Here is a 203,649-nt window from a genome sequence, read left to right as displayed (position 1 = left end):
TTGGTCCCCAAAAATGCTTGCTAACAATCCTGAATTCAATTTCAATATTTTTTTAAATCAATATCTTAGCCAAAAACAGAAAATTAAGTTGACAATTATTTGTGACAAGTTTGGTATGGGGAAGAGAGTGGGCCAATTTTCATCAGAGAAACAAAAAATGTTGACTGACTTTCCTATAGCCCTGTTACTGCTAAATAGAGCCCTCCAACAACTGTAAATATGCTCATCTCCTTACTAATGTATAGAGAAGGGGTTGGCAACCTATGGCACATGTGCCAAAGGTGGCACGCGAGCTGATTTTTGATGGCATGCAGCGGCAGGCTGAGCAGCTGAGCCCACCACTGATCTGGGGTTCCGGTGGCTGCCCCATTGCCACCCGGGGTCCTGGCTGCTGGCCCCACTCAGCACCCACTGCTGGCCTGGGGACCCCCAAGGAACCCCAGGCTGGCAGCGGGCCAAGAAGTCTGGTGGCTGAGACCCTGGCCGAGCCACTCAACCCACTGTCGGCCTGGGGTTCCATTCACTCAGCTGGTAGCGGGCTGAGCAGGACTAAATTCAATGAAATAGGAAAACAAGAGCAACTAACGACAAAGTGCAAGAACCTAGAGCAGTGGTCCCCAACCTTTTTCGTCTGGCACCCGCCAGACAAAGGACCGTGGCAGTGGACGAGCATCCACCAAAATGCCCCCGAAATTCGGTGGCATTTCAGCGGCGACGCCTCTGGATGACGCTGCTTATCGGCAGCAAGCGGTGTCATCCAGAGGCATCGCCGTCGAAATGCTGCCGAATTTCGCTGGCATTTCAGCAGATGCTTGTCCACTGGCCAGTACGCAAGTGCACTGAGAGGCCCCTGCGGGCGCCATGGCTCCCACGGGCACCGCATTGGGGACCCCTGACCTAGAAAGCCTCCTGAAGCACGGCTATTGTTTTGATTTAAATGGACTTGAACTGTATGAAGAATTGAGTACACTGTCATCTGTGTTGCCACATGCAAAAATCGATGATGGACATTGTACAGTTTACTCATACCAGCAAACTTGTTGAGATATATCCTAATGTGTACATTGCCACTCGTATTCTACTGACAATTCCTGTAACAGTAGCATCAGGAGAATGGAGTTTCTCAAAACTAAAACTCATTAAAAACTATCTCAGCTCTACAAGGAGTCAGGAACACTTGACTGGTCTTGCTATTCTTGCAATTGAACAAGATATCACTTTGTCTTTTTCATACGATGACATTATTTCTGATTTTGCAACCAAAAAAGCCAGAAAGATTGCTTTTAATTAAAAACAAATCCTTGTTTCAATACCTCTTTATATAAATTTCCAATAAAATGTTGACAAAATTAAAAATTATAATATTATTTGCATCATTCTGTCAAGTCAGAATTTTTTCTATAGTGCTACTTCTTTAGTGCTAGTCCATCAGCATTACAGTGTTCTTAACGACGTTAAACTGGTTTTATTAACATGAGTGTGGCAAGTTTTCCAGTAGTGTAAGCTTATGTTTGTGTTGCTAAGAGCAAGACAGGCACAGGGGCACCAGATTAATAATCCCGCCTAGGGCACCATAAATTCTAAGGACGGCCCTGCCACCTGCACTGTGTAATCTAGCCCAAGTGCAGAGTCTGTGACTTCCTGTCTCCAAAACAAGCAGTATCAAGCACCCAGAGCTGAACACTCCAGATCCCGATTCAAACTGGCAATATTTAGGTTGATAGGTTTCAGAACATTAACTAGAGAGTACTTTTAGCTGTGAACTAGAATCCAGTTCCAGAACAATGGCTTGGGTTAATCTCTAACTCAATATTATATTCCTTGTATTTTTTAAAATAAAAATCCTCCTGGTTACACTGCAATATAGCAAGTTAAGTTACCACCCTGATGTTTCTACAAGTTAGAGGAATCTCTGTCCCAGATCCATGGGAGAACCACTACACCACAGCTGATCACAAACTGCTCTTGCTGTTTGTTTCTTGGTGACCTAGTGTAAGATTGCATGGGTACAAGTTCAACTCTGTCAGCTACCTGCTGCTCAGCAACCCTTATGATAGTTGCTGCCCCTGTCCTGCAGAAGGTAATCTTGGTGTTGATTGCCTGACATAAAACCCAAATAGCTTTTTTACTGTTTTCTCAGTATTCTCCATTTTCATTGTGGCTTTATTCATCTTTAAACAATATTACTTTAAAGAAACACATATGCAGTAAACTTGTAGGTGCAATGGGATTGTTCATAAAACTGCTATAATTGCTAACACAAAAACTATCTGTAATGCGTCTCTGCCGACTTACTCGCTGGTTGCTAGGCTTCTCTTTTGCTTTACGATTGTAAAGTGTTAATCTCACAGTTATAAAACTTAATGGAGGAGAAAGGAAATAAGGAGGAAAAAGAGATATTAGGAAATCCACCTTTTACATTCACAAGTGAAGGCAAAGCAAAAATAAAATTATGGGTCCCGGTTCAATAAAAAAAAACATGGGGCAGGAGCCCTGTGTCTGTACAGAACCCCGTTATGCCAGCATGGGTCTCTTTAGGGCAGTGGAATAGTGAACTTAACTGTCTCTACTTCTAGAAGAATTCTGTGTCAGTTACGAGTGCAAAATGCCACCCTTTTTGAGGATATGATGAGTTTGTTGTGAAGTATTTTAGGTCACTGCAGGGAACAAGTGATTATGTAATGCCATAAATGGCACTCTTGCTTTTTAAGATGCACGTTCATTAGTTTTGTTGTGAGTGGGTTGCTGTCTCTGTATTTGGTTCCCCAAATGGGCCTGTTTAGGTGGTGGTATTGAGGGAAGCATAGTGCCTTGCAGAATCCACTCTTTAATCCTTATGGTGTCTTACACAGCTGGTCCCACATGCAGTGTAGCTTTGTACTTTCCATGAATTTCCTTATGACTTTCAACTAGTCTTATTTCAACATTTCCTTATGCATTGTCAATCATAACAACTGACTTGCTTTATCTGAAGTAGAAGCTAAATATCTATGCAGGAAATAGATTTTAGAAAATGTTTTGTCATTCTTCTCGTAGTTACAGGTAATGTTTCCTGGAATAGATACCTAGCTGAAGAATATGCCTTCTGCATTATCACCACCACACTAACAGTAGGCAATTGCCTTTTTAAATGTGCTCTTCCATATATTGTTTAAAAAAATTATAGAAAAGGGGGGGAACATGGGATTAAGTATTATGGGCCTGATTCTAATCTCACCATTTTTACAGTAGTGGAACGCCATTAGCTTCCATGAATTTACTCCCATTTCACATCAGTATAACTGAAACCAGAATCAGGCATTGTATAAATAAGTGAATAAAATAGTGTTACCCATTCAGTGGATCATAGTGCATGAGGAAAATACTCTGATATTTCTGAGCTCAAGAGTTTCCGACATGAATCTCTGATTCTACCTGAATTCATTCCAAGTCTTATATTTTTTATAAAGCACCAATCACCATGGTATCTAAGTGAAATAGATATTAAAAAACATGCTGGTTTTGGTCTTGTTAGTCCTTACACACTATGTATGAGTCATTGGGCCTCGGCATCAGGGCATGCTAGGGCAGACAAAAGTCAGAGTTACTGCACTGGGAAGCATCAAGTCCCAAGCCACCCACATTCCTACTCCTCTAACTGAAGGGTAAAACGTGGGCCAGATATAGGCAACAAATGGATGTGTCTGAGGAGACCTGGGATAAGTGTTATCCCCTGCATGTTTAACTGTGTGTCCTTCTCTAGACAGTGCTCTATAGCGTGACTGTGGCTAGTTATTAGAGCGCAGGGCAGCTCCATTCATAGTGAGGCTCTGTTGAAGCATAAAATTGGCTGTTGATCATAAAAGAAATAGAGACAGATAGTACTGTTGTGCAACTGACATGTCGACATTGACTGTGTCCATATCTTTTAAGCCAATCAAAAACCAGGCTTTTTGCGGTAGCATATTTTAGTTTTCTTTAATCATTCATTCTGGGGGGAAAAGTACTGTATTTACACTTATTATATTTAACAATTTCCTCTAGCTGTATATTCATCTTAAGGAAGCAGATCTTATTGCTTTAAAAAAAAGTGTATTGACATACAGTAATAGAAGGCCATGAGTAAATGCCACAATCCAAGTTAAACATCCTGTCTTCTGGCCTGATCAGTACAGCACAGAATAGGCTTCAACACTGGGAGTGAGGCAAGATAAGCACAGAGGCAAATCTTGGCATTAGTGACTGATGGCTGCTGCTTGTCCCTGTGGGATAGTACCAGAGTGAGATGAATACATAAATGCTTTAATTATTAAACCATGTATGTATTCAAGAGAATATGGAGGTGAAATGAAATGGGTACTGAGAAAAAAAAGTGCTTTATTATAAACTAAAAATTATCAAATGAATTAGATAGCTCAGAGAATCAGAGTCAATGCCTCATTTCCACTGATCTGAATCTATCCTAGCTGGGGTGTGAGCAACTTATGTAAATAGACAGCTGCTGGTCTAGGTGACATGAGCTATTGTTCTTAGCTCCAGTCCTGGAGGATAAGCCTCCATGGTACAAAATCCATCACAGCAATTGGCTCACTTTAGCAGAGAGATTCCAGCCCACCAACTTTATTCATCATACCCAGAGTGCAGAGAACTTACACAGCCTGCTGCTGAATAGATGCCCCTCAAAGTGAATAACCTGGCCTCAGGATTTGGCCCAATATGCAGAATCTACAATGTTCAGTTTGTTAATTAAAAACAATGCCACTTTTATCCTCCATCCCAAGAACCAAGTGTGCAGAAAACAGGGAAAGGAGAACATGGGACCAGGCGACATGCAGCGGTAGCGGGGTTGCACTATTTCCTGCACTTTTGTTTTGGAAATTTTCTTCTGTTACTTGTTTGGGGGTGTTGTAATGGCACCTGGCCTGCCTAGCAACAGGTGACTGTTGATCATTTTAGCACATTTACAAATAAACCCTTTTGTCACCAAGAAAGTTTATTGGTATCGCTGCATCGTATAATCATGATTTGAGATAAAGCTAAAAACCATGATCAGCGGCAATTATACATTACTAAGCAAACACTATTCTTCTGTGCAGTTAGGTACAGTAATTCAATAGCTTCCTTATATAAACTCATACTGTAATTCTCACCACCCAATTCATTGTTCATCCTGTCATTCATAAGTACATTGCATGGCAGTCAAGCCCACACCCCTCCCAAGCACTGACACCCTCCCCATTAAGTTGCTTCTCTCCCACCCTCCCCCCGCACATTTTTGTAGGTACTATTCCCCCTCTTCCACTGGGCCAGGCAAGTCCATATTGTGATTCTAGCTTGTTCCCCGTGATACCTCCCTGGAGATATTCTGATCAAATAAGGGGATCACAAGTCTCATACCCTGCTCCAATCTGGGTTGAGCTGGGTGAGTGTGACCTTTGGTCATTTTGGAAAGTCCCCCCTCTCACTGATCATTCTGTAATATGTCACCAGACCTGCTTAAAAAAAAATCATACAGAAAACATGGCATTTAACAGATGACTCCACAGGTGTGGAGTCAGCCCACCTCCTTTGGGGTACTGGTTAAAGGGTGAAAATGAGCTAAGTTCCTCAAGTCCCCTGTATATTCTGGATGTGATCAATGACCTAATATGAACTATTGAAATATTTCTCACATTTTCACTTCTCCATATTTCATTATCTCAGCATTTCTTAAAATATTCTGGGCTTTTTACTGGCGAAAAAAAAAAAAAGGGGCATTAACAATCATTTTACTTCACCAAGTAAGGCTTACCTCTGATTACCAAAGCTATCTTATATTCTATTAGTATAAACTGTACTTAAAGTAGAGAAACATTAAGAGTTTTCAGAGCAGCAACAGTGAAGTTTATAGACTAGGCTTCATTCAGTTCCATTTCCTTCACACTCTACCCACTCCTCTTTACCATGAATAGTTTTGCAATTGCTACATCTGTGGCAGTAACATTGCATGTTCACTCTTTGGAAAGTGCTGAGATGGCACTGATAGACACTAACAGTTGTCTGTTTGGAAAAAGACACAGCAGTGCTCTGATTGGGGCTCTGTTAATATATTTTCTTATCAAGGTTATGTATATCACACCATTGGAAGGCATCCATGGGCCTTATTCTGGATCCTGTGCTCAGGCTTTTGAGCCTCCTGGCACAGAGAACATCCTTACACTGCACCATATTAGACCTCACTTAAAAAGTTAAGTTTACAAATATTTTTGCCCAGCAGGATGATATTCTAATAGATTTCAAATCATCCTTCCATGCAATGTGTACATCCCATTCTTCTCACAATGCAATCTTAAATTCTGGTGATTTTTGTAATAGCCATTTATAATTCTTGTTTAAAACTTTGTGCAGGAAGCTGTACTCCCATGGATTATGAGCATATCAGCACATCAATACCTACCGGACAGGAACACTGCATCACTTTTGTGCTCTCCCCATACTTAGGGCTGCTGGGGGCTGATTCAGCTTTGCACACTTTATAGCAGCCTCAGGGCTGTTATAACTTAGACTGGTTGATAATGGCCCTTCACTGCGTCACCCAAAGATTGCAGAGGTGAGAGTATGGTAAACTGATCATGGGTGAGGTGTATGGGGAGTGGCCAAAGTGTGTCTAGGTTCACTGGCTGATGTAACAGCCTCCAAGTGAATATTATCAGCCAATATAAGTTATAGTAGTCCTGAGCATGCTCTGAGTTGGGCTGGGGCTTGACACAGCCCAGGGGAATGAGACAAAAGGTGGCATAACATTCTGTCTTTAACCACGTGCAAGTTGGCCAACTCTGTGCCACATGCCTAGCCTTCCAATTACAGGTGTTACATAAATAGCAATTATTACACACCAAATGTTACAATGATTTGTATTTTATTGCTTAAAGATATTTTATTAGTAGTGCAACATGATAGAGAGGCTGGGTAATCAAGAGCACATTTATCTCTGGTAACCTCCTCCCCTCCCCCTTCATTTTACTTGGAGCAAGAAAGTGAGTTTCATTGGTTGGGGCTGTAATTATAGTAAACTAATAGCCAGCTAGCTGCTGCATTTTCATACTAGATATTGTGAATGTGCTGTGAGCTGCTCTCTCACCTGAGCATTATTATTTTGTATATAAAGTTTAGGATATAGGACCTGATTTTACAAACACTATAGTGCATTATGCTTGCCACCATGACTAGTCTCAAGGAGTTTAGGAAAAGGCATAATATCTGGTAGCAGTTACAAGATAAGTTAACAGATAATGCTGTCTTGGAGATCATACTCTAAAAACTCCTCACATGAGCCCCCTGTTTAACAGGATGTTGCCAAAGTAAAGCACCACTCCACACAAAAGCCTCCTGTTTCTCCTAATTTCTTACCCGTTATTTGGACTCAACTGGCAACTATATTGCTCAACCTAAAGAAAGCTTCCACAGACAGTTACACTATTATTGTTGTTTGTGTAACTGTGGTACGTAGGACCCCTCGTCAGGGGCTAGGACCCTATTGTGCTGGGTGCTGTACAAACAGAACAAAAATGATGTCTGTCCTGAAGAGCTCACAGTCTGGGGTGGAGGAAGGGATAACACAGGTGGAGTGAACAATGTGATGGTTACACAATTTTTTGGTGTGTGTGGTGGGTTTAGTGAGTGGGGGATATGCTACAGTGAAGGAAGAAGGGACATTGAAGGGAATGAGGTAAGACAGTAAGAGGAGTGACGCTGAGGTGAACAGCCTGTGAGAGAGATGGAGGATTGAAGCAAACAGCTAGTCACCACAGGGTAGACAAAGTCCAGTCAAAACTGCAGAAAGGTTTCCAAAGATCCCTGCTTTAGCTGCTTCTGCTCCTGTCTAACAGGTGTTTTTATTAGATGTTTTCCCCCTGCAATGTTGCTGGCTGTTACAGGCTTGTAGTGGTAAGTTCAGCAATTTAACTTTTGGAAGAGAATGGCCCTTGAACAAAATAAGTGAATACAAGATTTCCATCACAGAATGCAATGGCAAATCAAAGTCCTCTCTCCATGACCTTCAGGAGAGACACTGAAATCTCAACATCCAAACTAATTTATTAGGATTAAGATAGTTAATTTACGACTCATCAGCTGCCCAATATTGTCAACCCTAATCTGCAGGGGCGGCTCTATGTATTTTGCTGCCCAAAGCATGGCAGTCAGGCAGGTTTCAGCAGCATGCCTGTGCAAGGTCTGCTGGTAACACAGATTCAGCAGCATACCCGTGAGAATTTATAATCCCTATTCCATTGGGAAATCTTTGAGCTATAATGTATGTTTAGACAGGTTTTCCCCTCAGAGCATTTTAGCAAAAATGCTATTTCATTTTAATGAAATTAAAATTCTTATCTAACCTGTCTATAGAATATCAGGGTTGGAAGGGATCTCAGGAGGTCATCTAGTCCAACTCTCTGCTCAAAGCAGGACCAATCCCCAGACAGATTTTTCCCTAGATCCCTAAATGACCCCCTCAAGGGCTGGACTCACAACCCTGGGTTTAGCAGGCCAATGCTCAAACCACTGAGCTATCCCTGACCCCTATCCTCAGATGTTAATTTTTCCTCCCTCCTTCTTGTAGGAACCTTTTATGTACTTGAAAAGTATGTCCCCTCTTAGTAGTTTCTTTTCCAGACTAGAGGTCTAGAAAAGATGACCTGTGAGGGAAGATTAAAGAAACCCAATTTTCCCCACCCCCCATCATCTCTCTTTTCTGGACTTCCTCCAATTTGTCCACATTGTTCCTCAAATGTGGTGCCCAGAACTGGATATAATACTCCAGTTGAGGCCTAATCAGCACAGAGTAGAGTGGAAGAATTACTTCTTGTGTCTTGCTTACAAACACTCCTGCTAATACGTCCCAGAATGATGTTTGCTTTTTTGCAACAGAGTTACACTGTTGACTCATTTAGCTTGTGAGCCACTGTGATCACCAGATCCCTTTCTGCAGTACTCCTTCCTAGGCACTCATTTACCATTTTGTAAATGTGCAACTGATTACTCCACTTAGGAAGGAACACTTTGCATTTGTCCTTATTGAATTCCATCCTATTTAATCAGGCCATTTCTCCAGTTTGTTCATATTTTGAAAAATTCTATCCTCCAGAGGACTTGCAGCCCCTCCCAGCTTGGTATTATTTGCAAACTTTATCATTGGTTCTATTCAATATCTTCATCAATCCCTGCAGGACCCCACTTGTTATGCCATTCCAGCCTGACTGAACCACTGTTCCCAGAAAGTAGTTATGAATTTTCCAATCTGTTATGCACCCATCTTATGGTATCTCCATCTAGGTTGCATTTATCTAGTTTGAGAAACTAATATTGTTTATAATGTACAAGCTACCTAAAACCTAAAGGGTTGATGTATTAAAAAAAGACAATTGGATAAAGATAATCTGTAATGCACAGAGGTAAAGACCTAAGGGGACATGGACCCAAACTGAATACAACACTGGATCTGAAACTAAGACTACAGGACTAGAGCACCAGATCAAGGGATCAGATGAGGTCACGACTATCAAGTAAGGACTTCCCAGTGCTTCAGAACATGGTAACTTGGGCCCCATTTACCAGTTCCCTCTTGTCTGTTAAAGTCTGGAAGAAGTGTGTCCAGATGCTATCAGAGACAATAGTGGTCTGAAATTGTCTAAAATAAGGTGAAAATTGATTCACCCAAAGTTGAGTTCCCAGCTTTTACAGCTAACAGCATTGAGCCAGATCACTCATGAAAATGGCTTTTACAAATAAAGTTACTCAATAAAAATCGTAGCTAATTACATCAAAAGGTAGAATGCCAGATCCTCAGCTGAGACAGGTTTATGCTTGTTGCAGCTGAGAAGAGCAAGGATAGGAGCAGAAAAGTGGTGTGTAGGCCACCTGTTTTGCCTTACTCTATAGAATAGAGTGAGTTTTTAGCTCCTCCTTCCACACCTGTGTCACTTGGCAGCATGGATGGGTGTAAGGGACAAACATGAGATCTGGTGCTAGTAGTCTTCCACTCCCCATTCCCACTACATACTGCACCCTTTTCTGCCTAACCCTTACCCAATCTGTAAAGCTCCCTGTGTCCCCATTTTCCACCAGTAGTAGTGCATTGCAGTGACCATATCAGAATTGCTTTCTGCCCTACTCTTTCACAGGTGACAATGGATCCTGCTCAGAGCAGTCACCTGGCCCATTGATCACATCCAGATGCCAGTCAATGTGTGGCTGGAGTACACGGTTCTCTGCAGCTTCTCCTGGAATGGCAGAAACAGTCACTTGTACCAAGAAATTTCACCGAGCTGGAGGAGCAGATTCCAGCCAAGGACCAGAATGAATTGAGCACTGATTTTGTAAGCAAGTGAGGTGAAACTTGGGGGTATGCCAGACAGGTCAGACTCCTGAAAGGGGGTCCAGTAGTCTGGAAAGGTTGAGAGCCACTGACCTGGAGAGTGGGGAGAAGACACTCTTAGCTATAAAGGGAGGTCTGACCCGCAAATAAGCAAGAGTCAGTCAGCTGTATACTGTATTATTATATTGTTTCCAGCACAATTTTGAGTGGGAGCCCTGGATGGCAACTCAATTGTGGCAAAGCAATAATGGACTTTGTGGAAAAGTAATATTGCACCATGTCTGTGATAATAATTTCTCATAGCTTCTCTACAAGTCAGTTTTTTGATTGTTAGCCCACAATTCAAGTACAGCCTTATGTACTACAAAAGTGCATTGAGTGAGGTCTTGTATGAAAGCCTGAGATAGACATTTCTAAATATTAAATCACCAGTAGAGTGACCAGATGTCCCGATTTTAGAAACAGTCCTGATTTTGGGGTCTCTTATATAGGCTCCTATTACCCGCCACCCTCATCCTGATTTTTCACACGTGCTATCTGGTCACTCTAATCACCAGTGTATTAGCACTATGAGGAATCAAAGCATAGCCATACTATTCACCTGCAGCCATCTTTCTGTTGCCAGTCTTAGCTTTTGTAAGCCCCACCTGTTCCCCTCACAGGTGAGAGCTTGCTTCCAAATAGTGACCTCCTCGTGGCCTAAATCTCTCCCTTATTTGCTGCTTTATTGGACCTGCCTGGCCTAAGTCAATCCTCTGAGGTGCTGTGTGGGGAGTAAACCCCATCACAGGGGCAAAAAGACATTGGAGTTATCCATGATTTAGGGGACTCATGGGGCCCCCCCCATCTCAAGTCACAGAACATGGGGTCCTTCAACCAAGGCAGTTGAAGTCTCTGGGAAGTGAATGCAGTTGAGAAACCTGCTTCGGAGAAGATTAAGTTGCTGAAGTTTGTCCTAGCAGCACATGTACTTTTGTCTGTCGCCCTTTCTAGCTTTACTCCTTATACTTGGAGTCATTTAAACCTTTGACCTAATCTTTAGTGCACTTTTATTTACCATAAAGCAATTCAGTGCTGTGATTACATTTAGCGTTACCATTAACCAGTTAATAAGCTATTGCTGCCATCTCTTTAAAGGAGCAGCAAGCTTGATTTCTGAGAGAGTGTTCCAAGAGAAGGTGGGCCACTGCAGGGAAACGTCTCTGGGGAACTGCGGAGTAGGGGTTCCTGTTTGTTAGTGGCACGGCAAGGTTTGGACTGGCAGGGTACTGAAGAGTTTAACAGGACAGGCAAACAGGGTGACCAGACAGCAAGTGCTAAATATCATTACCCTCCACCCCCTGTCATCGGAGCCTATATAAGAAAAACCCAAAAATCAGGACATCTGGTCACCCTGCAAACAGGTACATCAGGGAGCTGTGACACAACTTACCAGTGGCAAAAGTCTCACTTGCTGAGAGAGAGGGGTAACATAGTAATTCACAATTCTGGGAACCTTGGCTGATTGTCACACTGGCAGCTGGTTTGGGGGAAATTCAGGAGTGCATGTATGTGATATGGGTTGTGGAAGCTAAGGGGTGACCTACATAGGCACCAACTCTGTGGGTGCTCTGGGGCTGGAGTACCCATGGGGAAGTTGATGGATACTCTGCCCCCACCAGCAGCTAAGGTCCCCACCCCAGCACACCTCACCTCCACTTCATAGTGCACCATGTCCCTGCTGCTCCTCCCAGCACTTTCCACCGCAAAACAGCTGTTTCATGGTACAACAAGCTCCAAGAGGGAGAGGGGAAGAGCAGGAACATGGCATGCTCAGTGGAGGAGGTGGGGAAGAAGCAGGGCAGGGATTTTGGGGGAAGGGTTGGAATGGGGGGTGGGGGCAGAGGTAGAGTTCAGCACCCACCGGCACCAGCAGAAGTCAGCACCTATGGTGACCTGCATGCTCATTCGCTGGCTGTTAGCATCCAGGTTGTGACCATAGATTTTAAGGCCCCCAGACCTGCAGGGCCAGGATCACACAACCCCTTACTGGTCTGGGTTGAACCCCCAGAACGTCATACCTCCACACCAATAGCCCCTCTTGCTCTGATGATCCAGGCCAGATTTTAATATCTAGGGTATTTGAAGTACCATGCACCGTCTCCCTGGATGTGTCATGCATTGCTACATCTTTCTGAGTTTGGACTTCAGGGCTGAAGCCACAGCATTGTCATACCCTTATCCCCCTACCAGAGTCCTTCAGTCTTCTCTCCTCCATCCAGGCCCCACTCTGGTCCAGCCAAAAATGGTCATGGTCCTCAGGCAAGATAGTTATAAGTCAGTGATTTTATTGATAGCTGACAAACCAGTATTATAGCTGAAGCTATGTCTCAAAAATAGCTTCATGACTAATTATGCCCCATACCCAGGCATTTCTTGGCCAGCAGAAAGGCAGCAATAGCCTCAAGCCACAAAGAGGCCCCACTATTTTGAGATTAATTGGGTTGAGACCTTACACTGGGTTTACAGGGAAGTCATTTTGCCTGGTACCTCAAAGGGACCCATGCTGAAATAAGCACAGGAAAGGTGACCCAAACCCTTCTTAAAAGGTGGTCATTAGACAAAGGGCATGCAAAAAGGCTAGGGCCAAGAGTGGGGGAAAGTAGAGATCTATTTTCCCTGAGTAGCCAGGGGTCATTTCCCCCAGTAGTTACCTGGGACCCAAGACCAAGAAGCTAGATTAGGGGGATTGTGGTTTGGCTGTGTCCCTCTCCCCATGTGGGAAGCTATTCCACCTCACTACACTCCTGGGACACCATCCCTTACCAGGAATTAGAGGTCAGATCAGGTGGGACAGTGCAGTCCAACAGTCTCAAGGAGCCCAGCCCCTTAAGTAGGGCAGATCAGTCTAATATTTATCATCCTGACTCCAGCAGATGGACTCAGGCTTCTGAGCTTAAGGGCTGCCACTCCAAGGTGGGCTTGGCAACAGGGCATAGGGGGACCCAGGACCCCAACCATGACAGTGTTCCACCCCTGGTTCAGCAGGGAGCCAACCAAAACACACTCACCAGCATTCAGGCAGTCACAAAACTGGATTATAGTACCAGCTGTCCCTGGACCACTTCCTACTCTCCTACTATAAGGTACCTGCAGCTCAGGGTCATCCTACATCTCCTCAAGGTATATAAGAGATAGCAATCCCAGAAACTCTTCTCCTGTGTTAGTCACATCCTCAGACACAATGCAGCTTCAGACTCAAAGGCAGCCTGGAAATATCTACTCCCTTCCCTAGCTCAGGCTGAATTACATTAGAGGCTCCGCCTTTTATATTTCCTGCCTCATACCTTAGCTTCCTGCAGGAGGGTTGAGCCACCCTGATTCCACCCACCAGGAATCAGAGAGTGGTCCCTCCCCCTCCAGCTCAGTGGGAGGCCACTCCATCTCAGTATGAGGCAGAGGGAACTGAGCCCTTGTTGCATGGAGAGGTCAATCACACAGGGCACTTAAAAGACTAGGTCCCAAAGATGTGAAACAGACAGTGACCTGAGCCCATATTTAAGCATGGTCCTTGAGCTACAGATGTGTAATGACAGGTTTCAGAGTAGCAGCCGTGTTAGTCTGTATCCGAAAAAAGAACGAGGAGTACTTGTGGCACCTTAGAGACTAACACATTTATTTGAGCATAAGCTTTCCTGGGCTACAGCCCACTTCATTGGATGCATGCAGTGGAAAATATAGTAGGAAGATATATATATATATACACACAGAAAACATGAAACAATGGGTGTTACTATACACACTATAAGGAGAGTGATCAGTTAAGGTGAGCTATTATCAACAGGCAAGAAAAAGAACTGTTTGTAGTGGTAATGAAAATGGCCCATTTCCAGCAATGACAAGAAGATGTGAGGAACTTGGGGCGGGGGCGGGGGGGGGGGGGAAATAAGCATGAGGAAATAGTTTTACTTTGTGTAATGGCCCATCCACTCCCAGTCTTTATTCAAACCTAATTTAATGGTGTCCATTTTGCAAATTAATTCCAATTCAGCAGTCTCTCGTTGGAGTCTGTAATGGATACCCAAATCATTTGTTTGGAGGCGAAGGACCTTGATCATTATTTACAGGAAGGTCCTTCTACGTGGCACTTCTAGGGGGGCTTAAACCCACTGAAACAAGTGTTTAAGACCCAAGCCCTTGTTACAGGGGAGCAGGGGCATGCATGCAGTGTGTCTCCATCCTTTCTCAGGGGCTTTTTCTTCCCTTCTCTTTTCCTACCATTTCTTTGGTGCTTCTGTGGTCTTGTCTGTTTTGTCTTTAAAGTTGCTTTAAAGAGCTAGAAAGAGAGCAAGAGAAAAATACGGAAGATTAGTTGTGGACTGAGTGGATATCATGATTACAGGGTCAATTTAGATTAATCTGACAAGAGTCTCCTGCCTCCTTAAACCCAAACTCCTAGTCTTCTGCACCTGTCTGTGTACCCCAGGGGAGCAGACTGGCTTGCGGTGGGGGAATCTGCTGGGCTAGAGATCTGCTCCTGTCATCTGCTTTGGGGGTAGAGACCCCCACAACTCCCTGCAATAGCTGCCCAGTTGGGTTAACCTATAAACTGCGGCGGCCTGAGACCATGGCACTCCTTTGTTGTTCCCCACCCACTCCTCTCTGCCAGGGGCTCTCTGTGCCCCACTTCTTCCACCCTTCATGCTGGGACCCCCACCCACCCTGGGGAGCCCCTCCTCTAGCTTGGAGTCAGTTCTCCTCCCCACATCCGTGTGCTCTGATCCAGTTCTCTGCCCTCCCCCACTCAGGGCTGGGAGTCAGTTCTCTCCACATCTCAGGCTGAGACCCCCACTCCTCCCCACCCTGTGCTCATTCCCCCAATCCTCCAGCCATCCACTGTCCCTGATCAGCCAGGGGAAACCAGTATCTCTGCACATCCAGTTGGGATGCAGGCCCCGCCCCCATTCGGGTCCCTCAGCACCATCATGTTGGGGGGGGGGGACAGAGAGAGACAGGAGCCTGGACACATGGGTCCCATTCTGACTATCCCCACTCCCAGAGGCTGGGAGCTGCAGAGACCCTAAAGAAGTCATCCCAGCTGTCTGGGTCTCATTCCCTTCCCGCTTCCCCAGGAGCTACAGAGCCCCTGTGGATCTGTTCTGGGTTATATTCCCTCCCCATGGGGCTGGCAGCATTGTCATCCCTCTCCCAGGAGAGCTGCCTTGGACACCTGAGTGGTTGAATCTGTTTCCCTTGCTGCACCCCCCAGCCCCAAAGAGCCCTCTGGCAAAGTCCCCAGCTTCTCCAGCCTCCTCATACCCAAACTGGCACCAATTGGTGACTGACATCATGTCTGACCTTCCAGGAGAGCGGGATCACAGCCAGCCCAGAGCATGACATCTGCATGGGTGCTAGCTCCGATTCGGCCCTAGGGCAGGGAGGCAGACTGGCTGGCTTGAGAGTGTGTGTGGGGGGGTGGGAAATGGGACATGGGGCCTTTCCTCTGTAGGGGATGCCAGAGCCAATCCAGACCCCAAGCAGGGGGACTGGCTAGCTCAAGGGGGTGGGGAAAGGAACATGAGGACCTGACACTGAGGAGTGCTTTGGGGGAATTTACTGATACACACAGATGACTAGCTCCTTGTAGGTTCTGTACCCAAGTCTCTGGCTCCCAAACTGGGCATAGCGATGGCACAGGTTGTACCTGCCCAGGGAAAGAGCCCAGGGAACATCACTTCATTCACCCTCTGCCTTTCCCTACCCGAGCCAGGAGCAGCACCCAGCTCCTCTGTTCAATAGCCCACTAGACCCATCCCTCTTTGAGAACCAGGGATAGAACCCGGGCATCCCGGCTGGGCCCAGTACCCGATGAGTTCCTTTGCTAGGGCCAGGACAGCATCTCCCGTGCTGTCTCGGACCTGCTGCACCATGACAATGTCACAGAGCACCAGGATCTGCAGAGACGCATGCTGAGCAGGGGGGCGTGGGCAGGCAGCCACCGCACTGGCTTCATCAGTGCCTGCTCCCCGGGCAGATCCCATGACAGACCCATCCCTCCAGAGCCAGGTCAGTTTCAGAACTACCCCCCAGCAAGTGCCTCAATCAGTGCACGTATCACCTGCACATTGGCCACTTGGACTCTTCAAAGCTGTGCACATTGAAGGTACAGACTTTGAAGGCAGCCCAGGCAAGGTGCACCCTGAGCAAGAACAGGAGCAGGGTGGGAGAGTGTTATAGGAGGGAGAGCCTCAGGCAAGCAGGAGAGGGCCTTGTGGGTCAGTGCCCAGGTAGGGAGGATACAGGAGAACAGTGATCTGGCTCATTGCTGAGTAGGCGGCTGGAACATGGGTCCTTTTGACTGGCAGATCCCAAGATATTAAGGGGAGAGAACAGTCTGGTCTGTGCTAAAGCCCCCATGCCAAGACCCTGTCCAGGTCTTGGGAGCCCTGGCTTCTAGCCCCCCCACTAGTCCCCAGTCCCCTCCCAGAGCTGAGGATAGAACATGGACATCCTGGTTTACAGCCCCGCCCGCCCATGAACTGTGGTGCATTCTCCAGCTCTAGCCAGGTTTAAATCAAGATGGGATTTTTCCTAAGAGATCTGCTTTGGTTCAAACGGATTAATTCAAGGCCTGGGTCAGACAGGGGGACAGATGAGATGATCACAGGGATCCGTTCGGGCTTTGAGATCTATGAGAACCTTGAGCTGTTAGCAGAGACCCAGAGCAGCTCATTGTAAGGGCTGACACCACAGTCATCATCAGCTGTGTATGCCTTGGTGGGAGGAGGAGCCAGGCTGATCTCCAGGTGGACAGGGAGTTTCACCACTTGCAGCCAATCAGTGGGTAAAGCAGGGTCAGGAAGTTTATTTAAGGGCTGGATCTAGGCCAGGCTCCTTCTTCTGGGGAGGGTTATGACAGAGAATCCCCTTCAGAAACTGCTCCAGCTTGCAGCTAGGTTGGGGTTTTCCAGAGTCTCCTCCCTCCCCACCCCCCGTCTGCTAGTGGGTGGGAACAGTCTTCTCATTTTCAGCCTTAGCTGAGCCCTGGTGAGTCTATCCCTGTTGGCTTTTGGGACAACATTGTCCTTTAGCTTCACTAGCTCTTTCCCTTCCCTGGTGTACTTATAGGGAGCAACCATATCCCTGTTTTTAGGCCAAACAAGCCAAACTCCTCTCAGAAGAGTGGTGGGCTGTTTCCCTGAGCATTGTAGTTGTCCTTCTCTGTCTTAGTTAGAATTTCTATTTGGGGACATGAATTGGACCTAGGTTTCCAGATGAGGTCTGGTCCACAGCATTGAAATGACTCAATAGTTCCTGGAAATATATGGCCTGGTACATCAGCTGAGTATCACCTGACAATGCCAGCAGGAGGACTACCCTGTGGATTCTCAAGCACGGGTGAGCAGAGACAGGGTGGGGGTGGGGGAGCCATATGGGCTTTGCTTGTTTTATCAGAATATCTGTGACTCGTGTGTGTGTTGAGGGTAAAAGTTACTGTGGTTAAACTCCTCTTACTTTGCCTGCTGTGCAGTCCCCAAAGGGTTAAATTATAAATCAGAGCACCCATGGGGATCCCCGTATAAACAGCCTCTAAACCCCACCCCAGAGGTGGCTGCATCTCAGCACCAGGCAAGGGGGATCCCTTGTCTAAACAGCCCCTGTGCCCTATTCCAGAGGTCAGAGGATTCATACCCATTCCAGAATATGTGGGCATTAACTGTTGTTATGCTGGAAGGTGATAATAGCTCTTTGATCTATAGACAATCACAGACCTGAGTGTGTGAAGAGCTTTTCTTTCCAGCTAAGCAGAAGGAGCAATTAAATGCCTTTTTGTGTAGAGATAGCTGTGAGCAATGGGGAGCCACCACCACCTAAGACTCTGGGCCACATGGTGTTGTCAGTGGCTAGCGGTGTGGTGCTCTGCTCTTGTTCACTGATAACAGTTGGCTGCATGCGTGTTCCCTCTGTGTGCTGCCCCGGCTCTGCTCAGCTGACACAGCAAACCCTGAGAAAACCCCCAAAGACCACAGACTCTGGTAAGGCACAAAGGAACCCAAGCCAGGTTTATTATCAAACACAGCACAGTAGTAGTTTCCTGTAGACTCTACAAGACGTACTACTAATTTGTGCCCCCTGGCAATGGACCAGCTCAGTCAGTGGCAGGACTTTCCACTGCCCCCTAGACCAGACAAAGATGCATACTCTGGGACCTACTTTTATACAGTTACAGGACAGATTACTCATCCCTACTGATGTATTGAAGTACAGCCCCTTGGCTCATTAGGTTGCTGTCTCCTCCTTTGATCATGTTGTTTCAAACAGATAGATCTATCCATCATGCTGTCCTTTTGACCCTGTCTTTAAGATGCACCTGCTTGTTTGTTGTTATATCTGTGGAGTGTCCTGATGTCATCTTGGCACAAGTTCCTCTTGTTAGCACTTATATGTGTGGATGCATCTGCTTCTAACAACCCTCTTCTCACCAACTTCTGTGAGTGAGGCCTGCCTCTGGTTGGCCTCAGGCCTCAGACTGGGCCTCTGACACAAGAGTTTGTTTCAGGTCCTCATCTTATTACACATGGCACAGCTGATCAGAAGCTGAGGGGTGTCTCTGGGACCGGTTGTGGATGCAGAGGCTGAGGGATCGGCTGTATTCTGAGCAGCAAGTTAGCAGACAGTAAAGGAAGCCAGGCCCCTGGAGGGAAGCAGAGAAACAGCTCCTTTGGGCATGGGGTGGGCTGGAGAAGCAGGCTTGGGTTTCAGAGCAAGGAAAGGGCCTAGGTGGTGTGATTCCCTCGAGGGATAGGACTCTGTGTGTTCTCCATGAGTAACTTGGATTGTGCCAGATGGAAATAGTTCAGCACAGTCCCAAGTAACAGCAAACCACAGGGGCCAAAGGAGTTAGCGTAATGTTGCTGATCATGTGTACCTCCTAATTCTCCTCCGCCCCCTGGCACTACCATAATGCTTTTGACAATGTGCACTATAAAAAGGGGAGGCTGTTACTGTAATGCTGCTGATAATGTCTACTTCATACTGGGGCACCTCCCAGGTGGTATGGTAATGTTGGGGCATGCAAAAGGGAGGGACAAGCAGAGGCAACCCCCCTCCCCAGTAGTTGTTGGAGACACTGAACTCTGGTGGTGAGCAGAGCAAGCTCCTGCTGGAGCTGAGGCGGGGGGAAGAGAGGGAGGGAAGAGCATGCTTCTGCCAAAGTGGTATGTGGTGGGGGGCACAGTGCCCAACAAAGGGGGTCAAAGTTAAATTTCTGCACATGTCCGTGGATAATGTGAACTTTGTTTTGGGACAGGTGCTCCCATACAGGGGGTTCCCCCCAGGCACTATAAAAAGGGGAGCCTGTGGGCGCTATTGTAATGCTGCTGCTAATGTGCACTTCATAATGGCCTGCCTCGCCTCCAAGGCTGCTGCTAATGAGCATATAGAATCATAGAATATCATGGTTGGAAGGGACCTCAAGAGGTCATCTAGTCCAACCTCCTGCTCAAAGCAGGACTAATCCCCAACTAAATCATCTCAGCCAGGGCTTTGTCAAGCCTGACCTTAACCGCCACTCAGTCCTACTTCTTGTGCTGCCAAATGCTAAGAGAAAAAAGTTTACATTTATGGGAGATAATGCTGCCCGCTTCTTATTTACGTCACCTGAAAGTGAAAACAGACATTCACATGGCACTTTTGTAGCTGCTATTACAAGATATTTATGTGCCAGATATGCTACAAATTCATGTAACCCTTCACTCTTTGGCCACCATTCCAGAGGAATTCCATGCTGATGATGCTTGTTAAAAAAATAATACATTCATTAAATAGGGTCTCCTCCTTGGTTTTGGGCTTCTATGTGCTACCCTAATACTGCTAATAATGCCCATGCCATAAGTGAGCCCTGATTTTGGTCAGCACTACTGTAGCCCACACAACAATGATTCCAAGCAGCCAAGCTGCGCTGGCTCCTGGCTGTCGCTGCCTTCCCCACCTTCAACACTTTCTCATTGCTGCTGTCAGATCAGCACCCTACAGTTCCAGGGGAGTAGGAGTCACATCACCAGAAGAGCACAGCCCGCCTGGATGGTATTATTGCTGGAGTCACTAGAGCAGAAAGCATTGAAGAGTGCAGCGAGAGGTCGCTCCCTCAGAAAGCCCAGCAGCTGTTTGACTCTGGGCTGGATTGTGCTTTTGATTTCTTCTGTGTAACCCTGCTAACTCCACTTCAGACTGGATTTTGATCTTGATATCCCACTACCCTTTCTCTCCCCTTTGGGTCATTCTGGTTTTATTGGGGTCTGAGCGGAGCACCATTGACCACTGTATGGCCAGGTCTCTCCATGAGCTGTTCAGGGCCCAGGGCCCTTTGCTGAATTGTCACAACATGTTTGTAACCCATTGGTCTTTCCATTGTTTTGGGGGCATTTTTTAATTCACAGAAATAATTCTGCATGAAGAGAGATGCTGAGACCAAGGGCATATCTCCTTCCATTCAAAGCGGTATCAAATGCCAGAGGAGAGGGTGGCCCTTATTTAAGGGCAAGGGAGTGCAAAGGAGAAACCATTTAAGCAGTGAATGTACCATTAAGGCCAATGTCCGAGGGTGGCCGGCTTCTTTAAGAGGTTCCAGGGTCTGGTCTATCCATGATGAGCTTTTTAAAGAAGGAACCCGCCTGTAATTAACTGCCTATGTGGCTGGTGGGCAGTGTTGATAAATTATAGCATTGAGTGCTTGGCTATGCTTTGGTTTGTAATGAAATATATAGAAGAGCTCAAATAACCAATATCAGTCAGGTTTATTGCAAAAAGTCAACAATGGCATAGTACAGAAAGAAAAGTTCAATAAGATACCATGACAGAACACACCCCTGTATTCACAGCCGACACACTATTGTAAAAATCTTTGTACAAAATACGCCTGCTTGGGGTACCACGTGAGAAGTAAAACTTGCTGGTCAATAATATCGTGGTAAAATGTATGTAGCAACATTATATGTAAAGTTATGAACATAAGCCAAAATCAATACTATGTGTTTACCAGACATGTCTGGGGAGTGGGCAAACGTGTTTCTCAAACACAAAAGACAAGTTGATACACCAGGCAGGTGTCATCACCTATCAAGTGCAGTGCTGGACTAATGCAGGGGCTTTAGGGGCTGCAGCCCCGGGACCCTGCTGGCCGGATGCGACCCACTGCTTCTTTTCCTGTGGCCTGCGGCAAGTCTCTGTGCTGCGGGCTGGACGCCAATCCCTGAGCCTCCACACCCCCCCTTGGGCCTGGAGCTGCGAGCACCAGCTCAACAATGTGCCCCTGCGGCACCTAGGTGAGGGGTGTTCTGGGAATCTGTGTGCTGCCCCCAGCTCCCATTGGCTGGGTACTCCAGGAGCTGCCTGAGGTAAGTGCCTCCCGGCTGGAGCCTGCACCCCAATCCCCTGCCCCAGCTCTGAGCCCACTGCCTAACCCCAAGCCTCCAGGGGATCCACAAAATCTAATAGCCCCGAGCCCACAGGAGAGTTAATCCAGCCCTGATCAAGTGCTCATTCTTTGGCAAGGAAGCAGGGCAGGAACACATAGATTTGATCTTAGCAAACGACAGTATGAAACCTCTCCCCTACCAAACTCTGTGTCTCCTTACTCTCAGCTGAAAAGAGCTTTTAACTAGGGGATCATGCTCAGGAACATGGTTTCCAAAGGGTGACTGAGCTATAAAAGAGGGGCAAAAACATCCCAAGTCATCTTTTCTTGTCTACCTCTCTCTCACCTAAGCGGACAAAAGAAAACAGCCATTGGACCTCGGGAGCAGATCCTGCCCTGTAATTTGGTCAGCAATGCTAATGAAAATCTGTGGTAATGATTTCACCTTGAATCATGTCTAGTTTAAGTTAAGTACTAGGAAGCGTTTTATGTTTGTCTTGTAACCATTTCTGACTATGACTTGTACTTAAAAAAAAATCTCTTTGTAGTTAAATAAACTTGTTTGTTCTTTAATCACAAATCATCCAGCATTGTGAATTGTGTGGGGAACTCGATTTAAGGTGCTGTAGCTCAATGCCCTCACAGAGCAAAGGATCAAATATATCTGGACAGTGTGGAACAGACATTTCTGCAGGGAAGACCAGGAGTGTGTCGGGATCACTGTGCATGTAGTAATTGAGGCTGCCAGGAAGCCAGAGCATGGTCAGCAGGGGTCAGAATTGCCAGATCTGGGCCGTGGCGATACACAGACATTCAGGGTGTGACCTGCAAGTTGTTTGGCTGTTCAAGAGCGGCCCTGCTTGGAAGCCACAGAAGCAAGGCATTGTGAGGCATCCCACATTGCAGGGGAGGTCCTGTATTTCTAGGATGATTTTACAAGTTATAAAACTCTTCACATGTCAGTAAAATCCAGCCCATCAGTTGGTTCAAATTCTTTCACTTGTTACTCCTGGATGAATTGTGCAGAATTTGTCCCTCACAAATTTCTTTGCTTCCCCACAGAAAAATGACTTTTTGATAAGGAAGCCACAAGAGCGGTCATGCAACATTCCCCAGCAGTATGTTTTGTTGTCCAGGGTGGCCAGCAGAGAGGTACCTCATTGTGGGGCAGGAGGCAGGACTGGGGAAGACCTGGCTGGTAGCTCCTACCATGTGCTGGGCTCAGCTGTTAGTCCCATCTGGGCTGGGGAGGATGAGACTTCCTCTTCTCCTGCATGGCATCTGGGGTTGTCAGATCCACCCCCAGATTTCTCCCCAGCTGTAGGAAGCACTGTGTGCACATCCCCCCATCCCACACTTCCTGCACCCATTGGTCTTCAGCTGCAGGGGGAGGGATCACTGTAGAGGGAGCTACTCCCCCATCTGCCCAACCCTGTGCATCCATACCCTCCTCATATTCAGACCCTCCCATCGAGCCTCAACCCCCTGCACCCAGAGCCCCCTTGACGAGCCCCACTTACCCAGCATCTGGACCCCCACACTCAGACCACCCCTTCTGAGCTCTATCCTCCCACACACCCCCTTCCACTGAGCCCCAACCATGTTCACCTGGACACCCCACCCTGCCGAGTCCCATTATCGTTGCACCCAAACCCTCCAACAAGCCCCTGTGGATCCAGGTCCTCCCCCTGCAGCCAGATCCCCCACTGAGCTGCCTGCACCCAGACTTCCCCACCCAGAACCCTCTCAACTTGCACCTGGATCTCTATACACTAAGTCCCTCTAGACTTAGATCCTGCCTTGCTGTGCCTGCCTGCCCACAGCTGGTGCACCTTGCTAAGAGGGGCAGAGCCCTGGGCTGTTTCTGGGCCAGGCCCTGTCCTTGTGCTGTGTCAGGGTTGGGTGCAGCCTCACCGCTGAGTCCTGGGGGGGAGCTGCACAGTGATCTCCCACCTCTATGAAGCCAGTGGCCTGTGCTTCCCAGTGCCAGGCTGGAGCCTCCACATTTATTTGACAAATAAAATTTCCAGAATTTTAAAATACCGTGTACAGAATTTTTACTCTTTTGGTGCAGAATGGAGTAACTTGTTCTATACCAGTCATTCTCCTTGTTTTGGATACTAGCATTCCAGGTACTAACCCCAGAAGGTGCCTCTATAGTTTGTACTGGGGCAAAATAGAAATGTATTTGGATTTTTGACAAGTGACTTATCTGCTTATGTCACAGGCCAAGCGGTACTATTGCAACATGTAGCTTACCTCCTTTGCATTGCCTGGGCATTCAGTTCTGCCTGCATTTTGGTTACAACACAGAGCCATCCGAGGGCTTCTGCAATCCACCTCCTGAGGCCGGGGGGTTACTTGTTTGATGGGTTAACAAAGGGCTCAGTGGCTAGTCACAAATCCCTGCATTGACTCATTGCCACTGATCTGGTGTCTGTGACAAATGAATGTTAATAGCACTTGGCAAGGGGGGATACAGAAACCTGAGTCTGTTATGAACATGCTGGTTCTCCCAAAGCATCTCAGATGAGGTCTCACATGAATGCTGGGGACATACTAGTCATTAATATTGTGGTGAAATGTTGTACAGATACTATGTAAGGAGTTGTCTGTGTATATACTGAAAATGTGTTTAAACTGTGAAAGGTATATGTTTCTGTTAGGATGTGAATGTAACATTGTAAAATAAGAGACTGCATGCCTGTTTCATACAAAGTTTATGTAATAAAAGATGTGAACTCTACAGAAAAGGAGTGTGCAGGTGCAAACAGGCCATGGGGGATTATCCTGCCTTGGAGTAAAGACAATGAACATCAGAGGTATATGTAGAAGGCACAGAAGACAACCCTTCATCCTGCACTTGGCAAGCAAATGGACAGCATGGGTCATAGGCAGCGTCGGTTGAAAACACTGCAACAGACTTTGGATGAGAGAAATGTCTTGAGCCAGGAGGTTAACCTGATAGTTTGTGTCTAGAAAGTGTGCTATGATTTTGGTTGTTTAGATAATGACTTGTTTTCAACATTCTTATTATACTGTGTTCTTTGTTAATAATTTTCTCATTTTCTGTAATCTCAGTGCCTATGGTTAAAGCAGGTGCTGATCCTGAGTTCAATTTTACAAGCCAGTATGTATTCATTTGGGAAAGTGTTCAGTGGCACAGGCTCGACACTGCAGTGGGTGTCCAGGGCTCTTCCTGTCCAGGGAGTGCAGTGTAATTGGGGGGGGGGGGGGGGGAAGAAGGCCAGGGATTTGGGAGTGGCTCCACAGCAAGACTTCCTCATGCTAAGGGCAGGGGTGGTAGTAGTAAGTAACTGTCTTCTGTGCAACCTGCACTGGGTGCTGTACCCTTCTCCACCTTGTGGTGTCACATCAAGGGGAAGGTTGATGTCTGGGTTCTCCCTTCCCTATGCTTTGTATGAGCTCAATAATAATGAAATGAGGGTTGGTTATTGCTGGCTTAGACCTTGTGCCCATCTGCTTGTGTGTACTTATTTGTCATCTCTGTCTCCTTTTGGGGTGGGGCATATTGTGTCTTTTTTCTGTGTCTGTGCACTACTTGGCTCTATGAGCGGGTGGCTAGCTTAATGCAACCTGGGCTATGCAGTCTCAGCCAGCTGGGGGAGGCACCATAAGCAGCTGTCTGGCACAAACCAATGGCCCAGGGCCTGCAGCTCAGCAGGAGGCTCCTGAGGCAGGCCGAGGTCGTGGAATGTGACTTCCCCAAACCAGCGGCTCCCGCGGCGGCGCTAAGCCGGACCCATCAATCAGCCTCCGGTGCCACCAGCTGCTCTGGCTGGCGCATGCGCATTTGGGAACAGCGTCCCATTGGGCGCCTCCCCACCCAATGTGGAGCCGCGGGCGGGGTACAAAGCCGGAAGCGGCTCAGGCGCGAGGGAGCGGCGGCTGCTGCAGCAGCCAGAGCAAGGAAGAGGCCGGAGCGGTGCGTGTCTCGCTGCGCTGCCGGGCGCCGAGAGCTCCCGGAGCTCCGTGACTCCGGCGTTTGCTAAAAGTAAGGGACGGTACCGCTCCCCCCCCCTCCCTCCCTCCCTCACGGCGCCGAGATGCCGGTACCCCGCCCCGCCTCACGGGTGTGGTTTGCCGCGTCCCCGCTTATTGATTCAGTGCTTTGCTTTACAAACTGATCAGCTGTTCTCTTACTACAGATTGGCTGCAACCTGGGGGAATCAGTAGTGACTGGTCAGTGATTGCTGCCAACCCTTATATTCTATGATGGTCACAGTGTTGGAAATTGCTTCGTTAAAGTTCTACAGCCATATAATTTTGCCATGTCTTGCTCTGGCACCTATTAATCATACATTGTTACAAATTGTGATTCTGCTTTTATGATTTCTCTTTAACTTCCAGCGTGGGGAAGGAATTTTCCCCCACCAATTTAATTGAGATGAGTGCACTTTACCTTTCTTTCACAGGTTAGGCAGACTCAGTGCACCCAACGTGGCTGGAGTATGGCCATTTATATTGAGACTTGTGGGTACCCACATGGCCCATAGCAGCGTAGACCAATCCGCACAAGCAGTCCCAGAAGTCACCTACTACAAAACAAGACAGGCCCAAAGGACATAATCCCATCAGCCATGCCATCAGGGGCTCATTCACCAACACATCTACCAATGTGATATGTGCCAGCATTGCCCCTCTGCCAGTAACAGATTTTTTTAGAGTTGGTGTATATTTATATACACACACACTCTACTTACTGTAGATACAGACTGTGGGTTTGGCTACAGTTGCAGCTGTACAGCTCTGGGAGTTTGAGTATGGAAAAGTGTTATGGGAATATTCTGGAGGTCAGTTACAGCATAAGATTAACACTAGCACTCCAGTGCTGTTCTCTTTATTCCTCTCATACATGTGGAGTACAACCAGTGCTGTATGTACCTTTTCCATTTCCAATGTCTCTCTTTTGGGATGGGGTGACCAGATCTGAACACAGTAACCAGTGACTGATCCATGAGAGGAAAAGTCAATTTAAATTAAATAATCTCATTGGCCCTGATCACCCCCATATAGACAACCCTAATATTTCTGTAGGGGGAAGGATGAAATTTGCCTCCACCTTCAGCTATGTATGTGATACTTGTGATCCTAACTGTTTGGGGGGGGGAGGGGTTTGGTCAAACTATGCTGGTGCCCATACCACTATGGCTAAACTGCTGTTTTTAGCACACTAGCTAATTGAAGCTCAGGTTCTTGTGTAAACACTTGAGTCTAGGTGCTGGGGATTTTAGAAAAACACTAAATATTGTGAGCTCACAAGAAAAAATAGCAAGAGTTGAATAGTGCTGTGAAAGCTGTTGTGCAGCCCTTGTAAATAATCTTTTGGAACACTGACAATTTGTGATGAATGGCTGGAATGCCACAATTGTTTACAGAACAGTCTAAACAATTCTGGTTCTTGTCTGAAATGGCTGCTCAGTTATGTTTCTGTTTCTCCATGTTACTTAAACTAAAAATGTGGTTGAGCCTATTTATTAGAAAGTCACAATCTCTTTGAAAATTACAGCTTTCATTAATTTTTTTTATTTTTAAAGTACATTTCTAGCCCAAATATTGTGGAGAAAAGCTTTTACATTTTCTGAGCAAAGTGCACAATATGTGTATATATTAACTCACCCACAAAAAATCATTAACTGAGAGTTGTGGTTTCTCAAGGACATTTCATGTTGATAGACTCAATAATTATTACTGATATTGAGTTCTCCTCTCATCAAGCTGCACAATCTCTTAGACTGCAGCCATATTCCACTGTCTGTTTTCCCTTTTTATAAAAGGGAGTAAAAATTCTCCCACAATGGTGTAATTAAAAACTACATTCCTCTCAGATCAGCTCAACAGTTAATTTAAACAAGCAGGAATACATTTGATTTCAGAGTTATGAAAGCTGAAACTGCAAAATGAGCAATATTTATGACTTGGTTACATGTCATCTATTGCGAGGGAACTGACCCACAGTTTGGAGAACTGCTGCACTGGAGTTACCTGTTCCTGGATTCATATGCTTATAATTGTACTAATTAAACAACGAGGATTCAGCACAGAAAGGGACAACAGGGTAAAAGATTTAAATCACCAATGGAGGATACTTTGTAGGATATATTAGTAGCTATAAATATTACAGGGAGGAGCTTTTGGATGAGATGTGTCATGCTGTTGATAACCCCCAGGCCGATCCTAAAACAGCAGGACAGTGCGGATACTGAAATAGAAAAAAACAGTCAGGTTAAATGACATCAAACAGTGTGTAACTGTGGACATTTCTCAAGATTCAGGATTACCTCAACCTCTGTTATAGCCCAACCAATAATCCCAGAATTTAGAAATGGAAAAGCCCCCTGGGGTCATTTAGTCATTCCCTTTCCAATCAGCCCTTATGCATATCATATTTTGAATATGTGGCTTCCTTTAAGAGGAATTGTTTTGTCATTACTATAGACCTCCCTTATGAAACCCTGAGATGCACGCCTCTTGTTTTCATGTCAGGAATGTGTATCTCCCTCCCAGAGAGGGTAATGAAATCCAGCTGCTGCTGGTTCTACACTACATGCTTTCTGTAAAGCAGGCTCTCCTAAACTGTGGCTCAAAGACTGGGAGTGGATGGGTCATTACAAAAACTATTTCCCCCATGCTAATTTTTCCCCCTGCTGTTACTGGTCTGAGAAGTGGAACCTTAATAGAGAAGGATGCTGGGAATGCTGAAACATAAAACAAAAGCAGGCAGTGACAATAGTTATGTTTGCTCAGCTGCATCATAGCATATATGTAAGTTTAAAAAAACCCACGCACCTCTTTCCTGACTGTAACAATTCAAATCCTTCATTGATTTTATCAAATGGTAAAGTGTGTGTTATTAGCACATCTGGATTAAATTTCTTCTCCATATAACCAGACACTAGTTTGGGGATAGAATCCTTAGTCTTCCAACCTGGAAAAACATATGATGAGTACTGAAATCACTAGTTGTTTACTCCAGATTTTTAGTGAGCAATCAGAATTGAATCTCCATACCTCCAATAATACTCCCTTTCCAGGTACGTCCAGTAAACAGCAGCATAGGGTCAAAGGACAGCTGTGATCCTGAAGGAGGTGTTCCAACCATCACACAGGTGCCAGAGTTCATGTGGCAGGATGCCAGGGCAGCTACCTGGTTTAAAAAAAAAAAAAAAAGACAACATCACATGGAGTGAAACTTATGAAACAACTGCAGTGTGCATTTACATACCATAGTATCTGTGTGGCCAATGACTTCAAAGGAATAGTCCACACCATGGCCAGTCATCTCAACCAGCACCTCCTGAACAGGTTTCTTGAAGTCCTGAGGGTTGATGCACTCAGTGGCTCCTAACTCTCTAGCCTTGGTAAATTTATCTTTGTTGATGTCGATCCCAATGATCCGGGAAGCACCGGCTGATTTACAGCCAATAACAACAGAGAGGCCAACTCCTCCCAAACCGAAGATGGCACAAGTTGAACCAGGTTTAACCTGCATAACAACAAAACAGGGGACTCTGTAAGAATCTACCCATAGATTGAATTGTAGTCCTGGAACATGGGGGGTGGGGGCGGTAACCTTGGCATTATTGATGGCAGCACCATAACCGGTGGAAAATCCACAGCCAAACAGACAGACTTTATCCAGAGGAGCATCATCATCAATTCTTGCAATGGCAGAATCAGGCATAACTGTGTATTCTGAGAAGGTGCTGATCCACAGGAAATGGTGAATTGCTTTCCCTTTGCAGGTGAATCTGCTGGTCTTGTCCGGCATGAGGTTCTGGGATTCATGGAGGCTGTTAAGAGACGTAATATATGATGATTAATATTGTCAGAAAAACTGAGGGTGAGATTCAGGCAACACAAGTTGAAACAAACTCACTGTGTCTTCAGGCAACAGTTGGAGTCAGGATTCAAACAGGAGCTGCATTCCCCACATTGGGGAAGACACAGAGGGATGACTTTTTCTCCTAAGGTGGGAGGGAGAAGAATATCTTGTCTTTGTCAGTAGGTGATGGAGAAGCACTGCTTTTAGTACTTTAAAAGCATCGTGCAAGGAATTTATTCACAAAGTTAAATTGTGGCTAAGCTTTGAAAAATTCAGTTCCAATACTGGATCAAAGAATTTTGAGAAGGCAACCATTTAGAGTCAGCACCAAAATCATTTAAATTCATCTGGCTGCCTTCACCGCATATCCACACAGTAATGGTCTGCTCCTGCACCACTGAAGTTTTACCATTGACTTCAATGGGTGCAAGAGCAAGCCCTCCATACCTGGTTTCACACATGTCACTCCTTCTCCAATACTCTCCACAATCCCAGCTCCTTCGTGGCCAGGAATAACTGGGTAATCTATATTTGGAAAAGAACCTTTCAGAACATGGTCATCTGTCCGACAGATCCCTGTAGCCACTATCTGTATGGAAATGAAAGAACACATCTTGTGAAACAGTCACGTTTGCAAAGCTCGCTGAGGCCTCTGAAGAGATGTACCCCTTGTGTCCAATAACATGACTGAAACAATGGGGAAAGGTACCAGGTGTCAAATCAACTATGAAGCTGGATGAGTATTTTTGAGCTTAGTTATTTGAATATCAGGAACTTGAAGGGAACACATTTTTGCATCTTGTTTTAGACAACTAAAACCAAAAGTAGGGTACCTTAACACGGACTTCATGGGCTTTCGGAGGTGCAACCTCTACCTCCTCGATAGAGAGTGGTTTACCCACTTCCCAGGCAATGGCAGCCTTGCATTTTATAACCTGTGAAAAATACAGTAGATTACATTTATGTAGGAACTGTTATGTAAAAATACACGGATTGAATACATTGAAAAGCTACTATTAGGAATCCAGAATTAAACATTTTCTCCTGCAGTTACAATGCATTTGAGTCCCTTTGGAACTACTATTATCTGCGAAAAAGAACGAGGAGTACTTGTGGCACCTTAAAGACTAACAAATTTATTTAGGCATAAGCATTTGTGGGCTATAAACCCCCTTCATCAGATGGAGTGGTGTAGTGAGGCGCCCTGGCTCTCCACAGCATCTGAAAAGGATGAGCCAGAATAGATGCCGAGGTGGGTGGAGCCACCGCTGCCTTTCCCCGCCCCCTGGAAGTTAAGAGGCGGGACACAGTGCTCAGTTAGGTGCAGGCTGCTGGAGGGGACAGATGCTGGTACTTGAGCCCCCGCTGGGCCCAGCCTGCCCCAGCGTATGGCCCGTATCCTGAGGAGCCCATGGTCTGAGACCCCCCAGACGAAGACGGTGAGAGACGGGTACCTAGAGAGGGGGAGGTTGGAAGTGGCCTGGGAGTAGCCAACCCCAGTCTGACTCCAGGGGACCCCGAACCAATGTCAGTGTGTTTTGGCTAGGATCCCCACTGGCTGCAGCGAATCTTTGCCGCGGCCATGGCCCCGGGCTGGGATGCAGTGGAGTGGGAGGGCCAGCGTCCCACCCTCGGAAGGGTGGCAGACTCCCCCTGGCCTAGAGGGGAGTTTAACTCTGTATTTGCCCAGCCCCTGTTGAAGGGCCAGGACTCTTGACTTGCTTAGAGACTTTGTTTGCTCAGCCCCGCTGAAGGGTCTGTGCCCTGGACAGATTGCTGCTGTGTAGCGAGGCGCCCTGGCTCCCCGCTGCGCCTGTAAGGGACGAGCCCCAGCACCGGACCCTTACAAGTGGAAAATACAGTAGGAAGATAGCTGTGTGTATATATAAAAAATATATATACAGAGAACATAAAAAGATGGGGGTTGCCATACCAACTCTAACAAGACAAATCAATTAAGGTGAGCTATTATCAGCAGGAGAAAAAAACTTGTGGTGATAATCACCACGGCCCATTTCAAACAGTTGACAAGAAGGTGTGAGTAACAGTAGGGGGAAAAATTAGCATGGAGGGAAATAGTTTCTGTAATGACCCATCCACTCCCTTTGCCCTCAACCACAACTATTTCACATTTGGGGACAATGTATACACCTTCAAGGCAGCGGCACTGGTATGGATACCCACATGGCCCCACAGTATGCCAACATTTTTATGGCTGACTTAGAACAAGGCTTCATCTCCTAATGCCTCTACTCTGCTTGCACCATTTTTATGGCTGACTTAGAACAAGGCTTCATCTCCTAATGCCTCTACTCTGCTTGCACTATCCACCAGGATTTCAACAGTTTCCATCCCACCCTCAGCCTGGACCAGTCCACACAAGAGAGCCACTTCCTGGACACTACGGTGCCAATAAGTGATGGTCACATAAACACCACCCTGTAGTGGAAACCTAGACTGCTATACTTACCCACATGTCTCCAGCTTTCATCCAGGACACGCCACACGATCCATTGTCTACAGTCAAGCTCTAGGATACAACTGCATTTGCTCCAATCCCTCAGACAGACACACACCTGTAGAATCTCTATCAAGCGTTCTTAAAATTACAGTAACCACCTGCAGAAGTGAAGGAACAGATTGACAGAGCCAGAAGAATGCCCCAAAGTCACCTACTACAGGACAGGCCCAACAAAGAAAGTAACAGAATGCCACTAGCTGTCACCTTCAGCCCCCAACTGAAATCCCTCCAGCACATCATCAAGGATCTACAACCTGTCCCTCACTCTCACAGACATTGAGAGACAGGCCAGTCCTCGTTAATAGACAGCCCCCAACCTGAAGCAAATACTCACCAGCAACCACACAACAAAAACAGTAACCCAGGAACCTATCCTTGCAACAAACCCTGTTGCCAACTCTGTCCACATATCTATTCAAGGACCTAATCACATCAGCCACACCATCAGGGGCTCATTCACCTGCACATCTACCAATCTGATGTGCCAGCATGTGCCAGCAATGTGTCTCTGCCATGTACATTGGCCAAACCGGACAGTCTCTACACAAAAGAATAAATGGACACAAATCAGACCTCAAGAATTATAACATTCAAAAACTGGTAGAACACTTCAATCTCTCTGGACACTCAGTTACAGACCTAAAAGTGGCAGTTTGTGAACAAAAAAACCCTTCAGAAACAGACTCCAATGAGAAACTGCAGAACTGGAATTAATTTGCAAACTGAACACCATCAAATTAGGCTCGAATGGAGACGGGGAGTGGAAGGGTCATTACAAAAACTAAAAACTATTTCTCCATGCTAATTTGTTCCCTACTGTTACTCACACCTTCTTGTCAACTGTCTGAAATGGGTCATCCTGATTATCACTACAAAAGTTTTGTATTTTCCACTCCATGCATCTGATCAAATGGGTTTTAGCCCATGAAAGCTTATGCCCAAATAAATTTGTTAGTCTCTATGGTGCCACAAGTATTCCTCATTCTTTTTGCTGATACAGACTAACACAGCTACCACTCTGAAACCTATCTGGGGAAATACTTTATCCTGTATTTAAGTAGACTATACTTTGCCACAATGAACAGGTGCAAAGTTATTCATCTAATATCTTTCACTGCAAGGCTGGAAGTATCACCAGAACAACAGTTTGAAGGCTCAAAGCCTTATTTTCAGAGGTATAGAGTATCTACGGCTCCTATTGATGTCCATTCTAGAAATCAGACCCTGAATCCTGTGAAGTACTGAGCATTAGGGCACTCAGCACCTCATCGGATTAGTCTTTATGAATTCAGCATTGCCACTTTTGGAGACTCCTACCAGATACAGAGAAAATAATCCTGTACCCCGGGCTTCCAAGACATTTCTGGGGGATAGGTGGAGTTAGGGACTGAAGTACCACTGTAACATTACTTAATGTGTCTGAATAAAAGCAAATCACTATGAACAGAACTCTTCTAAAAAGACCACTCATCAAAAGAAATATTTATACCTATGGACCTTTCTGTTTTGTTTGCTCGTATCCACATCTATCCTTTGTTTCCATTTTCACATGATCTAGAAATTAGGGTTAAGATCCTCACCTCTGCCTTTAGACCCTTTTACATTTTGTATGGGCGTGAGGGGGCACACAGAGTCCCTAACACCCTCACATCTCAGTGCAGGCACCGTGGAGCTAAGGTTGCCATCCCAAGGCCCCTTTCCAAACACTCGCGTGACAGGGCTGCAACACTGCTGAGTTTCTGGAAAGTGCTACCTGTGCCCAAAGCAGCACAGGATTGTGAGGGTGTAACAGTGGTTTAAAGCCACCTTAGCCCCAACACGCAGAGATTAAGTGGTTTCTTTATAAGAAATCTTTGCCAGCGCTAGATTTCCCAAGTTCCCACCCAGTCCTTTAATGTGAGAGAAAATGTCTTCTATTGGACCAACTCCTGCTGGTGGAAGCTGCTTTCAGGCTTCACAGAGGTCAGGTCTGGAGAAGGTAACCAGAGTGTCTGACTAAATAAAAGTCCCTGAGCACTCAGCTCCCACCCCCCGCCCCAAACCACAGAATTACTGTGAGTAAAGCTGCCTGGAGGCTGGCCCAGAGCTGCAGCTGTTTGGCCCAGCTGCGGAGAGGGAAGGCGCTGGCGTTTGGGACCGTAGCACGGTGCTCAGCGCGGTGCTTGCAGCGACTCCCCCATTACGAGCCCGGGGCCAGGCTCAGCGGCAGGAACAGTTTGCAGCCCCGCCCGGAACAATCACCGTGGCAGCGCTGCAGGCTCTTTGAAATACCGACGATCAGGCCGTTACTCTTACTTTGCCGGAGGTGCCCATGGGGCGCGCGCAGAGCCGGCCCGGCCCGGCCGCTCCCTGCAGGCAGGCAGGCTCCGCTTCCCTTTGCCGAGAGTAAAGCAGCCCCAGGCGCAGATCACCGGCTGCCAGCGCCCGCCGCGCTGTCCCGCCAACCCGGGAAACTGAGCGGGGCCCCGACAAACCAGCGCGTGGCAGCCGCTGCCCTTTGGAGGGAGGAGAGATCCAGCTCTTCCACGCAGCGGTCAAAGTCTGCAGCTGCGCTCCCCGTTTGCTTTGCGGGGCCGCTGACCCTAAAAGGCACCACGTGAGTCTCAGCATTTGTTCCCGGGTTGAAAGGGGGCCGAGGGGGTTGCAAAATTACCACATTTCCTTACGTTTAATTAGCAAAACAAAAATAAATAAAAGCAGCATCAAATTTCAGAATATTTAGCCTTGTGAAATGTGGAAATGAGAATTTCTTAACAGTTCTGTTGCCGACACAGGGTGCCCGAGGCAAGCAACAGTGGTTCATGGCCCAGAGTGCGTTGAGCCGATAAACACACCAGGGTGGAGAAGCAAGCAAAGTTTATGTGAGATCTCAAAGCGCTGCAGGGAGGCTGATGCCTCTAATTGAGCACAGCTAAAACAAGCAGTTTGTTCCTTTATATCCCATGAGAACTTTTCTTGCTGACTAACAATCCCCCGTTTCCCCTCCCTCTTCTGTCCGGCTGCAGCATTCTCTTCTTACACACACCTTTGTCTTCCCCCCTCCTCCCCCCTCTTGGCTGCTGAGACATGTGTACTGTATCTAAAAGCGGCCTTGAAACTTGCTTTAATTTAGCTTCAGTGTGTTACAGCAGGGAACTGGCTGTTACAATCAGAAAACTAACTGCTGACTTTACATTTTTGCAGCTATTAGTACATTAAGTTACACTAGGTTACACAAAGTGTTTAACATGGAGGAACATTGGTTCATTGAGGCCTACAACAGGAGGGCTTCATTGACACTTGTGGTCTACCACCCTCCAGAATTACCTAGGGTTATGCCTAGTGACACCAACAACTCCCTCCTTTGAGAATACTCAACAAACTTTTGGCTGAGTGTTCTCACATTTAAAGGCCAACGTGATATAGCTCTAGGGAGCTGGAGTGCTTTACAGCAAGCAAGCAAGCAAGAGAAGAGTAATGATACACAACACCACACCAGTGAGCAGAAGGCGAGCAATGCCTTCCCCTAGCTCTCCCAGGTTGAGTAACCAGCCCCAGAGGGAATTAGAAATAGTGGGTTTTCTTTTCTGGGCCTTCCACTGTTCAAAAGCCTGTTTGGCTGACAGGATGTGCTTGTTAACATTCTGTGTGCTTTCTGGGACATAAGTACAGCATTTATTCCCTCTAAGGGCGCACACCGCACCCTGGGAAGCCACACTTCCACCCAGGAAGTGTCCACGTATGTCTTCATGATCACAGATCAGATGGTATTCCTGATGCATCTATAAGGGCAGTGGGCCAAGTCTGGTACTCAAGATCACTCCGAATGGCCATCAGCTGGTCATTCAGGAAATCCCGAATTCCTAAACAAACTAGATCCCACTGCAATGCCTTCCCAGCCTTAGTTATATTCAATATTATAGTACTATATTACATTTGTTATTTAACTATTTTTAGGTACTTGTAAAAGGCATTAACATTAATAGGCTACATTATTAGTCACTGGAATGGTTTTAATACGGATAAAATTTCTAGTAGCAGAACAAACTCTTTGGGTACTTGTTATTTAAAATTCAATTAGAGAGAGCTATACATACTGAAGGATTTATTCAAAACACAGGGCACAGCTTGTAGAATAAACCCCAAAATCCAATTAATACCACATTCCCAAACATGGGTCCCACAAATGTCCTCCCGCCAGTGTATAATTCTTTGTTTTTTCACCAGGGTTAGTTTTTAAGATCCTTTTTAGTCAGGAATTTCTGGACTTTGGCAATTTTAGAGTGTTCCTTCTTCTTTCCCGAAACAGTCGTGGTGCAGCATTTTACAGGGGAGAGGTTACCAGCACATTACCCTGTAATGGTTTTGCTTTATCTAGAAAAATTTAAAGGAACAATAAATCTGTCAGTGGACAAGGGAGAGGTTACTAGCACTTTACCTTGTACTTTTTCCTTGCTGTCCAGAAGGCACAGTGCAGCTAGAAGGCGAAATAGGCTAATCATCTGTAGGAGAATTCTCCCGATGTGAAGGGGTTTTTTTGCAGTGAGAATCTTGGGTCCAAGCAGTCAGTCTTTGGCACTCCACAGTGGTGTTGGTAGGTAGCAGGACTTAATAAGGGCCTTTCCAGGGTGGAGCTAGAGCAGTCTTTCATTGGTGGACCTTTACATCAATCCCGTCTCCTGGTTTCGAGGAGTGGCAGGGCTGCTAGGGTCTTTGGGTAGCGCTTTTTTTACCGGTGAGAAAAGAAACTTAACACATTTTATTAGGGCCTGGCAGTGTTTTTTAGATCTCATAGCTGCGTGGGCAAATGTAAGCCCTCCTTTTTCTGATTGTTAGCCAAGTCTTAACTGTGAGCAGTGTTCTTGAATGGCGTTAGTGTTTTATCTATAGCCTGAGCTTGCTATTTTATTTTATTTTATTTTTCAGTTAATTTATTCTGTTTTTTGTTCTTCTTTCCTTTTTGGCTTCTTTTAACCTGCAAAGGAAACTTCCACTTTTTACTTATACACCTTTTTTCCAACAATGAAGACATAAACATTGTCATTATACAGTACATTAGTTTTATTATTTAATATATGCCACACACACCCTTTTACTAAAATAACCTTATTACAGAGCTTTGGAGCAACAAGCCAGGACAAGCACACCCACTTTGAGGAGTTCATTTAATTTAACCTCTAGTCCAATAGCTTTCCACCATCCCCAGCCCTCTGGCTAGAAATTTGAGGTAGCCAGAAAGATCCCATGTACAATATGGGGAGTGGGTTAACTTTTTATGTCTTTGCTTTCAAAGACTGTTGGTATGCACATTTTAACAACAATTTTTGCAATTAACAACTTGGCCAATGAAGTTTCTTTTTTTTACTTAAGGAAATGCATTAGACTTTAGTATATTACATTCTCCTGATTTATCCAAACACTTTGTATTTTAAGTTGAATAAAACAAGTATCTGCATTTTAATTTAAACCTTTTTATTTAATTTTAAAATAGACTATTCTATGAAAATATTAAACACAACAATTCCGGCCACAAGACAAACACCACAGGACAGAACATAGAACACAAAACATAATTCCTATTGTGCTAGTAAATGCATGGTACGTTGAATGCTGTTTAGCTGGCATCAGTTTTCTCCGGTTATCTGAAAGACAAAGAAACAGAGGTCTACCCACCCCTTCTGGGCAGACAATTATTGCTTGAAATATACAAATACCCTTGTTGACTTCAGGCAAAACAGAAGAATTACCCCATATTTTCTTGTATTTGTTTCATAGGCAGCCCAGGTTTTCAATTACATAACACTGTATACATTCTTCAGCTAATTTAACTAAATTGTTTATAGCCAAACCAAATGATTGCAATCCAATAATTTCTTTGCCTGAATTTATTTACAAACATTTTACAGACACCAAGAACTTTCTTCTTTAGCATTTTTACAAAGTTTAACTGCTGTTTTCTTCAGCAACTACAGAGTTAACTTCTCACTCTCCCTTAAATTACTTGCTTGTCTCCCAACAGCCACTTTTATCAACTTAACTCACCATTCCAAGTAAGTCCTAGGTATTTTAAATTCCCATGCTTACACTAACTGACTTCTTCCTTCCACTACACCCTGAAAGTTTTTCAACCTGTTTTCCAACCTCTCTGTCTTTTGCCTGCCCACCTGGGCCCGATCCTGCTTTTCTTGCTGAACCGTCCCTTCCATGGGCACCAACTTGTTCCACTACCAGTTTAGCTAGGAGGGTGGGCTTTTTAACTAGCCCCCACCCCTCCTGGTCTTTTCCCTTAAACATTCTTACTTACAGGACTATCCGAGTCCTCCTTCCTGGACAAAAACACATGGCCCATTGGGCAAAGGCCATTTACTTAACATATAATCCAAACCTCTTTAGAGGGTTTATCCAGAGACCCATCCACCTGTCTGCTGACACTTAAGTAGAAAAGAGAATTACACAGAGCAGAGGAACTTACAGTCTAAGCCAGACTTTTCCACTTGTATACACTGACCGCTACAGGGGACGGACGGGACAGAAGGATCTCAATTCAACCTCAGAGCTTCCTCGCACGCATGGCTTCCACTCCGAGGAATTACGAACGAAAGGTTCAGTTCCGCCCACAAATGCCCAAATGAGAGCAGAAAAACAATGGTAACCGGTTAAACAGAACAGAACCAGAACCAGATAGCGTTTTCTTATCCTATTAGGGCTCACTTTTACTCATGCAGTTCTCAGTATATAACACCAACAGTACCAAGCAAAGCAAACATAAAATAACAAGGGTAAAACAAATAGATGGTGTACATTCTGCAGGGCTCCCCCCTTCTTAATTCCTTACCAAACTGTGACAAATTTCTGTTACCAATCTATCTCTCGTGTCGGGTGATCAGACTGACACTACAGGATCGTTGGGGGAAGATAAAGAAAACACACCATATAACTGAATTTTAAAGCTTCATTAATAAAATAATAAAACAACAACGGAGAGTGCTGGGAACACTCCCACATCACTCAGGAAAATATTAATGCCCCAAGCCCCTTTCATACTCACACATGTACGTCCAGACTGGCCACTTCTGTGTATAATGTTCAGAGAAGGGGGAGAGGTGGATGGGAGATTATCCTGTGTACAGCTTGTCCAGAATTTCTAACATGCTTCCGCTCTTGGGAGGGCTGTTCTCTTACACCCTGGAATCTCCTGCGGTGTCTCTTTCAGAGATTCCAGTCCAGGTCGGCTGTCTGTGGTTTCTTCGGTGTCACCAAGCCACACCGGCTTCGGGGTCACAAAGGCACACTGTTGGATCTTACTGGACAGTTAAGCTTTGCAAATGTAATCTCAGTTCTGTAACTTGTATTGCCTTTGGTTCGCCTTTGTCTATTTTTTTTTTTACAGTCAGCTGTGGCCGAAAGCAGTTTTTCTTTGTACTTAGCATAATCTGCGTTGATTCTTGACCTTGAACGCAGAGCAACTTTCTTTTTATCCCTGGGCCAGGCTGAATTTCAAATTAACCCGTTCCTTTCCTCAATAGACAAATTTGCTCACGCTGTGTCAGGGCTTTTTTGGTGATTAAACGCTCCTCTTAGATTTATGATCTTATTTAGATTGAAGTACCTTCTAGTGGGCATTGTTTAGATGGATTTTCACTCGTGTAAATATTCCAATTCTCTAAATACCTGCAGGTTGATGAACCAAAATGTACGTACATGTAATATGCTGGGGTACCTTTAGGGGGTGAGGTGGAATGTTTAGACTGTCCCCCTGCCCATTTTCCACTTACACACACAGGGAGGGTGCCCTGTCCACGCTAGCGGCTCATAAACTAAGGATTTTTCCCTACAGGGTACTCACACAGGGGAGGCTAACGAGGATGGCCACGACCCTCCTACACCTCCCTTCAGCAAAGAGCGTCGGCTAGTCTCTGGGAGACGGCGCCGCTTACTCTGATTGCATCCAATGAGATGATCAGACTGTCAGTAGCCCACACAGAAAGGAAAGAGTAACGGAAGACGGGTACACACACTCCTAGACCCAGGCAGCTTCCTCACTGGACGATGCCAGGCCGAGTCAGCCCACCATGGGTCGGACCTCCTAAAGATCCACTAGTTACCAGGCTTGCGTTAGAATAGTCCTGGTTACGAGCTTTTGCTTCACAGGGTACTCTGGGCGTCTTCCGGTAACAGTTACTCACAGTGGCCCCCAGTACCATTCTGCATCTGATCTTGCTTTTTAGCTACAACAGGGAGAGAGTGCACTAGGACATAGGGTCTCCCCTTTTTAGACAGGTCCCTCCTTTGTCCCTGCACTATCCCTAACCTGCTTTTGAATCCTTGCACTCCGCCAGACAGGGGGAAGAACAGGAGCTACAGTGGGGGATTTTTACAAGAGCTCTCCATACAAACAGCTTCAGAAGCTACCCGTTCACTGACAAAACAGGAGTAATTGGAGGATCGTGTTATAATTAAGTGATCCTTCCGGTGGCTACCTTTTCTGGTCCTCTAGTTGATATTGAGGCCAGTCTACTATACAGAACTTTTTAGTTTGCTTTTAGTTAATGGATCTGATCCAAGCACTTCCCAATTCGCTAGAATGCATTCTAAAGGTGTACATCATGCCCTGCCTGTACTCTGTCCCTGCCCCATATCCTAGGGTGACACTGGGCGTCCCCAGGTCCTAACAGACAAAAATCCAGACCACTGGACTGTTCCTACCTTATCCAAGGGACCGGTTCCTCACCGTCGCCCTCAACTGCTTCTCCACTACTCGAGTGCGTTGCTCTGTTGCGCCCTCTGGGGTCGCTCACACCACGTCTCCACCGAGGCCCCCGGTGAAGTCAGCGGTGTGCACTGGGCGTCGGTCGTTGCCGCGATCTGTTGACCGCCAGGAGGGTCCTGGGCAAGGCTGATTTTAGCCTCGAAGCCCACCCAGGGACGCCAAAACTGTTGCAGGCACAGAGGGTGCCCAAGGGAAGCAACAGTGGTTCGTTGCCCAGAGTGCGTTGAGCCAACGAACACACCAGGGTGGAGAAGCAAGCAAAGTTTATGTGAATTCTCAAAGCGGTGCAGGGAGGCTGATGCCTCAAATCAAGCACAGCTAAAACAAGCAGTTTGTTCCTTTATATCCCATGAGAACTTTTCTTGTTGACTAACAATCCCCCGTTTCCCCTCCCTCTTCTGTCCGGCTGCAGCATTCTCTTCTCACACACACCTTTGTCTTCCCCCCTCTTCCCCCCTCTTGGCTGCTGAGACGTGTACTGTATCTAAAAGCGGCCTTGAAACTTGCTTTAATTTAGCTTCAGTGTGTTACAGCAGGGAACTGGCTGTTACAATCAGAAAACTAACTGCTGACTTTACATTTTTGCAGCTATTAGTACATTAGGTTACACTAGGTTACACAAAGTGTTTAACATGGAGGAACATTGGTTCATTGAGGCCTACAACAGGAGGGCTTCATTGACACTTGTGGTCTACCACCCTCCAGAGTTACCTAGGGTTATGCCTAGTGACACCAACAGTTCTATTGTGAATAAACGCAGGGCAGCCTGTGATTGCAATTTAAATATGCACTGCCTTGTTCACCTAGTGATTATGTAATGGCTAGCACCAGGATTCCTGACAGCAAGTACTGGCCTCAGGTCTGCGTATGAAAGCTACAGTAGCCATACATATAATTTCACAATCAGAGATGCTACCTGCTTTTTTGTTATTTATCACAAAGGTACTCAACCTTTTTCTTTCTGAGGCCCATCTAACATACTCCACAACTACTTCTCTACATATAAAAGCCATGGCTGACATTAAGGGGCAGCAAGCAGAGCAACTGGTGGAGGCCCCTGCAAAGCTAAGTTGTTCAGGCCTCAGCCACGGGTGGAGGGTCTTGGGGCCCCAGGCTTCAGCCCCACATGGTGGGCCTTCAGTTTTCTGCCCTATGCCCAGTGAGTCTAAGACTCCTGGTTGAGAACTGCTGTTTTATCATATGTAGGCTTCCACTCTGGGACAGTTTCAAGTAAGGTGCCTGCATTTTAGCCCATCAGAAAATAACACCTCCTCAAACAAGCACATTGAAAGAAAAATGGATTATGGTTTTAAAAGAACTAGGGCAGAAGCCAAGATTTTTAGAGCCTAGGACAGGCTGTAGAAGTTCCCATTGCCCCAGTCTGGGATGTAGGGGTTTTTAAACCAACTTCCAAAACCTCTGCTTCCTTCCCCAGACTGAAGAAGAATTCAGAGTAGCTGAAAAGCTTGTACCTTCCACCAACAGAAATGGATCCAATAAAAGATATTACCTAACCCACCTTGTCTCTTTCATGTCCTGAGATCAACACAGCTACAGCAACACTGCAAAGAAGAGCCCAGTCCGTCTTTTCATGTGATAGGATTTTTATTCATCATTGTCTTTAATTACATTTGCCATTAGAATGTAACTGTGAGCAGTCAGGATGAGCTCTACCCTGACAACTGGTGGTGAATTATGGGGAGTGTGGAAAGGAATTTCAGGTATTTGCATTGGCACACCCAGCTCACCTAGCATAGCCCAGGGCAGGCTGGGATGGGTGTTTTGACAGCTCTGGGATCCCCAATTTCTTTGTTATTGGGGCAGGAAGAATAAAGTGGTGTTACCCTGACTATGTAAATGAGGAACTATGAGACTGCTTTATGACAGAAATGACTCAGCCTCAATTAAGTGGCACTTGCTAGACAAGGGACATGGGTTCCAACCCCCAGTGAATTGAGAGAGATTGGGGACTGGTGTGTGTACCTGATGGTATGGTACCTGTTTGTGGTGTTTCTCCAATGGGATGCCGCATTGTTTCCCTCCTTTATTAAAAGGATCTTGCTACACAGACTCCGTGCTTGTGAGAGGGGAAGTATTGCCTCCTAGAGGCACCCGGGGAGGGTGGTAAGTAAGTGTCCCAGGTCACTGGGTGGGGGCTCGAGCCATTTATGCATGGTGTTATTTAAACGGAACCCCTGGATACTGAACCCGGCCCTTGTTGCCGTCAACTCAGGGGGCAGAACTGTTATTTCACAGAGGAGTAGTGGACACAGAGGGGAAAACTGCTACCAATTGCACAGTCTTTTCTCTCAGCTGTTAAAGAGTAGAGCTAATTTTGATTCCATTAGGAGTCTATCTAAAGGCTGCTGAGCTGAATTCATGTTGGGCTAATGGTGCACCAGCACTGGGGCTCCCCTACTATGAGCTGGAATTACTGAGCTGAGAGCACTGAGTGCTGTGCTAACTAGTGGGGGAGTCTGAAGACCTATTGCTAAGTGGCTGGCAGAGTGGAGCAGTTTGCAGCATGTTGGAGCAGCCCATGGAACAGTGAGTGGAGCGGAGCGGAGCTGTTTACGGGCATGGCTGGAATGGCTCGTTGGCTGGCTAGAGGAGTGGCACAGCTGGTGAAGTGGAGCTAGTTGTGGTGAGGGCTGCAGCAGAACTCCATGGAGAGGTGGAGCAGTTGGCCTTGGCCCATGTAAGGTTCCCCTTACCACCCTGTGTGCCCCCCCCATGTCCACCCAGGTTGAGGGGGGTAAAACTCTGCAGGTAAACTTTTGGACTCTGGGGTGCCACTGACCAGAGACTTTTGGGTTGTTGGACTTTGGGGTGATTGGACTTAAGACCCTAAGGGCGAAAGGACATTGCCAAATGTACTTGGAGGTGGGTTTTTTGCTTATGGTTTGTTTTATAATCCTGTTTGTGGTGTTTCTCCAATGGGATGCCGCATTGTTTCCCTCCTTTATTAAAAGGATTTTGCTACACAGACTCCGTGCTTGTGGGAGGGGAAGTATTGCCTCCTAGAGGCACCCGGGGAGGGTGGTATGTAAATGTCCCAGGTCATTGGGTGGGGGCTCGAGCCAGTTATGCATGGTGTTATTGAAACGGAACCCTTGGATACTGAACCCGGCCCTTGTTGCTGCCAACTCAGAGGGGCAGAAGTGTTACATAACTGTTATTTCACAGAGCAGTAGTGGACACAGAGGGGAAAACTGCTACCAAAGCTTACCTGCCTGTAACAGGTTGGGACTCACCAGCTGGCACCTCCTGCTGGTGACTCTGGGAATTAGCTCTGTCCAGTAGAGCGCCCCCTCCTGGTGGTGTCCCATCTGCCATTCTGCCCTCCGTTGCTGTCTCTGCACCCACGTTGCTCCCTGCTTGGTGGCATCCTCTTCAAGGCCACTGCCCTCCGGCAGTGTCCTTTAGTCCATCTGGACCCTCTTCCGGGGGTCCATGATCAGCAGTTCTACACTCCAGCCACCGTGTCCAACCACCCTCCGAGTCCAATCTCTCTTGTCAGGGATCTGGCGTAATCTAATGGCCGCTCCCTACGGCCAATGGCTGGGTGTACTGCAAGGAGTGAAGCGGGGGACCCAGGCCTGCCCTCTTCTCTGGGTCCCGGCCCAGGGACCCTCTGGCAGCAGCCTCGCTGTCCTCCTTCTCTCCCCTCATCTGTCTGCTTTCTCGGGCCGCTTCCCCTACAAGCCCTTGCACCCGCTAGGCCCTTCCTTTCAAGGCCGGCAGCCTGGCGGGTTACAGGCTCAAGCTCCCTAGCCTCCCTGAGCCTGGCCAGCACTGCACTGTCCGCGGTGCTAGTCTCCTCCCTTGGAGACTGACCTTCCCCCATCAAAGGCCTGTGACAGACTGACTGCTCCAGGCAGCCTTTATATACATCTGAGCCTGGCCCTGATTGGCTGTCTCCAAACTGGGCCCTGATTGGCTCCCCATCTGTGCAGGTGCCCTGGCCTGCCACAGCCCACTCTCACAGGGAGTGGGGCAGTGTGCCCCACTACACTGCCCTACAGTTTGCTTCTACCTCCTCAAATACAAGACAAAAGGGCCTTTGTGCTACCTTATAGGTAAGGATGGGACTTTATTCCATCCCTCTCCCTTGCAAACACTCTGCTCTAGCATCTTTCCTTAGCAGCAGGTCTGTTCTTACTCTGTTACCTTCCCAGGGAACAGCATCCTCCAAAATCATCTTCTCTGCAGTATTAACTCAAATTATATCTCGAGTGTTGCCCTTAACCTGAATCCTATCCACAAACAAAAATCTCTAGCTCTAGTTAAGTGGTGGTTTAAACTCAAGCTAGCTGGCCCATAAGTTGAAGCTCATGCTGCCGACCCTCCGGCTTATAATACAGTGGGGATGCAGCTACAGGTTATGGTTTAGATTAGTTACCACAACTCATCAACCACTAATCCAATCGCTGTGGTAGCTCCAATGTTGTTTTGCAGCATGGCTGCTCCAACTTGGGCTAGTTGCTTGAGTGTTCTAAGTGTTGCTGACAGAGTGTTGTCCTCACTACAAGTGGGAGGAAGAGAAGCTGGTTACTACAAGCTTTCTCAGAGCAATATGAAGATATCACCCTGACGGCAACCTGCACAACACCCACTCTCCTCTTCCCGCCTAAGTGCAATGCATTATTATTACCACCGTTTGTATGATAACCTAATCAAAGTCTGATACAACAATGAAAGCCATTTGTAGAACAAAGAACATGAAACATTGGGGAAATAATGCCTCTTGTTGCCTATTTCTCTTTAAGCCCTTTACATGTACCAGACGTCACAATTATCCCCAATATACCTGGTTTGCTAGATTTACAATAGCGCTGCCCACAAAATGAGGTGCAGGGAAAGGACCAGTTAGAGACTCAGTTCAGCATCTCTAGCCAGTCCTGATGACTAGTGGATAGGCCACAGCAGTTCTCAGACTTCATTGCACCGTGACCCCTTTCTGACAACAAAAATTACTATACATGACCCCAGGCAGGGGGACTGAACCTGCGCCCGCCCAAGCCACACAGCCCCAGGGGCGAGGCCAAAGCCCAGAGGCTTCAACTCGGGATGGGTGGTCTGTAACCTGAGCCCTGCCACCCAGGGCTGAAGCTGTCACACTTCAACTTCAGACCTGGGTAGTGGGGCTTAGGCTTTGGCCCCAGATCCCAACAAGTCTAAAACCAGCCCTGGCAACCCCCATTAAAACTGGATCACGACCCACTTGGGGTCCCTACCCACAGTTTGAGACTTGCTGAGAGAAAAATAGTGAAACTCAGAAGAGACCAGTAAATGGCATTGAGGCCAGAGAGCACTTTGGAAAGTGGCTGTCCTGTGTATAAGTAGCAGGCTGGCGGTAGCAGTATAGGAGCAGACTGCATTGTTAAAAATGCCTAGGAGGACCATTTGTTGCGATTGTTCCAGTATTTATAATTCCAAGTGTTCAAAAAGCATGAGTCAGGCCTCAAAACATTTATGAGGTTTAAAACAATGTTTTGGGTTTTTTTTTAAATTTATGTTGTTTTTAGAGCCTTTAGGAGGCACTGAGGTCACGTTTTCAAGCTTTTTTCTGCAATCATAGAGCATGTCTACGCTGTAGCTGTGAATGTGCTTCCCAGCAGTGGTAGACACCAGACACACACTAGCTCTGCAGCATGACAACAACAGTGTGACTGCAGCAGCCTGGGTGGCAGTTGAGAGAGCCATCTGAGTTAGGGTTGCCAACTTTCTGATTGCAAAAAACCAAACACTCTTCCCCTGCCCCCACTCACTCCATTCTCCCTTCCTCCTATCAATCACTCGCCCCCACCCTCGCTCATTTTCACTGGGCTGGGGCAAGGGATTGGCGTGCGTGGGGGAGTGAGGGCTCCAGCTGTGGGTGCTGGCTCTGGGGTTTGTGAAGGGGCACAGGGCTTGGGCAGGAGGTTGGGCTGTGAGGGCTCCAGCTGTAGGTGAGGACTCTGGGGTGGGGCCATGGATGAAGGGTTTGGGATGTGGGAGGGAGCTCAGGGCTGGGGCTGAGGGGTTCAGAGTGCAGGCGGGGGTTCAGGCTGGGACAGGGGTTTGGAGTGCAGGACGGAGTTCCGGGTGCGGGCTCTGGGCAGCGCTTACCTCAGGCGGCTCCCAGGAAGCAGTGACATGTCTCTCCAGCTCCTAGGCATAGGTGCGGCCAGGAGGCTCTGCATACTGCCCCACCCACAGGCACTGCCCCTGCAGCCCTTCCCGGGGTGGGGGCAGGATCATACCAACCGCTTCCAGGAATCGGGGGAAGCCAGCCTTAGCCCCGCTGCACCACCACCTGGACCTTCAATGGTGCTGACTGGAGCTGACAGGGTCCCTTTTTGAGGGGGCGTTCTGGTCAAAAACTGGACACCGGCAACCCTATCCTGAATACGTACCCAGGAGATCGGGTGTGATTGCACTCAGGCATCTGCTATGCTGGTGCCCATACCACCATGGCTAAACTGCTATTTTTAGCACACTAGCTCAAGCTGGCTAGTTTCTGTGCTGGGAAGCATGCTCCCATCTGCTATGTAAAACATACACTTTAAGTCTAGGAACCTTTTTAAAAAAAAAATAAAATATTGAAACTCAGATTCTTGTGTAAGCACTTGAGTCTAGGTGCTGGGGATTTTAGAAAAACACTAAATATTGTGAGCTCACAAGAAAAAATAGCAAGAGCTGAATAGTGTTGTGAAAGCTGTTGTGCAACCCTTGTAAATAATCTTTTGGAACACTGACAATTTGTGATAAATGGCTGGAATGCCACAATTGTTTACAGACCAGTCTAAACAATTCTGGTTCTTGTCTGAAATGGCTTCTCAGTTATGTTTCTCCATCTTACCTGAATCTGGTTTCTTCTTGTTGAGATGCATGCACCTGGCCCAACGTTACGATTCAGGCTTTTCTTATTGTATGACTTCTACAACACTAAAAATGTGGTAGGTGGTTGAGCCTATAAGAAAGTCAGAATCTCTACTCGGGAGAGCTCACTCTTATTTTAGACATAATAAACATGATGTATCCATTATTGCCAGCTTTCACAGTTTTGAGTCTCATCATATTTGGTGTTTTTCTTGAAGCTCTAATTCCTGGAGATGTGTGTTTATGTGAAAATCACAGCTTTCATTTTTTTTTTAAAGTACATTTCTAGCCCGAATGTTGTGGAGAAAAGCTTGAACAGGTGATCAAATGTACCCTAAAAGGTTCAGAAAACAAGAAGTTTCACGACCCATAGAATAATTAGGTACATTTTCTGAGCAAAGTGCACAGTAAGCCTGAACAGTGATATGGCAGTAAACAAGTAACGTCTAATTCTTCAACCTCGGAATAAGCTGGTTTTAATAAACCGTTCCTGTTTAAAAATGTGAAATATGTATATATTAACTCCCCCACAAAAAATCATTAACTGAGAGTTGTGGTTTCTCAAGGACATTTCATATTGATAGAATCAATACAGATCAAGGACTGCATCAGTTAAGGCTACGTTAACATCCAGAGCAACCTCAGTTCACATGCTTTACAACACAAATATAACATCCATTCTTAATGTGATCATTTTGAACGTCTAATTACTGAAATAAGAAACAAAAATTCTTACAGATATTGACTGAAATTGAGTTCTCCTTTCATTCTTGCAAGTAGTAACAGATAATCCCATCCTTTCCAAGCTGCACAATCTCTCAGACTGCAGCCATATTCCACTGTCTGTTTTCCCTTTTTTATAAAAAGGAGTAAAAATTCTCAGACTATGCTGTATTTAAACAGTGCAAATAACTATGCAGGGTTTGACAGAAACATTGTAATAATGCTAATTGATGACAATTTTCATTTAATTGCTTTAATTAATTTCCAAAGCTTTGGGCCTATGTACAAGTTTTCTGGATAAAAACAAACTGGAACAATGTCCAAAACTACATTCCTCTCAGATCAGCCCAACAACTAATTTAAACAAGCAGGAGTGCAAGATGCATATGAATGGTCCTGATTTTTTTTAAACATAGTCTGATTTCAGAGTTATGAAAGTTGAAACTGCAAAATGAGCAATATGTCCAATGGCATAGCACCCTCATGTATCTAGATTTGTGACTTGGTTACATGTCATCTATTGGAGGTAACAATTCAAGCATTTGGTGTTTGGTTGCTGGCATTCTGTGTCATTACAAACCTCGCTACCTGAGTGACCATAGACAGATGGAGAGGGTTGGGAGTTCAAAGGAAGAAAAACAGAGAAATTAACACACTTGTATTTGAATAAACTTGGAAAGATTTTAGGACTCCAGTTGAGGGCACTGAGCATCTTGCAGGTTCAAGAGAATTTAAAAAGGCAAATGACAAGATATAATGACTGATGTTTAAAATATTATATACTTGAATCAGAAATAGTAAAGAAAAGAGTTCTCTAATATCCTGCTAATGAATGCCATATATTGCAATTTCTTTCACTACACCATTGAGTATTATGTAACATATTTAAAGATTTAAACATTAAACAAGGGTTCTCAGATTTCATTGCACTGTGACTCCCTTCTGACAACAAAAAAAATACTATATGTCTCGAAGGGGGGGCGGGTATAATTCCCCACTCTGAACCTTAGCGTCCAAAAGATGGGGTACCAGCATGAATTTCTCTAAGCTCAATTACCAGCTTAGTACTTGTAGCGCTGCCACCAACCAGGAATTCCAGTGCCTGGTACACTCTGGTCCCCCCAAAACTTTGCCCGCGGACCTCCAAGACCCAGTCCCTCTGGATCTTAACACAAGGAAAGTAAATCCTTTCCCTCACCATTGCCTCTCCCAGGCTTCCCCTCCCTGGGTTACCCTGGAAGATTACTGTGATTCAAACTCCTTGAATCTTACAACAGAGAAGAAAATCCACCTTCCCCCTTCCTTCTCTCTCCCCCTCCCAGACTCTCCTTGAGAGAAAAAGTAATCCTGATACAGAGAGAAAATTAACCTCTCTTTCCTCCTCCTTCCCACCAATTCCCTGGTGGATCCAGACCCAGTCCACTGGGGTCTGACCAGAATAAAAAAAAAAGAATCAGGTTCTTAAAGAAGAAAAGCTTTTATTAAAGAAAGAAAAAACAGTAAAACTTATCTTTGTAAATTTAAGATGGAATATGTTACAGGGTCTTTCAGCTATAGACACTAGGAATACCCTCCTATCCTAAGTATACAAGTACAAATTAAAATCCTTTCAGCAAAATACAAATTTGAACTCCTTCCAGCCCAATACACATTTGCAAATAAAGAAAACAAACATAAGCCTAACTCGCCTTATCTACCTGGTACTTACTATTCTGGATTTATAAGAACCTGTATCAGGGAGATTGCAGAGAAACCTGGTTGCACGTCTGGTCACTCTCAGAACCCAGAGTGAACAACCACCAAATCCTAACAGCAGACACAAAAACTTCCCTCCCTCACGATCTGAAAGTATCCTGTCCCCTGATTGGTCTTCTGGTCAGCTGACAGCCAGGCTCACTGATCTTGTTAACCCTTTCCAGGCAAAAGAGATATGAAGTACTTCTGTTTATTAACTCTTACTCATCTGTTTATGACAACCCCAAAGACTGAGCCCACCCAAGCCCTGCTGCCCCCGACAGGGAGGCCAAAGCCACCTCAGGGAGGGAAGCCCAAGGGCTTCGACTCCAGGTGGTGGGGATTGGGCTTCAGCTTCGGACCCAGGCAGTGGGGCTCAAGCTTTGGCCCCAGCAAATTTAACACCAGGCCTGGCCGACCCCATGAAAACGGAGTTGTGACCCACTTTGGGGTCCTGACCCACAGATTGAGAACTGCTGCACTGGAGTTACCTGTTCCTGGATTCATATGCTTATAATTGTACTAATTAAACAACGAGGATTCAGCACAGAAAGGGACAACAGGGTAAAAGATTTAAATCACCAATGGAGGATACTTTGTAGGATATATTAGTAGCTATAAATATTACAGGGAGGAGATTTTGGATGAGATGTGTCATGCTGTTGATAACCCCCAGGCCGATCCTAAAACAGCAGGACAGTGCGGATACTGAAATAGAAAAAAAAAGTCAGGTTAAATGACATCAAACAGTGTGTAACTGTGAACATTTCTCAAGATTCAGGATTACCTCAACCTCTGTTATAGCCCGACCAACATGCTATTGGCTGAACTATAAATGCATAAGGAGCCCATCTCTGCTTTGGCCATTAATCCCAGAATTTAGAGATGGAAAAGCCCCCTGGGGTCATTTAGTCATTCCCTTTCCAATCAGCCCTTATGCATATCATATTTTGAATATGTGGCTTCCTTTAAGAGGAATTGTTTTGTCATTACTATAGACCTCCCTTATGAAACCCTGAGATGCAATCCTCTTGTTTTCATGTCAGGAATGTGTATCTCCCTCCCAGAGAGGGTAATGAAATCCAGCTGCTGCTGGTTCTACACTACATGCTTTCTGTAAAGCAGGCTCTCCTAAACTGTGGCTCAAAGACTGGGAATGGATGAGTCATTACAAAAACTATTTCCCCCATGCTAATTTTTCCCCCTGCTGTTACTGGTCTGAGAAGTGGAACCTTAATAGAGAAGGATGCTGGGAATGCTGAAACATAAAACAAAAGCAGGCAGTGACAATAGTTATGTTTGCTCAGCTGCATCATAGCATATATGTAAGTTTAAAAAAACCCACCCACCTCTTTCCTGACTGTAACAATTCAAATCCTTCATTGATTTTATCAAATGGTAAAGTGTGTGTTATTAGCACATCTGGATTAAATTTCTTCTCCATATAACCAGACACTAGTTTGGGGATAGAATCCTTAGTCTTCCAACCTGGAAAAACATATGATGAGTACTGAAATCACTAGTTGTTTACTCCAGATTTTTAGTGAGCAATCAGAATTGAATCTCCATACCTCCAATAATACTCCCTTTCCAGGTACGTCCAGTAAACAGCAGCATAGGGTCAAAGGACAGCTGTGATCCTGAAGGAGGTGCTCCAACCATCACACAGGTGCCAGAGTTCATGTGGCAGGATGCCAGGGCAGCTACCTGGTTTTTAAAAAAAAAAAAAAAAAGATGACAACATCACATGGAGTGAAACTTATGAAACAACTGCAGTGTGCATTTACATACCATAGTATCTGTGTGGCCAATGACTTCAAAGGAATAGTCCACACCATGGCCAGTCATCTCAACCAGCACCTCCTGAACAGGTTTCTTGAAGTCCTGAGGGTTGATGCACTCAGTGGCTCCTAACTCTCTAGCCTTGGTAAATTTATCTTTGTTGATGTCGATCCCAATGATCCGGGAAGCACCGGCTGATTTACAGCCAATAACAACAGAGAGGCCAACTCCTCCCAAACCGAAGATGGCACAAGTTGAACCAGGTTTAACCTGCATAACAACAAAACAGGGGACTCTGTAAGAATCTATCCATAGATTGAATTGTAGTCCTGGAACATGGGGGGTGGGGGCGGTAACCTTGGCAGTATTGATGGCAGCACCATAACCGGTGGAAAATCCACAGCCAAACAGACAGACTTTATCCAGAGGAGCATCATCATCAATTCTTGCAATGGCAGAATCAGGCATAACTGTGTATTCTGAGAAGGTGCTGATCCACAGGAAATGGTGAATTGCTTTCCCTTTGCAGGTGAATCTGCTGGTCTTGTCCGGCATGAGGTTCTGGGATTCATGGAGGCTGTTAAGAGACGTAATATATGATGATTAATATTGTCAGAAAAACTGAGGGTGAGATTCAGGCAACAGAAGTTGAAACAAACTCACTGTGTCTTCAGGCAATAGTTGGTGTCAGGATTCAAACAGGAGCTGCATTCCCCACATTGGGGAAGACACAGAGGGATGACTTTTTCTCCTGAGGTGGGAGGGAGAAGAATATCTTGTCTTTGTCAGTAGGTGATGGAGAAGCACTGCTTTTAGTACTTTAAAAGCATCGTGCAAGGAATTTATTCACAAAGTTAAATTGTGGCTAAGCTTTGAAAAATTCAGTTCCAATACTGGATCAAAGAATTTTGAGAAGGCAACCATTTAGAGTCAGCACCAAAATCATTTAAATTCATCTGGCTGCCTTCACCGCATATCCACACAGTAATGGTCTGCTCCTGCACCACTGAAGTTTTACCATTGACTTCAATGGGTGCAAGAGCAAGCCCTCCATACCTGGTTTCACACATGTCACTCCTTCTCCAATACTCTCCACAATCCCAGCTCCTTCGTGGCCAGGAATAACTGGGTAATCTATATTTGGAAAAGAACCTTTCAGAACATGGTCATCTGTTCGACAGATCCCTGTGGCCACTATCTGTATGGAAATGAAAGAACACATCTTGTGAAACAGTCACGTTTGCAAAGCTCGCTGAGGCCTCTGAAGAGATGTACCCCTTGTGTCCAATAACATGACTGAAACAACAGGGAAAGTTAACAGGTGTCAAATCAACTATGAAGCTGGATGAGTATTTTTGAGCTTAGTTATTTGAATATCAGGAACTTGAAGGGAACACATTTTTGCATCTTGTTTTAGACAACTAAAACCAAAAGTAGGGTACCTTAACACGGACTTCATGGGCTTTCGGAGGTGCAACCTCTACCTCCTCGATAGAGAGTGGTTTACCCACTTCCCAGGCAATGGCAGCCTTGCATTTTATAACCTGTGAAAAATACAGTAGATTACATTTATGTAGGAACTGTTATGTAAAAATACACAGATTGAATACATTGAAAAGCTACTATTAGGAATCCAGAATTAAACATTTTCTCCTGCAGTTACAATGCATTTGAGTCCCTTTGGAACTACTATTATCTGCGAAAAAGAACGAGGAGTACTTGTGGCACCTTAGAGACTAACAAATTTATTTAGGCATAAGCATTTGTGGGCTATAAACCCCCTTCATCAGATGGAGTGGTGTAGTGAGGCGCCCTGGCTCTCCACAGCATCTGAAAAGGATGAGCCAGAATAGATGCCGAGGTGGGTGGAGCCACCGCTGCCTTTCCCCGCCCCCTGGAAGTTAAGAGGCGGGACACAGTGCTCAGTTAGGTGCAGGCTGCTGGAGGGGACAGATGCTGGTACTTGAGCTCCCGCTGGGCCCAGCCTGCCCCAGCGTATGGCCCGTATCCTGAGGAGCCCATGGTCTGAGACCCCCCAGACGAAGCCGGTGAGAGACGGGTACCTAGAGAGGGGGAGGTTGGAAGTGGCCTGGGAGTAGCCAACCCCAGTCTGACTCCAGGGGACCCCGAACCAATGTCAGTGTGTTTTGGCTAGGATCCCCACTGGCTGCAGCGAATCTTTGCCGCGGCCATGGCCCCGGGCTGGGACGCAGTGGAGTGGGAGGGCCAGCGTCCCACACTCGGAAGGGTGGCAGACTCCCCCTGGCCTAGAGGGGAGTTTAACTCTGTATTTGCCCAGCCCTTGTTGAAGGGCCAGGACTCTTGACTTGCTCAGAGACTTTGTTTGCTCAGCCCCGCTGAAGGGTCTGTGCCCTGGACAGATTGCTGCTGTGTAGCAAGGCGCCCTGGCTCCCCGCTGCGCCTGTAAGGGACGAGCCCCAGCACTGGACCCTTACAAGTGGAAAATACAGTAGGAAGATAGCTGTGTGTATATATAAAAAAATATATACAGAGAACATAAAAAGATGGGGGTTGCCATACCAACTCTAACAAGACAAATCAATTAAGGTGAGCTATTATCAGCAGGAGAAAAAAACTTGTGGTGATAATCACCACGGCCCATTTCAAACAGTTGACAAGAAGGTGTGAGTAACAGTAGGGGGAAAAATTAGCATGGAGGGAAATAGTTTCTGTAATGACCCATCCACTCCCTTTGCCCTCAACCACAACTATTTCACATTTGGGGACAATGTATACACCTTCAGGGCAGCGGCACTGGTATGGATACCCACATGGCCCCACAGTATGCCAACATTTTTATGGCTGACTTAGAACAAGGCTTCATCTCCTAATGCCTCTACTCTGCTTGCACCATTTTTATGGCTGACTTAGAACAAGGCTTCATCTCCTAATGCCTCTACTCTGCTTGCACTATCCACCAGGATTTCAACAGTTTCCATCCCACCCTCAGCCTGGACCAGTCCACACAAGAGAGCCACTTCCTGGACACTACGGTGCCAATAAGTGATGGTCACATAAACACCACCCTGTACTGGAAACCTAGACTGCTATACTTACCCACATGTCTCCAGCTTTCATCCAGGACACGCCACACGATCCATTGTCTACAGTCAAGCTCTAGGATACAACTGCATTTGCTCCAATCCCTCAGACAGACACACACCTGTAGAATCTCTATCAAGCGTTCTTAAAATTACAGTAACCACCTGCAGAAGTGAAGGAACAGATTGACAGAGCCAGAAGAATGCCCCAAAGTCACCTACTACAGGACAGGCCCAACAAAGAAAGTAACAGAATGCCACTAGCTGTCACCTTCAGCCCCCAACTGAAATCCCTCCAGCACATCATCAAGGATCTACAACCTATCCCTCACTCTCACAGACATTGAGAGACAGGCCAGTCCTCGTTAATAGACAGCCCCCAACCTGAAGCAAATACTCACCAGCAACCACACAACAAAAACAGTAACCCAGGAACCTATCCTTGCAACAAACCCTGTTGCCAACTCTGTCCACATATCTATTCAAGGACCTAATCACATCAGCCACACCATCAGGGGCTCATTCACCTGCACATCTACCAATGTGATGTGCCAGCATGTGCCAGCAATGTCTCTCTGCCATGTACATTGGCCAAACCGGACAGTCTCTACACAAAAGAATAAATGGACACAAATCAGACCTCAAGAATTATAACATTCAAAAACTGGTAGAACACTTCAATCTCTCTGGACGCTCAGTTACAGACCTAAAAGTGGCAGTTTGTGAACAAAAAAACCCTTCAGAAACAGACTCCAATGAGAAACTGCAGAACTGGAATTAATTTGCAAACTGAACACCATCAAATTAGGCTCGAATGGAGACGGGGAGTGGAAGGGTCATTACAAAAACTAAAAACTATTTCTCCATGCTAATTTGTTCCCTACTGTTACTCACACCTTCTTGTCAACTGTCTGAAATGGGTCATCCTGATTATCACTACAAAAGTTTTGTATTTTCCACTCCATGCATCTGATCAAATGGGTTTTAGCCCATGAAAGCTTATGCCCAAATAAATTTGTTAGTCTCTATGGTGCCACAAGTATTCCTCATTCTTTTTGCTGATACAGACTAACACAGCTACCACTCTGAAACCTATCTGGGGAAATACTTTATCCTGTATTTAAGTAGACTATACTTTGCCACAATGAACAGGTGCAAAGTTATTCATCTAATATCTTTCACTGCAAGGCTGGAAGTATCACCAGAACAACAGTTTGAAGGCCCAAAGCCTTATTTTCAGAGGTATAGAGTATCTACGGCTCCTATTGATGTCTATTCTAGAAATCAGACCCTGAATCCTGTGAAGTACTGAGCATTAGGGCACTCAGCACCTCATCGGATTAGTCTTTATGAATTCAGCATTGCCACTTTTGGAGACTCCTACCAGATACAGAGAAAATAATCCTGTACCCCGGGCTTCCAAGACATTTCTGGGGGATAGGTGGAGTTAGGGACTGAAGTACCACTGTAACATTACTTAATGTGTCTGAATAAAAGCAAATCACTATGAACAGAACTCTTCTAAAAAGACCACTCATCAAAAGAAATATTTATACCTATGGACCTTTCTGTTTTGTTTGCTCGTATCCACATCTATCCTTTGTTTCCATTTTCACATGATCTAGAAATTAGGGTTAAGATCCTCACCTCTGCCTTTAGACCCTTTTACATTTTGTATGGCCGTGAGGGGGCACACAGAGTCCCTAACACCCTCACATCTCAGTGCAGGCACTGTGGAGCTAAGGTTGCCATCCCAAGGCCCCTTTCCAATCACTCGCGTGACAGGGCTGCAACACTGCTGAGTTTCTGGAAAGTGCTACCTGTGCCCAAAGCAGCACAGGATTGTGAGGGTGCAACAGTGGTTTAAAGCCACCTTAGCCCCAACACGCAGAGATTAAGTGGTTTCTTTATAAGAAATCTTTGCCAGCGCTAGATTTCCCAAGTTCCCACCCAGTCCTTTAATGTGAGAGAAAATGTCTTCTATTGGACCAACTCCTGCTGGTGGAAGCTGCTTTCAGGCTTCACAGAGGTCAGGTCTGGAGAAGGTAACCAGAGTGTCTGACTAAATAAAAGTCCCTGAGCACTCAGCTCCCACCCCCCGCCCCAAACCACAGAATTACTGTGAGTAAAGCTGCCTGGAGGCTGGCCCAGGGCTGCAGCTGTTTGGCCCAGCTGCGGAGAGGGAAGGCGCTGGCGTTTGGGACCGTAGCACGGTGCTCAGCGCGGTGCTTGCAGCGACTCCCCCATTACGAGCCCGGGGCCAGGCTCAGCGGCAGGAACAGTTTGCAGCCCCGCCCGGAACAATCACCGTGGCAGCGCTGCAGGCTCTTTGAAATACCGACGATCAGGCCGTTACTCTTACTTTGCCGGAGGTGCCCATGGGGCGCGCGCAGAGCCGGCCCGGCCCGGCCGCTCCCTGCAGGCAGGCAGGCTCCGCTTCCCTTTGCCGAGAGTAAAGCAGCCCCAGGCGCAGATCACCGGCTGCCAGCGCCCGCCGCGCTGTCCCGCCAACCCGGGAAACTGAGCGGGGCCCCGACAAACCAGCGCGTGGCAGCCGCTGCCCTTTGGAGGGAGGAGAGATCCAGCTCTTCCACGCAGCGGTCAAAGTCTGCAGCTGCGCTCCCCGTTTGCTTTGCGGGCCGCTGACCCTAAAAAGCACCACGTGAGTCTCAGCATTTGTTCCCGGGTTGAAAGGGGGCCGAGGGGGTTGCAAAATTACCACATTTCCTTACGTTTAATTAGCAAAACAAAAATAAATAAAAGCAGCATCAAATTTCAGAATATTTAGCCTTGTGAAATGTGGAAATGAGAATTTCTTAACAGTTCTGTTGCCGACACAGAGGGTGCCCGAGGCAAGCAACAGTGGTTCATGGCCCAGAGTGCGTTGAGCCGATAAACACACCAGGGTGGAGAAGCAAGCAAAGTTTATGTGAGATCTCAAAGCGCTGCAGGGAGGCTGATGCCTCTAATCCAGCACAGCTAAAACAAGCAGTTTGTTCCTTTATATCCCATGAGAACTTTTCTTGCTGACTAACAATCCCCCGTTTCCCCTCCCTCTTCTGTCCGGCTGCAGCATTCTCTTCTCACACACCCCTTTGTCTTCCCCCCTCCTCCCCCCTCTTGGCTGCTGAGACATGTGTACTGTATCTAAAAGCGGCCTTGAAACTTACTTTAATTTAGCTTCAGTGTGTTACAGCAGGGAACTGGCTGTTACAATCAGAAAACTAACTGCTGACTTTACATTTTTGCAGCTATTAGTACATTAAGTTACACTAGGTTACACAAAGTGTTTAACATGGAGGAACATTGGTTCATTGAGGCCTACAACAGGAGGGCTTCATTGACACTTGTGGTCTACCACCCTCCAGAATTACCTAGGGTTATGCCTAGTGACACCAACAACTCCCTCCTTTGAGAATACTCAACAAACTTTTGGCTGAGTGTTCTCACATTTAAAGGCCAACGTGATATAGCTCTAGGGAGCTGGAGTGCTTTACAGCAAGCAAGCAAGCAAGCAAGAGAAGAGTAACGATACACAACACCACACCAGTGAGCAGAAGGCGAGCAATGCCTTCCCCTAGCTCTCCCAGGTTGAGTAACCAGCCCCAGAGGGAATTAGAAATAGTGGGTTTTCTTTTCTGGGCCTTCCACTGTTCAAAAGCCTGTTTGGCTGACAGGATGTGCTTGTTAACATTCTGTGTGCTTTCTGGGACATAAGTACAGCATTTATTCCCTCTAAGGGCGCACACCGCACCCTGGGAAGCCACACTTCCACCCAGGAAGTGTCCACGTATGTCTTCATGATCACAGATCAGATGGTATTCCTGATGCATCTGTAAGGGCAGTGGGCCAAGTCTGGTACTCAAGATCACTCCGAATGGCCATCAGCTGGTCATTCAGGAAATCCCGAATTCCTAAACAAACTAGATCCCACTGCAATGCCTTCCCAGCCTTAGTTATATTCAATATTATAGTACTATATTACATTTGTTATTTAACTATTTTTAGGTACTTGTAAAAGGCATTAACATTAATAGGCTACATTATTAGTCACTGGAATGGTTTTAATACGGATAAAATTTCTAGTAGCAGAACAAACTCTTTGGGTACTTGTTATTTAAAATTCAATTAGAGAGAGCTATACATACTGAAGGATTTATTCAAAACACAGGGCACAGCTTGTAGAATAAACCCCAAAATCCAATTAATACCACATTCCCAAACATGGGTCCCACAAATGTCCTCCCGCCAGTGTATAATTCTTTGTTTTTTCACCAGGGTTAGTTTTTAAGGTCCTTTTTAGTCAGGAATTTCTGGACTTTGGCAATTTTAGAGTGTTCCTTCTTCTTTCCCGAAACAGTCGTGGTGCAGCATTTTACAGGGGAGAGGTTACCAGCACATTACCCTGTAATGGTTTTGCTTTATCTAGAAAAATTTAAAGGAACAATAGATCTGTCAGTGGACAAGGGAGAGGTTACTAGCACTTTACCTTGTACTTTTTCCTTGCTGTCCAGAAGGCACAGTGCAGCTAGAAGGCGAAATAGGCTAATCATCTGTAGGAGAATTCTCCCGATGTGAAGGGGTTTTTTTGCAGTGAGAATCTTGGGTCCAAGCAGTCAGTCTTTGGCACTCCACAGTGGTGTTGGTAGGTAGCAGGACTTAATAAGGGCCTTTCCAGGGTGGAGCTAGAGCAGTCTTTCATTGGTGGACCTTTACATCAATCCCGTCTCCTGGTTTCGAGGAGTGGCAGGGCTGCTAGGGTCTTTGGGTAGCGCTTTTTTTACCGGTGAGAAAAGAAACTTAACACATTTTATTAGGGCCTGGCAGTGTTTTTTAGATCTCATAGCTGCGTGGGCAAATGTAAGCCCTCCTTTTTCTGATTGTTAGCCAAGTCTTAACTGTGAGCAGTGTTCTTGAATGGCGTTAGTGTTTTATCTATAGCCTGAGCTTGCTATTTTATTTTATTTTATTTTTCAGTTAATTTATTCTGTTTTTTGTTCTTCTTTCCTTTTTGGCTTCTTTTAACCTGCAAAGGAAACTTCCACTTTTTACTTATACGCCTTTTTTCCAACAATGAAGACATAAACATTGTCATTATACAGTACATTAGTTTTATTATTTAATATATGCCACACACACCCTTTTACTAAAATAACCTTATTACAGAGCTTTGGAGCAACAAGCCAGGACAAGCACACCCACTTTGAGGAGTTCATTTAATTTAACCTCTAGTCCAATAGCTTTCCACCATCCCCAGCCCTCTGGCTAGAAATTTGAGGTAGCCAGAAAGATCCCATGTACAATATGGGGAGTGGGTTAACTTTTTATATCTTTGCTTTCAAAGACTGTTGGTATGCACATTTTAACAACAATTTTTGCAATTAACAACTTGGCCAATGAAGTTTCTTTTTTTTACTTAAGGAAATGCATTAGACTTTAGTATATTACATTCTCCTGATTTATCCAAACACTTTGTATTTTAAGTTGAATAAAACAAGTATCTGCATTTTAATTTAAACCTTTTTATTTAATTTTAAAATAGACTATTCTATGAAAATATTAAACACAACAATTCCGGCCACAAGACAAACACCACAGGACAGAACATAGAACACAAAACATAATTCCTATTGTGCTAGTAAATGCATGGTACGTTGAATGCTGTTTAGCTGGCATCAGTTTTCTCCGGTTATCTGAAAGACAAAGAAACAGAGGTCTACCCACCCCTTCTGGGCAGACAATTATTGCTTGAAATATACAAATACCCTTGTTGACTTCAGGCAAAACAGAGGAATTACCCCATATTTTCTTGTATTTGTTTCATAGGCAGCCCAGGTTTTCAATTACATAACACTGTATACATTCTTCAGCTAATTTAACTAAATTGTTTATAGCCAAACCAAATGATTGCAATCCAATAATTTCTTTGCCTGAATTTATTTACAAACATTTTACAGACACCAAGAACTTTCTTCTTTAGCATTTTTACAAAGTTTAACTGCTGTTTTCTTCAGCAACTACAGAGTTAACTTCTCACTCTCCCTTAAATTACTTGCTTGTCTCCCAACAGCCACTTTTATCAACTTAACTCACCATTCCAAGTAAGTCCTAGGTATTTTAAATTCCCATGCTTACACTAACTGACTTCTTCCTTCCACTACACCCTGAAAGTTTTTCAACCTGTTTTCCAACCTCTCTGTCTTTTGCCTGCCCACCTGGGCCCGATCCTGCTTTTCTTGCTGAACCGTCCCTTCCATGGGCACCAACTTGTTCCACTACCAGTTTAGCTAGGAGGGTGGGCTTTTTAACTAGCCCCCACCCCTCCTGGTCTTTTCCCTTAAACATTCTTACTTACAGGACTATCCGAGTCCTCCTTCCTGGACAAAAACACATGGCCCATTGGGCAAAGGCCATTTACTTAACATATAATCCAAACCTCTTTAGAGGGTTTATCCAGAGACCCATCCACCTGTCTGCTGACACTTAAGTAGAAAAGAGAATTACACAGAGCAGAGGAACTTACAGTCTAAGCCAGACTTTTCCACTTGTATACACTGACCGCTACAGGGGACGGACGGGACAGAAGGATCTCAATTCAACCTCAGAGCTTCCTCGCACGCATGGCTTCCACTCCGAGGAATTACGAACGAAAGGTTCAGTTCCGCCCACAAATGCCCAAATGAGAGCAGAAAAACAATGGTAACCGGTTAAACAGAACAGAACCAGAACCAGATAGCGTTTTCTTATCCTATTAGGGCTCACTTTTACTCATGCAGTTCTCAATATATAACACCAACAGTACCAAGCAAAGCAAACATAAAATAACAAGGGTAAAACAAATAGATGGTGTACATTCTGCAGGGCTCCCCCCTTCTTAATTCCTTACCAAACTGTGACAAATTTCTGTTACCAATCTATCTCTCGTGTCAGGTGATCAGACTGACACTACAGGATCGTTGGGGGAAGATAAAGAAAACACACCATATAACTGAATTTTAAAGCTTCATTAATAAAATAATAAAACAACAATGGAGAGTGCTGGGAACACTCCCACATCACTCAGGAAAATATTAATGCCCCAAGCCCCTTTCATACTCACACATGTGCGTCCAGACTGGCCACTTCTGTGTATAATGTTCAGAGAAGGGGGAGAGGTGGACGGGAGATTATCCTGTATACAGCTTGTCCAGAATTTCTAACATGCTTCCGCTCTTGGGAGGGCTGTTCTCTTACACCCTGGAATCTCCTGCGGTGTCTCTTTCAGAGATTCCAGTCCAGGTCGGCTGTCTGTGGTTTCTTCGGTGTCACCAAGCCACACCGGCTTCGGGGTCACAAAGGCACACTGTTGGATCTTACTGGACAGTTAAGCTTTGCAAATGTAATCTCAGTTCTGTAACTTGTATTGCCTTTGGTTCGCCTTTGTCTATTTTTTTTTTTTTACAGTCAGCTGTGGCCGAAAGCAGTTTTTCTTTGTACTTAGCATAATCTGCGTTGATTCTTGACCTTGAACGCAGAGCAACTTTCTTTTTATCCCTGGGCCAGGCTGAATTTCAAATTAACCCGTTCCTTTCCTCAATAGACAAATTTGCTCACGCTGTGTCAGGGCTTTTTTGGTGATTAAACGCTCCTCTTAGATTTATGATCTTATTTAGATTGAAGTACCTTCTAGTGGGCATTGTTTAGATGGATTTTCACTCGTGTAAATATTCCAATTCTCTAAATACCTGCAGGTTGATGAACCAAAATGTACGTACATGTAATATGCTGGGGTACCTTTAGGGGGTGAGGTGGAATGTTTAGACTGTCCCCCTGCCCATTTTCCACTTACACACACAGGGAGGGTGCCCTGTCCACGCTAGCGGCTCATAAACTAAGGATTTTTCCCTACAGGGTACTCACACAGGGGAGGCTAACGAGGATGGCCACGACCCTCCTACACCTCCCTTCAGCAAAGAGCGTCGGCTAGTCTCTGGGAGATGGCGCCGCTTACTCTGATTGCATCCAATGAGATGATCAGACTGTCAGTAGCCCGCACAGAAAGGAAAGAGTAACGGAAGACGGGTACACACACTCCTAGACCCAGGCAGCTTCCTCACCGGACGATGCCAGGCCGAGTCAGCCCACCATGGGTCGGACCTCCTAAAGATCCACTAGTTACCAGGCTTGCGTTAGAATAGTCCTGGTTACGAGCTTTTGCTTCACAGGGTACTCTGGGCGTCTTCCGGTAACAGTTACTCACAGTGGCCCCCAGTACCATTCTGCATCTGATCTTGCTTTTTAGCTACAACAGGGAGAGAGTGCACTAGGACATAGGGTCTCCCCTTTTTAGACAGGTCCCTCCTTTGTCCCTGCACTATCCCTAACCTGCTTTTGAATCCTTGCACTCCGCCAGACAGGGGGAAGAACAGGAGCTACAGTGGGGGATTTTTACAAGAGCTCTCCATACAAACAGCTTCAGAAGCTACCCGTTCACTGACAAAACAGGAGTAATTGGAGGTTCTTCTTCGAGTGATTGCTCACATCCATTCCAGTTAGGTGTGCGCGCCGCGCGTGCACGTTCGTCGGAAACTTTTTACCCTAGCAACTCCAGTGGGCCGGCAGGTCGCCCCCTGGAGTGGCGCCGCCATGGCGCCCAATATATATCCCTGCCGGCCCACCCGCTCCTCAGTTCCTTCTTACCGCCGTGTCGGTCGTTGGAACTGTGGAGCGCGGCATAGCTGTCCTCCACGTCCCTAGCTCTCCTTGTTTTTCTATCGTTATCTCTATTGTAGTTGTTAATTAGACTGTTAGTTAGATAGTAGTAGTTAAGTGTTAAGTAGTTGTAAATAGTTTTTCGCCGGGGGCTTAGCCCTTCCCGGCACCCGGCACCGGGCTCATGCCTGGTTCGCCGGGCTTCAAGCAGTGTGCGGCCTGCAAGAAGCCTATGCCCACGAGCGACCCCCACGACGCGTGCCTGAAGTGCCTGGGGGAATCGCATAGATCCGACAAGTGCCGCATCTGCAAGGCTTTTAAGCCAAGGACTAAGAAGGAGAGGGATCAAAGGCTCCGGACTCTCCTCCTGGAGGCGGCACTTGACCCGGCGGCTTCGCAGGCCGTGATGTCGGCGCCGGCACCGGATCGCACCGGCACCGAGAAGACTCCCCGGCACCGACCTTCTCCGGCACCGGGGACAGAGCCTAGGCCGTTGAAGTCCACTACTCCGGCCAGGCACACCCGAGTGGAGCGCCCGGCCTCAGCATCGGCCGCGGCGCCGCCGGCACCGTCGACTCCGGGCCCGGCGGGTCCGTCGAGTCCGGTGCCGCCAAGCTCCCCCATGACATCTGGGGTCGAGATAGTGGTGCCATCTACACCAGAGACCTTCGCCTCGGCACGGGACCTCATAGCCATGACCGAGCCCACTCAGCTACCACCCCCGGTACCTCCGGTGCGGGTTGTGTCCAGAGGCAAGCCTATGATGTCGGCACCGTCCCGGGACTCTCGTTCTCGCTCCAGGTCCCGACGTCAAGGTCGCTCCAGATCCCGCCGCCGCTCGTAGTCCCGGCACCGCTCCCCTCAGCGGTACCGGTCGCACTCGCGGCGCCGGTCGACACCGAGACGGTCGCGGTCAGAGTCTAGCCGTCGTTACCGGCACCGCGAGTCCAGGAGCCGATCCAGACGTTCGCCGCACCGGTCGACCTCCCGGCGCCGAGCTGGTGGCAGGTCCCGGTCCCGGTCGACCTCCCGGTACCGAACCGGTGGCAGGTCCCGATCCCGGCACCGAAGCGGCGCCCGGTACCGATCCAGATCCCGGCACCGTGGCAGAACTCGGTCCCGCTCCCGGCACCGTTACGACTCCCGGCACCGGTCCCCGGCACCGAGACGATCGCCCGTGCCGGCCCGCGCGGACCACTACCATCCAGGGTCCGCTCCGCCATGGCCCTCGAGGCAGCCGTCCGTGTCTTCGCTGGCGGACAGTGGGTACGCGCTGGGCACCGACCGGCAGGCGGCGCTGTTCAGCGAGCCTCCACAGCAGGACGCAGCCCCACAGCAATGGGGTTTCTGGACACCCTGGGCGTATCATCAGGCCCAGGGCCCCCAACAGCTCCCTGCTAGGCCGGCGACTGCAGAGCGCAGGGCACCTGAGGCCTCGTTGTCTCGCCCCCCTCCCTCCCCGGATGGGGAGGAAGGATCCAAGCAACAGGACTCCACTTTGGCTCCTGAGGCAGAGGCGAGGGCCGAGGGAGACCCCCCTTTAGACACCTTCTTGCCGGGGGTCTCCTCATCTTCTTCCCCTGATGAAGCGGTGGCTGGGACCTCCTCCAACAGCCCCCCCCCGCTGGACCTCAGGGCGCACCAGGACCTCCTCCGGCGAGTAGCCCAAAACCTGAGTCTACAAGCCGAGGAGGTCTCGGAGGTAGAGGACCCTATTGTCACCATCCTCTCCGCAGACGCTCCCACCAGGGTCGCCCTGCCGTTCATACGGACCATCCAGGCCAACGCCACCACCATCTGGCAGTCCCCGGCCTCCATTCCTCCCACTGCGAAGGGCGTCGAGAGGAAGTACATGGCTCCTTCTAAGGGCTACGAGTACCTCCACGTACACCCGACTCCGTGTTCCCTGGTGGTCCAATCCGTCAGTGATAAGGAGCGTCATGGTCAGGAGGCTCCAGCCCCCAAATCCAGGGAGGCTAGGCGGATGGACCTCCTCGGCCGTAAGGTGTACTCGGCGGGGGCGCTGCAACTCAGGGTCTCCAACCAACAGGCCCTGTTAAGTAGATACGCCTTTAACTCCTGGGTGGCAGCAGACAAATTCAAGGAGCTGTTGCCACAAGACGCTCGTCAGGAGTTTGCGGCCATCTTAGAGGAAGGCAAGAAGGTCGCACGCACGTCCTTGCAAGCCTCTCTGGACGCTGCGGATTCGGCTGCCCGTACCCTCGCGTCGGGTGTAACAATGCGTCGCCTCTCCTGGCTGCAGGTTTCCGGCCTTCCGCCGGAGCTCCAGCACACAATACAGGACCTTCCTTTTGAAGGCCAAGGGCTGTTTTCGGATAAGACAGACCCTAGACTAAAGAATCTAAAAGACAACCGCGTCATCATGAGGTCACTGGGGATGCACACTCCAGTGACGCAGCGCAGACCCTTCCGGCCGCAGCAACAGCAACAACAGCGCAGGCCGTATCTCCAGTTCCGCCAGCGGCAGGACCTTAACAGGCGCCGCGGCAGGAACGGAAGGCGCAGGCACTCGGGGAACCAAGGGGGCCAAAACCAAGGCTCCTCTAAGCCCCCGCCTGGTCCCAAGCCTTCATTTTGAAGGTGCGCCCGAGGGCGCAGTAACAGTTTCCCCATTGGATCCTTTCCCCCCGTTTTCCAACCGCCTTTCTTTTTTCCTCCCGGCGTGGTCCCTAATAACATCAGACCGCTGGGTCTTACGCACGGTGCAGTCGGGATACCGCCTGCAGTTTGTTTCATTTCCTCCTCCCCGCCCCCCTTCCTCGTCCCTCTTCAGGGACCCCTCTCACGAGCAATTCCTTCGGCAGGAGGTGCAGACGCTCCTCCGCAAAGGAGCTATAGAGGCGGTGCCGGAGAACGAGAAAGGCAAGGGGTTTTATTCCCGCTACTTTCTGATCCCCAAGGCCAAGGGAGGCCTCAGGCCCATCCTCGACCTGCGAGAGCTCAACAAGTACCTGGTGAAGTTGAAGTTCCGCATGGTTTCCTTGGGGACCATTATCCCATCCCTGGATCCGGGAGACTGGTACGCCGCCCTCGACATGCAGGACGCGTATTTCCACATTGCTATCTGGCCACCCCACAGACGTTTCCTTCGCTTCGTTGTGGGGTCTCTGCATTACCAATTTGCAGTCCTCCCATTTGGCTTGTCCACGGCCCCGAGAGTGTTTACGAAATGCATGGCAGTTGTTGTGGCGCAGCTTCGGCGCAGTCGTATCCACGTGTTCCCGTATCTGGACGATTGGTTGATTCGGGGCACGTCGGAACAACAAGTCTGCAGCCATGTCCGTGTGATCACCGACATGTTCGCCACTCTGGGCCTCTTGGTGAACACAGACAAGTCCACCCTGGCCCCCACACAAAGGGTGGAATTCATCGGGGCCGTCCTGGACGCCACTGTGGGCAGGGCCTTGCTGCCATTGCAGCGGTTCCAGGCCTTGTCGGCAATCGTGCAACGACTACAGACAGCCCCCCTGACGTCAGTGAGGACGTGTCTAACCCTGTTAGGCCACATGGCGGCCTGTACTTTCGTGACCAATTACGCTCGGCTCCGCATGAGGCCACTCCAGCTGTGGCTCATCAGTCATTACAGGCCGACAAGACAGCCACTAGATATGTTAATCACGATCCCCCAGAGGGTCTTAGATTCTCTCGGCTGGTGGCTGGACCAGTCAGTGTTGTGTGCGGGTCTCCCCTTCCACCCATCTCAGCCCTCGGTGTCCCTAACAACAGATGCCTCAGATCTCGGCTGGGGGGCCCACGCAGGGACCCTGAGGACGCAGGGCCTGTGGTCCCAGGAGGAGGTGCGGCTACACATCAACATGCGGGAGTTGAGAGCGGTCCGTCTTGCTTGTCAAACGTTCTGTCATCAGCTCCAGGGTCGTTGTGTCGCGGTGTTCACCGACAACACGACGACCATGTATTATATCAACAAGCAGGGCGGCACCAGATCCTCCTCCCTGTGCCACGAGGCGATACGACTCTGGGACTTTTGTGTAGCCCACTCCATTCACCTCATGGCTTCCTTCCTCCCCGGAGTACGGAACACGCTGGCGGATCGATTGAGCAGATCCTTCCTGTCACACGAGTGGTCCCTTCGCCCGGACGTCGCCCTCTCCATCTTCCGGAGGTGGGGTTATCCCCGGGTGGACCTCTTCGCGGCCAAGGGGAACAGGAAGTGCCAAGCGTTCTGCTCCTTTCAGGGCAGGGAACCCGGGTCGATAGCGGATGCCTTCCTCATCCAGTGGTCGACCCACCTGTACTATGCATTTCCCCCATTCCCGTTGGTCCACAGGGTCCTTCTGAAGGTGCGCAGGGACAGGGCTCATGTGATCATGGTAGCCCCGGCGTGGCCCAGACAGCACTGGTATCCCATGCTGCTGGACCTGGCCATAGCCGACCCAGTTCCCCTGCCCCTTCATCCGGACCTGATTACCCAGGAGCACGGGACCCTCTGTCACCCGGACCTGCAGTCGCTGCACCTAGCGGCGTGGCTCCTGCGTGGCTGACTGGCTCTGAGCTGCGCTGTTCCACGCCGGTGAGGGAAGTGCTCTTGGGCAGCAGAAAGCCGTCCACAAGAGCGACATATTTGGCCAAATGGAAGCGATTCTCCTATTGGTGCGTGGAGAGAAATCTCCGCCCTATGGAAGTTTCAGTAGCCAACATCTTAGACTACATTTGGTCCCTCAAAGGGCAAGGTCTGGCCATATCGTCGTTACGAGTCCACCTAGCGGCTATCTCCACCTTTCACCCGGGTGCGGATGGTAACTCTGTTTTTTCCCACCCGACGGTGTCTAGATTCCTTAAGGGGCTGGAACGTTTATACCCTAACGTCCGTCCCCCTGCTCCAACCTGGGATCTTAACCTGGTGTTGTCCCGACTCATGGGGCCCCCCTTTGAGCCGTTAGCTACTTGCTCCCTGCTTTACCTCTCTTGGAAGACGGCCTTTCTAGTAGCTATCACCTCAGCTAGACGGGTGTCGGAACTCCGGGCTCTTGTGGTAGACCCCCCATACACGGTCTTCCACAAGGACAAGGTGCAGCTGAGACCACACCCTGCTTTTCTCCCCAAGGTGGTCTCAGCCTTCCACGTCAACCAAGAGATATTCCTCCCGGTTTTTTTCCCGAAACCTCACTCCTCAGGCAGGGAGCAGCAGCTCCACTCGCTTGATGTCCGTAGGGCTCTCGCGTTCTACGTGGAGAGGACCAAGCCCTTCCGCAAATCCCCCCAGCTTTTCGTGGCAGTAGCGGACCGCATGAAAGGGCTTCCTATCTCCTCCCAGAGGTTATCCTCTTGGGTAACGTCCTGCATCAGGACCTGCTATGACTTGGCCCACGTCCCTACGGGCCGTGTGACTGCGCATTCTACCAGGGCGCAGGCGTCGTCGCTGGCTTTCCTCGCCCGTGTGCCCATCCAGGAAATCTGTCGGGCAGCGACCTGGTCATCGGTCCACACCTTTGCTTCCCACTACGCCCTGGTCCAGCAGTCTAGAGAGGATGCGGCCTTCGGATCTGCAGTGCTCCATGCCGCGACTTCTCGCTCCGACCCCACCGCCTAGGTATGGCTTGGGATTCACCTAACTGGAATGGATGTGAGCAATCACTCGAAGAAGAAAAGACGGTTACTCACCTTTGTAACTGTTGTTCTTCGAGATGTGTTGCTCACATCCATTCCACACCCGCCCTCCTTCCCCACTGTCGGAGTCGCCGGCAAGAAGGAACTGAGGAGCGGGTGGGCCGGCAGGGATATATATTGGGCGCCATGGCGGCGCCACTCCAGGGGGCGACCTGCCGGCCCACTGGAGTTGCTAGGGTAAAAAGTTTCCGACGAACGTGCACGCGCGGCGCGCACACCTAACTGGAATGGATGTGAGCAACACATCTCGAAGAACAACAGTTACAAAGGTGAGTAACCGTCTTATCGTGTTATAATTAAGTGATCCTTCCGGTGGCTACCTTTTCTGGTCCTCTAGTTGATATTGAGGCCAGTCTACTATACAGAACTTTTTAGTTTGCTTTTAGTTAATGGATCTGATCCAAGCACTTCCCAATTCGCTAGAATGCATTCTAAAGGTGTACATCATGCCCTGCCTGTACTCTGTCCCTGCCCCATATCCTAGGGTGACACTGGGCGTCCCCAGGTCCTAACAGACAAAAATCCAGACCACTGGACTGTTCCTACCTTATCCAAGGGACCGGTTCCTCACCGTCGCCCTCAACTGCTTCTCCACTACTCGAGTGCGTTGCTCTGTTGCGCCCTCTGGGGTCGCTCACACCGCGTCTCCACCGAGGCCCCCGGTGAAGTCAGCGGTGTGCACTGGGCGTCGGTCGTTGCCGTGATCTGTTGACCGCCAGGAGGGTCCTGGGCAAGGCTGATTTTAGCCTCGAAGCCCACCCAGGGACGCCAAAACTGTTGCAGGCACAGAGGGTGCCCAAGGGAAGCAACAGTGGTTCGTTCCCCAGAGTGCGTTGAGCCAACGAACACACCAGGGTGGAGAAGCAAGCAAAGTTTATTTGAGATCTCAAAGCGGTGCAGGGAGGCTGATGCCTCAAATCAAGCACAGCTAAAACAAGCAGTTTGTTCCTTTATATCCCATGAGAACTTTTCTTGCTGACTAACAATCCCCCGTTTCCCCTTCCTCTTCTGTCCGGCTGCAGCATTCTCTTCTCACACACACCTTTGTCTCCCCCCCTTCTCCCCACTCAGGAGGGACCCTGAGACATGTACTGTATCTAAAAGCGGCCTTGAAACTTGCTTTAATTTAGCTTCAGTGTGTTACAGCAGGGAACTGGCTGTTACAATCAGAAAACTAACTGCTGACTTTATATTTTTGCAGCTATTAGTACATTAGGTTACACTAGGTTACACAAAGTGTTTAACATGGAGGAACATTGGTTCATTGAGGCCTACAACAGGAGGGCTTCATTGACACTTGTGGTCTACCACCCTCCAGAGTTACCTAGGGTTATGCCTAGTGACACCAACAGTTCTATTGTGAATAAACGCAGGGCAGCCTGTGATTGCAATTTAAATATGCACTGCCTTGTTCACCTAGTGATTATGTAATGGCTAGCACCAGGATTCCTGACAGCAAGTACTGGCCTCAGGTCTGCGTATGAAAGCTACAGTAGCCATACATATAATTTCACAATCAGAGATGCTACCTGCTTTTTTGTTATTTATCACAAAGGTACTCAACCTTTTTCTTTCTGAGGCCCATCTAACATACTCCACAACTACTTCTCTACATATAAAAGCCATGGCTGACATTAAGGGGCAGCAAGCAGAGCAACTGGTGGAGGCCCCTGCAAAGCTAAGTTGTTCAGGCCTCAGCCACGGGTGGAGGGTCTTGGGGCCCCAGGCTTCAGCCCCACATGGTGGGCCTTCAGTTTTCTGCCCTATGCCCAGTGAGTCTAAGACTCCTGGTTGAGAACTGCTGTTTTATCATATGTAGGCTTCCACTCTGGGACAGTTTCAAGTAAGGTGCCTGCATTTTAGCCCATCAGAAAATAACACCTCCTCAAACAAGCACATTGAAAGAAAAATGGATTATGGTTTTAAAAGAACTAGGGCAGAAGCCAAGATTTTTAGAGCCTAGGACAGGCTGTAGAAGTTCCCATTGCCCCAGTCTGGGATGTAGGGGTTTTTAAACCAACTTCCAAAACCTCTGCTTCCTTCCCCAGACTGAAGAAGAATTCAGAGTAGCTGAAAAGCTTGTACCTTCCACCAACAGAAATGGATCCAATAAAAGATATTACCTAACCCACCTTGTCTCTTTCATGTCCTGAGATCAACACAGCTACAGCAACACTGCAAAGAAGAGCCCAGTCCGTCTTTTCATGTGATAGGATTTTTATTCATCATTGTCTTTAATTACATTTGCCATTAGAATGTAACTGTGAGCAGTCAGGATGAGCTCTACCCTGACAACTGGTGGTGAATTATGGGGAGTGTGGAAAGGAATTTCAGGTATTTGCATTGGCACACCCAGCTCACCTAGCATAGCCCAGGGCAGGCTGGGATGGGTGTTTTGACAGCTCTGGGATCCCCAATTTCTTTGTTATTGGGGCAGGAAGAATAAAGTGGTGTTACCCTGACTATGTAAATGAGGAACTATGAGACTGCTTTATGACAGAAATGACTCAGCCTCAATTAAGTGGCACTTGCTAGACAAGGGACATGGGTTCCAACCCCCAGTGAATTGAGAGAGATTGGGGACTGGTGTGTGTACCTGATGGTATGGTACCTGTTTGTGGTGTTTCTCCAATGGGATGCCGCATTGTTTCCCTCCTTTATTAAAAGGATCTTGCTACACAGACTCCGTGCTTGTGAGAGGGGAAGTATTGCCTCCTAGAGGCACCCGGGGAGGGTGGTAAGTAAGTGTCCCAGGTCACTGGGTGGGGGCTCGAGCCATTTATGCATGGTGTTATTGAAACGGAACCCCTGGATACTGAACCCGGCCCTTGTTGCCGTCAACTCAGGGGGCAGAACTGTTATTTCACAGAGGAGTAGTGGACACAGAGGGGAAAACTGCTACCAATTGCACAGTCTTTTCTCTCAGCTGTTAAAGAGTAGAGCTAATTTTGATTCCATTAGGAGTCTATCTAAAGGCTGCTGAGCTGAATTCATGTTGGGCTAATGGTGCACCAGCACTGGGGCTCCCCTACTATGAGCTGGAATTACTGAGCTGAGAGCACTGAGTGCTGTGCTAACTAGTGGGGGAGTCTGAAGACCTATTGCTAAATGGCTGGCAGAGTGGAGCAGTTTGCAGCATGTTGGAGCAGCCCATGGAACAGTGAGTGGAGCGGAGCGGAGCTGTTTACGGGCATGGCTGGAATGGCTCGTTGGCTGGCTAGAGGAGTGGCACAGCTGGTGAAGTGGAGCTAGTTGTGGTGAGGGCTGCAGCAGAACTCCATGGAGAGGTGGAGCAGTTGGCCTTGGCCCATGTAAGGTTCCCCTTACCACCCTGTGTGCCCCCCCCATGTCCACCCAGGTTGAGGGGGGTAAAACTCTGCAGGTAAACTTTTGGACTCTGGGGTGCCACTGACCAGAGACTTTTGGGTTGTTGGACTTTGGGGTGATTGGACTTAAGACCCTAAGGGCGAAAGGACATTGACAAATGTACTTGGAGGTGGGTTTTTTGCTTATGGTTTGTTTTATAATCCTGTTTGTGGTGTTTCTCCAATGGGATGCCGCATTGTTTCCCTCCTTTATTAAAAGGATTTTGCTACACAGACTCCGTGCTTGTGGGAGGGGAAGTATTGCCTCCTAGAGGCACCCGGGGAGGGTGGTATGTAAATGTCCCAGGTCATTGGGTGGGGGCTCGAGCCAGTTATGCATGGTGTTATTGAAACGGAACCCTTGGATACTGAACCCGGCCCTTGTTGCTGCCAACTCAGAGGGGCAGAAGTGTTACATAACTGTTATTTCACAGAGCAGTAGTGGACACAGAGGGGAAAACTGCTACCAAAGCTTACCTGCCTGTAACAGGTTGGGACTCACCAGCTGGCACCTCCTGCTGGTGACTCTGGGAATTAGCTCTGTCCAGTAGAGCGCCCCCTCCTGGTGGTGTCCCATCTGCCATTCTGCCCTCCGTTGCTGTCTCTGCACCCACGTTGCTCCCTGCTTGGTGGCATCCTCTTCAAGGCCACTGCCCTCCGGCAGTGTCCTTTAGTCCATCTGGACCCTCTTCCGGGGGTCCATGATCAGCAGTTCTACACTCCAGCCACCGTGTCCAACCACCCTCCGAGTCCAATCTCTCTTGTCAGGGATCTGGCGTAATCTAATGGCCGCTCCCTACGGCCAATGGCTGGGTGTACTGCAAGGAGTGAAGCGGGGGACCCAGGCCTGCCCTCTTCTCTGGGTCCCGGCCCAGGGACCCTCTGGCAGCAGCCTCGCTGTCCTCCTTCTCTCCCCTCGTCTGTCTGCTTTCTCGGGCCGCTTCCCCTACAAGCCCTTGCACCCGCTAGGCCCTTCCTTTCAAGGCCGGCAGCCTGGCGGGTTACAGGCTCAAGCTCCCTAGCCTCCCTGAGCCTGGCCAGCACTGCGCTGTCCGCGGTGCTAGTCTCCTCCCTTGGAGACTGACCTTCCCCCATCAAAGGCCTGGGACAGACTGACTGCTCCAGGCAGCCTTTATATACATCTGAGCCTGGCCCTGATTGGCTGTCTCCAAACTGGGCCCTGATTGGCTCCCCATCTGTGCAGGTGCCCTGGCCTGCCACAGCCCACTCTCACAGGGAGTGGGGCAGTGTGCCCCACTACACTGCCCTACAGTTTGCTTCTACCTCCTCAAATACAAGACAAAAGGGCCTTTGTGCTACCTTATAGGTAAGGATGGGACTTTATTCCATCCCTCTCCCTTGCAAACACTCTGCTCTAGCATCTTTCCTTAGCAGCAGGTCTGTTCTTACTCTGTTACCTTCCCAGGGAACAGCATCCTCCAAAATCATCTTCTCTGCAGTATTAACTCAAATTATATCTCGAGTGTTGCCCTTAACCTGAATCCTATCCACAAACAAAAATCTCTAGCTCTAGTTAAGTGGTGGTTTAAACTCAAGCTAGCTGGCCCATAAGTTGAAGCTCATGCTGCCGACCCTCCGGCTTATAATACAGTGGGGATGCAGCTACAGGTTATGGTTTAGATTAGTTACCACAACTCATCAACCACTAATCCAATCGCTGTGGTAGCTCCAATGTTGTTTTGCAGCATGGCTGCTCCAACTTGAGCTAGTTGCTTGAGTGTTCTAAGTGTTGCTGACAGAGTGTTGTCCTCACTACAAGTGGGAGGAAGAGAAGCTGGTTACTACAAGCTTTCTCAGAGCAATATGAAGATATCACCCTGACGGCAACCTGCACAACACCCACTCTCCTCTTCCCGCCTAAGTGCAATGCATTATTATTACCACCGTTTGTATGATAACCTAATCAAAGTCTGATACAACAATGAAAGCCATTTGTAGAACAAAGAACATGAAACATTGGGGAAATAATGCCTCTTGTTGCCTATTTCTCTTTAAGCCCTTTACATGTAGCAGACGTCACAATTATCCCCAATATACCTGGTTTGCTAGATTTACAATAGCGCTGCCCACAAAATGAGGTGCAGGGAAAGGACCAGTTAGAGACTCAGTTCAGCATCTCTAGCCAGTCCTGATGACTAGTGGATAGGCCACAGCAGTTCTCAGACTTCATTGCACCGTGACCCCTTTCTGACAACAAAAATTACTATACATGACCCCAGGCAGGGGGACTGAACCTGCGCCCGCCCAAGCCACACAGCCCCAGGGGCGAGGCCAAAGCCCAGAGGCTTCAACTCGGGATGGGTGGTCTGTAACCTGAGCCCTGCCACCCAGGGCTGAAGCTGTCACACTTCAACTTCAGACCTGGGTAGTGGGGCTTAGGCTTTGGCCCCAGATCCCAACAAGTCTAAAACCAGCCCTGGCAACCCCCATTAAAACTGGATCACGACCCACTTGGGGTCCCTACCCACAGTTTGAGACTTGCTGAGAGAAAAATAGTGAAACTCAGAAGAGACCAGTAAATGGCATTGAGGCCAGAGAGCACTTTGGAAAGTGGCTGTCCTGTGTATAAGTAGCAGGCTGGCGGTAGCAGTATAGGAGCAGACTGCATTGTTAAAAATGCCTAGGAGGACCATTTGTTGCGATTGTTCCAGTATTTATAATTCCAAGTGTTCAAAAAGCATGAGTCAGGCCTCAAAACATTTATGAGGTTTAAAACAATGTTTTGGGTTTTTTTTTTAATTTATGTTGTTTTTAGAGCCTTTAGGAGGCACTGAGGTCACGTTTTCAAGCTTTTTTCTGCAATCATAGAGCATGTCTACGCTGTAGCTGTGAATGTGCTTCCCAGCAGTGGTAGACACCAGACACACACTAGCTCTGCAGCATGACAACAACAGTGTGACTGCAGCAGCCTGGGTGGCAGTTGAGAGAGCCATCTGAGTTAGGGTTGCCAACTTTCTGATTGCAAAAAACCAAACACTCTTCCCCTGCCCCCACTCACTCCATCCTCCCTTCCTCCTATCAATCACTCGCCCCCACCCTCGCTCATTTTCACTGGGCTGGGGCAAGGGATTGGCGTGCGTGGGGGAGTGAGGGCTCCAGCTGTGGGTGCTGGCTCTGGGGTTTGTGAAGGGGCACAGGGCTTGGGCAGGAGGTTGGGCTGTGAGGGCTCCAGCTGTAGGTGAGGACTCTGGGGTGGGGCCATGGATGAAGGGTTTGGGATGTGGGAGGGAGCTCAGGGCTGGGGCTGAGGGGTTCAGAGTGCAGGCGGGGGTTCAGGCTGGGACAGGGGTTTGGAGTGCAGGACGGAGTTCCGGGTGCGGGCTCTGGGCAGCGCTTACCTCAGGCGGCTCCCAGGAAGCAGTGACATGTCTCTCCAGCTCCTAGGCATAGGTGCGGCCAGGAGGCTCTGCATACTGCCCCACCCACAGGCACTGCCCCTGCAGCCCTTCCCGGGGTGGGGGCAGGATCATACCAACCGCTTCCAGGAATCGGGGGAAGCCAGCCTTAGCCCCGCTGCACCACCACCTGGACCTTCAATGGTGCTGACTGGAGCTGACAGGGTCCCTTTTTGAGGGGGCGTTCTGGTCAAAAACTGGACACCGGCAACCCTATCCTGAATACGTACCCAGGAGATCGGGTGTGATTGCACTCAGGCATCTGCTATGCTGGTGCCCATACCACCATGGCTAAACTGCTATTTTTAGCACACTAGCTCAAGCTGGCTAGTTTCTGTGCTGGGAAGCATGCTCCCATCTGCTATGTAAAACATACACTTTAAGTCTAGGAACCTTTTTAAAAAAAAAATAAAATATTGAAACTCAGATTCTTGTGTAAGCACTTGAGTCTAGGTGCTGGGGATTTTAGAAAAACACTAAATATTGTGAGCTCACAAGAAAAAATAGCAAGAGCTGAATAGTGTTGTGAAAGCTGTTGTGCAACCCTTGTAAATAATCTTTTGGAACACTGACAATTTGTGATAAATGGCTGGAATGCCACAATTGTTTACAGACCAGTCTAAACAATTCTGGTTCTTGTCTGAAATGGCTTCTCAGTTATGTTTCTCCATCTTACCTGAATCTGGTTTCTTCTTGTTGAGATGCATGCACCTGGCCCAACGTTACGATTCAGGCTTTTCTTATTGTATGACTTCTACAACACTAAAAATGTGGTAGGTGGTTGAGCCTATAAGAAAGTCAGAATCTCTACTCGGGAGAGCTCACTCTTATTTTAGACATAATAAACATGATGTATCCATTATTGCCAGCTTTCACAGTTTTGAGTCTCATCATATTTGGTGTTTTTCTTGAAGCTCTAATTCCTGGAGATGTGTGTTTATGTGAAAATCACAGCTTTCATTTTTTTTTTAAAGTACATTTCTAGCCCGAATGTTGTGGAGAAAAGCTTGAACAGGTGATCAAATGTACCCTAAAAGGTTCAGAAAACAAGAAGTTTCACGACCCATAGAATAATTAGGTACATTTTCTGAGCAAAGTGCACAGTAAGCCTGAACAGTGATATGGCAGTAAACAAGTAACGTCTAATTCTTCAACCTCGGAATAAGCTGGTTTTAATAAACCGTTCCTGTTTAAAAATGTGAAATATGTATATATTAACTCCCCCACAAAAAATCATTAACTGAGAGTTGTGGTTTCTCAAGGACATTTCATATTGATAGAATCAATACAGATCAAGGACTGCATCAGTTAAGGCTACGTTAACATCCAGAGCAACCTCAGTTCACATGCTTTACAACACAAATATAACGTCCATTCTTAATGTGATCATTTTGAACGTCTAATTACTGAAATAAGAAACAAAAATTCTTACAGATATTGACTGAAATTGAGTTCTCCTTTCATTCTTGCAAGTAGTAACAGATAATCCCATCCTTTCCAAGCTGCACAGTCTCTCAGACTGCAGCCATATTCCACTGTCTGTTTTCCCTTTTTTATAAAAAGGAGTAAAAATTCTCAGACTATGCTGTATTTAAACAGTGCAAATAACTATGCAGGGTTTGACAGAAACATTGTAATAATGCTAATTGATGACAATTTTCATTTAATTGCTTTAATTAATTTCCAAAGCTTTGGGCCTATGTACAAGTTTTCTGGATAAAAACAAACTGGAACAATGTCCAAAACTACATTCCTCTCAGATCAGCCCAACAACTAATTTAAACAAGCAGGAGTGCAAGATGCATATGAATGGTCCTGATTTTTTTTAAACATAGTTTGATTTCAGAGTTATGAAAGTTGAAACTGCAAAATGAGCAATATGTCCGATGGCATAGCACCCTCATGTATCTAGATTTGTGACTTGGTTACATGTCGTCTATTGGAGGTAACAATTCAAGCATTTGGTGTTTGGTTGCTGGCATTCTCTGTCATTACAAACCTCGCTACCTGAGTGACCATAGACAGATGGAGAGGGTTGGGAGTTCAAAGGAAGAAAAACAGAGAAATTAAAACACTTGTATTTGAATAAACTTGGAAAGATTTTAGGACTCCAGTTGAGGGCACTGAGCATCTTGCAGGTTCAAGAGAATTTAAAAAGGCAAATGACAAGATATAATGACTGATGTTTAAAATATTATATACTTGAATCAGAAATAGTAAAGAAAAGAGTTCTCTAATATCCTGCTAATGAATGCCATATATTGCAATTTCTTTCACTACACCATTGAGTATTATGTAACATATTTAAAGATTTAAACATTAAACAAGGGTTCTCAGATTTCATTGCACTGTGACTCCCTTCTGACAACAAAAAAAATACTATATGTCTCGAAGGGGGGGCGGGTATAATTCCCCACTCTGAACCTTAGCGTCCAAAAGATGGGGTACCAGCATGAATTTCTCTAAGCTCAATTACCAGCTTAGTACTTGTAGCGCTGCCACCAACCAGGAATTCCAGTGCCTGGTACACTCTGGTCCCCCCAAAACTTTGCCCGCGGACCTCCAAGACCCAGTCCCTCTGGATCTTAACACAAGGAAAGTAAATCCTTTCCCTCACCATTGCCTCTCCCAGGCTTCCCCTCCCTGGGTTACCCTGGAAGATTACTGTGATTCAAACTCCTTGAATCTTACAACAGAGAAGAAAATCCACCTTCCCCCTTCCTTCTCTCTCCCCCTCCCAGACTCTCCTTGAGAGAAAAAGTAATCCTGATACAGAGAGAAAATTAACCTCTCTTTCCTCCTCCTTCCCACCAATTCCCTGGTGGATCCAGACCCAGTCCACTGGGGTCTGACCAGAATAAAAAAAAAAGAATCAGGTTCTTAAAGAAGAAAAGCTTTTATTAAAGAAAGAAAAAACAGTAAAACTTATCTTTGTAAATTTAAGATGGAATATGTTACAGGGTCTTTCAGCTATAGACACTAGGAATACCCTCCTATCCTAAGTATACAAGTACAAATTAAAATCCTTTCAGCAAAATACAAATTTGAACTCCTTCCAGCCCAATACACATTTGCAAATAAAGAAAACAAACATAAGCCTAACTCGCCTTATCTACCTGGTACTTACTATTCTGGATTTATAAGGACCTGTATCAGGGAGATTGCAGAGAAACCTGGTTGCACGTCTGGTCACTCTCAGAACCCAGAGTGAACAACCACCAAATCCTAACAGCAGACACAAAAACTTCCCTCCCTCACGATCTGAAAGTATCCTGTCCCCTGATTGGTCTTCTGGTCAGCTGACAGCCAGGCTCACTGATCTTGTTAACCCTTTCCAGGCAAAAGAGATATGAAGTACTTCTGTTTATTAACTCTTACTCATCTGTTTATGACAACCCCAAAGACTGAGCCCACCCAAGCCCTGCTGCCCCCGACAGGGAGGCCAAAGCCACCTCAGGGAGGGAAGCCCAAGGGCTTCGACTCCAGGTGGTGGGGATTGGGCTTCAGCTTCGGACCCAGGCAGTGGGGCTCAAGCTTTGGCCCCAGCAAATTTAACACCAGGCCTGGCCGACCCCATGAAAACGGAGTTGTGACCCACTTTGGGGTCCTGACCCACAGATTGAGAACTGCTGCACTGGAGTTACCTGTTCCTGGATTCATATGCTTATAATTGTACTAATTAAACAACGAGGATTCAGCACAGAAAGGGACAACAGGGTAAAAGATTTAAATCACCAATGGAGGATACTTTGTAGGATATATTAGTAGCTATAAATATTACAGGGAGGAGATTTTGGATGAGATGTGTCATGCTGTTGATAACCCCCAGGCCGATCCTAAAACAGCAGGACAGTGCGGATACTGAAATAGAAAAAAAAAGTCAGGTTAAATGACATCAAACAGTGTGTAACTGTGAACATTTCTCAAGATTCAGGATTACCTCAACCTCTGTTATAGCCCGACCAACATGCTATTGGCTGAACTATAAATGCATAAGGAGCCCATCTCTGCTTTGGCCATTAATCCCAGAATTTAGAGATGGAAAAGCCCCCTGGGGTCATTTAGTCATTCCCTTTCCAATCAGCCCTTATGCATATCATATTTTGAATATGTGGCTTCCTTTAAGAGGAATTGTTTTGTCATTACTATAGACCTCCCTTATGAAACCCTGAGATGCAATCCTCTTGTTTTCATGTCAGGAATGTGTATCTCCCTCCCAGAGAGGGTAATGAAATCCAGCTGCTGCTGGTTCTACACTACATGCTTTCTGTAAAGCAGGCTCTCCTAAACTGTGGCTCAAAGACTGGGAATGGATGGGTCATTACAAAAACTATTTCCCCCATGCTAATTTTTCCCCCTGCTGTTACTGGTCTGAGAAGTGGAACCTTAATAGAGAAGGATGCTGCGAATGCTGAAACATAAAACAAAAGCAGGCAGTGACAATAGTTATGTTTGCTCAGCTGCATCATAGCATATATGTAAGTTTAAAAAAACCCACCCACCTCTTTCCTGACTGTAACAATTCAAATCCTTCATTGATTTTATCAAATGGTAAAGTGTGTGTTATTAGCACATCTGGATTAAATTTCTTCTCCATATAACCAGACACTAGTTTGGGGATAGAATCCTTAGTCTTCCAACCTGGAAAAACATATGATGAGTACTGAAATCACTAGTTGTTTACTCCAGATTTTTAGTGAGCAATCAGAATTGAATCTCCATACCTCCAATAATACTCCCTTTCCAGGTACGTCCAGTAAACAGCAGCATAGGGTCAAAGGACAGCTGTGATCCTGAAGGAGGTGCTCCAACCATCACACAGGTGCCAGAGTTCATGTGGCAGGATGCCAGGGCAGCTACCTGGTTTTTTAAAAAAAAAAAAAAAGATGACAACATCACATGGAGTGAAACTTATGAAACAACTGCAGTGTGCATTTACATACCATAGTATCTGTGTGGCCAATGACTTCAAAGGAATAGTCCACACCATGGCCAGTCATCTCAACCAGCACCTCCTGAACAGGTTTCTTGAAGTCCTGAGGGTTGATGCACTCAGTGGCTCCTAACTCTCTAGCCTTGGTAAATTTATCTTTGTTGATGTCGATCCCAATGATCCGGGAAGCACCGGCTGATTTACAGCCAATAACAACAGAGAGGCCAACTCCTCCCAAACCGAAGATGGCACAAGTTGAACCAGGTTTAACCTGCATAACAACAAAACAGGGGACTCTGTAAGAATCTATCCATAGATTGAATTGTAGTCCTGGAACATGGGGGGTGGGGGCGGTAACCTTGGCAGTATTGATGGCAGCACCATAACCGGTGGAAAATCCACAGCCAAACAGACAGACTTTATCCAGAGGAGCATCATCATCAATTCTTGCAATGGCAGAATCAGGCATAACTGTGTATTCTGAGAAGGTGCTGATCCACAGGAAATGGTGAATTGCTTTCCCTTTGCAGGTGAATCTGCTGGTCTTGTCCGGCATGAGGTTCTGGGATTCATGGAGGCTGTTAAGAGACGTAATATATGATGATTAATATTGTCAGAAAAACTGAGGGTGAGATTCAGGCAACAGAAGTTGAAACAAACTCACTGTGTCTTCAGGCAATAGTTGGTGTCAGGATTCAAACAGGAGCTGCATTCCCCACATTGGGGAAGACACAGAGGGATGACTTTTTCTCCTGAGGTGGGAGGGAGAAGAATATCTTGTCTTTGTCAGTAGGTGATGGAGAAGCACTGCTTTTAGTACTTTAAAAGCATCGTGCAAGGAATTTATTCACAAAGTTAAATTGTGGCTAAGCTTTGAAAAATTCAGTTCCAATACTGGATCAAAGAATTTTGAGAAGGCAACCATTTAGAGTCAGCACCAAAATCATTTAAATTCATCTGGCTGCCTTCACCGCATATCCACACAGTAATGGTCTGCTCCTGCACCACTGAAGTTTTACCATTGACTTCAATGGGTGCAAGAGCAAGCCCTCCATACCTGGTTTCACACATGTCACTCCTTCTCCAATACTCTCCACAATCCCAGCTCCTTCGTGGCCAGGAATAACTGGGTAATCTATATTTGGAAAAGAACCTTTCAGAACATGGTCATCTGTTCGACAGATCCCTGTGGCCACTATCTGTATGGAAATGAAAGAACACATCTTGTGAAACAGTCACGTTTGCAAAGCTCGCTGAGGCCTCTGAAGAGATGTACCCCTTGTGTCCAATAACATGACTGAAACAACGGGGAAAGTTAACAGGTGTCAAATCAACTATGAAGCTGGATGAGTATTTTTGAGCTTAGTTATTTGAATATCAGGAACTTGAAGGGAACACATTTTTGCATCTTGTTTTAGACAACTAAAACCAAAAGTAGGGTACCTTAACACGGACTTCATGGGCTTTCGGAGGTGCAACCTCTACCTCCTCGATAGAGAGTGGTTTACCCACTTCCCAGGCAATGGCAGCCTTGCATTTTATAACCTGTGAAAAATACAGTAGATTACATTTATGTAGGAACTGTTATGTAAAAATACACAGATTGAATACATTGAAAAGCTACTATTAGGAATCCAGAATTAAACATTTTCTCCTGCAGTTACAATGCATTTGAGTCCCTTTGGAACTACTATTATCTGCGAAAAAGAACGAGGAGTACTTGTGGCACCTTAGAGACTAACAAATTTATTTAGGCATAAGCATTTGTGGGCTATAAACCCCCTTCATCAGATGGAGTGGTGTGGTGAGGCGCCCTGGCTCTCCACAGCATCTGAAAAGGATGAGCCAGAATAGATGCCGAGGTGGGTGGAGCCACCGCTGCCTTTCCCCGCCCCCTGGAAGTTAAGAGGCGGGACACAGTGCTCAGTTAGGTGCAGGCTGCTGGAGGGGACAGATGCTGGTACTTGAGCTCCCGCTGGGCCCAGCCTGCCCCAGCGTATGGCCCGTATCCTGAGGAGCCCATGGTCTGAGACCCCCCAGACGAAGCCGGTGAGAGACGGGTACCTAGAGAGGGGGAGGTTGGAAGTGGCCTGGGAGTAGCCAACCCCAGTCTGACTCCAGGGGACCCCGAACCAATGTCAGTGTGTTTTGGCTAGGATCCCCACTGGCTGCAGCGAATCTTTGCCGCGGCCATGGCCCCGGGCTGGGACGCAGTGGAGTGGGAGGGCCAGCGTCCCACACTCGGAAGGGTGGCAGACTCCCCCTGGCCTAGAGGGGAGTTTAACTCTGTATTTGCCCAGCCCCTGTTGAAGGGCCAGGACTCTTGACTTGCTTAGAGACTTTGTTTGCTCAGCCCCGCTGAAGGGTCTGTGCCCTGGACAGATTGCTGCTGTGTAGCGAGGCGCCCTGGCTCCCCGCTGCGCCTGTAAGGGACGAGCCCCAGCACTGGACCCTTACAAGTGGAAAATACAGTAGGAAGATAGCTGTGTGTATATATAAAAAAATATATACAGAGAACATAAAAAGATGGGGGTTGCCATACCAACTCTAACAAGACAAATCAATTAAGGTGAGCTATTATCAGCAGGAGAAAAAAACTTGTGGTGATAATCACCACGGCCCATTTCAAACAGTTGACAAGAAGGTGTGAGTAACAGTAGGGGGAAAAATTAGCATGGAGGGAAATAGTTTCTGTAATGACCCATCCACTCCCTTTGCCCTCAACCACAACTATTTCACATTTGGGGACAATGTATACACCTTCAAGGCAGCGGCACTGGTATGGATACCCACATGGCCCCACAGTATGCCAACATTTTTATGGCTGACTTAGAACAAGGCTTCATCTCCTAATGCCTCTACTCTGCTTGCACTATCCACCAGGATTTCAACAGTTTCCATCCCACCCTCAGCCTGGACCAGTCCACACAAGAGAGCCACTTCCTGGACACTACGGTGCCAATAAGTGATGGTCACATAAACACCACCCTGTAGTGGAAACCTAGACTGCTATACTTACCCACATGTCTCCAGCTTTCATCCAGGACACGCCACACGATCCATTGTCTACAGTCAAGCTCTAGGATACAACTGCATTTGCTCCAATCCCTCAGACAGACACACACCTGTAGAATTTCTATCAAGCGTTCTTAAAATTACAGTAACCACCTGCAGAAGTGAAGGAACAGATTGACAGAGCCAGAAGAATGCCCCAAAGTCACCTACTACAGGACAGGCCCAACAAAGAAAGTAACAGAATGCCACTAGCTGTCACCTTCAGCCCCCAACTGAAATCCCTCCAGCACATCATCAAGGATCTACAACCTATCCCTCACTCTCACAGACATTGAGAGACAGGCCAGTCCTCGTTAATAGACAGCCCCCAACCTGAAGCAAATACTCACCAGCAACCACACAACAAAAACAGTAACCCAGGAACCTATCCTTGCAACAAACCCTGTTGCCAACTCTGTCCACATATCTATTCAAGGACCTAATCACATCAGCCACACCATCAGGGGCTCATTCACCTGCACATCTACCAATGTGATGTGCCAGCATGTGCCAGCAATGTCTCTCTGCCATGTACATTGGCCAAACCGGACAGTCTCTACCCAAAAGAATAAATGGACACAAATCAGACCTCAAGAATTATAACATTCAAAAACCGGTAGGAGAACACTTCAATCTCTCTGGACGCTCAGTTACAGACCTAAAAGTGGCAGTTTGTGAACAAAAAAACCCTTCAGAAACAGACTCCAATGAGAAACTGCAGAACTGGAATTAATTTGCAAACTGAACACCATCAAATTAGGCTCGAATGGAGACGGGGAGTGGAAGGGTCATTACAAAAACTAAAAACTATTTCTCCATGCTAATTTGTTCCCTACTGTTACTCACACCTTCTTGTCAACTGTCTGAAATGGGTCATCCTGATTATCACTACAAAAGTTTTGTATTTTCCACTCCATGCATCTGATCAAATGGGTTTTAGCCCATGAAAGCTTATGCCCAAATAAATTTGTTAGTCTCTATGGTGCCACAAGTATTCCTCATTCTTTTTGCTGATACAGACTAACACAGCTACCACTCTGAAACCTATCTGGGGAAATACTTTATCCTGTATTTAAGTAGACTATACTTTGCCACAATGAACAGGTGCAAAGTTATTCATCTAATATCTTTCACTGCAAGGCTGGAAGTATCACCAGAACAACAGTTTGAAGGCTCAAAGCCTTATTTTCAGAGGTATAGAGTATCTACGGCTCCTATTGATGTCCATTCTAGAAATCAGATCCTGAATCCTGTGAAGTACTGAGCATTAGGGCACTCAGCACCTCATCGGATTAGTCTTTATGAATTCAGCATTGCCACTTTTGGAGACTCCTACCAGATACAGAGAAAATAATCCTGTACCCCGGGCTTCCAAGACATTTCTGGGGGATAGGTGGAGTTAGGGACTGAAGTACCACTGTAACATTACTTAATGTGTCTGAATAAAAGCAAATCACTATGAACAGAACTCTTCTAAAAAGACCACTCATCAAAAGAAATATTTATACCTATGGACCTTTCTGTTTTGTTTGCTCGTATCCACATCTATCCTTTGTTTCCATTTTCACATGATCTAGAAATTAGGGTTAAGATCCTCACCTCTGCCTTTAGACCCTTTTACATTTTGTATGGCCGTGAGGGGGCACACAGAGTCCCTAACACCCTCACATCTCAGTGCAGGCACCGTGGAGCTAAGGTTGCCATCCCAAGGCCCCTTTCCAAACACTCGCGTGACAGGGCTGCAACACTGCTGAGTTTCTGGAAAGTGCTACCTGTGCCCAAAGCAGCACAGGATTGTGAGGGTGCAACAGTGGTTTAAAGCCACCTTAGCCCCAACACGCAGAGATTAAGTGGTTTCTTTATAAGAAATCTTTGCCAGCGCTAGATTTCCCAAGTTCCCACCCAGTCCTTTAATGTGAGAGAAAATGTCTTCTATTGGACCAACTCCTGCTGGTGGAAGCTGCTTTCAGGCTTCACAGAGGTCCTCTTCAGGTCTGGAGAAGGTAACCAGAGTGTCTGACTAAATAAAAGTCCCTGAGCACTCAGCTCCCACCCCCCGCCCCAAACCACAGAATTACTGTGAGTAAAGCTGCCTGGAGGCTGGCCCAGAGCTGCAGCTGTTTGGCCCAGCTGCGGAGAGGGAAGGCGCTGGCATTTGGGACCGTAGCACGGTGCTCAGCGCGGTGCTTGCAGCGACTCCCCCATTACGAGCCCGGGGCCAGGCTCAGCGGCAGTAACAGTTTGCAGCCCCGCCCGGAACAATCACCGTGGCAGCGCTGCAGGCTCTTTGAAATACCGACGATCAGGCCGTTACTCTTACTTTGCCGGAGGTGCCCATGGGGCGCGCGCAGAGCCGGCCCGGCCCGGCCGCTCCCTGCAGGCAGGCAGGCTCCGCTTCCCTTTGCCGAGAGTAAAGCAGCCCCAGGCGCAGATCACCGGCTGCCAGCGCCCGCCGCGCTGTCCCGCCAACCCGGGAAACTGAGCGGGGCCCCGACAAACCAGCGCGTGGCAGCCGCTGCCCTTTGGAGGGAGGAGAGATCCAGCTCTTCCACGCAGCGGTCAAAGTCTGCAGCTGCGCTCCCCGTTTGCTTTGCGGGCCGCTGACCCTAAAAAGCACCACGTGAGTCTCAGCATTTGTTCCCGGGTTGAAAGGGGGCCGAGGGGGTTGCAAAATTACCACATTTCCTTACGTTTAATTAGCAAAACAAAAATAAATAAAAGCAGCATCAAATTTCAGAATATTTAGCCTTGTGAAATGTGGAAATGAGAATTTCTTAACAGTTCTGTTGCCGACACAGAGGGTGCCCGAGGCAAGCAACAGTGGTTCATGGCCCAGAGTGCGTTGAGCCGATAAACACACCAGGGTGGAGAAGCAAGCAAAGTTTATGTGAGATCTCAAAGCGCTGCAGGGAGGCTGATGCCTCTAATCCAGCACAGCTAAAACAAGCAGTTTGTTCCTTTATATCCCATGAGAACTTTTCTTGCTGACTAACAATCCCCCGTTTCCCCTCCCTCTTCTGTCCGGCTGCAGCATTCTCTTCTCACACACCCCTTTGTCTTCCCCCCTCCTCCCCCCTCTTGGCTGCTGAGACATGTGTACTGTATCTAAAAGCGGCCTTGAAACTTACTTTAATTTAGCTTCAGTGTGTTACAGCAGGGAACTGGCTGTTACAATCAGAAAACTAACTGCTGACTTTACATTTTTGCAGCTATTAGTACATTAAGTTACACTAGGTTACACAAAGTGTTTAACATGGAGGAACATTGGTTCATTGAGGCCTACAACAGGAGGGCTTCATTGACACTTGTGGTCTACCACCCTCCAGAATTACCTAGGGTTATGCCTAGTGACACCAACAACTCCCTCCTTTGAGAATACTCAACAAACTTTTGGCTGAGTGTTCTCACATTTAAAGGCCAACGTGATATAGCTCTAGGGAGCTGGAGTGCTTTACAGCAAGCAAGCAAGCAAGCAAGAGAAGAGTAACGATACACAACACCACACCAGTGAGCAGAAGGCGAGCAATGCCTTCCCCTAGCTCTCCCAGGTTGAGTAACCAGCCCCAGAGGGAATTAGAAATAGTGGGTTTTCTTTTCTGGGCCTTCCACTGTTCAAAAGCCTGTTTGGCTGACAGGATGTGCTTGTTAACATTCTGTGTGCTTTCTGGGACATAAGTACAGCATTTATTCCCTCTAAGGGCGCACACCGCACCCTGGGAAGCCACACTTCCACCCAGGAAGTGTCCACGTATGTCTTCATGATCACAGATCAGATGGTATTCCTGATGCATCTGTAAGGGCAGTGGGCCAAGTCTGGTACTCAAGATCACTCCGAATGGCCATCAGCTGGTCATTCAGGAAATCCCGAATTCCTAAACAAACTAGATCCCACTGCAATGCCTTCCCAGCCTTAGTTATATTCAATATTATAGTACTATATTACATTTGTTATTTAACTATTTTTAGGTACTTGTAAAAGGCATTAACATTAATAGGCTACATTATTAGTCACTGGAATGGTTTTAATACGGATAAAATTTCTAGTAGCAGAACAAACTCTTTGGGTACTTGTTATTTAAAATTCAATTAGAGAGAGCTATACATACTGAAGGATTTATTCAAAACACAGGGCACAGCTTGTAGAATAAACCCCAAAATCCAATTAATACCACATTCCCAAACATGGGTCCCACAAATGTCCTCCCGCCAGTGTATAATTCTTTGTTTTTTCACCAGGGTTAGTTTTTAAGGTCCTTTTTAGTCAGGAATTTCTGGACTTTGGCAATTTTAGAGTGTTCCTTCTTCTTTCCCGAAACAGTCGTGGTGCAGCATTTTACAGGGGAGAGGTTACCAGCACATTACCCTGTAATGGTTTTGCTTTATCTAGAAAAATTTAAAGGAACAATAGATCTGTCAGTGGACAAGGGAGAGGTTACTAGCACTTTACCTTGTACTTTTTCCTTGCTGTCCAGAAGGCACAGTGCAGCTAGAAGGCGAAATAGGCTAATCATCTGTAGGAGAATTCTCCCGATGTGAAGGGGTTTTTTTGCAGTGAGAATCTTGGGTCCAAGCAGTCAGTCTTTGGCACTCCACAGTGGTGTTGGTAGGTAGCAGGACTTAATAAGGGCCTTTCCAGGGTGGAGCTAGAGCAGTCTTTCATTGGTGGACCTTTACATCAATCCCGTCTCCTGGTTTCGAGGAGTGGCAGGGCTGCTAGGGTCTTTGGGTAGCGCTTTTTTTACCGGTGAGAAAAGAAACTTAACACATTTTATTAGGGCCTGGCAGTGTTTTTTAGATCTCATAGCTGCGTGGGCAAATGTAAGCCCTCCTTTTTCTGATTGTTAGCCAAGTCTTAACTGTGAGCAGTGTTCTTGAATGGCGTTAGTGTTTTATCTATAGCCTGAGCTTGCTATTTTATTTTATTTTATTTTTCAGTTAATTTATTCTGTTTTTTGTTCTTCTTTCCTTTTTGGCTTCTTTTAACCTGCAAAGGAAACTTCCACTTTTTACTTATACGCCTTTTTTCCAACAATGAAGACATAAACATTGTCATTATACAGTACATTAGTTTTATTATTTAATATATGCCACACACACCCTTTTACTAAAATAACCTTATTACAGAGCTTTGGAGCAACAAGCCAGGACAAGCACACCCACTTTGAGGAGTTCATTTAATTTAACCTCTAGTCCAATAGCTTTCCACCATCCCCAGCCCTCTGGCTAGAAATTTGAGGTAGCCAGAAAGATCCCATGTACAATATGGGGAGTGGGTTAACTTTTTATATCTTTGCTTTCAAAGACTGTTGGTATGCACATTTTAACAACAATTTTTGCAATTAACAACTTGGCCAATGAAGTTTCTTTTTTTTACTTAAGGAAATGCATTAGACTTTAGTATATTACATTCTCCTGATTTATCCAAACACTTTGTATTTTAAGTTGAATAAAACAAGTATCTGCATTTTAATTTAAACCTTTTTATTTAATTTTAAAATAGACTATTCTATGAAAATATTAAACACAACAATTCCGGCCACAAGACAAACACCACAGGACAGAACATAGAACACAAAACATAATTCCTATTGTGCTAGTAAATGCATGGTACGTTGAATGCTGTTTAGCTGGCATCAGTTTTCTCCGGTTATCTGAAAGACAAAGAAACAGAGGTCTACCCACCCCTTCTGGGCAGACAATTATTGCTTGAAATATACAAATACCCTTGTTGACTTCAGGCAAAACAGAGGAATTACCCCATATTTTCTTGTATTTGTTTCATAGGCAGCCCAGGTTTTCAATTACATAACACTGTATACATTCTTCAGCTAATTTAACTAAATTGTTTATAGCCAAACCAAATGATTGCAATCCAATAATTTCTTTGCCTGAATTTATTTACAAACATTTTACAGACACCAAGAACTTTCTTCTTTAGCATTTTTACAAAGTTTAACTGCTGTTTTCTTCAGCAACTACAGAGTTAACTTCTCACTCTCCCTTAAATTACTTGCTTGTCTCCCAACAGCCACTTTTATCAACTTAACTCACCATTCCAAGTAAGTCCTAGGTATTTTAAATTCCCATGCTTACACTAACTGACTTCTTCCTTCCACTACACCCTGAAAGTTTTTCAACCTGTTTTCCAACCTCTCTGTCTTTTGCCTGCCCACCTGGGCCCGATCCTGCTTTTCTTGCTGAACCGTCCCTTCCATGGGCACCAACTTGTTCCACTACCAGTTTAGCTAGGAGGGTGGGCTTTTTAACTAGCCCCCACCCCTCCTGGTCTTTTCCCTTAAACATTCTTACTTACAGGACTATCCGAGTCCTCCTTCCTGGACAAAAACACATGGCCCATTGGGCAAAGGCCATTTACTTAACATATAATCCAAACCTCTTTAGAGGGTTTATCCAGAGACCCATCCACCTGTCTGCTGACACTTAAGTAGAAAAGAGAATTACACAGAGCAGAGGAACTTACAGTCTAAGCCAGACTTTTCCACTTGTATACACTGACCGCTACAGGGGACGGACGGGACAGAAGGATCTCAATTCAACCTCAGAGCTTCCTCGCACGCATGGCTTCCACTCCGAGGAATTACGAACGAAAGGTTCAGTTCCGCCCACAAATGCCCAAATGAGAGCAGAAAAACAATGGTAACCGGTTAAACAGAACAGAACCAGAACCAGATAGCGTTTTCTTATCCTATTAGGGCTCACTTTTACTCATGCAGTTCTCAATATATAACACCAACAGTACCAAGCAAAGCAAACATAAAATAACAAGGGTAAAACAAATAGATGGTGTACATTCTGCAGGGCTCCCCCCTTCTTAATTCCTTACCAAACTGTGACAAATTTCTGTTACCAATCTATCTCTCGTGTCAGGTGATCAGACTGACACTACAGGATCGTTGGGGGAAGATAAAGAAAACACACCATATAACTGAATTTTAAAGCTTCATTAATAAAATAATAAAACAACAATGGAGAGTGCTGGGAACACTCCCACATCACTCAGGAAAATATTAATGCCCCAAGCCCCTTTCATACTCACACATGTGCGTCCAGACTGGCCACTTCTGTGTATAATGTTCAGAGAAGGGGGAGAGGTGGACGGGAGATTATCCTGTATACAGCTTGTCCAGAATTTCTAACATGCTTCCGCTCTTGGGAGGGCTGTTCTCTTACACCCTGGAATCTCCTGCGGTGTCTCTTTCAGAGATTCCAGTCCAGGTCGGCTGTCTGTGGTTTCTTCGGTGTCACCAAGCCACACCGGCTTCGGGGTCACAAAGGCACACTGTTGGATCTTACTGGACAGTTAAGCTTTGCAAATGTAATCTCAGTTCTGTAACTTGTATTGCCTTTGGTTCGCCTTTGTCTATTTTTTTTTTTTTTTTACAGTCAGCTGTGGCCGAAAGCAGTTTTTCTTTGTACTTAGCATAATCTGCGTTGATTCTTGACCTTGAACGCAGAGCAACTTTCTTTTTATCCCTGGGCCAGGCTGAATTTCAAATTAACCCGTTCCTTTCCTCAATAGACAAATTTGCTCACGCTGTGTCAGGGCTTTTTTGGTGATTAAACGCTCCTCTTAGATTTATGATCTTATTTAGATTGAAGTACCTTCTAGTGGGCATTGTTTAGATGGATTTTCACTCGTGTAAATATTCCAATTCTCTAAATACCTGCAGGTTGATGAACCAAAATGTACGTACATGTAATATGCTGGGGTACCTTTAGGGGGTGAGGTGGAATGTTTAGACTGTCCCCCTGCCCATTTTCCACTTACACACACAGGGAGGGTGCCCTGTCCACGCTAGCGGCTCATAAACTAAGGATTTTTCCCTACAGGGTACTCACACAGGGGAGGCTAACGAGGATGGCCACGACCCTCCTACACCTCCCTTCAGCAAAGAGCGTCGGCTAGTCTCTGGGAGACGGCGCCGCTTACTCTGATTGCATCCAATGAGATGATCAGACTGTCAGTAGCCCACACAGAAAGGAAAGAGTAACGGAAGACGGGTACACACACTCCTAGACCCAGGCAGCTTCCTCACCGGACGATGCCAGGCCGAGTCAGCCCACCATGGGTCGGACCTCCTAAAGATCCACTAGTTACCAGGCTTGCGTTAGAATAGTCCTGGTTACAAGCTTTTGCTTCACAGGGTACTCTGGGCGTCTTCCGGTAACAGTTACTCACAGTGGCCCCCAGTACCATTCTGCATCTGATCTTGCTTTTTAGCTACAACAGGGAGAGAGTGCACTAGGACATAGGGTCTCCCCTTTTTAGACAGGTCCCTCCTTTGTCCCTGCACTATCCCTAACCTGCTTTTGAATCCTTGCACTCCGCCAGACAGGGGGAAGAACAGGAGCTACAGTGGGGGATTTTTACAAGAGCTCTCCATACAAACAGCTTCAGAAGCTACCCGTTCACTGACAAAACAGGAGTAATTGGAGGATCGTGTTATAATTAAGTGATCCTTCCGGTGGCTACCTTTTCTGGTCCTCTAGTTGATATTGAGGCCAGTCTACTATACAGAACTTTTTAGTTTGCTTTTAGTTAATGGATCTGATCCAAGCACTTCCCAATTCGCTAGAATGCATTCTAAAGGTGTACATCATGCCCTGCCTGTACTCTGTCCCTGCCCCATATCCTAGGGTGACACTGGGCGTCCCCAGGTCCTAACAGACAAAAATCCAGACCACTGGACTGTTCCTACCTTATCCAAGGGACCGGTTCCTCACCGTCGCCCTCAACTGCTTCTCCACTACTCGAGTGCGTTGCTCTGTTGCGCCCTCTGGGGTCGCTCACACCGCGTCTCCACCGAGGCCCCCGGTGAAGTCAGCGGTGTGCACTGGGCGTCGGTCGTTGCCGCGATCTGTTGACCGCCAGGAGGGTCCTGGGCAAGGCTGATTTTAGCCTCGAAGCCCACCCAGGGACGCCAAAACTGTTGCAGGCACAGAGGGTGCCCAAGGGAAGCAACAGTGGTTCGTTGCCCAGAGTGCGTTGAGCCAACGAACACACCAGGGTGGAGAAGCAAGCAAAGTTTATTTGAGATCTCAAAGCGGTGCAGGGAGGCTGATGCCTCAAATCAAGCACAGCTAAAACAAGCAGTTTGTTCCTTTATATCCCATGAGAACTGGCTGTTACAATCAGAAAACTAACTGCTGACTTTACATTTTTGCAGCTATTAGTACATTAGGTTACACTAGGTTACACAAAGTGTTTAACATGGAGGAACATTGGTTCATTGAGGCCTACAACAGGAGGGCTTCATTGACACTTGTGGTCTACCACCCTCCAGAGTTACCTAGGGTTATGCCTAGTGACACCAACAGTTCTATTGTGAATAAACGCAGGGCAGCCTGTGATTGCAATTTAAATATGCACTGCCTTGTTCACCTAGTGATTATGTAATGGCTAGCACCAGGATTCCTGACAGCAAGTACTGGCCTCAGGTCTGCGTATGAAAGCTACAGTAGCCATACATATAATTTCACAATCAGAGATGCTACCTGCTTTTTTGTTATTTATCACAAAGGTACTCAACCTTTTTCTTTCTGAGGCCCATCTAACATACTCCACAACTACTTCTCTACATATAAAAGCCAGGGCTGACATTAAGGGGCAGCAAGCAGAGCAACTGGTGGGGGCCCCTGCAAAGCTAAGTTGTTCAGGCCTCAGCCACGGGTGGAGGGTCTTGGGGCCCCAGGCTTCAGCCCCACATGGTGGGCCTTCAGTTTTCTGCCCTATGCCCAGTGAGTCTAAGACTCCTGGTTGAGAACTGCTGTTTTATCATATGTAGGCTTCCACTCTGGGACAGTTTCAAGTAAGGTGCCTGCATTTTAGCCCATCAGAAAATAACACCTCCTCAAACAAGCACATTGAAAGAAAAATGGATTATGGTTTTAAAAGAACTAGGGCAGAAGCCAAGATTTTTAGAGCCTAGGACAGGCTGTAGAAGTTCCCATTGCCCCAGTCTGGGATGTAGGGGTTTTTAAACCAACTTCCAAAACCTCTGCTTCCTTCCCCAGACTGAAGAAGAATTCAGAGTAGCTGAAAAGCTTGTACCTTCCACCAACAGAAGTTGATCCAATAAAAGATATTACCTAACCCACCTTGTCTCTTTCATGTCCTGAGATCAACACAGCTACAGCAACACTGCAAAGAAGAGCCCAGTCCGTCTTTTCATGTGATAGGATTTTTATTCATCATTGTCTTTAATTACATTTGCCATTAGAATGTAACTGTGAGCAGTCAGGATGAGCTCTACCCTGACAACTGGTGGTGAATTATGGGGAGTGTGGAAAGGAATTTCAGGTATTTGCATTGGCACACCCAGCTCACCTAGCATAGCCCAGGGCAGGCTGGGATGGGTGTTTTGACAGCTCTGGGATCCCCAATTTCTTTGTTATTGGGGCAGGAAGAATAAAGTGGTGTTACCCTGACTATGTAAATGAGGAATTATGAGACTGCTTTATGACAGAAATGACTCAGCCTCAATTAAGTGGCACTTGCTAGACAAGGGACATGGGTTCCAACCCCCAGTGAATTGAGAGAGATTGGGGACTGGTGTGTGTACCTGATGGTATGGTACCTGTTTGTGGTGTTTCTCCAATGGGATGCCGCATGTTTCCCTCCTTTATTAAAAGGATCTTGCTACACAGACTCCGTGCTTGTGAGAGGGGAAGTATTGCCTCCTAGAGGCACCTGGGGAGGGTGGTAAGTAAGTGTCCCAGGTCACTGGGTGGGGGCTCGAGCCATTTATGCATGGTGTTATTTAAACGGAACCCCTGGATACTGAACCCGGCCCTTGTTGCTGCCAACTCAGGGGGCAGAACTGTTATTTCACAGAGGAGTAGTGGACACAGAGGGGAAAACTGCTACTAATTGCACAGTCTTTTCTCTCAGCTGTTAAAGAGTAGAGCTAATTTTGATTCCATTAGGAGTCTATCTAAAGGCTGCTGAGCTGAATTCATGTTGGGTTAATGGTGCACCAGCACTGGGGCTCCCCTACTATGAGCTGGAATTACTGAGCTGAGAGCACTGAGTGCTGTGCTAACTAGTGGGGGAGTCTGAAGACCTATTGCTAAGTGGCTGGCAGAGTGGAGCAGTTTGCAGCATGTTGGAGCAGCCCATGGAACAGTGAGTGGAGCGGAGCGGAGCTGTTTGCGGGCATGGCTGGAATGGCTCGTTGGCTGGCTAGAGGAGTGGCACAGCTGGTCAAGTGGAGCTAGTTGTGGTGAGGGCTGCAGCAGAACTCCATGGAGAGGTGGAGCAGTTGGCCTTGGCCCATGTAAGGTTCCCCTTACCACCCTGTGTGCCCCCCCCCCATGTCCACCCAGGTTGAGGGGGGTAAAACTCTGCAGGTAAACTTTTGAACTCTGGGGTGCCACTGACCAGAGACTTTTGGGTTGTTGGACTTTGGGGTGATTGGACTTAAGACCCTAAGGGCGAAAGGACATTGCCAAACGTACTTGGAGGTGGGTTTTTTGCTTATGGTTTGTTTTATAATCCTGTTTGTGGTGTTTCTCCAATGGGATGCCGCATTGTTTCCCTCCTTTATTAAAAGGATTTTGCTACACAGACTCCGTGCTTGTGAGAGGGGAAGTATTGCCTCCTAGAGGCACCTGGGAGGGTGGTAAGTAAGTGTCCCAGGTCATTGGGTGGGGGCTCGAGCCAGTTATGCATGGTGTTATTGAAACGGAACCCTTGGATACTGAACCCGGCCCTTGTTGCTGCCAACTCAGAGGGGCAGAAGTGTTACATAACTGTTATTTCACAGAGCAGTAGTGGACACAGAGGGGAAAACTGCTACCAAAGCTTACCTGCCTGTAACACGTTGGGACTCACCAGCTGGCACCTCCTGCTGATGACTCTGGGAATTAGCTCTGTCCAGTAGAGCGCCCCCTCCTGGTGGTGTCCCATCTGTCATTCTGCCCTCCGTTGCTGTCTCTGCACCCACGTTGCTCCCTGCTTGGTGGCATCCTCTTCAAGGCCACTGCCCTCCGGCAGTGTCCTTTAGTCCATCTGGACCCCCTTCCGGGGGTCCATGATCAGCAGTTCTACACTCCAGCCACCGTGTCCAACCACCCTCCGAGTCCAATCTCTCTTGTCATGGATCTGGCGTAGTCTAATGGCCGCTCCCTACGGCCAATGGCTGGGTGTACTGCAAGGAGTGAAGCGGGTGACCCAGGCCTGCCCTCTTCTCTGGATCCCGGCCCAGGGACCCTCTGGCAGCAGCCTCGCTGTCCTCCTTCTCTCCCCTCATCTGTCTGCTTTCTCGGGCCGCTTCCCCTACAAGCCCTTGCACCCGCTAGGCCCTTCCTTTCAAGGCCGGCAGCCTGGCGAGTTACAGGCTTAAGCTCCCTAGCCTCCCTGAGCCTGGCCAGCACTGCGCTGTCCGCGGTGCTAGTCTCCTCCCTTGGAGACTAGCACTGCGCTGTCCGCGGTGCTAGTCTCCTCCCTTGGAGACTGACCTTCCCCCATCAAAGGCCTGGGACAGACTGACTGCTCCAGGCAGCCTTTATATACATCTGAGCCTGGCCCTGATTGGCTGTCTCCAAACTGGGCCCTGATTGGCTGTCTCCAAACTGGGCCCTGATTGGCTCCCCATCTGTGCAGGTGCCCTGGCCTGCCACAGCCCACTCTCGTGGGGAGTGGGGCAGTCTGCCCCATTACACTGCCCTACAGTTTGCTTCTACCCCCTCAAATACAAGACAAAAGGGCCTTTGTGCTACCTTATAGGTAAGGATGGGACTTTATTCCATCCCTCTCCCTTGCAAACTCTCTGCTCTAGCATCTTTCCTTAGCAGCAGGTCTGTTCTTACTCTGTTACCTTCCCAGGGAACAGCATCCTCCGAAATCATCTTCTCTGCAGTATTAACTCAAATTATATCTCGAGTGTTGCCCTTAACCTGAATCCTATCCACAAACAAAAATCTCTAGCTCTAGTTAAGTGGTGCTTTAAACTCAAGCTAGCTGGCCCATAAGTTGAAGCTCATGCTGCCGACCCTCCGGCTTATAATACAGTGGGGATGCAGCTACAGGTTATGGTTTAGATTAGTTACCACAACTCATCAACCACTAATCCAATCGCTGTGGTAGCTCCAGTGTTGTTTTGCAGCATGGCTGCTCCAACTTGAGCTAGTTGCTTGAGTGTTCTAAGTGTTGCTGACAGAGTGTTGTCCTCACTACAAGTAGGAGGAAGAGAAGCTGCTATGTACATCGGCCAAACTGGAGAGTCTCTACGGAAAAGGATAAATGGACACAAATCAGACATTAGGAATGGCAATATACAAAAACCTGTAGGAGAGCACTTCAACCTCCCTGGTCACACTATAGCAGACCTTAACGTGGCCATCCTGCAGCAAAAAAACTTCAGGACCAGACTTCAAAGAGAAACTGCTGAGCTTCAGTTCATCTGCAAATTTGACACTATCAGCTCAGGATTGAACAAAGACTGTGAATGGCTTGCCAACTACAGAACCAGTTTCTCCTCTCTTGGTTTTCACACCTCAACTACTAGAACAGGGCCTCATCCTCCCTGAGTGAACTGACCTCGTTATCTCTAGCTTGCTTGCTAGCATATATATACCTGCCCCTGGATATTTCCACCACATGCATCTGAAGAAGTGGGTATTCACTCACGAAAGCTCGTGCTCCAAAACGTCTGTTAGTCTATAAGGTGCCACAGGATTCTTTGCTGTTTTTCCAGATCCAGACTAACACGGCTACCCCTCTGATAGAAGAGAAGCTGGTTACTACAAGCTCTCTCAGAGCAATATGAAGATATCACCCTGATGGCAACCTGCACAACACCCACTCTCCTCTTCCTGCCTAAGTGCAATGCATTATTATTACCATCATTTTTATGATATCCTAATCAAAGTCAGATACAACAATGAAATCCATTTGTAGAACAAAGAACATGAAACACTGGGGAAATAATGCCTCTTGTTGCCCTATTTCTCTTTAAGCCCTTTACATGTACCAGACTTCACAATTATCCCCAATGTACCTGGTTTGCTAGATTTACAATAGCGTAAGGAACCCGCTGCCCACAAAATGAGGTGCAGGGAAAGGACCGGTTAGAGACTCAGTTCAGCATCTCTAGCCAGTCCTGATGACTAGTGGATAGGCCACAGCGGTTCTCAGACTTCATTGCACCGTGACCCCCTTCTGACAACAAAAATTACTATACATGACCCCAGGCAGGGGGACTGAACCTGCGCCCGCCCAAGCCACACAGCCCCAGGGTGGAGGCCAAAGCCCAAGGGCTTCAACTCAGGATGGGTGGCCTGTAACCTGAGCCCTGCCACCCAGGGCTGAAGCTGTCACACTTCAGCTTCGGACCTGGGTAGTGGGGCTTGGGCTTTGGCCCCGGGCCCCAACAAGTCTAAAACCAGCCCTGGCAACCCCCATTAAAACTGGGTCACGACCCACTTGGGGTCCCTACCCACAGTTTGAGACTTGCTGAGAGAAAAGTAGTGAAACTCAGAAGAGACCAGTAAATGGCATTGAAGCCAGAGAGCACTTTGGAAGGTGGCTGTCCTGTGTATAAGTAGCAGGCTGGCGGTAGCGGTAAAGGAGCAGACTGCACTGTTAAAAATGCCTAGGAGGACCATTTGTTGCAATTGTTCCAGTATTTATAATCTCAAGTGTTCAAAAAGCATGAGTCAGGCCTCAAAACATTTATGAGGTTTAATACAATGTTTTGGGTTTTCATTTTAATTTACATTCTGTTTTTAGAACCTTTAGGAAGCACTGAGGTCACGTTTTCAAGCTTTTTTCTGCAATCATAGAGCATGTCTACACTGCAGCTGCGTATGTGCTTCCCGGCAGCGGTAGACACCAGACACACACTAGCTCTGCAGCATGATAACAACAGTGTGACTGAAGCAGCCTGGTGGCAGTTGAGAGAGCCATCTGAGTTAGAGTTGCCAACTTTCTGACTGCAAGAAACCAAACACCCTTCCCCTGCCCCCACTCACTCCATCCTCCCTTCCTCCTTCTATCAATCAATCACTCTCCCCTACCCTTGCTTATTTTCACTGGGCTAGGGCAAGGGTTTGGCGTGTGTGGGGGAGTGAGGGCTCCAGCTGTGGGTGCTGGCTCTGGGGTTTGTGAAGGGGCACAGGGCTTGGGCAGGAGGTTGGGCTGTGAGGGCTCCAGCTGCGGGTGAGGACTCTGGGGTGGGGCCGTGGATGAAGGGTTTGGGATGTGGGAGGGAGCTCAGGGCTGGGGCTGAGGGGTTCAGAGTGCAGGCGGGGGTTCAGGCTGGGACAGGGGTTTGGAGTGCAGGACGGGGTTCTGGGTGCGGGCTCTGGGCAGCGCTTACCTCAGGCGGCTCCCAGGAAGCAGTGACATGTCTCTCCAGCTCCTAGGCATAGGTGCGGCCAGGAAGCTCTGCATACTGCCCCACCCACAGGCACTGCCCCTGCAGCCCTTCCCGGGGTGGGGGCAGGATCATACCAACCGCTTCCAGGAATCGGGGGAAGCCAGACTTAGCCCCGCTGCACCACCACCTGGACCTTTAATGGTGCTGACTGGAGCCAACAGATTCCCTTTTTGAGGGGGCGTTCTGGTCAAAAACTGGACACTTGGCAACCCTATCCTGAGTACGTACCCAGGAGATCGGGTGTGATTGCACTCAGGCATCTGCTATGCTGGTGCCCCTACCACCATGGCTAAACTGCTATTTTTAGCACACTAGCTCAAGCTGGGTAGTTTCTGTGCTGGGAAGCATGCTCCCATCTGCTATGTAAAACATACACTTTAAGTCTAGGAACCTTTTTAAAAAAAAAAAAATATTGAAGCTCAGATTCTTGTGTAAGCACTTGAGTCTAGGTGCTGGGGATTTTAGAAAAACACTAAATATTGTGAGCAAACAAGAAAAAATAGCAAGAGCTGAATAGTGTTATGAAAGCTGTTGTGCAACCCTTGTAAATAATCTTTTGGAACACTGACAATTTGTGATAAATGGCTGGAATGCCACAATTGTTTACAGACCAGTCTAAACAATTCTGGTTCTTGTCTGAAATGGCTTCTCAGTTATGTTTCTCCATGTTACCTGAATCTGGTTTCTTCTTGTTGGGATGCATGCACCTGGCCCAACGTTACGATTCAGGCTTTTCTTATTGTATGACTTTTACAACACTAAATATGTGGTAGGTGGTTGAGCCTATAAGAAAGTCAGAATCTCTACTTGGGAGAGCTCACTCTTATTTTAGACATCATAAACATGATGTATCCATTATTGCCAGCTTTCACAATTTTGAGTTTCATCATATTTGGTGTTTTTCTTGAAGCTCTAATTCTTGGAGATGTGTGTTTATGTGAAAATCAAAGCTTTCATTTTTTTTAAGTACATTTCTAGCCCAAACATCGTGGAGAAAAGCTTGAAAAGATGATCAAATGTACCCTAAAAAGTTCAGAAAACAAGAAGTTTCACGACCCATAGAATAATTAGGTACATTTTCTGAGCAAAGTGCACAGTAAGCCTGAACAGCGATATGGCAGTAAACAAGTAAAGTCGAATTCGTCAACCTCGGAATAAGCTGGTTTTAATAAACCGTTACTGTTTAAAAATGTGAAATGAGTATATATTAACTCCCCCACAAAAAATCATTAACTGAGAGTTGTAGTTTCTCAAGGACATTTCATATTGATAGAATCAATACAGATCAAGGACTGCATCAGTTAAGGCTACGTTAACGTCCAGAGCAACCTCAGTTCACATGCTTTACTACACAAATATCATAACAAGATCCATTCTTAATGTGATCATTTTGAACGTCTACTTGCTTAAATAAGAAACAAAAATTCTTACAGATATTGACCGAAATTGAGTTCTCCTCTCATTCTTGCAAGTAGTAACAGATAATCCCATTCTTTCCAAGCTGCACAATCTCTCAGACTGCAGCCATATTCCACTGTCTGTTTTCCCTTTTTTATAAAAAGGAGTAAAAGTTCTCAGACATTGCTGTATTTAAACAGTGCAAATAACTATGCAGGGTTTGACAGAAACATTGTAATAATGCTAACTGATGACAATTTTCATTTAATTGCTTTAATTAATTTCCAAAGCTTTGGGCCCATGTACAAGTTTTCTGGATAAAAACAAAGTGGAACAATGTCCAAAACTACATTCCTCTCAGATCAGCCCAACAACTAATTTAAACAAGCAAGAGTACAAGATGCATATAAATGGTCCTGATTTTTTTTTAAACATAGTTTGATTTCAGAGTTATGAAAGTTGAAACTGCAAAATGAGCAATATGTCCGATGGCATAGCACCCTCATGTATCTAGATTTGTGACTTGGTTACATGTCATCTATTGGAGGTAACAATTCAAGCATTTGGTGTTTGGTTGCTGGCATTCTCTGTCATTACAAACCTCGCTACCTGAGTGACCATAGACAGATGGAGAGGGTGGGGAGTTCAAAGGAAGAAAAACAGAGAAATTAAAACACTTGCATATGAATAAACTTGGAAAGATTTTAGGACTCCAGTTGAGGGCACTGAGCATCTTGCAGGTTCAAGAGAATTTAAAAAGGCAAATGACAAGATATAATGACTGATGTTTAAAAGATTATATACTTGAATCAGAACTAATAAAGAAAAGAGTTCTCTAATATCCTGCTAATGAATACTATATATTGCAATTTCTTTCACTACACCATTGAGTATTATGTAACATATTTAAAGATTTAAACATTAAACAAGGGTTCTCAAATTTCATTACACTGTGACTCCCTTCTGACAACAAAAAAATACTATATGTCCCCAAGGGGGGGGGGGCGGGTATAATTCCCCACTCTGAACCTTAGCGTCCAAAAGATGGGGTACCAGCATGAATTTCTCTAAGCTCAATTACCAGCTTAGTATTTGTAGCGCTGCCACCAACCAGGAATTCCAGTGCCTGGTACACTCTGGTCCCTCCAAAACCTTGCCCGCGGAGCTGCAAGACCCAGTCCCTCTGGATCTTAACACAAGGAAAGTAAATCCTTTCCCTCACCGTTGCCTCTCCCAGGCTTCCCCTCCCTGGGTTACCCTGGAAAATTACTGTGATTCAAACTCCTTGAATCTTACAACAGAGAAGAAAATCCACCTTCCTCCTTCCTTCTCTCTCCCCCTCCCAGACTCCCTGAGAGAGAAAGTAATCCTGACAGAGAGAGAAAATTAACCTCTCTCTCCTCCTTCTTCCCGCCAATTCCCTGGTGGATCCAGACCCAGTCCACTGGGGTCTCACCAGAATAAAAAAAAAAAGAATCAAGTTCTTGAACAAGAAAAGCTTTTAATTAAAGAAAAAAAAACAGTAAAAAATATCTTTGTAAATTTAAGATGGAATATGTTACAGGGTCTTTCAGCTATAGACCCTGGGAATACCCTCCCAGCCTAAGTATACAAGTACAAATTAAAATCCTTTCAGCAAAATACAAATTTGAACTCCTTCCAGCCCAATACACATTTGCAAATAAAGAAAACAAACATAAGCCTAACTCGCCTTATCTACCTAGTACTTACTATTCTGGATTTATAAGAACCTGTATAAGGGAGATTGCAGAGAAACCTGATTGCACGTCTGGTCACTCTCAGAACCCAGAGTGAACAACCACCAAATCCTAACAGCACACACAAAAACTTCCCTCCCTCAAGATTTGAAAGTATCCTGTCCCCTGATTGGTCCTCTGGTCAGGTGACAGCCAGGCTCACTGATCTTGTTAACCCTTTCCAGGCAAAAGAGATATGAAGTACTTCTGTTTATTAACTCTTACTCATCTGTTTATGACAACCCCAAAGACTGAGCCCACCCAAGCCCTGCTGCCCCGAACAGGGAGGCCAAAGCCACCTCAGGGAGGGAAGCCCAAGGGCTTCGACTCCAGGTGGCGGGGATTGGGCTTCAGCTTCGGACCCAGGCAGTGGGGCTCAAGCTTTGGCCCCAGCAAATTTAACACCAGGCCTGGCGACCCCATGAAAATGGAGTTGTGACCCACTTTGGGTCCTGACCCACAGATTGAGAACTGCTGCACTGGAGTTACCTGTTCCTGGATTCTTTTCTTTTTTAAACCACCAATAACTTTCTTCTCTTGGATATTCACAAAACTATTTATTTCAAAATGGTTAAAGGACCATAACTGAGTAAAAATTAACACCTCACTGGATGCTAGACAAAGACCTAAAGAAACATTTCTCTCTCACCTCATATAAAATCAGGAAGTACAACAATTAAAAAGAAAAAAAGAGAATCAAGGTATTTCACAACATACTGGTGTTTGAGATGTCAAATACTGTAGATTTCATATGCTTATAATTGTACTAATTAAACAGCGAGGATTCAGCACAGAAAGGGACAACAGAGTTAAGGATTTAAAGAAATCACCAATGGAGGATCCTTTGTAGGATACCCTGGTAGAAAGCAGATTCATTTCCTTCTTAAATGCCTCTATTTAAAAGACCTCCAAACAACAGTTTGTATTTCAAATTCTGTGCTTAGAGAGATTCTTCCTTATCAATCAAAATCTGTCTAGATGACTCCAGCTTTTGTTTGGTCCCTTTTTTCTCAGCTATTAGTAGCAAAGAATCATCTAAGACTTTCCACACTTTGTTTTATGATTTCACGATATAGATATTGCAGGGAGGAGATTTTGGATGAGATGTGTCACGCTGTTGACAACTCCCAGGCCGATCCTAAAACAGCAGGACAGTGCGGATACTGAAACAGAAAATAAAAGTCAGGTTAATGACTGATGTTTGAAACATCAGTCTGTAACTGCTAACAGTTCTCAAGATTCAGGATAACCTCAACCTCCATTATAGCCCTACCAACACGCTATTGGCTGAACTACAAAAGAGGTGATTGCAAATTTAGCTGAATAGAAATGCATAAGGAAACACTCCTTTCTCAGGTAACATCTTGTCTTTCAGATCTTGTTCTGCCATATAGTTCACTCACAAGCCCATCTCTGCTTTAGCCATTAATCCCAGAATTTAGAGATGGAAAAGCCCCATGGACTCATTTAGTCATTCCCTTTCCAGTTCATGGCAGTTCCCAAAAGTAAGTTTCCTAGTGCTGCAGCCCTTATGCATATTGTATTTTGAATATGTGGCTTCCTTTAAGAGGAATTGTTTTGTCATTATTGTAGACCTCCCTAATGAAATCCTGAGATGCAATCCTCTTGTTTTCATGTCAGGAATGTATATTATCCTACAATGTAAACATTTAACCAGGCTACTGAAAGGTTCTCTCTCTCCCAGAGAGGGTAAGTTTTAATTTCTCTATCACTTATCAATTTGAAATCCGGCTCCTGCTGGTTCTACACTACATGCGTTCTGTAAAGCAGGCTCTCCTAAACTGTGGCTCAAAGACTGGGAGTGGATGGGTGATTACAAAAACTATTTCCTCCATGCTAATTTTTCCCCCTGCTGTTACTGGTCTTAGAAGTGGAACCTTAATAGAGAAGGATGCTGCGAATGCTGAAACATAAAACAAAAGCAGGCAGTGACAATAGTTATGTTTGCTCAGCTGCATCATAGCATATATGTAAGTTTAAAAAAACCCACGCACCTCTTTCCTGACTGTAACAATTCAAATCCTTCATTGATTTTATCAAATGGTAAAGTGTGTGTTATTAGCACATCTGGATTAAATTTCTTCTCCATATAACCAGACACTAATTTGGGGATAGAATCCTTAGTCTTCCAACCTGGAAAAACATATGATGAGTACTGAAATCACTAGTTGTTTACTCCAGATTTTTAGTGAGCAATCAGAATTGAATCTCCATACCTCCAATAATACTCCCTTTCCAGGTACGTCCAGTAAACAGCAGCATAGGGTCAAAGGACAGCTGTGATCCTAAAGGAGGGTCTCCAACCATCACACAGGTGCCAGAGTTCATGTGGCAGGATGCCAGGGCAGCTACCTGGTTTAAAAAAAAGATGACATCATCACATGGAGTGAAACTTATGAAACAACTGCAGTGTGCATTTACATACCATAGTATCTGTGTGGCCAATGACTTCAAAGGAATAGTCCACACCATGGCCAGTCATCTCAACCAGCACCTCCTGAATAGGTTTCTTGAAGTCCTGAGGGTTGATGCACTCAGTGGCTCCTAACTCTCTAGCCTTGGTAAATTTATCTTTGTTGATGTCGATCCCAATGATCCGTGAAGCACCAGCTGATTTACAGCCAACAACAACAGAGAGGCCAACTCCTCCCAAACCGAAGATGGCACAAGTTGAACCAGGTTTAACCTGCATAACAACAAAACAGGGGACTCTGTAAGAATCTATCCATAGATTGAATTGTAGTCCTGGAACATGGGGGGTGGGGGCGGTAACCTTGGCAGTATTGATGGCAGCACCATAACCGGTGGAAAATCCACAGCCAAACAGACAGACTTTATCCAGAGGAGCATCATCATCAATTCTTGCAATGGCAGAATCAGGCATAACTGTGTATTCTGAGAAGGTGCTGATCCACAGGAAATGGTGAATTGCTTTCCCTTTGCAGGTGAATCTGCTGGTCTTGTCCGGCATGAGGTTCTGGGATTCATAGAGGCTGTTAAGAGACGTAATATATGATGATTAATATTGTCAGAAAAACTGAGGGTGAGATTCAGGCAACAGAAGTTGAAACAAACTCACTGTGTCTTCAGGCAACAGTTGGTGTCAGGATTCAAACAGGAGCTGCATTCCCCACATTGGGGAAGACACAGAGGGATGACTTTTTCTCCTGGGGTGGGAGGGAGAAGAATATCTTGTCTTTGTCAGTAGGTGATTGAGAAGCACTGTTTTTAGTACTTTAAAAGCATTGTGCAAGGAATTTATTCACAAAGTTAAATTGTGGCTAAGCTTTGAAAAATTCAGTTCCAATACTGGATCAAAGAATTTTGAGAAGGCAACCATTTAGAGTCAGCACCAAAATCATTTAAATTCATCTGGCTGCCTTCACCGCATATCCACACAGTAATGGTCTGCTCCTGCACCACTGAAGTTTTACCATTGACTTCAATGGGTGCAAGAGCAAGCCCTCCATACCTGGTTTCACACATGTCACTCCTTCTCCAATACTCTCCACAATCCCAGCTCCTTCGTGGCCAGGAATAACTGGGTAATCTATATTTGGAAAAGAACCTTTCAGAACATGGTCATCTGTTCGACAGATCCCTGTGGCCACTATCTGTATGGAAATGAAAGAACACATCTTGTGAAACAGTCACGTTTGCAAAGCTCACTGAGGCCTCTGAAGAGATGTACCCCTTGTGTCCTATAACATGACGGAAAAAAATGGGGAAAGTTACCAGGTGTCAAATCAGCTATGAAGCTGGATGAATATTTTTGAGCTTAGTTATTTGAATATCACAAACTTGAAGGGAACACATTTTTGCTTCTTGTTTTAGATAACTAAAAACAAAAGTAGGGTACCTTAACACGAACTTCATGGGCTTTCGGAGGTGCAACCTCTACCTCCTCGATAGAGAGGGGTTTATCCACTTCCCAGGCAACGGCAGCCTTGCATTTTATAACCTGTGAAAAATATGGTTGATTACATTTTTGTAGGAACTGTTATTAAAAATACGGAGTGAATACATTGAAAAGCTACTATTAGGTATCCAGAATTAAACATTTTCCCCTGCAGTTATTTACATTTAAAATATCTTTTAAGAATGACACCAAACGAGTGTAAACAGTGCACGGCCAATGAATTTGAGTCCCTTTGGAACTACTATTATCTGCGAAAAAGAATGAGGAGTACTCGTGGCATCTTAGAGACTAAGAAATTTATTTGGGCATAAGCATTTGTGGGCTATCAACCCCCTTCATCAGATAGAGTGGAAATACAGTAGGAAGACAGCTGTGTGTATATATAAAAAATATATACAGAGAACATAAAAAGATGGGGGTTGCCATACCAACTCTAACAAGACAAATTAATTAAGGTGAGCTATTATCAGCAGGAGAAAAACCTTTTGTGGTGATAATCAGCATGGCCCATTTCAAACAATTGACAAGAAAGTGTGAGTAACAGAAGGGGGAAAAATTAGCATGGGGGAAATAGTTTTTGTAATGACCCATCCACTCCCAGTCTTTGATCCCACTGAGGGTTACCAAAAGAAGCTACATCATCTGCTCAAGAAACTCTGACAAAGCACAGGAACAAATGTGCACAGACACACCCCTAGAACTCCAATCTGCTACCCAAGATCCATAAACCTGGATGCCCTAGCATCTCAGGCATTGGCACCCTGACAGCATGGTTGTCTGGCTATGTAGACTCTTTCCTCAGGCCCTACGCCACTATGAATCAGTATCCCCGATAACGTTATGGCGAACGTGGTGGCTGAACTTTGTCCTCACCCACAACTATTTCACATTTGGGGACAATGTATACACCTTCAAGGCAGCGGCACTGGTATGGATACCCACATGGCCCCACAGTATGCCAACATTTTTATGGCTGACTTAGAACAAGGCTTCATCTCCTAATGCCTCTACTCTGCTTACACTATCCACCAGGATGTCAACAGTTTCCATCCCACCATCAGCCTCAGCCTGGACCAGTCCACACAAGAGAGCCACTTCCTGGACACTACAGTGCTAATAAGTGATGGTCACATAAACACCACCCTATACTGGAAACCTAGACCGCTATACTTACCCACGTGCCTCCAGCTTTCATCCAGGACACACCACACAATCCATTGTCTACAGCCAAGCTCTAAGATACAACCACATTTGCTCCAATCCCTCAGACAGAGACACATACCTACAGGATTTCTATCAAGCGTTCTTAAAATTATAGTAACCACCTGCAGAAGTGAAGAAACAGATTGACAGAGCCAGAAGAATATCCGGAAGTCACCTACTACAGAACAGGTCCAACAAAGAAAGTAACGAACAGAACACCACTAGCTGTCACCTTCAGCCCCCAACTAAAACCTCTCCAGCACATCATCAAGGATCTACAACCTATCCCTCACTCTCACTCTCACAGACCTTAAGAGACAGGCCAGTCCTCGCTTACAGACAGCCCCCCAACCTGAAGCAAATACTCACCAGCAACCACACAACAAAAACAGTAACCCAGGAACCTATCCTTGCAACAAACCCTGTTGCCAACTCTGTCCACATATTTATTCAAGGGCCTAATCACATCAGCCACACCATCAGGGGCTCATTCACCTGCACATCTACCAATGTGATATATGCCATCATGTGCCGGCAATGTCCCTCTGCCATGTACATTGGCCAAACCGGACAGTCTCTACGCAAAAGAATAAATGGACACAAATCAGACCTCAAGAATTATAGCATTCAAAAACCGGTAGGAGAACACTTCAATCTCTCTGGACACTCAATTACAGACCTAAAAGTGGCAGTTCGTCAACAAAAAAACCTTCAAAAACAGACTCCAACAAGAAACTGCAGAACTGGAATTAATTTGCAAACTGAACACCATCAAATTAGGCTTGAATAGAGACTGGGAGTGGAAGGGTCATTACAAAAACTAAAAACTATTTCTGAAATGGGTCATCCTGATTATCACTACAAAAGTTTTGTATTTTCCACTCCATGCATCTGATCAAATGGGTTTTAGCCCATGAAAGCCTATGCCCAAATAAATTTGTTAGTCTCTGAGGTGCCACAAGTATTCCTCGTTCTTTTTGCTGACACAGACTAACACAGCTACCACTCTGAAACCTATCTGGGGAAATTCTTTATCCTGTATTCAAGTAGACACCACTTTGCCACAATGAACAGGTGCAAAGTTATTCATCTAATATCTTTCACTACAAGGCTAGAAGTATCACCAGAACATCCAACAACAGTCTGAAGGCTCAAAGCCTTGTTTTCAGAGGTGTAGAGTATCTTCCATTGACGTCCATTCTAGAAATCAGACCCTGAATCCTGTGAAGTACTGAGCATTAGGGCACTCAGCACCTCATCGGATTAGTCTTTATGAATTCAGCATTGCCACTTTTGGAGACTCCTACCAGATACAGAGAAAATAATCCTGTACCCCGGGCTTCCAAGACATTTCTGGGGGGTAGGTGGAGTTTGGGACTGAAGTACCACTGTAACATTACTTCACAGTGATTTGCTTTTATTCAGACACATTAATAGAACTCTTCTAAATTAAAGACCACTCATCAAAACAAACATTTATACCTATGGACCTTTCCGTTTTGTTTGCCTGTATCCACATTTATCCTTCATTTCCATTTTCACATGATCTAGAAATTAGGGTTCAGATCCGCACCTCCGCCTTTAGACTCTTTTACATTGGGTATGCGGGGGGGCACACAGAGTCCCTAACATCTCAGTGCAGGCACCGTGGAGCTAAGGTTGCCATCCCAAGGCCCCTTTCCAAACACTTGCATGACGGGGCTGCAGCACTGCTGAGTTTTTGGAGAGTGCTACCTGTGCCCAAAGCAGCACAGGATTGTGAGGGTGCAACAGTGGTTTAAAGCCACCTTAGCCCCAACACGCAGAGATTAAGTGGTTTCTTCAAGATCATACAAGAAATCTTTGCCAGCGCTAATAATTTGAACCTAGATTTCCCAAGTTCCCACCCAGTCCTTTAATATGAGAGAAAACCTAGGTGAGATAATGTCTTCTATTGGACCAACTCCTGCTGGTGGAAGCTGCTTTCAGGCTTCACAGAGGTCCTCTTCAGGTCTGGAGAAGATAACCAGAATGTCTGACTAAATAAAAGTTTCCAAAAGAGAGCTATTTTACATCACAGACCACCTGTGCTCAAAATGGCATATGATGCTACCAAACTATTTATATAATTCCAATATTGCCAGGCTCCAAATTCTCAGATACTATAGTATCTAATTAATATAGCAAATAATTTACTGCGTTGAGCAATACTATAGATGAGAATGCTAGCCCAGGGGGCAGCAGCAGACTTGAACGTGTGTATGGCATGCTGCAACAGAAAACTGCTTTTTTCTCAGAGAAATGTTCTCCTAAGAGAACTAAACGAAATATACGGTGAGAGTTTGAAAAGTCAAATGTGGTGGTGGTGGTGGAAATCAAAACGATTTCTAGGTAATAACAGAAGAATTTCCAGATGGCAGCACCAGGAGACTATTCAAGTGCCAGTGAGAGGTAGTTTTAACTGAGGCCTTGGCTACACTGGAGAGTTGCAGCGCTGGTGGTGGGTTTACAGCGCTGCAACTTACTCACCGTCCACACTTGCAAGGCACATACAGCACTGCATTTCCCTGGCTGCAGCGCTGGCTGTACTCCTGCTCTGCCTGGGGTATAACGATTGCAGCGCTGGTGATGCAGCACTGCTCTGCCAGTGTGGCCACCAAAAGCGCTGTAATTGGCCTCCAGAGTATTCGGAGGTATCCCAGAATGCCTGTTCAGCCACTGTGCTCATCAGTTCGCACTCTACTTCCCTGGCCTCAGGTGACCCGCCCTTTAAATGCCCCGAGAATTTTAAAAATCCCCTTCCTGTTTGCTCAACCAGGTGTGGAGTGCAATCAGTGAATCTTTGCAGGTGACCATGCCTCCACGCGCCAAACAAGCCCCAGCATGGAGCAATGGCAAGTTGCTGGACCTCATCAGTGTTTAGGGTGAGGAAGCTGTGCAGTCACAGCTGCGCTCCAGCTGTAGGAATTACGATACCTATGGGCAGATCTCAAGGGCCATGCTGGAAAGGGGTCATGACCGGGATGCGGTGCAGTGCAAGGTAAAAGTAAAGGAGCTGCAGAGTGCCTATTGCAAAGCCCGCGAGGGAAACCGCCGCTCCGGTGCTGCCCCCACGACCTGCCGTTTTTACAAGGAGCTGGACGCGATACTTGGGGGTGACCCCACTGCCAATCCGATGACCACGATGGACACTTCAGAGCAGGGGTGGAGGGGGAGGAAATCGAGACTGGAGGGTACTGGGGTGGAGGGAGACACCCCGGAGTCCCAGGAGACATGCAGCCAGGAGCTCTGCTCAAGCCAGGAGGAAGGTAGCCAGTCGCAGGAGCCGGTACTTGGTGAAAGACAAGCAGACGAGCGGGTTACCGGTAAGCGACTTTTATTTTCAGGATGGAAATGTTTCGGGAGAGGAGGGAGGGGTAGGGCTGCATGCATGCCTAGATGTGGAATAACCCATTGATGTGGTCTATCACATCGCGGTAATCGGCCTGGGTAATCTCTTCAAAAGTTTCAGCCAGAGTGTGGGCAATGCACTTGTGCAAGTTTATAGGTAAAGCCACTGTGGTCCATGTCCCAGTCAGGCTAAGGCGTCCGCGCCACTGTGCCGCGAGGGGTGGGGAGGGACCATTGCTGCACACAGGCAAGCTGCATAGGGGCAAGGGCGGAATCCGCATTGCTGCAGAAGACCCTCCCACTCTTCCCAGGTGACCCGCAGCAGCGAGATATCTTCCAGGATTAACTCCTGTGGAAAATGTTGGGAGAGTGTTCAGTGTAGATGCCCCCTGCAGTAGTTTGCTTTCCCCAACGCACAGAAACCCCTGCACATCTCTGAAGCAGTCAGTCCCCCTTACTCACCATTTCCTGGCTCCTGTGGGCTAGGTGCGCTCTGTTTGGTATGGGAAAAGTATGCTAAAGTGAAGACTGTAAACTCCTTCACTGTGTGGGAATAACTGGGTGAGATTATAAACAATGCAGCCTATGTTAACTGTTGCCATTTTTGCCTTTCGAAAAGTGTCCTTGACTACTCGACTGCCCGTATCATCCACTGCTCAGAGGCTACAAAACCTCAGGAAGAAGCCGCGAAAAAGCAAAGAAGACATGCTGAAAGCAGCTATGGATCACTCTGCCAGAGAGAGTAAAAAACTGCAGGACTGGAGGAAAAGGGAAAGCAGGCTCCGCGAGAGAAACGCAGCAGCTAAGAAGTAAAGCACAAAGCAGCTGATAAGCATCCTGGCGCGCCAAGCGGACTCTATCCAGTCACTCGTAGCCATGTAGGTAGAGCACTACCGTGCCAGCCCCGCCCCCCCATCCCAAAGCTCTTTCCCTTGTGCCCCAATGTCAGCTCCAAACCCCCTTCCCCAGCATCCAGGTTATTACCACCACCAGCTGCCCCCAACATCTGTACGTTCACCAACCAGCCCTGAGAACTACAACCCTTACCCTCTGCACTCAACCCCCATCACCGTGCAGTATTTTCATCCTGATGTGCAGCAGTCATTGCACAGCACTCTAGACAGGACATATTCAAACCTCTGACTGTACAGTTCACCACCCCACCCACCTGCCCTTTTAGGTTCTCAAAATGTTGTGTGTCTGTCAAGAAAGTTATTTTCTTTTCAATAAATGAATTCTTGGCTTTGAAAACAGTCTTTATTATTGCAGAAAGTGAAAGATATCATAGCCCAGGAAAGAAATAGGCACTGCAAATCATTTTAGGAAAAACAGATTCCTACTAACATTGTAACCACTGCACTTCACTCCCGTGCAAGGCACCCAACATTACTGTTGGTTTTCAGCCTCAAATTCCTCCCTCAAGGCATCCCTAATCCTTGTAGCCCTGTGCTGGGCCTCTCTAGTAGCCCTGCTCTCTGGCTGTCCAAATTCAGCCTCTAGGTGTTGAACCTCAGAGGTCCATTCCTGACTGAATGTTTCACCCTTCCCTTGTCAAATATTATGGAGGGTACAGCACGCGGATATAACCGCAGGGATGCTGCTTTCCCTCAAGTCTAGCTTCCCATACAGAGATCTCCAGTGCCCTTTTAAACAGCCAAAAGCACACTCCAGAGCAATTCAGCACTGGCTCAGCCTGTAGTTGAACTGGTCCTTGCTCCTGTCAAGCTTCCCTGTATACGGTTGCATGAGCCAAGGCATTAATGGGTAAGCGGTGTCTCCAAGAATCACAATGGGCATTTCAACATCCCCTACTGTGATCTTCCGGTCTGGGAAAAAAGTCCTGGCCTGAAGCTTCCTGAACAGGCCACTGTTCCGAAAGATGCGTGCATCATGCACCTTTCCAGGCCAGCCTGTGTTAATGTCAATGATATGCCCACGGTGATCCACAAGCGCCTGGACAACCATAGAGAAATACTCCTTCCGATTAATGTCCTTGGATGCTAGGTGGGGTGGTGCCAGAATAGGAATATGCATCCCATCTATCACCCCTCCACAGTTAGAGAAACCCATTTGTTCAAAGCCATCCAGAATGTCCTGCACATTCCCCCGAGTCACGGTTCTTCTTAGCAGGATGCGATTAATGGCCCTGCAAACTTGTATCAACACGATTCCAACGGTCGACTTTCCCACTCCAAATTGGTTCGCGACCGATTGGTAGCTGTCTGGAGTTGCCAGCTTCCAGATTGCAATAACCACCCTCTTCTCCACCGGCAGGGCAGCTCTCAGTCTCGTGTCCTTGCTCCGCAGGGTGGGGGCGAGCTCCTCACACAGTCCCATGAAAGTGGTTTTTCTCATCCGAAAGTTCTGCAGCCACTGCTCATCATCCCAGACTTCCATGACGATGTGATCCCACCACTCAGTGCTTGTTTGCCAAGCCCAAAAGCAGCGTTCCACAGTGCTGAGCATTTCCGTGAATGCCACAAGTAATTCAGTGTCACACGCGTCAGGTCACTCGATATCATCGTCGGACTCCTCACTGTCACTTTGGAGCTGAAGGAATAGCTCAACTGCCAAACGTCATGTGCTGGCAACACTCATCAGCAAAGTCCTCACCAGCTCTTTGAAGTGCGAGTGTGGCCGCACGTACTGCACATCCTGATGGGGTTTAGCTTGCAGCGGTGGGAGCCGTGCTCCCGGCGCTGGGGCACTGTATACACAGGCACTTTACAGCGCTGTATCTTGCAGCGCGAGCGCTCAGGGGGGTGTTTTTTTCACACCCCTGAGCCAGAAAGTTGCAGCGCTGTAAAGCGCCAGTGTAGCCAAGGCCTTAGTTTTCTGATTTACCAGCCTGCCATTTCCGCATGCTGGAATGTGCCCGCTGGACTATGGCTGTTTCTACCCACTGCCTTCAGGGGCACTTACAAATCAAAGTCCCTGACCACTCAGCTCCTCCCCCACCCCAAACCACAGAATTGGGGGGGAGGTCAGGGCACTAATGATGAATACAGCATTTACTGTGGCCAGCTATTTGCGGGGTGACTGATTAACGCTAAGTAAAGCTGCCTGGAGGCTGGCCCAGGGCTGCAGCTGTTTGGCCCAGCTGCGGAGAGGGAAGGCGCTGGCATTTGGGACCGTAGCACGGTGCTCAGCGCGGTGCTTGCAGCGACTCCCCCATTACGAGCCCGGGGCCAGGCTCAGCGGCAGTAACAGTTTGCAGCCCCGCCCGGAACAATCACCGTGGCAGCGCTGCAGGCTCTTTGAAATACCGACGATCAGGCCGTTACTCTTACTTTGCCGGAGGTGCCCATGGGGCGCGCGCAGAGCCGGCCCGGCCCGGCCGCTCCCTGCAGACAGGCAGGCTCCGCTTCCCTTTGCCGAGAGTAAAGCAGCCCCAGGCGCAGATCACTGGCTGCCAGCGCCCGCCGCGCTGTCCCGCCAACCCGGGAAACTGAGCGGGGCCCCGACAAACCAGCCGTGGCAGCCGCTGCCCTTTGGAGGGAGGAGAGATCCAGCTCTTCCACGCAGCGGTCAAAGTCTGCAGCTGCGCTCCCCGTTTGCTTTGCGGGGCCGCTGACCCTAAAAGGCACCACGTGAGTCTCAGCATTTGTTCCCGGGTTGAAAGGGGGCCGAGGGGGTTGCAAAATTACCACATTTCCTTACGTTTAATTAGCAAAACAAAAATAAATAAAAGCAGCATCAAATTTCAGAATATTTAGCCTTGTGAAATGTGGAAATGAGAATTTCTTAACAGTTCTGTTGTGAAGAAAGGCAGGGCAGCCTGTGATTGCAGTTTAAATATGCACTGCCTTGTTCACCTAGTGATTATGTAATGGCTAGCACCAGGATTCCTGACAGCAAGTACGGGCCACAGGTATGTGTATGAAAGCTACAGTAGCCATACATATAATTTCACAATCAGAGATGCTACCTGCTTTTTTGTTATTTATCACAGAAGTTCTCAACCTTTTTCTTTCTGAGGCCCACCTAACATACTGTAAAAACTCCAGACCCACTTCTTCCACAACTGTTTCTCTACATATAAAATCCAGGGCTGACATTAAGGGGCAGCAAGCAGGGCAACAGGTTTGGGGTCCCAGGCTTGCGCCCCACATGGTGGGCCTTCAGGTAGGCCCAGTGAGTCTAAGACTCCTGGTTGAGAACTGCTGATGTATCACATGTAGGCTTCCACTCTGGGACAGTTTCAAGTAAGGTGCCTGCATTTTAGCCCATCAAAAAATAACACCTCCTCAAACAAGCACATTGAAAGAAAAATGGATTATGGTTTTAAAAGAACTAGGGCAGAAGCCAAGATTTTCAGAGCCCAGGACAAGCTGTAGAAGTTCCCATTGCCCCAGTCTGGGATTTAGGGGGTTTTAAACCAACTTCCAAAACCCCTGCTTCCTTCCCCAGACCTGAAGAAGAGTTCAGAATAGCTCAAAAGCTTGTACCTTCCACCAACAGAAGTTGATCCAATAAAAGATATTACCTAACCCATCTTGTCTCTCTCATATCCTGGGATCAATACAGCTACAGCAACACTGCAAAGAAGAGCCCAGTCTGTCTTTTCATGTGATAGGATTTTTACTCATCATTGTCTTTAATTACATTTGCCATTAGAATGTAACTGTGAGCAGAGTCAGGATGAGCTCTACCCTGACATCTGGTGGTGAATTATGGGGAGTGTGGAAAGGAATTTCAGGTATTTGCATTGGCACAGCCAGCTCACCTAGCATAGCCCAGGGCAGGCTGGGATAGGTGTTTTGACAGCTCTGGGATCCCCAATTTCTTTGTTATTGGGGCAAGAAGAATAAAGTGGTGTTACCCTGACTATGTGAATGAGGAACTATGAGACTGCTTTATGACAGAAATGACTCAACCTCAATTAAGCAGCACTTGCTAGACATGGGACATGGGTTCCAACCCCCAGTGAATTGAGAGGGGAATGGGCCTGGAATATTAATTGCACAGTCTTTTCTCTCAGCTGTTAAAAAGTAGAGCTAATTTTGATTCCATTAGGAGTCTATCTAAAAGCTGCTGAGCTGAATTCATGTTGGGCTAATGGTGCACAGCACTGGGGCTCCCCTACTATGAGCTGAAATTGCTAAGAGTTGAAATCTCTAAAGAGCTGGAATTACTGAGCTGAGAGCACTGAGTGCTGTGCTAACTGGTGGGGGAGTCTGAAGACCTATTACTAAGTGGCTGGCAGAGTAGAGCAGTTTGCAGCATGTTAGAGCAGCCCACGGAACAGTGAGCGGAGTGGAGCAGTTTGCGGGGATGGCTGGAATGGCTTGTGGGCTGCCTAGAGGAGTGGCACAGCTGGTGAAGTGGAGCTAGTTGTGGTGAGGGCTGCAGCAGAACTCCACGGAGAGGCAGAGCCGTTGACCTTGGCCCATGTAAGGTGTCCCTTACTACCCTGTGTGGGGGCCTCCCCCATTTCCACCCAGGCTGAGGGGGGTAAAACTCTGCAGGTAAACTTTTGAACTCTGGGGTTCCACTGACCAGAGACTTTTGGGTTGTTGGACTTTGGGGTGATTGGACTTAAGACCCTAAGGGCGAAAGGACATTGCCAAACGTACTTGGAGGTGGGTTTTTTGCTTATGGTTTGTTTTATAATCTTGTTTGTGGTGTTTCTCCAATGGGATGCCACATTGTTTCCCTCCTTTATTAAAAGGATTTTGCTACACAGACTCCGTGCTTGTGAGAGGGGAAGTATTGCCTCCTAGAGGCACCCGGGGAGGGTGGTATGTAAATGTCCCAGGTCACTGGGTGGGGGCTCGAGCCAGTTATGCATGGTGTTATTGAAACGGAACCCTTGGATACTGAACCCGGCCCTTGTTGCTGCCAACTCAGAGGGGCAGAAGTGTTACATAACTGTTATTTCACAGAGCAGTAGTGGACACAGAGGGGAAAACTGCTACCAAAGCTTACCTGCCTGTAACAGGTTGGGACTCACCAGCTGGCACCTCCTGCTGGTGACTCTGGGAATTAGCTCTGTCCAGTGGAGTGCCCCCACCTGGTGGTGTCCCATCTGTCATTCTGCCCTGCGTTGCTGTCTCTGGACCCACGTTGCTCCCTGCTTGGTGGCATCCTCTTCAAGGCCACTGCCCTCCGGCAGTGTCCTTTAGTCCATCTGGACCCTCTTCCGGTGGTCCATGATCAGCAGTTCTACACTCCAGCCATCGTGTCCAACCACCCTCTGAGTCCAATCCCTCTTGTTAGGGATCTGGCGTAATCTAATGGCCGCTCCCTACGGCCAATGGCTGGGTGTACTGCAAGGAGTGAAGCGGGGGACCCAGGCCTGCCCTCTTCTCTGGGTCCCGGCCCAGGGACCCTCTGGTAGCAGCCTCGCTGTCCTCCTTCTCTCCCCTCGTCTGTCTGCTTTCTCGGGCCGCTTCCCCTACAGCCTCTTGCACCCGCTAGGCCCTTCCTTTCAAGGCCGGCAGCCTGGCAGGTTACAGGCTTAAGCTCCCTAGCCTCCCGGAGCCTGGCCAGCACTGCGCTGTCCGCGGTGCTAGTCTCCTCCCTTGGAGACTGACCTTCCCCCATCAAAGGCCTGGGACAGACTGACTGCTCCAGGCAGCCTTTATATACATCTGAGCCTGGCCCTGATCGGCTGTCTCCAAACTGGGCCCTGATTGGCTCCCCATCTGTGCAGGTGCCCTGGCCTGCCACAGCGCACTCTCACAGGGAGTGGGGCAGTCTGCCCCACTACACTGCCCTACAGTTTGCTTCTACCCCCTCAAACACAAGACAAAAGGGCCTTTGTGCTACCTGATAGGTAAGGATGGGACTTTATTCCGTCCCTCTTCCTTGCAAACTCTCTGCTCTAGCATCTTTCCTTAGCAGCAGGTCTGTTCTTACTCTGTTACCTTCCCAGGGAACAGCATCCTCCAAGATCATCTTCACTGCAGTATTAACTCAAATTATAGCTCGAGTGTTGTACTTAACCTGACTCCTATCCACAAACAAAAATCTCTAGCTCTAGTTAAGTGGTGCTTTAAACTCAAGCTAGCTGGCCCATAGGTTGAAGCTCGTGCTGCTCACTCTCTGTCTTATAATACAGTGGGGATGCAGCTACAGGTTATGGTTTAGATTAGGGTTACCAAAACTCATCAACCACTAATCCAATCACTGTGGTAGCTCCAGTGTTGTTTTGCAGCATGGCTGCTCCAACTTGAGCTAGTTGCTTGAGTGTTCTAACTTGGGCTAAGTGTTGCGGACAGAGTGTTGTCCTCACTACAAGTAGGAGGAAGAGAAGCTGGTTACTACAAGCTCTCTCAGAGCAATATGAAGATATTACCCTGACGGCAACCTGCACAACACCCACTCTCCTCTTCCCGCCTAAGTGCAATGCATTATTATTACCATCATTTTTATGATATCCTAATCAAAGTCAGATACAACAATGAAAGCCATTTGTAGAACAAAGAACATGAAACATTGGGGAAATAATGCCTCTTGTTGCCCTATTTCTCTTTAAGCCCTTTACATGTACCAGACTTCACAATTATCCCCAATGTACCTGGTTTGCTAGATTTACAATAGCATAAGGAACCCGCTGCCCACAAAATGAGGTGCAGGGAAAGGACCGGTTAGAGACTCAGTTTAGCATCTCTAGCCAGTCCTGATGACTAGTGGATAGGCCACAGCGGTTCTCAGACTTCATTGCACCGTGACCCCCTTCTGACAACAAAAATTACTATACATGACCCCAGGCAGGGGGACTGAACCTGCGCCCGCCCAAGCCACACAGCCCCAGGGTGGAGGCCAAAGCCCAAGGGCTTCAACTCGGGATGGGTGGCCTGTAACCTGAGCCCTGCCACCCAGGGCTGAAGCTGTCACACTTCAGCTTCAGACCTGGGTAGTGGGGCTTGGGCTTTGGCCCCAGGCCCCAACAAGTCTAAAACCAGCCCTAGCAACCCCCATTAAAACTGGGTCACGACCCACTTGGGGTCCCTACCCACAGTTTGAGACTTGCTGAGAGAAAAGTAGTGAAACTCAGAAGAGACCAGTAAATGGCATTGAGGCCAGAGAGCACTTTGGAAGGTGGCTGTCCTGTGTATAAGTAGCAGGCTGGCGGTAGCGGTAAAGGAGCAGACTGCACTGTTAAAAATGCCTGGGATGACCTTTTGTTGCAATTGTTCCAGTATTTATAATCTCAAGTGTTCAAAAAGCATGAGTCAGGCCTCAAAACATTTATGAGGTTTAATACAATGTTTTGGGTTTTCTTTTTAATTTACATTCTGTTTTTAGAGCTTTTAGGAAGCACTGAGGTCACGTTTTCAAGCTTTTTTCTGCAATCATAGAGCATGTCTACACTGCAGCTGCGAATGTGCTTCCCAGCAGTGGTAGACACCAGACACCCACTAGGTCTGCAGCATGACAACAACAGTGTGACTGAAGCAGCCTGGTGGCAGTTGAGAGAGCCATCTGAGTTAGGGTTGCCAACTTTCTGACTGCAAAAAACCAAACACCCTTCCCCTGCCCCCACTCATTCCATCCTCCCTTCCTCCTTCTATCAATCAATCACTCTCCCCTACCCTCGCTCATTTTCACTGGGCTGGGGCAAGGGTTTGGCGTGTGTGGGGGAGTGAGGGCTCCAGCTCAGGGTGCTGGCTCTGGGGTTTGTGAAGGGGCTCAGGGCTTTGGCAGGCGGTTGGGGTGTGAGGGCTCCAGCTGTGGGTGAGGACTCTGGGGTGGGGCCGTGGATGAAGGGTTTGGGATGTGGGAGGGAGCTCAGGGCTGGGGCTGAGGGGTTCAGAGTGCAGGAGGGGGTTCAGGCTGGGACAGGGGGTTGGAGTGCAGGACGGGGTTCTGGGTGCGGGCTCTGGGCAGCGCTTACCTCAGGCGGCTCCCAGGAAGCAGTGACATGTCTCTCCAGCTCCTAGGCATAGGTGCGGCCAGGAGGCTCTGCATACTGCCCCACCCACAGGCACTGCCCCTGCAGCCCTTCCCGGGGTGGGGGCAGGATCATACCAACCGATTCCAGGAATCGGGGAAAGCCAGCCTTAGCCCCACTGCACCACCACCTAGACCTTTAATGGTGCTGACTGGAGCTGACAGGGTCCCTTTTTGAGGGGGCGTTCTGGTCAAAAACTATCCTGAGTACGTACCCAGGAGATTGGGTGTGATTGCACTCAGGCATCTGCTATGCTGGTGCCCATACCACCATGGCTAAACTGCTATTTTTAGCACAGTAGCTCAAGCAGGCTAGTTTCTGTGCTGGGAAGCATGCTCCCATCTGCTATGTAAAACATACACTTTAAGTCTAGGAACCTTTTAAAAAAAATAAAATATTGAAGCTCAGATTCTTGTGTAAGCACTTGAGTCTAGGTGCTGGGGATTTTAGAAAAACACTAAATTATTGTGAGCTCACAAGAACAAATAGCAAGAGCTGAATAGTGCTGTGAAAGGTGTTGTGCAACCCTTGTAAATAATCTTTTGGAACACTGACAATTTGTGATAAATGGCTGGAATGCCACAATTGTTTACAGAGCAGTCTAAACAATTCTGGTTCTTGTCTGAAATGGCTGCTCAGTTATGTTTCTCCATGTTACCTGAATCTGGTTTCTTCTTGTTGGGATGCATGCACCTGGCCCAACGTTACGATTCAGGCTTTTCTTATTGTATGACTTTTACAACACTAAAAATGTGGTAGGTGGTTGAGCCTATAAGAAAGTCAGAATCTCTACTCGGGAGAGCTCACTCTTATTTTAGACATAATAAACATGATGTATCCATTATTGTCAGCTTTCACAATTTTGAGTCTCATCATATTTGGTGTTTCTCTTGAAGCTCTAATTCCTGGAGATGTGTGTTTATGTGAAAATCACAGCTTTCATTTTTTTTTAAAAGTACATTTCTAGCCCGAATGTTGTGGAGAAAAGCTTGAAAAGGTGATCAAATGTACCCTAAAAGGTTCAGAAAACAAGAAGTTTCACGACCCATAGAATAATTAGGTACATTTTCTGAGCAAAGTGCACAGTAAGCCTGAACATCGATATGGCAGTAAACAAGTAAAGTCTAATTCTTCAACCTCCGAATAAGCTGGTTTTAATAAACCGTTACTGTTTAAAAATGTGAAATGTGTATATATTAACTCACCCACAAAAAATCATTAACTGAGAGTTGTGGTTTCTCAAGGACATTTCATATTGATAGAATCAATACAGATCAAGGACTGCATCAGTTAAGGCTACGTTAACATGAGAGCAACCTCAGTTCACATGCTTTACAACTCAAATATCATAACAACATCCATTCTTAATGTGATCATTTTGAACGTCTACTTGCTTAAATAAGAAACAAAAATTCTTACAGATATTGACTGAAATTGAGTTCTCCTCTCATTCTTGCAAGTAGTACCAGATAATCCCATCCTTTCGAAGCTGCACAGTCTCTCAGACTGCAGCCATATTCCACTGTCTGTTTTCCCTTTTTTATAAAAAGGAGTAAAAATTCTCAGACTATGCTGTATTTAAACAGTGCAAATAACTATGCAGGGTTTGACAGAAACATTGTAATAATGCTAACTGATGACAATTTTCATTTAATTGCTTTAATTAATTTCCAAAGCTTTGGGCCCATGTACAAGTTTTCTGGATAAAAACAAAGTGGAACAATGTCCAAAACTATATTCCTCTCAGATCAGCCCAACAACTAATTTAAACAAGCAGGAGTACATGATGCATATAAATGGTCCTGATTTTTTTTTTAAACATAGTTTGATTTCAGAGTTATGAAAGTTGAAACTGCAAAATGAGCAATATGTCCGCTGGCATAGCACCCTCGTGTATCTAGATTAGTGACTTGGTTACATGTCATCTATTGGCGTTCACAATTCAAGCATTTGGTGTTTGGTTGTTGGCATTCTCAGTCATTACAAACCTCGCTACCTGAGTGACCATAGACAGATGGAGAGGGTTGGGAGTTCAAAGGAAGAAAAACAGAGAAATTAAAACACTTGCATATGAATAAACTTGGAAAGATTTTAGGACTCCAGTTGAGGGCACTGAGCATCTTGCAGGTTCAAGAGAAAATGGCAAATGACAAGATATAATGACTGATGTTTAAAATATTATATACTTGAATCAGAAGTAGTAAAGAAAAGAGTTCTCTAATATCCTGCTAATTAAACAGAGAGGCCAAAGCCACCTCAGGGAGGGAAGCCCAAGGGCTTCGACTCCAGGTGGTGGGGAGTGGGGTTCAGCTTCGGACCCAGGCAGTGGGGCTCAAGCTTTGGCCCCAGAAAATTTAACGCCAGACCTGGCGACCCCATGAAAACAGAGTTGTGACCCACTTTGGAGTCCCGACGCACAGTTTGAGAACTGCTGCACTGGAGTTACCTATTCCTGGATTCTCTTTTTTTTTAAACCACCAATAACTTTCTTCTCTTGGATATTCAGAAAACCAAATTATTTCAAGATGGATAAAGGACCATAACTGAGGAAAAATTAACACCTCACAGGATGCTAGACAAAGACCTAAAGAAACATTTCTCTCTCACCTCATATAAAATCAGGTAGTGCAACAATTAAAAAAACAAGAATCAAGGCATTTCACAACATACTGGTGTTTGAGATGTCAAGTACTGTAGATTTCATATGCTTATGATTGTACTAATTAAAACAGCGAGGATTCAGCACAGAAAGGGACAACAGGGTAAAGGATTTAAAGAAATCACCAATGGAGGATCCTTTGTAGGATACCCTGGTAGGAAGCAGATTCATTTCCTTCTTATATGCCTCTATTTAAAAGACTTCCAAACAACAGTTTATATTCCAAATTCTGCACTTAGAACGATTCTTCCTTATTAATCAAAATCTGCCCAGATGACTGCAGCTTTTGTTTGGTCCATTTTACTCAGCTATTAGTAGCAAAGAATTATCCAAGACTTTCTGCACTTTGTTTTGTGATTTCACGATATAGATATTGCAGGGAGGAGATTTTGGATGAGATGTGTCATGCTGTTGACAACCCCCAGGCCGATCCTAAAACAGCAGGACAGTGCGGATACTGAAATAGAAAAAAAGTCAGGTTAATGACTGATGTTCCAAACATCAGTGTGTAACTGCTAACATTTCACAAGATTCAGGATAACCTAATTCTCCATTATACCCCTACCAATACGCTATTGGCTGAACTATAAAAGAAGTGACTGCAAATTTAGCTGAATAGAAATGCATAAGGACACACTCCTTTCTCATGTAACATCTGTGTCTTTCAGATCTTGTTCTGCCATATAGTTCACTCACGAGCCCATCTCTGCTTTAGCCATTAATCCCAGAATTTAGAGATGGAAAAGCCCCAGGGGCTTATTTAGTCATTCCCTTTCCAGTTCATGAGAGTTCCCAAGAGTGAATTTCCTAGTGCTGCAGCCCTTATGCATATCGTATTTTGAATATGTGGCTTCCTTTAAGAGGAATTGTTTTGTCATTATTGTAGACCTCCCTAATGAAATCCTGAGATGCAATCCTCTTGTTTTCATGTCAGGAATGTGTATTATCCTACCATGTAAATATTTAACTAGACTACTGAAAGATTCTCTCCCTTCCAGAGAGGGTAAGTTTTAATTTCTCCATCACTTATAAAATTGAAATCCAGCTTCTGCTGGTTCTATACTACATGCTTTCTGTAAAGCAGGCTCTCCCAAACTGTGGGGCACATCCCCCTGGGAGAGCCTTCTTTTCCGTCTCAGCTTTCATTTGGAAAAAGTGAGTCTCTAGCTGTTATGGTTGTGAAGTACACCTTCAAAACATGAGCATAACCAATGCAGAGATGCCTGCCTAAGTTTGCAGAGAGCCAAGAACAGTAGCTCTGAGGTTTGAGCTGCTCTGTTCATTTCAACAGATGGTAACTATTTCACCGATCCCCAAAAGACGTAACAAAGGAGCAGAAATATCATATTATGAAGGGCTGCAGCAGTATCTCCTAAAGTGTGAGGAGCGGGCATGGAAGACATACAGATTAAGGCCTGGTCTACACTAACGCGTTTAATCCGATTTTAGCAGTGTTAAACCGATTTAATGCTGTACTCGTCCACACTACAAGGCCCTTTATATCGATATAAAGGGCTCTTTAAATCGGATTCTGTACTTCTCCCCAACGAGAGGAGAAGCGCTAAAATCAGTATTACCATATCGGATTAGGGTTAGTGTGGCTGCAAATCGATGGTACTGGCCTCCGGGCGGTATCCCACAGTGCACCACTGTGACCGCTCTGGACAGCAATCTCAACTTGGATGCAGTGGCCAGGTAAACAGGAAAAGCCCCACAAACTTTTGAATTTCATTTCCTGTTTGCCCAGCATGGAGCTCTGATCAGCACAGGTGGCGATGCAGTCCCAAATCCAAAAAGAGCTCCAGCATGGACCATACGGGAGATACTGGATCTGATCGCTGTATGGGGAGACAAATCTGTTCTATCAGAGCTCCATTACAGAAGACAAAATGCCAAAGCATCTGAAAAAAATCTCCAGGCTACACAGTGCTGCATGACAAGCGTAATGGAAAGCCAAAGAATCAAATGGATGCTCATGGAGGGAAGGAGGGGGTACTGAGGACTCCAGCTATCCCACAGTCCACAGGCTGAGCTCCCAATGCCTGTAGGTTCAAACACATTGTCCGGCATGGTTCAGGGTATGGCTCGACAATTTACTCCCTCCCCCCACATGTGAAAGAAAAGGGAAAGAAATCGTTTCTTGACTTCTTTCAATGTCACCCTATGTCTACTGAATGCTGCTGGTAGACGCGATGTAGCGGCAGTAAAGAGCAGTGTCCACTCCTCTCCCCTCCCCGGTGGCAGATGGTGCAGTAGGACTGCTAGCCGTCCTTGTCATCAGCCCGTGAGTGCTCCTGGCTGGCCTCAGGTGAGGCTGGCCGGGGGGGCTTGGGTAAAAATAGGAATGATTCCCGGTCATTCCCAGTAGATGGTACAGAACGGCTGGTAACCGTCCTCATCATAGCAATTGGGGGCTGAGCTCCATCAGCCCCCTCCCTTTCCTGTGTGAAGAAAAGATTCTATACTGCCTGGACTATCACAGCAGCGGGATGCTGCGCTCCTCTCCCCCACACTGCTTAATGTCCTGCCTGGACTGTCATAGCAGAGGGAGGCTGCCTCCCTCTCATTTTACCTCACTAACAAGTCACTGTTTCTTATTCCTGCATTCTTTATAACTTCATGACACAAATGGGGGGGACACTGCCACGGTAGCCCAGGAAGGTTGAGGAGAAGGGAAGCAACGGGTGGGGGTGTTGCAGGGGCAACCCCCGTGAATGGCATGCAGCTCGTCATTTCTGCAGGATCTGACATGGAGCAGCTGTGCTCTCTGATACACTGGTTCTCTAATACACTTGCCCCATATTCTAGGCAGGAATGACTATTTTTAGATACCATAAAGGAGGGATTGACTCGGGGAGTCATTCCCATTTTTGCCTTTGCGCCCCTGGCTGACCTCAGCCAGGGGCACCCAGGATAGCAGCAGACAGTACAGAACGACAGATAACCGTCATCTCATTGCCAATTTACAATGGCAGCAGATGGTACAGAATGACTGATAACCATCTTCGCTATCATGCAAAAGCAAGTGAATGCTGCTGTGTAGCACTGCAGTATCGCCTCTGTCAGCGGCATCAGGTAGACATACAGTGACAGTTAAAAAAAAAAAAAAAAGCTGAACGGGCTCCATGGTTGCTGTGCTATGGCGTCTGCCAGGGCAATCCAGGGAAAAAGGGCGCGAAATGATTGTCTGCCGTTGCTTTCCCAGAGGAAGGAATGAGTGACGACATTTACCTAGAACCACCCGCGACGATGATTTTTCTCCATCAGGCACTGGGATCTCAACCCAGAATTCCAGGGGGTGGGGGAGACTGTGGGAACTATGGGATAGCTACGGAATAGCTACCGACAGTGCAACGCTCCGGAAATCGACGCTAGCCTCGAACCAGGGACACATGCCACCGAATTAATATGCTTAGTGTGGCCGCGTGCACTCGACTTTATACAATTTGTTTTACAAAACCGGTTTATGTAAAATCGGAATAATCCCGTAGTGTAGATGTACTAAGATATATAGGCATTTAACAACGACGACAGGATTGTTGGCAGGCACGAGAGAGTGCAGGCACAACTGGTTTCATTTTCCTGAAGCGGGGCTCAGCTTTCAAAAATGTGGGACGCACTACTATAAGAGCAAGGGACATTTAGAAATGGTGGGAAAAGAATACCCAGATGGGTGCAGCGAGATATGGAAAGAATTCCAATTAGTAGGTGAAGATAAGATTATCATTCTAATTGAACTTTGGCAAAAATAGCCCTAACACATTTGGGGAAGGAACAACATAGCCAGTGTTAGGACTATTACCCTGTTTCTGGCTCCCATTTATGTTTTGTAAAAATAAGTTGCTCACTGTAATAATTCAGCATCTTGTTAATAACAATTTGAAAATAATTTAATAACTGCTCAGCTGAACCGTACCGCTTTCTGAAAATGCCTGTCAAAATTCAGTGAGCCTAACTTTATTATTAACACGACACTCTTATTTCTCCCACCATACTAGGATGTAGAATTTGAAAACGAGCACAAAAATGGGAGCCTGCTTTAGCACCACTGAGCCATGGGGCTTGCAATTCTGCGGGCTGGATTCAAAGCCCTGACGAGCTGGATCCAAGTTGTAGTTTGCCCACCTCTGAACTGGAAGCTTCTTTGAATAAAGCTAAAGTGTGAAAGGACAAATTCTTTTCCTCTGTTACACAGATGTAAGTCCAGAGTAACTCCACGCAGTTCAGTGGAGCTAAAAGGGACTCGCATCACATAAGAGCAGAATTTGGACCTAATTCTCAAAATGTGTATGATTTGCAGACATACCTTAATGCTTGAAAAAGGGGAGGCTCCAGTCATATTCAGATGTGAATGTTACCAAGTTTGTTCCTCTCCCCTCTACAAATGGTTATTTCCATCAGGTGCAGCTCACCAAAGCCAGTGATTCTGATTACATCTCCCATGAAAATACAGGCTGAGTTTACATTAACTATATTAGAACCCATAAAGTCTCACTTTGGAAATAAAAAAACATATGAGGTTTTGTTGCTGCTGTTCTTCTTTTCCAAGAGCCCTTGAAGCCAGCAGGAGCCTCATATATGCTTACAAGAACAGAATTTTAAATGAATACAGTGATTTAAATTCTCTTCCAGGGAAAGAGTTTTGTTTGTTACTTTGTATTGTTAAGGAACAATGATGGATCATGACCTCTTCTTTTGGAGAACACAAAATACTTGCTGGAACATCATAAGTCACTTACCAAAAAATTGAGGCCCTCCAATAATACAGCACGATTTAAAAAGTTAAAATGACCTCTGATGAGCATTTTTGGCCATGAATGGAAATGTACAGAGTATGGAAGATAACTCGAGGTGCAACTCCAGGATCAAGAACCTGGGATTAGCATTTGTCTTTTGGACACAGTACAGTGGTGCTAACCTTGATTTTTGGGGGTGGAGGAATGTAATGGAGCAGGGTTAAATTCTTAGAGCCCACTCTTGTCAGTGCTCGGCTTTTTATTGCATTGTGTGACAGTGAATTTTACACGGAAATGGTATTTACAAGATGAATAAATAAATGACTCTCACCTCTTCCCTTCCCGCAGTAGTTCAAATCCTTCGTTGATTTTATCGAAAGGCAAAGTGTGGGTTATTAAAGCATCCAGGTTGAATTTTTTCCCCATGTAGTCTGCAACTAGTTTAGGGACAGAATCTTTGCTCTTCCAGCCTGAAAGACAGAAGATTGTACATTATCAGCAACATACTGCCACTGAAATAAACGTGAAAAAAATATTCAAATGTTGCTGAATATTATAGCCCTGAAGACTTAAATTAAGAGGTAAGCTCTTTGGCAGAGCAATGCATCAATCGAGACTTTGTTGGGGCTTGTCAATGTATATTTATTTACCCATGGAACGCCATGTGCAAACAAAAAACATTGTTAAAAAGGAATTCTATTAAGATATTAAGTTGAAAGTATGTTTCAGTGGATCAAGCTGGCACCCTAAAAACAATTTAAACACTTTCTTTATAAGAATTCTACAGTTTTTAAACAAATTCAAAATTTTGAATGTCTGCAAATTATACAATTATAGAATCCAGCAAGTTTCTTTCCTGTCGTACAATCCTTTCCCACTCAATATAACTCCATTTGACTTACGCTAGCTACGCAAACTAACCATGTACCCCTAACATTTGCAAGCATACAGACAAAGCTCACTGTGGAAGTGATTTCTTAAACAGAAAACTGGATTTTATAATTTCCTACAGGCATCACTGAAGTGGGATGCATCAGAGCTACAGGGCCCCCTTCAAGAGGCACCAAATGACCTATGGACCCTTAACGTATTTCAGAACCTCAAAGTGTACTTAGAATTCACAGTGTGCCATTGTCATGGTATAATTCCCCACTCTGAACCTTAGCATCCAAAAGACGGGGTACCAGCATGAATTCCTCTAAGCTCAATTACCAGCTTAGTACTTGTAGCGCTACCACCAACCAGGAATTCCAGTGCCTGGTACACTCTGGTCCCCCCAAAACCTTGCCTGGGGACCCCCAAGACCCAGACCCTCTGGATCTTAACACAAGGAAAGTAAACCCTTTCCCTCACCATTGCCTCTCCCAGGCTTCCCCTCCCTGGGTTACCCTGGAAGATCACTGTGATTCAAACTTTTTGAATCACAAAACAGAGAAGACAATTCACCTTCCTCCCTCCTTCTCTTTCCCCCTCCCAGACTCTTCCTGAGAGAAAGTAATCCTGGCACAGAGAGAAATCAGCCTCTCTCTCCCTCTTCCCTCCTTTCTCCCCACCAATTCCCTGGTGAATCCAGACCCAGTCCCCTGGGGTCTCAGCAGAATAAAAAACAATCAGGTTCTTAAACAAGAAACTTTTAATTAAAGAGAGAAAAATAGTAAAAATGATCTTATAAATTTAAGATGGAATAGGTACAGGGTTTTTTAGCTATAGACACTGGGAATACTCTCCCAGCCTAAGTTTACAAGTACAAATTAAAATCTTTTCAGCAAAATACCAATTTGAACTCCTCCCAGCCAAATACACATTTGCAAATAAAGAAAACAAACATAAGCCTAACTCACTTTATCTACCTAGTACTCACTATTTTGAATCTATAAGAACCTGTATTAGGGAGATTGGAGAGAAACCTGGTTGCACGTCTGGTCCCTCTGAGCCCCCAGAGTGACCAACAACCAAATTCTAACAGCACAGCACAAAAAACTTCCCTCCCTCAAGATTTGAAAGTATCCTGTTCTCTGATTGGTCCTCTGGTCAGGTGAGAGCCAGGCTTACTGAACTTGTTAACCCTTTACAGTCAAAGAGATATAAAGTACTTCTGTGCTATTAACTTTTTTATCTGTTTATGACAGCCATTTAGTTACAAATTCTTTTTTCACATATCTTTTAAATACGCTGGAAGAAATGGAAGATGGGGGGGGAGGAAAGCCAGTGTTGTCATTTGAAATTGGTGATAAAAGTTCTAACAATTTACTCTGCACTTCAATTCATTTTAACCTGGGTCACTCCAAATAGGTTATTTTTTTCTGATAACTTAGAACTAATGTTTAATTTTCTAAATTACTTTCTATAAGAGTTATTTCAATCACGGGGGCCTAAATTAGGAACCCAACACCCAGATCCTCAAGGTATTTAGGTGCCTAATTTCCACTGGGGATCTGGGCTCAACTCAGTATTTAGGCAATCTGAATCTTATTTCCATTGGTATGATTTTCAGATGTACCAAAAAAATCTCATGGTCAGAGGTGTTTTGAAATCAAAAACCAAGTTATAAAATGAGAATTAGAGTCAGGTGCCTCCCTCTGATATTTAACTGTAAACAGACAATAAAACTGTTACTTCAGAGTTTGTGAGAGAACAGACTATGAATCTGGTGGAAAACACATGCCAAAAAGAAGAGACTAAGAAAGTGTGTTCCAATGGATCACAACTAAATGAGCGATTTAGATGAGTTCATTGTTATCTGGGGATGGGTGAGCTGGACGAAGCAAGCTTTACCATGATGACTGGTACTCCCCCCATCTCCTGGGGCCCTGGGATCCACCGTGACACTGTTGGGCCTTCATATCCTGATCTTAAAAGGCATGCTGATATGGCCAGGCCAGACCAGGCCAGAGAGAAGGAACCAGATGACATTGCCACCTTCACAGGCTTCAGCTAAATCCTGAAGAACACCTGGAATGTGAGCCAGGGGTTCTTGCACTGACCTCCTCCCTTACCTTTTGTTTTCATTCCTCACCTTATTTCTCCTCTTTCCTAGCGCTCTGATTTTGCTTCCTGTTGTCCAGTAAGTCTGGCGTATCTACTACCTTAACTCCACCTTAGCGCAGCTGTGATCCTGTGACCAGAGGCAAGTAAAAGCAACACCTTTTAATAGCTGGACACTGGTAAAACTTTGCCAGGTCTTAAAATGGCTCATAAACGACGTGTGTTGCAGACTTTTTCTCCGGCAGCAAGACAGCACGTGAAAGACAGCACCAGCCACCAAAGCTACATTTTATAAAAAAAGCAGCTTTGCTAGCCTTTTCTTCCCCCATTTTGTGTGCATGTCTTGTTTTGTCTTAAGAAAAAAAGGATTGGACTTCAACAGCATCTCCAGACCATATAACATTCCCCTCCTCGTGCCCCTCTGCCCCCCCCAAAAAGGACAGTTAATACCAACTTTAATGCTATCAGAAAGGCTATTAAGCAGGGTTTCTACCTATAAAAGCCAGCTACAGAGAGAGGGAATAAGGGACATTGTTCAAATGAAAGCTTTACTTAATACTTTATCTTTCAAAAGCTGTAATAGTTTTTCCTTTCTCTTCTGTGTGTCTTTAATAAAAGTGTAAAAGATTTTTAACAGTGGTTGTTACAGTGGGAATAAGTCAGTGATAACTTTACATGAAACCTCAAATCATATCTATATAACTGCTTAATGCTGTAAAAATGAACAAGGGTTTCATTAACATCTTTATCCTGTCTTGGGCCCAAGATACTCTCTGATCAGCAGAACAGTGCTCAATGTCTCTGAAAAGCCAGACCCTTTAGTCGGGAGTCTAAATACAGATTTAGACACCTAATTATGGCACCCAAATTTGAAAATAATTGGTCCAAGAATCTGTGAATTTCATAAGCACACAACAGTGTTTAGTCACTTCTTCTCATGTGCATACCTCCAAAAATAGACCCCTTCCAGGTGCGTCCAGTGAAGAGCAGCATAGCAGGGTAGGTGATCTTTGATGCTGACGGAGGCACTCCTACAATCACACTCATTCCGTAATTCATGTGGCAGGATGCCAGGGCAGCTGTCTGATTTAAAACAAAGAAACATTCTATAATCAGACAAAGGCAGTTATCTATTAGCAACATTATGAAATCATCTTCCACTCCAGGCTGCTTATTGGTTGTGTGACTGAAAATATAAAGTCCTTTTGATATCAACAAGAAATAAAATAAATATTGTGGCCCGTATCGGCCCATCTGCCATTGTGAGGTGAGGAGGGACAAAAAGCCTGATATTGAACCAAATATTGATAGGTGAGAGGAGCCAAAGAGGGTAGTGCTGCCTCCTTAGCATCATTCCTCACCATTACCACCCAACCTGCAAAGGCTTCTCCATGAAGGATCTGGGTGGACTGGGGTCCGCGGGTAGGCAGGAGTCTATCTACCTGCTCTTTGAGGCACTGTCCCCTCTCCAAAGTTTTGGGGGCTGTAAAGGGTAAGTTAATGCTGACGCTGATCCTTTCAGCATTATTCTACCTACTTTAATGCTCTGTGCCAGGGCCGGCTTTAGGCCGATTTGCCCGATTCCCAGGAATCGGGCCCCGTGCCTAAGAGGGCCCCGCACCTTAGAGATTTTTTATCTTTTTAAAACTTACCCCGGGTCCCTGGCTGTGATCTGCTCAGGGGTCTTCTGTGGTCCCGCTCCCTTGAGCAAAGCGCAGGCAGGAGCGCGGCAAGCCCCGCGGCCCTGGCTGGAGCCCCGGCTGGAGCGCGGCAAGCCCTGAGGCCCCGCTCTCCCGGCTGGAGCCCCGGCCGGAGCGCGGCAAGCCCTGAGGCCCCGCTCTCCCGGCTGGAGCCCCGGCCGGAGCGCGGCAAGCCCTGAGGCCCCGCTCTCCCGGCTGGAGCCCCGGCCGGAGCGCGGCAAGCCCTGAGGCCCTGCTCTCCTAGCTGGAGCGCGGCAAGCCCCTTGGCCCCGCTCTCCTGGCTGGAGCTCCGGGCCTTTAAATAGCCTCCAGAGCCCTGGGGTAGTGAGGGGCACCGGGGGCTATTTAAAGGGCCAGGGCTCCAGCTGCCTCTGCCACCCCGGTGCTTTAAATAGTCGCCAGAGCCCCAGCACCCCCATGCATTCCCCAGGGCTCCCGCAGCTATTTAGAAGGTCCGGGGCAGGGTAGAAGCTGGGGAGCCCAGGGCCCTTTAAATACCCCCCAAAGCCCTGGGATAGCAGGGAGCTTGGGGGCTATTTAAAGGACTGGGGCTCCAGTTGCCTCTGCTGCACCCCCTGCCCTGCCCACACCAGCCCCCTCCCCCTGCCTGCAGCCAGCTCTGCACCCCGTGCCCACAGCCAGTCCCTGTCAACCCCCCTGCCATGTCTCCAGTCAACCCCTGCCACACACCCCTATGGCCCTGCCCAAAGCCAGCCAGCCCCCCACACACTGCTGCCCGCACCAGCCCTGCACACCCTGCCTTGTCTCCAGCCAACCCCTGCTGCACCCCCCTGCCTGAAGCCAGTCAGTCTCACACTCCTCTGTCTCCAGCCCTGCCAACCCCTGCTGCATCCCCCCGCAGCCCTGCCTGAAGCCAGCCTGCCCCACACACCCCCTATCTCCAACCAGTCCCACTCCCCTTGCCCTGCCTGCAGCCAGACCCTACCTCCAGTCAGCCCCTGCCCTGCCTCCAGCCAGCCCGATGTCCACTTGTGCCCTGCAGTTCCCAGGGCAGTAACTCTGCACACCTGCTTCAATGAGGGGGGCAGGGAGCAGCTGGGACCCACACATGTGAAACGGCAGTCATTAACAACCAATCAACAGCATATATGATGCAATGTATATAATATATAATTGTATTTATATAGTTATGGAAAGTAAATAATACATGAAAGAAATGAAAGGCTTTTTTTTCCAGTTTTTTTTTTTTAAGTCATCCCTGCCAGGGCCCCGCCGAAAATGTTCGAATTGGGCCCCGCACTTCCTAAAGCCGGCCCTGCTCTGTGCTCCTGAACCCCTTCTGTAAGGAGGTTTCTGGATAACAAGGACATTCTCTGGCAGCATGGCTCCTGGCTTCCAGGTGCCACTGTGGTGGTACAGGGTTTTTGTGCAGATGTTTTCATGTTTCTGCAGATTGGAAAGAGTTGCTGGATTGGGGGTGAACCCCAGTGCTGCTGCCTTGGGTAAAGGGGAAAACTACTGCACTCATACCAAACAGAGGAAAGCAAAGGACTCTCTGTAAATGCAATCCTCCACTCAGTTATACCAGTTTTATACTAGTGTAACTCAATTAATTTCAGTAGAGATCAATGGAGTTACATGCCATAAAACTGGTGTAATAAGGCCCTCAGAGTTTTCTGCCTCCTTACTGAACATGGCCAGCATAGGGGATGGTATATTTTCTTTTTCAAAGTTTCTACAAAGTTCCCCCTCCCCACCTTCCTCCTGCCATCCCAGAATATCAGTGTGATGGCGCGGCATGTGGATTCCATGATTTTGAATTTCCACTTAACGCCTTGCAGGAGGCACTCAGCACCTCAGATTGGGTCCTTAGTGCATCAAGACACAAGATAAGCAACTCTTAGCTGATTAATTTTGCATTAGCCTCTGGACAAAAGCTGATGAACATCATCATCGTACATCTTTTGAACACATACCATGGTATCAGTGCGTCCAATGACTTCAAAGGAATAGTCCACACCATTACCACCAGTCAGCTCCTTCAGCACATCTTCAATGGGCTTTGTGAAGTCCTGAGGGTTGATGCACTCAGTGGCTCCTAACTCTTTAGCCTTGGCAAATTTGTCTTTGTTGATGTCGATCCCAATGATCCGGGAAGCACCAGCAGCTTTACAGCCCATGACAACAGAGAGGCCAACTCCTCCCAGACCAAAGACAGCACAGGTAGAACCACGTTCCACCTGCATAATCATAAAAACATCAGACTATCTTAGAACACAAGTGATGTATAGTGATTCCACTGCATGAGTTATCTCGCAAATCTCTTCATTTTAGGCTCCATTTGTATTGGATACTACACTTGGGATGAAAGCATTTTTGCTATTCAAAGTACATGTTCCCATTATTGGATTACAATTGGATAAAACCTACCACAGCATACATTTGAGAATAGGTTTGTATTAGAGATTTCCCAAGTCACAAACTGTACTTTTAGATCCAGATTTCTCATGCCCTCCTGTGTTTGGGGGTGTTCAGGTTAGGGCTTTGGGCTCAGCCCATTCTGGAGATGAGGCCAGCTGTAAAATCAGCTACTCATGTGGATTTGGATTCGTAACCCTCCATATAAACATTGGGGCTCTTCACATCTGTGGCATTGCTTGGAGCCTCTTTCTACTTTTCATTAAGTATAGCCAAAAAAGAAACCTGAACTGGGCCAATTTTGCAGCATGAAAGCTGTTGCCACAGAAAAAACTGTCAAGCCCTGAAGAACTCCATGCTTACAGGGAACGAGTGATTTCATAGAAGGGCTTTATTTATTTAATATAAATTAAAGGAAACCTTTTTGCAATTCAGCAAATGTAAGATTTATTTACTCCTAAAAATGAGCCGTAAGGTAAATAAATAAAAACTAACATACTAACAGAGAAAACCCTACATACTATAATAATACTTAGCTTTTGTATGTAGCTTTTCATCTGTAGAACTCAAAAAGTGTCTCACAGATGGGGAAAGTGAGGGAGGCACAAAGAGGTGATATTTCTTGGCCACGGTCAAACAGCATGTCAGAAGCAAAGCCAGTTCTCCTGACTCATCAGGCTGATGCCCTCTTTACTAGACCCACACAAACAATCAGCACTATCCCAACAACAGAGCTTGTCCTTTAAATACACATGCTAATCCTCACCTTGGCAGTATTGACGGCAGCCCCATAACCAGTGGAAAATCCACAGCCGATCAGACACACTTTTTCTAGAGGAGCACCTGCATCAATTTTGACAACTGCTGTCTCGTGCACCACTGTATATTCAGTGAAGGTGCTTGTACTAATAAATTGATGAATCTGTTTTCCTTTGCAGGTAAACCTAGTGGTGCCATCCTTCATTAAGCTGCGAACTGCACCAATGCTATTCAAAAGACAACCAAAAATAAGGGTAAATTTGTTATTTTAAATGTGGGTCAGTTTTGCATGACTGATATCAAATTACTTAGGATAATTAAGGCTGCAAGTCTTTCATGGAAGCGTGGAGCAGCTGGGCACCGGCCAGTGCTTGTGTGACCCTAGGGCCAGCCGCACCAGCTGCTGCTTGGGCAGCCGGTCTGAGGCTGCTCCGGAGCAGCGGTGCAGCACCAAGCTGCCACCCCCCAGCAGCGTTGGCAGGGATCTGGGCCACCCCTTGCCTGGAGCAGCAGTGGTGGTGGTGGGACCCCAGGCTACCCCCTACCCCGAGCATTAGCATGGGCCTGGAGCTCCCACTCCACCTCCTACCCCTCATCATCATCATCAGTGGGGCTCCAGATCACCCCCCACATCTCCTGGAGCAGCAACATCTGTGGGAGTGCCCTAGCCAGCACCTAAGATTTAGTTAGGGGTATTTTTAGTTCAAGTCATGGACAGGTCAGGGACGTGACTTTTTGTTTATTGCCTGTGACCTATCCATGACTTCTACTAAAAATACCTGTGACTAAATCATAGCCTGAATAATAATAATCAATGAAACTCACTCATTTGTAGTGCATAGATTGCCCTTGGAGCTTACACAAGAGCTACACTCTCCACACTGTGGAACAAAGAGCGGGATGACTTTGTCTCCTAGAAATAGAGCAGAGCCATTAAAAATTTCAGTCAAGCAGATAGATAACACTGAAGAACACACATGTAAAAGATCGTAGTGGTTACAGTTATTACACAAACACGTTTGCAGGAAGAGTACAATGCAGACTTGAGTTCTCACCACAACCATTTCAAACAGAGTAGCTAGTAAGTACCTAAATGTTTTTCCTCACCAAGACTCAAAATTCACTGCAAAATGTATTAGTACCAAGTTCTGACTGGGAATTCTAACACAAAAAATCATTAGGAAATTCAAACAGATGGTATCTATCAGCTGCTGTGGATGTGCTGGAGACATGGTATGTGACAAAGCTTTGTTGCCTGTTCATAATTTGTGATGCTGTTTATGAAAAATTTAATGACTCATCTACCACATTTCCCCTTTCTCATGGGGCAGAGGGGGGAAAGGGGGAAATGAAGTACTGTTAGCGTGGAGAATGAATTTAAAACCTGGAAGTAACAAAAAGGTTTTCAGTGGGTCATAACCATCCTTCCTTTCTTTACCAATAGATAGTAGGGCGATCATGAAACTTTTTGTTGTTGTTGAAAGCCGTTTTATTAAGGCAAAGTTACAACAGAACATTAACATACATCACACACTGAATATTGATGCTAAACAAGTAAAGAATCCAGCTAAAGATTCTGGCTGGCTGGCTGCGGAACCCTCCTCCTCTGAGTACACTAGGAAGAGCGACCACATTTCTAAATATCTATCCTCTTTGTGCCTCTTCTCTTGTGTACATATGTGGTGCAAAAGCTTTTCCATCACAAAGACAGTCCATATTTTACTATACCAAAATTCCAGAGAAGGAGTCACATATCCAATAATCTGCAATATAAAGTCTAGCTGCTAACAATAAAGAAAATTAATTTGTTTTGTTTAAAATGAAAACCCTTTACTGGAGCACTACACACACATTAGGGGATATCCAGGAAGCCAACATTTTGTCATCAGATGAATCTTTATTAATTCCCTCCCAAAACTGTTTAATTCCTATATGCAACCATTACATTCTGTTGTAACATGAGTCATGGTATGGAAAAGGTTGAGAACTACTGGTGGGGGCTTAGAGGTGCTAAATTAAATAGGCCTTATAGGTTCTTTTGTAACTCCATACGAAAGACCTGCATTAACAGGAAATGAAGAATTAATTGAATGTCACTTGTGTCTTGAGTCTCTGTCCCATATCTAGTCATGCTGCTGCAACACGGAGATGCAGACAGGTAAGCAACTCCCCAGAAGATCACACGGGGAGAATTTGCATGTCAGTGAGTTTACCAGCTCTTTGATTCTCTCTGCCTTCTCCTATGCAGTCCACTACATTTGAAACCCATTCTCTCTAACCCAATATGATTTCTTCCCTCTAGACTCTGCTTCAGGCACTTCCTACATAAGCATCTAGTCTCTCCTCATTGAGGAGTTAGCAAGCCAGATGGTGTAAACTCTTCTTTTTAAAAACCAGTAATGCTCACAAGAAGTGCAGAACGTCAGTGCTCAAAACACATTGATTTCTGTCCAATCCTCATCTCCTTCTTGCATTATTTCTGTGTGTATAGTCTGTAAATTCTTCAGGGCAAGACTCTGGTCTTCATACCTACAGAACAGGGGTAGGCAATTTATGGCCTTCGGCACATGAGCTGATTTTCAGTGGCACTCACTTTGCCCGGGTCCTGGCCAGTGGTTCGAGGGGCTCTGCAATTTAATTTAATTTTAAATGAAGCTCAAATGAAGCTTCTTAAACATTTTAAAAACCTTATTTATTTTACATACAACAATAGTTTAGTTATATAATATAGATTTATAGAAAGAGACCTCCTAAAAATGTTAAAATGTATTACTGGCATGTGAAACCTTAAATTAGAGTGACTAAATGAAGACTCGGCACAGCACTTCTGAAAGGTTGCTGACCCCTGCTATAGAATGTACAGAACCTAGCGCAATGTTGGTATTTTATAAATAATAATAATATCAATATCAACTGTTCCACCATTATTGCAGCCAACAATAGATGGGGCAACAGGCCCCTTGGACATTCTCTGAAGCTCTGGGACAGCCAGGGTTGGATGACATACAAGAACATACATACAGGGCCGTCCCTAGATGCGGTGCAGGGCCAGGGACATAGGCACCAAGTTCCTAATCTGCCAGGTGGTGCTCCCCCCGGCTCTGCCCCTACTCCACCCCTTCCCCCAAGGCCCCACCCTGCCATGCTTCTTCGCCCCTGTTCCACCGCAGCCATGCCCCTTCCTGCCATACCTCTTCCCCGCCCAGTTCCACCCCTTCCCCCAAGCACGCTGCACCCTCACTCTTCTCCCCTTCCCACCCCCCCATCGCCTTCTGATGCCATGAAATATCTGATCCGTGGGAGGTGCTGAGACGGAGCTGCTGGTAGGGGGACTGCTGGTGAACATTGCTCACCTTCTCAACCCCCCGCCCACTCGCTGCTCTCCTCTTAACTGTCCGCCCGCCCCCTCACCTCTCTCCCTCCATCTGCCGCTCACCTTCTCACCTCGCTCACCCACCCACCTCACCTCCCCACCCCCTCATGATTTTATCAAAGTGCTGGGCCCCACAAAGCACAGGGCCTGGGACGGTCACCCTGTTCGCCATACCCAAGGGACGGCTCTGGATACACATATACACATACCAATCAGTTGCACACATACAAAATAGGAAAAGACTGCCTAGGAAGGAGTACTGCATAAAGGGATCTGGGAGTCATAGTCAATCCCAAGCTAAATATGAGTCAACAGTGTAACACGGTTGCAAAAAAAGTGAACACCATTTTGGGATTATTAGCAGGAGTGTGGTAAGCAAGATTCAAGAAGTAATTCTTCCGCTCTACTCTGCACTGATTAGGCCTCAACTGGAGTATTATGTCCTGTTTTGGGCACCACATTTCAGGAAAGATGCGGACAAAAATTGGAGAAAGTCCAGAGAAGAGCAACAAAAATGATTAAAGGTCTAGAAAACATGACCTATGAGGGAAGATTGGGGAAAAAATGGGTTTTTTTAGTCTGGAGAAGAGAAGACAGAGGGGATATGATAACAGTTTTTAAGTACATAAAAGGTTATTACAAGGAGGAGGGAGAAAAAATGTTTTTGTTAACCTCTGAGGATAGGACAAGAAGCAATGGGCTTAAATTGCATCAAGGGCGGTTCAGGTTGGACATTAGGAAAAACTTCATGTCATGATGGCTAAGCACTGGAATAAATTGCCTAGGGAGGTTGTGGAATTTCCATCACTGGAGATTTTTAAGAGCAGGTTAGACAAACACCTGTCAGGAACTGTTTAGCTAATACTTAGTCCTGCCTTGAGTACAGGGAACTGGACTACAAAACCTCCTGAAGTCCCTTCCAGTTCTACGATTCTATGATAGTCCAATTCGGAAGTACAGCTATTTCCTCTTTACTGGGCCCTCCACATCCAACTATTATACATATCAGATTAGTGGACTATTTGCCCATCACTACCACCCAATGTACAGGGAGTTGATGGAATCAAGATGAACATACCCACACAGATCAGTCCCTAGACCAATACTCCCTTTTGATAGCCATTCTCTAACATTCCCTACCCATTTCCTGTTCCATCTTTAGTTTGTCTCATTACTTTGGTCAGACACATGGCAGTATATTCCAAAATTTCTAAAGGTAATCGACCTCTTCTTTTACAAAATTCCTGTAAGGCAAACTTCTTTAGATCATTTAATCACTCATCCTTTCTGCACCAGCTTTTGGGTATTTAAGCCAATTCATTTATTTACAGTTTATCTCCACTAAATATATATATTCACCAGACAATCTCAATTAGCAACGAAACAATTCACTCTCATATTATGTTTAAGTCAAAAGTTCTTGTGCAAACACCAGCAAAGAATATCTTAAATCTTATTGTGACATTATTGAAGAAAAACCATTCTGGACAATATTGGCTGCCTTTCCAGTAAGTCAGGAGGAAAGGCACTATCTTTAGATGAACTAATTGATGAGCTGCTGCTACAGACAGCAAATATTCTATTATCATGCCACTTTTGTCAGAAGGGGGGGGGCCTTTAAAATGCATGAGATATATATGTGCCCACATGAAAAGTTAGCCTATCCAAGACCATGAAATGCACAGTGTGTGGCAAGTTTCACTGCCATACTTCCTGATCTAATCATTAACATTAATTGTACTTTTACATCTTAAAAAGTGCAATGCAAATGTTAACTAACCTTTGTGAGCAGCTGTCATTCAATTGCCAAAGAAGAATTCATTTTTAGCACCTATGGAGGCATGAAATTCAAATATTTTTCATGTTTCTAGTCTATATCATGGAACCCGTTACAAGAGCTTAATCTGAAGATTCAAAAACAGGAGCACCTGCTACTTTGTGGGGATGTCTGCAGGCCCACTCGAGAGTACATGAACAGGGCAAAATCTACATGTCTCTCTCTGGAATTTTTAACATATAAAAACCTAATGCCTTAAAATTCTGGAAATATGTAATGAAGGCATTTTTAAATGGGCTACTTTTAATATAATCAAATGTTATCATCTTTTCCAGCCGCTCTACTTTTGCCAACCTTAATTCTGACTTCTTGTTGTTGAGCTATCTCTGTATAAAGATATTAATCATTTCTATTACCTTTGATAATTGATGAGTGATAGGTAAACAGTTTTTATATTCCCCGGAATTGATTAGTCTGTTTTGCCAAAACAAACTTTACAGGCCTGTTAAATTTTCTTGTAGTTATGTAATATGCTTACAAAGGAAAAAAAACACCCACCACACAAAGAAAGCAGACCACTGTAGATGGTGAAGACACTCCCAGAAAGAAATGCCCAATTCATCCATTTTAACATATTATACACTTCTCAGAACTTCAGATTCAACAACCAATACAAACAATCCAAGATAAAATTCTACTCCATTTTTCATTTTACTGAAACTTATTGAAGAACAGAAGATAGTAATGAATCTATCGCTGTCAAAATTAAAGTTCTTAATATCACCTTATCTATGCTACCATAGCACTGTAATAGGGGTAGTTAATTGCATGTGGATTAGAACTTCTGGTTTCTTCTTCTTCCAGCTCAGGGAACCTTCTGTTATGCTTCAGGGATATTTGATGAGGGCATTTGTTTGTCTTTCTGATCAAATTAAAATTCAACAGCTTCAGACTGACCCACAAATTTGCCTTCAACACTTAAAAATGTTCTGCAGGTCTTTCTTAACTGTCTGGTAGGTTAGGAGCTCATGGATTTAGTCATCAATAAGGGTAGTTAATTACATGAGGATCTGAATTCTTCATCTTCTCTTTCCCAACCCAGTAAACACTCCCTTGAACAGAGATACTTAAAGGGTCTCTGTGTCATGTCATTACAATTCAATAGCTTCAGACCGGTGCTCAAATTTGCCTTTATCAATTAATAAAACCCTGTGGTAGGCCTTTACTTGTGCAATACATTCACTAGGAATCCTGGTTATGGAAGCAATGATATTTACAGGTTTGGACCTTAGTTATAATCATACTTTCATACTAAAGAAATGTGAGACCTCTGCAGAATAAACCCTTATATTCTTAATGCGGCTGTAACTACCACAGTACTATAATACTGGCAAAGTCAAGTCAGAACCAGTAGCTGAATTGCTGACCCGGAGTGGCATGGGAATTCTTAAAAAAATAAAAATCTGCTAATTTTCTTTAATAAGGTAACACAAATTTAGCTCAATGGTGGAGAAATACACAATGGAACCCCAGAAAATAACGTTAAGATTAGACATTATTTTACTGCAATGTCTGACAAAAGAATAAAAACTTTTCCCCAGAATGATGGATTTCGGAAGAACATGGCTACTTTTCCTAGCCCAGTCTCAATAGGCAAACGTCAAAAGATTTCAGAGGATTATATGCCGCACAATGCCTAACTTTAAATGGAAGCTGTTGGGGCTTTCTAGTGCCAGATTATCTAGGGCACGGGTTCTCACAACAATTTGTTTTGTGGTCTCAGTGTATGGCCACCAACTCTTGCTGGCGGCTGCTCTGACAATTTTTCCTAAAATACTTAATTAACTTTAGGAGAAACAAATAAATACGCACATAAAATCCTTGTAATTTATTTATTGCTAGCTAGTAAGTCTGCTGCTGTGAAAAGTGATTTTTGTTCGTTTGCTAATATCACTTTTCACAGCCTCCCAGCTAGCTAACAAGTCTCTGCTCCGAAAAGGGATATTAACACTTTTCACAGCAGACTCACTCAGCCCTGGCAATCCTGGGAACAAATTAAGGGAGGTGGATAGATAGGCAGCAGGAGCCAGGGGCGATGAGGGGTGGCAGAAGTGAGCCAGAGCCTGAAGCCTGAGGGATGGGGCAACAGGAATGAGCTTGAAGCTCCGGGGCCGTAGCCTGAAGCCTCGCAGCCAGGAGATTGGGCCTTGTGACCAGGGGACAAGGCCAGAGCCCGAAGCCCCATGGCCGGAACCTACCACTCCACCATCCCAGGGCTGAAGCCCAAGCCCCACCACCCCTGGGAAGGTGGGGAACTCACAGGCTGCCTGCTCCTCCAGGGTTGTGCCCCAGGTGTCTCAGAGGCGGGGGGCACGGAGTGCCAAACCCCTGCTGGCAGCCCTAGCAACCAACACCAAGGTGGCACATCCAGGGAGGGGCAGCTGCTTTGCCCCCCACAATCACTGCTCAGGAGGCTGTCGTCACAAGAAAAGCCCCCAGTGGCTGCACTTGAGAAACACTGATTTAGGGAAATAAATCATAGAGAATTAGAAGATAGAGAAGACAGAAAGCAATCAATTTTATATAACTGTGATCTGGACTTAGTAATAAGACTGCTGAAAGAAACCTTCCAGTTTTTTTGGTTACAACCTGATGGAATAGGAGATTGATAGATCTCATTGCCAACTGTCCTCTGAACTGCAGTTAACACAGACACTTCCCTTTCTTCCTTTGTCTCATGGGCCACACCAAAAGGTCTGTGCGCCCAAAGCAACAACAGAATTCCAAAGTAAAAAGTTGTTCTGATGATTTGCCCAAAAGTACAGCCTGACCCCACTGAAATTTTTTTTTCTAAGAAACTATGATTTTCATTCAGCCTTGGGACAACTAAATAAACAAGGACATATTAAATTTTTAAAAGCAAGCCTGTGCTGCTGCCTGCAAGATCCAAAACATCTTGAAACCACACAGAAAAGTACTTACTAAATTAGATCATATTTCTAAATACTGCTTTCAAATGATCCGTGTGTATCAAACATACTTGAGAGTGTGCACTGATTATATAGCATATTATTTTAATATATATGTATATATATACACACGTGTGTTTATATATGGCATACACAACATACATAGTACTATGGTGCACTATTAAGTTTTTCGAGCACTGTATCTATTGGGTTTCCGGGAAGTGGGCGGGCGGAAGCCCACTGCTAAAGGATCCCCCCCCAGCCTAAGGGGACCCCATTGAAATTACATGGTAGTTAGAATCGAAAGTATTATGTTTATATCAATTCTCTGGACCAAATGATTGTCATACACTCTATGCCAGGCTCAAAAGCAAAGAAAAGGTGTTTCTTTGCAGCCAAAACTTGTCCAACAGTTTGCACGCTTATCTGAAGCTTGTCCAATGCAATTTGATCTGGAAATCTGATGGGAATAAGCTCTCTCAGAAGATTTCCAGTCCTTTCTAATTCCAGTAAGAATAGAATAGATGCTTTTGCATTACTGAAGCACTTACATTGCCAGAATAGCCAGGAGGTACAGAGACATGGGGGGGAAATAACTAAATATTTTAATCTTTCAAAAATGGTTTGGATTCAGTTCAAGATTCAGACACCAATTTAATATTTCACTTTAAACATTCTGTGCAGCCCTCCTCATAGTTCAGAGTTACTGGGAAAAGAGTACAGGCATTGGTGTCCCAGCTTGCAGTGTGCAGAGGAAGATGAAAACTTCCTCCTGGGGCTTGATATTTACCAGCTCTATGGCACAGAGAATATGGTGAAAGAAGCAATAAACAATGAAAATGTGTTCTCTGAGAGAACAGGCACAGAAACAAAATCTTTTGTCTGGCAGATGAATTAAGTACATGAATTAAGATACTTTCTGTGCTAGTGTCACTTGAATGCTAAGCGTGAAACTGAGGTCTGGTCTACACTAGTCTGTTATTTTGGAATTAGCTGAGTTAATTCGAAAAAAAAATGATTCCGTCCACATGACCAAACTGGCTTTTTCAATTTAAAGGGCTCAAATCCATTTCTGTACTCCACCTCGGCAAGTGAAGTAGTGCTTAAATCGAGATCACAATCCTGGGTTAAAGGTATTGTAGGCACAATTCAACGTTATTGGCCTTCAGGAGCTATCCCAGAATACTCCCTTGTGACCACTCTGGACAACACTCTCAATTCTGATGCACTAGCCAGGTGGGCAGGAAAAGCCCTGGGAACTTCTGAATTTCATTTCCTGTTTGGTCTCCATCAGCACAGGTCACTGTCAACACAGTCCACCATCACAGGCAACCATGCAGAGTCCACCATCACAAGAGATCACACAGTCCCAGATTTGCAGATAAGCTTCAGCATGGTCTGAATGGGAGGTACTGGATCTCATTGCATGTTGTGGAGACGAGTCTGTTATGGCAGAACTACATTCCAATAAAAGGAACGCAAATATGTACACTAAAGTCTCCAGGGCCATGATGGAAAAAGGCTACTCCAGGGACACAGAGCAGTGTTGTACAAAAATCAAGGAGCTCAGATAAGTTTACCAAAAAGTCAGGGAGGCAAATGGGCACTCTGGGTCACAGCCCCATACATTCCACTTCTACTGTGAGCTCCATGCAATTATGGAGGGTCACGCCACCATTACCCCACCACTGTCCATGGACACCTGCAAGGGGGGAGTTGCACTGAGCGAGGAGGAAGAGTCTTGCAGGACAAAGAGGAGGAGAAGGAGAGAGATAGTGCACAGACGGCAAGTGGGGAATCCGTTTTCCCCCCTGGCCAGGAACTATTGTTAACGCTGGAACCAATAGCCTCCCCACACTCCCAATGGGGGCTCCCAGACCATGACCCTGGAGAAAGTACTTCTAGTGAGCGAGAGCCTGATTGGAGCCACGTGGTGGGGGCCGGGGGGGAAACCCAGCCACGCTGGGCTGTTTGCTTTAGTTTAAACGGCTCATCCCTGCCCAGAGCCTCATCAGAGCCACGTGCGATGGGGGGAGGGGGTGTTGTGTGAAGTGATCATCCCAGAGAGCCCGCAGGCCCTCCTTTATGGCAAACCCACCAGGCATTGCTTAATATGGGAAAGGGTGCCCAGCAGTTGAAAGCATTGAAATGAATATAAAAGAAGCAGAACCCTGTGTGCCCCTAGGCTGCCTGCAAGCTGAATTCTGTTGCCTGGCTGTGTGTGATGGCTTACTCACACCAAAGTGTCCCCTTTGTTCTTTGAAATGTATCTTTTAAAATACTACCCTCCCTTTTTCTCCTCCCTCAGGTACAAATGTTTCAACGTGGCCCCTATCTACTTCATCCCAGAGGCTGGTCCAGATTAAAAGGCAGAAAAAACAAACTTGGGACAACATGTTCGGTGAACTCATGCAGTCCTCCTGCACTGATAGGGCCCAGCTGATTGCATGGAGGCAAACAATTGCAGAGTCCCATAAAGCATTATAGGAACACGAAGAGAGGATGGACGTGTGCAGTGAGAGCAGGCAGGACGCTATGGTCAAGTTTATGGAGGAGCAAACTGACATGCTTTGCTGTATGGTGGATCTAATGCGGGAAAGGCAGCAAGACCACAGACTGCTGCTGCTGCCCCTGTATAACTGCCCTCCTTCCTCCCCAAGTTCCATAGCATCCTCACCCAGACGACCAAGAACACGAGGGGGGAGGCTATGGGGACCCACACACTCAACCCCAGAGGATCGCCCAAGCAGCAGGAAGCTGGCATATGCGAACTTTTGATTTGGTTTCTGGACTGGTCCTTCCCTCCTCCTCCACCCCCCTAAGCCAAAACCCCGCTCCCCGGTCTGCCTTCTGATTTCTTTCAATGTGTTGTGCAACAAATAATAAAGAACAGCTTTTAAACAATTTAGACCTTATTTCCTTTCATATATAAAGGGGGCGGGTAACTTCAAGAGAAACAAACACAATTGTCACAAAATTGGCTTTCAAAGCTTCTCTGATGCACAGCACGCCCTGCTGCGCTCTTCTAATCGCTCTGTTGTCTGGCTGTGCAAAATTGGCTGACAGGTGAGTTGCTCAACCTCCCACCCCACCATAAATGTCTCCCCCTTACTCTCACAGAGATTGTGGAGCACACAACAAGCAGCAATTACAGTTGGAATATTGGTTGTGCTGAGATCTAACCGAGTCAGTAAACTGCGCCTATGCGCTTTCAAACATCCAAAAGCACATTCTACCACCATTCTGCACTTGCTCAGCCTATAGTTGAACTGCTCCTTACTACTGTCCAGGGTGCTGTGTATGGCTTCATGAGCCATGGCATTAAGGGATAGGCTGGGACCCTGAGGATAACTATAAGCATTTCAACATCCACAACAGTAATTTTCTAGTCTGGGAAGTAAGTCCCTTCCTGCAGCTGTTCAAACAGACCAGAGTTCCTGAAGAGTTCCACTTAGGAAGGAACAATCAGTTTCACACATACAGAATGGGAAGAGACTGTCTAGGAAGGAGTATGGCAGAAAGAGATCTAGGGGTCATAGTGGACCACAATCTTAATATGAGTCAACAGTGTGATACTGTTGCAAAAAAAGCAAACATGATTCTGGGATGCATTAACAGGTGTGTTGTAAACAAGACACGAGAAGTCATTCTTCCGCTTTACTCTGCGCTGGTTAGGCCTCAACTGGAGTATTGTGTCCAGTTCTGGGCACCGCATTTCAAGAAAGATGTGGAGAAATTGGAGAGGGTCCAGAGAAGAGCAACAAGAATGATTAAAGGTCTTGAGAACATGACCTATGAAGGAAGGCTGAAGGAATTGGGTTTGTTTAGTTTGGAAAAGAGAAGACTGAGAGGGGACATGATAGCAGTTTTCAGGTATCTAAAAGGGTGTCATCAGGAGGAGGGAGAAAACTTGTTCACCTTAGCCTCCAATGATAGAACAAGAAGCAATGGGCTTAAACTGCAGCAAGGGAGATTTAGGTTGGACATTAGGAAAAAGTTCCTAACTGTCAGGGTAGTTAAACACTGGAATAGATTGCCTAGGGAAGTTGTGGAATCTCCATCTCTGGAGATATTTAAGAGTAGGTTAGATAAATGTCTATCAGGGATGGTCTAGACAGTATTTGGTCCTGCCATGAGGGCAGGGGACTGGACTCGATGACCTCTCAAGGTCCCTTCCAGTCCTAGAGTCTATGAGTCTATAAGATGCGAATGTCATGCACCTTTCCCATCCATCCCACGCTGATGTTGGTGAAACATCCCTTGTGATCCACCAGTGCTTGCAGCACCATGCAAAAGTACCCCTTGCAGTTTATGTACTGGCCGCCCCGGTGTGCCAGGGCCAAGATAGGGATATGTGTTCCGTCTATCCCGCTGCAGTTAGGGAACCCCAGCACATTAAAGCCATCCACAATGGTCTGCACATTTCCCAGAGTTACTACCCTTGATAGCAGCTGGTCAATAATTGCATTGGCTACTTGCAGCACAGCAGCCCCCACAGTACATTTGCCCACTCCAAACTGATTCCCAACTGACCGGTAGCTGTCCGGCATTGCAAGCTTCCACAGGGGTATGGCCACTCGCTTCTCAACTATGAGGGCTGCTCTCATTTTGGTGCCTTTGCGCGTCAGGGTAGGGGACAGCAAGTCACAAAGTTCTATGAAAGTGGCCCTACGCATAGGAAAGTTTTGCAGCCACTAGGAATCATCCCAGACCTGCAACACTATGTGGTCCCACCAGTCTGTGCTTGTTTCCCAGGCCCAGGATCGGCATTCCACAGCATGAACTAGGCCCAATGCCACCATGATATCCCAATTGCCACATGCTGTGCTTCTAGGAATGCCTGTGTCCATGTTCTCATCGGTATAGTAATTACACTGTTGTCGCTGCCTCACCTGGTTTTGCAGATACTGCACATAGTGCTGGATAATGTGTGAAGTATTTACAATGGTCAAAACTGCAGCGGAGATCTGAGAGGGCTCCATGCTTGATACACTATGGCACCTGCATGGGTAATCCTGGAAAAAGGGCGTGAAACGAGCTGTTCAGTTCAAGATGGCTGATAAAAGGCAGTAAATGGTTGTCTTCTGTAACTTTCATGGAGTCGGGAAGCTCATTAGAGCTGCAAGAGTGAGAGAGCAGAATTTGCAGCAGAAACGTGAGCAGAGTTTGCGGTGGAAGCTGTGTGGCTCTGTTCACGATGGCCGAAAAACGGCTGGGACTTGTTGCCTTCTGTAGCTTCCATGGGAGCCCACGACCGACAACATGGAAAATGTAGCGGAAGCTGTGCAGCTCTGTTCATGATGGCTGAAAAACGGCATGGAATTGTTACCTTCTGTAGCTTCCACGGGAGCCCAGGACAGACAACATGAAAAAAGTGGCGGACGCTGTGCAGCTCTGTTCATGGTAGCCAAAAAAAGGCGGGACATAGTCAGATGAAAGAGTAGACAGAAAGATGAGAAGATATGCGAGGTGGATTCATAGTACCAGGAGACAGGCGGTACACCGTGCTGCACCATCTGCTGGTAGTATGGCATCTGCCATAGCTTTCACAGAGGGAGGAGTGAGTGACGGCACACAACCAGAAACACCTGCGAGAATGTTTTTTTCCCCATCAGGCACTGGGAGCTTAATCCACAATTCGAATGGGCGGCAGAGACTGCGGGAACTGTGGGATAGCTACCACAGAGCACCACTCCGACATTCAATGCTAGCCTCGGATCTGTGGACACACTCCACCGAATTCAGGCGCTTTAGTGGGGAACACAACACCGAATGTATAAAATCGCTTCTGAAAATTCATATAAAATAAGTTTGAATTAATTTTGTCTGTAGATGTACTCAAAGTGTGAATTTCAGTACCATCAAAGTCTGATGACCTGGGCCCTGATTTAGCAAGGTATCTGAGCACATGCCTAACAAAGTAGTCACACTGAAGTAAATGGGACTATTTATATGCACAAACCTAGGCACATATTCAAATTCCTTGCTGAATGGAAACCATAACGAGGGTCTGAACTCAAGATGGTAGCTCACATTTGGTTCCCTTTGCGTGAAATACAAATAAGCACCTCTTTTGACTGCTGGGGAAGGGGAGAGCACTTTATAGTTAGATAAAACTAGAAGAGCAGCAAAGAGTCCTGTGGCACCTTATAGACTAACAGACGTATTGGAGCATGAACTTTCGTGGGTGAATACCCACTTCGTCGGATGCATGAACAGGCAAAAACTTTTGAAATATGAAAGGTCATTTGGGAGTATAGCAAGAAAGACAAACAACATATTTCTGCTCCAAAATATCCTTGACAAGCCCCTGTGAAGGTTGAACGTTGGATTACTTGTTTCCTCTGCAATCAAGGAGTTCATACATGTAGGTGTCTTTGATATTGGAGCAGGGTATGTGAATACTAGTGTGGAAGTAGGGAAAGAATTGACAAGGATTTGCAGGGGATCTTAATGCATATCAGTTTGTTAGCAAGAGTTAGGCCAGCTGTAACCCTAATGACGTGAGACTTGTAGAAGCGAGGATAGTGTGAGGCGAGTGGAAAAGAACTGTGTGAGACGTTGTCACGACCTTGCACTAATAACCAAATATGTAGACTTGCGTCTTCTAGAATTGAGAAAAATAAGATAGCAGGATGGCCTATGTATAAACAAAATGCAGCTGTTGCTTATTATTGTCTGAATTATTGCTTGTTATTGTCTGTAACAAAGGTATAAATGCTTGCTGTAATTGTTTACCTGTTGAGAGACCTGTCCAGGACTGGGGCGACCCTATGTCCTAGGGCACTCCCTCCCTCTATTGCAATTGCTGGAGAAATAATAAAGTATTTGGTTTTGCTGCACCCAAACAAAAAGGGAGAACTGAGTTTTTCTCCGACACTAGGTGAGAACTACTTATCATTGGTTAGAGCTTGATGCTTTCTTATACCTGGTTTCACACAAGTCACCCCTTCTCCAACGCTCTCTACAATACCAGCTGCTTCATGGCCAAGAATTATTGGAAAAGGCACAGTTAATGCACCACTCATAACATGGTCATCCGAGCGACAGATCCCTGTGGCCAAAATCTGTAGGGAAAGCAAAGAATATTTCAATATGTAAGGAACCAATTTTTCAGATTTTACCTGTGTGATATGATATAGAAGTGAAGATGTATTTTGTATCCAGAGAAGCGAGCATAACCATAATAAACCTAAGACATGATCCCTAAGACTGCTTATTTATCACAGCCATGACTCATGACAGAGATCATAACTTTTAATGTTTTTGCAAAGCAAGTTATGGCCTTTGTCATCTGCCACACAAGAGTCTTCCATAAATGTTTACTCTTTTTCAGGTCCATGTAGCTTGAAAGCTTGTGTCTTTCACCAACAGAAGTTGGTCCAATAGAATATATTACCTCACCCAGCTTCTCTCTCTAATATTCTGGGACCAACACAGCAGTTTTAAATAGCCTGCATAATTCAATACGAGTACATCCGATAGTAACCACTCTGGTGGCAATATTTGTAAGATTGAGCCCTACATTTCTAGTGCACCAACATAACTGGCAGCACTACAGTATGTAATTTACAAAGTTCATCTTTCTCCTACCTTAATGCGAACTTCGTGTGCCTTTGGGGGGGCAACTTCCACCTCCTCAATGGAAAATGGTTTCTTAGGTTCCCAGGAAATAGCTGCTTTGCATTTAATGACCTATGAAAACAGCAAGGAAAATGAAATGGCATTTGTGTATGTAGCACCTTCCCCAAGGTGTGGCGCAAGCCTCCTCCCTGGTGCTTTGTACTTAAGATTTGCTTCTCCCCTCTATTCACCAGGGTTTGGTCTTGGGTTCTTTTTCTGACACCTGGTGCCTTCACCCAAGGTGACTCTTCACCTTGTCCCTTGGGAAAATGAATTATGCTATCTCTGCTGGTAAGCAGTATAAAACTTATGTAACCCCTTCGGATTTAGAGAGTATGGCTGCTTTAAAACCTTGTCCTGAGGCAGAGAAAGTGCTATTGTTCCAAGAAGAGGAAGTGCTGATTGCCCAAGCGAGAGGGGGTTGAAAGAGAGGACAGGAACATGTGGGTATCTGTACAGCAAGCAGACCCCCACATAGCGAAGCAACTGAGAACCAGCCTGATGCCTGCGAGAGACAGAACTGCTGACTTGGGACACCCCAGAATGGGAGCCAGGAGGAGCACCATGCCAGTAAGGAATCACCTCAGAAGGACAAAACAAAGCTGGTACCTAGTATCACTGTCACTCAGACAGACTGTATAGGGCCTTGAGTACTGAGGCGTATGACTACACTGAGAATATGGAGAAAGGTTGTAACCAGTTAAGTGGGAGGGTTGTTGCTCTGTGGAGAGAGGGAAAAGAGGGCACTGGAGGGGTTGTTGGGGGAAGTTTACTGGTGCTGAAGATGACCAGGAACACTCAAGATTCACTGTTGGACTGGAACTCTGCCAGGTATTCCTGAACCCTGAGTCTGGATGCAGTGTTCAGCATCTGTCCTTTTATACTGTAATAGCACTGGGCTCCTGGATCTTTGTATTGGATGTAATCATTTTACTTCTCCCCCTATATTTTCCCTTGTTTTTCTTCCATTCATCCTTCTGTAAATAAATATTCCCCTTTCCTATATTCATTGTACTATTCCACTGTGCGTGCCCGTGTGTGTTTAGTGTGTGTGGGGGGAGGAGAGAGAGAAGGGTAGAACAAGTGTCTCTGGGGTGGAAGGGAGTTTCCCTGCTGCATTCCTGCGGGGGCCTGTTCTTGGCCAGAGCCCGCCCACAAAGCAGACTCTGTCTGGGCCACGAGGGCACTACAGTTATGCCCAGTACATAATAAACAATACATTCCAGGAAAGGAATGACACACCCAAAAACACCACCACCACAAAAGGGGACTTTATTTGGAGCTGGAAAATAGGATCTGGGGAAGAAAAAAGTTAGGGTTAACTAAGTATTAAAACATCAGCAAATCAACCAATTCTCCACCTACCAACACTCAGATCTTCACCATCCCTAACTCCCTTCCTGGCATCTTCCCCAGCAGATGGTACGCTAGAGACGAGTCTGGGGACACGTGCAGCAGCACTGTGAACATTGGATGGCTGAAACAAAAAGATTCCTCTTGTGTCTTCATGCTGGGTCAGGCAGGCTCCTCTTGGCTGCCTGGTCAGAGTCCTACACCATCACACTGTCTTAAGTTCAGTACAGTTAAGGGTCTCTGAATCATGCTGGTTTTCTAAAATTATATGACTCAAAGGCGTAACAACTGTGTCATCTGTCTGTCCATTAGTTTCAATGAGTAGCTGTGGTTGGTTTGGAATTTTTGAGTCATCTTCTGCATCCACCATCTGTAGAGTTTTCTCTGTTGATTGTTCTTTCTGAGGAACAAACTGCAGACGTTGATGGGTTATGCTGAACTCTACCCTATCAGTCTTGATCACATACGATTTTGGTACTGAATTCCTTTTCTTTAGGACAGCTGCAGGTGTCCATCGTTTTTCTCCATCCAATCTGATATAAACATAGTCACCAAGTTCTAGACCCAGAAATTTTCTAATTGAGCGACATTTGTTCTAGCAGTGTTCATAAGCTCTTTTGGCCTTTTCATCCAATCTGGCTACTCTCAAGCGAGGAATGGCTCTTCCCGCTGTAGGATTTTCTTGGCTGTTTACACAGATCTCTCAGCCTTTCTATCTGCCTGTGGATAATGTAGGCTGCTAGTAATAGGATCAAAATTATATTTTGTTTGGAACAACTTAAATTCTGCTGCAGTGAATAGTGGTTTGTTGTCTATCACTAGTTGCTCTGGAATACCAAAGTGAGCAAAAGCGAACTTCAGTTTCTCGATAACACTGTGACGAGGTATATGTCTTTCAAGTACATTATTTCTATATACATGGAAAAAATAGTCCACGATGACCAGGTAATAATGTCCTCTGAATCTGCATAAATCTGCAGCTAGTCTCTTCCAACATCTGCCTGGTAAAGGTCGTGTTATTCAAGGTTCTTTGTGTCACATTGGTCTGTTAGTTCTGCAGTGTTCACATACAGATGCTTTATTCTTTAAGTCCTTGCTGATGCCCAGCCGTCACACTGACTGGTTGGCCGGTTCACAACATTTAGTTACTCCTTGATGTCCTTCATGGATGAGGTTTAGGATTTCTCCTTTCATTTCATTTGGAATTGCAATTCCCTCTAATTTTCAGTCCACTTGACTCATTTACTTGTATACGCACTGCAAAGTAGTCTCCTGTTACTTCCTTAGAGTCCTTTAGATACTTCAGTCAGTTGCCCCTAATGTAACTTAGAACTTCCTGAAGTCGTGCGTCTGCCAAGATTGCTTTTTGTAGCTTGAGTAGTCTCTCTTCTGACACTGGTCTATATGTGTCCACAGCATCCACGTATGCTTCTGCATCATCTTCAAGCTCATGGGCTGTTGAATGTGACTCCATGGGCTCCATGACTTAGTGTCTGCTGCTACCAAATTTTTCCCAGAAAACACTTAGCTATTGGGTTAAATCTCATTAACCTTAGCAACAGATGGCATTTCAGCAGTGCTTGATCCAAGTCTTTTCCATTAACAAGTGTTACAAGTGGTTTATTGTCTTATCAGTGTAAAGAAATCAAGTTTGCACAGAGATCTGTAAAAGCTCTCATATGCTTGCGAATATCAATCTGCGCATATCATTTTTCTGCTTCTGTGAGTGTACAAGAGCAAAATGCAACTGGTTTCCACTCAGAGCCATGTTGTTGCAACAATTCACCACCTACGCCATAGCTGCTTGTATACACACTGACCACTGTGGATTTGTTAACATTGTTGTACTTGACAATGGGACCTGTTGAAATCTTTTTTTTCTTTTTGAAGGCTATTTCTTGATTAGGCCCCGTGATGGGGAATACCTACCCCACTGGAGGGGGTTAATCCCATACTATGGGCTGAGGTAGCCATGACCCTTCACACCTGTTGGTCATGCTCTGACTGGAACCTCAGTATAAGAGGGAGCAGCTCAGCTCAGTCTGGGCTGACTGCTGATGAGGGTAGAAGTGCACTGCAGGCTCCTTCTGGGAGAGTGCCAGAGCCACCAGACGCCAGTTCCAGCCAGGTCGGTGCCTCTACTGAACCCTAGTTGACTGCTGAGGTTGACAGAGAGAAGGCAGTTATTGCCGAGGGATCTCCCTGCACTGGGAGAAGGTGTAAGAAGCAACCTAGGGAATGGGATGGTAGGAACAGGTGACCAACACTGAGCAGCAAGGTATCAGTTCCCTAAGGTCCTGGTTTGGATGGAACCCGGTGGAGAAGGGAAGGTCCCAGTCTCCTTGCCCCATCTAACACACCACGGACACCATCACCGTACAGGGAGGTGAATTGGGCCAGTGAAGGTCATTACTTAGACTTTGGCCACGAGGCCTTACTTCCTGAACCCCTATTGACTCTGACCATTGGGTCATGCTGTCCTAGGAAGGAGAGAAGCTACTTAGACATTAGCCACCAAGCCTATGGTCCTGAAGCCCAGACCTGCCTTAAGGAACTTAGGCCACAGGGCCATACTGCCGTACGGGGCTGATGGGGTATATCTGCCCCTTAACAGGCCACCATAGCTAATTTCAGTGGTTTTGTCACTGTAGAAAGGTTTCGTAGGTATTGACCAAGGTAATTTACCATCCCCAATACTCTCTTAGTTCTGGTACATTAGTTGGTGCATTCAATAATCTAATTGCTTGTACTTTCTCAGGGCTAGGACAGATTTCATCTCTCTTTGTCTGTCCCAAAAAACTTGATTTGGGGCAGCTGAAAAATGCATTTTTCACTGTTGAGTTTTAATCCAGACAGACTGATCAGGCTTAGGACTTTGAGGGTTTTGTGTTTTTCCATCAAAGATCCATGCATTGTCCATGAAAACTGCATCCCTATTTGTGTTAGTTACCAATTCTGCCATCTTTCTTTGGAAATGTTCAGGTGCACTGGTGATCCTAAAAGGTAATCTTTGGAAGTAAAATCTTCCAAAGGATGTGATAAAGAGAGTCAGTTTAGCATTTTCTTGGCTAAAGGAATTTGCTAGAATCTACTCAAGGTATCCAGCTTAGAGAATTCTGTAGCTCCTTTCACTTTGCGGAGCAAGTCATCCAGTGGTGGGAGGATACATTTTTTTTCTTGCAGCTACTTCATTAAGTAAGTAATTTATTTTAATAACTGGTATTATTGAAACACAATATGCTGTTGGCTCAGAGATTTTCTCAATTATACCAATCCATTCCATTCTCTTTAATTCAGTTTCCACTTTATGGTGTGGTGAGGTATGTGCGTGCTGCATGGGTCAGCATTGTCTCTTGAGGTTATTTGTACTGGAGATCCTTTCTAAAGTCCAGTATTTCCAAATATTCCATTGAGTTCCTGCACCTGTCTCCCTTGGCCCATCATGGCTGCTGGCATGCGATCTGTTGATCACATACATTCTGAATGCATAACTTTTGTCTTGGGGCTAGTCAGAGCTGTGTCAGGTGACTTCAGCTCTGGGAGGAGTTGAAGGTGATTGTTTCAAGAGAAACAGAAGGAAAGAACAAAAACAATTGAGGATAATGGCAACCAATCTACCAAATAGCACCTAGAAGGGGGGAATAATTAATTAATACCCTGCTCCTCCCTCCACTCCTTGCAGAGATGTGGGATGGCACATCCCAAGATTACAGCATCCTGGCTCAATCATTCAGAGAGGGTTCATGTTCCTCTTGCACTGTGCTGAGTGGCAGCTGGCACATGCCAAGCACTGCATACTCAGCTGCTGAGCTCAGAGGCTGGAAGCAGCAGCACAATGAAAGGAATCTTTGTATTCGCTCCTAATGATTCCCATGCATTTTCTGCAGACATTTATTGCATAGGCTTTAACGAAGGGATTTAAAAGGAATAAGATTTCTTCTCCCTCACCCTTCCACCCCAGCTAGAGTACAACTTTCTGCATAAATGGAAAGTGCAACTGGTGGCAAGTAGCAGAGCAGGGAGGAAAGATAGGGCTGAAGAAGGGCTTCTTCTGTTCTGGGCACCTATAGTTCTAACCTGTGGATTCCTTTTGTGCAATGCAAGAAATACCCAAGTTACTAGGACACTGCAGTGCCATGCAAGGAGATGCCTCAGGGCTGCTCTCAAATTTCATATACGAAGCAGGGCTTTAGTGCACAGAATCACTGTTAATTTTCATTACAGAAAGTTCCAGGCTATTTTAAATGAAAACTTAATGTCCCTTATAGTGTTCCTCATTTCAAGGTGTGTTGTCCCTCATTTTGAAGGTCATTGTCCCACATTTTAGAGTCTGCAGCTTCAGAGGCATGAGTTTGGCACTCCAGTAGCTGGCAAACTCCAGTCTGGGTTTACATGTGTGGGTCAGATCCTGCATTTCTTTTTTTGCAATCAAAACTCCCAGTGAAGTCTTGAGTGTATATTGGTTTGGGGAGTACTACCAGGAATGCAGGATTGAGTCGTTCTGCATAAGGGTACATCTATACTACCCGCCGAATCAGCGGGTAATAATCGATCTATCACGAATAGACGCCCGTACTCCCTCTCGGCAGGAGGAGTAAGCAGCATCGACGGGGGAGCCGCACAGTCGACTCACTGCCGTGAGGACGGTCAGGCAAGTCAAACTAAGATACTTCAACTTCAGCTACGCAAATAGCGTAGCTGAAATTGCGTATCTTAGATCGATTCCCACCCCCGCAGTGTAGACCAGCCCTAAGTGAGAGGATACACTGAAAGAAGATATCGTATAACAATTTTTCTAGCTCCTAGAGCTCCTTTTTTAGCATCTTTCTGTCTCAGATAGCCTTCATAAAGAAGATTTCTGAACATCTCCCCATACACACGGTAGTGATTTGTAGTAAGTAGTCTGTTACATGGTTTGTTGTTTTGGCGGGAGGTATTTCCCCCCTCCCCCGCGCCCAACTGTTATATCATGGTGGGCAGGCTAGGTCAAAATGCAGTAGCTTTTGCATTTTGTGACAAAGATGCTGAGGTCATCATGATATCACCAAAGAATGAATTCCAGAGTCATAGTCAGTTGCTGAGAAAGCTTTGTCTTCTGCACAGACATATTTCATGCTTGAGGCTTTGATCTATATCCATATTCATGCAGCCTACAAACCACACTCTTCTCTCTAAAAGATTGCATCCAAAAATACACACACACACACACACACACAGATAACGAAACCCATAGTAAATATAACCAACTACTTAGCAAATAAATTGTATATTCACATCCTTTCCCCCATATTTTGTTTATATTTTAATTCTTTGGTAGGAACCTTGCAAGACATATTTGCAAAATACTATACAAGTAAGTTAAAAACAAACTTTTTTAAAATTTATTCTGTTGGCAATATTATTCAGAAGGAGAAGTTCAGATATAGCTTCAGGGTTCTAACTGTTGAACCCAGCCAAAATAACCCATTTTTAGATCCTATCCCTCTACTCCTTTTTCATCATTTAAGAAACCAGGAACTTTATCTCCCGTTTGGGAGGAGGCTCTCCCTCCAGACCCACTTATTTATAATAGGAGGATGTTAAAGGTTTTGATTTTCAATCCCTGACTGTGGCTCGTTGGTGTACAATATGCATGCACTTGAGCTAGCCCTTTGCAAATGCAAATATTTGCACTCACATTAGAACAAATACCTGGATCAGCAAACCAGGAACCAAATTCAGTCCCCAAATGTAGATCAATTGATGCAAAACCATGGTTGCAACTCCCTTATGCCTTGTTTTGTTGGTTTCTTCTCGCTCACTGAGGGGGGGCTCTTCCTCACTTCTGTACTCCTAGTTTTTTGTTTGCTCACTTTCTTCCCACTTCTTTTCTGTGTGTGTTCTCTCCTTCCCTCTTAAAAGGCCACACCTCTCCTGCTGCTCTGCATGTAGACCAGGGACTAGACACTAGAGCAAAACTAGCCTTATGTAAATCAGGTTAACTCTGCTCCTGGCTGCTCTTGCAAGACAAGAACACTGAGGGTAAGTCTACACTACAGGATTATTCCGATTTTACATAAACCGGTTTTGTAAAGCAGATTGTATAAAGTCAAATGCATGCGGCCACACAAAGCACAATAATTCGGTGGTGTTCGTCCATGTACCGAGGTTAGAATCGATTTCTGGAGCGTTGCATTGTGGGTAGCTATCCTATAGCTATCCCATAGTTCCCGCAGTCGCCCCTGCCCATTGGAATTCTGGGTTGAGATCCCAATGCATGATGGTGCAAAAACAGTGTCGCGAGTGATTCTGGGTAAGTGTCGTCACTCATTCCTTCCTCCATGAAAGCAACAGCAGACAATCATTTCGCGCCCTTTTTCCCTGGATTGCACTGGCAGACGCCATAGCCTGGCAACCATGGAGCCCGTTTTGCCTTTTGTCACTGTCACCGTATGTATACTGGATGCTGCTGACAGACGCGGTACTGCAGCGCTACACAGCAGCATTCATTTGCCTTTGCAAGGTAGCAGAGACGGTTACCAGTCTTTCTGTACCTTCTGCTGTGCCATTGTAAATTGGCAATGAGATGATGGTTACCAGTCATTCTGTACTGTCTGCTGCTGTCATGGGTGCTCCTGGCTGACCTTCGCTGAGGTTGGCCGGGGGCGCAAAGACAAAAATGGGAATGACTCCAGGTCATTCCCTCCTTTATGTTGTATCTAAAATTAGAGTCAGTCCTGCCTAGAATATGGGGCAAGTGTACTAGAGAACAAGTGTATCAGAGAACCAGAGAGCACAGCTGCTCTGTGTCAGATCCCACAGAAATGATGAGCTGCATGCCATTCTAGGGGGTGTCCCTGCAACAACCCCACTCGTTGCTTCCCTCCTCCCCCAACCCTTCTGGGCTACCATTGCAGGGTCCCCTCATTTGTGTGATGAAGTAATAAAGAATGCAGGAATAAGAAAGACTGACTTTTTAGTGAGATAAAATGAGGGGGAGGCAGCCTCCAGCTGCTATGATAGCCCAGGCAGGACATTAAACGGTGGAGGGGAGAGGAGTGCAGCATTCCGCTGCTATGATAGTCCAGGCAGTACAGAATCTTTTCTTTAGACATGAAAGGGGGGGGCTGATGGAGTTCAGCCCCCAGTTGCTATGATGAGGATGGTTACCAGCTGCTCTGTACCATCTGCCGGGAATAACCAGGAGTCATTCCTATTTTTACCCAGGCACCCCCGGCCGACCTCACCTGAGGCCAGCCAGGAGCACTCACGGGCTGATGATGAGGACGGCTACCAGTCCTACTGCACTGTACCGTCTACCAGCGGGGAAGGGAGGGGAGAGGATGCTGCTGTTCATTGCCCCAGCACCGTATCTACCAGCAACATGCAGTAGACATACGGTGACATTGAAAAAAGTCAAGAAACTAATTTTTCCCTTTTCTTTCACGGGGGGGAGGGGGAGTAAATTGATGAGATACACCCTGAACCACCCCAGACAATGTGTTTGACCCTACAGGCATTGGGAGCTCAGCCAAGAATGCAAATGCTTTTTGGAGGCTGCGAGGACTGTGGGACAGCTGGAGTCCTCAGTCCCCCCTCCCTTTCTCCATAAGGGTCCATTTGATTCTTTGGCTTTCCATTATGCTTGTCACACAGCACTGTGCTGTGGACTCTGTATCATAGCCTGGAGATTTTTTTCAAATGCTTTGGCATTTTGTCTTCTGTAACGGAGCTCTGATAGAACAGATTTGTCTCCCCATACAGCGATCAGATCCAGTATCTCCCGTACAATCCATGCTGGAGCTCTTTTTGGATTTGGGACTGCATCACCACTCGTGCTGATCAGAGCTCCATGCTGGGCAAACAGGAAATGCAATTCAAAAGTTCGCGGGGCTTTTCCTGTCTACCTGGCCAGTGCATTTGAGTTCAGATTGCTTTCCAGAGTGGTCACAGTGGTGCACTGTGGGATACCGCCCGGAGGCTAATACCGTCAATTTGTGGCCACACTAACCCTACTCCAATATGGTAATAGCGATTTCAGCGCTACTCCTCTCGTCGAGGAGGAGTACAGAAATCCGTTTAAAGAGCCCTTTATATCAACATAAAGGGCCTCGTTGTGTGGACGGGTGCAGTGTTAGACCAGTTTAACGCTGCTAAAATCGGTATAAACGCGTAGTGTAGACCAGGCCTGAGCAAGGGTAGCATCTGGCTCCTCCCTTGTGCTTGGGTGGGTTTGTCCTTGGGGGAATTTCTAAAATGAAAAGTGGGATGAGAAAAATATGGAATTCTTTCATCAACTTCTGACCTTTATTAAATGAGGGGAAGACAGAAAAATCTTCAAGTTAAATCCAGGATTCTTGCTGCATGAAATATATTGAAATATTTTAAATTAACTTAGTTTAAAGGGATCACTGAGCTACTTCTCTGCTGACATTTCCAGAATCATATTTCTGTAAATTATGAAAATTCATTTGAAAGAAAAAATAGACTTGACAAAAAAAAGCCCCTTAAATTTAAATACCATTGTCTCTTGTTGGACTTTTAACGCGTGACTACTCTACTTTTAAAAGTTCATTCTACTGTAAAAGATTCTACCTGTAGGCGTGACTTTTAAAATGGGAAATGCCACTGGAACCAAGAATTTCTCTCAAAAATATTAGCTGGTTAAAAAAGGAAAAAAAACTAGTTTAACATTTTCAAAGTTTTAAACTTGTTTTAATTTGAAAGGTTTGGAAATTGATTCTTTGTTTTTATTAAAATCTGTTAATTTTTTAAAAAAATTCTGAAGTGTTTACGTAAAGCATTATTCAAATCATCATAAGGGTTATGGATATTTATTGTTTACTGAAAAGGGGGTTTTCAGCAAATGAAAAATTTGGACTATTTTGACACTTTCTATTAAAAATTCTAAATATTAGGAAGACATGACATTTTTAGTGAAAAAAGAATGTCTGTCAAAAGATTGCATGGCATTTTTTTTTTAAAAAGAACTTTTCAATGAAAAACTTGGTTACTAGTACCACTAAAATTAAAATGGCCTTTTTAAGCATGCCCACTATAAAAGCTAGCTAGTGTAATTATAGAAAACACCACAACATTAAAAAATGAGCAACTTCAGCCCCAATCGCGCAAAGATTTAAGCATGTGCTTAACTTTACACATTGTGATTGGTCTCATTGAGTGCACTAGGATGACTCACATGGCACAATATTGCCATTGACATCAGTGCCAGCAGGATCAAGCCCACAGTCCACCAAGTTAAGCACATGTATACGTTTTTGCAGGACTGGGCCTTGATATATAATGCTGCCAAGCTCATGCCAAGGCCTCTAGGCCTCCCCGAACCCTCACAAATGCACAGCTGAAAACCAGGCTGGCTCAGCTGTGGGTTAGTGTTGTTAAAAGAGATGGTTAATTTATAAGAATGTCTTTAGACCTGATGAAATATTTGTAGGATGTACTGATCTCACTTATAACCTCCATATCCCATGGTATAAAGTTACATTGAGTGTTTACATGTAAATCTGTAACTGCATAACTCAAACAGGAAAGAAGCATCAATTAACGTAAAGTGCTGGTCCTTCACACAAGATGGGCCACTGAAACCAAATAAGCCACTGTGAAACATTAAAAGGCCAGAGACTTTGTTGATTGTCTCCCCCCTCTCACACGTCCACCCATGAAGAAGAGATGGGCACAAACACTTGTCCCATAAGTTTGAACTCAGGGAGAAAGATATAAAAATCCCTGACCAGAAGGAACTGCATCACTATGGCACTTGGCATTCAGAGAGGGCTATATTTCCAAACATAAGCAAGAGATCCTCAAGCTGCTTAGCTCAGATTAGCTCTCAAAAACATGGAATGCTTGCATATCGCAGCAGCATCTATAACCTTTTGGAACCTAAGATGGTAACTCATTTGTTCACCTGCTTTAACCTTGTAAACAACATTTCTTTTTTTAGTTAATAAACCTTTAATTAGTTTATTATAGGATTGGCTACAAGTATTGTCTTTTGGTGTGAGATCTAAGGTGCAATTGACCTGGGGTAAGTGACTGGTCTTGGGACTGGGAGTACTCTGAATATTGCTTGTGATTTTTTTTTTTTTAGTGTAAGGGACCATCTATCACAAAAGGCAAGTTTGCCCGAGTGGCAATACAGACTGGGTTACGCCAGGAGACTATCTGTAACTGCATGGTTAAGTTGCTATAGCGCTTGGAGTTCACCCTTCTTGGTTGGCGACATCTAAGTGTAGAACTCCCAACGAATTTGGGGTTTGAGCCCTGCTTCCTCACAGTCTGCCCCGAGGCTGTCACTCATGCTTATCAGCTACTCCAAACAGCTTCACAAATGCAAAAGGATTTTATCATTAGAGCAGTGAAAAAATACCAATTTTTGTTTAACCAAAATACAAAATAAGAAACATTTCCAATTAGTAATAAATCCTATTATCTAAACAAAAAAAATTGAGTTTTACAAAATAATAGCAGAGTGCAACAAAATAGTCCAGCCCCAGCACACTGACTTAAGATGGGAATGACTGTAATCTGTTATAGAGACGGACCTCATAAAAATGCTCCATGAGGTCTGCAACTTCACATGTCAGATATAAGGATGTCCAACATCAGTTTACAGCTGAGGTCAAAGATCACATTTTAAATAGAGATATAGGGCACAAGTGGGTGGGGGGGGAAAGCTGGATGTACAAACAAACAATCTGGCTGGACGTACAAACAAACAATATAGTCTCAACAGAACTTTCTTAATGAGTCTTTCTGTGATGTATCTTCTTCCTTTAGCTGTTCCATCTGGCAGGGCTCCTGTTCATCTATCAAAATCCATTATTTTTATATCAAGGTTTTTTAGTACCTTTTATTAAACGTAGGAAACCAAATCTATCAGTGCCATCTACAACAGCATGGAAACTATAGAGCCTAGTAGAGGTCTAAATACTCATTCATTCATCTTTGGTGAAGTTATACATTTTACATATTTAATATTGAATAGGAAAATATTCAATAAATGATTTTGATCAGTAAATAATATTTACACATTAAGTTTCCCAAAGGAACCATAATTTAGCCCTATTTTGCAGTAGTTCTTCATTGTTTATTTAAGATACGTATTCAGCATGGTTAAATTACGAGTGCTGTGTGAACTTTGGTTCTGAATGGACATTTCTACAGTTACATTTGCAAACTTAAGACTATATAAACTTAGTCTTGATTTTTTGTATTTAATTATTTTTAAAGGAAGATAAAATAGAAAAACACTATCCCTATGCCCACAGCTTAAAGCGCGTTCTGATCCTTCAGAACAAAGGTGCTACACTGCATAAATGTATAATTTAATTAGGGCTTAATAAAAAATGAACCTGAAATATATTCAGCTAAACAATCAGATATGAAAATAAATGCACAAACAACAGGGTTTCATTTTGATTTTGCTGCTATGTCTTGATAGGGTGTGTTTGAAAAGCAAAGTTCTGCATTTAAACTTCGTTGCTCATTCTCAGCATAGTGCTTATTTTCTTGGGCAGCGCAGCAAACACTCCATACCATATTTATTCCAACCATTATTTAAGAGTTCTCTAAATTATTAAGAGTCACAAATTTAAAATCAACAATTCGGTACCAGTTTCTTTATCACCTGCAATGAGGAGAACTTTCTTAAATGAATTGCTTGCTTACTTTGCCTGAAGTGCTCATTGCTGTCTGTCTCTTTCACAGCTTGCTAACTCTGATTTCTTGCTTGCTCTGATTTCTCTTGCTGATAGTCTGTCCTGCTGGATAAATAGATAGAAGTTGTTCCTGCAATTTGCTGCTATGAATACGTGACTTGGGGCCTTTTAACCAAGCCTATTTGTTCCCTAACCCCACCCCTCAAACATCCAAAGCACTTAACAGAAAAACTAAACCACTCCTCTAACGAATCCCTACTCTCCACTGACCTTTTGTAACATTAAACAATTAAAATTGTGCTGACACGGTGTTTACTGTATTATTACAGTGCATTTATACAGTGACACAAACATACATGGTATTATGCAAAAAATAGGGCATGCCAGATAAAGAACAGTGTGCTTGTCCTTATGAGTGGGAGACAGATGTAAGCCCAGTGAAGTACAAGGCATACAGCTCCACAGGGGAATTCAGATCTCTAGCACCTCTCTCACCCCCTGGTCTTGCAAAGGATTTGATGGGCGCCAATGAGGCAACACACACCTCCTTAGAGAGATGCAGTGAACTGGGAAAAGGAAAGCAGGGATTGCTTTGAGGCAACCCAGTCTGACTCTCAGAATGGTACTGAGAAGTACCAAAGGGATCATTACCAGGCCTTCTCAGCCAAGAGAGGGACACACCAGTATTGCAAGTGGCTGATAAAGGGGATCAATTTGGGGAAGGCTTAGAATTCCTCCTCAGCAGCCTCAGAGAGGCGCATATCCTCCAGGCCAGGAAGTTTGTTTGCTCATTTTGTTTTGACGTGAGCTATTTTATTGTCAGGGTTCAGAAGTCAGGACTTGAGTGAGAGAAGATGCCTAGATGGAATTTCCTCAGAAAAAGAGCTGTTTGCAGGTAGGGAATATCTTGCTGATGCTTATTAGATGGCAATTCAGTTTAGAGAAATTCTTCCTGGAGACATTTGTGCTGGATGCAGATCCTGCCCTATCGAAATTGTGCCATTTAGTAAAATTGTATTGAGTCAGTTTTTCTTTACCACTTGCCTTGGACGAGTTTGACTTGACCTGCAGAAGTCAAGCCCTGTGGAGAAAAGGGATGTCTACAAAACTCTAGATAATGGCTAAAGTAGCAGTCGTAACACTCCTGCTGCCATTACAAAATATCATCTAATTGTTCCACTGTTATCTTGTTCTCCCTCTTGCTGTCTCATGTCATATGCAAATCCCATATGAACTTTGGGGCAGGAACGGTCTATCACGTATGTATGCTTCTTAACACAATGGGGCTCTGATCCCTGATTGGGGCCTGTCGGTACCATTGTGACACCAACAATAATAATCCTTCACTATACATGTGGTGGGCCGCTTACTGGAGAAGACCTATTCCCTGCTTTGTAAAACATAGTTGCTGTTGCTTTCCAGCAGCAGAGAGTGGACTTCTTAAAGTCCACACTGAAAGTTATCAAGTTACCCAGGGTTTAAAGTGTTCCTACCCCTAAAGGCTCCTGGCCAAACCACTAAGATGTCAGTTAGTTGTGATATTTGTCATAGATTGCTGTCTACCTTCTATGAAGAGAGTGCTACGTATAAAGGATATGGGGGCAGAGTTAAGGTTGTTTGGAGTTCCTTAATAAAGCTGTGTGAACAATAGATTTTTTTGGTTTAATGACATTTTTCAGGTTGAACAAATTCTGTTTGAACCAAAAAAGTGTTTTGTTTTCAGTTTTGACCATTTTTAAAATAAAAGGAAATTTCAAAACAAAAAAGTTATTTCAAGCCAAATATTGAAATGTTTACATATTTGGATGTTTGTCTGGATTATTTTATGTGAACAATTTGGCATTAATTTGTAAAATGTTCAGTGTCACTAAATCTGCATTCCCCCCCCCCAAAAAAAAAATATTTGCCAAAAAATTTCACCCAGCACTGCTCCTTAACTCTGCATTTACTTATTCACACACACCAGTAGCTACATAATCAGTACCTCCTTACCTGTTTTTGTGGATGCGCCCCTTGGCATGAGTATACCTGTGTCCCCAGCTGCCATCATCTCTTTCTTGTCTTGTTGTTTACTTCCTATGTATTTCTGTCTATTTCTTTTTTGATTCCCTCTCACCACATTTTTCTTCTTCCTTCTCCTCCCGCATTCATAGCTGATCTGAACTTCACAGAAAACAGAGAAAAAATTTTGGCTTTCAGAATATAAAATTTGAGCCCTACAACTACGTCCTTGTAAACTTGCTCATGAGGATTACGTTATGGGGCCCAACATAAGCCAGGAAGAAAGAAGGTTTCAAGAGACTAACTGCTGCTTCAATCCACAGCACTAGAGGCATGCTCAGGATAGGAGCAGGGTGGACCTGGGTTCATGCAACTTTTCCTGTCCGGAATGTGCCTTTTTCCTGCCCCATGGCTTCATTCAGCTGTTCTGATGCCTCATTGAGGTCCCATGCCGTAAATTAGGATAGCCTGGCTTATGGACTATTTAATGCATACCTATTGTTGGCCTACTAAAGTCAAACAGTGCCCTCTGCTGTCTCTCTGACATTCATTAACTTATGGAATGGCCTCTAAGTAAATAGCAGCAAAGTTCATTATCATGATGATCAACATAAATCAATGATTTAGCCAAAGGTGCCTTGAACTGGTTGGACTTTCTAACTACCCCAAAGTAATTCATAAAGCTCAGTAACTCTGTTCAGTAATCCCATAGTTTCTATCTTCACATTTCAGGAATGAACTTTGTGATACAAGTGAACAAGTGGAAAAGCTTGTTCCTTAATTTAAAAAAAAAGAAAGTATAATCTAATCACACCCCAGTGAGTTTGTGACAGAAGAAGTGGAGCTGCTTTGTTATATCTAAGAAGAACGAGCTGCAATAATCATCATCAATAACGCAACCTGATCAATGAAGGAAACTAACTATCTAATTATGACAGGTTTCAGAGTGGTAGCCGTGTTAGTCTGTATCAGCAAAAACAAGGAGTCCTTTTGGCACCTCAGAGATTAAAATATATTAATTTATCCACAAGGAAGCCTTGTTGTTTTTGTCTAATTATGGTGGTTTATTAGCATTTCCTATAGACTACATCAGCCTAACTTAATAGTGGGCTATGGAAAGAGCAAACAAGAAAGCAACACAATAGGCCTAGATAAGAAGCATCAGGCACAGATTTGAAAGCCAATGGGGCAAGAAGTTAGCTTCAAAGATCCCCGCTCCAACATGTTGCAAGAACAGTTAAATACTCTTCAAGAGAAGAAGGGGAAGGTCACTGATCAGAAGCTGCCTAGGGAAACGACTGACACAGACTCTGTGGAAGAAGCATACAGAAGTTTGGCCTTCCCAGATCCAGGCAATGGCTTAGAGAAAAATCTAGATGTGTATAGTCAGTTTTTTTGTTTTAAGATAGGTTCTCCTTTAAATATGTTTGTTCTAAATAAATAATACTTCGCTTTAAGGAAGCTGTTTAGTCACTGTATTGACCATTGTCGTTACTCCTGGGGAGAACAGAACTGCAGGCAACAAAGATAAAATCAGGCCTGAGGAGCTAATCATGGGTTATTACAATGGAATGCAACCCAGGCCTGGTCTCAGTGAGAGAATCATGCGATTCCACCCCAAGAGATGTGACAGCCCAAAACCTAGGCCTGAAGGGAGGAGATTTTAAGAGATCAGGAGAGGTGAGGGGCAGCAGTTAACCCGGCAGCACTGTTAGTGCAGGGGTTCTCAGACTTTTGAGCTGGTGATCCCTTTCACACAGCAAGCCTCTGGGTGTGACCACCCCTTATACATTAAAAACACTTGTTAAATATATTTAACACCATTATAAATGCTGGAGGCAAAGCGGAGTTTGGGGTTGAGGCTGACAGCTCTTGACCCCCCCATATAATAACCTCACAACCATCTGAGGGCTCCCGACCCCCAGTTTGAGAACCCCTGTGTTAGCACATTGTCAAGTACCTTTCATCATGGTGCAGTTTGGATTCATGCTGGCTCAGCAAATCTACCCATGCTGAGTGCAGAACAAGAACAGAGGTGCTATTGTGTTTAACAGATCCTGTATTTATTTGTTTTTTAATTCTACGTTTTTTTTAAAAAGTGCTATGGTCCTTTGGAGCACTAATGAGGTGGAGGGGGCTCACACAAGCCCCTGGGTAACAGCTGGCATGTGGACCGTGTAAAAAAGGAATCTGACCGTAGAGGGGGTTATTTAAATGAATGTATTTAACACTATTCCTTGCACAGCACCTTAGAAAATGTGAATCGATACAAGCCAGCTCCTAAGGAGGACTATACAGCTGCGCTCCATGTCTACAGCAGGAGGCTGGGGCTACTGAACATATTTATGTAAAATAAAAAAAGTCAGCTTAGTTTGTGATGCACCCCAACGCATTACGTCAATAGCCCTTCCTGAAGTCCTTAGGCCAGGCTCAGGCAGAGACATGTGAGACTTAGAGACATAAGTTGGTTACATTTGGGTGCAAGCAATAATAGGGTTTGTAACCTGCCCCCAAATTCTAAGCTGGCTTTGCTTGTTAAAATATTCAGCACCCTCTGCAGGCGTATGCTGCAAGAGGTGTTGCCACCAGCTAGGTGCCCATAGCAGACTCCACATTGTCACTATGACTCTCACCAGCTGCTCCAGCATCACACCAAGGAAAGACTGGAGGAAACTGCTACTGTCTCCAGCTGAGCCCTATAGCCATTATAACCAGCTCTCCTCCAGCTGCCTTTTCTCCCAGACCCAGCATGGAGTCTGAAGACAGATCCTGGGAGGAAGGCTTACAGCCCATCCCCCACTGGGGTAAACCCAATCCCATCACCTCCACACACCAGGTAAGAGAGAGCTCCAGTCAGTCAATCAGGGGTAAACTTGGTTTTTAAAATGTTCCTAATTAATACTAAATTTTTAAAGCTAAGACTGCAATAAACCAAACTTAGTTTTCAAATTCAAGCCTCTAGATCAGTTAGACAGACAGACAATTTATTTTAGTAGATGTCCCTGGATGACACTTTGAATGACAGAATCAAACTTTATTCAGAAGAAAAATAATTAGTTAAGCAAACAGGCTAACAATTACTATTTACACAGGTACTACATTAGTATTAGCATTCAAACATGGAATGGCGTATCAACGGATAATTAGTCCACTGACAACAGAATAACTCTGTAACCAGGCTAATAGTATCCTTCTGGTGTTAATTGTAGCTCTCTGCAATTTAGCAAGGCTACCCCTTTTAACAACTATTATAATACTAATTGACATTAAACCTATTCATTACCATATTCACATTTCTGCCACCTCTTCACTGGCTCTTTACATTACACATTATTTAAAAAAATATCTGCACCAATGGCCTTCCCATGCGATCAATATAAATAGCATTTTAATTAAAAAACATTCAAAATTCTCAAAAATACTCTTTAAAAAACCATGCTAAAACCAAAACATAGCTGCAACATCCGTGCTAATGTGTTTTTCCATTGGATTGTCTCCATCATCTCTAACTTTTACTCATGCTAACAAACAATTCCCTATACTCCTCTACACGTAGCCTAACAACCTAATTTCTACTTAGGCCTGGTCTACAGTATGGGGGTAAGTTGACCTAAGTTTTGCAACTCCAGTTATGTGAACAACGTAGCTGGAGTCAGCTCCCGTTGACTTACCTTACACTTCTTGTTCCGGTGGAGCACCAGAATCAATGGGAAAGCGCTTTAGGGGGTCTTCACTAGACCTGCTAAAATCGACCCCCGGTCCATCAATAGACGCATCGTCGATCCCTGATAAGTGTAGACGTACCCTTAGTTCTTAACCTAACACTGTTTTGCTACACAGGTATGAGTTGTCTACCTCAAGAACCAAAGGAGAACATCATTCTGCAATAGATGACCCAGCCCATCACCAGATGGGAAACTGCTCCCCATGTGACCAACCGTCCTACAGCCAGCAATTGCAGGACATCCTGTCTGCCAGTGGAATGAGGGATGCAGAGATAGAGGGATGCAGAGATAAAGCGCTGGAGTGGAAGAACTAGAGGTCTTCAAAAGAAATTAATAGGCAGCAGGTTTAAAACAAAAAAGTAGTATTTCTTCACACAACGCACTGTCAACCTGTGGAACTCCTTGCCAGAGAATGTTGTGAAGACCAAGATTATAACACGGTTTTAAAAAGAACTAGTTAAATTCATGGAGGATAGGTCCATCAATGGCTTTTGGCCAGGATGGTCAGCAGTGATGTCCCTAGCCTCTGTCTGCCAGAAGCTGGGAATGGGTGACCGGGGATCACCAGTTCTGTTCATTCCCTCTGAAGCACTTGGCATTGGCTACTGTCAGTAGACAGGATACTGGGCTAGACGGACCTTTGGTCTGACCCAGTACAGCCACTCTTTTATTCTTAAAGATTGAGAGATTTGGAAAGGAGCAGGGAACGGAACGGGTGTGTTTTGAGGAAGTGAAGGCAGGTCAAATGAAGTAGAACACTTAGAGGGTGCTCCTTGTTGAAATATTAGCAGCATGTCACAGAATGCACACATCTTTAAATAAAAGTCTTAATGACTAAGAACTCCTCTTTTTGCCAGAACACCCACACCCACATACAAATTATCAATCATCTCCTATGAACACAATGACAATTTCCATTCCTCTGAAAGCCTGGGGAAAAAAAAATCTTCACTGTCGATTGTGAGAAGTTGCTTTGAGTCCTTGTAAAGCTTTAGAAAACCCAACCAGGCACCATATCTAGGGGCTGGCGGTTTCTGGAAAACCCAGGGCCGCTGGGGGGAAGCAGGGCAATTTGCCCCGGGCTCCACAGGGGCCCCCACAAGAGTTTTTAGGGGCCCTTGTATCATAACCTTAGTCCCAGATTTGGACCTTAGCGTCCAAAATATGGGGGTTAGTATGAAAACCTCCAAGCTTAGTTACCAGCTTGGACCTGGTACCTGCTGCCACCACCCAAAAAATTAGAGTGTTTTGGGGCACTCTGGTCCCCCTGAAAAACCTTCCCTGGGGACCCCAAGACCCAAATCCCTTGAGTCTCACAACAAAGGGAAATAATCCTTTTCCCCTTCCCCCCTCCAGGTGCTCCTGGAGAGATACAGAGACACAAGCTCTGTGAAACTACACAGAGGGACTCCCCCTCTCCGTTCCCAATCCTGGAAACAAAAAGTACTTTCCTATTCCCCCAGAGGGAATGCAAAATCAGGCTAGCGATCCAACACACAAATCTCCCCTTGATTTCTTCCTCCCACCCATTCCCTGGTGAGTACAGACTCAATTTCCCTGAAGTAAAGAAAACTTCAACAGGTCTTAAAAGAAAGCTTTATATAAAAAGAAAGAAAAATACAAATAAATGTTCTCTCTGTATTAAGATGATACAACACAGGGTTAATTGCTTAAAAGAATATTGAATAAACAGCCTTATTCAAAAAGAATACAAATCAAAGCACTCCAGCACTTATATTCATGCAAATACCAAAGAAAAGAAACCATATAACTTACTAGCTGATCTCTTTGTCCTTACACTTAGAAACAGAAGACTAGAAAGTAGAACTACTTCTCCAAAGCTCAGAGAAAGCAGGCAGACGGAAAACAAAGACTCAGACACACACTTCCCTCCACCCAGAGTTGAAAAAATCCGGTTTCCTGATTGGTCCTCTGGTCAGGTGCTTCAGGTGAAAGAGACATTAACCCTTAGCTATCTGTTTATGACACGCCCCCCAAATTGCAGACAGTGGGGAAGCTCACTGGCGGCGATTTCCTTCTAGAACTTTAAAATAAACAGATTACTACAACACATGCACCTTTACATATACTACTAAGTATATAACTAACAGACTTCTACATTTTAAGAACACTTTTTAACTACTGAATTCTGGGAAACTCTCACGGGAGAGTGCATCAGCAACTTTATTAGAAGCTCCTGTGATGTGTTGAATTTCAAAATCAAAATCTTGGAGAGCTAAACTCCAACGAAGAAGTTTCTTGTTGTTCCCCTTGGCAGTATGAAGCCACTTTAGTGCAGCATGGTCAGTTTGTAGTTGGAACCGCCGTCCCCAAACATATGGGCGTAGCTTTTCCAGGGCGTACACAATGGCATAGCATTCCTTTTCACTGACTGACCAGTGACTTTCCCTCTCAGACAGTTTCTTGCTGAGAAACACGACAGGATGGAAGTTGTGATCTGTTGCTTCCTGCATGAGCACTGCTCCTATACCACGCTCAGATGCATCTGTGGTTACTAGGAATGGCTTGTCAAAATCCGGGGCCCTGAGCACAGGGTCAGACATGAGCGTTGCCTTAAGTTGGGTAAAGGCCTTTTGACACTCATCAGTCCACTTAACTGCATTTGGCTGGGTCTTTTTGGTCAGGTCGGTCAGTGGGGCAGCGATTTGGCTGTAGTGTGGTACAAATCGCCTGTAGTATCCCGCCAAGCCTAAGAAGGATTGGACCTGCTTTTTTGACTTTGGGACAGGCCACTTTTGGATAGCATCCACCTTGGCCTGTAGGGGGTTTATGGTTCCTCGACCCACCTGGTGCCCCAGGTAAGTCACTCTGTTTTGGCCTATTTGACACTTTTTGGCCTTAACAGTTAGTCCTGCCTGCCTGATGCGCTCAAAGACCTTTTCCAGGTGTAGTAGGTGTTCGGGCCAGGAGTCTGAAAAAATGGCCACATCATCGAGGTAGGCAACTGCAAATTCTCCCAGTCCAGCTAGTAGACCATCTACCAGCCTCTGGAAGGTGGCGGGTGCATTTCGAAGGCCGAAAGGAAGGACATTGAATTCATACACCCCCGCATGGGTGACGAATGCTGACCTCTCCTTGGCAGGTTCATCTAGCGGTACTTGCCAGTACCCCTTGGTTAAGTCTATTGTAGAGATGAACTGGGCACGTCCCAACTTTTCCAATAGCTCATCGGTACGTGGCATTGGATAGTTGTCCGGACGAGTTACAGCATTTAGCTTACGGTAGTCCACGCAAAAGCGTATTTCCCCATCGGGTTTGGGTACCAGAACCACTGGAGATGCCCATGCACTGGTAGATGGGCGGATTATACCCATCTGTAGCATGTTCTGGATCTCCCGTTCTATAGCAGCTTGGGCATGAGGAGACACTCGGTAGGGTGGGGTTCTGATTGGGTGAGCATTACCTGTATCAATGGAGTGGTATGCCCGTTCAGTCCGTCCTGGGGTGGCTGAGAACAATGGGGCGAAGCTAGTGCACAGCTCCTTGATTTGTTGCCGCTGCAGACGTTCCAGGGTGGTTGAGAGGTTCACCTCTTCCACGCCACCATCTTTTTTCCCGTCGTAGTAGACACCGTCAGGCCACTCAGCATCCTCTCCCTGGACTGTAAACTGACAAACCTGTAAGTCTCTGGAATAGAAAGGCTTGAGAGAATTAACATGGTACACTTTAGGCTTTAGTGAGGAATTGGGAAATGCTATGAGGTAGTTTACAGCTCCCAGGCGCTCTTGGACCGTGAATGGCCCTTCCCATGATGCTTCCATTTTATGGGCCTGTTGCGCCTTCAAGACCATAACCTGGTCTCCTACCTTGAAGGAACGTTCTCTGGCATGTCTGTCATACCAGGCCTTTTGCTCTTCTTGAGCATCCTTTAGGTTCTCTCTAGCAAGGGCTAAAGAGTGTCGGAGGGTGCTTTGTAGGTTGCTTACAAAGTCCAGAATGTTAGTTCCTGGAGAAGGCGTAAACCCCTCCCATTGCTGTTTCACCAACTGTAATGGCCCCTTAACCTCGTGACCATACACAAGTTCAAATGGTGAAAACCCTAAACTGGGATGTGGTACAGCCCTGTAGGCAAACAGCAACTGCTGCAACACTAGGTCCCAATTATTGGAGAATTCGTTGATGAATTTTCGTATCATGGCCCCCAAAGTTCCATTGAACCTTTCCACCAGGCCATTGGTTTGATGGTGGTATGGGGTGGCAACCAAGTGATTCACCCCATGAGTTTCCCACAGTTTTTTCATGGTCCCTGCCAGGAAATTAGACCCTGAATCTGTAAGGATGTCGGAGGGCCAACCTACCCTGGCAAAGATGTCTGTTAGGGCCAGGCACACAGTGTTAGCCCTGGTGTTGCCTAGAGCTACTGCTTCTGGCCATCGGGTAGCAAAGTCCACTAAAGTCAGTACGTACTGCTTTCCTCTGGGCGTCTTTTTTGGGAAAGGGCCCAGAATATCCACAGCTACTCGCTGAAATGGGACCTCAATTATGGGGAGTGGCTGGAGAGGGGCCTTGACCTGGTCTTGAGGCTTACCCACTCTTTGGCATACCTCACAAGACCGGACATACTTGGCAACGTCCTTGCCCATCCCCTCCCAGTGGAAGGACTTCCCCAACCGGTCCTTGGTTCTGTTCACCCCAGCATGGCCACTGGGATGATCATGGGCTAAGCTTAAGAGCTTCTCCCGGTACTTAGTTGGAACCACCAACTGTTTTTGCGGCTGCCATTCTTCCCGGTGTCCACCAGAAAGAATTTCCTTGTATAAAAGTCCTTGGTCTATAACAAACCGGGATCGATTAGAAGAGCTGAGAGGCGGTGGGGTGCTCCGTGCCGCCGCCCAAGCTTTCTGAAGGCTGTCATCTGCTTCCTGCTCAGTCTGGAACTGTTCCCTTGAGGCTGGGGTCACCAGTTCTTCCTCAGACTGTGGACTTGGGCTTGGTCCCTCTGGAAGCGATGTAGGTGATGGGGTTGTTTCCGTTGCTGGTGAACCGCTCTCCGCTGGTGCACCTGAGGGTATTTCAGGCTCTGGCTGAGCCTTTTGGGTATGGCTGTCTGTTGCTTCTGCCAGTTTTGGCTCGCTGGCGCCCTCTGGCGTTGAGTTTGAAGATGTAGTTGCACTTGCTGGTGCTGGTTGTTGTTCCAGTTCCGGGCCTGGGACTGGAGATGCTGTGGCTGTTTCAGTGGTAGGCATGGAATCCGGGTCCACTACCTCTGTCTGGGTCTCTGGTAACACAGACGGGGCCTCTGTGGACGGTTCAGGAACAGGAATGGGTCTGGAAGCTTGCCTGGTTTGGCTACGTGTAACCATTCCCACTCTCTTGGCCCGCCTCACCTGGTTGGCCAAGTCTTCCCCCAGTAGCATGGGGATAGGATAATTGTCATAGACTGCAAAAGTCCACATTCCTGACCAGCCTTTGTACTGGACAGGCAGTTGAGCTGTAGGCAAGTCTACAGCTTGTGACATGAAGGGGTAAATTGTAACTTTGGCCTTTGGGTTGATGAATTTGGGGTCAACGAAGGATTGGTGGATAGCTGACACTTGTGCCCCCGTGTCTCTCCACGCAGTAACCTTCTTTCCGCCCACTCTCAAATTTTCCCTTCGCTCCAAGGGTATTTGAGAGGCATCCGGGCCTGGGGATCTTTGGTGTGATGGTGGTGTAATGAAGTGCACTCGCATGGTGTTCTTGGGACACTTGGCCTTGATATGTCCCAGTTCATTACACTTAAAGCATCTTCCATCTGATGGGTCACTGGGCCGAGGTGAGTTACTGGAGACTGGTGAGGTTGAAGGGTAGGGTATCTGTGGCTTTACTTGGGTGGTATGTGGGGTCTTTGGCTGTCCTCGGTTGTAGGGTTTATGGTCTGTGTGCCCCCTGGGGTAATCGTTCCCCTTGACAGTAGCTTTCTTGCTTTCTGCCAGTTCCATCCATTTGGCTCCAATCTCCCCCGCCTCAGCGATATCTTTGGGATTTCCATCTTGTATGTACCGTGTGATGTCTTCAGGAACACCATCCAAGAACTGTTCCATTTGTATGAGGAGGTTTAGTTCTTCCAAGGTTTGAATGTTGTTTCCTGTTATCCAGGCCTCATAGTTTTTTGCAATGTAGTAGGCGTGTTTGGGAAATGACACCTCGGGTTTCCACTTTTGGGTTCTGAAGCGCCGACGGGCATGATCTGGGGTTATCCCCATCCTGTATCTGGCCTTGGTTAGAAAAAGTTTATAGTCATTCATTTGGTGCTTAGGCATTTCAGCTGCCACCTCTGCTAAAGGTCCACTGAGCTGTGACCTCAATTCTACCATGTACTGGTCTTCGGGGATGTTGTACCCAAGACAGGCTCTTTCAAAATTTTCCAAGAAGGCCTCGGTGTCATCACCTGCCTTGTAGGTGGGAAATTTCCTGTGCTGTGGAGCAATATTTGGCGCCGGGTTGTTAGGGTTGGCTGGCACATGCAACCCAGCTTTTGCCATCTCCAGTTCATGTTTTCTCTGTTTTTCCTTCTCTTCATTCTCTTTTTGTTGTTTTTTCCATTTCTTTTTGGTGTTTTTCCATTTCTTTTTGGTGTTTTTCCATGTCTCGGCGGTGGGCCGCCTCTTCTTCTGCTTGTTTCCTTCGGTAGGCCAACTCTTCTTCTTCTAGTTTTCTTTTGTGTGCTGCCTCTTGGGCTGCCTGTTCTCTTTGGAAGGCTGCCAGTTTCATGCTTTCTTCCTTTTCTTTCATCTCCATCTGTCGCCTGTGTTCAGCTTCTTTGATTTGTTCTTCGGCCTCAATTTTTGCCTTAGAAGTCATGGTTCCTGTTTTCTTGTGTTGGGGTGCCCTCCGGTGTTTATCTTCTGAACTGCAGGTTCTGTTGCCTCCTGAAGTCTGCCTAGCAACAGTGCTTTTTTCCTTTTCTCTCTCTAGCTAATGTTCAATGAAAGGAAACCAGAAAAACCACTTTATTTGCATGCATATAAGTGCTGGTACTTGCCTCCTAATGGGAGGGCTATTGCATGACAAAAGACCCTCAACAGCCTCTTAATGGCTTCTCGCTTAACATGCAAGCCACAAACTGCCAGAGAGAGCAGAAAAAAAAATTCTCTCTGGTTCCCTTTTAAAACCAACTGTTTCTCTCTCTGCTAAAAAGCCCTTAGCAGAGAAAAGAAAAATATAATATTCCTACTGGCTTCTTGATTCTGTCTATATCCCACCACTGCTACACCATATCATAACCTTAGTCCCAGATTTGGACCTTAGCGTCCAAAATATGGGGGTTAGTATGAAAACCTCCAAGCTTAGTTACCAGCTTGGACCTGGTACCTGCTGCCACCACCCAAAAAATTAGAGTGTTTTGGGGCACTCTGGTCCCCCTGAAAAACCTTCCCTGGGGACCCCAAGACCCAAATCCCTTGAGTCTCACAACAAAGGGAAATAATCCTTTTCCCCTTCCCCCCTCCAGGTGCTCCTGGAGAGATACAGAGACACAAGCTCTGTGAAACTACACAGAGGGACTCCCCCAAAGTACTTTCCTATTCCCCCAGAGGGAATGCAAAATCAGGCTAGCGATCCAACACACAAATCTCCCCTTGATTTCTTCCTCCCACCCATTCCCTGGTGAGTACAGACTCAATTTCCCTGAAGTAAAGAAAACTTCAACAGGTCTTAAAAGAAAGCTTTATATAAAAAGAAAGAAAAATACAAATAAATGTTCTCTCTGTATTAAGATGATACAACACAGGGTTAATTGCTTAAAAGAATATTGAATAAACAGCCTTATTCAAAAAGAATACAAATCAAAGCACTCCAGCACTTATATTCATGCAAATACCAAAGAAAAGAAACCATATAACTTACTAGCTGATCTCTTTGTCCTTACACTTAGAAACAGAAGACTAGAAAGTAGAACTACTTCTCCAAAGCTCAGAGAAAGCAGGCAGACGGAAAACAAAGACTCAGACACACACTTCCCTCCACCCAGAGTTGAAAAAATCCGGTTTCCTGATTGGTCCTCTGGTCAGGTGCTTCAGGTGAAAGAGACATTAACCCTTAGCTATCTGTTTATGACACCTTGGAGCAGGGTCCTTCACTCGCTCTGGGGCCCCTGGAAAACTCTCATGGGGCCAGGGCCCCTGGAACTTCTTCCGCTCCGGGTCTTCGGTGGCAATTTGGTGGTGGGGGGGTGTCCTTCCGCCCTGGGACCTGCTGCTTAAGTGCAAGGTCTTCGGCGGCAATTCGGTGGTGGGGGCCCCCCGAAGACCCCAGGCCCCCTGAATCCTCTGGGCAGCCCTGGGCAAACCCTGCAATGAGATGGAGAGATTCTTGCTCTACAACAGCCTCTCTAAGGATACTGTATCATTTCCTTTCCCCTGGTCTTTACATCTCTTCCTCACAGTCCCTCTTCCTCAGATTCTCTCTCTGTTTTTCCAGTCAACTCTTCTCCAAGCCCCTCCATCTTTCTTAGTGCAAAGACACTTATACTCATAGTATGATTTTGCAGGGATTAAAAGGGTTTCCTTGCAGTAACTTGTCCTTGGTTACTAATTTAGTTAGGGCTCGTGCCTCCAGCAGATTGGTTCTTAAAAAAGAGGCAGTTTAATTAGGAAGAGGGTGGAACGGATAAAGAATTAGTCTAAACCCTACACAACCAACAAAGCAAATCAATGACTAATGCAAACAAATTACATCAGCTACTCAGAGATCCTTCTGCCCAGTTCCTCTAAATAATGACATGTGGAGGCAGCAGGGTTAGGCATGGGTCAGGGACGGCCGGTCACGCACAACCCAGCTCAGGTCCCCCTAAGAGCAGTGTCTCCCCATGTCCTCCAGGCTGAAGGTAGATGCCAGCAGGTGGCCTCTGTGACGGGTCAAACCCTCCTTCTGGGATGCCACTTGATGTACTGGGATTTCACTGAGGCTGCCTGCTCCACTAACTTGGGCTCCCTCTCCATGTTTTGCTGAATTAGGCTCTCCAGCCTCTGGCAGCACACTCACAGGTAGGGACGCACCAGCTGTAGAATCACACAGAGTCTGCAAACAGCTCTCTCTGGGAAGGGTCAGCTATGAAATCACCAAGCACTCAAGTGCAGCTCCCCTCTGGAAACTACACCCAAAATAATATTGTCTTGCACTGTAGAGAAATCTATACAGTGTACACTTATAAATTCTCTCCCTCCCTCAACGTGGAGGAAGATATGCACTTCTTCCCCCCTCCCCCCCCCAGTTAGAATTAGCACAAACTGGGTTTATTAATAAACAAAAACAAGTTTATTCACTTAAAATCTGCCTTTTATAGTTATTATAAGGGATAGCAAGCAGAACAAGACAGATTAAGCAAATAAAACAAAACACGCATACTAAGCTTAAGATCTTAAAAAGACTGGTTTCAAGAAATAATTTCTCACCCTAAATCTTGTTTTAGGCAACTTGCAAAGTTTCTGTAGCTTAGAGTTCCAGGTATTTCTCTTTACAGACTAGACTCCTGTCTCAGTCTGGACTCAGCCCTTGCCTTTCCCACCACTCAGTTCCTTTGTCTCTTCAGATACTTTGAGCAGTCTTTCTTCTTGGGCAGGAAGGCATAGGGACATAAGATGATAAGAATGGCTGTACTGGGTCAGACCAAGTTCCATCCAGCCCAGTATCCTGTCTTCCGACAGTGGCCAATGCCAGGTGCCCCAGAGGGAGTGAACTTAACTGGTAATAATCAAGTGATCTCTCTCCTGCCGTCCATCACCACGCTCTGACAAACAGAGCCTAGGGACACCCAGGGCCGGCGCTTCCATTTAGGCGGCCTAGGCAATCGTCTAGCATGCCAGGATTATTGGGGGGCGGCATTTTGTCGGGGGGGGGCAGCAGGTGGCTCTGGTGGACCTTTCGCAGTTGTGCCTGCGGACGGTACCCTGGTCCCGCGGCTCCGGTGGAGCTGCCGCAGGCATTCCTGCAGACGGTCCACTGCTTCCGCAGCTCCATGGACCTCCCGCAGGCACGGCTGCGGCAGCTCCACTGGAGCCGCAGACCAGCGCGCGGGGTGGCGAAATGGCCATGCACCTAAGGCGCTAAAAACACTAGCACCGGTCCTGGGGACACTATTCCTTACCCATCCTGGCTAATAGCCATTAATGGACTTAACCTCCATGAATTTATCAGGTTCTCTTTTAAGGCAATGGAGAAGAGTCCTGTTTGCCTTACTCCCCAACCTGAAGTAGAATTTACATAAGGCGGGAATCTTTTGTTTCCCAGTTTTGACCCCCCTTCTGGTGGAAAATTACTAGAAGTGCAAGACCGTGTTTAGTACCAGGTGACAGGACCACCTGATCTAGTACTGTCACAGCTGTCTCCCTGGATGCCTCTCAGGAAGGCGAAAGATTAGAATCTTCAAAGTCTTATTGTTTTTTTCCTAATGGCCCATCAAAGCTGGTGGCCTGTTGTCTGGTGGGTGTCTTCCAAATACACACACAGTTGTAATTGTTACATAGTTAATATTCCTAACTTTAGATACAGAAATGATACATGCATACTAATTGGATAGTCACATTCACTAAATTACAACCTTTCTGATGATACCTTACAGGACTCATCTTGCATAAAATATCTTAGTTAGACTGTGTTCATATCATAACACTATTTCTATGAAGAATATGGAGTGTCACACCACAGCCTCATCCCTTTTCTTGACATTAGTTTTTCCTAATAGGGACATACTGGCAAAAAGAGGTGGGATCTCCATATGGAGCTTTCCTTGTATATGTCTGCACTGCAATTAAAAACTCGCTATTGGTCCATGCCAGCTGGCTCGGGCTCAGGGGCTGTTTAACTGCAGCGTAGATATTGGGGCCTGGGCTACAGCCCAAGCTCTGGGACCCTCCCACCTTGCAGGGTCCTAGATCTCAGGCTTCAGCTTAGAGATTTTTAATTGCAGTGTACCCATACCATACTCCACTGCAGTCAGGCACCATCTAAGACCAGAAGAAACCTGTGCTATGTTTCTCTTCTGGCCTCTTCTCTCAACTGTGCTTCTCTCATTTGTGTGAATCTCACCGGTTTGATTATACTACACTCTCCTGAAACACTCCTTTTAGGGCAGTTACAAGAGCCTATTTTGTGTTTGGTTGCTTGTGATTGAAAACAAGACTCAAAATATAAACACACCCTCCACATAACCACCCTACCACTCCCATCACTTTTGTCCAAGGGAACACACAGTACCAGATTTACAGATCCTAATTTTTTTTGACCACATGTTAATTTCAGCATATCCAAGGTAAATTTAGCAATGTCTGTAAAAGGAAGAGTTCACTTGCTAAAGATACTTACAATGTCATCTGACCGTGTGTGCAGGTAATCAGAGGTGAATGTTCTCTGCCCTCACCCATCCGACAGACAGCAGCATGTCTTCCCCTCCCCAATTGCATCTCATTGGTGCATGCTGTAGGTCCCTGTGATCCCTTGGTTATTGTGGAGTTCTCTCTCTTGGGAATACAGCTGGCGAGTGATGATTCCTGATGCAGTCTTTTTCTATATATTAAAAGTATAATTTGGGGATGAAAGTTTGTTATCAAAGTTCCTTATCTGCATTCATTTCCTGCAACATTTGTTTTGCACCTAGCCTGTCGGAGTTATCTTTAGCATAATATTGTAACCAGAGCTAAAAAGACTTAATTCTTTGTTGGTGAGAGGGTTATGTTCAGAAGCACAATTATGCACCACATTTTTTTTAAATGACAGATCATTCAAATATGCAAATATTAAAATATACATGGGACTCAGCCTCCAATTTGAGTAGGTTTTATTGTATTTTAGAATGTTTACTGGTTTCTCAGTGGTTTACCCACTTCCTGGGTTTATGCAGTTTGTGTTTAATAAACTTGAATATTTCTTCCAAGACAGAAATTCTTGTGGCTCAATAAAGGTTTACTCTTCAGTAATGGTTTTAGGGATTTTTTTTTTTAATCTGAGGAACAATGACCACACTCTACAAGGCAAGGACAGGAATCCTCAGACTAGTGATTAGCCATAAATTGAAAGTGTGGCCTCTGTTCTTAAAGTCGGGTACTAACTTTCAATTATCTTTTCCTAAAACTTACTGAGGCCCAAAAAGTTCAGGTTTGGGTTCCCAAAGACAGTGATGGATAGATAAAACTCCAACAACTCTGTAATGGGGCGAGACTCATCCCTGCAGCGTCCCCTGTTGGTCATCCTGGGAATTAGCTCTTTTGACCTGGAGCACCCTCTGCAGGGTGGTGCCTTGCTGCCCTGGCCCCTATGTCCCTCCTGGACCCCGGTGCCCCTCCTGCCGAGGTTCTACCCCCTGCAGCATCCCACGGTCTCTCTGGGTCTCCCCTCCCCAAACAACGCCCAACCCCAGTGGCTACTGCCAGTCACCAACTTGCCTCCTTTCACTGGGGCTGACTGCAGTCTGTATAAGCCAATCATCACAGGCAAATGGGGGGGGGGGGCGTTGGACCAGTTGCCTGAGTCTACCCTGGGCTACACCCTTGCACCTTTCTGACCTCTGACAAGGCCACAGCCTGGGGCTTTTCCAGGCAGGAGCCCCCAGCTCCCTTGCCCTATTCCCAGCCCTGTTCCCCTCAGATACTCTGTTCAGCTTCCCAGAATCCAGGCCTTTCTCCCTCTAGAGACAGGGTGAGGGACTGTCTGCTCCTGGCCCACTGTCCTTTTATAAGGGCCAGCTGAGCCCTAATTGGGGCATGGTCATAGCTGAGGCTGTTTCCCCAATCAGCCTTTCTCCAGCCACAGCCCTCCCCAGGGCTGCTTTTTAACCCCTCCGGGCAAGAGCGGGGTGATTACCCCACTACATTGACCCACACTTAGTTTGAGGTTGTATATACGCTGGCTCCTTCCTACCTTTCACCTCTAATTGCACATGACAATATGTTGCTTATTAGAACGAAGCTCAGGGAAGAAATTAAGCAGAAGGTAGGCTTCAGGCTTAAGCTGAAGCCATGCCAAATTTAAGATTTTGTTTAAAAAATGACAGGCTGACTATGACAGATTATGCAAGTTTTGACAAGATGATAGAGCTGAATTAAATAAACACGGAACAGTGAGCATTTATTTTGCGAACACAAACAAAATAGTAAACAATATCCAAAAAAAGCCCAACTGTTCCTCTATGTACTATATACTTTATTAGCAGGTGGGAAGTTTATGATGGAAGCATTTTACTGCTTTTGAACTCAAAAGACTCTGTTTTATATTTTCCAAGTGAATCATTTTATTTTAAGAGGTCAGCTAATCAGAGGCAGGAGCAAAGTGGATTGTACAGAAATAGCCACATTTTTTATATTATATATATAAACACACACACACACACACACACACACACACACACACACACACACACACAAATTGAAATCATCTGGAGTGCATCGGACAGACAAACCAGAAGGAAAACAAGTATCAGAGGGATAGCCGTGTTAGTCTGGATCTGTAAAAGCAGCAAAGAGTCCTGTGGCACCTTATAGACTAATAGACGTTTTGGAGCATGAGCTTTCATGGGTGAATACCCACTTCGTCAGATGCATGTAGTGGAAATTTCCAGGGGCAGGTATATATATGCAGGCAAGCTAGAGATAATGAGGTAGTTCAATCAGGGAGGATGAGGCCCTGTTCTAGCAGTTGAGGTGTGAAAACCAAGGGAGGAGAAACTGGTTCTGCAATTGGCAAGCCCTTCACAGTCTTTGTTTAACCCTGAGCTGATGGTGTCAAATTTGCAGATGAACTGAAGCTCAGCAGTTTCTCTTTGAAGTCTGGTCCTGAAGTTTTTTTGCTGCAGGATGGCCACCTTAAGGTCTGCTATAGTGTGACCAGGGAGGTTGAAGAGTTCTCCTACAGGTTTTTGTATACTGCCATTCCTAATATCTGATTTGTGTCTGTTTATCCTTTTCCGTAGCGACTGTCCAGTTTGGCCGATGTACATAGCAGAGGGGCTTTGCTGGCATATGATGGCGTATATTACATTGGTGGACGTGCAGGTGAATGAACCGGTGATGGTGTGGCTGATCTGGTTAAGTCCTGTGATGGTGTCGCTAGTGTAGATATGTGGGCAGAGCTGGCATCGAGATCCCCAGCGGCTTAGCCTGGATTAGCCCTATAGGACAATAGAGCTTGCTGATTGTAGAAGTCTATTGTACCTGTTGAAATTTAAGACTGTAATTTATTCAAGTGTCTATGTTTGCTTGCTTAAATCTCGTCAACAGCGTTCTAATTTCCTTTTCCTATTTAATAAATCTTCATAGAGATTACTATAGTGTGAAACCTAAAGCCAAATTGACCTGGTGTGAGTGAGTGATCCTTTGGGATTAGGAAAAACCTGAATATTGCTGTGATTCTTGATGCCAGGGGCCATCTATCACAGAGATATACTCACCTAGGTGAGAAGTCAGGCCTGGTCTACACTAGGCGTTTATACCGAATTTAGCAGTGTTAAACCGAATTAACCTTGCACTCGTCCACACAATGAAGCCCTTTGTATTGATAAGAAGGGCTCTTAATACCCATATCTGTAATCCTCCCCGACGAGGGGAGTAGCGCTGAAATCAGTACTGCCATGTTGGATTAGGGTTAGTGTGGCCGCAATTCAATGGTATTGGCCTCCGGGCGCTATCCCACAGTGCACCATTGTGACTGCTCTGGACAGCAATCTGAACTCGGATGCACTGGCCAGGTAGACAGGAAAAGCCCCGTGAACTTTTGAATTTCATTTCCTGTTCGTCCAGCGTGGAGAGCTGATCAGCACAGGTGACCACACAGAGCTCATCAGCACAGGTAAGCATGCAGTCTGAGAATTGAAAAAAAAAAAAAAAAAAAAAAAAAAGCTCCAGCATGGACCTTATGGGAGGTACTGGATCTGATCGCTATATGAGGAGATGACTGCGTGCTAACAGAACTCCGTTCCAAAAGACGAAATGAAAAAACATTTGAAAAATCTTCAAGGCCATGATGGAGAAAGGCCACACCAGGGACTCAGTACAGTGCCGTGTGAAAGTTAAGGAGCTCAGACAAGCCTACCAGAAAACCAAAGCAGCAAACGGAAGGTCCGGGGTAAGGCCGCAAACGTGCCGCTTCTACGCTGAGCTGCATGCAATTCTAGGGGGGGTCTGCCACCACTACCCCACCCCTGTCCATGGATTCCGAGGTGGGGGTAATCTCAGCCACGACTGAAGTTTCTGCAGACAGGGAAGATGAGGAGGATGAGTTTGCAGAGAGCACACAGCACTCCGTTCTCCCCAACAGCCAGGACCTTTTTCTGAGCCTGACGGAATTACCCTCCCAGCCCTCCCAAGCCCCTATCCCAGACAATGAAGCCATGGAAGGGACCTCTGGTGAGTGTACCTTTGTAAATATAAAACATGGTTTAAAAGCAAGCGTTTTTTAATGATTGATTTGCCCTGGGGACTTGGGATGCTTTCGCGGCCAGTATAGTTACTGGAAAAGTCTGTTAACATGTCTGGGGATGGAGTGGAAATCCTCCAGGGACATCTCCATGAAGCTCTCCTGGAGGTACTCCAAAAGCCTCTGCAGAAGGTTTCTGGGCAGCACAGCCTTATTTCATCCTCCATGGTACGACACTTGACCACGCCATGCACGTAGCAAGTAATCTGGTATCATTGCATGACAAAGCCTTAGCAGCATATGGTCCCGGTGTTTGCTGGCATTCAAGCAACATCCGTTCTTTATCTCGCTGTGTTATCCTCAGGAGAGTGATATCGTTCATGGTAACCTGGTTGAAATACGGGTATTTAATAAAGGGGACAGAGGTGGCCATTCTTACTGGGCTGTTTGCCTGTGGCAGAAAAAAAATCCTTCCCTACAGTTAGCCAAGCAAGGGTGGGAGGGTGATTGGCACTAAGTGTTTTCATGTTTAGCTAGCAGGGATCTTCCCTGATACCAGCCACACGGTAGGGGGAGGTGTAAAGTGATCATCCCAGAGAATTGGAAGGGGGCGGAGTTTGGTTTCTTCTGCTGCACGTTAACAGGAAAGATGCAACGCTCAATGGGCTTTGCTTGGTATTTGGGAAAGGCAGTTGTTGGATATATGAAGGCTGCAGAAACCGAAAGACAATGGCTTATCATGGCCGCATGCAAGCCGAATTCTGTTGCCCAGACCTGCGTCTGTGATCTCTAACACCAAAGCTGCAGGCACTCAATATTAAGATGCAAAATGCGACCTTGTACTGAAATCACATGTGTAATGTAATATGAATAGTGTTGTTCACCCTGAAAGAGTGTAACCATTGTTCTGTAAAATGTATCTTTTTAAATATTTCTCTCCCTTTTTTCTCCTCCCTCCTGCAGCTGCAAATTTTTTAAGCCTCTCTACTCCATACCGAAGGCTATCTGAGATAAGGCGGTGGAAAAAAAAGACACGAGACGAAATGTTCTCGGAAATCATGGAAGTGACCCGCAATGAAAGAGCTCATCTGAATGAGTGGAAGGATGTGGTATCAAAGTACAGGAAAGATGCCAGTGACTGCAAGCACAGGAGAGACGAATGTGAGGAGAAGAGAGATGCTCGAGATGAGAGGTGGCGGCAGGAAGATCAGCGGTGGCGGGATGCAACGCTGGGGCTGCTGCGTGATCAAACTGACATGCTCCGGCGTCTGGTGGAGCTACAGAAATGGCAGCAGGATCACAGAGTGCCTCTGCAGCCCCTGTATAACCACCCTCACCCCTCACCATGTTCCTTAGCCTCCTCACCCACCAGATGTGTAAGAACGCATGGAGGGAGGCTCCATGCACCTGCCCACTCCAATCCAGTGGACAGCCCAACCAAAAGGCTGCCATTATTTTGAAATTTTTTTAGTGGCCTTTTCCTTCCTTCCTATCCTCCTCCCAAACCCCACCCGGGCTACCTTGTCAGTTCTCTCCCTCTTTTTATAATCAATTAATAAAGAACACATGATTTTTAAACAATAGTGACTTTATTTCCTGAGAAAGCAAGCTGTGATCGAAGGGGGAGGGTGGGTTGCTTACATGGAATGAGTCAATCAAGGGGGCGGGTTTTAATCAAGGAGAAAACACACACAGTCACATCGCACCCTGGCCAGTGATGAAACTGGTTTTCAAAGCTTCTCTGATGCGCACCGCTTCCTGGTGTGCTCTTCTAATCGCCCTGGTGTCCGGCTGAGCGTAATCAGCGGCCAGCTGATTTGCCTCAGCCTCCCACCCTGCCATAAAGGTCTCCCCCTTACTCTCACAGAGATTGTGGAGCACACAGCAAGCAGCAATAACAATGGGGATATTGGTTTGGCTGAGGCCTAAGCAAATCAGTAATGTGCACCAGCGTCCCTTTAAATGTCCAAATGCACATTCTATCACCATTCTGCACTTGCTCAGCCTGTAGTTGAATAGCTCCTGACTACTGTCCAGGCTGCTTGTGTATGGCTTCACGAACCATGGCATCAAGGGTTAAGCTGGTTCCCCCAGGATAACTACAGGCATTTCAACATCCCCAACCATTATTTTCTGGTCTTGGAAGTAATTCCCTTGCTGCAGCCGTTTAAACAGAGTAGTGTTCCTAAAGACGCGAGCGTCATGAACCCTTCCCTGCCATCCCACGTTGATGTTGGTGAAACGTCCCTTGTGATCCACCAGTGCTCGCAGCACCACTGAAAAAGTACCCCTTGCGGTTTATGTAGTGGGTGCCCTGGTGCTCCAGTGCCAAGATAGGGATATGGGTTCCATCTATTGCCCCACCACAGTTAGGGAATCCCATTGCAGCAAAACCATCCACGATGACCTGCACATTTCCCAGAGTCACTACCTTTCGTAGCAGCAGCTTAGTGATTGCTTTGGCTACTTGCATCACAGCAGCCCCCACAGTAGATTTTCCCACCCCAAACTGATTCCCGACTGACTGGTAGCTGTCTGGCATTGCAAGCTTCCAGAGGGCTATCTCCACTCACTTCTCAACTGTGAGGGCTGCTCTCATCTTGGCATTCTGGCACATCAGGGCAGGGGAAAGCAAGTCACAAAGTTCCATGAAAGTGCGCTTATGCATGCGAAAGTTTCGCAGCCACTGGGAATTGTCCCACACCTACAACACTACGTGGTCCTACCAGTCTGTGCTTGTTTCCCAGGCACAAAATCAGCATTCAATGGCTAGAACCTGCCCCATTACCAGCATGATCTCCAATATGCCAGGGCCCATGGTTTGAGAGAATTCTGTGTCCATGTCCTCATCACTCTTGTCGCTGCTCTGCCGCAGCCGCCTCCTCCTCCCCTGGTTTTGCAGGTCCTGGTTCAGCATAGACTGCACGAGAATGAGCGAGGTGTTTAAAATGTCCATGATTGCTGTCTAGAGCTGAGCAGGCTACATGCTTACCGTGGTATGGTGTCTATACAGTTCACCCAGCAAAAAAGGCGCAAAACGGATGTCTGCCGCTGCTTTCACGGAGGGAGGGGTGAGGCTGTACCCAGAACCACCAGTGACAATGTTTTTTGCCCCATCAGGCACTGGGATCTCAACCCAGAATTCCAATGGGCAGAGGAGACTGCGGGAACTATGGGATAGCTACCCACAGTGCAAAGCTCCAGAAATTGACGCTAGCCTCGGTACATGGATGCACACCACCAAATTAATGTGCTTAGTGTGGCTGCGTGCTCTTGACTTTATACAATCTGTTTCAAAAAACGGTTTCTGTAAAATCAGAATAATCCTGGAGTGTAGACATACCCACAGATTGGAGTATTGTCACTCTGTGTTAACACTGTTAAAATACCTGAAGAGTTTGCCCTTGGTTGCATGACAGATCCAAACCAGTGGGGTACAGGAGTCTGGTAGAGGGCAAATATATACCGGTCACTGGATGAGTAGTTTTCTGTTCCCTGAGTGACCAGAGCCGGGGCTGCACTAGAGTAATCAGGAACCTGCTAGAACCAATTAAGGCAGACAGGCTGATTAGGACATCTGCAGCCAATCAAGGCAGGCTAATCAAGGCACCTGGGTTTAAAAAGGAGCTCACTCCAGTCAGATGAGGGGGAGCCAGAGGAGAGGAAGTGCGTGTGAGAAGCTGGGAGCAAGAGGCGCAAGGAGCTGAGAGTGAGAGGGTGTGCTTCTGGAGGACTAAGGAGTACAAGTGTTATCAGACACCAGGAGGAAGGTTCTGCGATGAGGATAAAGAAGGTGTTTGGAGGAGGCCATGGGGAAGTAGCCCAGGGAGTTGCAGCTGTCATGCAGCTGTTACAGGAGGCACTATAGACAGCTGCAATCCACAGGGCCCTGGGCTGGAACCCGGAGTAGACGGTGGGCCCAGGTTCCCCCCAAACCTCCCAACTCCTGATCAGACACAGGAGAAGTTGACCCAGACTGTGGGGAAGATCACTGAGGTGAGCAATTCTGCCAATAAGCGCAGGACCCATCAAGGTAGAGGAGGAAAGTTGTCACAGTTGATAAAACTTAACTTTCAACACAACCCGTGATTGTTGGAATTTCCTCCAAGACCTCTTTCCTCTTGGCTTCCCAAGAACTCAGTTTGACTCCAGCCTTCCCTTACTTTGGTATTTTTATTTGGAATGCTACAACTAATTAATTACAAACACAGGGGGAATGAATGCAGGTGACATCAGAATTCCAAAGCTACACAGAATCCCTCTCCCTTTGTATACATCTCATTGCATTTACTATGCATTGCATCACACGTTTTTAATCTTGGCTTGGCAACTTTGCAGGAACCAATCCCTATGCAGCATGCACTGTCCATAGTTTGACTTCCTCTCTACCTCATCTCTACATTCCTAACTTATTTTGTCCCTTGGTATCTAGTTAAATGGTTTTCAACTTGTTGTCTGCAGACCATGTCTAAGATTTCCAAGAGGTCCCGCACCTCCATTTGAAATTTTTTAGGAATCTGCAGATGAAAAAAAGGTTGAAAACCACTGGTCTAGTTCATAATAAATAGTTCCTTAGGTCTTCACCCTCTTATGTTAGTTGACATTCTGTCCCTTTAGCCTACTGACCTTAGCTCAAACTTTCTGTTTACCTATTGTCCAAGAAATGAGGCCTCCCTCCACCTGTTAATTTTTCATGTCAGACCAGGCCACAGCTACAACAGCCTTGAGGTTGGTACTTGTGCTCCAGCATCACGGGAGAATCAATTATATTTATTTTACTTTAAGGGCCCTTAGCAATTTTAAGTGTCAGCCACAACATCCACAAGGAAGAAAAAAAGCCTATTTTACATTCTTTGAGATGAGAAGACGATGGAAAGGGATTGAAGTGTGATCTGGTATTTTTATTTGTTTCCAGCAGTGCCCACAGTGTGCTGGGTGCTGTACTTTCAGAAGTTTCGTTTTGCTACTAGCCAGCTTCTTAGCAGAGATATGAAGTTTATGGCTTGACCCTAGCAGGATTGTTTCGGGGGAGGGAGGGAGGATGGATTTGTTTAAAGCTCATCTTTACATTCCAATCGCTATATAGTCCCCCACAAAAACAAATGTACTCAACTCTAATTTGTCTAAAATTCCCCTATGGACATAAGCTGAGAATTTCTAGTAGTATAAGCCAACATCCAACTGAACAATAGAATCACATGATTTTAGTAAGGTTACCTAATGCGTTGCCGATTGGAGCTACTGCAAATCCCCAAGCAAAAAGCTTTAGTCATCAGGAGTTCAACAAGAATCTCTCTCTTCATCCAAAAAATAAATAAAGAGGATGTTATAATTTTCTGAACACCCCCGCAAATATTAAAACATGTGGAACTGTTCCCTTCGCTCCAAGGGTATTTGAGAGGCATCTGGGCCTGGGGATCTTTGGTGTGATGGTGGTGTAATGAATTGCACTCGCATGGTGTTTTTTGGACAGTTGGCCTTGATATGTCCCAGTTCATTACACTTAAAGCATCTTCCATCTGATGGGTCACTGGGCCGAGGTGAGTTACTGGAGACTGGTGAGGTGGAAGAATAGGGCGTCGGTGGCTTTACTTGGTTTGTATGTGGGGTCTTTAGCTGTCCTCGGTTGTAGGGTTTATGGTCGGTGTACCCCTTGGAGTATTCGTTCCCCTTGACAGTAGCTTTCTTGCTTTCTGCCACTTCCATCCATCTGGCTCCAATCTCCCCCGCCTCAGCGAGATTTTTGGGTTTTCCATCTTGTATGTACCATGTTATGTCCTCAGGAACACCATCCAAGAACTGCTCCATTTGTATGAGGAGGTGCAGTTCTTCCAAGGTTTTAACATTGTGTCCTGATATCCAGGCCTCATAATTTTTCCCAACGTAGTAGGCGTGTTTGGGAAATGACACATCTGGTTTCCACTTTTGGGTTCTGAAACGCCGACGGGCATGATCCGGGGTTATCCCCATTCTGTATCTGGCCTTGGTTTGAAAAAGTTTATGTTCTCCTTAGGCATTTCAGCTGCCACCTTTGCTAAAGGTCCACTGAGCTGTGGCCTCAATTCTACCATGTACTGGTCTTCAGGGATGCTGTACCCAAGACAGGCTCTTTCAAAATTTTCCAAGAAGGCCTCAGTGTCATCACCTGCCTTGTAGGTGGGAAATTTCCTGTGCTGTGGAACAATCATTGGCGCAGGGTTGTTAGGGTTGGCTGTGTTTTGCTTAGCCTTTTCTAATTCCATGGCCTGTCGGTGGGTTTCCCTCTGGAGTTCCAGCTGTTTTTGGTGGTCTGCATCTTTGGCGGCTTGCTCTCTTTTGTAAGCTGCCTCTCTTTCTCTTAGCTCCATCTCTCTTTGTTTTATTTCTAGTTCCTGTATTTTTTTTTCCATATCTCGCCTGTGGTCGGCGTCTTTGATTTGTTCTTCGGCCTCAATTTTTGTCTTGTTAGGCATGGTTCCTGTTTTCTTGTGTTGGGGTGCCGTCCGGTGTTTATCTTCTGAACTGCAGGCTCTGTTGCCTCCTGGGGTCTGCCTAGCAACAGCGCCTTTTTCCCTTTCTTCCTAGCTAATTGTTTTCAATGTAAAGTAAACCAGCAAAACCACTTTATTTGCATGTATATAGTGCTGGTAATGACTCTCAATGGGAGTGCTATTGTCATAAAAGACCTGTTTGTCACAGCTTAATGGTTCCTTGCTTAATATGCAAGCCAAAAACTGCCAGAGAGAGCAGAAAAAAAATTCTCTCTGGTTCCCTTTTAAAACCAAACTGTTTCTCTCTGCTGAAAAGCCCCTAGCAGAGAAAAGAAAAATATAATATTCCTACTGGCTTCTGGATTCTATCTTTCCCATAAACGCTGCCACCATGTCATAACCTAGTCCCCGATTTGGACCTTAGCGTCCAAAATATGGGGGTTAGCATGAAAAACCTCCAAGCTTAGTTACCAGCTTGGACCTGGTACTGCTGCCACCACCCAAAAAATTAGAGTGTTTTGGGGCACTCTGGTCCCCCTGAAACCCTTCCCTGGGGACCCCAAGACCCAAACCCTTGAGTCTCACAACAAAGGGAAATAAATCTTTTCCCTTCCCCCCTCCAGGTGCTCCTGGAGAGATACACAGAAGCAACCTCCGTGAATCCAAGCAGAGGGAGTCCACCCTCTGTAATTCCAGTCCTGGAAACAAAAGCACTTTCCTCTTCACCCAGAGGGAATGCAAAATCAGGCTAGTAAATCTAACACACACAGACCTCCCCCTGACTTCTTCCTCCCACCAATTCCCTGGTGAGATGCAGACCCAATTCCCTGAAGTTCCCCACTAAAGAAAAACTCCAACAGGTCTTAAAAGAAAGCTTTATATAAAAAGAAAGAAAAATACATACAAATGGTCTCTCTGTATTAAGGTGACAAATACAGGGTCAATTGCTTAAAAGAAATGTGAATAAACAGCCTTATTCAAAAAGAATACAACTCAAAGCACTCCAGCAACTATATTCATGTAAATACAAAAAAAAAACACCATATAAATCCTATCTGATCTTTTCGTACTTACAACTGGGAAACAGAAGATTAGAAAGCAGGAAATAGAAATCACTCCTCATCTGAGAGAGCACACAGGCAGACAGACAAAGAACTCAGACACACAATTCCCTCCACCCAGAGTTGAAAAAAATCCTGTTTCCTGATTGGTCCTCTGGTCAGGTGGTTCAGATACTTCTTTCCAGGTGAAAGAGACGTTAACCTTGGGTGATGGTGGTGTAATGAATTGCACTTGGATAGCGTTCTTTGGACAGTTGGCCTTGATATGTCCCAGTTCATTACACTTAAAGCATCTTCCATCTGATGGGTCACTGGGCCAAGGTGAGTTACTGGAGACTGGTGAGGTGGAAGAATAGTGTGTCTGTGGCTTTACTTGGGTTGTAGGTGGGGTTTTTGGCTGCCCTTGGTTGTAGGGTTTATGGTCGGTGTGCCCCCTGGGGTATTCGTTCCCCTTGACCCAAGCTTTCTTGCTTTCTGCCACTTCCATCCATCTGGCTCCAATCTCCCCCGCCTCAGCAAGATTTTTGGGTTTTCCATCTTGTATGTACCGTGTTATGTCCTCAGGAACACCATCCAAGAACTGCTCCATTTGTATGAGGAGGTGCAGTTCTTCCAAGGTTTTAACATTGTGTCCTGATATCCAGGCCTCATAATTTTTTCCAACGTAGTAGGCGTGTTTGGGAAATGACACATCTGGTTTCCACTTTTGGGTTCTGAAACGCCGACGGGCATGATCCGGGGTGATTCCCATTCTGTATCTGGCCTTGGTTTGAAGAAGTTTATAGTCGTTCATGTTCTCCTTAGGCATTTCAGCTGCCACCTCTGCTAAAGGTCCACAGAGCTGTGGCCTCAATTCTACCATGTACTGGTCTTCAGGGATGCTGTACCCAAGACAGGCTCTTTCAAAATTTTCCAAGAAGGCCTCAGTGTCATCACCTGCCTTGTAGGTGGGAAATTTCCTGGGATGTGGAACCATAATTGGCGAAGGGTTGTTAGGATTGGCTGGCGCATGCAGCCCAGCTTGCGCTAAGTCCAGTTCATGTTTTCTCTGTTTTTCCTTCTCTTCACTTTCTTTTTGTTGTTTTTCCATTTCTCGGCGGTGGGCCATGTCTTCTTCTTCTTGTTTCCTTCTGTGGGCCACCTCTTCTTCTTCTAGTTTTCTTTTGTGGGTTGCCTCTTTGGCTGCCTGTTCTCTTTTGTAGACTGCCAGTTTGATGCTTTCTTCCTTTTTTTTCAGCTCCACTTCTTTTTGTCTTTTTTCCAGTTGTCGCCTGTGTTCAGCTTCTTTGATTTGTTCTTCGGCCTTCATTTTTGTATTGGAAGGCATGGTTCCTGTTTTCTTGTGTTGGGGTGCCCTCCGGTGTTTATCTTCTGAACTGCAGGCTCTGTTGCCTCCTGGGGTCTGCCTAGCAACAGTGCCTTTTCCCTTTCTTCCTTTAGCTAATCTTTTCAATGTTAAGTAAACCAGAAAAACCACTTTATTTGCATGAGTATAGTGCTGGTATTTGCCTCCTAATGGGAGTGCTATTGTGTGACAAAAGACCCTTAACAGTCTCTTAATGGTTGCTTGCTTAATATGCAAGCCACAGCTGCCAGAGAGAGCAGAAAAAAATTCCCTCTGGTTCCCTTTTAAACCCAAACGCTCTCTGCTAAAAAGCCCCTAGCAGAGAAAAGAAAATATAATATTCCTACTGGTTTCTGTATTCTGTCTATCCCACCGCTGCCACCATGTCATAACTTAGTCCCAGATTTGGACCTTAGCGTCCAAAATATGGGGGTTAGCATGAAAACCTCCAAGCTTAGTTACCAGCTTGGACCTGGTACTGCTGCCACCACCCAAAAAATTAGAGTGTTTTGGGGCACTCTGGTCCCCCCCAAAAACCTTCCCTGGGGACCCCAAGACCCAAATCCCTTGAGTCTCACAACAAAGGGAAATAATCCTTTTTCCCTTCCCCCCCTCCAGGTGCTCCTGGAGAGCTACACAGAAGCAACCTCCGTGAATCTAAGCAGAGGGAGTCCACCCTCCCCGTTCCCAGCCTGGAGAACAGAATTACTTCCCTCTTCACCCAGAGGGAATGCAAAGTTAGACTAGTGAATCTAACACACACAGATCTCCCTCTGACTTCTTCCTCCCACCAATTCCCTGGTGAGATGCAGACCCAATTTCCTGGAGTTCCTCACTAAAGAAAAACTCCAACAGGTCTTAAAAGAAAGCTTTATATAAAAAGAAAGAACAATACATACCAATGGTCTCTCTGTATTAAGGTGACAAATACAGGGTCAATTGCTTAAAAGAAATATTGAATAAACAGCCTTATTCAAAAGAATACAATTTAAAGCACTCCAGCAACTATAGACATGTAAATACAAAACAAAAAACCAACTTTGTACTCACAACTTGGAAACAGAAGATTAGAAAGCAGGAAATAGAAATCACTTCTCAAAGCTGAGAGAGAGGCAGGCAGAAGACAAAGAACTCAGACACAAACTTTCCTCCACCCAGAGTTGAAAAAAATCCTCTTTCCTGATTGGGCCTCTGGTCAGCTGGTTCAGATTATTCCTTTCCAGGTGAAAGAGACGTTAACCCTTAGCTATTTGTTTATGACAGGAACTTCCAAGGTAAGGCTGCACGTACCAAAAATCCCCAAATATGTAAAAGCACCTTTAAAGGTCACCCATATGATCATCTTAACTCAGTCACCTATGTAGCTCAAACCTGAGAACCAGAGCCTCTGAGACAACCTTATGTACCATCATTCAGGTTTCTCTCTCTCGATTAGAAAAATGAGACTATTACATTTTTAATTGTGATGAATGTATGCGATAGCTACCAGAAACCTACCTCTTTGTGCATCCGGTCATGCACTCAGCTAATGATGTGTATGATATACTTAATTTTACAATATGTGCATAATCATCCGTCTAATTATATTTGTCTAATAACATCTTTAAGTAATTGCTACCTGATCTTCCTCAAAACCAGTGAAAGACATTTCTATTTGTTAAGCACTACAGGAGAGGGGACAGTCATAGGCTAAAGCTCGTTCAAAGAGGTGACAATGCCAATAAGTATTAGGAAAGTCTCTGAAAAAGTGAACAGGGATGTTTCTAAACCCAATGTCTGAGTTTCTGTAAAATTCTGCATACATTTTCCAGAAAAAAAACCCTACCCTGGAAAGAAATGCTAGATGGCTAGGGAAATTTGAGGTTAGTTAGTGTTTAGAGAAGTTAAAAAGCAAGAGGTTGAAAAACAGCCTCACATAGCATCCCTGTGCCAATACTTCCACCACTCAATCACCCAAAACATCTGTTGGTCTTCTAGTCAATTGGAATGACAGATGCTCAGCACCTCCCAGAATCATGCTCAAGTTTTTTTTCCTGTTTCTCAGATTATAAACTTTCCCCTGCAGTTTATAGGTCTTTTTCCTGTACAGCACAGAGCACACTGTCAGCACTCAGCCAATACATATGTGCATATATAAAGGGCCTATGCTGTTATGCTATATATTTTATGCAGTTTCTTCAATATATAAAAATAAAATGTAAAGAGCCTTCTAGAAACTGTGCTGAGAACTGCAGTCAACTCATGCTGTTGATTAGCCTTTCAACTTGTAACTCAGGAGAGATTCTCCTGCTTTGGCCAAACCAAGAGGGGTGGCAGTTTGAGGCTCTATTCTGCTATCACTATAAACGTAAATTCCTGGTAAATATTACTGTGAGCATCTAAAGACTACCAGATAAAACCCAAATATGTAATACCTCACAGAAAAAATTACAATAAAAAAATGTCAGAAGAGTGAGCAAATTTATAGCACTTTCCCTAGATAGCTTTTGGAATAGGTTACAGCAGGGGTAGGCAACCTATGGCACGTGTGCCAAAAGTGGCACGTGAGCTGATTTTCAGTGGCACTCACACTGCTCGGGTCCTGGCCATTGGTCCGGGGGGGCTCTGCATTTTAAATTTAATTTTAAATGAAGCTTCTTAAACATTTGAAAAACCTTATTTACTTTATAATATATAACTAAACTATTGTTGTATGTAGACTTCTAGAAAGATCTTCTAAAAATGTTAAAATGTATTACTGGCACGCAAAACCTTAAATTAGAGTGACTAAATGAAGACTCAGCACAGCACTTCTGAAAGGTTGCCGACCCCTGGGTTACAGTATTGTACAAACTGATTTATGTAACCTTGCTAAAAACTAAGTGGGCAAGATCTTCATCCCCATTCCAGCTCTTTACAGAGAGTAAAAAGGCTGGAGCGTGGTACAGGAACCCTAAAAACACATTTCCAGTCCTCTGAGATGTCTAAATTATGCCAGGAACCTCTCCAGCTCCTGGAGTAGCCAGGATCAGAAGGGCTCAAATGTGGCTTAAAGATAGGGTGATCAGACAGCAAATGTGAAAAATCAAGAGGGGGGGAGGAAAATTGGATCCTATATAAGAAAAAGACCCAAAAATCAGGACTGTCTCTATAAAATCAGGACATCTGGTCACCCTACTTAAAGCCTCCACCTTTTGAGCTAAGTCCCAACAAGTTCAACACATTCAAACAAGGAAGAGCTACAGATTTTTCCTCAGATGGCTTTTATCCATCATCTCTATTTGCTTTGTCTTTGTGCGTACAGTGTACATATTTGTCAATTCGGTTTACGTAACCACTTACGTACACATAACAAGCTTTAAGTCAGCAAACCATGAAAGAGATCCAGAAACAAGATATTTCCTTGAATGTGTAAAAGTAGTACTATTTTTGCTCCTCAGACTAGAGCCAAATGTTTTCTCTAACTCCCCTTGTGCATCTTTGTTCATGAACAGCCTCTCTCTCTGCTTAAGGGGTAAGGAGCAGGCTGTGCAGGGGCACACTCTACTGTCGGCATGGATTGGAGCTCTGCTCACTGTGCTTCTCTCTACAGCACTATGACATAGGTCGGGGGTTATGGGGACCTTATGGACTCATCCATTTGTAGATCCAAAGGCCAATAGACTCTGCACTGCACTCATGCAAGGGTTCTATTTAGCCCTATGACAATTCCATTTTTGTCCCTTTTTACTATGCTAACTTGGAACTGAAACAATTTGCCTTCACCTATCATATCAGGCAAGAAATCTTTGGTCCCAACAGAACAATGAATTTGACTGCACCACATAATTAAAAAAAAAATAGATCTGATCTTATAATGTTAAGTGTAGTGTACTTAAATTTTTGCCAGGTTCATTTCCTATGACAAAAAGCAACAAGAGTTACTTGCAAAATCCGTTTTTTTTGTGGGGGGGGGGGCGTTGCCATTAATGTGGTTGAACAAAAATAGATTTCAGTTTTTTCACTTGATAACCTATGATTTACTATAGCAGCTATACAGCAAACTAAGCAATAGCCAAGTTGAAGCTACAAAAGGGTTACAGTGGCCACCATTAAAAGCTTATATAGTATACTGTATATATATTGGAGCAAGACTGCAGTTAGGTATTTTGTTGCAATTGTTTCCTTGAAGATTATATAATATGTTGAAGAAATTTGAACTGAATAATAATAAGGAATCATGCCACCTATTTGCCCAGCCCATGGAACTATACTTTAATTCCTAGAATTTACTTGTAATGAAGATGTACATTCCTTGAGCCCACTCACTCATGTTCTCTCTCTCTCTCACACACAGTTTATTTAAGTGTAAACCTACATTCTCATGCCGATGTTGAAGCCTTTACCAAAAAAAAAAAAAAAATCAATAAAGTGTACATCCATAACATGCAGTACAGAAGATCTGCCTTTGAATCTCCTGGTGTAGTGACGATCTTAAGTAAGTCTACACTGCAGCGCTACACTGGCGCAGCTGCATGGTGCTACAGGACAGAGAGCGCTCTCCCATTAGCATAATTACTCCACTTCCACAAGAGGCAGAAACTACAGTTAGTGGGAGAGCATTTCCCACTGACATAGCACTGATGTGAACAGTGCTTAAGTTAATGTAACATGCATTACTCAGGGGTGTGAGGGTGTGTCTTTTTCACACCCCTGAGCAACATAAGTTGGCATCAACTTAAACCACAATTCATCATCAGCCCATACCTCACATTCCCACTTCCTTCCTCACAGCAGTCTCTTGCCTCAGAAGGCTTTTTCTGTGTAGAGAGGAACCCAGTAGAGATGCTTCCAATTCCCACTGATTTCTCTGTACCACATCTGCTCTCACTCATGATGGTTCACTTTCACGTAGCTCTTGTTCTGTGGCACTGGTCACATATTAGTTCAGCTCTCCTCCTTCACATTTCTGAGGGGAGTTACTCAGCACTGTTGCTTCACACCAGACAGGCTGTTCCATTTAGCCAACCTGCATCGATATATGATGGGTTCTTCCTGAAGAAGTGCTGTGATAAATGAAGGGGGGCAGGGGGAAGGGTAGCTCCCTTTCATGGACACCCAGCCAGCCACCTAGCTATAAAATCCCTGTTAGTAGCTGTTCTCTACTTGCTTTACCTGAAAAGGGTTAAAAAGTCCATTGGTAAAAGGAAGGGAGCAGGCACCTGACTAAAAGAGCCAATGGGAAGGCTAGAACTTTTTAAAACTGGGAAAAAACTTCCCCTTTGTCTATCTGTTGTTGTTCTCCCAGAGAGTAGAGACAAGGTTGGAACTATGCTCTAAAAAGCTTTGGGGCAGGCACGAAAAATCATGAGATCACACCTAGAAACTACTCATTTAAAACCCCAGATATGTAAGTAGACTAGGAAATGTATAGAAAGACACAATTAGGTTTATTTCTTTATGGCTTGTGGATTTCTCTGTGCTAACCCCAAATGCTTTTGTTTTGCTTGTAACCTTTAAGCTGGACCTCAAGAAAACCATTCTTGATAATTATTGTATTTGCTCTTTTTAAAATCTAGCAACAGCCTAAGTTTTCAGATTTTTTTTTGTTTTTAATAAAATTTACCTCTTAAGAGGTTTGTGCACATGTTTAATAGCTGGTGGCAACAGCTGAGTTCCTTTGTTTTCTTTCTCAGGTCAGAGGGGTAAAAGGACTTGAGGGTACTCCATGGGAATGAATTCTCAAGTTCACCTTTCTGTGTTCCCAAAGTGTTTTTTTCACTTGGGTGGTGGCAGCATCTACCCATCCAAGGTCAGAGAGAAGCTGTAACCTTGAGAGTTTAATACAAGCCTGGAGTGGCCAGTGTTAATTTTTAGAATCCTTGCGGGCCCCAATCTTCTGCACTCAAACTGCCAGAATGGGGAATCAGCCTAGACAAGTACTGTGGCTTATAACGGCCTTATAGGGAAATAGTAACAGGCACTTTTGGGTGGCAGCAGGATACCCTTGAGCTCTCTTGGACAGCAATAGCACCAGCTCTAGTAAGTTTTATCCAGCCCCTTTTCTTAGAGCTCATAGCTCACTGACTGACAAAATCACAGTAAAAAACCAGCATGGCTCTTGGTTTCTCCAGGAACAAGTATTTAAAAACAAAAAAAACCTTTAAGTCTTCTTTCCTCATTTCCTTCTTGGTTCTGGCATTCTTTATTGTGTGTGTAACATACAGGGAACCAGACAGCAAGTATGAAAAATGAGAACAGGGGTCAGGGGGACAATAGGCATCTATAGAAGAAAATGCCCCAAATATCAGGACTGTCCCTATAAAATAGAGACATCTGGTACCCTGGTAGTATAGGAGCTATTTTCCAGGGTGGTGAGAGTACTTATTATTGTGGAGAAAGTATTGCAGAAAGATGAATTTCACTGCATTCAAGAATGAAAGAACCCATGTTTAATCTCCCCTGGAAGGAAGTTCTGCAGCTGTAAGCCAACTGCTGACAATCTGCCCGCAGGAGCCTCACTCTGTTTGCAGGCAATTCCACAAATCTGTGTGCCTGATGAGCATAATTGTCACGGTCATAAGAAAAGACAGGGAGATACAGAGAGGGAAAAGAGTCCTTGAGAGATACTGGATCCTTCCTGCTGAGGGCCCTGAAAATCAGTATAAGACCACTGAATCCAATCTAATATTGGCTAGGGAGCCAATGCATTGGGCTGGTGTGTTCCTATCAAACAGAGTTCCTTAGGATGTGCAGTGAACAATGATGAACCAGTTGGAGCTCCTTTAAGGCTGCTTTGATCATTCATAGGTACAATGCATCACAACAGTTGAGCCTGGATATCCCAAATGTATCTCATTGTGGTCAGTTCTATATCCAACAGAAGAGATCTCTTGGCTCACCGTAGACTAATAAAAAGGTATTCCTAGCAGCCATTACTATCTAGAAGTCTAACAGCAACAAGGAGTCAGACCTGGAGGTTGAGAGGACTATGAAAACCTCTAGAACCAAAGGCCTGTGACATCACTTTCTCACTGAAGTTTAAGGCGATTTGGAGTCATACATTAGGTATAGTAGTCAAGGAAACAGAAGACTTATTTATTTTTTAAATCAGCAAAGTATCTCTGGAGACAGCCCAAGTAACAATCAATCACCACCTTCTATTATATCAATCCATTTTCTAGACACTGATGTTCAGTAGTAATAACTATATTCCAGATGCCAATCCCCTGACTATATTTAAATGCCTAACTGGTCAATGCCCGGAAACATTTTATACCTGACCACCCCCATTAATTTCCCCTGGAGTTTCTGTGACATTTTTATGTCTAACAATTTAGATTCTACAAACAAAACTTGTTGAAATTAACTATGTAGCTAGGTCACTTGTGCTGTCACAAGGGCACCTCTGATTTTATTTGCTTCCCATAACATTCACTTTGCATGCACATCATGAAATCATGGGGCTTTGAAAATCTAGCCCAAAGATACTGCTATGCATCATAACACGCTACGTTTCCAGTCTCTAAATAAATCAGCTATTTCTGATTCAGTAGTAGAGTATGTCATTTCCCCCCCACCCCCACGGAAAAGATATAGCATAATGCTATATAATAGAAAAAAGACTTCTGAAGCACAGTAGCTTTTATCGCTGCGAATAGAAGGTACAGAATAACCACCTGGTGTATTCCTTACTTAGGGGACATCACAGCTGTGTGCTACTAGAAGATGTCATAAAAAATGTACAGAACACTAGAGAGAAAAGATTCTAGAACTCAGACTTTCAGCAGGTCACAGGACACTTCTCTGCCTGTTACTAAGATGTTCAATGTACCATAACCACCAAGGAGCCAGGAAGGATAAAAGAGCAAAAGGAACAACAAGTTTGAGAGAATCAACTCAGATAAAAGGAGTTATTTAAAAAAGATTGTACTGTCCATTCAATTAAAATATTTAACCTAGAAAGGCAAAAATATCTAATACAACAGAGGAAAGCTTCACCTGCTGTAGAATAAAGAAAGACTTTACTGACCTGGCATTTTGCTGAAAAAGCCATCCTCTTGCAAGATTTTGCTTGTCAGGTATTTTGAATTTCTTTATATTAAACCATTTTAGAAAATTTCAGATGTAGATGGTAAGTATTTAAAATCACTTTTTTTTTAAATAAATGTCACTGACAAAGTATAGACATCAGAAACTTGTCCATGAAAACCTGTTATTCTAAGAGAGGCATCCAGACAGAAAGTTACTGTTGGAGTAAATATTATACATATGTACCCACTGTCACACCCAGTTCTCTCTCTAGACAAAGCTAGCTTTAAACATTGCAAAATGTAAGTAAAAGTTTGCAAACATTTATTTATGTAGAATAATTAATACTGAGAAGATTTTAATTATAAGATGCGATTTTAGGCTTGGGGGGGCCTTTTGTTTGCCATATTAAAAGAAAAAAGATATATTAAATGACATCAAAAAACCTCTACATTACCCAGGGGTAGCCCTAGACTATCTGCCAGCACTTGGCATCCTAGGCGAACCATGCAATTGGTGCCCCCACCCCCAAACCCCAAGGGCAGATCTAGGCTGAGGTTTTTGATAAACTGGGAAACAATCTGCCTCTTTTCTCTTTTAATGTTTAAGTGGTGATTTTTTTTTTAAAAAAATAAAACAAAACAGAGGCTTAATTATTTGGTTTGTCAGTCTGTCCGTCCAACCAACATTTCTGAGATCAGAAAAATAGACACGAAATTTTTAGAATAGGTTTGTACATGACAGCTAGCTGACATTTCAGTCAGATTTCAAATAAAAATGCATTAAAAGTGTTATAATTTTTATTACTACAAATCCAAAATCATCCATTATGCTATCCTGCTTTAACTGCCATTACCACCACATCCAATATAGAACAAAATAAGAAAACGTCTCAATGAACTTTAACCTGTATTTACAAAACATTCCAAATAAAAAACCACTCTGTGCTCTTAAAACTTTACTTTTCTTGCTCTAAGTTTTGAAAATTCAGTCACTAATTCTTTTAGATCCAGTTTTCCAGCTATTTCATGCTCTATTGACATTGTGGCAAGTCCAACAAGTCTCTCTTGCACCATTGTTGAACGCAGATATGTTATCAATTTTAACTTTGAGAAGCTACATTCCCCACTAGCTACAGAAACTGGCAAAGTTAAAAGAATGCATAGAGCTATAAAAATGTTTGTTTGAAAATAAACTCAGACAGTTTTCCAAACAAACTTCAGTACTTCTTTAGGAGTTTTTTAACCTCTTTAGCCCTATGTCAGTAAGTCTATTAAACAAAAAGCAAGGTCCAAAAGTCCACTAGCTGAGGCATCAAGCCACTTTTCTAACAAGTTTAAATATTCTTTCTAGAAAATAGGGCCTCCTTTATATTTAGTATATCTAAGAATGGTTCAGTTTGCTATGAGAGCAAAGAACTATTGGGCACCTTCCTGGTATCTCCTGAAATATTTCTGTACAGAAGCTTGTAAAATCTTCCAGGAGCACATCCTTTATGTTGGCAGAACTGTCAAAGATATGTATTAGGATAACTCAACTATACCTAATTGCTGGAAAGAGTCCCATGTGCATAGCATAGTACAAATATTACTTAAACACTCTAAATGCAGACCCAAGAGGACTTGTTTGATGCTCTAAATCTGTCTACGACTGGCC

At 45.7% G+C, this 203,649-nt stretch overlaps 3 protein-coding genes and 1 long non-coding RNA gene across 14 annotated transcripts; 1 reads left to right on the top strand and 3 right to left on the bottom strand.

Moving 5' to 3' along the window:
• The first annotated feature begins 25,721 nt into the window (after positions 1 to 25,721).
• LOC127046875 (uncharacterized) lies at positions 25,722 to 26,425 on the top strand. Its single transcript, XR_007773239.1, has 3 exons — positions 25,722 to 25,743; positions 25,898 to 26,178; positions 26,254 to 26,425. It is a non-coding gene; the product is annotated as an uncharacterized LOC127046875 (long non-coding RNA).
• Positions 26,426 to 27,889: 1,464 nt separating this feature from the next.
• Positions 27,890 to 34,464, bottom strand: LOC127046868 (alcohol dehydrogenase 1-like). Its single transcript, XM_050944490.1, has 9 exons — positions 34,391 to 34,464; positions 30,408 to 30,509; positions 30,022 to 30,163; positions 29,629 to 29,716; positions 29,323 to 29,542; positions 28,975 to 29,235; positions 28,761 to 28,896; positions 28,539 to 28,677; positions 27,890 to 27,951 (listed from the first exon to the last, which is right to left on the bottom strand). The coding sequence occupies exons 1-9, from the start codon at positions 34,406 to 34,408 to the stop codon at positions 27,927 to 27,929; spliced, it is 1,131 nt and encodes a 376-aa protein (XP_050800447.1). The 5' UTR covers positions 34,409 to 34,464; the 3' UTR covers positions 27,890 to 27,926.
• LOC127046850 (alcohol dehydrogenase 1-like) lies at positions 27,915 to 114,595 on the bottom strand. Of its 10 annotated transcripts, none has more exons than XM_050944467.1 (10): positions 114,476 to 114,595; positions 106,596 to 106,655; positions 53,390 to 53,431; positions 53,004 to 53,145; positions 52,611 to 52,698; positions 52,305 to 52,524; positions 51,957 to 52,217; positions 51,737 to 51,872; positions 51,515 to 51,653; positions 50,803 to 50,873 (listed from the first exon to the last, which is right to left on the bottom strand). In XM_050944467.1, exons 1-10 carry the CDS (start codon positions 114,491 to 114,493, stop codon positions 50,849 to 50,851), a joined length of 1,131 nt encoding a protein of 376 aa, XP_050800424.1. In that variant the 5' UTR covers positions 114,494 to 114,595; the 3' UTR covers positions 50,803 to 50,848. The 10 variants fall into 10 exon arrangements, with proteins under 10 accessions (XP_050800418.1, XP_050800424.1, XP_050800416.1 ...); XM_050944459.1 differs by lacking the exons at positions 106,596 to 106,655; positions 114,476 to 114,595 and adding exons at positions 55,026 to 55,154; positions 84,223 to 84,549 and having other exon boundaries at positions 53,390 to 53,491; XM_050944466.1 differs by lacking the exons at positions 50,803 to 50,873; positions 51,515 to 51,653; positions 51,737 to 51,872; ... (3 more) ...; positions 53,004 to 53,145; positions 53,390 to 53,431 and adding exons at positions 79,921 to 79,991; positions 80,633 to 80,771; positions 80,855 to 80,990; ... (3 more) ...; positions 82,121 to 82,262; positions 82,507 to 82,548.
• LOC127046852 (alcohol dehydrogenase 1-like) lies at positions 79,617 to 164,214 on the bottom strand. 2 transcript variants are annotated; one of them, XM_050944469.1, is made up of 10 exons: positions 164,068 to 164,214; positions 151,015 to 151,116; positions 150,350 to 150,488; positions 136,128 to 136,215; positions 135,310 to 135,529; positions 134,102 to 134,365; positions 131,412 to 131,547; positions 127,811 to 127,949; positions 122,451 to 123,200; positions 79,617 to 79,693 (listed from the first exon to the last, which is right to left on the bottom strand). In XM_050944469.1, the coding sequence occupies exons 1-9, from the start codon at positions 164,083 to 164,085 to the stop codon at positions 123,176 to 123,178; spliced, it is 1,131 nt and encodes a 376-aa protein (XP_050800426.1). In that variant the 5' UTR covers positions 164,086 to 164,214; the 3' UTR covers positions 79,617 to 79,693; positions 122,451 to 123,175. The 2 variants fall into 2 exon arrangements, with proteins under 2 accessions (XP_050800426.1, XP_050800425.1); XM_050944468.1 differs by lacking the exon at positions 79,617 to 79,693 and adding an exon at positions 103,003 to 103,083.
• Positions 164,215 to 203,649: the final 39,435 nt, after the last annotated feature.

Source organism: Gopherus flavomarginatus, chromosome 3 (assembly GCF_025201925.1).
Source record: "Gopherus flavomarginatus isolate rGopFla2 chromosome 3, rGopFla2.mat.asm, whole genome shotgun sequence".
NCBI classification, from domain to species: Eukaryota; Metazoa; Chordata; order Testudines; family Testudinidae; genus Gopherus; species Gopherus flavomarginatus.
This window is presented reverse-complemented; position numbering and strand designations above follow the sequence as displayed.

Bases quoted from the DNA above. Each gene is read 5' to 3' on its own strand.
- LOC127046852 (XM_050944469.1), bottom strand. The intron at 150,489-151,014 runs GTAGGAGAAAGA...CTTTCCCTACAG, and splicing joins CACACGAAGTTCGCATTAAG to ATTTTGGCCACAGGGATCTG. The intron at 134,366-135,309 runs GTGAGGATTAGC...ATGATTATGCAG, and splicing joins CTGCCGTCAATACTGCCAAG to GTGGAACGTGGTTCTACCTG.
- LOC127046850 (XM_050944461.1), bottom strand. From the start codon at position 84,103: ATGAAAGCTGGAGACATGTGG. The intron at 81,335-81,421 runs GTTACCGCCCCC...GTTGTTATGCAG, and splicing joins CTGCCATCAATACTGCCAAG to GTTAAACCTGGTTCAACTTG. The intron at 80,991-81,073 runs GTATGTAAATGC...TTAAAAAACCAG, and splicing joins TTGGCCACACAGATACTATG to GTAGCTGCCCTGGCATCCTG.
- LOC127046868 (XM_050944490.1), bottom strand. The intron at 30,164-30,407 runs GTACCCTACTTT...ATTTCCATACAG, and splicing joins CCCATGAAGTCCGTGTTAAG to ATAGTGGCTACAGGGATCTG. The intron at 28,897-28,974 runs GTATGTAAATGC...TTTTTAAACCAG, and splicing joins TTGGCCACACAGATACTATG to GTAGCTGCCCTGGCATCCTG.